Consider the following 288,358-nt stretch of genomic DNA (forward strand, 5'->3'; position numbering starts at 1 on the left):
GAGTTTCTCGAACTGTACGTGAAAAAAAAATTTCTCAATCTTCACCTGTCAGTTCGTCAAAAATTGGACTGCACTTGGATGGTTTCTGACCGCAGTCTGATTTTTTTCCCCCCTTAATCATAGATTTGCATTGTTGATTTTGATCCAACAACCAGATCGATATCAGACGTGGTCATTCCGCAAAAAAATCACGGACATGTGAATGAGCCATTCACTATTACTAGGTACGAGTGCTATACGTGAAGAATATGAATGGCAGTAACACAGGAATGAGCCCTCAGATCATGCAGATAGAAGAGAACTTGTTTTCATTGGACAAACTTTTTAAATTACCAATCCGAAACCGATATCAGGTCACATTGCGATCATTCTTTTTTTTTTCCAAAGTTTGAAATATTTTTTCACCACTTAGGTAAAAAAGCACCTAGACATGTTTGGTGTCTATGAACTCGTAATGACCTGGAGAATCCTAATGGCAGGTCAGTTTTAGTACTTAATAAAATAATGCACCTAAGTGCAAGAAGGTATGCGCTTGATAATAGCCAATAAAAACTGTGTGCAGTAGAGACTAAAATAACCCCTATGGGTAATAAACTAAGGCACAATCAAGTGTGCGCTTGATAATAACCATTAAAATCTATGTGTAATATAGAATAAGATAACCCCTATGGGTAATAAACTCAGGTGCAGTTTCTCAATATGTCCACCAGAGATTTGTCCTTATTTGAACCGGTGATCAATAGTCAAAGTGCTAGGCATGGATGTTCCTACCTCCGGTGACAAGTCTGTGATGGATATTGAAACTGCCGTGCTGCCGCTGTATTTCCAGGAGCTTCAGGCACAACGAACTGATGCAGAGTCCAGACTGGTGGCTGCCCCGGCCGGTAGCAGCCACCTGAAACCAACCTCCGGGTTGGAACGGGGTCCTGAAGTGTCGGACGCCGCGTGGTGTGAGCGCGGTAAGTCCGAGTGAGGCGCAGGACCTGCGTGACGTGTCTAGTCACGTGACCGTTACCGAAGCCCGAGAGTGAATACGGAACGTAGTGCGGGTCAAACAACCGACGCGTTTCTGAGACTACTGTCTCCTTCTTCTGACACAGAACAGACACAGACAGTAGTCTCAGAAACGCGTCGGTTGTTTGACCCGCACTACGTTCCGTATTCACTCTCGGGCTTCGGTAACGGTCACGTGACTAGACACGTCACGCAGGTCCTGCGCCTCACTCGGACTTACCGCGCTCACACCACGCGGCGTCCGACACTTCAGGACCCCGTTCCAACCCGGAGGTTGGTTTCAGGTGGCTGCTACCGGCCGGGGCAGCCACCAGTCTGGACTCTGCATCAGTTCGTTGTGCCTGAAGCTCCTGGAAATACAGCGGCAGCACGGCAGTTTCAATATCCATCACAGACTTGTCACCGGAGGTAGGAACATCCATGCCTAGCACTTTGACTATTGATCACCGGTTCAAATAAGGACAAATCTCTGGTGGACATATTGAGAAACTGCACCTGAGTTTATTACCCATAGGGGTTATCTTATTCTATATTGCACATAGATTTTAATGGTTATTATCAAGCGCACACTTGATTGTGCCTTAGTTTATTTCCCATAGGGGTTATTTTAGTCTCTACTGCACACAGTTTTTATTGGCTATTATCAAGCGCATACCTTCTTGCACTTAGGTGCATTATTTTATTAGGATTATCCATTCATTCACCAATCAAGTGTGGAGGTTGGTTTGGTATTGCAGCAAGGATTGATAGCCCTTTTCTTTACATTTTGCGCCACCATTTGTATATATTTATTTGTACAGTTTTAGTACTTAGTGAACATGGTAAAAAAAAAAAAAAACAACTGTGGGATTGCACTTTTTTTTTGCAATTTCACTGCACTTGCAATTTTTTTCCTGTTTTCCAGTACACGAAAATACCTCTGGTCATGAAGGGGTTAAGGGATAATGCTCTGTGACAAATTGCCGACATGGCGCTTTGTGATTCATAATAATCTTTGCCACATCTATAAAAGTAAACGAGGATGGAGAATCAATTGGGCCTGCGCACTTCATCACTACTTCCGTCCATCCAAATCACGTGACACACCAGCCTGTCACTGCAGAAGTAGCCAGGACATTACGCCGATAACCGTCACTCATCGATTCTATCGGCGATCTGACTTTTGACCCGAGTCAGTTCCTCACTCATGACGAGGGCGCTCCTACCGGCCTCTGCGCGTGCGCAGGAGCAACCAGGCTTCCGTACTAGAGCTGTAGGCTGGAAACCGAAACAAAGATGGCGGCCTCCGTGGAAGAAGGTTCCGCCGCAGAGCGAATAAAGTAAGGGTTTCTAGAAGTACTGCGGGTGTGTCGCTTGTACACGTGGTTACGGCGGTGGCAGTTACCGATTATTCTCCGCTCGTAGCTCCTTCTCCATAGACATTGTGCCGGGGAATAGCTGGTAATAGGGGCACGTGACTTGCTCTAGTGGCGCTGCTGCACGTCCTCTGTAGCCTCCAGTCGTCTCTATGGCCTGAGAGCTGCTGTCACCATCTAATCTCATTGTTCTTCCTTATTGCTGTTCCTCTGCTATTCCTCCGGGAATGCCCTACTGGACAATCCCACCTCAGTCCATGCAGGACCCCATATAACACATACAGTGGTTACTCCCCTCCAGCGGCCTCAGCAGTGATGTATTTGTGAAGGCCCGGGATGGGCTCACACGCCTGTGGTCTGGATTTCCACATGTGCATTAGATGGCCTTCAATGCCTGTGAGTGCCGGGGTCCTATTTTATCTACTGCTATTCCTCCATGACCTCCACTACAGAATACGCAGTGCCCACCCAGGTGTGATCGATGTGAGATAAGACCACCACCTCTAAGGCCTGATATGCATCATTCTATACTGTTCTATATCTCCACCAAGCCGAACTGCAGGACAAGAAAAAGACCTTTACTATACTCACATTCGGGGCGGTCTGGTCCGAGCGGTGTCACTGGTCTTGGTCCGGTGCCATCCTGCTTCTTGTGGATGATGCGGCCCTGACTAGGCTCCAGGAAATGTCAAAAAGCCTCGGCCCATGCGCACTGCACTACTTTACTCTGCATGGTCAGGAATGACATCTGGCGTGTCATTCAGGCCAGTCTCACACGTCCAGATAAATCCGGTACCGGAGAAATCGGTACCGGAGTTATCCGTGTGCTCACGTGGCACACGTGCGGCAGCCGTGTGCTGACTGAGGACCACACGGACCGTGCAGGAGACAGCGCTACAGTTAAGCACTGTCCCCTGCTTTTGGTGCTGAAGCCGGCATTCATTCCTTCTCCCCAGCAGCGTTCGCTGGAGAGAAGGAATGAAAAATCAAGTTTTTTTAAATTAATTGTTTTGTTAAAAATAAAGTTTGGGGTTCCCCCCACCCCCCGTGCGCCCGCCCGCCTGCCTGCCTGCATAGAAATACTCACCCAGCTCCCGCGATGCCTTCTCTCAGCGCCGGCAGCCTGTCCTGTGTGAGCGGTCACGTGGTACCGCTCATTACAGTGATGAATATGCGGCTCCACCTCTCATAGGGGTGGAGCCGCATATTCATCACTGTAATGAGCGGTACCATCTGAAGCTCACACAGGACAAGCTGCGGCGCTGAGAGAAGGCATCGCAGGAGCTGGGTGAGTATTTCTATGCAAGCGGGCAGGCACAAGGGGGGTGGGGAGAGGTGGGAGGTGACCCCAAACTTTAATTTAAACAAAAAAAAACTTGACTTTTCATCCCTTCTCTCCTGCGAGCGCTGCTTTCAGCCGAGCAGGACAGAAGGGACGAATGGTGGCTTCAGCACCACACACAGGGGACAGCACTTACTGTAGCTCTGTTCCGTCTGATCCTCAGGCGGCACACGGACAGCATCCGTGTGTGGTACGTGTTTACACGGACCCATTGACTTTAAAGGGAACCTGTCACCTGAATTTGGCGGGACCGGTTTTGGGTCATATGGGCGGAGTTTTCGGGTGTTTGATTCACCCTTTCCTTACCCGCTGGCTGCAATATTGGATTGAAGTTCATTCTCTGTCCTCCGTAGTACACGCCTGCGTAAGGCAATCTTGCCTTGCGCAGGCATGTACTACAGAGGACAGAGAATGAACTTCAATCCAATATTGCAGCCAGCGGGTAAGGAAAGGGTGAATCAAACACCCGAAAACTCCGCCCATATGACCCAAAACCGGTCCTGCCAAATTCAGGTGACAGGTTCCCTTTAATAGGTCCGTGTGATCTGTGCGCTCCCACGAACACTGACATGTCTCCGTGTTTTGCACACGGACACACGGTCCATGAAACCACGCTGACATGTGCAGAGACACATTCATTTTAATGTGTGTACGTGAGTCAGTGTCTCCGATATGTGAGGAAACTGTCACCACACATACCGGAGCCACTGACCTGTGAAACCAGCCTCACACGAAGCAAGAAGGAGGACCAGGACCAGCGACGCCCATCAGACCTAATTGCCCCCCCCCCCCAGGTGAATATAATAAAAGGTCTTTTTCTTGTGTTGGGGGCAGATATACAGCCTTATAGAATGCTGTATATTAGGCCTAAAAGGTGGTAGTCTTATCTCATATCGTTCAAACCTGGTGCCAGGTTCCCTTTTAGATAGTGTTCTCCAGTAGTGGACAACCCTGATAAATTAACTACTGGGAACACACCCATCTGGAAACGCTCAGCTATTAATTTGATCATTTCCAGGAGGAATAACCGAGGGAGCAGAATGCAGAGTTCTAGGAAAAGATGCTGTAGAATTTTTTTTTTTTTTTTTTTTTTTTTTTTTATGGTTACAATTATTTTCTGGTAAAAATAATAATTTACTTAATCATAGAGAAGTGAAGGAAAGGCAGTAGGGGGTCTTCAGAGCAATAGGATACGTATTTGATCATTGCTCTATCAAGTTTCCCTTTAGTCATAGAATTGACAAGTCAGGATCCTCTGTCCCGTCGACTGGACCCCACCCTGATGGCACTTGCCAGCTAACCAGTGGTGATAAATGCTTCCTGAATATTCTTACGACTGGCAAATTCAAAATCAAGCAGGCTTCTGCTGTGTATAGAATTTTGTACATGTTTGGCTTAAACCTAAGCCATCAGTTTTTTCAGACGTCATCCTCACACGATTGGGTTCGATCATAATGACTTTAAGCAATATAAAGGGGTTGTGCAGGCATATTTTGCCTCCTGAACTGCCATTGGTCGTAGTGAGATGCTGTGGGACGCTGGGCAGGACAAGAGCTGAGGCTTCGTCAGGGTATCGTGCACTTGTCCTATTCTGGATGTCGGATAGTTGCTTTGTCAAATGCCCCTCCCAACGTTGGTACAGCCAATGTCTGATCTTGAGAGAGTGTATGTTTTTGTATTCCACAAAGATGGTGAGTGGTGAAGACAGGAAGGCTTAGGAGGAGGAACAGGAGGTGGATTGCAGCAGACGCTAGTACCCACACTCGCTTCATCCAGTCTCTCTTATGTGGATGGACCGAGGAGGAGATGGAGAGTAGTCATCATGGTGGAGACAGGGAGGTGTTGGCTGTAGGGACCTTAGCACATATGGTAGACTTAATGTACTGCTGCCTTTACCGTGACCCTCGCGTTATTCATCTTGGCCAAAAGAAAGTGTACTGGACCCTGCTTAACCCACACTACAAGGAGAACCTTGCATCTCCTTCCTGAGGAGGAAAGGTCTTCTAAAATGATGCCATAGCAGATGGTCATTGTGGAAAATATGTTGAAAAAATTCCCATCAGACAATGGCAGGGGTCAAGCTTCCTTACCCAACCAAGGAGGAGTGGCCAGAGAGACACACAGAAGAGGCAGGGGTACACTGTAAAAGGCTTGGACCAATTTTATGATACCATGCCAGCATCCAGGTCCTGATGACAGTTTCCTTCCTTGTCAAAAACACTCTTTTTTTAAAGATGTTCAAGCAATACCTGGCCGACAAAACCAACATACTCCCTAATTCCTATGCGACCTTCAGCTGTACATCTGGCATGAGCTATCCCCCTATGCTTTGGAAGTATTGTGCTGCCCTGCCACTAGCGTTTTGTCTGAGTGGGTCTTTAGTTCTGCCGGTGGGGGGTCAAACAGGTGCTTTCACTTGTCAACAGAAAGGGCTGACACTCTTACTCTGATAAAAGTGAACAAAGCATGGATTAGCTTCAACTTTTCCACATCACCAGATGACAGCAGCTCATAGTGTTTTTCATCTTCAATATTTGAATGAGGCCCTCCAGTTGTTGCCTTCAAGGGTCTATGGATTACCCTGCTTATATTTTTTTTCCTGGCTTTGCACTTGATGCAAAGCCTTTGAGCGTAGAAGTGTCACAACTACACTTTTGTTCAGAGTAATTGAATGAGACACTACAGTTGGTGCCTTCAAGGGTGTATGGATGACCCTGGTTGTAATTTTTGGCAGACTTAGCACTCAGTTCATAGCCCGTATGAGTCTAGGAGTACCACTATATGACCTTTTGAACAGAATGCGCATGATGCACTCCTTTGTGTCTCAAGTCTCCTTCACACGTTCTGTTATTTCTGGTACTGGAAAAACCTGTACCGGAGATGTCCGTGTGTTTCATATGTGTGCCATCCATGTGCATCAGTGTAACCTGAGAAATGCCCACACATTTCGCGCTGTTCTCAGGCGCTAGATGCTCAAGACAGCTCACATCATTGTCGCCTGCTCTCCCTGCGATCGAGAACAGAGGACAATGTTGAGTTGTATACAGCCCCCACTATCTACATTAAGTGTAAAATGAAGAATAAAATAAAAAAACACATATTCACCTTGCCACCTAATCCTCTGAAGCCATTGTCCCCTGTTTAAAAAAACAAAAAACAAAACAAAAAAACACAATATCCCTCACCTGTCTGAAGTTGAAAGAATCCAAGTGTCCCACGTAATCCATCTGTGCGACATTTGCTCATCAGTATGAGCGGTGTCTTGAGGCAACCGCTCATGCTGAAGAGCAGGGGAGAATGACTCGCTGCAGTGAGAGGATATTGTTGTTGTGTTCTCCTTCCATACACTTTTTCCATCCATTTCAACATTTTCACTGCCCCCCCCCCCCCTCCCCTCCATACCTACTTGTAGGAACTGCCAGAAAAATGCTTGAGCATGTGAGTATTAGGAATTGCTTGATTTGAGTAACGGGCATCCAAGCATTTTAGTGCTTGCTCATCTCTAGTAGTAATATCTGTTTGTTCCTCAGTTACACGACTATCTTATTCCTTCTGAATCAAAAGTTTTCATTTATCTGCTCTCCACCTTCATTATTGTCAGTTCAATTAGCAAGAACCTGTTCTTTTTTAAATTCATAATCTTGCAGAACTTTTGCATTAAAGGGAACCTGTCACCCCGAAAATCGCGGGTGAGGTAAGCCCACCGGCATCAGGGGCTTAACTGCAGCATTCTGTAATGCTGTAGATAAGCCCCCGATGTTACCTGAAAGAGGAGAAAAAGACGTTATATTATACTCACCCAGGGGCGGTCCCGCTGCTGGTCAGGTCGGATGGGCGTCTCCGGTCCGCTGCGGCGCCTCGCATCTTCATTACAAGACGTCCTCTTCTGATCTTCAGCCACGGCTCCGGCACAGGCGTACTTTGCTCTGCCCTGTTGAGGGCAGACAAAGTACTGCAGTGCGCAGGCGCCGGGCCTCTGACCTTTCCGGCGCCTGCGCACTGCAGTACTATCTTCTGCCCTCAAGAGGGCAGAGCAAAGTATGCCTGCGCCGGAGCCGTGGCTGAAGATCAGAAGAGGACGTCTTGTAATGAAGATGGGAGGCGCCGGAGCGGACCAGAGACGCCCATCCGACCTGACCAGCAGCGGGACCGCCCCTGGGTGAGTATAATATAACGTCTTTTTCTCCTCTTTCAGGTAACATCGGGGGCTTATCTACAGCATTACAGAATGCTGCAGATAAGCCCCTGATGCCGGTGGGATTACCTCACCCGCTATTTTCGGGGTGACAGGTTCCCATTAAGGCCACCCAATTTATTGAATATTTTAGGAGTCGGGGAGTCAGTCCCTTTTTATACTTTTTATACCGACTCCACCAAAATGGACACCAACTCCATGACTTCCGATGGGGTTGTGAGGTGTGCTCCATTTTCCTTTTGCATGCAATTGTCTTTAAAAAGCAAAAAAGTAAGTACCCTATGTTATTTACATGTTCAATTACAGTTTGCTTACTACAGGGTATACACTTTTTTTTTTTATCTGTGCAGTGGCCACAATGTGAACGGGCTCTTACACTTTGCACATAGTCCAGCTTATAGTCCTGCTCATACCTTTTGGTTTTGCTGTCAATTGATACATTGAAATATCATGAGAAAACTGCTGTATTCTTTTGCTTTCTTTTTTTTATTTTTTAATAGTAAATTGTAGCAAAAAAATTGCAACCTATGAACTCAGCCTTTAAACTTAACCTCTTAACTACCCTGTCATTGCAACTGTTAGTCACAAGAAAGCCAGATCTCTGTTAAAGAAGGAACGACGGAAAAAGAAGCGACAAGAGATAGCAAAACTTCGAGACACAGGTGAGTGGATGAAGTCCATATACCCCTCATCCGGTTTCCCTGTGTAATCCGTCCCCACCACCTTATCACATTTTTTTTTATTCACTTCTCTGGAGCCTCTCGATAGAGCTACTATGATGCCACACTGTAAAATGGCCCCACACTGTATAATAATGAGCCCCAAGTGATCTGATGGGTGCCTCGCTCTGTGCCTGCTCACGTCGCCCTCTTCCTTCCATGTCGGCGACCTCTCTTATGTCATCCACAAATTCTAAATCGAATCTTGCGCACTCGTGTAGTTGAAGGGGAGCAGTGCAAAGTAATCGTCAGCACACGTGCTGTAGGTGACATTATCCTGTTCGGTCCGAGGAGCAGGCAGTGTTACCGTGCACAGGGGGCTTCAGATCTATATATTGTCAAATGGAGACAAGAAATATCCTCTCATCATTGTGTTCAAATATAATGTCTGAAAGGAACATAAGGAGTGTAAAGAATGGCAAAAACGACAGATCTACACATTTCTATCATGTGAATACAAGAGAAATTAATCTATTTATCTGTTGATTTGGTAGAAGGAAATCAGGAACGTGTCAGTGCTGAGGATGAAGAAGAAGAAGATGATTTACAGCAGGAGATTGAAAGGTATCAAACCAAATAGTCTTCAGGTATCGGTACAGATGTGTTTGTGTATTTCTATGTTGCACGAAACCTCTCCAGATAAAGCATATAAAATGTATAGCTTAACTATAAGTGACCTTTAAAAAACAAATTGAACATTTTTTTTTTTTTAAATGGCCTGAGTAACCCTAAAAGGGTTATTCTCAATATCCTAAGTCATTCCCTATCCCTGCTTTCAGAACAAATATAGTTTATGGCCAATTATTTTTTTTTTCTTCCTCAGATTAAGCCAGTCCAAGGGAAAAAGAAAATCGGACATGTGCACTGCCCCATAGAATAACATCGGTCCGAGTGCGATTTCATGTTTCGTCGGTTTGCACTTAAACGTAAAATACGGTGGTGTGCGGCTGGAATTAGTGATCTGTTACATGACCACTCCCGGGGAGGGTAATAATGGTCTTGAATTTCCTCCATTTGTACAAAATCTGTCTGATTGTGGATTGATTTAAAACACGTACTGAACTCCGCAATGGATGTTTACCACTAGTGATAGAAAAGCATGTGGAAAATTATTATATAGTAAGTGACAAACATCTGCTGTGTAGGAAAGAATGGCAGACCAATCGGAGATTAGTGCAAACCCAAAGCGAGAAACCGGAACAAAAAGCCAAAGAAAATAGGACAATAAAAGATATTACGGTTAAAATACCTTTATTTAGTAGCGGTACCTAGCACTACAAGCACAAGAGGTTCCCACACAAATAATAACACCTGATTTATATAGATAAAAATATAATAAGATATGACACCACATATTTAAATTTGAGACTGTGGATTGATGGAGTCAAAACTCTTTATGGATGGATGTGTAATCTTTTCCCAGTCTCATGGGCCTCTACAACACTCTTCCTAAGATCTTCAGAAATCTCTTTTGTACATGCCATGATACACATCAACAAACATTTTGTGAAGATCAACTTTGATAGATCCATGTTCTTTAAAAGGAACCTGTCACCCCCAAAATCGAAGGTGACCTAAGCCCACCAGCATCAGGGGCTTGTCTACAGCATTCTGTAATGCTGTAGATAAGCCCCCGATGTATCCTGAAAGATGAGAAAAAGACGTTAGATTAGACTTACCCAGGGGCGGTCCGGTCCGATGGGCGTCGCGGTCCGGTGCCTCCTATCTTCATAGGATGACGTCCTCTTCTTGTGTTCACACTGCGGCTCCAGCGCAGGCGTATGTTGTTTGCCCTGTTGAGGGCAGAGCAAAGTACTGCAGTGCGCCGGCGCCGGGAAAGGTCAGAGAGGCCCAGTGCCTGCGCACTGCAGTACTTTGCTCTGCCCTCAACAGGGCAAACAACGTACGCCTGCGCCGGAGCCGCAGCGTGAAGACAAGAAGAGGACGTCATCATATGAAGATGGGAGACCCTGGACCGGACCGCGACGCCCATCGGATCGGACCGCCCCTGGGTGAGTATAATTTAACCTTTTTTTCTCATCTTCAGGATACCTCGGGGCTTATCTCCAGCATTGCAGAGTGCTGTAGATGAGCCCCTGATGCCGTTGGGCTTAGCTCATCTTCGATTTTGGGGGTGACAGGTTCCCTTTAATCTGATCAGTGTATCTGGTCCATGAGACTTTGAGGATATTCTATTCTGATCTGTCCAGTCCGTGAGACGGTGTCAAGGTTGACAAATTTATGCAGAAACATGGAAAATTCTATATGGTTCACAAGCACCACTGTGTACCATATTATCTCATTTTTACTCTACCTTGTGTGCCTCCAATTATACAGGGGAATAGGTGAATTTTATATGAATCTGGCATCTTCTAGGCTTTGGACCTGTAACAAGAAGTGATCTTGAAGGTTTCACTTTATAAAGTCCACTAAACGGCATTTGTGTGTCTTATGCTTGAGTGTCTTTGGTTTTTCCATTTGTTGAATTGAGTAATATTTTTTTTCATGGTATCTACAGACAGAGACTACATGAAGAATGGCTTGTTCGAGAACAGAAAGCTCAGGAAGAATTTCAGCTAAAACTTGAAAAACAGGAAGCGGCTCGAAGACGTGAAGAAGAGGAGGTATGGATGAAAAATGATGAGCTACGTTCCCTTCACGATGATATTGTCATGTTTCTCGCTGAATACAAATGCGATGTCCATATTTACTGAAGATCTTGGTATGTTGTTTCAACCTTCATGTACCGTGTGAGTGACTTTTGTATTTCCTACGTTTTACACAGAGAAAGCTGATAGAGGAATGGAGACAACAGGAAATAAGGGAGAAGGCGGAAGAGCCCGAGCAAGTGAAGAAGAGAGAAAGAGAGGTGATTCCGGCTCTGGGAGGATAGGACCGCTCATATCCTGAATCTGCTGTAGTCATTTTAGTTATATCCTACTTAGAAATATATAGCCATCATCAGCCAGGGATCCCCCACCCGGGAGCCCCTCCATGGGACTGCATTATGTAGTCACTCGTTCTTCTCAGTAGGCACTATGCAGTAATCCATGTGGAGGGGCAATCTTCTGACAGCGGGTTGTCTCAATGGGCCAACTTGATGAGAAAAACCTGGTCAATGTTCTGTATTTCTTGTAGGTGCAATGATTTCAAGCTCTCCTGACATGTCTGGTTTAGTACATAATTACATTCTCTATAAAATGATGATTTTGTGCGTTATGCCGTCCCTCTTGTGAATTTACGACTGTATTGACCATTTTTTGCTACTGATTGGCAGGGTGTTCCTGTACAGAAGCCAGAATTGTTACTTGATGGGGTGTAGATCTGTGTATATACTAACGGCCATGTCAGGAGAGGTGACAGGTTCTGTATGGGACAATGCAGGTTGTATCAGTATATAGGAGATCTGCTATACAGTCAGCTGTGCTCAGAAGTTTACATATCCCAGGCGCACTACATAAGATGTGGATCATTGTTTTACAGAAAATATTAATAATGGGACAGAATATTAGTGTTAAACGTTATTTACATCACTGAATAGCATAACCATTTAGTAATCCATAGTTTTTCATACCCTTTGGTCTTACAATCATGTATTGCCCCTGTTTACATTAATTGCAGCTTTTTGTGATGGTCATAAATGAGACCTTTTATTTTCTGATTTGGTAAATCTTCCAGATCCTGTAAATTCTTTAAGTGTTTAGCATGACCTTCACGTTTTAGCTTTTTCCAGTGCTGCACAGCGCTGTGGAGGTCAGGAGGACTGTGATATGATGTGATGGCTCCTTCACGCCTTCACTTTCTTACAGCTGTGGGGTTGAGGAGGTGGATGTCAGATACAGCCAGACTCCCCTCAGAAAAGGCAGAGATGGTTTATTACGACCTTGCCTTCCTGATCATTATATACTCAGAGCTGAAGGCATGCTGTGTACACAGATTAGCAAGCCCTGACTGAAGGCATGCTGTGTACACAGATTAGCAAGCACTGGCTGAAGGCAAGCACTGACAGTGCTTCCACCTCTGGACCCAGCAACCATGTAATTGCCAGGAGAGAGCAGGAGCTGCTGGGTCCTAACAGACCCAGATCAGGTCGGCTGTATAGGCAACAGGTTCAGTTTGCCCTCTAACGAGTTAATTTGCCAGCTGCAGTTACAAGGCAAATAAAATATATAAAAAATTAAATGTAGAAATCCCTCCACTCTCTCCACCTAAGGTACTCGTATGTGCCTTGTAAGAAATTGGGGAGTGTGGGCGTGCAGGAAATAGTCTGGTTAAGAATGGAAAATGTGTTTTGCTTTGCCATTAATCTGCAGATATGGGGTTTGCTCTACATTACAATGCTGCCCGGTCGTCTTACTGAAAGTGCGGCTCCCGGGACAAAATAAAGTGTTCACCTCCCAGCAGCCGATGGTTTTCAGGCACAGAGGTGTCCGGAGCAGCTACAGTCATCGCTCACAGCACTGAAAACGACAGCTGGCACGCGCAACGGCACATTGATTGACAGCTCACTCTGCACTGATATGCTGCAGTGTCGGCTGTCAATCAAGAATAATTAAAAAAAAAAAGTTGTAAACATCTGAGAAATATTCTCACTGTGTATGTAAACTTCTGAGCACTTCTGATTTTATTTTTAAGCTTTATTGGTTAAGGGTATTAATATTGTCTAACCCAGAGGTCCCCAACTCCAGTCCTCAAGGCCCACCAACAGGTCATGTTTTCAGGATTTCCTTAGTCTTGCCCAGGTAATAATTGCATCACCTGTGCAATGCAAAGGAAATCCTGAAAACATGACCTGTTGGTGGGTCTTGAGGACTGGAGTTGGGGACCTCTGGTCTAACCTGATCCTGAGAATGATGGACCATGCAGTGTTGATTTAGCGGTGCGTCCCCTTCACTGCCTCTGTTTACACAGTGGTAGCCCGGTGAACTAGCTGCGTCACAACCCTATTACAGTGAATGGGGCCTCCTGCGGTTCCTGCTCGGCCGGGTGCCCACTGTGGCAGTACTAAATCAGCTTCATTCTCACGATCAGTAATGACCCCAGAGGATGGACCCCGGTTAATGGGAGTACCTTATTGAACCTAACCTGCCATTCAGTCAGGGTGACGAGGCTGTTGGTTTTGTGACCGCTTATCTCCTTAACTTCTGTTTCCACATTGAAAGCTGCCAGCTAAGCCCTTCCAGGCTCCCTACATCGAGATGTATCTTTTTGGTTACCACTAGCATTTTATACTTGCATTAATATTTAACTGTTCCTTCTAGAGAACAATCTTACCAATGCAGCAGGTTTTAATCATTACATTATCGTGCACAGTTTTTGCTCGCTGAGCCACGTAGACCTGGCATCCAGTCTCCGTTCATTAGAGTCCCACTTCTTGCTCTGATCGGTATGGTGTATTCCCACCTAAGGTATATTCGGGATATGCCGGTCATTTCTGATATGTGCAGACCCCACCTCTTCGATTTACATTTACTCCCCCAACCCCTGCCTTATAATCGGTGTAAATGGACCAGACAGGCCATACATATGTAACTCGCGATTCCACTGAAAACAGATGGCGTTCTTTCTGGTATATTCACATCTCTTCATTTACGGCAGCTGTGATACAGGGGTCAGGAGATCCTCATGTGCAAGAGGGGGAACGGCATCTGTCAGATATCTGTGATCTAAATAAACCTGTAAAGGGTTACTTAATAATAATAATAATAATAATCTTTATTTTTATATAGCGCTAACATATTCCGCAGCGCTTTACATTTAGCATACATTATCGTTGCTGTCCCCGATGGGGCTCACAATCTAAATTCCCTATCAGTATGTCTTTGGAATGTGGGAGGAAACCGGAGTGCCCGGAGGAAACCCACGCAAACACTGAGAGAACATACAAACTCTTTGGAGATGTTGTCCTTGGTGGGGTTTGAACCCAGGACCCCAGCGCTGCAAGGCTGCAGTGCTAACCACTGCGCCACTGTTACTTCAGCAAATGCAGTCATAGCTGGAATAAACAATATCAGATTTTTATAATACAGAGCGTTCACTTGCTACTTTACCCGGAAAAAACTGCTGAACTTCTAAAAGAGACGATCTATCATACTGAAATTTGGACTGTACGTACCTTGGATCATGAGAAACTGATGTTTTAATGCAGGTCTTGAAAATGTCCACTGTTCGAAACCCAAGTACGCCAGCCACCACGCGCCTCTCCATATTGAATGTATTCCGCAGGACTTCTGGGGTCAAAGCCTGAATTTCTCACTGTATGTTCTCCCAGAGCGCCTGTAAAATTTGCGGCTTGTTACTGTACACCCGACCCTTCAAATGCTGCCAAAGGAAAAACATTTGCAATAACTAATTATTGTCTCTTGATCGGGCTTTTTCATTCCTGTCAGTGACTCTGTATGGTCGAACACGACGTTTCTTGGCAGCTTGTTGACCCGTGGAGTACGACATGCTTGTCTCCTGGTAAAGCCTGTGCAACGACTTATGTGGAGATGCCAGAAATCCCTGTTTCACGTTTCCTCAAACGTTTGCTGACGTCCTCCATCATGCCTATCCAGTAATGTTCCTGTACGTTACAGCTTATTCTCCAATGACAGAATACACGGTTTGAACAGTGGAATTCAACCTTCAAATTTCTTTAGAAACTCACTTTGACATCTATTTAAAGTCTCCGTTTTCCAATAAGTTTTTGGAATGAAATCGCGCTCCTCCAAACTGTATCTGTAAATGGTGAAGAAATGAATAAGGAATTAAGCCGGAGTTAAATGCCAGGCACCAAACGAAAACTACCGACGCACAGAAAGGCGTGCAGCAAGTCTGTGGACACGACCGGTGGGGCGACAAGTCGGCAAAACTATGCGGTCCGAGAATGTTTCTCGTTGCTGAGGTTTCTTGCACTCTTACTTCTCATGAACTAAAGTATGTACAGTCCAAATTTCAGTGCGATAGATCATCTCTTTTAGAAGTTACAGCAATTTTTCAGAGTAGAGAGTGAATCACCCTTTATATTAGTATTTATTAATATGCATCTTCAGAAATAGGAGATTTCTCTATAACCTCACTGCACGTGTAAATCTTTGATGCGATATCCAATACTTTCGATAGAAGTTTGCTCGGCTGCCGTAAAATCCCATAGAAATGAATGGAGAGAGCAGAGTTGTTTCACGGACCACAATAGCAGCAGTTTTGTCTTCATTACCATGAATGTATGCTGGGCAAAGAAGCGTGCACAAGTCTGATTTATTACATATGGCTTTACACCCCTTCAGTATTTGGTCAGTATTTCACATCAGTATTTATAAGCTAAAGGCAGGAGATGAACAGTCAGAGGAAAAGTATAATAGAAACACGTCACTCCTGTTTTTTTTGCTTACAAATACTGATGTGAAAAATACTGACGAAATACTGACCGTGTGGTCACGTATGGTTACACACAATAGAATGTAGTTTGTTTCAGACTTTTAATCATGTCAATTTTAATGTTCGAGGTTCTTAACCCCAAATTCAGATGCTGTGCTTCATGGAGGTTTTTACTAGTGCTGTGTTTGCACCATTTCTAGGAAGCCGTGCAGAAATTGCTGGATGAAGCGGAGAGTCAGGTAAGACCTGACAAGTATTATATGTGAGGTTTGGACTTGGTGATAAAACACGGGTTGCACTTATGTAAACTTAAAAAAAAACAAAAAAAAAAAAAACCTGAGACTGCATGTTCTGCTTACTAAAGACGATGTGGATCTAGTTGGAGGACCTGAGGCTGCGGCCACGTCACCAATCTCTGATCCCCAGACAAGAGCCCTATCGATTCCCCCTCCCGCAAGCCGGTATCCTGAGCTTTTCTATTTGATTCACCAACCCGGTGCGGCATCACGTCTCATGCCACAACAATGAAGTCACACTATGCCGGCTAATCAAAAAAGGAGCCTGACATGTCCGGATCTGGGGGGCTGTTCACATGGCAGCTATGGATCACTGATGCGGCCCCTGGACTGGGTCTTGCAAATCAATGAATTGCACCATTTCTACTGCACACATCTGCTGACGTCTGTCTTCTTATCACTTGTACAATTCTCATTGTTGAGACTTAGTACATTGTCCCCCCCATCACCAGCATTGATTACTGGACAGAAGGGTCCGACCTTTTGGCCTCAGTCGGTTTCATCTTCAGTATAGCTAGCCAAACAATACATTCCTAGCTTCTGACAGATGGCGCTCACTAATAAGCGTCATCGTCTGTGGCCTGTTCCTGATGAGGTGGAGGCGGGTGGGAGCAGAGACCACTGGCCAGCACATTTGTTTGACAGACAGGCTTCCACTTCTACCATTCCCAAAACCTCAAGCATTCAATGTGTGTAGACATTGCAGACCTATTGTAATAAATATGTTATCGAATGTCTGTCTGGTTTTGACACTGGTGGTTTTCTGCTTTATTACAGCTAGAAAATGGTAGTGTGTGGCACAATCCGGAGGCGCCCGAAGGATACGGCACAGAAAAGGATCGTGCTCACTGCTCGTTCTATCTAAAAACTGGAGCGTGTAGGTTTGGCGACAGGTAAGGGAGACATGTTGGGGTTTGTTGCTGTTGAGGATGATACAGTTATCTATTGGCACCTCCGTTAGTGATAACTGTAGATAAGTATTGTGCCACATAAGTCATATCCAATCCTTCTCCTCTGTCCTGTGTCTCAGGTGTTCCCGCAAGCACTGCTTCCCTTCTTCCAGCCAGACTCTGCTTGTTCGTGGGATGTTCGTCACGTTTGGGATGGAGCAGTGCAGACGTGACGATTACGACACAGACGCCAGTCTAGAATACGGAGAAGAGGAAATCTACCAGCAGTTTTTAGAGTTTTATGCTGATGTCGTACCCGAGTTTAAGACTGTGGGCAAAGTTATCCAATTCAAGGTAAAACATATGTAATCATTGTCTTCTGAGAAGGTTTAGGGTGTATTCACACACACTCATGTTGGGAGCAGAGAGACAATCTCCAAGAGGCCTTCTTACGTAGGTGATCCACCTGATCACATACCAACATACAGCATCTCATGGAGTTTGCGTCAAGTTTATTTTTGATGCGGATTCTGTATATCAGAGTGTCTCAGTACCGCAGTGTGCATGACCCCCCAATAAGACAGATGGCAGATATACGAGGGGCGATCCAAAAGTAATGATAATACTAAACACAATGAATATAGTAAAAAAAAAAATATTTTTCTACATAGTCTCCTAACAAGTCTATACATTTAGTCCATCTCTTTTCTAAACTTAGAATTCCCTTCGAAAAAAATTCTTGATCTTGACCCTCAAAAAAATCCCCAACAGCGGTTATCACGTCGCTATTGTCAACTTTCTTGCCCCGGAGGTGTTCCTTGAGCCGAAGAAAGAGAAAGAAGTCACTGGGGGCTAGACTTGGCGAATAGGGGGGGTGTTCCACCAGTTCAAAGCCCCCTTCTTGAATGGTAGCCATGGCAACTGCAGCTTTGTTAGCCGGCGCGTTATCTTGGTGAAACAGCAGTCCAGCCCGCAGTTTGCCGCGCCTTTTCTCCTTGATAGCCTCCCGCAATCTTCTTATTGGTTCTGCGTAGTAGGAGCCCGTAATAGTGGCTCCCTTCTCCAAATAGTCCACCATAATCCTTCAGCGTCCCAAAAAATGGACGCCATAACCTTCCCTGCTGAGCTTGACACTTTGAATTTCTTCGGCGTTGGTTCGTCGGCTCGTTTCCATGTTATCGATTGTTGTTTAGTTTCAGGATCAAAGTGGTGGATCCAGGTCTTGTCCATAGTCAAAAAACGTGACAAAAAATTTTCCTTGTCTGCTTGGAACTTTTCGAGATTTGCTATTGAAATGTCAACTCATTTCTTCTTTTTCTCGTCGGTTAACATTTTTGGCACCCAACGCGCGGAGACCTTTCTCATATGCAATTCTTTTGCAAGGATTCTTTGAATACTGCCATATGAGATCCCTGGGCCTCAGCTACATGCCTGATAGTCACTCTTCGATCTGCCAATACAACTTCTTCAACTTTTTTCACGTTTTCTTCATTGAGGGACGTGGATGGGCGTCCTTCACGATGTTCATCTTCCGTCAATGTTCTTCCCAGCTTAAATTCCTTGGCCCAGCGTGCAACTGTGGAATATGGAGGAGAAGAGTCCCCCAATGTTTCCACCAAGTCGCTGTGTATGTCTTTGGTAGTCATTTTTTCAAGCAGAGGTATTTGATGACAGCTCTGAGCTCGTTTTTTTCCATTTTGATGTTCACTCCTCGGCAGTTCATATTCAAATGAATGTAGCTCCCGGGATTCGTGGTCTATTTAAGTGATTTTTTTTTTTTTTCCTGGACTAGTGGGTACCTAAGAGAGAAGAAAACATTTTATTTTAATTTCTGTGTGCAATAGAAATAACCGATTTTCTCTATCGCCTTTCATTGGGGGACACAGGAACCATGGGGTGTATGCTGCTGCCACTAGGAGGCTGACACTATGCAAATAAAAAAGTTAGCTCCTCCTCTGCAGTGTACACCCCACCGACAGGAAGTAGGATATTCAGTTTAGCTTAGTGTCAGTAGGAGGTGGACACGGGTCTTTCATTAGACCCTTATCTACCTCAATGTGCGTCGTTTCCTTTCAGGTTTTTCCGGAGGGATACAGGGTGAGCAGTCCCACAATACGGACTATGAGTACGGCGTGTACTGCCACCCCGTATCCTCATAGATCCCTCACCAGGACCAAGATCCTAGCACACAAGCGTGCTTAGAAGTCCGGTCCTGCATCCGTCCCCCACCCACTCGCCCACCAGAGCCTGTCGGTTGGAGGAGACGAGGACGTCCATCAGCTCCCTGGACGTCTGATATTTTCCCCAGAATGAGGTTAGTAAGGACGGCGTGGGATGTTTTAGGTAAGTATGCCAAAGTACCTCTGAGTCCTTCCTCAGTTCCAGGGCAATCATTCACATGGGGCGGGGGTCTTCACCCCATTCGCATGGCAGCCGCGCTATGGCGGCCGCGCTGCCCCTTTTTCCCCCGGGCCGCTTTGTGCTCTGGCCTGGTGTGGCGGCCGTGTGGCAGCCGCTGCCTCTTTTCCCCTGTGGCCGCACTGTTTTCTGCCCCGGCGCGGCGGCCTTAGGTAGCCGCGCCGATTCCCTCTTACGGCCGCACTATTCTGCTCGCTGGCAGCCGCGCCGCTTTCTACGGCGGCACCGTTTCTTCTGGTGCGGCGGCTTTGCTGGCCCCGCGCCGCTTCCTCTCCGGCCACACTGTGCCCTTTTGCCTCGGCGCGGCGGCCTTGCAGGCAACTGCACCGCTTCTCCCGGCATCGGCACTTTACCCGCCGCCGCTGCCCTTCCCGGCGGCCACCGGCCTCAAATTTAGGCCCCAGCTTCTACCGGGGCCTACTTCCGGCTTCCTCCTCTGGCCATACCGTGCCCTTTTGGCGCGGCAGCCTTGCTGGCAACCGCGCTGTTTTTTTCCCGGCGTACGCACTGTTCCCGCCGCCGCGGCCCTTCCTGGCGGCCACCGGCCTCAAATTTAGGCCCCGGCTTCTTCCGGGGCCTACTTCCGGCGCCGCGTCCCCTCCCACTTCCTCTCTTTCGGGCGGGCTTTTCTCCCGCCCGATTATCTCGGCAAGCTCCGCCCACCGCCGCCATTTTGGTGCTCCTGGCCTGGCGGTTAATCCCACCCACCACTCCCAGGCAGCCACAGATACTTATTTCTGCGCCAGAAACGTTTTTCTTCGCCCATCTTAAGAGCGCAAATTTCTGGCGTTTTCACATCTCCCCACTGGCCTGCAGGCAAGCTACATCGGACAAGAGAGTGCATCAGATGTGTCTGCCTGTTCCCCTAGGGGCTATCGTTCCTGAGGAGCACCTTCCAAGTCGTGCAGCCTTCCATCCGGAAACCGCAGCATCTGCCGTGAGTACCTCTGCACCGCAGTTTGACTCAATCCCCTGCCAGACCCCCCCCCGTCCCCTACTCTCCAGACATTTCCCTCAGGGGCCCCTTGGGGTTAATTTTAAAGGTGGTCTCTCCCGGCCTCCTACTTTTTCCTGTGCCTTACTGAAACACTTTCAGGGTTCGTCTTGTAACCCCAAGCTTCCCTCAGGCAGGCCCGCAGCAACCGACATTATGTTCACCGCCTAAGACTCCCCTGCTGCTCTGCCTCAGAGCGAAGTCCCCTCCCCAGGCTGGGCCTTCCCTCTGTCTCTATCAGTAGCGGATCTCACACGGGTGTCCCAGACCCTTGTGTCCGTGCTCGATCAGTTGCCCCTGCAGACTTCCGTAGTAGCCAGCGGGTCGCTAGAAGCTCCGTCCGAGTCTTCCATGCAGGCCGCGAAAGATCCAGACGGGAACGCCGGTCTGAGTTCTCTTCTCGGTCCATCTCGTCCCACGGTCCTTCTCTGTGGTCGACTTCCCCCTGATCCCCTCCCCGGAGTCAGGCGAGGCCTCGGAGGATATTTTGGGGCCGAAGTTGAACCAAATCATGGCATGAGGGATATGGTTCAAAGCTTCATTGGAGCGTCCAATCTGATCTGTGGCATCAAAGATCCCTCTACGGAACCTGCAGATCAGGCGGTTTCGTTTAGACGGTCTAAACTACCTCTCAAGGGATTCGCTCCTCATCCTGACTCGAGGAGCTTCTGGCCAGAGAAAGAGAGAATTCGACCAGACGTTCTCAAAGAGGCAAGCGTCTTGGAGTCTCCTATTTTCTTCCTCCGGATCTCATCGCCAACCGGAACTAGAGGCGATAGAGAACGACCTCTCCATCTGTGGATTCGCCGACTGCTAGACTTGCCACCAACACAGTCCTCATGCCGTCCGGTGGGGCGAATCTGACAGATTTCATCGATAAGATCATGGAATCCTTTGCGAATTCGGTTTTCGAAGCTGCCGCATCATCTCTATGCCCGGCTTTCGCTTCCATTTGGGTTTCGAAGTCTATCCGAAGGGGCTAAACAACTCCGTTGGGGCATTCAAGCCGGAGCTCCACCAGAGTGGCTGGCGAAAGTTGCCACCCAGATTACTCGCTCTGTTTGGCTCAAGGGTCATCAAGAAGTCCCTTACGAGCCTGCCTTTTTCAAGGATCACGTCTTTTCGGTTCCAAGCTGGACTAAATTATCAAGGTCGCCACTGGTGGCACCAGTTCTCTTCTTAGGCGGCAACTTCGGTCCTTTCGGCCCTCTTTCGTCGTTCTCGCGGCATCTGACCCCTTTTTCGCAACAGCAGAGGCCACAGGCACGTTAAGAGAAGAAGGTATTCTTCGACTCACTCCTTCCTGGCGTTCCCGCTACTCCTAAGGTGGATTCTCCAGGTCCAGGACTGGAAATTCCACCTAGGCAGGACCCACGACTAGGCCCCAGCTCGTTTCCTAGGCTGGGCAGCCGTTCTCCTGTTCCCCAGGGACGTCTTTGTCTCCTCAACAGAGAACGCATGGGCCAGGGAACTTGTATCCTCTGGAGACAAAATAGATTACTTTCACGGTCCTGGGATTGTTTTCTCTAATCCCAACCTCCAAGAGACCCCGTTCTAGTCCTGGGTTTCTTTACAGCCATTGTTTCCCTCCTTAAATCCGGGGTAACATTCCCGTCCCTGAACAGGAACGGTTCAACGGTTCACAGGCTTCTCTTCGAACCTATTTGTACTGAAAGAGGACGACAAGGTTCGTCCCAGTCCGGATATCAAATTGCTGAACAGGAAGTTTCGTCTGAGACTCTTCAGGATGATATTCCCTCGTTCAGTAATCACTTCCATGGAGGCTCAGGAATTTCGGTTTCAGGCCCCCGAAAGTCTATCCCTCTTCCCCGACACTCTAGCCGTTGCGGTGGCTCGTCAACAGGAAGAAGTTCCGTCTTGTTGCTCCAGGGTTCTCGGCTCCCCTCCTTTCTGATGGACCATAAAGGTTGGTTGCAACATTGGAAGCAATTTTTCCCTTCGCCCGTTTCATTCAAGACTTCTTCAGCAGGCTATTCTATCACAGGAGGACAGGTCCGTCTTCTCCCTGCATCGTCCGATCCGTCTTTCTACCGGGATCAAACGGTTCCTCCACTGGTGGCCGAGGTCTCTGCTCTTATCCCAGAGCAGATCCTTCACAGCATATCCTTCCTTCCAGTTTCCTGGCAGGTGGTGACGACGGTCGCCAGCCTTCTTGGCGGAGGCGTGGGGCTTTGTCACCTGTTCTTTTCATGGTTGTTGTTCGGCACAGGAGTCCTCTCTGCCGATCAATGTCCTCGAGTTCCGGATCTTCCTTCTGTCTTTCCTTCACTGGGTAAGGATTCTCAGCAGCCTGCCAATTCGAATCCAGACAGACAATGACACAGCAGTCACATATGTCAACCACCGGGGATGGACGCGGAGTTCTCTGGCCCTGGCCGAGATTCCAGGATCCTCTTTTAGACAGAGGCAACGGTCCTGGTGAGATCCTCAGTGCAGGTCCCCGGCGTGGACATTTTGGCCGCCGTCTTCCTCGGCCGCGAGGGCCTCGCGGCAGGAGAATGGTCCTTCAGGAGGTCTCTTATCGGATTGCTCTTCGTTGGGGGACTCCAGAGGTGGTCCTCACGGCGTCCCGATTGAGCAGGAAGGTCCCTCGGGTCGTCCCAAGGTCCCGCGATTCTCTCGCAGTGGTGTTGACATTTTGGCCATTCCTTGGTCGCAGTTCCTGCTCCCCTATCAGTTCCCACCCCTTCCCTTGCTTTCCAAGCTGTCGAAAAAGATCAAGGCGGGATGGGTGCCGGTCATTCTGATCGTCCCGGATTGGCCCAGGAGGTCTTGGTTTGCAGACATCGTCAATCTTCGCGCGGACACCCCTGGTGCCTTCCAAACAGACCCGATCTGCTGTCTCAGGGTCCGATTTGCCACCCGAATTATCGGTCGCTCAGTTTAACGGCGTGGCTGTGGACTCCACAGTTTTAAGAGCGTCCGGCCTTTCGGCCCGGATGAGTCACACTATAATCCAGGCTAGGAAGCCTTCGTCTTCTTCCAGGATCTACTATTGTACCTGGAAGGCTTACTTTAGTTGATGCAAGTCCAACCGCTTTTCACCTATGTCCTTTTTCCCTGCCTTCCATTTGGTTTTCCTTCAGGCAGGACTGGATTAGGGCTTCGCTCTCAGTTCCCAAAAGGGCCAGGTTCCTGCGCTCTTCTTCCCTTTAAGAAGACTTTATCTTCTCAGCCACAGGTTAAGACCTTCCTTCAAGGAGTAGTCCACGCTGTACCTCCGTTCAGGGCCTCTGTGGATTCATGGGATTTAAAGGTTGTGTTGGTTGTTCTTAGGGGTTCCCCCTTTGAGCCTCTCAGGGAGTTTTCCCTGTCAGTTCTATCTCGGAAGGTGGCTTTTCTCAGGTCCATCTCTTCGATCCGCCGCGTTTTTGAGTTGACGGCCATTTCCTGCCGACCTCCTTTCTTGATTTTCCACCAGGATAAGGTGGTCCCAGGCCTCCGCCTTCCTTCCTTTCTCGAGGTGATTTTCATCTTTCCACCTCAACGAGGACTTCGTTCTACCTTCCTTTTGTCCAGCTCCGAATCATCCTCTGGAGCGATCGCTGAACAGGCTGGACCTCGTCAGGGCAGTGAGGATCTCCCTGGCTAGCACGGCCGCTTTCCGAAAGATGGATTCTCTTTTCGCCATCCCTGATGGCGTGCGTAGAGGCCTGCCGGCTTCCAAGGCGACGATTGCTCGCTCGATCAGAACGGCAATTTTGGAAGCTTACCGGGTCAAGCACAGAGGGCCCTCCTCCTGAGATGAAGGCTCACTCTACCCAGGCAGTCGGCGCTTCCAGTGCGGTACGTCACAGGGCTTTCGCCGACGGCTTTGCAAAGCGGCAACTTGGTCTTCCATCCACACGTTTCGCCGAACTACGGCGGACTCCAGCCTGGGCAGAAGGATCCTGCAGGCGGCAGTGGTGAGTCCTCGGACCTATGGAAGTCTGTTTTTCCCACCCCAGGGACTGCTTTGGGACGTCCCATGGTTCCTGTGTCCCCCAATGAAAGGCGATAGAGAAAACAGGATTTTTGGTTGCTTACCGTAAAATCTGTTTCTCGGAGCCTTCATTGGGGGACACAGCACCCTCCCAAGTTGAACAGCTCTGTTTACGGTCTACGTTTGAGTTCTTTGAACACTCTGAGTGTTTGAAGCTGTTAATCTGTGAAGCGCCGTGGATTTTGTTGGCGCTATATAAAGTTTATTATTATTATATTATTATTCTCTCTCTTTTACACGTTGCTTCTCCTACTGCTTTCTCACTAACTGAATATCCTACTTCCTGTCGGTAGGGTGTACACTGCAGAGGAGGAGCTAACTTTTTTATTTGCATAGTGTCAGCCTCCTAGTGGCAGCAGCATACACCCATGGTTCCTGTGTCCCCCAATGAAGGCTCCGAGAAACAGATTTTACGGTAAGCAACCAAAAATCCTGTTATCATTACTTTTGGATCGCCCCTCGTAGGTACGTCATTTAGATTCATATATTCTGTAACCCAGCATTAGCCAAGTACATCGCGTCTGCTCGGAAACCAGTCAGTGTTGATGAGGCGTCACCTGGTGGTTGGGTCACCTCCTGTTTTTGGCCCCTTTCCCACTGTGTTCTTCGTCACGTTCAGTAATTCCGTCAGGGCTTGCGTCCGAACAATCCCCCACCTTCTCCGGAAAATGTGGTGGACTGCTTCTGGGTGCATGCCCCCCGTAGGTGTATCCGCCCGAAGATGATGCACGACAGAGCACAGGGTGATGGCGTCTGCACCATTATAATCAATGGCCCCACTGGTGCATACACCAGAAACCCATTTTGAAGGGGTTTCAGACATAAGCCCGATGACTGGACCTCTGAAAGTGAAGCAGAACGCAGTGTGAACGCACCCTTCCACGCAGAAGTGAAGAAATTGCCTTCTGAAAGGTTTCTGTTGCCGTATACCAGATGCCATTTTTTTGCCACTGCATTAAACACTGCCAAATCATACAGAGACGTGGGTCCGTACCATGCATTAGGTGATGCAGGTCTCTCACACCGACAGCTTGGATGCACTGACACAGTGCGGCACTGCGGCATATAAAGAACTGCAGACGTGTCCTTGTGCCACATGTCTGTGCATGGAGATCCCATATGAAAAAAGGTTTGGACACGTTTACTCTAAACTGGACAGTTGTTGCCCTAATAAAACCAAGAGGAGGGCTTTCAGTTCAGGGCAGAATGGCAGGGCAATGGATATAGGGAAGTGATACAAAGGTTGTTGCAGCACCTATAGTTCTGTCAGAATGCTTGTAAAGAGAAACCAACTAACTCATGAAATGTGTATGGCAACTGACAACCTGAGAATCTGGACAATTCCCAGACATGGAAGACTGGTTTATACACCATCAGGAGTTTTAACTCTTTATTAAAGGCATTGTTATAATGCCTAATTAAATGGTTTGTATGAAAGGTTACATGCACTATATAAAAAAAAAAAAAATAGTCATTTTGGACAGTACAATTCTAAGGAGCGCAGTCTTACACGCGGTACCAAGATGAGGTTTTGCTTAGCAGCAATTGTGGGACATTTGATTTTCCTGATGCTGTGGCCCCTGTGTATTGTGATGTTCATTTTCACACTTTTTTTCCTTTCTTCTTTCATCAGGTTAGCTGTAATTTTGAACCACACTTAAGAGGAAATGTCTACGTCCAGTATCGAACGTACGTATTTCATTTTGTACATTTGACATTTTTATTGCTTTCGGTCTCTCAGATTACATATGAAGAATGTAGAAGCAGCCGGCAGACATAGACTGTAGAGTAGCGCTGCCATTAATGGAAAACTATGCAGAAATGACAAACCTCTCACTAGTCCAATCGCTCTTCAGCTGGGGATCAGGCCCTTGTGCTATGTGACTGAGCAGAATTGATAGAAATGCTCTGTGGCTGATGTGTTTGTATGGATCTCTGTATATTACTATTCATCGTTGTCTTTTCAAGGGAAGAAGAGTGCCTGCAGGCGTTTTCGCAGTTTAATGGTCGCTGGTACGCAGGTCGTCAGCTCCAGTGTGAATTTTCACCAGTCACCAAATGGAAATCGGCTATATGTGGTAAGCAGCATTTCTGACTTGGAGAATGGGATCAATTAACGTCCCTTCATCCCCCTCCTGCAATGCAGAAGGATTACCGTAACAGCTTCGGACCTACACAAGGTCAAACCACCCCCACACCCACTCGCCACCATCTTGGTGCTCTTATGAAATCTGCAATACTAAAATAGGATTGAAGGTTTAAAGGGTTATTGCCATCTCCAGAATCCTATCCTCAGGGTGCCAATGGGATTGAAGAGGGAGCCCCACACTCTGACCATCTAGATGCTGTAGTCACTATTCACAGGAGCATTTAAGGGGTTGAATAACAATAGTCGCTGCCAACACTGATAATGGCTGCTGCGGCAAGTTGTCAGCTATAGAGTACAGCCAACAGCTGCTGTATTGTCAGCCGTCAGGGGATGCTGGTCTCTTATATCTCAGATCAGTAAAAAGATGTATTGGTGGTCACTAAGGGGCAAAACCATTTATTTGAATAGTATGGCGCCACCTGGTGTTCAGTGTATGGCAATGTATCAGCACACAGGCTCATTCCCCCCCCCCGCCCCCCCTCCCCTCTGCAAACAGGTATCTGCATAATGGTCCACAGGAATCAGCTACACAGGGCAGTGACCCGGCAGTGTGGGGGGTGACGGAGCCGGTGTGACACGCAGCATTCAGCTACTTTGCTAGTCATGTACATTATTTTATTTTTAAATATATTACAGCGCTGTTTCCGTAACACTTGCTGCACATGGGCTACTTGAGAACATCCCCCAAGCAAGTGCTTTGCTGCTGGATGCCAGACCAAATAACATATTTTGATCCATTTTCAGAGATGTCATACCAGGGAGTTAATTTTTTTTTTTTTTTCTTCATAGGATTATTTGAAAGGCAAAAATGTCCCCGTGGCAAACATTGCAATTTCCTGCATGTCTTCCAGAATCCAAATAATGAATTCTGGCAGGCCACAAGGGACGTAAACGTGTCACCAGATTGGAGAAACCCAAGTGAGAGGAGGGATCGGTCCAGTCGGTATGAAGACTACGGGGTGTCTAAGAGGTACCGCAGCCCCGACTCCAGGAGGAACGGAGAGTCTAGGAGGAGAAAAAAGAGCCACCACAAAAGCAAGAAGAAAAATCGCTCTCACCGGTCGAGAAACCGTAAAAGATCACGCAGCAAGAGTAAAAAGAAACGCAAGCGTAAGAGTCGCAGTCGTAGTTCTTCTAGGTCCAGAAGCAGAAGCAAAAGTTCATCCAGGTCAAAAAGTCATAGCAGAAAGAGCAGAAGCCGATCTAGGTCAAGAAGCCGTTCTACGTCAAGAAGCCGATCTAGGTCCAGAAACCGATCCAGATCTAGGTCCAGAAACCAATCCAGATCTAGGTCCAGAAACAGGTCCAGAAACCGGTCCAGGTCCAGAAACCAATCCAGATCTAGGTCCAGAAACAGGTCCAGAAACCGGTCCAGGTCCAGAAACCGGTCCAGGTCCAGAAATCAATCCAGATCTAGGTCCAGAAACAGGTCCAGAAACCGGTCTAGATCCAGAAGCCGTGGCAGAAGACGGTCAAAGAGCAGAGAGCGGAGCCCAAAAAGCCCCAGTATGCAGAAGTGAAGTCCTAACCAGGTATGTGACATATACGCATTTCACCGAAAAAATGTATGAACCAAAATATCCATTCAGTCAAAGCCCATCCTCTAAAACTCTTGCACAGTACTGGTATGGCCTTGTACAAGCTCTGAGAGAAGCAAAGTCACAATATGGCACCCATACTAATCTATGGGCCCGTACTGTATTGGATTGATTCTGGTTTATACCACTCAGCTGGAGGCCAGAAGATCTGAGTAAGAGGTTTGGATGTAGTCCCTTGTATAGTCTTTCATCAGTAGGCATAGGGAAAAAACCAGTTAAAGTGTACTTAGAGTGGGTAAGTACTGATAATAGAGGAGAGATGCACTTAACTTAAAGGGAACCTGTCAGCAGGATTGTGCACAGTAACCTACACACAGTGTCAGGTCTTGGCCGTTAAACTGATTACAATGCCACCTGGTGATGAAATCCGTCTTGTGGTTGTTGTTTAATCTTAATTTTCAGTTAATGATATGCTCGTGCTCCAGGGCGGCCTGTGGGGGGTCTTCATGTGGTGCCCTGATTAGGTATCCATAATGCAGGCTGCTGACAGTGGATCCCTCACTGACCTGCCCCCCATGGCTGGCACTTACCTGCAGAAGCGTTTTTTTTTTTTTCTTCTACAGAATATACAGGTATTCATTATACAAACTAGGGGTCATGTCAGTGAGAGATCAGTGACCTGTCAGCAGTCTGCATTATGAATAGCTAAGCAGAGCACCATATGAAGCACCCCCCTCAGGCCGCCCCAGAGCGTGAGCATATCATTAACTCAAAACTGAATATAAAGATTACACAGCAACCACAAGACTGATTTAACCCCTTAACGACCACCGATACACCTTTTAACGGCAGCAGTTAGGGTACGTAAACCACAGCGCCGTTAATTAACGGTATATCGGCGACCGCAAAAAAAAAAGTCAGACAGATTTTCCATTTAATTTCTCTCTCCTTTGATAAGATCGCACATCAGAAGAAAGAGATATAGGGTCCCCTGATCACCACCCCGGTACCTCTCGTGACCCTGCAACCCCCCTTCTTCCAGGAGAAAATGGCGGGCGCATGCGCAGTGCGCCCGCCGAGATCTGCCGGCTAGCAACAAAAGGAAATTTTTCCTGTTGGTTCATTTTGATCACTACGATAGACCTTATCACAGTGATCAAAATATAAAAAGTAGTAAATAACCCCCCCCCCCCCCCCCTTTATCACCCCCTTAGTTAAGGAAAAATAATAAAATAAAAAATATATATTTATTTCCATTTCTCCATTAGGGTTGAGCTAAGGTGAGGGTTGGAGTTAGAATTGGGGGTTTCCACTGTTTAGGCACATCAGGGGGTCTCGAAACGCGACATGTTGCCACCATTGATTTTAGCCAATTTTGCGTTCAAAAAGTCAACACAGTGCTCCTTCCCTTCTGAGTCCTGCCATGCACCCAAACAGTGGCTTTTCCCCACATATGGGGTATCGGCGTACTCAGGAGAAATTGCACAACAAATTTTTTTGGTCCATTTTCTCCTTATACCCTTGTGAAAAAAAAAAAAAAAATTGGTTCCAAAGTAAAAAAAAAAAAAAGTAAAATGTTAATTTTTTTCCTTCCACATTGTTTTAGTTTTCGTGAAGCACCTGAAGGGTTAATAAACTTCTTGAATGTGGTTTTGCGCACCTTGAGGGGTGCAGTTTTAAGAATGGTGTAAAGTAGACATGTGGGAAATGTTATTTATTAAGTAGTTTGTGTGACACGACTCTCTGATTTAAGGGCATAAAAATTCAAAGTTTGAAAATTGCAAAATTTTCGCCATATTTCCGTGTTTTTCATAAATAAATGCAAGTTATATCGAGGAAATGTTACCACTATGATGAAGTACAATGTGTCACGAAAAAACATTCTCAGAATCAGTGGGGTATGTTGAAGCGCTCCAGAGTTATTACCTCATAAAGGGACAGTGGTCAGAATTGTAAAAATTGTCTTGTCATTAAGCCTAAATTGGCTCAGTCACTAAGGGGTTAATCAACCAAGGTATCATTTTAATCAGTATAACGGCGCCGACCTGACACTGTGTGTAGGTTACCGTGCACAATCCTGCTGACAGGTTCCGTTTATGTGTTCATCTTAAATGATTGTGATGACAACTCCGTTAACAGTAAGTAATCTGTTCACACGATGAAGCCTCTGCCTTGCATCCACCGCTGAGTTTACCACAAAACAGAGCCAAGTGCCAAAAATAATAAATCCAGGCATAGGTTGGGTCCTTCTCAACCAAACTTCAAGAAAGGCCTGGCACAAGGTGAATAAAAACTATTAAAATCTCTTATCGGTACGTAACGCGTTTCTGGGCTCAAGAGCCCCTTTTTCAAGTGGTGGAGATCTACTATATAATTGTCTAAGGGTCACTTCCGTCTTTCTGTCTGTCCTTCTGTCTGTCACAGATATTCATTGGTCGCGGCCTCTGTCTGTCATGGAATCCAAGTCGCTGATTGGTCGTGGCAAAACGCCCACGACCATTGCCACGACCAATCAGTGACGGCCACAGTCTGGCGGCAATATGGCCGCTCTTTCCTCCCCGCAGTCAGTGCTCGCTCCATACTCCCCTCCAGTCATCCAGTCAGCCCTCACACAGGGTTCATGCCAGCGTTATGCAGCATCAATAGTAAAAAGATCTACTGTTACAAATAATAATAATAAAAAAAATGTTATTCTCACCCTCCGACGTGTCGCCCTGTCCTCGGCAGTTCAAGCGGCAGGCTCCGGTGCCAAGGATGCTATGCGAGAAGGACCTGCCATGACGTCACGGTCATTTGACAGTGACATCACAGGTCCTGCGCTCATTCCAACCCTGGGACCGGAAGCTGCCGCGTGCACCGCACACAGGTGATAGGACTACAAGGGGCCCTCGGAAGGTGAGTATATGTTTATTTTTTAACCTGTTACATATGTGGCTGGGCAATATACTACATAGCTGGCCAATATACTACGTGACTGGGCAATATACTACGTGGCTGGGCAATATACTACGTGTCTGTGCTGTATACTACGTGACTGGGCAATATACTACGTAGCTGGGAAATATACTATGTGACTGGGCAATATACTACGTGACTGGGCAATATACTACGTGACTGGGCAATATACTACGTAGCTGGGCAATATACTACGTGACTGGGCAATATACTACGTGACTGGGCAATATACTACGTGGCTGGGCAATATACTACGTGACTGGGCAATATACTACGTGACTGGGCAATATACTACGTGACTGGGCAATATACTACGTGGCTGGGCAATATACTACGTGGCTGGGCAATATACTACGTGGCTGGGCAATATACTACGTGACTGGGCAATATACTACGTGTCTGTGCTGTATACTACGTGTCTGTGCTGTATACTACGTAGCTGGGCAATATACGACGTGGTTGGGCAATATACTACGTGTCTGTGCTGTATACTACGTGGCTCTGTGCTGTATACTACGTAGCTGGGCAATATACTACGTGGGCTGTGCAATATACTACGTGACTGGGCAATATACTACGTGTCTGTGCTGTATACTACGTGTCTGTGCTGTATACTACGTAGCTGGGCAATATACTACGTGGTTGGGCAATATACTATGTGTCTGTGCTGTATACTACGTGGCTCTGTGCTGTATACTACGTAGCTGGGAAATATACTACGTGGGCTGTGCAATAAACTACGTGACTGTGCAATATACTACGTGACTGGGCAATATACTACGTGGAAATGCATATTCTAGAATAACCGATGCGTTAGAATCGGGCCACCATCTAGTATGGACTTAAAGGCTGTCTGCTATTTATGTAAAGACACAAACACCAAGGACGTAGATATGGAAGACATTCCCATAATGCATTAATTGGATCAAACCATCACTTAAATTACAAAAACAGCTGAGCTACATTGTCACATTACCTCACAGGGTTGCCGCTCTGATGCCATGCCGTCACATTACCTCACAGGGTTGCCGCTCTGATGCCATGCCGTCACATTACCTCACAGGGTTGCCGCTCTGATGCCATGCCGTCACATTACCTCACAGGGTTGCCGCTCTGATGCCATGCCGTCACATTACCTCACAGGGTTGCTGCTCTGATCCCATGCCGTCACATTACCTCACAGGGTTGCCGCTCTGATCCCATGCCGTCACATTACCTCACAGGGTTGCCGCTCTGATCCCATGCCGTCACATTACCTCACAGGGTTGCCGCTCTGATCCCATGCCGTCACATTACCTCACAGGGTTGCCGCTCTGATCCCATGCCGTCACATTACCTCACAGGGTTGCCGCTCTGATGCCATGCCGTCACATTACCTCACAGGGTTGCCGCTCTGATCCCATGCCGTCACATTACCTCACAGGGTTGCCGCTCTGATCCCATGCCGTCACATTACCTCACAGGGTTGCCGCTCTGATCCCATGCCGTCACATTACCTCACAGGGTTGCCGCTCTGATCCCATGCCGTCACATTACCTCACAGGGTTGCCGCTCTGATCCCATGCCGTTGCGTGGCTGAAAAATCAATGTATCACTGTGCTCTGAAAGTGTAAACGTTGCGCATGTGCAAAGTTCCGTTGCCATGGCGCCCGCAAACTATTTCCACTAAATCTATGCTTTATAAGCCAAATAACACTTCTTCAATTCCAAGTCCTGAGGTGTATCCATACTGTAGTTTTGGCCCTCATATATTGCCATGTTTTGGCGAAATTGTTTTACAAATTGTGGGATCCATTTTCTCCTTTTGCCCCCTTTTAAAAATGGAAACAAATGGGGCCAGAACAACATGGGCAAACACTTGGCAAATGAGATTTAATGTAGATAAATGGAGTAATTCACCTAGGACGGAGTAACCCTATTGCAGCATATACCTTAAACGCGAGTATACTCGGGACTACAGAACAGGAGAAGGACTTAGGTATTTTGGTTACAAGCAAGCTGAGCAGCAGTACTCAATGTCAGGCAGCAGCCGCAAAAGCAAGTAAGATTTTAGGATCTATAAAAAGAAAATCCAGCGATCCCAACATATTATTACCCCTTTATAAATCACTGGTGAGGTCACATCTAGAATATGGATCCAGTTTTGGGCTCCATATTTTAAAAAGGATATTCAGAAGTTACAAAGATGGGGAACTAGATTATTACAAGGGATTTAAGGCCTCTCATATGAGGAGAGGTTGGAAAAGTTGGGCTTGTTTAGCTTAGAAAAAAGCCGCCTCAGAGGAGATCTCATTAACATGTATAAATACATGTGTAGCCAGTACAAAGCACTGGCACATGACTTATTCCTTCCAAAGACCGTACTGAGGACCAGGGGGCAGTCATTACGGGTGGAAGAAAGGCAATGCCGGCAGCTGAACAGGAAAGGGTTCTTTACAGTTAGAGCAGTCACTATAACAGCTTTTAAAAAAGGGCTGGAGGATTTCCTTGACACACATAACATTGTGGGTTATAATTAAATTAGTGACAATGTATAATTGGTGGCGGAAGGTTGAACTTGTTGGACCTAGGTCTTTTTTCCAGCTACGTAACTATTTTTTTTTCTTTTTTTTTTCTCCAAGGCCCAACATAAGATTATTTTAAATGCTTGTGGGGTCAAAATGCTCGTCACGCTCCTTGAAGAGGGTAGTTTCAAAAATGGGACCACTTGTAGTTGGTTTCTGCTGTGTTGGTCATTCAGGGACTCTGCAAATGCAGCATAGCATCCACAATCTATTTTAGCCAAATTCACTCTTCAAAAATTACTCCTTCCCTTCCGAGCCCTCCTGTATGCCCAAATAGTAGCTTCTGACCACATATGGGATATTGCCACTTTATGAGAGATTGTGCAACAAATCATGGGATCTATTTTTCTTCGCTTACCACTTGTCAAAATGATACATTTGGAGCTGAATGAACATTTTAGTGGCAAAATGTTTTTTTTGTTTTTTTTTCATTGCACTTTGTCTTCACTCCTGTGGGGTTAACAAAATCACTGATTACCGTATATACTCGAGTATAAGCCGAGATTTTCAGCCCAAATTTTTGGGCTGAAAGTGCCCCTCTCGGCTTATACTTGAGTCACAGTAGCGGTGGGGTCGGCGGGTGAGGGGGAGAGGGCACTGAGGTATACTTACCTGCTTCCAGCGATCCTGGCGCTCCCCCTGCCGTCCCACGGTCTTCTGTGCTGCAGCTTCTTCCCCTCTTCAGCGGTCACGTGGGACCGCTCATTAGAGAAATGAATAGGCGGCTCCACCTCCCATAGGGGTGGAGCCGCCTATTCATTTCTCTAATCAGCGGTGCCGGTGACCGCTGACAGGAAGAGCTGCAGCACAGAAGACCGTGTGACAGGCGGGGAGCGCCAGGATTGCTGGGACTAGGTAAGTATGTCATACTTGCCTGTCCCCGTTCCAGCCGCCGGGCGCCGCTCCATCTTCCCGGCGTCTATCTGCGCTCTGACTGTGCAGGTCAAAGGGCGCGATGACGCATATAGTGTGCGCGGCGCCCTCTGCCTGATCAGTCAGAGCGGAGAGAGACGCTGGGACCGGACGCCGGAACGAGACGCCGGGAGCTGCAAGCAAGAGAGGTGAGTATGTGTTTTTTTTTTTATTTTATTGCAGCAGCAGCAGCAGTGGCACAGATTTATGTGGAGCATCTATAGGGAAATATGAACGGTGCAGAGCACTATATGGGGCAGTATGAACAGTGCAGAGCACTATATGGGGCAGTATGAACGGTGCAGAGCACTGTATGGGGCAGTATGAACGGTGCAGAGCACTGTATGGGGCAGTATGAATGGTGCAGAGCACTGTATGGGGCAGTATGAACGGTGCAGAGCACTGTATGGGGCAGTATGAACGGTGCAGAGCACTGTATGGGGCAGTATGAATGGTGCAGAGCACTGTATGGGGCAGTATGAACGGTGCAGAGCACTGTATGGGGCAGTATGAACGGTGCAGAGCACTGTATGGGGCAGTATGAACGGTGCAGAGCACTATATGGGGCAGTATGAACGGTGCAGAGCACTATATGGGGCACAGATATGGGGCACAGATATGGGACAAAAATGAACGGTGCTGAGCATATATGGGGCACAGATATGGGGCAATATGAACGGTGCAGAGCACTATATGGCACAGCTATGGGGAAATAATGATCTATTTTTATTTTTGAAATTCACCGGTAAATGCTGCATTTCCACCCTAGGCTTATACTCGAGTCAATAAGTTTTCCCAGTTTTTTTGTGGCAAAATTAGGGGGGTCGGCTTCTACTCGAGTATATACGGTACTTTCAGGGGTGCTGTGAGGATTTCTCCAAAGTCCCTACAAAAGTTAATAGGATTCTAAAAAGGAAAAAAAAAGTTTTGGAAAGTTCATTGAAACTATGAACAATTGCTTTTCTATTTTAATATCCTGAACAAAAATGTTAATAAAATGAAGGTATCATAAAGTAGATATATAGGGAAATGTTATTTATTCACAATTTTTGTGCGGAATCTGGGTTAAGGGCATAAAATTTCAAAGTTTGAAAATTGCTAATTCCCCGCAAATTTGAGATGTTTTCATAAATAGGCAAAACATATTGCCCTATGTTTATCACTAGACTAAAGTGCAATGTTTTTGGTTTTTTTCCGGAAAACAATCGTAAGAATCACTGGATAGTTGAAAGTGTTTCCAAATTATTACAACAGAAAGTGACATGTCAGATTGAAAAAAAAAATTGGGCATGGTCACCAAGGCTAAAACTGGCTGGAGGTAGGGATGAGCGAGCATGCTCGGATAAGGTGTTATTACCTTTTATAAGGTGTTATCTGAGCATGCTCGTGTCTTCGAGTAGTTTCAGCATGCTTGAAAAATGTGGTCTAGTCGTCACGTCTGCATGTCTCGTGGCTGTTCGACAGCCGCAACACATACGGGGCTTTCCTGTTTGTTAGGCAATCCCTGCATATCGAACAGCCATGAGACATGCAGCCCCTGCGACTCGAGCATAGTATACGAACATGCCGAAATGCTCATTTAACACTCAAGCATGCTCAGATAACACCTTATCCGAGCACATTCGCTCATCACTAGCTGAAGGGAAGGGGTTAAGTGTTTCGGCTATGAAATTTTTCTTATTTCTTATTATGGTTCCTGTTAAAGGAAATATTTCTCTTCAGCTTTATATCTGTAAACCCCGTCTGGCGCTCATCTTGGCTACATACGTAGGATGGCAGCGGGGAAGCAACAGAGGTCACAATCCGCTCACTATAGATAAGGAAAAAGAAATGTTGTTTGACTGGTCATTTCATGGCTTATAAGCCGCGTCCTTGGTTCATACTGCGCATTAAACCCCTGGGAGGAAATCCTGACCAACGCCAAATCATCGGCTCTTCTTTTGGTGTTCTAAGAGATTAGTTATAAAGGATTACACAGGACTGCGGCTCCACATCACACACACCGTCTCCAGCCTTCGCCATTATAGTCGCTCATTAAAATCTTCGTCCTCTTTTTCTGCCTTTTACAGTACAAAGAAATAATAGATACATACGTACATTCGTCTTTATAAGAGCAGGTGGATTTCAGCTCTGCAGCAGCTAATAATGGCAGAAATCTCACAACGCATGAACTTCCTTTGAACTAAGACACAAGTAAGATCCATTATTGAAGGCTCTGCGGCTGCTCAACTATAGAAACTGTAAAAGGCATGTTTCACGGAGTTAAAAAAAAGACAAAAAATCTTCAGTTTCTTTTAAGTTAAAGCAAAATAAATGGATCCAGTTTGTAGAAAAGTTTTTATTGAAGAAAAACACGATAGAAAATATTTAACTGAAAAAAATGTATGAAAGTACCCTAAATAAATTGTTTTGGTCTCATGGATTTTGTATTTTATGTACTAAGGTCTTCAGTTCTTCTCGAATGGAAGTAGGATGGAGTAATAACGGCTTGTCCAGCTCCATTTTTTTTTTTTTTTGAACAGTAAAACCAGGCTCCTCCTGGCCTGGCGGGTTTCCTTCTCTGCTTTGTACTCACTGGTAGAGGAAGCAAGGAGCCCAGCGGGGACCCTGGCAAAGCTTTGGAACAGCAGCGCGTGGGTGGGGGTGTTTGCATTTGTGTTAAAAAGTCGATGTTGAACCTGGTAAATAAAAACAACAAAAAATGGTTATCTACTTTTTAATTTGTCCCTGAAATTTCCATAGATTAGTGATCATCGAGATGTTGCAGAATTACGCCTCCCAGGTTACATTGACACCCACGGGCAACGCTCATTGTTGTAGCTGGAGAGCCATACTTTAGAACCCACTAGTATAAATACATGAAATTAATCCAGCTCGCAATATGACATATCCTTTGCTTCCACATTTTGATACTGTATTTTTGAGGCTCCAAACAAGCAATCAATGGGAAAAGAACAAACCTTGTTCCTTATTTTTTTTTTCCTATAAATAATACTTCCATTTTCAAGACTTATCTCGTGCTGCGCCGGTTTTCTTGAATGCACTACCCCAGACAATCTGATTAATACCTTTCCCCCACATTTGTAAGTGTGCTCTAAACACCTCTCTTTTGTTTTTCTTCTTCCATATTTTCCAGCTTTTACAATGTAGCTACAACTATTAATATAAAGGTGGTGCCACATTCTTACATATAGGCTATTAGCCCTGTGTGGGGGAAGGACAGTGACCATTCTCGAGCCGTGGTCATCACTGCATGAAATCCTGGCAATGTTGTATTTCCACATAATAACTTTCTCTTTTTGCACAATTCTTAGAGTTGAGACTTTCTGTGTGTTTGTTGCCTTTTAATGATCTGACTCTTTCATGTGTGTTTTACAGGTTCGATGTGATCACATTAAAACTGGCAGATTCTGTTCTGGCATCAATCTATGGATACAGTGTATCCGCATGAGAACGATTGTGACACTACTCGGCCGTGATGACAGACTGGCAGCATCTTCAGGGCTTCAGTTCTTCCAATGCAGTGTAAGGCTGTGTGCACACGTTGCTGATTTTTCATGTTTTTGTCGCTATAAAACCGCAAAAAAAAGCATACATTATGCATCCCATCATTTAGAATGAATTCCGCAATTTTTGTGCACATGATGCATTTTTTTCCGCGAAAAAAACGCATCGCGGTTAAAAACGCAGCATGTTCATTAATTTTGCGGATTTCCCACTATATAATGTATTGTGAAATGTTTGGAAAAATCCGCAAAAAAAGCACCAAAACACGGTAAAAACGCACAAAAAACGCATGCAGATTTCTTGCAGAAAATTTCAGGTTTTTCTCAGGAAATTTCTGCAATAAATCTTGAACGTGTGCACATAGCCTAAAGGAGACTATTATTTATAAACTGCGTTTGTGAGAAGTACAGTGGGGGAAAAAAGTATTTAGTCCGCCACCAATTGTGCAAGTTCTCCCACTTAAAAAGATGACAGAGGCCTGCAACTAACATCATAGGTAGACCACAACTATGAGAGTCAAAAGGAGAAAACAAATCCAGAAAATCGCCTTGTCTGATTTGGCAAGATTTATTTTGCAAATTATGGTGAAAAATAAGTATTTGGTCATTAACAAAAGTTCATCTCAGTATTTTGTTATATATCCTTTGTTGGCAATGACAGAGGTCAAACGTTTTCTGTAAGTCTTCACAATTGTGGCACACACTGTTGGTGGTATGTTGCTCCATTCCTCCATGCAGATCTCCTCTACAGCAGTGATGTTTTGGGCCTGTCGCTGGGCAACACAGACTTTCGACTCACTCCAAAGGTTTTCTATGGGGTTGAGATCTGGAGACTGGCTAGGCCACTCCTGTACCTTGATATGCTTCTTACGACGCCACTCCTTCATTGCACTGGCGGTGTGCTTGGGAATCATTATTCTGAAAGACCCATCTACGTTTCATCTTCAATGCTCTTGCTGATGGAAGGTAGTTTGCGCTCAAAATCTCATGATACATGGCCTCATTCATTATTTCATGTACATGGATCTGTTGTCCTGATCCCTTTGCAGAGAAACCGCCCCAAAGCATGATGTTGCCACCTCCATGCTTCACAATAGGTATGGTGTTCTTTGGATGCAACTCGGCATTCTGTCTCCTCCAAACATGACGAGTTTTGTTTCTACCAATCAGTTCTACTTTGGTTTCATCAGACCATATGACATTCTCCCAATACTTGTCTGGATAATCAAAATGCTCTCTAGCAAACGTCTGACGGGCCTGGACATGTATTGGCTTAAGCAGGGGGACATGTCTGGCACTGCAAGATCTGAGTCCCTGGCGGCGTAGTGTGTTACTTATGGTAGGCCTTGTTACGGTGGTCCCAGCTCTATGCAGGTCATTCACTAGGTCCCTCGTGTGGTTCTGGGATTTTTGCTTACCATTCTTGGGATCATTTTGACCCCACGCGGTGAGATCTTGCGTGGAGCCCCAAATCGAGGGAGATTATCAGTGGTCTTGTATGTCTTCCATTTTGTTATTATTGCTCCCACAGTTGATTTCATCACACCAAGCTGCTTGCCTATTGGTGCAGGGCTACAATTTTGTTTCTGGTGTCCTTCAACAGCTGTTTGGTCTTCACCATAGTGGAGTTTGGAGTGTGACTGTTTGAGGTTGTGGACAGGTGTCTTTTATACTGATAACAAGTTCAAACAGGTGCCATTACTACAGGTAATGAGTGGAGGACAGAGGAGCCTCTTAAAGAAGAAGTTGCTGGTCTGTGAGAGCAAGAAATCCAGCAAGTTTTTAGGTGACCAAATACTTATTTTCCACCATAAGTTGCAAAATAAATCTAGCAAAATCAGACAAGGTGATTTTCTGGATTTGTGTTCTCATTTGACTCTCATAGGCTACGTTCAGACTAGCGTTGTGCGCCGCTGCGTCGGCGACACAATGCACGCAAAAACGCGGCAAAACGCACGCAAAAACGCTGCGTTTTGCGACGCGTGCGTCGTTTTTTGCCGAAAATCGGACGCAAGAAAAATGCAACTTGTTGCGTTTTCTTGGTCCGGCAAAAAAGACGCATGCGTCGCAAAAGGCAACAAACAAAAACGCATGCGTCCCCCATGTTAAACATAGGGGCTTATGACGCGTGCGTCGCCGCTGCGTCGCCCGACGCTAACCCGACGCACACTAGCACAACGCTAGTCTGAACGTAGCCATAGTTGAGGTCTACCTATGATGTCAATTACAGGCCTCTCTCATCTTAAGTGGGAGAACTTGCACAACTGATGGCTGACTAAATACTTTTTTTCCCCACTGTGCATGGAAAAACCATTCTTTGTTTTCTAATGTGAAAGTATAAATATTTTTTAATAAAAATGTAAAATTTGTTGAAGATATGTACTGTCATTGTTGTGGGAAAGAAGATTATCAAGCAATAATTATACAGAGAATACATTTTTCCAGCTCAAAAGTCCGGATCACCTATTGTTTTCAATGGGAATCGGGTTCTGGTTGAAGTTTGGGTAGAGGTCAGGTAACTTGGACTGAACTTTTGGAATAAAGTTTGTGTCTGGTACAAGAACCCAAACTTCCATGAGTCCGCTACATCCCTAAGCTCATGTGTTATTGACAAACTTGCTCACTTTTTCCTGTTCATGTGCTTGGCCGGTTGCACAGTTGTCCTGTACTCTCAATACAGTTCTTACTAATAAATACTTGTTCCTATGGACACTTGACTATATTTAAGGACATGTGGGAAGATCTCTTCTATGAAAACTCTTCACATTTGAGAGTTTATTTCAAGTACCATTACACCTTAGTGGTACCAAAATTGTCATAATTAGAGTCGAGTCAAAACCACATCCCTGATTATGAACACTGGTGTAAAAGACATAGATCCGAGGTCATGTAACCATAGTCAGAGAGCTATAACAATATAGAGCATAAACCTAAAGGGATTGTCAACATGTACTAAATAAAAGAAAAAAAAATACTGAAATTCGAGCCAATTGCATCTTATGGAAGTTGAGTTTTACATAGCTATACTATTTACACCAAACAGGACCAGCGTGATTCACACCTGTCTTGAGGGGACGTGCTCCTGATTTATGTAGAGGTCCACGCCTCTGACGAGTGGCATACTCCTCCGTCAGGTACTGGAGAGACGCAGGGAACATCACAGCTCGTTATGAATGAGATGAGCTGTGGCGTCACACCCCAACCTAGCACATTTCAGCGGAGCTGGAAGAATCTGGGGTGAAGATGCCAAAAGTTGCAGTTTTGTCAACATTTTTGCTAAAAAATAGAATATCTCAGTTGCACCTAATTTTTGCATGTTTTAAAAGCTTTAATACCAGAATTCTGGCTTGAAAACTTTGACTAATTGGGCCCTAAGTGTGTGCTGAGTGTCTGTCAGCACAAAGTGTTCCAACCAAGCACAGGTGCTCTGTTCGCCCCTGGCATGGCCAAATATTTCAGGTCATCCTTCCCACTCACTTTATATCTATCTTTGCCTTCCTTTTCCAGCTTATGCTTTACAGGAGCCAAAGAAATTAGAGATAGATGGAAAACACATAGGTGGGAAGGTGCACAGAACATTTTGGCCACATCGTAAGTGCGCCTAATACCTGCCTTTTAACATCATTTTATGCTACCAGTCTTCCTTAATTTGTAGTATATGCAGCTTCAATGAGGCTTCTATATTGCTGTTATTGGCTTCTGTGCTCTAAATAAAGGTGTACATCCCCCATCTATCGAACATTTGTCATATCCTGTGAGTGCCAGCAGTGCCTGAGATCCAATCCAATATTTTTTAATTTTAATAATTCTTTCACGACATTATTTCCCTTACACAACTTAGAGAGGACCACGGTCTCGCTGCTCTTAGGGTATGTTTCCACGTGGCATATTTCCTGCGGATTGGACACTGCCTACAGCCGCAGCGTCCAGATGTTACAGCATAGTGGATGAGATTTTATGAAACGCCATATCCACTATGCGTACAAGACGTAGGTGGCAGACCTGCGTATACGCACATGCGGCGTGTCTTTATAGACTGCAGCATGTCTACTTATGTCTCCGCAAGATAAATAGCACCATTCTATATATAGGATGAGGTGATTCCGCACGTGTTCAGTGAAAATGTATAGGATGCAGTGACTCTGCACGTGTTCAATGAACACATGCAGAATCACCGCGCGTACAAAATCCAGCAGCGCTTTGGACGGTGCGGGTGTCCGCTGGGTTCAAAGCTCTCTAAATACGCCACGTGGAAACATACAATTACAGTAAAGAATCTCATTTACTTTGCATCTGGGGGCAGCGAATCTAAACCAAAATCTACTTTGCAAACCTGAGTAACCTAAAGCATGCTGTGGATTTAAGAATATTTAAAAAAATTACATACAGTGGGGAAACAGGATCTTGCGTATCGGTAATAGGATTTACAGAGTCCACGACAGCACCCACTGAGAGAGGGGATCCGTCCACCATTAGGACAGGAACCTACAGGTTAAAAAGGGCCGAGGTCCTCCTCGTCTACTCCGTTGTGTTTCAGAGTATGAGGGGAACCGCCCATCGCATTAGTACACAATAATTATATACACTACAAAATACTATCACCTCTATAGAGTGAAAATTTAATAACACACTTCCCCTTAGAGTGTAGGAAACCAAGTGAATAATTATGGGGTGGGGGGGAATGTGTGGGTGCTGTTGTGGACTCTGTAAAATTCTATTACCGGCATGTAATATCCGGTTTTCCTATCTCCACGACAGCACCCACTGAGAAACTTTCAGAGACTGTCACCTGGGAAGAACCACAGCATTAAGTACTGATCGCCCAAAGTCTAGCCTGGAGGTGAATGATAGATCAAGACGGTAGTGTCTATGGAAGGTGAAGGCCACGTTGCCGCCTTACAAATCAAATGCCATGGCTCGCACTGAATGAGCTCTCACTTCCTCTGGTGAAGATTCCCGTTTGGCTGAATAAGCTAAGCAGAATGCATCTCTTATCCACCGGACGATAGTGTTCTTTCTGACATTTGACCCCTTTCTTTGACCCTGAGAGGAGACAAACAGGGCCCTACTCTGCCTCCAAGCTTGATTCCTTTCTAAGTGCTCTAGTACAGCTCTTTTAACATCTAGAGTATGGAACCTTTGTTCCTCCACTGTAGCTATCATAAAAAGATGGTAAATGGATCTCTTGGCGACATTTGGTAAATAGGCTGGGTGTGGTTTCAAAACGATCTTATCCTGATAAACCATCAAGAATGGAGCATCTATTGATAGTGCCTGAATGTCCCTGACTCGTCTTGCAGAAGTTAAGGCGACTCTAAGGGCTCAAAAGGGGGACTTGTCAATGCATCTAGCACAAGGTTTAAATACCATGGCGGCAATCTAGCAACACGTTGTCGGTTACTGCGCTCACAGGCTTTTATGAACCTAGTGACCCACTGGTCCCCTGCTACATCATAGTTATTCAGTGGCCCCAGAGCCGACACCTGTACTCTAAGTATATTGACAGATAACCCAACACTCTCTGCCCTTTTGTAAGAATTCCAGAATCACTAGAATTGGAACCTGGTCTGATGGGAACTGAGTGAAACGACAAAAATTTCCTCCAGGTCTTATGATAAATCTTTGTGGGAACTTCTTTCCTACTTTGCAATAAGGTAGAGACTAGAGCTTCTGAAAATCCTCTATGCCTCAGCAGCTCCCTCTCAAATTCCACGCTGTCAAACGGAGACCCTCAGTCTGTGGATGACTGAATGGGCCTTGAGAGAGAATCCTCGGCTTGGTAGCACCCAAGGGTCGGTCACAGACATCGCCCTTTCTTCCTGAGGATAAGTGGAATCCGAAACATCGGAGAAAAAGCGTAGGCCAGAGTATAATCCCACTGGACCTGAAGGGAATCCACCACCTCTGGCTGGTCTGACGCCTGCAGTGACGCAAACCTCCTGACCAGCCTGTTGCTTCTCGTGGCGTCAAGGTCTATGACCAGAAGGCCCCATAAGTGTACGATCCGCCTGAAAACCTGTCGGTCTAGGGACTATTCCCCCTGGCGTAAGGAGTGTCGACTGAGAGTCTGCCTGAACATTGTGCTCCTCTCTGATGTGAAGGGCCGACAGGGAGAGGAGGTGATTTTCAGCCAAGGTGAGTATGTCGTCTGCGGTGGACTTCAGTGATTGTGACTTTGTCCCCTGTTGACGATTCAAATAGGCTACCACTGTAGTGTTGTCAGTGTGTATCCGTACATGGGAGTCCCGCAGAGTTGGTAGAAACTTGAGAAGTGCATAATTCATCGCCTTTAACTCTTTCGGGTTTGAGGAACCCTGTGCCTCCCTGGTCGTCCATTTCCCCTGGGCTAGTTTGTCTCCCATGTGAACTCACCACCCCCAGGGACTGGCATCTGTCATTACTATACGGTCCGGTTTTATCCCCCATGGCACCCCTTTGGACAGATGTAGCGAGTCTAGCCACCAGGATAGACTGCTGAATGCGGCAACTGACAACTGCAATCTCTTTCTTAGGTGGCCTTGCAGCCTCCGATCTGCCTCGAGCACCTCGTTCTGTAGCGTCCTGGTGTGAAACTGAGGCCACTGTACAGCTGGTATACAAGACGTCAGAGAACCCAGCATGGACATTGCATCTCTCACAGACAGATCTGGATTGTCCATTATTTTTCCGACTTTGCAGATGATGCCTAATTTTTTTGTCCTGTGGAAGAAAACATTGTTGAGCTACTGAGTCCAGGAAGATGCACATGAATCTTTGACAGTTCAAGAGAACTAGCCTTGATTTCTTCAGATTGACCAACCAACCCAGACCCTGCAGGGACGATATATGGTTCAGCCGGGTACTACACTGGATGGCCGACCCCCCACTATAAGGAAATCATCTAAGTATGGAATGACCCAGGTATCTCGTTCCCTTAAATGGGCCATCACCTCTGCAATCACCTTGGTAAACATGTAGCTCCGTGGACAGACCAAATGGCATGGCGGCAAACTGAAAGTGTCTAACCTGATCGCCCAGCCGTACCGCCACTTTGAGATATTGCTGGTGGTCCTGGTATATTGGCAGATAGTAATAGGCATCTTTTAGGTCCAGGACCGTCATGAAACACTTGGGAAACAGAAGTTTGGTTGCAGACATGATGGAATTCCATTTTAAAGGTATTACAATGTAGGAAAGAATTTAGCTTCCGTAAATTAATAATCGTTCTGAAGGAACCATCAGGTTTGGAAATTGGGAATAGAGAATAAAACCCCCTCCCTTCCTGGTCCTTAGGGACCTCAACTAGGACTCGTTTCTCCATCAACTGCAGAATCTCTATTTCCAGGGCCCGCTGCTGGTCGGGGGAATTCCTCAAAGTTGTTAACAGGAAGGAGTCCGGAGGAATACTCCGAAACTCCAATTTCAGCCCGGATGATATTATACCAAGTATCCAGGCGCTGGATGTTACGGACGGACCCATTGACTATAAAAATATCTCAATCTACCACCGACCGGAAGATCAGGACTAGCAATACTTGCACCTATGTCTGGAAGACGAGGCCCGGCTGAAGTAGGCACCTTTTTGCTTCGACTCCGCCGGCTCCCAGTCTCTGTATTTCCTCTGGAAAGACAAACCTTTTTTAAAGGTGTTCTTAAAAGTAGGGGTAAATAGTTTAGGGAACCCTTTTTTTCTGTCACTTGCCTTTGTGAGTATTTCATCAAGCTCGGCTCAAACAAGTACTCACCCAGGCATGGAATGGCACATAGTTTTGCTTTAGCGTGTGCATCCCCTTTCTAACTCTTTAACCAGAGTGCTCGGCGGGCAGAGTTAGATAGGCCGGCAGACCTAGCGGCTAACCGTAATGAATTCCATGAAGCATCCGCCAGGTAAGCTACCCCTCCACGGATCTGTAAAAAGGAATCCAGCAACTTGTCTCTAGGAATCCCAGATCGTATCTGATCCTCCAGCTGGTCCAGCCAGACCATCATGGATCTGGTGGTACAGGTACTCACAATAGCTGGTTTGAATGCCCCGGCCAATGATTCCCACATCCACTTCAGGAACATCTCTGCTTTTCTATCAGAAGGATCCTTTAGAAGACCTCCGTCCTCTAGGGGTAGTGCTGCCCGTTTTGACAAGGAGGCCACTGCCACATCAACCTTGGGCACTTTAACCCATTCCGTAAGCAGATCATCATCGAATGGGTATTTATGTTTTGAGGAAGATGGCAGGAACCCCAGGCTATCCTGCTTATCCCACTCCCTTTTTATGAGGTTTTTATAGTGTAATTTACCGGGAAGGCCTTACGATTCTTCTGACATAAGCCTGCAAACATCATGTCCCGAGCAGACCTGGGTTCCCTATTGTCCATGATTCCTATGGTGGCCCATACCGATCTCACCAATGTGTCCATATTTTTAATGGGGAAACAAGGCCTCCCATCCTCGTCCGAAGATGAGGGGGACTCAAACTGCTGCCCCCACAGACGGACTAGATTCTGAATCAGATCCTACAAGCTAGTCCTTCTATGGATTTTCCGCACTTTAAGGGAGCTTTTAATATCTTCCCTGATGAATTACCTCAGCTCAGATGTTTGCATAGGAGCTTCCTCCTCCAGGGTCTGGCATGTGCAAGACTGACACAGCCTATTAACATAGGCGTCAGGAAGAGGTACTGTGCACACTGCATGTTCTTAGTTTTAAGACATTTTTACCTGGGAACATAGAGAATAGAAAGGGGGAAATCAGCTTACCAGGCGATCATACATGCACTCACCATCTGAAGCTCTGTCTTAGCAGGGTACCGGTTCAGGAGGTGGGGATCCAGCATGCGATGTAGGGGTCATAGATGCTTGCCGCCGACGTTCACCTCTGACCTCAGTGGTATCGCTCCCTCTGAAGCGACCGCTGCCTTTGCCTCTTTTATGCTGTTCGGGCAACACCCCAACAGGTGGTAGGTGCTTAGTATCTCCCACAGAAGACATCTTCGCAGCACACCGCTGCTGTCAGGTGCTGGCTTAAGAAGGCCCGGCCACGCCCCTTCCTATGATGTACCTTCCGGACCCTCCAGAAGTCCAGCACAGGCACTTCCAGGTTACGGGCGCTTTACTGCCTCCATGTGCCGCCGACCAGAACTGGCCCACACGCGGTGCCAGCCGATGCCGTCCTCCGGATGAACGTAGGGAGCCTCACCTTCACCTGCACCGCACCCACACGACCCAGGGCGGCACTACCCGGACCCTGGGATTGCGACATCCATGAGGAGGAGGGGTCTGGACAGGCAGAACACCCCTGACGCTGCTTCTGGCATCCTAGGCTCTGCCGTTCTTGCAGATACTGCACAGAGGCTGATTGAACCCAGGTAAGCTTGCTTTCTACAGATTCCCATCAGGACAGGAACCCAACTGAGGAGACGAGGGGGACCGCCCCCTTTTTAACCTGTAGATTCCTCTCCTGATGGTGGGTGGATCCTCTCTCTCAGTGGGTGCTGTCGTGGCAATAGGAAAAATAAGTATTGATATACTGCCGATTTTTCAAGTTTTCGCACCTACAAAGAATGGAGAGGTCTGTAATTTTTGTCGTAGGTACACTTCAACTGTGAGAGGCAGAATCTAAAATTAAAAACCAGAAAATCAGATTGTATGATTTTTAAATTAAATTGCATTTTATTGCATGAACTAAGTATTAGAAACCAGCAAGAATTCTGTCTCTCACAGACCTGTTAGTTTTTTCTTTATGAAGCCCTCCTAATCTACACTCATTACTTGCATTAACTGCATCTGTTTGAACTCATTATCTGTATAAAAGACACTTGTCCACACACTCAGTCACACTCCAATCTATCCACCATAGCCAAGACCAAAGAGCTGTCTAAGGACACCAGGGACAAAATTGTAGACCTGCACAATTCTGGGGTGGCAATAGGCAAGCAGCTAGGTGAGAAGGAAAAAACTGTTATTAGAATTAACAATTATTAGAAAATGGAAGAAACACAAGATGACTGTCAATCTTTCTTGGTCAGGGGCTCCATGCAAGATCTCGCCTCATGGGTTAAGGATGATTCTGAGAAAGGTCAGGAATCAGCCCAGAACTATATAGGAGCACCTGGTCAATTAATTTAAGAGAGCTGGGACCACAGGCTCAAACATTACTGTTAGTAACATACTATGCATTCATGGTTTAAAATCCTGGAGGGCACGCAAGGTCCCCCTGCTCACAACTCCACTTGCCGTGTTTGGAGAAAGGAGGAGTACAACCCAAAAAACACCATCCCAACTGTGAAGCATGGTGGGAGAAACTTCATACTTTCGGGGTGTTTTTTTGCAAGGGGACAGGATGACTGCACCATATTGAAAGGAGGATGGATTGGATCATGTATAACGAGATTTTGGCCAATAACCTCCTCTCAGTAAGAGCATTGAAGATGGATTGTGGCTGGGTCTTCCAGCATGACAATGACACAAAAAACACAGTCAGTGCAACGAAGGAGTGGCTCCATAAGAAGCATTTCAAGGTCCTGGAGTGGCCTAGCCAGTGTCCAGTCTTGAACCCAATAGAAAATCTTTGGAGGGAGCTGAAACTCAATGTTGGCAAAGGCAGCCCGGAAACATGAAAGATCTGGAGAAGATCTGTACGAAGGAGGGGGCGAAAATCCCTGCTGCAGTGTGTGCAAGGTTGTTCAAGAACTACAGGAAACGTCTGATCTGTTTTTTTATTGTATCAAATACTTATTTCATGCAGTAAAATGCAAATTCATCATGTAAAAATCATACAATGTGATTTTCTCGATTTTTTTTTTTTTTTTTTTTTTTAAAGATTCTGTCTCTCACAGCTGAAGTGTACGTATTATAAAAATTACAGACCTCTCCATTCTTTATAGGTAGGAAAATTAGCAAAATTGGCAGTGTATCAAATACTTATTTTCCCCGCTGTATATATTTCATCAGTATGGGAACATATCATTAGGATGTATCTGAAATTACCCCAGTACGTAGTCTTATACAATAATTGTAATTATTAATTGTAAACTGTAAATAAAGACAAAACATGGAATAAAAATGTTTTAGTTTATTATTAACGACATGACACGTAACACAGACAACAGGGACACAGGTTATTAGTCACGATTACAACAAGGCTCAATCCGGCACAGCACAAAAAGGTGACAAAAGGTAAAACAAAGGAAAAAAACAGCAAACATAAAGCCATATCTGATGGGCATTTCAAGCACCAGGTGCCAATAAAACCACATTGCACCCAGTATGCAAGGGAAACAACAAATTCCCTTCAAATATGGTCCTAACATTATACCCAACGCTACGTTACATTTATATTTTTTTTAGACTTTTAAGATGGTTATTATAGACAGGATAGAGTCTTGCATTACTGTCAAACGCTATAAATGCTTAATGTAAAATCTTAGAGCAGTACATCAAGTTAGAAAGGATATGTAATAAATGTGGTAATGAAGGATGTCAAAGACCTGACACCAAGTCAGAAGTGGACGACTTTTACTCTTTATTTTCTTCCAGCTGCGCCCCCGAGCATTCAGTTTTTGCTTTTTAAAAATTTGCCATATGGATCCAGAGGATCCTGTGAGTCACATCCTCCTGGAAAAGACTATAACAATTGGCATATTAAGCACTCTAAATAAAAGTTCCATATTTCAGACGGACTTTAAGATTTTTCAAAAGTTAAAGAAAGGAATAGTCAGGGAAGCAGCAAGAATAAAATAAAGTCTGGTCTCACTTGACATTGTGACAAGTCCATTTAAAGGGGTTTGTCCCCAAAAGTGCCAATGCACAGTCTCAAAGGCAAAAAATGAAAACCAATAATGCACTGATTATTATTTATTAATGTCTACTGTACGAAAATCACTGGTACCAGTAACAATGGGGTTCTGACGACTGCCACCCGCGTCCACTATACAAATATACACATGGAGGTCGCTGCCTTGTGTGCTGACAGCTTATGGCTTTTCGCGATGCCACCACTGGTGTTTCCTTGGCTTTGCTGTGTGGCATCATTTAGAGATGATTATGCAGCTAACACTAAGAACACGCCATTAAACAAAATGTCTAGTATGTAACAATGAACGAGCAGAAGCCGCAGGCTACACACTACACAAACAGACGAGAAGCTTCTGCGTTTCTAGCTTAAAGGACATAAAATGGAAAAAAACACCCTGTAATATTCAGCTTTTTTGTGCCTTTTTGCAGACCACACCCTAATACATAAAGTAAATCAGTAGCATTAAAAGCAGGATAATATTTTCCCTTTTTTAAAAAAAAATCAGATAACTTTCCCTTCTTCCAAAAAAAAAAAAAAATTACAGATGCAGATGCCATGTAACAGCACAATGCATCTTTTCCATTGCTGAAATGTAGGACCAACCGTCATGGTAGAAAATAGAAGGGCTACTTAGGCCAATACTAATTCGGAAGGGCACCACGTCACCTTAAATAATCACTGGTTGGCTGAAATCCTGATAAATCACCCTGTAAACTTTAGGAGCAGCTTTTCATAGAACTCTTCTTAGAGTAACAAGGAACAGTCCAGTGAATGATCGCAGCGTAAGCCAGACGGTTTAGTAAAAAAGTATAGGACCAGAGCTACAGTGGGTCCTATACTTTTGGTCTTGCCCATGTTGTAGAGGTTAGAGTCTGACTGATTAATTGAGTCTGCGGACAGGAGTCTTTTATAAAGGTGACTATGTAAAGGTACCTTCACACATAACGATATCGTTAACGATATCGTTGCTTTTTGTGACGTAGCAACGATATCGTTAAGGAAATCGTTATGTGTGACAGCGACCAACGATCAGGCGCCTGCTGGGAGATCGTTGGTCGCTGAGGAAAGTCCAGAACTTTATTTCGTCGCTGGACTCCCTGCAGACATTGCTGGATCGGCGTGTGTGACACCGATTCAGCGATGTCTTCACTGGTAACCAGGGTAAACATCGGGTTACTAAGCGCAGGGCCGCGCTTAGTAACCCGATGTTTACCCTGGTTACCAGCGTAAAAGTAAAAAAAAAAAAACAGTACATACTTACCTACCGCTGTCTGTCCCCGGCGCTCAGCTTCTCTGCACTCCTCCTGCACTGGCTGTGAGCGTCGGTCAGCCGGAAAGCAGAGCGGTGACGTCACCGCTCTGCTTTCCGGCCGCTGTGCTCACAGTCAGTGCAGGAGGAGTGCAGAGAAGCTGAGTGCCGGGGACAGACAGCGGTAGGTAAGTATGTACTGTTTGTTTTTTTTACTTTTACGCTGGTAACCAGGGTAAACATCGGGTTACTAAGCGCGGCCCTGCACTTAGTAACCCGATGTTTACCCTGGTTACCCGGGGACCTCGGGATCGTTGGTCGCTGGAGAGCTGTCTGTGTGACAGCTCTCCAGCGACCAAACAGCGACGCTGCAGCGATCGACATCGTTGTCGGTATCGCTGCAGCGTCGCTAAATGTGACGGTACCTTAAGACAGCTGTCGTTAATGCAGGTAACGAGTTGATTAGGAACGTCTAACTGGCCTGTAGGAACCAGAACTCTTAATGGTTGGTAGCGGATCAAATACTTATTTCTCACTGCAAAATGCAAATAAATTTATATAATTTATACAATGTGATTTTGTGGATTTTATTTTTGATATTCTATCTCTCAATGTTAAAATTAACCGACCCTTAAAAGTATAGACTGTTCATGTCTTTGTCAGTGGCCATAAAAAATCAGCAAGGGATCAAATACTTATTTCCCCCACTGTACATAATAGTCTAGTGTGCAGAAACTATACTAAGAAATTAGCAGATTATGATGCTGTCCCGTCATTTACGCAAAAGGTAAAAACTTTGAAATTCTAATACGATGACTTTAATTAAGAGGCCGTCAGTCCCCCATTCTTCAACATAATACAGAAATATCAAAAAACTCTCATAAAATAGAGCTTATACAATGTTAAATTTTGAGATTTTAAGTCTGACCTGATGCAAAAGTTAAGTCTAGAAGTATTTCCAACATCTTTAAATGGGATTCCCGGAGGTATCAGAAATGAAAATCTGCTTTTTTTCACATAAGCAGCACCACTATTGATCATTGCCTGTGTCTGATGCTGCAATGCAGCACATAATCACTTAAATACTGCAATATCAGACAAGACCCATCGACAGGGGTGTGGGGAAAACACTTACTTAAAAAATATATATACGGTATATAAATCTCAGAGATAATCTGGTCTGGGTCAAATAGTAGAATAAGGGTATGTTCAAACTAGGTGACCTCGCTGCTTTTGTGCGCTATTTTCTGAAATCGTAGTTATAAAAAATGCATAGATTCTGCAGAGATTTGCAAAAGAAAGAGGCAAAACGTGTCTATTTTACAGCTATTACAGAAAATTGAGGGCAAAAAATGTAGCTCAATCCCATCATGTAAACATTCCCCTAGATCTCTGGTTTGGAGTAGTGCTTGCTGTTGTGTCTAGATGAATTGTAATTTAATTTATTGGTAATTATACCATAGGCCACGTGCTATGACGAGTCTGGGCATAGAAATTCTTATGGTAGCTTTCAGGTGACTGGTCATGTATGTCTACATGCGGAATAACACTATTTCTGGTCACTTCATATCCTTAATTTTTCACTAGTTCTTCTCTTCCACTCTGATTTCTTTTTTTTTTTAATTTATACTTTATTTGCAAAATTAATTAAACTAATAATGTGGTAAGAGTATCCTGCCAGCAAACATTGAAATAATGTTAATGAAAAAATCAGGTCCGTTCCCACCCCCTAAGTCTTAGTAAGACCTAAACTGCCATAGCAATTCCTCATTGTGTCTCTCTCCTCTCCACACTTCATAGAATTATAGGCGGGAGGTGTAATTTGATCCCTCACTGAAAACAAACTTGTAGACAAATTTGAGCAAAGATTATTTCAGGGACAGAAGTGAGTAATAAGTAGGGAAAGAGGCATCATTCTATAATAAATTATTACAAAAGTTTAATTTATTTTCTACTATTGATTTAAGAAATAAAAAGTATGGCTACTCTTTAAGTGACAGTCTGTGGTACCATCACCACAAAAGAGGAGCTTTCCAATAGTTGGTGATTCTGTGCCTATCAATAGCCTAAATAAGATTGAGGAGGAAGTGAATACCGGCAATAACTGCACGCAAAACCACTGAAATTCACAGTAAAGCTGTCTGAGACCATTTATACAGCCCACTGCAGCTAGGTGTATGGTCCCCCTTACTTCCCCCATACATTATTTAATGGACTGCACTTAGGTGAATAGTGATAAAGCCCCAAAAATGGCCTCATTAATAATGCAAGCTTAATTGCTGATTTCTTCCAAGTAGATACATTTAATTTATACACATTGGGCCTCTTGCAAAATCATATGCATGCCACCTCATATTTCTACTAAAAGTACAGATACTTGTGCAGCAAACAGCTCATTTACATACAAATTAATGTTTTAACCTTTTTAGTTTGGAGAAATTTCTGAGAAACTAAAGATTCTGCTTATAGGAAATAGAATTATATACTTTCTGTTCCGATTCCAGTAGGTACAGACAAGCAATTGTGATACTGCACTCATTCACATGGCAAAGCTGCATGTATGCACAATGTCACGCAAAGTCACCATAGGTCCATACACTGACCCTGCCATCAGGATGGATGGTGCTCTACTATATGACCAAGTGGGAAATGCCTTTACTACAGAACTTTCAATGGCGTATACCAATTTTTATCATCCATAAGAGAAAACACTCTGTATGTTCCTGTATGAAACTGGGGACAAGTGTGGGCTACTTGTGTGGGACCTAGACGGCTGTCGGGGTACAGAGCGGGACATAGACGGTAGTGTGGAGTACAGAGCGGAACCAAGACGTCTGTGTGGGGCACAGTGAGGGACCTAGACATCTGTGTGGGGCACAGTGAGGGACCTAGATGGCTGTGTAGGGTACAGAGAGGTACCTAGATGGCTGTATGGGGTACAGTGCGGAACCTAGATGGCTGTGTGGGGTACAGTGCGGGACCTAGATGGTAGTGTGGAGTACGGAGCGGGACCTAGACGTCTGTGTGGGGCACAGTGAGGGACCTAGACATCTGTGTGGGGCACAGAGCAGAACCTAGATGGCTGTGTATGGTACAGAGAGGCACCTAGATGGCAGTGAGGAGTACAGTGCGGGACCTAGATGGCTGTGTGGGGGACATCGCGGAAAACAGTCGGTAGTGTGGAGTACAGAGCGGGACCTAGACATCTGTGTGGGGCACAGTGTGGGACCTAGATGGCTGTGAGGTACAGAGCGGGACCTAGTCAGTAGTGTGGAGTACAGAGCGGGACTAGACGTCTGTGTGGGGCACAGTGTGGGACCTAGGTGACTTTGTGCGATACAGAGCGGGACCTAGATGGTAGTGTGGGGTACAGAGCGGGACCTAGACAACTGTGTGGGGTACCATATGGGACCTAGACGGTAGTGTGGGGTACAGAGCGGGACCTAGACGGCTGTGTGGGGTACAGAGCGGGACCAAGACGGCTGTGTGCGGTAGAGCGGGACCTGGATGGTAGTGTGGGGTACAGAGCGGGACCTAGACGGCTGTGTGGGGTACAGAGCGGGACCTAGACGGCTGTGTGGTTTACAGTGTGGGACCTAGATGGCTGTGTGCGGTATAGTGTGGGACCTAGACAGCAGTGTAGGTTACAGTGTGGGACCTAGATGGTAGTGTGGGGTAGAGCGGGACCTAGAAGGCTGTGTGGGGTACAGTGTAGGACCTAGACAGCTGTGTAGGGTATCTGTACACTATCAGCTCTTACCACATCCATAAGAAAAGTCTGAAGGTTTTTATCATTTTAAAATATGACATGGAGGCCGATGTGTGGAATGAACATGGATTTGATCAGACATCTCCCAGAGGACAGAAATAAAGCAATAGAGTGCGTCACGTCTTATCTGGAACTTTAATGTTCACACACCATGAGGACGGGCTGCTTGAAGCTACTCCTGAACATCGGACATCATCAGAACGGAGGGACAGGTCTCATTAACACTCATACAAATTCTTTGGTTTACAAAAAAAATAAATTCTAGCGGTAAACAGTTTCCGTAATCCCTTTATGTGTTAAAAAATGGCCTATCGTGAATAAGGGCAGTGTCTTTGGTTGTCAAAAAATAGAAACTGGGCTCCATCGTGCGGATCCGATTCACATACATGGTTCTGGTGTAAAGGCAGGATCAGAGCCAGATACGTCATGTGTGTAAATGTTCCCTCTGATAAGCACGAAAAGCTAACAATGTGCTCTAAATAAAACAAAAAAGTGCTTTGTTACGACGCGTCACACGTGCTACAATTTACAATGTGCCGCTCCCTTTTATGTTGGTAGATTTTCTATGGAGAAGTTTCCGTTGAAGACTTAACTAAAGCAGCTTAGCAGTACAGTAATACTGACAGACGGCATCTCACACTATTGGTCAAACACTGAGGTGAAGGCAGTGAACATTGATGGGACAACAAAGGGACGCAGGTGGCAGCAGCCGAGGTTTATGTCAGTCCGATTTCTTCCAGGACGCTTCGTGGTGTCTCTGCCTCCTGTTGAGGAAACACAAGATGTGGAAGAGTCAGTTCCATATTACTTCTTCATGCTGCCCAAAGTTACATTACTTCTTGATTCACAGAAAAGTGAGGACAGATATAGAAATGTGACGATGACAATGGAACGAGAGCCCTGATTTATGCCCGGCTGCTCTGCCCCCTGCCGGCAAATTCTGATAGCACTTCACATTATAGCAAAGCACCATGTGGCTATATATAGTGTAGGTATTGAACGGTAAATATCGTCTATTACTTTTCTGCCGTGACTTCACATGTGCATGTATATTCAGATATTTAATCACAAAGTTATCCAGTAAAACAATTAAAATGAACACACGTCTTATTTTAACCAGAAGCTGACATGTTCTTTTTTGATTTTAGCCATTTTTTAATTATTATCCTACTTTTAGTTCAAGATTATGGGGCTGCTATCCTGCCACTAATATCATTTATAGGAAAGTTTTAGGGTATGTGCACACGTTGCGGATTCTATGCGGAGGTGCAGAAACGCTGCAGATCTGCAAATGATTTACAGTACAATGTAAATCAGTGAGAAAAAAAAAGCTGTGCTAATGGTGCGGAAAATCCGCTGCGGTTTAAAAGAAGTAGCATGTCACTTCTTTTTTGTGAATCTGCAGTGTTTTTGTACCCATTCCATTATAGAAAACTGCAGGGGTAAAAAAAACGCAGCAAATCCGAAGAAAAACAGCAGCAAAAACACACAAAAAACGCGGAACAGCACAAAAAACGCAACAAATCCGCAGGTGCGTTTTCTGCCAGGAGAGGCACACAATGCAGATTTAGTGCAGATTTTTTAGTGCACAACTGCAGCGTTTTTTTCTTCGCAGAAACGCTGGAGAACTGCACTGTGATTTACAGTACAATGTAAATCAATGTGAAAAAGAAAAAGCTGTGCAGATGGTGCAGAAAAATCTGCGCAGAAACGCTGCAGATTTCAAAGAAGTGCACGTCACTTCTTTTGTGCAGTTCTGCAGCGTTTCTGCACCGCACCCCTCCATAAATAGAAATCCACAGTGGTAAAATCTGCACAAAAACTGCACAAAATCTGCACTAAAAACGCATAAAAAACACAGCTGTGGATTCTGCCAGGAGATGCAGATTTTGTGCAGAAAATTCTGCACCTCTTTTCTTACGTGTGCACATAGCCTAAGGCTAATCCGCAACGTGTGCACATAGCCTTACTGCAGTTCCAGGTACACAGGAAACAGGGGATGGCCACTGATTTCTATAGTAGAGTGTTGTGGGCATCCTCTGTGATCTGTGCAGAGGTGACTGCAGGGAGTGGGGAAGGTGAGCTGTGACCATCAACGACTGTGAATGACAGACCCCATGTTATCCATATACACAGTTTGGGCACCCCTGGTCAAAATCCCTGTTATTGTGAACGGTTAAGCAAGTTGAAAATTAAATGATCTCTAAAAGGCATAACTTAAACATGACACACTTCCTTTGTATTTTAGGCAAAAAATGTATAAACAGTGGGTACAGAAAGTATTCAGACCCCTTAACATTTTTCACTCGGTTTCATTGCAGCCATTTGGAAAATTCAAAAGTTTATTTTTTTCACATTAATGTACGATCTGTACCCCATCTTGACTGAAAAAAACTGAAATGTTGAAATTTTTGCAAATTAAATAAAAAAGAAAAACTGAAATATCACATGGTTAGAAGTATTCAGACCCTTTTCTCAGACACTCATATTTAAGTCACATGCTGTCCATTTCCTTTTGATCCTCCTTGAGATGGTTCTACTCCTTCATTGGAGGGCAGCTGTGTTTAATTAAACTGATAGGACTTGATTTGTAAAGGCGCACACCTGTCTATATAAGACCTCACAGCTCACAGTGCATGTCAGGCCAAATGAGAATCATGAGGTCAAAGGAACTGGCCAAGGAGCTCAGAGACAGAATTGTGGCGAGGCACAGATCTGGCCAAGGTTACAACAGAATACTTATGACCATGTGATAATTCAGTTTTTCGGTCACTGGGACCCCAATTGACCTTTAACCCCATCCCGACATGCGCCGTACTAGTACGGCGCATGTCGGGTCCCCTGCTTTGATGTGGACTCCGGCGCTGAGCCCACATCAATCTGTTTTGTACAGCTGACATGTGCGTGCAATAGCGGCGGGTGAAATCGCGATTTATCCACCGCTATTAACCTGTTAAATGCCGCTGTCAAACGCTGACAGCAGCATTTAACCGGCGCTTCCGGCCACGCTGCTGGAAATGAGCTCATCGTTGACCCCGTCACATGATTGAGGGTCGGCAATGCGTCAGGATGATAACCATGGAGGTCCTTGAGACCTCTATGGTTACTGATGCCGGCCTGCTGTGAGCGCCCCCTGTGGTCTGCGCTCATAGCACACCTGCATTTCTGCTGCATAGCAGCGATCTGATGATCGCTGCTATGTAGCAGAGCCGATCGAGTGGTGCCAGCTTCTAGCCTTCCATGGAGGCTATTGAAGCATGGAAAAAGTAAAAAAACATGTTTTTAAAAATATGAAAAAAATAAAAAAATATATATAAAAGTTTAAATCACCCCCTTTCGCCCCATCCAAAATAAAACAATAAAAAAATCAAACCTACACATATTTGGTATCGCCGCATTCAAAATCGCCCGATCAATTAAAAAAAAAAAGCATTAACCTGATCGCTAAATGGCGTAGCGAAAAAATTTTTTGAAATGCCAGAATTACGTTTTTTGGTCGCCGCGACATTGCATTAAAATGCAATAACGGGTGATCAAAAGAACGTATCAGCACAAAAGTGGTATAATTAAAACATCATAATGGCAGGTCAATTTTAGCATTTAGTGAAGCTAGCAAAAAAGCCAATCAAAAAACAAGTGTGGGATTGCACTTTTTTTGCAATTTCACCGCACTTGGAATTTTGTTCCCGTTTTCTAGTAGAAGACATGGTAAAACCAATGGTGTCGTTCAAAAGTACAACTCGTCCCGCAAAAAAATAAGCCCTCGCATGACCATATTGACGGAAAAATAAAAAAGTTATGGCTCTGGGAAGGAGGGGAGCGAAAAACAAAAACGAAAAAGGGACGCGGCGGGAAGGGGTTAAAGAGAATCTGTCAGCTCGATATTGTAATGTAAAACAAATACATGGCTGTAAGGCTATGTGCCCACGTTGCGGATTCGTTTGTGGATTTTTCCGCACCATTTTTGAAAAATCTGCAGGAAAAAAGCACTGCGTTTTACCTGTGGATTTACCACGGATTTCCAGTGTCTTTTTGTGCGGATTTCACCTCCGGATTCCTATTGAGGACCAGGTGTAAAACGCTGCGGAATCCGCACAAAGAATTGACATTCTGCAGAAAATACAACGCAGCTTTCCGTGTGGTATTTTCTGATCCATGGGCACAGCGGATTTGGTTTTCCATAGGTTTACATGGTACTGTACACCTGATGGAACACTGCTGCGAATCCGCAGCGGCCAGTCTGCTGCAGATCCACAGGCAAATCTGCACCGTGTGCACATAGCCTAATGGAGCTGTAACTCATATTAAATTGATACCTTTGGTGAAGAAATCTCTGCTTTGTAGTTCTTCTTCATCTCCCCCACAACAGATGACGTACATTTACATCATATGTCATGTCCTGATGTGTGAGCCTGCATCTTTCCAACAACTGTGGGCAATCTCTGACAGCAACATTTAACAAGTGCCAGCAGGGGGATGCCTCATTCAACGTGCCCCTTGGAACACCCGTGACATGATCGCGGGGCACCGATGTGTAGCCAAGACAGTCGGGGGGTCTGCTGAAGACCTTTGTGCTTATCAAGGTTATTTTCATGTGATAACCAGCCTGGAGATTTTCTCTCTACATAACAGTGCTAATGCACAAACGATCAAATGATCGCAGTTTAAAGTCTCCTAAGGGGACCAATAAATACGGTAAAACGTTTTAAAAAAAATGTTTTTAAAAATATAACTAAAAATACAAAACTTCAAGTCATTCTCCTTTTGCCCCATTAAAAACAAGACAAAAAAATAAAATACACATATTTAGTATGAGGAAGAATTCACAAAACGTGCGTTGGGGTGGAGGGAAGCACGGACTACGCCCGCATCTACACGCTGGACCTAATTTCTGGACCCTTATCATTATAGGCAAATTGACCGCTGTCCTTTTACTACCCTTAGCTTACGTTGCACTATAGCACAGATAGTTTTTGATCTTTTGCCAATAAGACAACACATGGGCACTTGTACCCCTGTATATCTCCTTCATTAGTCTAAAATATAACCACTAGGCACAATTAATACAATTTTTATGTATAAGGGTTTCTTTTGCTTATATGCTGGATAACTTAGGTCCATATATTCAATGGACAGAATCTAGCTAATAACCATATAGGCATTTATGCTAATACGATAACATGCGGTGATTGTCACGCCTTCCCTCACACGAAAGGCACCTTTGTTGATATTTGTCATTGTTGTGTTTATATATGTGTGTTTTTTAAAATTATGCTTAATAAAAAATTTTGGGTAATTTTTCAAATGAACACGCTTTTTTCTATGGTTATTATTGTGTTTTCTGGGCAATTTAATTACACTGGATCACACTGTTGGATTATACATATTTAGTAATGTTGCTTTTGTAAAAGTCTCATCTATCAAAACACAATATAAATTAATCCGATTGGTAAATGATGTAAAAAGAAAAGAACTCAAAACACCAAAATTATGTTTTTTTTGGGCCGCCGCAACATTGCAATAAGAGGTGATCAAGACATTTGTATCTACCCCAAAATAATCCTGACGAAGCCAAGGCGGTGAAACGCGCGTCGAGGCTCCAGCTGTATCCCCCTTGCAGTCCTGCACTCTTTATACGTCATGTCTCAAGGTAAATCCACTTGTTTATATAACTTTACTTTTATTATACTGTGATCTCTTACCCGAAGACATAACTGTTATATGTGTAGCGATCATAGTGACTATGATAATGGCTATTTATGTCAATACCTTCTCTTACTGTGACCTATTATACTGAATCCTATGTGTGGGCTCTCCTTATCATCACTTAATTATACTGCCCCTGGATTTATATTTTGTCATGACCTTATGGTACCATATACTACCATCATTGCTATCCTTATTATCTTGACAGATTATTAACCCCTCAAGAAGCAGTGGTATTTCCGTTTTTGCGCTTCCATATTTTGCTCCCCTTCAGTTAATATGGCCATGTGAGGGCTTGTTTTTTGCAGGATGAGTTGTACTTTTGAATGGCACCATTGGTTTTACCATATAGTGGACTTGAAAATGGGAAAAAAATTCCAAATGCAGTGAAATTGCAAAAAAAAAAAAAAAAGGGCAATTCCACAATGTTTTTTTTTTTTTTTACCACGTTCACTAAATGCTAAAACTGACCAACGATTATGATTCTCCAGGTCACTACGAGTTCATAGACACCAAACATGTCTAGGTTATTTTTTATTTAAGTGGTGAAAACAAAATACCAAGTTTGTAAAAAAGAAACAAAAAAAAGTTTCCATATTCCGAGACCCGTAGCGTCTCCATTTTTGGGGATCTGGGGCCGGGTGAAGGCTTTGCACCTGACGAAGCTGCCTTTGCAGCGATACGTGTGGGGCTTCTCTCACCTCTCCCGGGACTGCTTCCTTCTTATCATGGACATCCCTGACATCTTTTGGTGTGACTCCCAGTCTGGTCTCTTTTTAGGTGATATATGCTGGTTCCCTACAGCCCACACTGGTGCCCTTGCAGTATTTATCACCCATTTGCTTTGTTTTAGCCCTACTTATAGGCCATTATACTTTGGGGTGTTTACCATCATATTTATTTCTTCTTGGCTCCCACATTACATGCATATATATTGTATACACTCCTTTACATTCCAGACACCACCTCTGGAATGCATGCTCTGGAGCCGTGGAAGCGCGCAAAACGCGAAACGGCCGTCGTCCTTTCACTTGCACTGTCCCTGCTTTTATTAGCTTGCCCATGAATTTATATTGGAAATAAAGGACTAAGGTTTCTTCGTCACATACCGAAAGTGTTGCTGCTTTCTTCTTCCTTTGGATTTAATAATAATAATAATAATAATAACACTGGTCTACAAAAAAAATAAAAATTTCTGGCATGGACTTTAAGAACATTTTTAGATTAATTTGAGGGTGCTGAATTCAAATCTGATCTTATAATTTCTCTATCACATCACGTTTTTGCGCTACAGGTATATAGTCCATTTTCATGAATTCCATGATGAATATAAGTAGTGTATGAAAAGTGCCGGTTTATACTGTTCACTAAGGTAAATTTAGTTTTCATTTAGTCTCCCAATAAATGTGAGAATATCTTTGTTTTCTTTGAACGTGCATAATTCCCATTTGTTATAACACCCTTGTTTTCTGTGCTACTGGGACAGTAGAGCTACAGCAGAGCATTGGGTGAAAACTGAATGGCCTCAGCGACAGAGTTTGGCATCTGGCGATAAGAATGTCATCCATGATCCTCTAGTGGATAGGAAGGACATTGTCTTTCCTCCCTTACACATAAAACTTGGATTGATGAAGCAGTTCGTCAAAGCTCTCAATCACAGTGGAGAATGCTTCAACTATACATGTTCAACTTTTCCTGGTCTTAGTGAAGAGAAGAAAAAGGCTGGAATATTTGATGGACCTCAAATAAGAACACTTATGAGAGACCCAAATTTAATCACATCAATGAATCAGACAGAAGAAAGAGCTTGGAATGCATTTTGTAATGTGGGGCAGAATTTTCTAGGGAATAAGAAAGCAGACAACTATGAAGAGATTGTGGAAGAGCTACTAATGAGTTTGCAAAATCTTGTAGAATGAGGATCAAGATTCACTATTTACACAGCCATTTGGACTTTTTTCCAGAGAACCATGGGGATGTGAGCGAGGAACAAGGGGAGCGTTTTCATCAGGACATTAAAACAATGGAAGAACGGTATCAAGGCCGGTGGGACTCACATATGATGGCTGACTATTGCTGGAGCTTGATGTACAACCCAGAAGCTGTACATCACATTTCAGCCAAGAACAGAAAGTTCAAATAACTGCCATTTGTCATTCATCTGTGTGCCATATATATGTGTTTTTATGTTTTTATATTTTGTAGTTTAATTCTGTAAGTATATTTGATTTGCTGTACATAGACATTGTAATCTTTGGTATTCCATGATTAAAAATACACAAAATGTAGTACCAAAAATCATGTGTTTTTATCATAAAACATTAGGAGTAATTTTCATCAAAAATTGAAAATATCTCGAAATCCTGATGTGATAGTCAAAAACGGAGTTCATATTCGTAATCAGCAGCCAAAAGTGACTTAAAATGTTTTAAAACCTTTTGCCAGAAAAATTGCGTTGACCAGTGTAATTAATTAGAAAAAAGGGAGATAAAATCACCCAGTCGTGTAAGGGTTAATCACCATTTGAAGGTTTCTATTAGATTTTGGTGCACAGGGGCTGGACTGTGCACTGGGTCTTCTGCTCCCTTTTTGTCATTCTCCGGCCTGCCCTCTTTGTATGACCTGCCTTCTCTGTTAGACATCTCAGTAGTGACCAGTCATTGACAGACTAAAGACAGCAGAGGGGTCGGGGAATCGCACACAAGGAAGACAAGACCTAATTAGTAGAAAACTTCAAATACTGGTTACAGAAAAATAGATTTCTTCACCAAAGGGATCAATGTAACCCGTTTACAGCACCATTACAGCCATGTTTTTTCTTTATGTTACAAAAACGTGCAGACGGGTTTTTTTTAAGAACGGACCGAGAATCCCAAGCATGTATCAGCGGCCTGGTATGCACACCATTGCTACGTTCATTTTCTATGGGAATCATGAGAATGGGAGAGGTGTGTTCATCTATCGTCAGCAATCCCATAGAGGATGAATGGATGCACATGTTCAACTCAGGGAAACCAGGGATTCAAGCTTCAGGAGGCTAATTTGCATATTCCAGGTGCCTTCTGGGAGAAGCGAAGTCTCCCTAAGCTAGAAGATCGTTGGGTACAGCCGGGACCAGCTGCTTCGAAAGCATCACCAAACCAGGGATTCAAGCTTCAGGAGGCTAATTTGCATATTCCAGGTGCCTTCTGGGAGAAGCGAAGTCTCCCTAAGCTAGAAGATCGTTGGGTACAGCCGGGACCAGCTGCTTCGAAAGCATCACCAAACCAGGGATTCAAGCTTCAGGAGGCTAATTTGCATATTCCAGGTGCCTTCTGGGAGAAGCGAAGTCTCCCTAAGCTAGAAGATCGTTGGGTACAGCCGGGACCAGCTGCTTCGAAAGCATCACCAAACCAGGGATTCAAGCTTCAGGTGGCTAATTTGCATATTCCAGGTGCCTTCTGGGAGAAGCGAAGTCTCCCTAAGCTAGAAGATCGTTGGGTACAGCCGGGACCAGCTGCTTCGAAAGCATCACCAAACCAGGGATTCAAGCTTCAGGAGGCTAATTTGCATATTCCAGGTGCCTTCTGGGAGAAGCGAAGTCTCCCTAAGCTAGAAGATCGTTGGGTACAGCCGGGACCAGCTGCTTCGAAAGCATCACCAAACCAGGGATTCAAGCTTCAGGAGGCTAATTTGCATATTCCAGGTGCCTTCTGGGAGAAGCGAAGTCTCCCTAAGCTAGAAGATCGTTGGGTACAGCCGGGACCAGCTGCTTCGAAAGCATCACCAAACCAGGGATTCAAGCTTCAGGAGGCTAATTTGCATATTCCAGGTGCCTTCTGGGAGAAGCGAAGTCTCCCTAAGCTAGAAGATCGTTGGGTACAGCCGGGACCAGCTGCTTCGAAAGCATCACCAAACCAGGGATTCAAGCTTCAGGAGGCTAATTTGCATATTCCAGGTGCCTTCTGGGAGAAGCGAAGTCTCCCTAAGCTAGAAGATCGTTGGGTACAGCCGGGACCAGCTGCTTCGAAAGCATCACCAAACCAGGGATTCAAGCTTCAGGAGGCTAATTTGCATATTCCAGGTGCCTTCTGGGAGAAGCGAAGTCTCCCTAAGCTAGAAGATCGTTGGGTACAGCCGGGACCAGCTGCTTCGAAAGCATCACCAAACCAGGGATTCAAGCTTCAGGAGGCTAATTTGCATATTCCAGGTGCCTTCTGGGAGAAGCGAAGTCTCCCTAAGCTAGAAGATCGTTGGGTACAGCCTGGACCAGCTGCTTCGAAAGCATCACCAAACCAGGGATTCAAGCTTCAGGAGGCTAATTTGCATATTCCAGGTGCCTTCTGGGAGAAGCGAAGTCTCCCTAAGCTAGAAGATCGTTGGGTACAGCCGGGACCAGCTGCTTCGAAAGCATCACCAAACCAGGGATTCAAGCTTCAGGAGGCTAATTTGCATATTCCAGGTGCCTTCTGGGAGAAGCGAAGTCTCCCTAAGCTAGAAGATCGTTGGGTACAGCCGGGACCAGCTGCTTCGAAAGCATCACCAAACCAGGGATTCAAGCTTCAGGAGGCTAATTTGCATATTCCAGGTGCCTTCTGGGAGAAGCGAAGTCTCCCTAAGCTAGAAGATCGTTGGGTACAGCCGGGACCAGCTGCTTCGAAAGCATCACCAAACCAGGGATTCAAGCTTCAGGAGGCTAATTTGCATATTCCAGGTGCCTTCTGGGAGAAGCGAAGTCTCCCTAAGCTAGAAGATCGTTGGGTACAGCCGGGACCAGCTGCTTCGAAAGCATCACCAAACCAGGGATTCAAGCTTCAGGAGGCTAATTTGCATATTCCAGGTGCCTTCTGGGAGAAGCGAAGTCTCCCTAAGCTAGAAGATCGTTGGGTACAGCCGGGACCAGCTGCTTCGAAAGCATCACCAAACCAGGGATTCAAGCTTCAGGAGGCTAATTTGCATATTCCAGGTGCCTTCTGGGAGAAGCGAAGTCTCCCTAAGCTAGAAGATCGTTGGGTACAGCCGGGACCAGCTGCTTCGAAAGCATCACCAAACCAGGGATTCAAGCTTCAGGAGGCTAATTTGCATATTCCAGGTGCCTTCTGGGAGAAGCGAAGTCTCCCTAAGCTAGAAGATCGTTGGGTAGAGCCGGGACCAGCTGCTTCGAAAGCATCACCAAACCAGGGATTCAAGCTTCAGGAGGCTAATTTGCATATTCCAGGTGCCTTCTGGGAGAAGCGAAGTCTCCCTAAGCTAGAAGATCGTTGGGTACAGCCGGGACCAGCTGCTTCGAAAGCATCACCAAACCAGGGATTCAAGCTTCAGGAGGCTAATTTGCATATTCCAGGTGCCTTCTGGGAGAAGCGAAGTCTCCCTAAGCTAGAAGATCGTTGGGTACAGCCGGGACCAGCTGCTTCGAAAGCATCACCAAACCAGGGATTCAAGCTTCAGGAGGCTAATTTGCATATTCCAGGTGCCTTCTGGGAGAAGCGAAGTCTCCCTAAGCTAGAAGATCGTTGGGTACAGCCGGGACCAGCTGCTTCGAAAGCATCACCAAACCAGGGATTCAAGCTTCAGGAGGCTAATTTGCATATTCCAGGTGCCTTCTGGGAGAAGCGAAGTCTCCCTAAGCTAGAAGATCGTTGGGTACAGCCGGGACCAGCTGCTTCGAAAGCATCACCAAACCAGGGATTCAAGCTTCAGGAGGCTAATTTGCATATTCCAGGTGCCTTCTGGGAGAAGCGAAGTCTCCCTAAGCTAGAAGATCGTTGGGTACAGCCGGGACCAGCTGCTTCGAAAGCATCACCAAACCAGGGATTCAAGCTTCAGGAGGCTAATTTGCATATTCCAGGTGCCTTCTGGGAGAAGCGAAGTCTCCCTAAGCTAGAAGATCGTTGGGTACAGCCGGGACCAGCTGCTTCGAAAGCATCACCAAACCAGGGATTCAAGCTTCAGGAGGCTAATTTGCATATTCCAGGTGCCTTCTGGGAGAAGCGAAGTCTCCCTAAGCTAGAAGATCGTTGGGTACAGCCGGGACCAGCTGCTTCGAAAGCATCACCAAACCAGGGATTCAAGCTTCAGGAGGCTAATTTGCATATTCCAGGTGCCTTCTGGGAGAAGCGAAGTCTCCCTAAGCTAGAAGATCGTTGGGTACAGCCGGGACCAGCTGCTTCGAAAGCATCACCAAACCAGGGATTCAAGCTTCAGGAGGCTAATTTGCATATTCCAGGTGCCTTCTGGGAGAAGCGAAGTCTCCCTAAGCTAGAAGATCGTTGGGTACAGCCGGGACCAGCTGCTTCGAAAGCATCACCAAACCAGGGATTCAAGCTTCAGGAGGCTAATTTGCATATTCCAGGTGCCTTCTGGGAGAAGCGAAGTCTCCCTAAGCTAGAAGATCGTTGGGTACAGCCGGGACCAGCTGCTTCGAAAGCATCACCAAACCAGGGATTCAAGCTTCAGGAGGCTAATTTGCATATTCCAGGTGCCTTCTGGGAGAAGCGAAGTCTCCCTAAGCTAGAAGATCGTTGGGTACAGCCGGGACCAGCTGCTTCGAAAGCATCACCAAACCAGGGATTCAAGCTTCAGGAGGCTAATTTGCATATTCCAGGTGCCTTCTGGGAGAAGCGAAGTCTCCCTAAGCTAGAAGATCGTTGGGTACAGCCGGGACCAGCTGCTTCGAAAGCATCACCAAACCAGGGATTCAAGCTTCAGGAGGCTAATTTGCATATTCCAGGTGCCTTCTGGGAGAAGCGAAGTCTCCCTAAGCTAGAAGATCGTTGGGTACAGCCGGGACCAGCTGCTTCGAAAGCATCACCAAACCAGGGATTCAAGCTTCAGGAGGCTAATTTGCATATTCCAGGTGCCTTCTGGGAGAAGCGAAGTCTCCCTAAGCTAGAAGATCGTTGGGTACAGCCGGGACCAGCTGCTTCGAAAGCATCACCAAACCAGGGATTCAAGCTTCAGGAGGCTAATTTGCATATTCCAGGTGCCTTCTGGGAGAAGCGAAGTCTCCCTAAGCTAGAAGATCGTTGGGTACAGCCGGGACCAGCTGCTTCGAAAGCATCACCAAACCAGGGATTCAAGCTTCAGGAGGCTAATTTGCATATTCCAGGTGCCTTCTGGGAGAAGCGAAGTCTCCCTAAGTTAGAAGATCGTTGGGTACAGCCGGGACCAGATGCTTCGAAAGCATCACCAAACCGAATTTTTGCCTGTAGGACATTATTGCAAGAGAGCTTGGCTGAGTAGATTACACAAGAAGGAAAACACACAGCAAGTCAGCAGGATCTAGGAGCAACATGGCAGATGTGACAACCTACATGGTGAGCTGCAGCATGTGCTACATGTTCACAGATCGACCAGAAGAAGAATCCAATTTCACCTGTCAGAAGTGTAGACTAGTGGCCCTTTTAGAAGAAAAGGTGCGGGGTCTGGAAGAAAGAATAGCAACTTTGAAACTCATCAAAGAGAATGAAGACTTTCTAGACAGAACAGAAGCATCTCTACTGGTCACAGAAGGTGCAAAAAGTGTCAGAGAACCTCCAAAAGCAGATGAGTGGAAGCATGTGACCAAAAGAAGCAAGAAGACCATGGAGAAATCACCAACCACACAACTGAAGAACCGATATCAAATCTTTGTAGAGGATGAAGATGGCACACCTAAGGATGAAGCAATACCAGCAAGCAAAAAAGAAAAGGGCACACAGCAACAAGTGACAGCAAAAAGTACAGCCAAGAAGCAACGAAGAGTGGTGGTGGTGGGAGACTCACTACTGAGAGGCACAGAAGCAGCCATCTGCAGACCGGACATAACTGCAAGAGAAGTATGCTGCCTTCCAGGTGCGATGATCAAGGATGTGACCGATAGGATACCAAAGCTCTTCAGCTCCAAGGACGTCCACCCATTTCTTCTGATACATGTTGGCACCAATGACACGGCAAGGAAGGACCTACCGACAATCTGCAAGGACTTTGAAGAGTTGGGGAAGAAAGTAAAGGAACTGGATGCACAGGTAGTTTTTTCTTCTATCCTTCCAGTAGACGGGCATGGCACCAGGAGATGGAACAGGATCCTTGATGCAAACAACTGGCTAAGACGATGGTGCAGACAACAAGGATTTGGATTCCTGGACCACGGTGTGAATTACTGGTATGATGGACTCCTCGCCAGAGACGGACTACACCTCAACAAACCTGGGAAACACACATTCGCCAGAAGACTCGCTACACTCATCAGGAGGGCGTTAAACTAGAAGAAGAGGGGACGGGAAGAAAAACATTAGACTCGAACAAAGACGACCCAGGAAAACATACTCAGAAGGGAGGTAAGAACATTTCTAAAACAATCCACAGTGAGGAGATTGGAACAAAACAAAATCCTCTAAACTGCATGCTCGCAAACGCCAGAAGCCTGACAAACAAGATGGAAGAACTAGAAGCAGAAATATCTACAGGTAACTTTGACATAGTGGGAATACCCGAGACATGGTTAGATGAAAGCTATGACTGGGCAGTTAACTTACAGGGTTACAGTCTGTTTAGAAAGGATCGTAAAAATCGGAGAGGAGGAGGGGTTTGTCTCTATGTAAAGTCTTGTCTAAAGTCCACTTTAAGGGAGGATATTAGCGAAGGGAATGAGGATGTCGAGTCCATATGGGTTGAAATTCATGGAGGGAAAAATGGTAACAAAATTCTCATTGGGGTCTGTTACAAACCCCCAAATATAACAGAAAGCATGGAAAGTCTACTTCTAAAGCAGATAGATGAAGCTGCAACCCATAATGAGGTCCTGGTTATGGGGGACTTTAACTACCCGGATATTAACTGGGAAACAGAAACCTGTGAAACCCATAAAGGCAACAGGTTTCTGCTAATAACCAAGAAAAATTATCTTTCACAATTGGTGCAGAATCCAACCAGAGGAGCAGCACTTTTAGACCTAATACTATCTAATAGACCTGACAGAATAACAAATCTGCAGGTGGTTGGGCATTTAGGAAATAGCGACCACAATATTGTACAGTTTCACCTGTCTTTCACTAGGGGGACTTGTCAGGGAGTCACAAAAACACTGAACTTTAGGAAGGCAAAGTTTGACCAGCTTAGAGATGCCCTTAATCTGGTAGACTGGGACAATATCCTCAGAAATGAGAATACAGATAATAAATGGGAAATGTTTAAGAACATCCTAAATAGGCAGTGTAAGCGGTTTATACCTTGTGGGAATAAAAGGACTAGAAATAGGAAAAACCCAATGTGGCTAAACAAAGAAGTAAGACAGGCAATTAACAGTAAAAAGAAAGCATTTGCACTACTAAAGCAGGATGGCACCATTGAAGCTCTAAAAAACTATAGGGAGAAAAATACTTTATCTAAAAAACTAATTAAAGCTGCCAAAAAGGAAACAGAGAAGCACATTGCTAAGGAGAGTAAAACTAATCCCAAACTGTTCTTCAACTATATCAATAGTAAAAGAATAAAAACTGAAAATGTAGGCCCCTTAAAAAATAGTGAGGAAAGAATGGTTGTAGATGACGAGGAAAAAGCTAACATATTAAACACCTTCTTCTCCACGGTATTCACGGTGGAAAATGAAATGCTAGGTGAAATCCCAAGAAACAATGAAAACCCTATATTAAGGGTCACCAATCTAACCCAAGAAGAGGTGCGAAACCGGCTAAATAAGATTAAAATAGATAAATCTCCGGGTCCGGATGGCATACACCCACGAGTACTAAGAGAACTAAGTAATGTAATAGATAAACCATTATTTCTTATTTTTAGGGACTCTATAGCGACAGGGTCTGTTCCGCAGGACTGGCGCATAGCAAATGTGGTGCCAATATTCAAAAAGGGCTCTAAAAGTGAACCTGGAAATTATAGGCCAGTAAGTCTAACCTCTATTGTTGGTAAAATATTTGAAGGGTTTCTGAGGGATGTTATTCTGGATTATCTCAATGAGAATAACTGTTTAACTCCATATCAGCATGGGTTTATGAGAAATCGCTCCTGTCAAACCAATCTAATCAGTTTTTATGAAGAGGTAAGCTATAGGCTGGACCACGGTGAGTCATTGGACGTGGTATATCTCGATTTTTCCAAAGCGTTTGATACCGTGCCGCACAAGAGGTTGGTACACAAAATGAGAATGCTTGGTCTGGGGGAAAATGTGTGTAAATGGGTTAGTAACTGGCTTAGTGATAGAAAGCAGAGGGTGGTTATAAATGGTATAGTCTCTAACTGGGTCGCTGTGACCAGTGGGGTACCGCAGGGGTCAGTATTGGGACCTGTTCTCTTCAACATATTCATTAATGATCTGGTAGAAGGTTTACACAGTAAAATATCGATATTTGCAGATGATACAAAACTATGTAAAGCAGTTAATACAAGAGAAGATAGTATTCTGCTACAGATGGATCTGGATAAGTTGGAAACTTGGGCTGAAAGGTGGCAGATGAGGTTTAACAATGATAAATGTAAGGTTATACACATGGGAAGAGGGAATCAATATCACCATTACACACTGAACGGGAAACCACTGGGTAAATCTGACAGGGAGAAGGACTTGGGGATCCTAGTTAATGATAAACTTACCTGGAGCAGCCAGTGCCAGGCAGCAGCTGCCAAGGCAAACAGGATCATGGGGTGCATTAAAAGAGGTCTGGATACACATGATGAGAGCATTATACTGCCTCTGTACAAATCCCTAGTTAGACCGCACATGGAGTACTGTGTCCAGTTTTGGGCACCGGTGCTCAGGAAGGATATAATGGAACTAGAGAGAGTACAAAAGAGGGCAACAAAATTAATAAAGGGGATGGGAGAACTACAATACCCAGATAGATTAACGAAATTAGGATTATTTAGTCTAGAAAAAAGACGACTGAGGGGCGATCTAATAACCATGTATAAGTATATAAGGGGACAATACAAATATCTTGCTGAGGATCTGTTTATACCAAGGAAGGTGACGGGCACAAGGGGGCATTCTTTGCGTCTGGAGGAGAGAAGGTTTTTCCACCAACTTAGAAGAGGATTCTTTACTGTTAGGGCAGTGAGAATCTGGAATTGCTTGTCTGAGGAGGTGGTGATGGCGAACTCAGTCGAGGGGTTCAAGAGAGGCCTGGATGTCTTCCTGGAGCAGAACAATATTGTATCATACAATTATTAGGTTCTGTAGAAGGACGTAGATCTGGGGATTTATTATGATGGAATATAGGCTGAACTGGATGGACAAATGTCTTTTTTCGGCCTTACTAACTATGTTACTATGTAACTCCCGCTCCATTCAGGTGGACATCTCATAACCCTATTATTAGGATTAGTGGGGGTCCAAGCTGTCACACCTCTCCCATTCTGAATGCCATGAAACATGGTCAGGGTACAGACTAACCGCAGGTCTTCTGACCCGAACTTCAGTCTTATAGGCATGAGTTCTGGTTGGAGACCGTCCACAGTGTTTCATGGATGTCTGAATTTGACCTAAAAGTGTTTAATAACTGCCTGATAAGTGCTCTAAATATAATTTCTCACAAGGCACCCACTGTTCAGAATGATTATGATCTAAAGTCACATTTGATTTCTCGCAGCCCGCCTGACGTAGTGCCAAAATGGGAAAGAGATGGGAGTAATTAACATAGGGGGTACTGTGTAGGGCCTCGTGATATCTAGAGAATGTGCCTCGAGAAAAAGCTAAACATTCGATTCAGCAGACATAACCCAATTTCTCATAGAACTGACAGAGCTTAGGTGTAGCTGAAATCAAAATGTTAACTTGACAAACTCTTTAAATCCGGCTTCTCGGGGTGAGTTTAGGGTGAGACAGGCCTTTATCTTTCTAATCCTAACAGAGGAATGAAAGCGTCTGTGAACTTCTTTGGTGGATTATGGAGTCTCTATTAACCCAGGATCGGGGTCATGTGCTTTGGAACATAGACAGCCTTTATTTCACACAAGCTTTCTTTGAACAACTGAGTTATGACATTTTTGAAAAAAGTGGCAAGAGGATTTTTATGATCTTCAAGAAACTGCTCAAAACTGCATGCATAAATCATTTCGTAAGGGGATTAACATTATACTACATAATGCTAAATTTCTCTTCTTTTGGGCAACTGATCTAGGAGGGGTTTCCGGTTTCGAAAAACAAACAAACACAACACCTTGTCTTTCAGCTGCAGTATGTTTAACCCCCACACCACAAAAAACTCAAACATATTTTTCACTGACTCTCCCTGCGTCCACTTCCAAGTCAAGTCCAGAGCCGAGTCTCCATTGTTGCTCCCAATGTCCGTTATTTAATGCATCACCGATGTAACGTCGACAGAGCTGCAACTAATAACTGGCTGCTGCCCAATTTGACGGCACGAGCTGCCCAATGCTGATGAGCTCATTTATTGGCTACAGTGCTGTCGATGTGATGCCAACAGACAAGAATAGACATCGGGGCAGTAGCGGAGATTCAATGCTGGACCCGGGAAGGATGAGTAATGAACAAGTTTTTTTCATTTGTTTAAAAACTGTTCCTGGGAGATAGGGTTGGTGGCTTTGGTGTTGTTTTTGCAACGGCTCCACTGCCAGCTTCTTTGCCCTATACTTTCAAGTATAGCGAGTGGGTGGCTACCACCATGGACAAGTGACTCCTTTTAATCGTTTGAGGGTTTCAAAACCCTAAAGCGGGTAACAGACGTAACAAAAGACCAAGTAGGATTGATTGATATAACATCAGGCCACAACATCACCACGAGAGAATTAGCAAGAGGAAAATACATTCTAAGGATCAACAGTATGAGAACACCTTTCTTATTAGTAGGGTTCTGTGAATTGTACCACTACAATGGCTAACAAACATGAAAGAACTCATGCTTACAGCCATGAAATACCCACACCGCATGGACTTACATTGAAGGAGTTGACCAAGCATATACTACTGATGTCCTTTCCTTAGGATAGATCTTCAGTATCAAATCTGAGGGAGTCTGACTTTTGTCACCCCAATCAATCAGCTGTTTCCAGCTCCAGGGGTGGCTGGATAGAAGCACTGAATGGAGAACATCAGCTACTATTCTCCGACATTACTCCCATTTAACACTTCTGTCAAAAATGTGAACACTAATCTCTCTATATCAGTGGCAGAAATCATTCTCATCCTTATTACTGAATCAAAGCCATGTCCCAGGTATCAAGTCTTTCAGAAATAAAGGAGCAGCCAAACCCTTAGGCTAGGGTCACATTGCGTTGTGACCGCGTTTAACGGACGTTACACCGCGGCATAATGCGGTGTAACGTAGTCCGTTAACGCCGCCATTGCCTGTAATGGCGAACGCATCGCTAGCACAAGGGGATCTGCGCTAGCGGGATCGGCTAATGCGATCCCTTTTGGGACATTGCGTTAGCGCAGTCCGTAGCGCTATGCGCTAAACGGACTGCCCTAACGCAATGTGACCCTAGCCTTATTCAAGCACTTTTGTGATACTAAATGTTGAAAATGCAACTTAGGCGTTCACATACTTTTTATATAATAACAATCACATAACATATAGTAGCCAGATATTTGTTTTCAAGCATAAATGATAACTTAATATGTTCGATGTGAGAATGGGCACATGACTATTGTGGTGAAAAAATAGTTAAAAATACTGAATTTAAAAGAGTTATTTTCATTATTGTTTTTCAGAAATCAATTGTAGATATGAAAATAAAAACTTTATAATATATCTTGTTGGATAAATGTGCTTCTTTCTCCTCCTGGACTGATCTTCCACTCCCAGTTCAGAGGTATAATCTGTCTTCAGTGAATACAGACTATCCCAATACTGAGATGGGAGATGACAGTTGGTGCTTGTAACATTCTATAGAGAGGGGAGGCACAGGAAGGAGGAGATAGGGGCAGACACACACATTCTGCTGCAAGTTCTCCTGAAATGACAGTTTCACTTTAAGGCAGTGTCTCTCAATTCCAGTCCTCAAGACCCCACCACAGGTCGTTTCCAGGATTTCTTTAGTATTGCACAGGTGATGAAATTATCACCTGCTCAAGCATTAATTCCAGCACCCATGCAATACAAAGGAAATCCTGAAAACAGGACCTGTTGTGGGGTCTTGAGGACTGGAGTGGAGAAACACTGCTTTAAGGGGTCAGGTTTCAATTTATTTGGGCACATGGAGTTATTGCCGAGAGCTGCAATAATATAACCCCATGAGCTAACATCAGATTTGGTGCAATCACGGCCCTATTTTAAAACCGAAACAGTCCCTAATTACAGTTTTTGGTAGTTTGGCTTGATGCAAAACTGCAGAAGCAGGCAAAGAGAAACATCATGTAAAGACTTACATTTCTGCATAATTATGTAATGACTGCAATTATTCGTGATTGAGGCAGGACTGCAATACAAGACACAACTGATAGAAAAGACTGGCACTGTATCTTGGGGTGGGAGACCACTTTATCTTACTGGACTTTCAAGAATCTTTTGACATGTCAGTCAAAAGACTGGAAGAGTGCAAAGACCCCACTCTTGAGGTAGAAGCACTCAGTTGAGTGCTGTTCTTGTGTAAACAGGGTTAACTGTGGATAAGCCCTTAGGCTTAAGGTACCGTCACACTTAGCGACGCTGCAGCGATACCGACAACGATCCGGATCGCTGCAGCGTCGCTGTTTGGTCGCTGGAGAGCTGTCACACAGACAGCTCTCCAGCGACCAACGATCCCGAGGTCCCCGGTAACCAGGGTAAACATCAGGTAACTAAGCGCAGGGCCGCGCTTAGTAACCCGATGTTTACCCTGGTTACCAGCGTAAAAAAACAAACAGTACATACTTACATTCAGCTGTCTGTCCCTTGCCGTCTGGTTCCTGCACTGACTGCTGGCCGTAAAGTGAAAGTGAAAGCACAGCACAGCGGTGAGTCACACAGCGGTGACTCACCGCTGTGGCTGTGCTCTGCTTTCACTTTACGGCCAGCAGTCAGTGCAGGAACCAGACGGCAAGGGACAGACAGCTGAATGTAAGTATGTACTGTTTGTTTTTTTACGCTGGTAACCAGGGTAAACATCGGGTTACTAAGCGCGGCCCTGCGCTTAGTTACCCGATGTTTACCCTGGTTACCAGTGAAGACATCGCTGAATCGGTGTCACACACGCCGATTCAGCGATGTCTACGGGGAGTCCAGCGACGAAATAAAGTTCTGGACTTTCTTCCCCGACCAGCGATCTCCCAGCAGGGGCCTGATCGCTGCTGCCTGTCACACTGGACGATATCGCTAGCGAGGACGCTGCAACGTCACGGATCGCTAGCGATATCGTCTAGTGTGACAGTACCTTTAGGGCTCCTTATCACTTGCGTAAAATACGGCCGAGCCTCGCAGGTTAAAACCCAGCTCTGCCACCGGCACTCCAGAGCGGAGCGTGCGGCCACACAGCAATACATGGAGCTGCACGCTCCGCTCTGGAGTGCCGGCGGCAGAGCTGGGTTTTAACCTGCGAGACTCGGCCATATTTTACGCAAGTGAGAAGGAGCCCTTAAAGGTGTTGTTCCCTTTCCACAAACTGATGTGCTCCTCTTCACAGGTTCCACCAACAACTCCCTGCGCTGTTCCTGATGTCTGGCATTGACTGCGGAGATGATGCCACCTTGACAATGTGGAAGCTCATCAGCGAGCTCAGTAGCTCTTGTGGGGTGTACTTGTGTAGACCAATCCCCCATTCATAGACTCTGAACTCACTGATTGTCTGAGGCAATGTCAATATGATGTCAGCATCACTGTCAATATCAGCCAATGCCAGGCATCGGGAAATGCACTAGAGACTCGCGATGGACCCGGGGATCATGAGTACAGAATGGATTTTTTTTTACTTGGTAGCAAATTAAAGCCAGGGGAGATTTAATTGAAAGGGAACAACCCCTTTAAAGGGAACCTGTCACTCCAAAAATCGAAGACGAGCTAAGCCCACCAGCATCAGGGGCTTATCTACAGCATTCTGGAATGCTGTAGATAAGCCCCCGGTGTATCCTGAAAGATGAGAAAAAGAGGTTAGATTATACTCACCTGGGTAGGCGGTCCGATCCTATGGGGGTCGCGGTCCGTTCCGGGGCCTCCTATCTTCATAGGATGACGTCCTCTTCTTGTCTTAACACTGTGGCTCCGTCGCAGGCATACTTTGTATGCGCCGGAGCCGCAGCATTAATACAAGAAGAGGACGTCATCGTAAGAAGATGGGAGGCCCCGGACCGCGACGCCCATCGGAGCGGACCGCAGCGGGACCGCACCTGGGTGATTATAATATAACCTCTATTTCTCATCTTTCAGGATACATCGGGGGCTTATCTACAGCATTCCAGATTGCTGTAGATAAGCCCGAGGATTGTGGGCTTAGCTTATCTTCGATTTTGGGGGTGACAGGTTCCCTTTAACCTTATGCCAGTCTTCAGCTATCACTGTATTTCTGCACTAATGCCTTGATATTGGCTGGGGTGTCAGTACTTTTATTTTTTTAAATGATCTTAAAATCTTTAAGCATACTTGCGACATGTTGAGGTACATGCCCATGGTCAGAAATAGCATCATTTTGGATGGAGTGCACTCACACTTTGTTCAAAACGCTGCATTCTATGATACAAGAGCAGTTGATGAGATTTATAGACATCCCATGCCCACTATGCTTCTATTTTACGCTACATAAACTCACACGATGCGCAGGTTTACAAGCCACAGCATGTCAAATTCTGATGCGGAGACACTAGTATCTGCAACAGAAATTTCCACAATAGCTATGTGTTGAATGCGTTAAATCCGCATTGGTCAGTGAACACATTGGGATTTACCTGTGTGATTAGAGTGTGCTTTGGCTGCAGCGAGGATATGCTGCATCCAAAGCGCTGCTACTTCCTGATCGTAGGAACGTAGCCTTTTGGTTCTGTAGTTCTTTTGTGTTGGTAATTCTCGATGTCAGTTAAAAAAAAAAAAGGTATTGATGCTTATCTACAACAAATGGCACTGAGTTATATACATGATCGAAAGATAAAAAAAATTATAATTGATCAAGAAAAGTTGAACTTAATGGACCTGTGTCTTTTTCTCATCCTATGTACCTATGCTTCTTTTTTCCTACCTCTTCAAAGGAGTTGACCGAGCAAAATAAAAAAAATTATCAGTGGCTTGGTATACTTAAAAAAAAAAATCAAAGCTATAATGAACTTCCGGAATCCAGCAGCAGGCCCCTCTGTGTTCGGCGCTTTACAATCACGGTAGCAGGACCAATGAAAGCCATGCTTGGCCGTTGTGGTCAGGTGTCTTCAGCAGCAAAACAACACCGACATCAAAGATGATAGAATGTTCGTGTTGGAAGGGACCTCAAGGGTCATCGTCCAACCCCAGGATTCACACTACCATCTCAGACACATGTCTGTCCAGCCTCTGTAGACCTCCATTGAGGGAGAACTCATCACTAGTGATGAGCGAGTTAATCGTTGCTCGGGTTTTCCAAGTATTTGTTAGTGTTCGGAGATTTAGTTTTCATCGCAGCAGCTGAATGATTTACAGCTACTAGCCAGCCTAAGTACATGTGGGGGTTAGTAGCTGGCTAATAGCTGTAAATTATTCAGCTGCCGGGATGAAAACTAAATCTCCGAGCAGTCATAAATACTAGGAGACCACCTGGGCGTGCTCGGGAAAACCCAAGCAACGAGTATACTCGCTCTCATCACCTCTCGTGGCAGCCTATTCCACTCACTGATCACCCTCACTTTCTAATATCTAATCTGTATCTTCTCCCTTTCAGTTTAATTCCATTGCTTCTCATTTTTCCATGTGCAAATGAGAATAAGGATGATCCCTCTATACTATGATATCCCTTCAGATATTTGTAGACAGCTGTTAAGTTTCCTCTTAGCCTTCTTTTTACTAAGCTAAACATTCCCAGATCCTTTACTAGTTCCTCATTTGCAGTTTGCTCATCATTCTCATAGCTTTTCTCTGAACTTGTTTCAGTTTTTCGATGTCTTTTTTAAAATGTGATGCCCAGAACTGGACACAGTATTCCAGATGAGGCTTGACCAAGGAGGAGTAGAGGGGAATAATTAATTCATGTGATCTAGACTCTATGCTTCTCTTAATACATCCTAGAACTGTGTATGCATTTTCTGCTGCTGCATCACACTGTTGACTCATGTGTAGTCTGTGATCTATTAGTATACCAAAGTCTTTTTCACATGTGATGTTCTATTCCTCCCAGTCTGTAGAAGTATTTTTCATTTTTCTTGCCCAGATGTGGAGTCTTGCATTACTTTAAAGAAATATAAACCTGCTCACCCGTGATGCATTAGTTGAGGTTCGGGAGCACAGACCCGCTGTGTCCAAACGTGTAAAGTCCAAAAGAAGAAAAATGGATATTTTTCTTCTTTTGGTCTTGCATTACTCCGTTAAATACCATTTTATAAATCGCTGCCCATTGTTCAAGCTTATCTAGATCTTTCTGAATCCTTTCTTTATTTTCTCTAGTGTTATCTATCTATTAGTGTTGCAGCCTCTATAAATTTGATTAGTTTACCTTTATTTCCCTTATCCAAATCATTTCTAAAAATGTAGAAACAACACTGGGGCCAGGACAGAGCCTTGTGATATCCAACTTGAAAAACACTTCTACTTGGATGTCCGACCATTTATTACCACTCTTTGAGTATGATTACTGAGACAGTTATGAATCCACCTAACTGTAGCCTTATCAATCCCATACTTAACAATTTTGTCAATAAGGGTAGTATGAGATACCTTCATACTTTGCTGAAGTCGAGATATACTATATGTACGGCATTTCCCTGATCCTCTCAGTCAGTGATTCCATCATAGAAGGAAATTAGATTAGTCTGGTATGATTTGTTTGCTACAAAACCATGCTGGCTCTGGTTAATTACTGTATTCTTATCCAAGTACTTACATACATGCTTTGTTCAAATATATTTCCTGGTGTAGAGGTAAGGCTCATTGATGTGTAATTTCCTGGATCCATATTCTTTCTTCCCAGGATTTCTCAAAGATTCTGGCTAGTGGTTCTGTAATTTCCTCTGCTAACTCTTTCAGTACCCTAGAATGTACTTCATCTGAACCAGGAGATTTAAATTAATTTACATTAGCTACATGTTCTCTCACCATATCTCTGTTTTATAGATAGTGTGGATTCTTTTATTCCTTTGATAGCACTGTGAAGATCAGTTGATGTTACAATTACTTTCTTAGAGAACACAGATGCAAAATTGGGATGTAAAAGTTTGACCTTCTCAATATTTGGTTTCCCATGCAAGCCTCACTTCATTACTGGCTTTAGCTCTTCTAACACTTGCCCTGCATTCCCTGCAAACAGCATTATATTTTTCTTTAGATATGCTCCCCTATTTGCATTTGATATACATTGCTTTTTTCCTTTTTAACAAGTGATTAAGATCTGATACAGAAATTCTGATGATGCAGTTTTGATGTCACCTGCTGACAGCAACCAATTCCATGTCCCAATGGTCCTGTTGCTGCATTGAATGGTTGCGACTTCCTTCTTGACCATGGAGCAGCCTGCCTTGTGCTCGTAGGTGAGCCTAGCTTCATTTGTTAGTTTTTTATTATATCATTCAACTGGTAAAAATTAAATTCTGACCATACAAACCTTTTAATACAACCTTTGCATTTGCCCAAATTTCTGCACAATTTGTGACATCTTTAAGTTGTAAATTCTAAGGCAAATTTGTCAATGGTTCATGCCATCTAATATACCTACACCAAAATGTATAAAGGACTAGAAAAGGTGGTATAGTTAACCTTTTGGCATGAAGTATGACATACAGTATATGTAGAAAATTGTTGGGAGCTTTTCTGACATCCCACTCCAAATATGGATTTTTGCATCAAGAACAGCTTCAACTCTCCTGGGAAGGCTTTCTACAAGATTTTGGAGGTGTCATTGGGAATCTTTGCCCTTTCATCTAGAGGACCATTAGTGAGGTCAGACAGTGATATTGGATGAGAAGGCCTGGCTCACAATATCCGTTCTATTTCATCCCAAAGGTGTTCAATTGGGTTGAGGTCAGAGATGTGTCTGTCTGTATGTATGTATGTATGTATGGGTAGTCAAGTTATGTATGGGTCAAACTTACCCACCCATGCCTATGTTTGGCATAATGCAGTCAAGGCAAATAAAGGCTTTTCTGGCATTCGCCAAACACAGACTTGTCCATCAGACTGCAAGATAGAGAAGTATGACTTATGACTCCACAGAACATGTCTCCAGAGTCCAGTGATGCCGACTTTACACTACTCTGTCCGATGCTTGGTGCTGTGCTTGAAGAGTTAAGGCTTGATGCAGATGCGCGACCATAGAAACCCCTGCCAAAATGCTCTATTTGCCCATTTTTTATGCTAATGTTTGAAGTTCTGCAATTATGGAGTCAGCAGAGTGTTGGCAAATTTTATTCACTATAAGCCTGAGCACTCAGCGATCCCGCTCTGTAACTTTATATGGTCTGCCACTTTGCGAGTCGCTGTAGTTGTTAAATACGATCACTTTGTATTCCAGTGAGATTTTAGAATGAGCCATTCTTTCAGAAGAGTTTGTAAAGTCAGACTATTCGGCTGCATTTTATACAAATTGAATGTGTAGTAGAATGGAAAACCCAAATTCAATGTTTAAAAAGGTTGCCCACTACTTTTTTTTTTTTAACTATGGGTCTAAAAACTAAAAAGGCAGGTAGTTGCTAACCACCTGCATGCTCTACCCAGCGCCATCTCAGAGTGGTAACCGACGGCTCCTGCCTGTGATTCACGCACTCCTAGTGAACAGAGAAGTTCTTCCGGGCTGCTCTAACTAGAGAGCATGACTGATCACGTCATGCTGATTGACAGCCAGCTCTCCGTATTTAGGCAGTGGGGACCTGGCTGACAATCAGCATGATTTTGGCAGTCAGAGCGGCAGAAAAGCTGCTGCTCTGTTGATGTGATGTTAGTGAAGGCCGCAGAATTGCCGGCAAGAGCCGTCTGTGACTGCGCTGTGCTGGCAGAGATTGGTGCTGGGCACAGCAGGCAGGTAGTTACCAACAACTTGCTTGTTAGTTTTTAGGCACAGTAAAAAAATAAATAGTCCCAGAAAGCCCCTTTAATTGGTGTGTCCCCATGTATACCGATTATGCTTGCATTGGAAATCTTTTGCTTCTATGGATGAGCTTTCACCAAAATGTCATGGAATGATGTGATGGCTTTGTTCATTTCTTACAATGATGGTAAAATGAAAGCGGAACCCCAATTTGAAGCTTACAGCAAAAAAGACAGTTTTACTGTAAGACACCTTTGACGAATAACCCCCTTAAGAATTAACACCTACAAACCAAAGTAGTGGACCACCCTGCATAAGACAATACAATAAACACAAGGTTTCTCGGTTATAACTTATTATTCCAAATAAATACCGTAGCTACTATAGAAGGTAATATGTAATGAGACGATTATTACGATAATTAAAACATGTAAAAAATTAAAGATATATTTAGAATTTTCAAATTAACATCAAAAAGAAGACTTACTTTAGCATCCTAAAACAAGGAAGGGCATACAGCAATGAAAGGGAGAAAAGATAATATTAAAATAGGAAATCAGTTTAAGCAGTCAATTTTAAATTGTGTCCTGATAACATTTTACATAAAAATTAAACAATGTGATCTTAAACCAAATAAAAAAGATCCAATTTGTATAACCTTAAAGGGACTTTCTCTCATTTTAAAAGCTATTCTCAATGTTTAGGGTGAGATAATTAAAAACACAATAAATTCAATATGCACATCATGGACTAGTGCCGCTACCTCCCATACATTATTGTATCCCCCCTGCTGATCTCCGGGCACTAACATCCAGAGGGGCGCTAATCATCTGCAGCCTTCACCTTCCGTCTCAGCGGCCTTCTTCCATTGCAACGATGATGTGACGTCACCTCCAGATGTCGATGCCCCAAGAACAGTGAAGGACTCGAAACCTGAACAGAAGAGCCGCACATGTCCAGGAAATGAATATAGGAATTTTTTTTATTACATCAATTTGGGTTGATAGATCACTTTTGAAGTGGGGAAAAACAGCTTTAAACAACTTCTTAATACCATACTCTTAATACCAGGAGTATATGCATTGAAGGACGTGCTTCTAGAATAGATTGAGCATACATTGATATGATACATGCATGCTACCCCCTTGCTTGGTAAAGCTGGTGGTTAGTAGCCCTTTCACCACTTGGTAGCATAAAACCAACCAGCTTGTTCTCACATCCAGCCCACTTCCATTGCTATATTTCCAATGTTATCAGGAAGCTGACCTCATATTTCATGAAGTTCATCAACAAAATTATGATGACCCTATTAAAGTTGTAAGGACCATTATTGGTGGTAAATGTGCCTGTGACATGATCACTGTCCTTTACTATCAACTAGCAAGGTCACTGTACTGGGCACAAAAAGTTATCCCGATATAGAGCCACCATTTGAGTAGGTAAAGCCTAAAAAGCCCTATCCAATGTTTGTCTGGCATCATGAAAAGACAAGACACTTTTTTTTAATCCGAAGACACTTGAAATAGTTTTCTTTGTATTATATTATTCCAAAATCTATGTCTACCTCTCATGAACAACACTCTTTTCACTTAAGTCATAACTGTGGCAAATGACATCACATTTGGTTCAGAGCCTCTACACATCATAAAACGAAAGTTGAGCCATTGTCATGTTCTGAAGATATTTTTGAAAGTATTTATGCAAAAGATTCTAATCCAGAAGAACGGCAAATATTGTGGATACAGATAAACTCTATCCATTAAGATTCTCTTTTCTGTGTCTTCCCACAATTCAACACAATAGTTCTCTATCTGGAAGAACCTTTAGGTCTGTTCACCTCAATCTTTCCGGTTCATGGATATGGACATAACGACTAGGATACAACTCTGCTTAACATTATACACATGGGTGGCTGATAAATGTTATACCCCTAAGGTCCACACTATTACTACTACTACCACTGTGGGGAGGAGGATGCGTCAGGACCGCTTGTGGACTGTTACTTCATTCAACTATGTGGTAGTTACCAAAAAAGCCAGGTCACTTTGCAGTTTCTGTAAATTAAAGGGGTACGCTGGGGAGATTAAAATAAAATACTACTGCTCCTGTCCTCATACACTATAAAGATGAGATGGTCAGTGGAGTTTTAAGATCTTTTATAACCCTTGAAATTCCATGTGACAGGAGCTGCTCCTCACTGTTCCCTCCACCCATATGTGTCATTACATTATATACTAAGTGTTGCTTCCCCCTGTAAGGAAAGCCAGCCTGAGAAGAGGGGGTGTGACCACTCTGCTCTTCTCTGTGGAGATACAGCTATTATCAGGAAAATTGCTGATAGCAGGGAGCTACACACTGATGTAATGTCCCAGACTGAGGGGTAGCAGTGCATGGATAAGCAGCAGCTGCTTAGCAGCTCCTGTCACACGAGCCCCCTGACAATGGCTCCCTTTCTGCAGTCCAAGGTGAGGGTGCATGGCCCGCTCCCTGCTAGTAGCCCTGCAGACAGGAAGACATAATCAGGTGGCTGGCTGCTGCTACTAGCAGCCAAGAGCAGACCTTGCCCCCTCCTCTCAGGATAGCTGTTTCTTATAGGGAGCTGAACACTTGGGTATCATGTAATGACCTAGACAGGAGGGGGGAGCAGTGAGGAGCAGCTCTAGTCACATGGAACTTCAAGGGTTATAAAGATCATAAACCTGCACTGACCATCTCATCTTTATAGTGTAAGGGTACCGTTACACTATACGATTTACCAACAATCACGACCAGCGATACGACCTGGCCGTGATCGTTGGTAAGTCGTTGTGTGGTCGCTGGAGAGCTGTCACACAGACAGCTCTCCAGCGACCAACGATGCCAAGGTCCCCGGGTAACCAGGGTAAACATCGGGTTACTAAGCGCAGGGCCGCGCTTAGTAACCCGATGTTTACCCTGGTTACCAGCGTAAAAAACAAACACTACATACTTACATTCCGATGTCTGTCCCTTGACGTCTGCTTCCCGCACTGACTGACTGCCGGCCGTAAAGTGAAAGCACAGCACAGCACGCTGTGCTCTGCTTTCACTTTACGGCCGGCAGTCAGTCAGTGCGGGAAGCAGACGGCAAGGGACCTGACGGACACCGGAATGTAAGTATGTACTGTTTGTTTTTTTTACATTTACGCTGGTAACCAGGGTAAACATCGGGTTACTAAGCACGGCCCTGCGCTTAGTAACCCGATGTTTACCCTGGTTACAAGCGAACGCATCGCTGGATCGGTGTCACACCTACCGATCCAGCGATGACAGCGGGAGATCCAGCGACGAAAGAATGTTCCAAACAATCTGCTACGACGTACAATTCTCAGCAGGGTCCCTGATCGCGGCTGCGTGTCAGACACAGCGATATCGTATGGATATCGCTGGAACGTCACGAATCGTACCGTCGTAGCGATCAAAATGGCACTGTGTGACGGTACCCTAAGAGGGCAGGGACAGCAGGCTGTTTTTTTATTTATCTCCCCGGAGTACCCCTTTCATGTCAGTTGTATAGAGCAGCAGGGTACATACTCGACAAACACTAAGGACAAATTCCTCAACCTGAGCAATAACAAGGAGCTTCTTTCTACATCAGACCAAAGATGTGTCTAAGCAACCTAATATTTATCACTGTGGATGACCTAAAGTATAAGTAGAAAAACCGGGCTGTTACCTAAAACTGCAGCTTCTTAGTTTATAAGGTATTAAACTGTACAGCTATTCGGACATCTATATATTACTTATCTTTAACTAGAACACATTTTTGTAAACCTCAAACCCCTTCGCAACCCTTCATGTCTGCAATGACCACCATCCAGGAAATCTACAGCATAATGATCCAGAAGTAATATCCTTTCTTCTTAAATGGGCATATGCATTTTAGAGCTAACTGTGCATGTTCTTTGTGTAACTATGTTCCCGTGTCGCACGCCAAGAATTCGCATTACTAACCTAAATATAGAACAATGCATTAGTAGACAAAAGGCTTAGATGAACCTCATACAGGGTAAAATCTTTGATCCTTCAAAAAATGTTTATCCGGCCAACTACACTAACAAAAAGCTTTTTATTTTTCTTTGCCTCAGCTACAAATATATGTGAAATTGGCTGAAAGGTGGTGTTTTAGAGGCATTGTGAAGCTGAGCAGCATTAACCTGTAGTTTACCCCTTTAAAAACCATTTTGAATCTAGATTTGGGAGCCATAAAGTCAGTTTTATTCTCAAACAATTAGCTCAAGCAGTTTACTTTATTTAAAGGGCATCTGTCATTAGGATCATCCCTCCTAAGCCGTCTACATGGGCATGTAGGTCATAGGAAGCTGAATAACATGATACCTTGATATCTGCGATCCGATGTTTTATTCCAGAGAAACCATCATTTTTCTCATATGTAAATGAGCTGTTCAGGACTATGGCCGGACATCTGCTTCCAGAAATTATTGCAATTAATACCATGGCTGGCATTCACAGGAGGGCCGTGGTGACAGGGATGGGGGTCTTCAGCAGTGACGTGACGGAAGCGTCAATGGTTCGGATCAATGCCACACTTCCTGTCTGCGCATGTTAAATGCTGTCAGTGATTGAAAGCAGCATTTAACTGTTTAACAGCAGCGGGTGGATCCAAGATCCACCCGCGGCTGTTAGAGGCACTTGATGGCTGATTAAATCCATCAAGTGCGGGGAAAGATGCAGGCTCAGAGTGTGAGCCCGCATCAAAGGCAGGGATATGGGTTAATTAAGCTTTAGAAAACCTAACACAGAAGAAAAAAATGTTTTAATTTCTTAACTAATATGCGTCACCCATCACTATTATTTCACACCTGTAAGTACCTAGGCGAACTTCGAGGAGAACATGCTAATATCATCTGAAAGTAGAGGGCTCATTTACAAGAATAAGTGATTTATAAGAAACTAAATAAATAAATGAGATGACTGGTGGGAAATGAAGAGACAGCGATTCCTTTTCTATGACAGCTACACAAATATTACGTTGACTTTAGAGATGTGCCAGCTATGGCTGCCAGTGACAAGTGGCCTCTACTGTTATGGTCGCACTAATCTCAGCAGCAGCCCCATTTATGATGTCCACTTACGTTTCCTACAGAAATGTAACATACGTTAGTCCCATAATGATGAGAGTTGGGAGTCATAATGAACTTACTTAAATTAGATTTTTTTTGGTCTGCTAGTTTTTGAAAATGCCGTAGAATTGAAATACAATGTACATTAGAAAACTGCAGATCCCATTAGGATCCATTTCTATGTAGAGCTAGATTCCATTTTTAAAAAGTTACCTATTTTTTAAATCAGGTTTTTGTTTTACATGAATTAAAAAAAATAGCTTTTTTATTTTCTTCAAATCATGACCTATATTACAAAATAAAATACTAATCTTGTAATTTTCACTTCGGCCACTAAAGTTTTTAGACTTGTACTTTTTGTTCTTTACTGAAGATTTTTAGTTTTGGCTTCTGTCTGGCAAACATGGGGAACCTCATGTAGAGATGGTAGGGAAGGAAGGAGAACAAGTAAGCTGATCTGCCAATTGTAGCTGTCTAGGACTTCTCACCAGGCAGGCAAGGAAGGCAGTTCCAGCTGTCAGGCTTATAAATGGCCCCTTCCACGGCCGATAATGCCAAACACTGGGGCAGATTTCTTCGTGGTCACTGAAGACTTCTTGGACAGAGTCTTCGGATTACTAGAAGTCGAGCTGCTTATTTCTGCCCAGAAAGCTCCAATGATGTGACTTTCCGTTACATCCCTCACGTAAGCTTCCTGGAGAACCTCGGAGCATCCAGCAGGTCTTACACGAGTCTGGGTATATATAACCAGATGCCGGCAAAGGTAGCTCCTGGGTTGGGCGATGCAGCAGTGGCAGCTTCAGGAGGTAGAAGGCACTGTTCATTACTAAGCAGGAGCAGCGAGCCAAGGAGGAGATATCCCAAATAGTGCCTGACACCAGCAACTACTGTGGGGCAGCCATACATCTGAGGATTACGTACTGCTAAGTAATAGTGATTAAGGTGTTAACCGAGCATGCTTAGGTGCTAACCAACTGTCCTCGGCATGCTCAAATTATATGTTTGAGTCCCCGTGCCTGCATATCTCATGGCTGTTTGACAGCCGCAACACATTCAGGGATTGTCTAATTAACAGGCAATCCCACCACATGTTGCGGCTGTCTAACAGCCATGAGACATGCAGGAGCGGGGACTCAAACATATTTTTCGAGCATGCCAAAGACACTTGGTAAGCACCTAAGCATGCTCGGATAACGCCTTATCGGAGGACGATCGCTCAGGCTACTTTCACACTAGCGTTTTTTTTAATACGTCGCAATGCGTCGTTTAGGGGAAAAAACGCATCCTGCAAAGTTGTTTGCAGGATGCGTTTTTGCCCCATAGAGTAACATTACCGACGCATTGACACACGTCGCAACCGTCGTGCGACGGATGCGCTGTGTTGTGGCGGACCGCCGGGAGCAAAAAAACGTTACATGTAACGTTTTTTGCTGCCGACGGACCGCTTTTTCCGACCGCGCACGCGCAGCCGGAACTCCGCCCCCACCTCCCCGCACCTCACAATGGGGCAGCGGATGCGCCAGAAAAATGCATCCACTGCCTCCGTTGTGCGGCGCATTCACCGCTAGCGTCTGAATCTCGGCCCGACGCACTGCGACGGGCCGAATCCGACGCTAGTGTGAAAGTAGCCTCATCACTACTTAAGTATGAATGATGTGATAAGGCTCCTACATCAAAACAGCATTCAGGACATTGTGAATAACTGAGCCAAACATTTTCTTATCACCTCACTACACACTTCAGAGGAAAAAGCAAAGAAACACAGGCAAAGAAACAGTTTTATCTAACACATGCCAACAAGAACTAAGCATGGGATATGACAGCAAGGAAAAATAAAACCGAGCGATGCAGCTAAACACAAAGAATTCTCTGCTCTTGGCTATTATTATTTGGGAGAGGGCAGCCTGTGGCTGAATTTCCTTATGGAGGAGTACACCTTACATTACATCCTTGTCTTGGTTCTGTTTTTATTTTTTTCTTTTGTTAGATTTTCTACTTTTTAGTAATAATTGTGTAACATAAAAAATGTCCTCTGCTATTGTCGCTGGTCAAACTGAATCATGATGTGGGAGACCTAGGAACTATTTACAATGGTTTTCTGCTGTAAATGCATCTTAAAAAACTATATCCAAAGATCTTTTGCCACTTCATAGTCACACTCCATACAAAAAAAATTCTTAAGTTAATCCGCCATACAGTTCAACAGGCACAGATGGTGAAAGCTGCATTACTTTTATATGGACAGTGCACCTGGCACAGGTAATTTCTCTACAGTTACAAATGAAGTGATCAGGCATCTGGAGGCCTGGTCTCACTTGTGGTATGTGAAGCCTAGGGGTACTCGCACTGTCCTTTACGCTGTGCCTTCAATGTGCAGTGCAGGGTGTGATCATACCTTTGAGGATGCATTGGCCAAGTTAGGTGGTACATCAATGTATATTAAAGGGAACCTGTCACCCCGTTTTTTCAAGAAGAGCTAAAAATAGCGTTAAATAGGGGCAGAGCTGGGCTTTACATTAGTGTATTTTGGAGCCTTTATTCCCCACCTATGCTGCCGAAATACCTTTGTAAAGTCGCCGTTTTGGGCTGTCACTCACGCTGTTCAGGTCATATGGGCGTGGTGACAGCGCTGTTTCTCCCCCAGATCTCCGTTGGTGGCGTAGTGGTGTGCGCATGTCCAAGTGACGAATCCACTGGGCAGCTTCAAGGAAAATAGCGCGATCTGCGCTATTCAGCCGTTTATCGGTGGGCACGGCCATCTTTGTGAGGCCGCGCGTGCGCAGATGGTTCTTCTCGGGGCTTCAGGAAAATGGCTGCGGGATGCCGCGCGTGCGCAGATGGAGATCGCCGGGGAGGGATCCAGAATCTGTTTAATTTTACCTCTGATAATAAAAGTCGCATGACATGAAAGTGGTGAGTATACTTCCCTGCTGTTTAGTTGTGACATCATTCTGTGTATGTTTTACGTCCTTCACCCTATTGTCAATTCCTAAATCATATTTAGTCAGGAATTATTCTCCAGATCTTATACTGAAGCATGCATATAAAATGTGGTCATTTTCCTTACATTCCCCTATTTTTTGTTCATCTTATTGATCCAAGTCCGAGGAATGTCTTGTTGACCGAAATGTCATTTTGTCTTTTCATTGCGATTCTCATTATAACCACAGTGTCGGATTCTTTTCTTATGCGATTCATGGAGTAGTATCCCATCCAGGCACTACATCTTGATACAGAGTGACGTATACTCCAGATATATACTGCAGTGAGGTGGACAGAATGAAATGGAGACCAGTGACTGGCTGTGGATTTGTGTGAACTGATGGCCTGTGATGATTGCAGGAGAGTAGACAGAGATCGGCTGGGAGCATGAGAACAGCAGCACCGGAGTGACGGGACTCTTCAGATAAATAATGGCTCTTGTTATTTTACCCCATTTACTACAGTCTAATTTCTTGTGATTTTAGGAAATTGCTTTATAAAAGGCAGTGGCCACTTTGGGACAATCACTTGTGAAACGTCCTGGAACAATATACATGTAACATAACCTCTTTCCCTCAGCTAAAGTTGTGTCCAGATGTGGATCTTGTGTTAGCACAACTAATTGGGCCATTTACATGGTCCATTTTCTGCCAAATCACAAGTTGATCGACATTTGTTATTGGCCTATTCATATGGGCAGACAAAAAATGTTTACACAGTGATGTGCTGCTAATAATGATTTAATGGCCTGTAGAAATGGATTTAATCATCCGAACTGAATGACTGGAGGAATGCTATTACCCTAAGGGTATGTTCACACGTTCCTGATTTCCCTCCTTTTTTTTCAGGACTAAAAACCGCAGCTCTTGGCAGAAAACGCAGGTCCTTTTTTTGGTGCTTTTTTGGTGCGCTTTTTGATGCGTTTTTTGATGCAGTTTTCTATGCAGAGTCTGTGTGTTTTCTAGGAAGTTTTTTAGGGTTAAAATGGCTGAAAATACCCTAACCCTACCCCTATTCTAACAGTGGAAAAAAAAAAAAAATTCTTAATTTTTTTATTGTCCCTACCTATGGGGGTGACAAAGGGGGGGGGGGGGGGGGGTAATTTACAATTTTTTCTATTTTGATCACTGAGATAGGGGGGGCGTCGGAGCACGGGGGGGCAGCCACACTGCAGCGGTTCTGCACCACAAACCGCAGAAAACCCGCAGATATTTTTTTCATCTGCGGGTTTTACTGCGGGTTTGACCTCACAATGGAGGTCTGTGGGTGCAGAACCGCTGCAGTTCCGCAAAAAGATGTGACATGGTACTTCTTTTTTACCGCGGCTATTCAGTGCGGCTTTTTTCGCGATTTTCCGCAATGTGGGCACAGCAGTTCCTGTTTTCCATAGGGTACATTGTAATGTACCCTGCATGGAAAACAGCTGCGGGAAAATCGCGGCGATTCCGCATGAAAAAAAGGATGGTGTGAACATGGCCTTATAATAACCCACGGTAAGAGGCCATAAGACATTTTATGTCTAAATCTATGGTCTCCAACCTGACTAAAATAGCGATTTTACCCTGATGTACAAAGGACATGATCCTAAAAGGGTGAGCCGGAGCTCCTTTACAGAACCCAAAGACGTGACGAAAGCAGCACAGATTGCCGATGCCTATGAGGCCAACCGTAGATCGGAAGGGCGGAAGCCAGTCACCACCAGCTGGAGAGGGGGTAAGCCTGCAACCAACGCCAGTACCCCTGCCAGCCAACACACCAGAGGTCCTGGCCCCGTGGCCAACAGCACCAGACCGACCACCGAACCTTGCACGTGTTACACCTGCCGTCAGACTGGTCATATCAGTCTCTCCTGCCCAACCAAGCAGAAGAACACCCAAGCCAAGGCCCCAGGGCCTAATGCAGCAGTTCTTTTAGTGGGTGGTGTGGTTGGGAGGGTGTGTGACAACGTACAGCCCGTCACTGTGGGAGGCCATGTTGCTACAGGCCTCAAAGACACCGGGGCTGAACGAACCCTCATCCGACCCGAACTGGCGGCCCCTGAAGAAATCATTCCGGGGAAAACCCTAACTGTCACTGGGATTGGGGGCATCAGCTGTCCCTTACCGATGGCCCGGGTTTTTATTGATTGGGGTGCTGGGAGCGGGGTGAAGGAAGTGGGGCTGTCTGATAATTTGCCCACTGATGTTTTGTTGGGGACTGATTTGGGGAGGTTGGTTGCCCACTACGTCACTGATACCCCTCCCCAATCTACTAATGAGGGTAAAGTTAACCCTGATGATGATGATGATGGGAGATCGCATGTGTTACCTGATCATGCTTTATCTTGTAATGATGCATCTATTAACCATTTTTTCCCTAGGATTGATGGTGAAAATGTTGTACCTGTGCCAGCTGAACCTGATAATGATTTTTCTGTTTTCTTGGTTCATGCAGCTTTACATGAACACCTGAGCCTTACACTATAGCTGGTCCGAATAACTAAAGCAATTGTTACCATCCACCTCTCGTGTCTCCCCTTTTCCCCATAGTTTGTAAGCTTGCGAGCAGGGCCCTCACTCCTCCTGGTATCTGTTTTGAACTGTATTTCTGTTATGCTGTAATGTCTATTGTCTGTACAAGTCCCCTCTATAATTTGTAAAGCGCTGCGGAATATGTTGGCGCTATATAAATAAAATTATTATTATTATTATTATTAATCTGCATACTGTAATATGATGCATTGTGTAATGTGTGTCACATTGTGTTAATGCCGCAGGGCGATACTTCTTTTTCAGTAAAATGTAAGACCCCTGGGTGTTTCAAATTAGGAGTACACAAGCTTCACATTGTAAAGGGAAAAGTAATATCACGGTCTGTTACCCAACGCCAGCGAAAAAGAATGAACGGCTGTGCTCCATTTACAGTTCTTACATGACCACATGCTCGCAGGTATGGACGGTAATTAAATTTGGAGATTTATCAGCCTTTACACGGGTGCAGCAGAAGAAGTGTGAAGAATTATTACACAACATTCGGAACAATAAATCAATTGTAATTAATTCACATCTCAGTTACCTAGAAGAACCAAAATCGAGAATGCTGCATCCATAATGCGTTCAATAGAATGGAAATTATAAGAGGAAGGACTTGCACTTCTTCTTGGAGGATTTGCCGTGAAACCTTTAACTCACTAATGCAGAGGCACAGTCACATGCAAAAATGCCTGCAGGAATTAATTCCAAACCTTGGCATGGTCTTTGTAAAAATCTATGTATATGCTGAAGAAAAATGCCGGGGATGTGTTACACACTTAGGCCGCCTTTACAAGGCAATATTTCGCATTAGTACTTGTAAGCCAATCTGAGATTGGAGCGTAAGGCTGCGTTCACATGTACAGTAGTAATAGCCACATTTTTTTTCACTGCAAATAAAAGGGGTTGTCTGCAGGATAAGTGATTGGTGGCTGTCCCACTGCTGGTACCAGCATCAAACAGAGGGACAAAATTTTATCTCCGTTACAAGATGACGCAGCAGGTCGGACGCCCAAAAGATGCTGCATTCATTCCCTATTAAAGGGAATTTGTCACCCCAAAATTCGCCTATAAGATGCAGCCACCAGCATCAGGGGCTTTTCTACAGCATTCTGGATGTATCCTGAAAGCGAAGAAAAACAGGTTATATTATACTCACCCAGAGGCGGTCCGGGTCTTATGGGCGTGCTGTTGCGGGTCTGGGCCTCCCATCTTCATATGATGACGTCCTCTTCTTTGCTTCCTACTGTGGCTCCGGCGCAGGCGTACTTGTCTTGTTGAGGGCAGAGCAAAGTACTGCAGTGCGCAGGCGCTGGGAAACGTTAGAGAGGCCCGGCGCCTGCGTACTGCAGTACTTTTCTCTGCCCTCAACAGGGCATATAAAGTACGCCTGCGCTGGAGCTGCGGCAGGAAGCAAAGAAGAGGACGTCATCGTATGAAGATGGGAGGCGCTGGACCCGGACCGCTACACCCATCGGACCGGATCGCAGCGGGACCGCCCCTGGGTGAGTATAATCTAACTCGTTTTTCTTATCTTTCAGGGTACTTTGGGGGCTTATCTACTGCATTACAGAATGCTGTAGATAAGCCCCTGATGCTGGTGGCCGCAGCTTATAGGCGAATTTTGTGGTGACAAGATTCCCTTTAAGTTGCCGGAAAAAGACGAGTGCAGCGCTCATCAGACCCACAGGAATGAATGGAGCGCACTGCGGGTCTATTCTATCGGGGATAAAAGCACTCCGTTCTGTCCATCGGGGAGAGTCTCAAATGTCGTTCCCCTATGATCAGCACTAGCACATTAAAGTACTCATGCTGGGGCTAACTTGTTTAACCGGACAACCCCTTTAATTGTGTGAAAGAACAGTCAAAGACTGCAAAGGCTCAGGGCTACTGCAGTGTTTGGCTACCATAATGGAAAACTGTTCAGGTCGTGCGTGTTTATCGTCCACTCCTTCTATTGGCTTACAAATTTACTGACTCAAGATAATGATCAATACATTGCCATGAGAAAGTGCCCCAGGGCTCTGATCACACCAACGTTGTGGTTTCTGCTTACAATGGCAGCCATAATGCTGTGCTGGTGCAGCTGGATAATCTCATTTGTGCCTTAAGATATTTCTGCCATCCTACAAAGATCAAGAGACCCCCTTTTCTGAAGACGGTAGTGGACACACTGTATAAATCATCAATTATTTATTGAGAAAACCAATTTGGTCAATAATGACCCCACAAGAGCAATGTCAGTGCGTCGCAACTATTACCTACATGCTTTAATGAACCCGAATAATTGGTATCATCTGATCGTTAGGGTGAGACCCCACAGGGGTGGTCAACGGCAGTATGATTTGGAAACAAAAGTCATGTGAACTTTGGACACAGAGGGGCAGAGTTTCACCTGTGTGTGGCCAGTCACCCCAGGGGTCTCACCCTATGTATATAATCATGACCAAGAATGAGATCACAGGGTTTGATGTGGACATAGGAGAAATGGCTCAAGAAACTGAACAGGCATATGTAAATACTCTACTATTAAATGAATGAAGCTGAAATAGCCATTATATCAGATGTACTCATGGTGTAATTGTATTGATACAGGTCAGAAAAATGTCAATTCCTTATAAAACAGGTACCTTAGTAGCTCTACACTTGCTCGCTTGTGTCAGTGCTGTGGAGTCAGTGTCCATTTTGGTGGAGTCGGTATAAAATGGAGCAACTCAGAAAAAATATAATACATTGGGTGCAGTAGTTCAGTGCAGGATGGGCTGTAAGTTTTTTCATAACAATTTGGGAAAGTTCTGAAATGTCCTATAAATGTCTGTTCTGTTCCTGATCTAAGGATCTGGGCTTTTAGATGAGATGAATCTGTGCTGCACTTTATGCACATGCTCAGTAGTGACCAGTGCTGTGGAGTCATAGATGAGATGAATCTGTGCTGCACTTTATGCACATTCTCAGTAGTGACCAGTGCTGTGGGGTCATAGATGAGATGAATCTGTGCTGCATTTTATGCACATGCTCAGTAGTGACCAGTGCTGTGGAGTCGTAGATGAGGTGAATCTGTGCTGCATTTTATGCACATGCTCAATAGTGACCAGTGCTGTGGAGTCATACATAAGATGAATCTGTGCTGCACTTTATGCACATGCTCAGTAGTGACCAGTGCTGTGGAGTCATACATAAGATGAATCTGTGCTGCACTTTATGCACATGCTCAGTAGTGACCAGTGCTGTGGAGTCGTAGATGAGGTGAATCTGTGCTGCATTTTATGCACATGCTCAATAGTGACCAGTGCTGTGGAGTCATACATAAGATGAATCTGTGCTGCACTTTATGCACATGCTCAGTAGTGAGGCTTCTCCTCCACAGGTCAGAGGAACAAAGGCACTGGGAAGGAATGTCTGCGGCCCTGCACTCATCTCAAAACTGCTAGTGTGAAGAGGAAGACAGGATTGAGGCAAGTACCGTACTTATTGTATCATAATGGTGATGAAAAGCCCGATGTTACCATTTTACATGAGCCATGTATGAGCGAGTCATACAAATTGAGGAGTCGGGGATTGGCTAACAGACTCCACAGCCTGGTTGGTGTATAAGCTTTACTCTTTTCTGTGAATTAGCTGTATTAAAAAAGACCAAGCTACTGCTTCTTAAAGCGGTTTCTGATTGGCTGTAGCAGTCACCTGACTTTCCCAACAGCAGGAGATGAAAACAGGAAACTGGTGAGAGGGGCACTATTAGCATTAGCTGGAATCTGGAAGCAGGATTTTGCTAACTAATCTGAGAGCAGCATAATGTCAGGGCAGAGACCCTGATTCCAGTGATGTGTCACTTACTGGGCTGCTTGGTGTCGTTTTTAGAAAATCCCTATTTTAACAGCAGGAGATCACTAGAGGACTAGTAATCATGCTGCCATGCATTCCTCCATATTCATGAGCTCTGTATAACCCCACCGCCACCACTGATTGGCAGCTTTCTGCCTATGCACAGTGCACACAGAAAGCTGCCAATCAGTGCTGTGGGTTGGGTCATACAAAGCTCAGCATTCAGAGAACTGCTAGACCAGCAGATACAACAATGATTTTACCAAAACTGTAGCAAGCAGCCCAGTAAGTGACATCTCTGAAATCGGGGTCTCTGGCTCTACATTATGCTGCAATCATGGGGTAGCAAAGACCTGGTGACAGATTCCCTATAAGGAGCTGCAGTGATGTCGGGTACGTAAGTTTGTGTTTTGTTTTTATTTAGGACAACCATGGGCCTTCAAAAAAAAAAAACTGCAAGACAAAAGTAAAGACAACAATAACTGAGTGCTCTAAACGATTATATAAATTAACTTTTTTTTTTTCCTTTTTTAATCAACACAAGTCATAAAGTTTATAACGTCAAGTAACTGGTCACACAAGGTCACATAACAAGAAATACAGAGATTCGGTCAATAACAGATGAAATGATATATAAAAAAATATTCTCCGCAAGATGGATGTTTTCACTACTTCAAGGGCAAGATGAATCCCAATGAAAGTCGTCTGATGCTCTGCATGCATGAAGTGCGCGGCCAATTAATACACTGGCACATTAAAGTACTCATGCCGGGGCTACAAAAGAAAGGCAGGTTCAAATGCAACATCAACCATTGGGTGAGAAACACTAAAGACGGAGCAGGAAGAGAATCAATGGGTTGCTATTAATCACTATTGGCTACTGAATGAGCCAGCAGCGCTCGATGATTGAGGAGAAAGGGTTAAGTTAATTTCCCTGATTGATGTTAATACGTTTGTGTAATAAGAAGTATCGGGGTGCGGCCACATGGCGGACGCTCCGCCTGCAGATAATGAACCAGAGGGCAGGGATTAGCTGCGTGGCCAGCCGCAACATATGGCCGCACCCCTAGGATTTCAGAAACACTCCCTTTCCCAAACAAGTTATAGCTGTATGTTACGTACATCCCCGGCCTAAGGATCCGATATATTGTATGGTATATACCGTATTTTCCGGCCTATAAGACTACTTTTTAACCCCTGAAAATCTTCTTAAAAGTCAGGGGTCGTCTTATACGCCGGGTGCAGACCAATGTGTATATGGTGGGTGGGGGGGGAGTGGTCCCAATGACGAAGAGGGGGCGTCTCACAGGAAAGTGTGACTGGAGGAGTATCCCCTATTACCTCATTGTAGCTGCAGCGTGGGGTTTCTGTGCTGGGGAGCGGCAGCGGCTGCTCCTCTTTGTGCCGCGTGGATGCTGTGCTGTGGGCAGCGGCTCCTCTTTGTGCAGCGTCAGGGCTCTGTGCTGTGGGGCGGCGTATTTTCGTGCAGAGTCGGGGCTCCTCCGGCATTTCCCAATTCCTCAAAGCCCGGAGGCACCGGCAGCTCCATTGCTGCGATGCGGTGGCCTCCGGGAAAATGGCTGCTGGGGGCGGCGCATGCTCAGATTCAGATCTCGTCCCGAGATCTCGAGAGACGAGATCTGAATCTGAGCATGCGCCGCCCCCAGCGGCCATTTTCCCCGAAGCCACCGCATCGCAGCAATGGAGCTGCCGGTGCCTCCGGGCTTTGAGAAAATGCCGGAGGAGCCCCGACGTTGCACAAAGATACGCCACCCCACAGCAGAGCCCTGACGCTGCACGAAGAGGAGCCACCGCCCTACAGCACAGCACCCACGCGGCACAAAGAGGAGCAGCCGCCGCCGCTCCCCAGCACAGGAACCCCAGGCTGCAGCTACAATGAGGAAATGGGGGATACTCCAGTCACACTTTCCTGTGAGACGCCCCCTCTGTCATCGGGACCACTCCTCCCCCCCCCCAAAAGTCACATTAGTCACCGGCCCTATAAGACGACACATGGCATATAAGAAGACCCCCGACTTTTAAGAAGATTTTATATTTTAACTGGAAAAGTTGGGGGGTCGTCTTATACGCCGGAAAATACGGTACTTTATGCCTAATAGCAAAATGCTATACCCATGCTATGATAAATGAAATACTAGAAGCATGGCTCCTGCTCTACTCTTACAACTGCATATTGTTTGGAAATACCAAAGCCGAATTTGTTATTTAACACTTTTATTTGGGTTAAAATAACTCAGCTCGATTAGGAATGTCACCTAACCGTGGGAAAGAAAGTCAAAACGGCAGCAAATGTTATGAAATAGCAAAACAAAAAGTCCCCAATTCCCCTCTGAAACTACTGGCATCACAGCTTACAAAGCCTCACTGCCAGTAGTACAGTAAGTCACCTCTGAGGCCACTGATTGGCTGCAGCGGTCACATGCTGGAGGATCATACACAAAGACTGGGGACACGATCAGTGAAACTGGCCGCACCAAGGGTCCAACGAGCGCCTGTACTTGGTTTGGTAATTGGAGTTTTTTTTTTTTTTTTAAATCATCGCTTCCCACTTACCTGTATCTCGGCTGGTTCAATGTGAAGACAAGAGGTTGTCTCCTGAGGACTCGACGGACTAATAAATACTACCTTCCCCACCAACGGCTGACGTGAAACGGCTCGGATATATGGATATGATGTAATACACAACATGTGGAAAACAAACACATTGACTACACCCCTAAATTCTGCCCATTCCCCGACGCACAAAGTCCATGTTACATTGTTCTACAATGTCAGGAGGGCCCCATGTGTGGACAACCAAGTCCTTTTATAAAGGATCATGATATCAAATACAGTATTCACAGACATAAAAAGAACAATGACAGACTTGCCTAATACTGCAAAAAATCTGTGACATTCAACTCCCCAAGTGTGCTTCTTCGAGGCATGAACTTACAGCATTCAATAGCAATTACACTTTTCTCTGGGGAGAATATGAGCAGAATAATAAGGGAAGGGGCGCATAATCGTATCCCTTCATTAGGATTCTCAAAATGTCTTGATATATAATATTTACTCTCAATTCCCCAGCACTGGCAATCTATCCCGAAAAATAACTCGAGCAGCCGGCAACGTAGAGCAAAACAGAATAAATCACAAAGATCCCATCATTTGTGTGTAGAAGATATTGTGTACATCTGCTTCCCACTCGTGGATTCTAGATACTGCAGCTCCGTCCATTTCCATAATAATGAGAGTTTTTTCTAAAGCTGCAGCTTCTGGAAAATGATCCGAGTCTGTGATAATAGCCAGCTTACCCGCCGCCTAATGTAACACAAGAGGCATCGTTAATTTAATAGAAAGGCGCAGGCTCACAGACAATGCTCTCGCTATGGAGCCTGCCAAGGAGCAACACCAATCCATCTTCAGAGGTTTTTCCAAGGTTACTTTGTAGTATACTTGGGATTTGCCACACAATGCTCTATAACTTACCTTTGTTACATCGGAAAATAATTACAATGAAATTTGATCAGGGTGAGTGAACAAAAACATATAAGAGCCCTGTAGGATCCTGGTGGTGATTTGAAGAAGACCTTTCACCAAACGTTTCATGTTGAACTAGACATAGGATGTAAGAATGGCTTTCCAAAAGGAATCATTTTTTATTTTGCTTTTCTGTTTTGGTAAAGTATTTAGGCATCTTATGAGTTACTGTTTTTTTTTATTTCCAAGTGGTTGTTATCATATAGTTTTCACTACAAGTGTGTACTACTTCTCCCTTAATGATGCTGACCAATTATAAGCAAGCAGCAGCACCCAACGGAAAAGAAAACCCACCATAGCTTGGAGCAAATTTCTAAGTGTAGGAGATGTGATGATACAACCCTGATCTCCTGGTCTCACCTCCTGCAGGAGTCAGTGTGAGGGAAGGCGCAGTGCAGCTAAGTATAGCTGTGTCACATTACAAACCCTCCTATCAGCTCCCCTTATTCTTGGTGTTTCAGTAGTCACCCTTATGTATGTTAGGCTCAACTTGTACTCTCTTAGCAGTGAGATAAGAGCAGGCTGTCATTACAGCTCACACAGGAGTAACATGTCTATTCTGAATGACTCCTGTGTGTGCTGTAATGAAACCCTGCTCTGCTCTCACTGCAGAGGGAGTAAAAGTTTAGCCCAACAGACACAAGAGTGATTACTAACACATTTGCTAACACACAGTGTGTGTGTGGGGGGGAGATTGGGGTTGGCAGCACAGCAGAGCTAACCATGCTATGAATGGCGGAGAACAGATAGAAGGGTTTGCAATTTTGGGACTCGGCCAAGCTCAGCTGTGCTGCACCTCCCTCCACAGAGACCTTATCCGAAAGGTGTTAGTTATCTGTGCCTTCTAATCATGCAAGAGGTTAAACGAGGAGATCAGGGCTGCCTGTCGTTATACATCTCACATACTGAGAAACCTACTCTAAGCTAAGGCAGGGGCATGTTCTTCTTTCATCCGCCTGTTGCTGCCTGCTTTTGAGTGGGCAGCATCATACAGGGAGAAGACATACAAACCCCAAGTGAAAACTGGTATAGCATCCAGTTGGACTAGGGAAACAAAGCTCTCTTTATGTACAAAATAATTTGATATCTCTGAAATGGAGAGATGAAAACTAGAACAAAAAAACATTAAGCTCTGCAGCCACTATTATATTGTGTCCAATAATACCCACAACTTTGTTGACAGGGTCCCTTTAAAAAGTAATTTTGGTTCTTCAGATTGCATGTAAAATAGGACATTACAAGCTGCTCAATTCGGTTCAATCTCAATACTGACAGACATTCTTATAGAGAAGCCTCTGTTCTTGTGAACACTCATCTAAGTTCATGTCTTGATTGATCAGATTTACTCAGCAAAAACACATGAAGAAAAGCTGACAGCACTCACTAAGTATGGACGCACGCTTTCGATCCAAAGAACTCACTTGGAAAGGCAACAGCAATCAAGAAAATTGAAAACAGCGCCCAGTCCAGGTGATGAAATTAAAGATGCTTTATTCCGCCATGGATACAACGTTTCAACCTGTATAGGTTTTTGTCAATTTAGATGTCAATTTGTCAGATTTACTCAGCAGTCACACACCCGTGTGTTACCTTTTGACATGGTTCTCTTAACCCTAAGTTAAACGCCTCAAAGGCATATTTGACACCGTTAAGCTCGGGTGAGGAGACCTGCGGCCAGTCCATGACACACAAATGTATGAATGTGGCTTTAAGCTTTATCGGAGTAAAGGGTGACTGGAAACAGGGTGGATAGGGAGCCCAGCTATTGGAACTGAGATTAAGCGGTAACCAGAAGGCTGCAGTGTATGTCCTTACAAGCTGCAGAAGAAAAATGGTTAAAAATTTGTAATCAGAACCAAATGCACAAAAAACAAGCTAAAGGAGTCCATAGCCATCAAGAGCCGGGCTTTGGAGACGGGAGTCGGAGCCCAATTTTGGTGGAGCCGGAGTCATGGAAATTGAGGAGTTGGAGTCGGAGGTTTGGCTTACCGACTCCACAGTCCTGTCAAGGCTGTGGAGTCGGAATCGTGGAGACGGAGCTCATTTTGGTGGAGTCGGAGTTGGTGTCATGGAAATTGAGGAATCAGAAGTTTGGCTTACCGACTCCACAGCCCTGTCAAGGCTATGGAGTCCGAATCGTGGAGACGGAGCTCATTTTGGTGGAGTCGGGAGTTGGTGTCATGGAAATTGAGGAATCGGGGATTGGCTTACCGACTCCACAGCCCTGCTCAAGAGCCTTGTTGTTTCTTCTCTACCCTCTATCTAATGCAGCAGGCCAAGCTGACAATCACAGGAGCTAGTTAGTAGGCGTTACATCTAAAATAGTTGTTGCTGTCACTCAACTGTTTTGGGTTGTAAGCTATTGATGTCTAAGGACATTCTTATTTCCTGGTGAATAAGTAGTCAAGTTAGGAGGACTGAGGATTTTATTTAGTAAACAAGTTATTTTACTAAACCAATTTGAAACATAACAAATCCTTCTACAGAGCAAAATGAAGAAAAAAAAATAAAACCCTATTTTTCCACGGTGGACAGAAACAAGTCCATTTTTACTTTCTGTCCTTGGTTGCCAACTACATATGCAGAACAGCGGCTTCTGTATCTTGCCCTGATGAAAGTTAAAAACAGATTTGAACAGCTCGTTGGGCCCTATCGGTATGATCTGACCAAATGGCAACTGCTGTACAAACGAGCTGCCGCAATCCTATTTGAGATAATGATCAATATGTTGCTGGCTTAGGCCATAATCAGAGATAATCATTAGATGTTCTGTTTTTTCTGTTACATGTGTTAGTGCTCTCATGCAACAATATTCTAATGTTTAAGAAGGCAGCGTACAATTGATTTGTCCTATAGATTCCTAGATTCCTATAATATAGGAAGCTCTTACAAGGACAATTATAACATTCCTGATCCTTTGTTGCCTTTTCCAGGCAGTAAAAATGCACGCAAAAGCCTAAAGAAGATATCACCTACTCAATGGAGAAACGGCATGAAGAAGACAAGTCGGTGGGAGTCACCAGTGGATGCGTGATAAAAGGGTATTCAAGCCTAGACAAGTTAACTGATTTTAAAGGGGTTATTCAGGACTATTTAATGTTTTTCCTACAAGCCTTATAACAGGCAGGGAGTTGCCAACTACCTGCCTGGCACTGACTCTTCCAGGACAGAGCGGTCACAGACTGCTCCTGCCAGCAATTTAGTGGCTTCTACTGACATCACGTAGACAGAGCAGTGGCTTCTCGTCTGCTTTGTTGATGGAGCGTGGCTGCCACTGTTATGCTGATTGACAACCTAACCGCAGTGAGCCGGCTGTCAATCAGCATGACGTCAGCAGTCTCTCCCTGTCAACAGAGCAGCCCAGAAGAGGAAGAGCTTCTCTGTTGATATGGAGCTTATGAATAGCCGGTAGGAGCAATGAGAGACCGCTCTGATCTGGCGCCAGGTGAAACAGGCAGTTAGCTGCCTCTGTTAGCAAAAGCAACGACCTGTCTGTTAGTTTTAGGCCCGTGGTAAAAAAAAAATTAAATAGCCCTGGACAACCCCTTTAAAATTTCCAAAGGCGCATCACTTCAATGAATTCCAATCACTTGAAAGTAAAGAAAAAGCACAGAATTTAGATTTTACCAGCATTTTTCAGCAAAGCAAATACTAGAGATACTAAATGTAAAATTATAGGATTTTCTGCAATACCAGAACACACATTAAAGGAGAAAAGATGATCCAGCTCACACATTGATTTGGGATATGTTCTCCTAACCACTATCTACCAAAACATCGGTGCAACCCTCAGTGATCAAAGCTCAGGACCATGTCATACATAAAGCGCTCCTTGTGTAAACCTAAATTTGGGTCATTCCATGTCAAGTGAACCAATGATTTTTACCACTATATTTTTGATTCTTTTGAGATTTTGTAATTTGGTAACAGTGTGTCAGAGAATGCAAAATGTGAAGAAGAAAAAATTCTAGTTATTTTTTTTTTTTATTGATTTTCAAAGTTCGGAAAAAGTGCGAATTTCGGTGTTGCCTGCCTTTACATTTTTCCCCATAACTCAGGCTAGAAAAGAGATAGAGAAACAAACTAAACACCATTCTACTCAGAACTGTACAGGCTTTCACCAGATATGTCACAAGAGTATCTTTGATAATATTTTACCTATGCGAACGCAAGCGCAAAACTTTAAAACGCATTTCCGAAAAAAACGTTTAATTTAAAGATTTCAAAAACTGCACATGGTGCCTGCTATGCTCCTAGCCACATCTGTACCAAAATACAAGATGGGATCGTGATGGGATCATATTTTTAAAAATAAAAATATTACAGTGTCAGTTCGAAAATCTCAAATTGGTCTAAAAGTGTGGGGTCTATATCTACCAAATAATCCATGATTTTTAGATGTTACGGTATTATTTTATTATGTTACCACTTAGAAGCAGGAGAGGACAGAGGAGAAGCTTTGTTAGGGCTGAGAATGACCAGGGGTAGACGGTGACTGCAGAGCAGATGACCGGCCGGCAGCTCGGGCCTCCACAGACCGTATTCACACCAAATCTTAACACCCAGGAAACTCCTCAAATGGAGGGAGAAAAATATTCTTAACATCCAGTTCATGTATTGTACAAACCAGGACTACGAAGAGGAGGAGGAGAGTTTGTGAAAACCTCGGTTACAGGAAGCAGAACCCATCACAGGGACTCAGCAATACCGGACTGTCATCCCACGTAGTGGAAATAAAGACAGTGACGTCCATGACGTGGTAGAAGGCGGCACAAGATCGGCAATGGATGACAAAACTGGCTATGTGACCTGTGAATATGATCGGCGCTAGCGGCTACTAGACTCTCCAAAGATTGTGAAAATGAAGGCGTAGAAGTGACTTTTCTGCACTTTCTGGTCCAGCGCCGTCCTTTGTGTATCCAAGAAAACCAGACATTGTAAAAGTGAACAAAAATCAGATATAACTCAGGTGGAGCTGAGCACCATGACCGGCCGCACATACTCTGACACAGAAGGAAACGGCCATTGCTAGTAAACGCTTATGGACAAGATGACATTTCTCCCACTAGAAGGGACACATTGATGATAACAGGCCGTGGGAAAACCTATTAATTGTTTGATTAGTTCATATTTTATAGAACGAGGATTTAGCTACTGGACTATTCTTCTTAAACACGTCAGAAATTCCATGTTTAGTGATATAGTAGAAAAAAAATTGTTCCATGTATAAATAGGTGGTAAAAATATTGGTTCTTTTAATCTTGTTTTTAACATATAATTAGGATCAGACTGTATTTAAAAAAATCACACTTGAGGATGTGATCACCTTTTATCTTTTGGTTTTGTTCAAAGAATTCAGGTTGAAAATGCTGAGCAAGTTGTTATGATGATTAAGATGGATTTATTCTGGCACTTCGGTATTTGTTTTTTGTGTTTCTTTATTGTTACATATAAATGTTGAATTCAATAAGTTGTAATTTGAAAAGAAAAAAGGAAGAAACTCGCACAAACATAAAATCAGATGATTCAAGGCTTAAAAAAACAAAAAAAAACAAATTTATTAGATCCCTAGTTGAGTCCCTGTACAAATATAAACAAGGACACGAGTAACACACATGCATGTTTTCACAATTTTAAAACATACGTTTTTTTCAGAATTGCGCATAAAAAATTTTAATTTGATTTCTCCAAAACAAAATATAAAGAAACATAGTCTTGTGACATATCAAATGAAAGCTGGCACAGTTCTGAGAAAAATGATGCCTCTACCACCTCTATATCTTAATTCTAGCCCGAGATATGATAAAAAATGTAAAGCCATACCAGGCCAAAATCCGCGCTTTTTCAAAACTTTAAAAATCTGTAAAAAATTAACTGATGAAGAAAAAAATTCTAAACTTTTAATTTGTAATTAACTAAAGTTGTACTTCATAAAAACAAAAAATAAAAAAAAACTAAAGACGTAAGGTAAAAAAATATTCATATTTGGATCACTTGATATGGAATGACCCATTTACGATTTATCTAAATTTATAAATGTACGCGATACTAAATTTTTTATTTATCATTATACATAAAGCTTTCTGCTTTAAGTTTTTGCCCCCCTTCTTCCAAAAGTCTGAACTTTTTTATTTTTCCATCAAACACAGCAGCATGAGGGTTTGTTTTTTTTTTTGCAGGAAGAGTTGTAGACTAAATGTCAACATTTATCTATAATACAATGTCCTGCAAAACGGGGGAAAAAAACAAGTGGGGTGAAATTGCAAAAAACTGAAATTCCGCAATTTATCTTTGGGCTTTGTTTTTATGGTGTTGATTGTGTAGTAAAAAATGACCTGAATCTCTAGGTCAGTATGATTAGGACGATACAAACATATACGGTAGTTTTGTTTTTATTTGAGCGGTGAAAAAATAAATAAATGAATTGGTTTCTGAGAACTAATTTTTTTCCATATTTTTCTGTCGACTGAGCGTTTCTTTTTCTACATTGTGAATTTATGTTTTTAGCTCATTTTGATGAATAAACAACGCTTTGACCACTTTATTGATTTTTTGCACAGGTGTCGCTACCAAAAAACAGTAGAATTGCACTATAGGTATTTCGATTTTTTTTTTTTGCTTTACAGCTTGTGCTACTTACTGCATTGCAGATGGATTACAGTATAAAGCTAAAACAATGGCCTCCTATGGCTGGACTTCACAGGAATACCATCATGGAGCCTTCAGCAGGTCCTCGGCTGCCTTGCATCGCAGGGAGGCTAATGGGTGACCCTGGAATGTCAAGCCCCTGGACCACATGCCTTAAATGCTACTATCAGACATTCCCATTGGCATTTAAGGGTTTAACAGCAGCGATCGGTGCTCCAATCGCTGCCATTACATAAAGTTGCTGACTGTGTAATACAGCTAGCATCTGCCGTGTATGGTGCGGGATCAGCTCCTTACTCTGCTCCATACACCCGCACTAGACATGCGTCATACATGTACAGTGGATGTTGGAAAGGGGGAAAACATTTTTACAAGAGGACATATATACACAACTGATTGATTCATTACATCATACTGCACATTAGTATTAGACATGCCTGTTCTCTCATATATTATATATATAGAAGGACAACATCTGCAAGGAGTCTTTCTGTTCTCCCCGTGATTGTGTGGGTTTCCTCTGGGTTCTCCGGTTTCCTCCCACATGCCAAATACATCCTGATAGGGAATTAGATTGTGAACCCCAATGGGGACAGGGGTGATGATGTCTATAAAGCGCTGTGGAATTAATGGAGCTATAGAAGTGAGTAAAATTAATACATTTAAACAAATATATATATATATATATATATATATATTTTTTTTTTTTTATTATTATTTTTTTTTTTTTTGTTTATATAATGTGCCTATCCCTGGGTACAGATCAATGTGTGGACAGGAATCACTGATGTTATAAGATCCCACTCCATATACAGCGCCATGCTGGTCAGTAATGCCCTGAGCACACATGAGGTAGGTAAGCCGTCATGCATCATCAGGCCCTGCACACACCCAGGGTTACACGTGCACAGTGTGTAGTTACCAGACACCTACAGGCAGTGTCACAACATATCATCTGCGTAACCTCCCCAGTCTTCATTCTGGCTCTATGAATACAAAACCGCACATTTAAAAATAATGTTTGAGAGCAAAAACAATGAAATCATTCCATGAGCGCAGCATTACCAATATTTCCAAGTCGGCAGCATCGGTCCTCATGTATCTCATGGCCGTGGCCGACCAGTAGAGACGGCACCTCCTCCCCCAATTAACAGCATATTGCTTTACAATAAATCTAAATATTCACTGCTGATTAATTTCTTAACATATCTTTCCAGCCATCGGGTCACTATTCATCTGGTGCAGCGTTTACTCCTTTAATGTGACCGGCAGTCTGTGCAGAGTCAATTTATTGATGCCACCATGACAACCCCAGTAACGCAAGTCATATTCACAATCCAGCAGCAGATGATAGTGAGAAAAATAAAACAATCAGACCTCAGTGCAAGTATGGGGCATTCAGACGTCTGAGATCAGACAGCAATGAACAGAAGCTTCATATATTTCCATAAAGCTGTAAGGCTCGGGTTGGGAAACTCGCGGCTAGTCCGTGCATTGCAGCCCGATTTGGGGCCGACTTGTACGGACATCTCAATATACCCTATACTTGTTTTAAAGTACAGTCATCATTCAAATATTACATATATAGTTGTGCGAAAAAGTGTTTGCCCCCTTCCTGATTTAGTTTCTATTTGCAAGTTCATTGATTCAGATCACCAAACAAAATTAAATATTAGACAAAGATAACACAAGTGAACATAAAATGCATTTTTAAAATCAAGTTCTTTATTATTGAAGGACATAGAAATCCAAATCTACAGGGCCCTGTGTGAAAAAGTGATTGCCACCCTTAAAACATAAATTAACTGTGATTTATCACATCTTTGAGAAGCCAAGTTAAAATTCCCTATCCAAACGCAAGCCTGATTACTGCCACACCTGTTCTCAATCAAGAAATCACTTAAATAGGACCTGCCTGACAAAGTGAAATAGACCAAAGGACCTCAAAAGCTAGACATTATGCCACAAACAAATTCTGGAACAAATGAGAAACAAAGTAATTGAAATCTGTCTGCCAGGAAAAAGTTATACATTTTTAAAGCTTCGAGACTCCAGCAAACCACAGTGAGAGCCATTATCCACAAATGGTGAAAACATGGAGCAGTGGCGAACCTTCCCAGGAGTGGCTGGCCAAACAAAATTACCCCAAGAGCGCAGTGTCAACTCATTCAAGAGACCACAAAAAATCCACAACATACGGTACAAAGAACTGTAAGCCTCATTTGCCTCAGCTATGGTCAGTGTTCATGACTCCACCATAAGGAGATTGGGCAAAAATAACCTTCATGGCAGAGTTCCTAGACAAAAACCATTTCAGAGCAACAAGAACATAAAGGCTAGCCTCAGTAGTGCCAGAAAACATCTTGATGATCCCCAACACTTTTTGGAAAATTCTGTTTGGACTGACAAGACAAAAGTTGAATTTTTGGAAGGTGTGTGTTCCATTACATCTGGCATAGAAGTAACATAGCATATGAGAAAAGGAACATCATACCAACAGTAAAATATAGTGGTCTGGGGCTGTTTTGCTGCTTCAGGACTTGGAAAACTTGCTGTGGTAAATAGAACCATGAATTCTGCTATCTAACAAAAAATTCTGAAGGAGAATGTCAGCTGTCTGTTTGTGACCTCAAGCTGAAGTGCACTTGGGTTATGCAGCAGGACAATGATCCAAAACACAGCATCAAGTCCACCTCTGAATGGCTTAAGGAAAACAAAATTAAGACTTTGGCGTGGCCTAGACAAAGTCCTGACCTTAATGCGATTGAGATGCTGTGGTATGACCTTAAAAAGGCGATTCACGCTCGGAAACCCTCCAATGTGACTTAATTACAACAATTCCGTGATAAGTGGGCCAAAATTCCTCCAGAGCGTTGTAAAATACTCATTGCCCGTTATCGCAAATGCTTGATTGCAGTTGTTACTTCTAAGGGCGGCACAATTAGTTATTAGATTTAGGGGGCAATCACTTTTTCACACAAGGCCCTGTAATTTGGATTTCTTTTTCCCCTAATAATAGAGACCTTCATCTATAAACTGCATTGTGTGGTTACTTGTGTTATCTTTGTCTAATATTTAAATTTGTTTGGTGATCTGAAGCATTTAAGAGTGACCAACATGCAAATGAATAGGAAATTGGAAAAGGGGCAAACACTTTCACACAACTGTATTATCAGTCTTAACGCCCAAAATATTATGACCCTACAGCTAATTTTCTTCCATTTTCTTTCAGAAACAGTGCCTCTCCCATCCTTTGGTTGGGTCTGATATTGCAACTAATTCACTTCAATTGACTACAATAGGAGACAAGAGTGGCCTTTTTGGAAGAAAGCTGCCTCAAACAGCTCCTTTTAGCCACAAAGTATTTTCCCTCCACCAGTGAGTTGTTTGCAATAACCAGCCAGATGGATTTGCACAATATCACATAGTATGATATTTGCTTTCTGACTTGCTCACAATTCTTCTTAAGCTGAGGCTAAGTTAATTACTTTGGGCTTTGCGAAAGCAAAAATATTACATTTGGGGGGGGTGAAACAATAGAGCGTGGCTAATCCTGGCAACCAATTAAAATAACACACATTGCAGGTCTGATTCATCGAGAATAATGCACGCGCCACACGTTAGTGAGCAGACACAAAGAGCTTATTGGTAAGGATGAATACTAGTGTTCCCCCTAGATGATAAATCATAAGGTTTATAATCAATTTTAGTCTACATTTGTACACTGAAATGGCATGGGGGCGGGGACCCTCACCGAGATCCAGAAGGAGGAATATCTGCACTCATGACAATGGGGAGATGATCACCTATGTATATATACTTATCTACGGAGATCAACAGTGAATACAGAAACTTACAAGTGCAATCTGAATGTCAATTACAGGGCAGCATGAATCGGAGCCTGGCTACACATCTTGCAATGACGATTTATTAAAAATATAGTTTGAAAAGCCAGTAAGGGACTACTGGAATCGAACTGACTAGTCCAATGCGGCCCCCACCTGGCTCCTCCCCATCCCACTCATGGTGATTGACAGGTCTCTCCCATGTGTGTACATATGTAGCATATCAGGAAATCGCACTGCCCGGCTCTGATTCATGCTGCCCATGGTTAGGGCAGCACAAAACTACTGTGTGCACAATTATTACATAAGTCAGTATTTTGGCCATTTCACATTTAACTGACTAAAAAAATTAAACAATGTTAAAGGGAATCTGTCACCCCATTTTTTGCCTATAAGCTGCTGCCATTAGGGGCTTATCTACAGCATTCTGTAATGCTGTAGATAAGCCCCCGATGTATCCTGAAAGATGAGAAAAAGAGGTTAGATTATACTCACCCAGGGACGTCCCAGTGCGGTCCAGTCCGATGGGCATAGCGGAGCGGGTCCAGCGCCTCTTCCTTGCTTCCTGTCGTTGCTCCTGTGTAGGCGTACTAGGTCAGAGAGGCCCGGCGCCTGCACACTGCAGTACTTTGCTCTGCGATCAACAGGGCAGACAAAGTACGCCTGCACAGGAACCGAGACAGGAAGCAAAGAAGAGGACGTCATTGCATGAAGATGGGAGGCGCCGGACCGCGACGCCCATCAGACTGGACCGCAGCGGGACCGCCCCTGGGTGAGCATAATTGAACTTGTTTTTCCTTCTCTTTCAGGTTACATCGGGGGGGCTTATCTACAGCATTACACAATGCTGTAGATAAGCCCCTGATGGCGGTGGCCGCAGCTTATAGGCGAAAAATAGGGTGACAGGTTCCCTTTAACAAGTCTTACAGAGGGATGCAGCACTCTTGAAATTGCTAAGATATTGGGGCGTGACCACAAAACCATGAAAAAGTATATTTGCAAATAGTCAGCAGGGTCACAAAAAATGTGTTGAGACAAAAAGATGCAAACTGCCAAAGATATGAGAAGAATCTACATGAAGCGACCAGGAGGCCTTTATCCTTCAGTGCTGTCATATTCCAGAACTACAACACCCCTGGAGAGGTGTTCAGTGCTCAGACACATGGCCGAGGTGAGGGAGGCCGAGACCCGACCACCACTGAGCAACACAGAAGTGGAAACGTCAGCACTAGGCCAAAATATATTGGATTTTTTTTTTTCCTAAATATGCGGGTTTATTGACCTTTTGTATTGACCAACCACTGTAGTTGTTGAGTAATAGAATTAATCAAAAATACAAACTGCCCAATAATTGTGCACACAGTGTAGTCAAGTAGTAAGGAAGATTCTTCTGAAATAGTCAGCATCAACTTTCAGTGCAAATCTATTTGCCTTTATATCACCCAATGTCCTTTGTATGGATTTTGCTTGAATAAAGAAGAATCTGTAGAGCAGGATATCCTTCCTTACTACTTGGTTATACAGGCCGTGGCAGAGTCAGTGTCGGAGCCCCGAACAGACTGGGGTCAATATCAACGGTGGGCAGGAACCTATGTATTTTGTTACACAGTGTAGTGACTGCGTTCTGCACTATTTTTTTTCAGCACAAAATGATGGAATCTGCAGCAGAGGTTCCGAACGCAGATGTGAACCTCGCCTTTGGGTGTTACATGTAAAAAGAGCAACTTAAAGGGGTTACCTGGTGCCCCTCAATTTTGCATCAGGAAGTAAGCGGTGCTGTTGGGTTGTGTGAATGGCTGTCTGCAAGGTATCGTGCACCTGTCCAAGTGGAATAGGATGAATGCGGGATATCTGAGGATCTTGCGCTTGATCCGTCAAGTGGTCGCTGGAGTAACACTAGCAGAACCTATCACTACTGGATGTGGAAGTGAGAGCCACCAAATAATCCCTTGAAGGGCGATTGACCAAAATGCGACAATAAGACAGGCATCAAACTCCTTTAAAAGAAATACCCCTTCATAGAACCAGGGTAAGGTTATTTTAACACCATAGGCTTGCTCTATGTAAAAAAAAAAATAACCCTATTAACCCTTGCCACCCAAGGTCTTCACCTACAGTACGTGACCATCGCAGCCAATCACGGAGCATGCTGCTATGTGACTAGCTGCAGTGGTCACATGTTATAGTCTTGATACCACCGCGGCAGCCATGTCAGCAAAGACTGGAGAGGTGGCGCGGGAGCAGCAGAGGGTTCACTTTCTTATTGTCACATAGAGCAAGCCTATGGGGTAACAAAACTAAATTAAAGCTAAATCCCGTCCAATACAGTTGGCAAATGCAATGTTCAGAATTTACTAACTACGTTGGAAAACGCTGCTGGTATTTGCTGGATGATGAAAAGAAGGACAGAGAGGTAACTAATTTCCACCCAGCCAGGAACACGTGTGACTGCAGGGGTCTCAGGTCCCCCTCTTCTCCATTTTCCTTTGGGGCATTAAACATTAATTACCACTCCACTGCAATACCTCATACTTGTCAAACTAAGTATCTATAAATATGGAACGCGGCAGAACAAAGCATACGGCGATGTGGACTAATATTCAGCAAAAGCAAAAAAATCACAGCAAAGGATCATTGTACCACATGTAATACAAAACACGGGATGGTTAAAGACTGGCATACTGCGACAGACACAATGCTGGACGTGGTCACATAATACTAAGGTCTCTCCTCTCATTTTATCGATTGTTTCAGCAGGGGCTTTACCTCCCGCTACAGAAATCTACCTAAATCCTCACAATCCTCAGCACCGCACCGATAACTAGTCTGTAGCGTAATAGAGAGGAGACATGCTCCTACCTAAAAGCATCGCTCAGACGTCTGGCCAGCAAAGCAGTGTACTGTGCATGTCTCTATGGGATGCCAGCAAAAGTGCTGCAGAGTAAAGGCAAACACCGCTAGGAACCACACAACAAATACGAGAATGGAATCAACCCAAATGTTGTCACATAATCAAGGAAAACTCTCGGGTGAATGGCCAATCCAAGAAATCATCATCTACATCATCAGTGCATCTCCCATCTGCACTTTGGGGAATTATAAGGAAACAATCATTACGTTCCTGGCCCCCGTAGTTTTGTTCCTGGCTGCGTGATGTATATTATTTATGCTGCGGCTTTTCAAAGTGATCATACTTTGAAAAGTTGGCCAGTGCCAATAAGGAGGGACCTCACTAGTCTGATGCGGCCCCCGGCAGCTGCCTTCTTGTTCCAGTGTATTGACAGGACTCTGTATATAGTGGGCAGGAAGAGGCCGGCCCGGGATTGCATGGGACTAGTAAGGTCTCTCTCTATGTACACAGTGGGCAGGAAGAGGCCGGCCCGGGATGGCATCGGGCTAGTGAGGTCTCTCTCTATGTACATAGTGGGCAGGAAGAGGCCGGCCCGGGATGGCATCGGGCTAGTGAGGTCTCTCTCTATGTACATAGTGGGCAGGAAGAGGCCGGCCCGGGATGGCATCGGGCTAGTGAGGTCTCTCTCTATGTACATAGTGGGCAGGAAGAGGCCGGCCCGGGATGGCATCGGACTAGTAAGGTCTCTCTCTATGTACATAGTGGGCAGGAAGAGGCCGGCCCGGGATGGCATCGGGCTAGTGAGGTCTCTCTCTATGTACACAGTGGGCAGGAAGAGGCCGGCCCGGGATTGCATCGGGCTAGTGAGGTCTCTCTCTATGTACATAGTGGGCAGGAAGAGGCCGGCCCGGGATGGCATCGGACTAGTAAGGTCTCTCTCTATGTACATAGTGGGCAGGAAGAGGCCGGCCCGGGATGGCATCGGGCTAGTGAGGTCTCTCTCTATGTACATAGTGGGCAGGAAGAGGCCGGCCCGGGATTGCATGGGACTAGTAAGGTCTCTCTCTATGTACATAGTGGGCAGGAAGAGGCCGGCCCGGGATTGCATCGGACTAGTAAGGTCTCTCTCTATGTACATAGTGGGCAGGAAGAGGCCGGCCCGGGATGGCATCGGGCTAGTGAGGTCTCTCTCTATGTACACAGTGGGCAGGAAGAGGCCGGCCCGGGATTGCATCGGGCTAGTGAGGTCTCTCTCTATGTACACAGTGGGCAGGAAGAGGCCGGCCCGGGATTGCATGGGACTAGTAAGGTCTCTCTCTATGTACATAGTGGGCAGGAAGAGGCCGGCCTGGGATTGCATCGGACTAGTAAGGTCTCTCTCTATGTACATAGTGGGCAGGAAGAGGCCGACCCGGGATGGCATCGGACTAGTAAGGTCTCTCTTCATGTACATAGTGGGCAGGAAGAGGCCGGCCCGGGATGGCATCGGACTAGTAAGGTTTCTCTTCATGTACATAGTGGGCAGGAAGAGGCCGGCCCGGGATTGCATCGGACTAGTAAGGTCTCTCTCTATGTACATAGTGGGCAGGAAGAGGCCGACCCGGGATGGCATCGGACTAGTAAGGTCTCTCTTCATGTACATAGTGGGCAGGAAGAGGCCGACCCGGGATGGCATCGGACTAGTAAGGTCTCTCTTCATGTACATAGTGGGCAGGAAGAGGCCGGCCCGGGATGGCATCGGACTAGTAAGGTCTCTCTTCATGTACACAGTGGGCAGGAAGAGGCCGGCCCGGGATTGCATCGGGCTAGTAAGGTCTCTCTCTATGTACATAGTGGGCAGGAAGAGGCCGGCCCAGGATTGCATCGGGCTAGTGAGGTCTCTCTCTATGTACATAGTGGGCAGGAAGAGGCCGGCCCAGGATTGCATCGGACTAGTAAGGTCTCTCTCTATGTACATAGTGGGCAGGAAGAGGCCGGCCCGGGATTGCATCGGACTAGTAAGGTCTCTCTCTATGTACATAGTGGGCAGAAAGAGGCCGGCCCAGGATTGCATTGGACTAGTAAGGTCTCTCTATATGTGCATAGTGAGCTGGGCGAAGTCGGCCAGGGATCACACTGACTAGAAAAATCTCTCTATCTAGACAGTGGTTGGGGAGAGACTGGCCAGGAATCGCATTGGACTAGAAAGGTTTCCCCCATGTAGAAAGTGGTTGGGGAGAGGCTGGCCAAGGATCACATCGGACTAGTAAGGTCTCTCCATATCTACAAAGTGGTTGGGAAGAGGCCAGCTGGGGATCACATCAGTCTAATAAGGTCTCTCCCCATCTACATCTACTCTACTGGCCGGGGACTGCATTGGACTAGTAAGGTCTCTCCCTATTTACGCAGTGGTTGGGGAGAGGCCAGCTGGGGATCGCATCGGACTAGCAAGGTCTCTCCGCACGTACAAAGTAGGTGGGATGAGGCAGACTGAGGACCACATCGGTACAGTCCCCCGATTACTTATCAAAGTATATTTATTCTGAAACACCAGGCGCATTTCAGGGTAAAATATACCTGGCTGTTATCTCTCAGTCAGGCTTTGAACCATGAGCAGCATGAATCTAATGACAGGTTCACAAAAAGGTCTGTATATTGGGCCCCATCTGTATGCATAATCACACTAGTTAGTGCAGTAGACACTCAGCTTATTTTATTGGGCCATCTGCTTTTCTGGGATATAGGAGGGGGGAATCCTTCACTTGTCTTCTCCATAAAAAGATAACTCCAAAGACTACAAATAAATTCTTCTCTCTGGAGGAGGCAGACCATTTGTGTATCACATCGTCAGCGCAATGATTTCAGTGGGCACAATGCAATGCTGAATTTCTCCTGTGGGGGTGCTGCAGGGAAAATGAACACTTGCTGCAAGGCTCCCCTGCATATTATGAATGATTACTGGTGATCCCAACAGCGGGACACACTGTGACCCTTCTAAGAAGGAATGCGCAAAGCCCATGTCTATTTAGCATGTATACGGAAAGCACTGTACATAGTGCTATTACTATTATTGTCAATAATTTAATAATCAAAATTGCAGAAACTAGTATCTCACAGTATGGCTATCTATTAAACGGTGCCCACGTAAGAGAAACGCTGTCAAAACCTGCCAGTAACATTTTTGTGTATGGGGTCCTCTAGTCCTTCCAAGACAGATATTGAAAAAAAAATGATTGGCATTTGGCAGCATCGTTCTCCCCTGTCCACTGAACACATACACACTCCGCCAAACCGAGCATGCATGTGTATAGAGAAGTCAGGAGAAATAGCTGGAGGACGAACAAGTCTAAAAAGGAGAATTGGTTTCTTGATATGGATACTGGAAACTAGATAACCCATTTTTTGTTTGCAAAAACTCTTCAGCAGTTATTTTTGGATTTTACCTCTATGGCCTATATACTGTTAAGCTGCAGTAGTAGACAGAAACATGGACACTAGTGATGAGCGAACGTGCTCGGATTACGTCTTATCCGAGCATGATCGAGTGTTATCCGAGCATCTGGGAGTCCTCGTATATTATGTTCCAGTCCCTGCGGCTGCAGAATTTGCAGCTGTTAGGGAATCCCCAAATCATGCAGCCGCAAAGACTCGAACATAATACACGAGCAGTCCCAGGACGTTATCCGAGCACGTTCACTCATCAATAATGGACACATACGGCAGAGCTAGTACTGCAGAGATAATCCAAACTAATCCAACAGCACTATATTATGTCTGCGGACCCCATTAAAATAAGTAGTTAATTTACCTCCCGGTAGTACATAAAACTGAAATGTCAATTTTTAATATTGCAATTTCAGCTTAAAATACGTCTGGACATTTCAGCTCCTTAGAAAAGAGAGGGTTCTTGTGATATGGGAATCCTTGATCAGAGGGGTTATGTGTTAGTAAGGTTTAGTAGGTAAGTTGCATCGGTAGTTTTAGAAGATGTTAGGGTTGATAAACTATACCTGAAAAAGTGTCAAAGAAGAGAGTCTAGCTTCTGGAATTCAGCAATGAGAGAGTAGAGAAGCACACACGTGTATCAGATGTGGACACCAGACACAACACATCGCAATAACAACAAACTACAAGACAAAGCGGAAACAAGGAGCCCGCCCAGTCTCCAAGACAAGAGGGAAACGAGAGCCCAAGTCGGATTTCATTACAGAGTCACAATACAGACAGACACTGAAGATGGAGTTGCATGCAACACATGCACAGCACTAATGAGGGAATCCAAACCACGGCCTGCAGAACGTGTAAGTACCAGCAACAGGACGGATGGCTAAGGCTAAGCACACACTGTGCTTTTAGCTACATTAAAGGAAATCCGACAGCAGGTTCTTGCTATGCAATCTGAGAGTAACATTATCGGGGCTGAGAGGCTGATTCCAGCGATGTGTCACTTGTTAGGCTCTGTTGCTGAATCAGTAGAATCATTTTATCAGCAGGAGATTATTATTACAGGAGAGGTGTCTTGTTCCTCCTAATTAACGCCCCCCCCCCCCCTCCAACACTGATTAGCAGCTTTCACCTAATGTACATTGTACACAGGAAGCGGTCAGTAAGTGGTGGGGGTGGGATCATACAGGGCTCAGCATTCTGAGGTCTGCTACATGTGTAGCAGAGAATACAGGGATTTGATAAAATGACAGCATTCGGACCAGCAAGTGATGCATAGCTGGAATCAGGGTCTCAGTCACTACATCATCCTGCTCTCAGATTACATAGCAAAAATCTGATTCCAGATTCCCTTTAAGTGTATATCTTCACGGGGTACAGCAACGACAGTGGTCACAGTCAGGGCGGATCCCGTGGCATCCATTCACACAGGGACCAATTGCAAGAAGAATCAATACCACAAAGTATACTTATTTTTGCAGTGGTCGCCGATATAGGAAATGTTGTAGTATTTAGATTTTCCTATACAGGTAAATAAAAAATTAAATACTTTATTGTAATCAACTGTTGTATTGCACCAATGTATTGCGGATTTCCTCCACAATTTGAGAATGTCATTGCTAAGTTTACCATACAGAATACTGATGTTTAGGAGATGTGTGGAAGCCGGCCAGGGGTTTGGATGCCCCGTCATTCAGAGATTAGTAGCAGGACATGTACAAGAAGCCTAGAAATATGCATGCAGCCGAGAACTCCATTTTCCTTACCTCCTGCAGCAGGTCAGCCTGCTCAATGGCTTTTAGAACGTTCTTCTTCGACGTCTCTTGGACTTCTCCTCCCAAGAGAAATTCATCCAAAATAAAATACGCTTTCTCAAAATTAAAGATGATATCAAGTTCACATACCTAAAAGCAAATCAAGAGAGAATAAAGTCGTAAGTTAACAACCAAAATGGGTATTGTTACCTATCTACTGGAAACCCTCGCTGACCCGGAGCTACAAACTCAAAGCATCACGTTAAACCCGCCTAATCACATGAAATAAGGCAGATCTGTCACCCCATTATATCAGGGCAGAACATACAGAGCATGTCCTGTAATGATAGGGACTTCCTGTACAGAGCCCACATAGAGAACATGTCCTGTAATGATAGGGATCTCCTGTACAGAGCCCACATAGAGAACATGTCCTGTAATGATAGGGACTTCCTGCACAGAGCTCACATAGAGAGCATGTCCTGTAATGATAGGGACTTCCTGCACAGTGCCCACATAGAGAACATGTCCTGTAATGATAGGGACTTCCTGCACAGTGCCCACATAGAGAACATGTCCTGTAATGATAGGGATCTCCTGTACAGAGCTCACATAGAGAACATGTCCTGTAATGATAGGGACTTCCTGTACAGAGCCCACATAGAGAACATGTCCTGTAATGATAGGGACTTCCTGCACAGAGCTCACATAGAGAGCATGTCCTGTAATGATAGGGACTTCCTGCACAGAGCTCACATAGAGAACATGTCCTGTAATGATAGGGACTTCCTGCACAGTGCCCACATAGAGAACATGTCCTGTAATGATAGGGATCTCCTGTACAGAGCTCACATAGAGAACATGTCCTGTAATGATAGGGACTTCCTGCACAGAGCTCACATAGAGAACATGTCCTGTAATGATAGGGATCTCCTGTACAGAGCTCACATAGAGAACATATCCTGTAATGATAGGGACTTCCTGCACAGAGCTCACATAGAGAACATGTCCTGTAATGATAGGGACTTCCTGCACAGTGCCCACATAGAGAACATGTCCTGTAATGATAGGGATCTCCTGTACAGAGCCCACATAGAGAACATGTCCTGTAATGATAGGGACTTCCTGCACAGAGCTCACATAGAGAACATGTCCTGTAATGATAGGGACTTCCTGCACAGTGCCCACATAGAGAACATGTCCTGTAATGATAGGGATCTCCTGTACAGAGCTCACATAGAGAACATGTCCTGTAATGATAGGGACTTCCTGTACAGAGCCCACATAGAGAACATGTCCTGTAATGATAGGGACTTCCTGCATAGAGCTCACATAGAGAACATGTCCTGTAATGATAGGGACTTCCTGCACAGTGCCCACATAGAGAACATGTCCTGTAATGATAGGGATCTCCTGCACAGAGCCCACATAGAGAACATGTCCTGTAATGATAGGGATCTCCTGCACAGTGCCCACATAGAGAACATGTCCTGTAATGATAGGGATCTCCTGCACAGTGCCCACATAGAGAACATGTCCTGTAATGATAGGGATCTCCTGCACAGTGCCCACATAGAGAACATGTCCTGTAATGATAGGGATCTCCTGCACAGAGCCCACATAGAGAACATGTCCTGTAATGATAGGGACTTCCTGCACAGAGCTCACATAGAGAACATGTCCTGTAATGATAGGGATCTCCTGTACAGAGCTCACATAGAGAACATGTCCTGTAATGATAGGGATCTCCTGCACAGTGCCCACATAGAGAACATGTCCTGTAATGATAGGGATCTCCTGTACAGAGCTCACATAGAGAACATGTCCTGTAATGATAGGGACTTCCTGTACAGAGCCCACATAGAGAACATGTCCTGTAATGATAGGGATCTCCTGTACAGAGCTCACATAGAGAACATGTCCTGTAATGATAGGGGCTTCCTGTACAGAGCCCACATAGAGAACATGTCCTGTAATGATAGGGACTTCCTGCACAGAGCTCACATAGAGAACATGTCCTGTAATGATAGGGACTTCCTGCACAGTGCCCACATAGAGAACATGTCCTGTAATGATAGGGATCTCCTGTACAGAGCTCACATAGAGAACATGTCCTGTAATGATAGGGACTTCCTGTACAGAGCCCACATAGAGAACATGTCCTGTAATGATAGGGACTTCCTGCACAGAGCTCACATAGAGAACATGTCCTGTAATGATAGGGACTTCCTGCACAGTGCCCACATAGAGAACATGTCCTGTAATGATAGGGATCTCCTGTACAGAGCTCACATAGAGAACATGTCCTGTAATGATAGGGATCTCCTGTACAGAGCTCACATAGAGAACATGTCCTGTAATGATAGGGACTTCCTGCACAGAGCTCACATAGAGAGCATGTCCTGTAATGATAGGGACTTCCTGCACAGTGCTCACATAGAGAACATGTCCTGTAATGATAGGGATCTCCTGTACAGAGCTCACATAGAGAGCATGTCCTGTAATGATAGGGATCTCCTGTACAGAGCCCACATAGAGAACATGTCCTGTAATGATAGGGATCTCCTGTACAGAGCCCACATAGAGAACATGTCCTGTAATGATAGGGACTTCCTGCACAGAGCTCACATAGAGAACATGTCCTGTAATGATAGGGACTTCCTGCACAGTGCCCACATAGAGAACATGTCCTGTAATGATAGGGATCTCCTGTACAGAGCTCACATAGAGAACATGTCCTGTAATGATAGGGACTTCCTGTACAGAGCCCACATAGAGAACATGTCCTGTAATGATAGGGACTTCCTGCACAGAGCTCACATAGAGAGCATGTCCTGTAATGATAGGGACTTCCTGCACAGTGCTCACATAGAGAACATGTCCTGTAATGATAGGGATCTCCTGTACAGAGCTCACATAGAGAGCATGTCCTGTAATGATAGGGACTTCCTGCACAGTGCCCACATAGAGAACATGTCCTGTAATGATAGGGACTTCCTGCACAGAGCTCACATAGAGAGCATGTCCTGTAATGATAGGGACTTCCTGTACAGAGCTCACATAGAGAACATGTCCTGTAATGATAGGGACTTCCTCTACAGAGCCCACATAGAGAACATGTCCTGTAATGATAGGGACTTCCTGCACAGAGCGCACATAGAGAACATGTCCTGTAATGATAGGGATCTCCTGCACAGAGCTCACATAGAGAACATATCCTGTAATGATAGGGATCTCCTGCACAGAGCTCACATAGAGAACATGTCCTGTAATGATAGGGATCTCCTGTACAGAGCCCACATAGAGAACATGTCCTGTAATGATAGGGATCTCCTGCACAGAGCTCACATAGAGAACATATCCTGTAATGATAGGGATCTCCTGCACAGAGCTCACATAGAGAACATGTCCTGTAATGATAGGGATCTCCTGCACAGTGCCCACATAGAGAACATGTCCTGTAATGATAGGGATCTCCTGCACAGTGCTCACATAGAGAACATGTCCTGTAATGATAGGGATCTCCTGTACAGAGCTCACATAGAGAACATGTCCTGTAATGATAGGGATCTCCTGTACAGAGCTCACATAGAGAGCATGTCCTGTAATGATAGGGACTCCTGTACAGAGCTCACATAGAGAACATGTCCTGTAATGATAGGGACTTCCTGCACAGAGCTCACATAGAGAACATGTCCTGTAATGATAGGGACTTCCTGCACAGTGCCCACATAGAGAACATGTCCTGTAATGATAGGGACTTCCTGCACAGAGCTCACATAGAGAGCATGTCCTGTAATGATAGGGACTTCCTGTACAGAGCCCACATAGAGAACATGTCCTGTAATGATAGGGACTTCCTGTACAGAGCCCACATAGAGAACATGTCCTGTAATGATAGGGACTTCCTGCACAGAGCGCACATAGAGAACATGTCCTGTAATGATAGGGATCTCCTGCACAGAGCTCACATAGAGAACATATCCTGTAATGATAGGGATCTCCTGCACAGAGCTCACATAGAGAACATGTCCTGTAATGATAGGGATCTCCTGCACAGTGCCCACATAGAGAACATGTCCTGTAATGATAGGGATCTCCTGTACAGAGCTCACATAGAGAACATGTCCTGTAATGATAGGGACTTCCTGTACAGAGCTCACATAGAGAACATGTCCTGTAATGATAGGGACTTCCTGTACAGAGCCCACATAGAGAACATGTCCTGTAATGATAGGGATCTCCTGTACAGAGCTCACATAGAGAACATGTCCTGTAATGATAGGGACTTCCTGTACAGAGCTCACATAGAGAACATGTCCTGTAATGATAGGGATCTCCTGCACAGTGCTCACATAGAGAACATGTCCTGTAATGATAGGGATCTCCTGTACAGAGCTCACATAGAGAGCATGTCCTGTAATGATAGGGACTTCCTGCACAGTGCCCACATAGAGAACATGTCCTGTAATGATAGGGACTTCCTGCACAGAGCTCACATAGAGAGCATGTCCTGTAATGATAGGGACTTCCTGTACAGAGCCCACATAGAGAACATGTCCTGTAATGATAGGGACTTCCTGTACAGAGCCCACATAGAGAACATGTCCTGTAATGATAGGGACTTCCTGCACAGAGCGCACATAGAGAACATGTCCTGTAATGATAGGGATCTCCTGCACAGAGCTCACATAGAGAACATATCCTGTAATGATAGGGATCTCCTGCACAGAGCTCACATAGAGAACATGTCCTGTAATGATAGGGATCTCCTGTACAGAGCTCACATAGAGAACATGTCCTGTAATGATAGGGATCTCCTGTACAGAGCTCACATAGAGAACATGTCCTGTAATGATAGGGACTTCCTGTACAGAGCTCACATAGAGAACATGTCCTGTAATGATAGGGACTTCCTGTACAGAGCCCACATAGAGAACATGTCCTGTAATGATAGGGATCTCCTGTACAGAGCTCACATAGAGAACATGTCCTGTAATGATAGGGACTTCCTGTACAGAGCTCACATAGAGAACATGTCCTGTAATGATAGGGATCTCCTGCACAGTGCTCACATAGAGAACATGTCCTGTAATGATAGGGATCTCCTGTACAGAGCTCACATAGAGAGCATGTCCTGTAATGATAGGGACTTCCTGCACAGTGCCCACATAGAGAACATGTCCTGTAATGATAGGGACTTCCTGCACAGAGCTCACATAGAGAGCATGTCCTGTAATGATAGGGACTTCCTGTACAGAGCCCACATAGAGAACATGTCCTGTAATGATAGGGACTTCCTGTACAGAGCCCACATAGAGAACATGTCCTGTAATGATAGGGACTTCCTGCACAGAGCGCACATAGAGAACATGTCCTGTAATGATAGGGATCTCCTGCACAGAGCTCACATAGAGAACATATCCTGTAATGATAGGGATCTCCTGCACAGAGCTCACATAGAGAACATGTCCTGTAATGATAGGGATCTCCTGTACAGAGCTCACATAGAGAACATGTCCTGTAATGATAGGGATCTCCTGTACAGAGCTCACATAGAGAACATGTCCTGTAATGATAGGGACTTCCTGCACAGAGCTCACATAGAGAACATGTCCTGTAATGATAGGGATCTCCTGTACAGAGCTCACATAGAGAACATGTCCTGTAATGATAGGGACTTCCTGTACAGTGCCCACATAGAGAACATATCCTGTAATGATAGGGATCTCCTGCACAGAGCCCACATAGAGAACATGTCCTGTAATGATAGGGACTTCCTGTACAGAGCCCACATAGAGAACATATCCTGTAATGATAGGGATCTCCTGCACAGAGCCCACATAGAGAACATGTCCTGTAATGATAGGGACTTCCTGTACAGAGCCCACATAGAGAACATATCCTGTAATGATAGGGATCTCCTGTACAGAGCCCACATAGAGAACATATCCTGTAATGATAGGGACTTCCTGTACAGAGCCCACATAGAGAACATATCCTGTAATGATAGGGATCTCCTGCACAGAGCCCACATAGAGAACATGTCCTGTAATGATAGGGACTTCCTGTACAGAGCCCACATAGAGAACATGTCCTGTAATGATAGGGCTCTCCTGTACAGAGCTCACATAGAGAACATGTCCTGTAATGATAGGGACTTCCTGCACAGAGCTCACATAGAGAACATATCCTGTAATGATAGGGACTTCCTGCACAGTGCCCACATAGAGAACATATCCTGTAATGATAGGGATCTCCTGCACAGAGCCCACATAGAGAACATGTCCTGTAATGATAGGGACTTCCTGTACAGAGCCCACATAGAGAACATGTCCTGTAATGATAGGGACTTCCTGCACAGAGCCCACATAGAGAACATGTCCTGTAATGATAGGGCTCTCCTGTACAGAGCTCACATAGAGAACATGTCCTGTAATGATAGGGACTTCCTGCACAGAGCTCACATAGAGAACATGTCCTGTAATGATAGGGATCTCCTGTACAGAGCTCACATAGAGAACATGTCCTGTAATGATAGGGACTTCCTGCACAGAGCTCACATAGAGAACATATCCTGTAATGATAGGGACTTCCTGCACAGTGCCCACATAGAGAACATATCCTGTAATGATAGGGATCTCCTGCACAGAGCCCACATAGAGAACATGTCCTGTAATGATAGGGACTTCCTGTACAGAGCCCACATAGAGAACATGTCCTGTAATGATAGGGACTTCCTGCACAGAGCGCACATAGAGAACATGTCCTGTAATGATAGGGATCTCCTGTACAGAGCTCACATAGAGAACATGTCCTGTAATGATAGGGATCTCCTGTACAGAGCTCACATAGAGAACATATCCTGTAATAATAGGGATCTCCTGCACAGAGCTCACATAGAGAGCATGTCCTGTAATGATAGGGATCTCCTGCACAGAGCTCACATAGAGAGCATGTCCTGTAATGATAGGGATCTCCTGCACAGAGCTCACATAGAGAACATGTCCTGTAATGATAGGGACTCCTGCACAGTGCTCACATAGAGAACATGTCCTGTAATGATAGGGATCTCCTGTACAGAGCTCACATAGAGAACATGTCCTGTAATGATAGGGATCTCCTGTACAGAGCTCACATAGAGAACATGTCCTGTAATGATAGGGATCTCCTGTACAGAGCTCACATAGAGAACATGTCCTGTAATGATAGGGATCTCCTGTACAGAGCTCACATAGAGAACATGTCCTGTAATGATAGGGATCTCCTGCACAGAGCTCACATAGAGAACATGTCCTGTAATGATAGGGACTTCCTGCACAGTGCTCACATAGAGAACATGTCCTGTAATGATAGGATCTCCTGTACAGAGCTCACATAGAGAACATGTCCTGTAATGATAGGGATCTCCTGTACAGAGCTCACATAGAGAACATGTCCTGTAATGATAGGGATCTCCTGTACAGAGCTCACATAGAGAACATGTCCTGTAATGATAGGGACTTCCTGCATAGAGCTCACATAGAGAACATGTCCTGTAATGATAGGGACTTCCTGTACAGAGCTCACATAGAGAGCATGTCCTGTAATGATAGGGATCTCCTGTACAGAGCGCACATAGAGAACATGTCCTGTTTTGATAGGGACTCCTGTACAGAGCTCACATAGAGAACATGTCCTGTTTTGATAGGGACTTCCTGTACAGAGCTCACATAGAGAACATGTCCTGTTTTGATAGGGACTTCCTGTACAGAGCTCACATAGAGAACATGTCCTGTTTTGATAGGGATCTCCTGTACAGAGCTCACATAGAGAACATGTCCTGTAATGATAGGGATCTCCTATGTCTGAGGACTCTGGGGATAAAAGAAGGTGAAAGTGATCATATTTAGCTCATTCCTGGCTGTAGCAGGAAATTACCTATAAGTAACACAGGCACAGGAAGGAGCCAGCTCTACATAACATGATTGCATTGTCCTGAAGATGTAATGGGAAAGTTATGCCTCATATCTAGTATTTAATCTAAAATGCTGCAATTAAACTTACACTGCCAAAATACTTGTCCAAAAGCTCCACGTAACGGTGAATTATTTCCAGGGTGATCAGTTCATTGTCTTGGTCCTCAATGGCGCAGCAGAAGTAAAGGCTGGCGTACCTGGAAAGAATAATCGTCTTCAGCAGGAGCGACACAGACACAAAGCTGACGGCAGAGACCCAACAGGGCAAAGGCCCCATACTAGGGAAAAATAGGCCTACGTGGAATATGCGGGGACGCTCATCCCCCCGCTATGGATTACTGGACGCCAAACCAGAGGGAAAACAATTGTACATTGTGTTTTCATTACCGTTTTACTTATGCCAGGGGGAAAGTCAGATATATTTCAGGGCAAAAGTAGCAAAGCCTGCAGAAATACTGGACCATTAGGCTATGTGCACATGTTGCGTTTTTGCAGCATTTTTTGCTGTTTTTTTAAGCAAATTTTGAATACGTTTTACAGTACCAGCAAAAGCTGTGAGATTTCAGAAATATAATGCACACACATTGGGTTTTTTCCTGGATGAATTGGAAAACTGCTATGTTCTTTAAAACAGCAGCATGTCACTTCTTTCAGCGTTTTTGCAGTATTTTTCTACCCATAGAAAGCGATAAGTGCAAAAACGCAGCAAAACCTAATACCTGTGGGGGGTTTTTCATGCAAAAACCTCAGGAAGTTGCATCATGCTTTTTTTATGCACTAAACTTTATCAGCGTGAACAAGAGACAAAAGTACCTGATAGAAACGCAGCACAAAAACACAGCAAAACCTGACTTTTATAAGCAGCTTTTTTACTGCCAAGAGAGTAGGGTTTACTTGACAAAAAAACACAGCAGAAACACATATGGTACATGTAGGGGATTAGGAAGAGATCCCAAGCAGGTATTATTACAATAAATTTTAATTCAAGGAAGAAGCTGGCGGTGAAACGCGCGTCGGGGTGAGGGGACTGAGCATACTCTCGTGGCCTCTTAACTGGTAATATACCTTAATTACCGTATTTCTCCTTGTCTTGTATTTATTGGATAGCTTTGTCACAGCTATTATAGCAAATATACTATTGATCTAGCTACCATTTGTAAATTGTACGGGGTTGTACTTCATTGATTGCCAGATCACTTACCTGGTCTCAGGTGGTGCAATGTTAGTGAGGTACTACTATTATTGAGCAGTACTTTTCAGAGCATATTTATCTTACTACTTCATAGAGGGAGTTATCACACATGTATTTACACCCTGGTCTATTTTGTGTGTTTTGACTTTCCTCACTTACGCTTGGTGTCCCTTTACGGCATTTTGCTTTTTTATGTTCTGGTTTTTAGAATGATATATTGAATAAAAATGTATTTAATTATACCTGCTTGGGATCTCTTCTGATCCCCCACATGTACCTTATGTGTGGGGGGTTTTGTTGATGTATCTTGACTTGACGTGTCGTTTTGATTTGGGACAAAATTGTTTGGAACATGTGAACATAGGCTTATAGAGAAACAGAAAAGGGACTTTGTGCCTATTAGGGCTCAAGCATGCTGGAAGGGCAGTGCATTGCTTGGCTAATTGTGGGAATAGCACTAAGAGGTGAAGTAGTGCAATCCATGTTCTCCGAATAGATGGCACGAGCCGCTGGTCTCAGTTCTTGACCCGCAGTTGTCACCATGACGTCAGGGCTGGGGCAATAACAGAAACCGGGAGCGGCGGTGAAGACTTAGCACCGGACCCGGGCATGGAGAGTAAAGCAGGGTTTGTTTGTTTTTAAAAAACAAACTACAGCCTTGGGATAAGGGTTTTCCAAAACCGGAAACAGCGTGAGGCTGGGTTCACACGTTGCATTTTTGCAGCTTATTTTAATCACATTTTCTGCTGCGTTTCAGAGTACCAGCAAAGTCTATGCGATTTCAGAAATCTCATGCACACTGCTTGTTTTTTTTTTTTTCTGACTGTTTTGTCAAAGAGCATGGTTTTTGCAAAATACAGCATCTCGCTTCTTTCAGCAATTTTTATGCATTTTTCACCCACTGAAAACAAAACCTTATGAAGCGGAATCAAATTATTTTCCATACACTAAACTTTATTAGCATGCACAAGAGACAAATGTACCCTGACAAAAATGCAGCAATAAAACGCAGCAAAAGCTAAGAAAAAAAACAGCAAAACGCAACATGTGAACATAGCCCTAACAGACTCATTCATAAAGCTCTCCACATCTCCTCACTCATCTGTCTACCACCTTAACTGCGCTCTCCATTATTCGGGTAATCCCAGACTAACATCTTCCAAGATGCGATCCTCACACTTCCATCTTTTCTCTCACTGCACCACATCTCTAGAATTCACTACCCCAGACAAACAGATTCAATACCCAAATCCACAATTTCAATAATTCCCCCCAAAAAGCTTTTTTTTTTGGCTAAACATCCTGCAGTCCCTGATCTAAGTCTTCTGCTTATCATGTAGTTATCACGCACGTTTCCAGCTCTGGCGGCCTCGTCTACTGTGCGGGTGCGTCAGTCAGTGACGGTGCAGATCGCTTTCTGCACAGCAGCAGATGCGGAGAGGAAGTCACGTAGGTAAATCACAAATTCCATGCGAATACGGAGGGATTTGTTCCCTGTGCCTCAACATTCTCACTAAACCCAATTATACATTGAGAATACAAGCAGCCCCCAAAATACTTGTGTGCGATTCCGGTAAGCCGGTACAATAAGATGTAGGAGCTGCAGACAACAGGCGAAAAGACGCTGTCACTCGCCCATTACACTGTAACCTTCCAAATCTGCCAGCCTCAGTGTTGCTATATAATTACTGACACTTATGGAGGAATCTGCTAAGAGCGGAGCCTGATTGAAGATGCTTGGCGCTGATCCATGCACCGATGCGGCAGCATCTCAGCAGCCTCTCCCCGCTCGCTAACCATGGCAGTACATTAATTCCTGAGCCGCTGTCACCGAGCAGTCAGACACGTGGCCGCGGCCAGGCCTGTGGGGAAGAGGTTCAGGTTGGAGGAGATGCTAATTAGGAACATTTGTCGAGTGCTCCAACATTAATCCAAAAAGCCATCTATTGTCTCCTCTGCAAAGGGCAGATCAGCCCTCGTTCCGCAGAAGTGTTATTAGATCACATTAGTGCAATTAAGGCTCGCCTATAATTTAGGATATCACACAAATGGCCGACTTGTCCTTGAGATGAGACCTTGATAAATCATATTAAAATACAGGCAGAAATATCCAATAATCAGCTCCAGGGCCACGGTGCACCACTGACACTGCAGAGGTAACGCTGCCTCGTACAGAGTTAGGGCCAGCAGCGCAACAACGCTGCAGGGGTGAACTGTCAATCAATCAGGAGTGCCCCGCCCCCAGCAAGCAGGAAGCTGGGAGGCCAATGAGTGGTGCGTTGGTGAAGACGACATGAGACAATGGGTTGCCCAAATATGTTAGGGACATGATATTGGGGCACTTGCTACAGTAATTAGAACGTCTTCTCCAGTACTCGTTAGTGCTGCCTTCTTCACACAGCTCTCCTGTACAAAAAATGGCTTCAAGTAAAGCAGCACGTGACCAAACCTGTCCATCAGCCTCATCCAACTGAAAAAAAACAAAAAAAAAAAACAACAGCTTTCCCATGTGCAATGTTTTCCAAGTGGAGGCGGCTGACGGTCAGGTCTGGTCACAAGATCCTATAACAAGTGCAGGAGGAGAACCTGTGATACTTATATACAATGGGTGAAATAAGTACTGAACATGTCATCAATTGTCTATGAAAATATATTTCTAAAGGTGCTATTCGCATGAAATTCTCATCAGATGTGGGTAACAGCACAGCCAATCCACACAGAGAAAGAAGTCAGACTGTAGATGTCCATAAATTATTACACATAACTTAATGAGAAATGACACAGGGAAAAAGTGTTGAACACAGGAAGAAAGAAAGGTGCAAAAATTGGTGACGTGCTCAATATTTATTTCACCCGCTGTACGTGCCACCAAATCCAAGTCTCCAAAACATTTACTAAAATAAAGCTAATGTGGACAAGCCCTTCAAGGCCGGGATTGGCGCTTTCATTAGTGACAGGTGATGATGGTAGCAATTCCCGCTCCATGTAAAGTATAGTAATAACTGTAGTGCTCAGATCCTATCATTAAGCCTATCAGTTTACCATCTACAACAGAACCGTGTGAGTAATGGGAAAGCTCATCCTAGGGGCAGCCAGGCTTTGCATTTCCAAGGAGATATGTGTTTCAGTATAATAAGGCTACATTCACACTAGCGTCGGAATCTCCCCGTCGCAATGCGTCGGGGAGAGATTCCGACGCTAGCGTTTAACGCATTGCACAATGGAGGCAGCGGATGCATTTCTCCGGCGCATCCGCTGCCCCATTGTAAGGATGCGGGGAGGTGGGGGCGGAGTTCCGGCTGCGCATGCGCGGTCGGAAAAAGCGGTCCGTCAGGAGCAAAAAACGTTACATGTAGCGTTTTTTGCTCCCGACGGTCCGCAGAAGCACGACGCATCCATTGCACGACGGATGCAACGTGTGGCAATCCGTCCCAAATGCGTCGTCAATACAAGTCTATGGGGAAAAAACGCATCCTGCAAGCACTTTTGCAGGATGCGTTTTTTCTGCAAAACGACGCATTGTGATGGATTGCAGAAAACGCTAGTGTGAAAGTAGCCTTAGGCTGCCGTCACACTAGCAGTATTTGGTCAGTGTTTTACATCAGTATTTGTAGCCAAAACCAGGAGTGGGTGATAAATACAGAAGTGGTGCATATGTTTCTATTATACTTTTCCTCTGATTGTTCCACTCCTGGTTTTGGCTTACAAATACTGATGTAAAATACTGACCAAATACTGCTAGTGTGACGGCAGCCTAACTTGTATTCTCCATACAATAACGATTCTGGATCATCACTCCTTGCGCACTGTGATATTCCTCTTATTCCTCCAATGTTTGAGAATCAGAAAAAGCAAGCGGGAAACTCAGGGTGCAGTGGGTGGATGCAGGGTGTCTTTGTTTGTTTTTTTGTTACGGTAAATTTTATTGTTTTGTTTTTTTTATTTATAAAAGCTTGTCTGGAGGGATGACCTTCAATAGAGCACAACGATGGCAGCTGCTCTGCTACATACAGAACCCGAGACAGAAGCAGGTCCTCGACAAATTATTGAGCCCTGGGTTGTCAGCGAAACTTGTGGTGGGCTCCGGGAGAGGGGCGGCGGGGCATCCAGCCACTCTCCGGACAAGGGGCGTGTGGTGTTACTCGTCAGGGTCTTGGGGGCCCCCCGGCTATCCTTGACCGGTATGGGCTCCTTGGCCATGCTGTTTCGTCACCTTTAGGGAGGATTCTGACTTAGAGGCGTCAGTCATAATCCCACAGATGGCCGCTTTGCCCCACTGCCTCCTCATCCATGCACACCTCGTCAGTAAAGTCTCATGACGGTTTACTTATTCCTCCAAGAAATATATGAATAAATAGACAATAGGGTGTTGTAATTTCACTTGTCAATGGGGTGTGTCCCTACACTCAGCAATGATTGGACAATGTCAGTGTTGGCTGACACCCCGTCAACTCAAATAGATTTCAAAGAAAAAAAAAGACATGGAAAGCACCACAGAAAGCATCATGAAGAGATGCTGTAGAATTGGAATTTAATGGGGGATACAAGTATTTACCACTAGATAGGCCATAAATGTTTAATCATTGTATGTCCCACAGTTGTAGCCCCCCAGATCTGGCAGGTACTGTGTGTCATACATCTCCATCAAAGTGTATGAAATACACAGAAACCACAGAATGAGCTTCATGGCTACTTATCCACTGGGCCCAGGAAGTATTCCCAATCTCCAATTGAAGGGTTTCCAAGGGTCAGACAATTACATAACAAACCTAATACGTATGGTGGAGACCTGCAAGAATATATTGGCCGGATTCGGTGACAAGGACACGCCGAGCACTGGAGCAGAACGGCATACGCTATAGATAAGTCACATAAATGTGACCTCTCTGCTCTAACAACATGTGGCAATCTGTCAAGATCCATCCCCTACTGCAGCAACATCAATACGGTATATTCATTACTTCCGACAGCAGAAGACGCGGGGACGTCACAGCCCATCTGCCACCGAGACAGGACTGAGATGAGCATTACAAATTTAAAATACGGACGAGACTGATTTATAAAAAAATAATCTAAAAATAAGAAAACAATCCCAGATGGCTGATGGTTTACAACTCAAATGAGGGGGATTAAAAAAGTGAATCTGCTTACAGCTCTGGCAAAAATTAAGAGATCACTCCAAAATGTTCAGTTTGTCTGATATTTCTCCTTATAGAATAAATGAACAATTTACATTTTACTCAAAAATAAACCTATAAGCTCCTGAAAACATGCCTCCGAATTTCCAAGCAATACATTTTGTATGTATTTTTTGACAAAGAAAAATTGTCAAAACAATTGTCAAAATAAAAAAAAAAACCCAGTGCTTTCAGACCTCAAATAATACAAAGAAAACAAATTCATAATCATTTAGATACAACAAAACTAATTTTTAACTCGGGAAGAGTTCAGAAATCAATATTTTATGGAATAACCATGATTATTAATCACAGCTTTCATGCATCTTGGCATGCTTTCTACCAGTCTTTCACACTGCTTTTGGGTGACCTTATGCCACTCCTGGTACAAAAATGTAAGCAGTTCTTCTTTGTTTGATGGCTTGTGACTATCCATCTTCCTTCCAGAGGTTTTTAGTGGGGTCCAGGTCTGCATATTGGGCTGGCCATAACAGGGATTTGATGTGGTGGTCCTTCATCCACACCTTGATTTTTGTTTGACCTAGCTGTGTGGCATGGCGCATTGTCCTGCTGGAAAAACCAGTCCTCAGAGTTGGAGAACATTTCCTGAGCAGAAGGAATCAATTGTTTTTCCAGGATAACCTTGTATGTGGCTTGGTTCATACGTCCTTTGCAAAGATTAACCTGCCCAATTCCAGCCTAGCTGAAGCATCCCCAGATCAACACCTAGTCGTCTAATGGTTAGACAGAGACCTGGAGAGGCGTACAAGCCGCAGTGTCTGGCACCCACTGTGAAATTTGGTGGAGGATCGGTGATGATCTGGGGATGCTTCAGCAAGGCTGAAATTGGGCAGGTTGTTCTTTGCGAAGGATGTATGAATCAAGCCGCATACAAGGTTATCCTGGAAAAACAGTTGGTTCCTTCTGCTCAGGCAATGTTCCCCAACTTTGAGGACTGGTTTTTCCAGCAGGACAATGCGCCATGCCACACAGCTAGGTCAATCAAGGTGTGGATGAAGGACCACCACATCAAATCCCTGTCATGGGCAGCCCAATCTCCAGACCTGAACCCCACTGAAAACCTCTGGAACGTAATCAAGAGGAAGATGGATAGTCACAAGCCATCAACAAAGAAGAACTGCTTAATTTTTGTACCAGGAGGGGCATAAAGTCACCCAAAAGCAGTGTGAAAGACTGGTGGAAAGCATGACGAATGAAAGCCGTGATTAAAAATCATGGTTATTCCACAAAATATTGATTTCTGAACTCTTCCTAAGTTAAAACATTAGTATTGTTGTTTCTAAATGAATATGAACTTTTTTTTTTTTGCATTATTTGAGGTCTGCAAGCAATGCATTTTTTTTGTAATTTTGACCATTTCTCATTTTCAGAAAATAAATACAAAATTTACTGCTTGGAACTTCGGAGACATGTTGTCAGTAGTTTATAGAATAAAAGAACAATTTACATTTTACTCAAAAATATACCTATAAAGAGAAAAAAAAAATCAGACAAACTGAACATTTTGCAGTGGTCTTAATTTTTGCCAGAGCTGTAGATTGAGAGAAAGATATAAAGTCAGTGCTGTTGCCGCCAAACATAACGCACATAGTGCGCCATCGCTGCCCATGAAGAGGGAGTGAATGCCCAGTCTACGGCTCACCTTTTCCCAGGAACTATGCATTGGGTAGATGAACCTGTATAAAAAGCACCTGCTTAGTGATGGGGAAAGTACAATTAAAAAAAGGCCTTATCTTTCTACAGAAATCGAGCCATTATTGTTTATAGACTTTTCCCATGAACTGCGATGGCGGAGGTCAGCAGTCCTGGCAGTATACATGCTTCATGTATTGTTTTGACTTGAAGGTCTCCGCATTCCCAGTCACACACACCGAGGTAAGCAAGCAACCAAAATCCATCTTGCTCAAAAGAACACAAACTGCAAACAAACCGAGGGATCAGATTAAGGCTAATGATCAACAATTATGGTGAGAGGAGAGATGCGCAAAGACATACAGATGGTACAAATGCTTTCTAGTAAGTGTTGTATCTCATCCTAGTCCCAGATTTACATCCATGGCTGAGGAGTCGGTAAGCCAAACCTATAACTCCGACTCCCTCATACATACTTCACTACTGAGCATGTACGTAAAGTGCAGCACAGAGTCATCTCAACTAAAAGCCGAGATCCTTAGATCAGGAACAGAACAGACATGAAAAATATTCAGGATATCCTGCATTGTACTAATGTACCCAATTTACCAGATATTTTAGGGGTCGGTCCATTTTATATTCCACCAAAATGGACACAGACTCCATAGCCCTGTTTAAATCTACATTGTTTAGTGCTGCTGCTGCTTCTACTGAACATGTGCTACATAGAGATAGGAAAGCAGGAATCCTTCATGTCTGTGTGTACTGAGTAATGGAAACATCATAGCAGCCAGTCTCCATCCACCAGCTCAGAAAAAAAAAACAGCTTGGGGACCCATCTATTCTTGATAACAAGCCTTGCTAACAATGACAGCTGAGGGTTGCCTGGCTGGTTATAGAAAATAAAGGGGAACCCATGCCAGATTTTTCATTTATTTATTGCGTAGGCAGCGGGTGATGAATACTCTCATCAGCCACCTCCTGCTCTCATTGCTATAGCGGCAGCAGGTGTAGGCTGATGGGAGTAATAGTCACCTGCTCTCACTGTTATCACTTGAAAATAACGCTCATCATTCTCCCCTGCTCACGCTGATCGCCAGCAGAGCAGGGGAAACGATGAGAACTGTCTTCAGCATGAGGCGCCAGGGAACAACGCTAACTGTACCGTTGCTTCCCTGGCGCCAGTGCGTGTGGTACTGATGCGGCTCACGGGAGGTACACAGTTACCACACGTATTACACACACGGACACAAGGGCACGGATATCCCCGGTACCGGAAATATCAGGACGTGTGAAACAGGCCTTAATGCCATTTGTGCGGTCCATTCTCTCCTGTCCCATCATACACCTCCTCATGCTACAATTACCAGCCTTGGTACATCAGCAGAATGGATGTGAAACAAACCAGTGATTGAAGGGGAGCCATTAAGAATACTTCAAGGTATTAACCCAGTCATGTCCAAGTAATTTTTTTGTTTCTGTGGTCTTTTTTATTCTCGTCGTACTAAAGCCATAACTTTAGTATTTCCCTGTCGACATGGCTGTATGAGACGATTCAAATCTTTCTAGTATTTTTAAAAACTTTTTTTTGTTTTACTTTACTTTTTAAGGGACTTGTACCTGTGATCATCATCTGATCGCTTATACTATATACTGCAATTTGTCAGTACCAATCGCAATCTCCTTTGAAGTCGAGCATATCACTGAGCTTCAGAGAAGGACCAAGCAATGAGGGCCTTCAGCAGGACTCCGGCTATCACCGTAACTCCACCATCGCAGCAGCATCTAAATAGTTACTGGAGAGCTGTTCTGGCCGAGGCTGTTACGTACTGATATTATTTGCTATAGCCGGCATCAGCAGCGATTGGAGTGAGTCAGCTCCTGAGCCCCCTCAACAAATGGTCACCTCAGCGCAGGGCGTACAGGTACATCCACATGCATGAAAGGCTGGATATATAATTGATCCATGTTTTGCACTTGTATTTGGAAGCCATTCATGGGAACTCTTAATTAATACAGAGCGGTGTCAATTCAGGTGAAGGAGGCGATCGTTACGAAAGCGATCATTGTGGTCACCTGCACAGATACACAACTCTACACACAGATGTGTAAGGGTACACGGGTATGATACCACTCCTTAGACCACAAATTAGAAGAAACCACGGCACTCAAAATAATTGTGTTGTAAGGATGAGATTACTTTAATGTGTCTGCAGTCCAACTAAAACACGTGACGTTTGGCCCGTTGCGCACACTCCTCAGGGACGGACGTCGCCTGCTCTATAGTGCAGTGCTGCTCAGTTGCTCCTCTCCCATTTTCGGACTTGGATGAGGTGTAATCCACTTTGTCTGATGAGGGTCTTAAAGACCAAAACGTCACCTGCTTTAGTTGGAATCCATACACATTGAAGTAAGGCTACTTTCACACTGGCGTTGTTTTGAATACGTCGCAATGCGTCGTTTAGGGGAAAAAACCCATCCTGCAAAGTTGTTTGCAGGATGCGTTTTTGCCCCATAGAGTAACATTACCGACGCATTGCGACGTATTGACACACGTCGCAAGCGTCGTGCGACGCTTGCGCCGTGTTGTGGCGGACCGCCGGGAGCAAAAAACGTTAAATGTAAAGATTTTTGCTGCCGACGGACCGCTTTTTCCAACCGCGTATGCGCGGCCGGAACTCCGCCCCCACCTCCCCGCACCTTACAATGGGGCAGCGGATGCGCTGGAGAAATGCATCCGCTGCACCCGTTGTGCGGCGCATCAAACGCTAGCGTCGGAATCTCGGCCTGACGCACTGGACAGGCCGAATCCGACGCTAGTGTGAAAGTAGCCTAATGTCAGCCTTACGACATAACGCTTTGGACTCCTGTGGTTTCTTATAATTTGTTGTCATGGTGAAAATCTATCAGAAAGGTATTGGGGCACGTTTATCAATACCGTCTAATTTTTATTGAAAATGTAGGCCACAATTCATCAAAGCAATTTTACCAAACTTCTGGTTTGAAAAATTTTTCCTTAAAAAGTTGCAAAATTTCAGGACAACCAAATAAGAGTTTCTCCAAAAAGTTTGTGATTTTTGGTGTTTTCACTCCAGTTTCTAAAAGCTCCACCAAAATGGGTGAAGCTGGGGCGGGACAGCGGCACGACGGGGGCGTGACTGGGAATGGAGTAAGAATAAGAGTTAAATTTCAGGGTTAGTAGCGCACGGAGGCTTGCGCCACTTGTCAGGCGCTCCAGATTCTTGAAGATTCAGGAACGGTCGGGTCTTGATGAATCGGGACCTTAAAGTAAGCATGCTTAAAATACAGCGGTTCAAGCATTTTTAAAAAATATGGAGTATTTTTGGTCATTTTTCGCTCCCCTCTTTCCCAGAGCCATAACTTTTTATTTTTCAGTCAATATGGCCATGTAAGGGCTTATTTTTTGCGGGACGAGTTGTATTTTTGAACGACACCATTGGTTTTACGATGTCGTGTACTAGAAAATGGGAAAAAAATTCCAAGTGCGGTGAAAGCAATCCACACTTGTTTTTAGTTTGGCTTTTTTGCTAGGTTCACAAAATGCTAAAACAGACCTGCCATTTTGATTCTCCAGGTCATTACAAGTCCATTGACACCAAACATGTCTAGGTTCTTTATTATCTAAGTGTGAAAAAAATTCCAAACTTTGCTAAAAAAAAAAAAAAAAAAAAAAAAGTGCTATTTTCCGATACTTGCAGCATCTCCATTTTCTGTGATCTCGGGTTGGTATAGGGCTTATTTTTTGCGCACTGAGCTGACATTTTAAAGTATACCATTGCGGTACACATACATTCCTTTGATCGCCCGTTATTGCATTTTAATGCAATGTTACGGTGATAAAAAAAACGTAATTCTGGCGTTTTGAATTTTTGCCTCTCGCTGCAATATTTGTTTTCAGTCCAATTCGAGCTGAGAAAAAAAAATTACAGATGAGCACAAAACCAATAACATTAGTCAGAGTGCAATCAGATGCTTTATCGGACAATTTAAACACAGATGAGTTTGAGCCCTTATTCCAAGATCTCTTGATTAATATGTTAATTAAAATGTAACTTTGTTCAAGGGAAGGCCCCTTTAAATTCCCACAATACGTTTCTGAAACCGAGTAATTTTGTTGCCCAAAAAATGCATTGTGATACAGTTCCAAAATGGGTGAGATTTTGAAATCCCCAACAAGTGAATTTCTCTTGCGATTATGCCGAGTTTTACATGCGGATACAAGAAAATCATCATGGAAAAAAATGCACATATGTTACAGAAGTACACTAAAAACACATGTCAGGAATGACTGCATCAATAAAGTTCTGACACAGCCAAATACCAGGAAGTATCAAACACAAACCAGCTATACTTATAATATGACACACCAAAAAGAGACAAAAAGTGATAAAATTGCTTGAAAAAAAAGCACGAAAAAAAATGCAATATAAGTGGTTATTTAGAAAATAGATGCAGAAATCTGCAACCTCATTCACTAAATATTCTTCATGTGAACGTATCCTAAGAGGTAAGTCATGCCATTTTAACGAGTTTTGAATACAGACCAGTGTTTAGCAAATGATATATTGTAGATGTCTGAGCTATCAGCAAGATAGCAGAAAAATTTTAGGAGTGACCACATCAACTATTTGGGGAATGTTAAAAGGAATGAAAGCACTGAAGACTTCAGCAAAGACCTGAAAAATCATAGGAGACAACAAAATTACAATCACCCTGGCCGACCTGCGGCCAATAAACAACGGCCGATTGGTTGCATAGAAGCCGATCAGAAGTAAGTTACCGTATTAGCTTCTTAAGAAAGGCTGACTTCACTTTCATTCGAGTGTTAAAGCACCACTCCAGCGATTTAGGTTTTTTTCCAGTGGTGGAGTGGCGCTTTATATGTAAGCCCCGTTCTTTTACTCACCTTCGAGCGGCTTCATCTTTTACCAACGGTGCTCCAGTCCCGCGGCGCCATCTTTTACCGACATCGTCTGACCGGCCGAAAGTCAGGAGTTACATCAAAAGCTCAATGCAACTCTAAGGGTGCCAGAACAAAACTCTCATAGAGATGCATTGAAAAGAGACATCCGGCACACTCCATGAAAAACTGGGGCTGCCGGAAGGTCACTTTTCGTCAGAGACCGATGAGAGCAATGCTGGAAAAAGGATGAAGGCGGCAGCAGGTGAGTATGAGACAGGGGGCAAGGGAATTACATTTATTCCGGTGTCCCACTGCAACTGCAATGCGAGTCTCTCGCCTCAGTACCCGGCACTAGGCACCGGAGTCAGCGGCTGCATGAATTTCTATGCGGCAGAACGCTCCGGTCCGAACCGCGGGCGGCAGTGCCAGGTATTGAGGCGCGAGTTTCTCGCATTGAAGTTGCAAGTGGGACACTGGCCTTAAAGTACCACTCCAGAGGTGCAATAGAAAAAAACGCTGGTGTGGTTCTTTGACACAATTGCTCTGTGGGTAGAACATCATGTTCTCGGCAGCACATCTCCTGCTTGCACTGCACAATGTGCTGCAGACCACAATTATTTTTAAACAAGCTTAAAACTCCTTTCACCCGACAAAAATGTGTCCTCTGCTTGCTCAGCGGGTGATTGGCAGGCTGTTTAGACACGCCAATAATCAGGAGACAAATGTTCTTAGAAATTGCTCTTTCCCCATAATTACATAGTAACATAGTTAGTAAGGCCGGAAAAAGACATTTGTCCATCCAGTTCAGCCTATATTCCATCATAATAAATCCCCAGATCTACGTCCTTCTACAGAACCTAATAATTGTATGATACAATATTGTTCTGCTCCAGGAAGACATCCAGGCCTCTCTTGAACCCCTCGACTGAGTTCGCCATCACCACCTCCTCAGGCAAGCAATTCCAGATTCTCACTGCCCTAACAGTAAAGAATCCTCTTCTATGTTGGTGGAAAAACCTTCTCTCCTCCAGACGCAAAGAATGCCCCCTTGTGCCCGTCACCTTCCTTGGTATAAACAGATCCTCAGCGAGATATTTGTATTGTCCCCTTATATACTTATACATGGTTATTAGATCGCCCCTCAGTCGTCTTTTTTCTAGACTAAATAATCCTAATTTCGCTAATCTATCGGGTATTGTAGTTCTCCCATCCCCTTTATTAATTTTGTTGCCCTCCTTTGTACTCTCTCTAGTTCCATTATATCCTTCCTGAGCACCGGTGCCCAAAACTGGACACAGTACTCCATGTGCGGTCTAACTAGGGATTTGTACAGAGGCAGTATAATGCCTCTGTACAATTGGGACAGAGTAACCGATTCTTTACATGCATGGTCTAAAAAAAAAAAACCTCTTTACAACATCTAGTCAAGTCAAGAATACTAATTTAGGCTACTTTCACACTAGCGTCGTTTGGCCTCCGTCGCAATGTGTCGTTTAGGAGAAAAAACGCATCCTGCAAAGTTGCCCGCAGGATGCGTTTTTTCTTCATAGACTTTCATTAGCGACACATTGCGACGGATGCGTTGTGTTTTTTCTGTTGGGACAAAAAAAACGTTGCATGTCGGTTCTGCTTTTTCCGACCGCGCATGCGCGGCCGGAACTCCGCCCCCTCCTCCCCGGACCTTACAATGGGGCAGCGGATGTGTTGAAAAACTGCATCCGCTGCCCCCATTGTGATTTTATTTTACAGTATGCGTCGGTACGTCGGCCCGACGAATTGCGACGGGCCCATACCGACGCTAGTGTGAAAGTAGCCTTAGGGGTGGACGTACCAATGTCAGTCTACAATCAAGAACTGCCTCTATGAATATCAAGATGCGACCACAGGCAACATTGAGGAGCATAACTGATGCATTAGGCACATGGTAGAGGCGGTGTAGTGGCATGGGCATGTATAGCTGGAATCTATAGAGCTATTCGTTTAACTAAATGCAGCACCGCTTCACAGTACAGATAACCAAAAACATACTGCAAAAACAACCCAACAGCTTCTGTTCTTTAATGGGTGAGTCTGTGATCAAACTGATTGGTCTTCACCAAGTGAAAAGCTCAAGCTGAAGGCAGATAAACACACAAACAAGAAGCCTCTGATGACGTCGACAGCGAAAGCCCAGCAAAGTGTCTCAAGGATGGAAATTCTGGGTTTTATAGAATTGATCAACATCAAAACCAAAGTATTTGTATTCAAGTAGAGATGATGCAAATCGATTGGCAGGATCTGGTCCTGTGGCCACGTCAGTAGTCTATAGCCGTCGGATGGGACCTATGCAAACCGCCTCTTACCACACCACACCACTGGCTTATTTTTTTATTAGCCGGCCCGGTGTGATGTCAGTGTAGCGACGTGACACACATGTAAAGTCACGCTCGGCTGGCTACGTAAAAGAAGGGCCATGGATGCTGGCAAGGAGGAAACGATTCCCAGGGCTTCCGTCCGGCGGTCATTGGCCCATGTCATGCGAATCAATTCACACCATCTTTAAAAGTGATAATGTTTGTTTGTCCAATTAATTTTGAGCCTCTGAAAATAGAGGGACTGTGTAAAAATGTCTGTAATTCTTACATGGGTAATTCATATTCTGTAAAACTTAAAAGCAAAGCCACAAGTCTCTCCACATCTTTATGGCACCGATTCACATCCATTGTGCCGCCGTCACGACACTTCCGACTCAAACAGGTAAAGATAAAACCGCTCCATAAAGAAGACCTTGTATAATGTGCGGGGGCCAAATGTAATAAAACACAGACTCCGGTGTGAGAAGACATTATGCTCAGAAATATAGGGGCAGATGCTATGAATTTCGGTGACCCGGGGAGGTCACTTAATGTAATTTTAGATTGACGGTTTTCACGGCAAAGACAGAGTTCCTGAGAATTACTGTCACAGTGACAGGATCTGTGATTTCATGTCTATCCGTGACTTCAGATTATCGAAAATGTTGCCTTTATAGCAATATATGAGGACTCATACTAGATTAAATTCAGCCAAACCAACCCCTTTAAAAGATTATTTTACATTAAAAAATTTAAAAAACTGAAGCAAGGAGAAGGAAAAAGGAGGTCAGTGTGGGTGTGCCCTGCCGGTCTTTGTGTACTCCGCTGCAATACTGACATGTCCCCCAGGAAACCGCAATCGCCACTGACTGCAGCAGCGCTCACCTGGGCAGTCGCGCATGTCATGATCAAAACCCAGTGAGGAGCATCGCAGCCTCCCGCTGGGGGATCTAACAGAACAGCAAAGTGGTTATTTGATTAATTATATTTTGCGGTATATTTTTCTAATATTGACAGATTCATTTTGACCAATATTTAGCTATAATCAGGTATTAGAACAGTTGCCTTCAAATCACTTACAACCTATGAGGATAATTATTGGGATCATTTGGGGTTTTGACTAAATGTATACATAGAAGGGATCTGAAGCCCAAGAACAAGAGGTCCCTATTCTCCGGGGAGAACTGGGGGGCAAACACGCACAGCCTCCCAATAATAGTCAACGTAAGATACTGAAACACCTGCCTCCATAAAACATTGAAGGAAATATCTAAACCGGTAGTGTTCTATAACAGAGCAATTACGATACCACCACACACACTAATAGGAGCACAAGATTCGAATTTAGAGAGAGATATATATATATATATATACACACACTCTCACTTTTGGAGTGAAAAACATTATAACAAAGTATCGCAAAGCTCTGCAGTAAAATCATCTGTGGTCCTCAGCTTCTCGCCTCAGATGTCACACAGGCCAGTAGGACACATTTCCACTGGTGACATCTGAGGACTTTCCTACTAGCAATGTGTTAGCCTAAATTCTTGCCATATCTCCAAAAGGTTTTTCAAAAGCAAATTATTCCACTGAATTAATAAAAAAAAAAACTAAGACTGAATTAAAGGCAAACAATATATGAATATCAAAAAGTTCACCAATCAATATCTGGCATTCACGGGAAGCCTCAGGGGGCTCCAGCTGAGTGACATTTCCCAGTAAGCTACATATTAAATACAACGCAGGCGGAAAACATGTACGTGGATGAATGAGCTCAAAGGCGTTTGCACCAAATCCCACGGATAACGAGACACCGTGGCCTGTAAGAAGGGGGGGCTGCTAGTTAATTAACATGTCCTACGGGCCCAACGCAGATGTCTGCATCCATGGGGCTCATGTCAGGGATGAGGAGGGAGGAGGAGGGGAGTGGGATCCACCTTTTGTAGACAATCTTCAGGTCTCTCCATTCCAGGAAGCTGCACATTTTCGGTTTTCTGGCTAATACAGTCTGGACCAACTCCCTGGTGATCTTCTTCTTCTCCTTGTCAGATAGGGGCACGTACCACTTCTGGAGCCGCAGCTTCCCCTGACGGCTGAAGAGTAACATGAACTGCATCTGTAGGGGGAAAAAAATTAAAATAAAATAAAACATTAAAACCTAGCAAGAAGGCATCGATGCGGAATGACAACCACCCCCAGCATGCTCCCAACCAGAAACAGTCACAAGCAAATCAATAAAATATTCATGACTTGTCTTCCGAGAGGCATGGCTCCTCCGGCAGCACCAGGACGGTGTGAGAATGAAATCCGGGACGTGCAGCGCTTTTATTTCACCATCACAATGGAGAGGTTGTTCTGAAACAGACGCTTATCTGCATGCATAGCTCTGGCAAAATCCCAGCTACAGCCCTGTGACACACGTGAGGAGGGGAGTGATGATGGTGGGAGTTACTATGCAGAAAGAGAGGAGGCATGGAGCTGGAGGGGGATCCACCAGACAGGGAAACTACTGAGGAGACACTGGCACAAGGCGCAGAGGATGTGTCAGTGCCATGCTGCCTCTCTGCTCCAAGGAGTCCTCAATGGGTGGTTTCCATTATCTCCACAGTCTCCAAACAGCAGGACTGCAGGTGGATGTGATGACCCAGGAACTACCAGGCAAAAAGGAATACCCCTACAGAAATGCCTTCATTTCACAACAGGAAAGTTTGCAGAAATATTGGGTGCAATCTGGGCAGCAGGGAGCGATGGCCGAGGGCTGCACTGCAGAAGACGCTGCATGGGTTTGATGGGATCTGGCCGAGATGCTGCAGAAATGGGCACTTTTAGGGACACTGCACTAGATTTCCGCAATCTGCTGCATTTTAGATCTATACGTGTCATACACCTGGCATGGTGCACATACATTTACAAGGAAATCTACTATATATTTCTCTAAGGGTCACTTCCGTCTGTCACGGATATTCATTGGTCGCGGCCTCTGTCTGTCATGTAATCCAAGTTGCTGATTGGTCGTGGGCGTTTTGCCTCGACCAATCAGCGATGGCCACAGTCCGGCGGCAATATGGCCACTCTTTCCTTCCCGCAGTCAGTGCCCACTCCATACTTCCCTCCAGTCATCCAGTCAGCCCTCACACAGGGTTAATGGCAGCGTTACCGGTGCGCGGTGTAACGCACTCCGGTTACGCAGCTATTAACCATGTGTGACCAACGTTTTACTATTGATGCTGCGTATGCAGCATCAATAGTAAAACGATCTAATGTTAAAAATAATTTAAAAAAAATAAAAAAATCATTATATACTCACCTTCCGCCGCCTTTCCCGCTCCTCGCGACGCTCCGGTGACCGCTCCATGCAAGCGGCAGGTTCCGGTGGCAAGGATGGTATGCGAGAAGGACCTGCCATGACGTCACGGTCATGTGACCGCGACGTCATCACAGGTCCTGCGCTCATACCTACCCTGGGACCGGAAGCTGCCTCGTGCACCGCACACAGGCGACAGGACTACAAGGGACCCTCAGGACTACAAGGGACCCTCAGGACTACACGGGGCCCTCGGAAGGTGAGTATATGTTTCTTTTTTATTTTTTAACCTGTTACATACGTGGCTGGGCAATATACTACGTGACTGGCCAATATACTACGTGGCTGGGCAATATACTACGTAGCGGGGCAATATACTACGTGTCTGTGCTGTATACTACGTGTCTGTGCTGTATACTACGTGTCTGTGCTATATACTACGTGTCTGTGCTGTATACTACGTGTCTGTGCTGTATACTACGTGTCTGTGCTATATACTACGTGTCTGTGCTGTATACTACGTGTCTGTGCTGTATACTACGTTGCTGTGCAATATACTACGTGGCTGGGCAATATACTACGTCACTTGGCAATATACTACGTCACTGGGCAATATACTACGTCACTGGGCAATATACTACGTCACTGGGCAATATACTACGTCACTGGGCAATATACTACGTCACTGGGCAATATACTACGTGGCTCTGTGCTGAATACTAAGTAGCTGGGCAATATACTACGTAGCTGGGCAATATACTACGTCACTGGGCCATATACTACGTGGCTCTGTGCTGAATACTATGTGGCTGGGCAATATACTACGTAGCTGGGCAATATACTACGTCACTGGGCCATATACTACATGGGCTGTGCAATATACTACGTGGGCTGTGCAATGTACTACGTCACTGGGCAATATACTACGTGGCTGGGCAATATAGTACGTGGGCTGTGCAATGTACTACGTGGACATGCATATTCTAGAATACCCGATGCGTTAGAATCGGGCCACCATCTAGTATTATATAAAAAGCAATGACTTCAACTCATTCAAAACCTTACTCGGCCAATTCCTCCATTAAGGGTCTGTGCATATGTTGCGTTATTTTTTTGCATTTTTCCTGTGCAGTTTTGTCACACAACCTGAAGGATTTCCAAAGTTAATGAGAGTCCTGAATCCTCATGCACACAGTGCTTACTTTATCTTTGCAGATTTGGAGCAGATTTAAATCTGCCGTAAGTCAATTCTTCAAGCATTTTTGATGCAGAGTGCAGCAGAAAGGCATGTAAAAAAGGTCTACAAAATGCAAAAAAAATGAGTATTTTATACTGCATTTTTCCTGCTATGTGCAGAAATTTCAGCACCGAATAAAACTTAACGTGTGCACATACCCTAAAGTGTATGGGAAAGCTGGGTCAAAGCCAATATGCTCAGATTAAAGCCCACATTTACAATTGTCACCCAGGTTTTCAATACGTTATACGGTAAATGCAAAGCCGCTCAACTCAAGATGATTGGCCATATAGGACTAAGAAAATTGGATTGAAAACCCTTCTGTGAGGGCAAACAGATCCGACCCCCGTAATCAATCATCTGTAGGACCACATGCTTTGTCTCACTAACCCCAGCACGTCCCCTGTTCCCTGCAGTAACTGGTAAGACCCCAATAATAATTATTATTTATTTATATAGCACCATTAATTCCATGGTGCTGTACATGAGAAAGGGGTTACATACAGGGTTATAGATATCGTTTACAGTAAACAGGTTTACAGTGACAGACTGGTACAGAGGGGAGAGGACCCTGTCCTTGCGGACTTACATTCTATGGGATAATAATCATGATGATGACTGATGAATACACTATAGGCTACCAACAGCTAAAGGTTACTTTCATCTCATTATTCATGTAGGTTCCATATCTGGGATTTATCATTGGACTCGCATTCTTTGAGACTGTTTTACATGCGCTATATAATGCTAATGAAAAAAAACTTTTTTTTCTTTTTAAATAGTGATGAGCGAATATTCTCATTACTCAAGATTTCTCGAGCACGCTCGGGGGTCCTCCGAGTATTTTTTAGTGCTTGGAGATTTAGTTTTTCTTGCCGCAGCTGAATGATTTACATCTGTTAGCCAGCATAAGTACATGTGGGGGTTGCCTGGTTGCTAGGGAATCCCCACATGTACTTATGCTGGCTAACAGATGTAAATCATTCAGCTGCGGCACGGAAAACTAAATCTCCGAGCACTAAAAAATACTCGGAGGACCCCCGAGCATGCTCGAGAAATCTCGAGTACCGAGTATATTCGCTCATCACTAAAAATAAACAATTGCCAAACACTGAATGACTTTCCCAAATTGGCCAGCATCCATTAATAAACGATAATTGCTGCACAGTTCTGCAGGTGAGAGGGTAGGGTCACACATGACCTTTGGCGCACGTCTGAGGTGCGGTGCAGGCCATCCCTGCATGTGTTGTGGATGCGAAGAGCCGTGAGACATGCAGCCTTGGGGACTCAAACAGATTTTTCAAGCACGGCAAAGACACTCGGTTAGCACACGAGCGTGTAACACCTTATCCGAGTACACCCGCTCATCACTAGGCAGCATCCTAACAGTTACAGCGGCTGTCAAATAAAATTATATGGAATGAAGTGCGCCTGTGCGGCCACCCACTTTGGGAATCCCAGCCCCGCAGTGTGTTATGCATTATGCACAGTGCGGGGCTGGGACTCATAGGCTGGGTGGCCGCACAGGCGCAGTCTGCAAGCCTGGCTGTGACGTCAGACAGCCAGAGCTCACTGCGCCTGCACCAGACAGTACTACACAGCGCAGGCGCCGGATTTCATGCGAAAACATCGCGGAGGGGGCGGCGCCCTGAGCCCCTGAAGATTTGAGTGACGGCAGTGTGGCGTTTCAAGCAGGGGGGTGAGGACCTGCCTCCCTGGCTAAAGACAGGTATTTTGGAGAAGCAATGAAACGCTTTATTTTGGGAATACATGCAACAAAAACTAAAAGAGCCACTTTGTTAGAATGCAGCATTACTGCTGCACAAGGTGGCTCTTTTAGTTTATAACGGCTGGAGGGGGCGACAGTGGCCCTTTAAGCGTGTCATTAGATAGACATGCTTTGATGATTCGCATTGGGTCCACTGATTGGAATATTTTAGCTGTTTTTGGAAAACTGGGAAAAAAACAAATAAAGAATTGAAAATGCAATAACTGGATAGAGATGAACTCAGGGACAGTTTCTAGATACATAAATCAATTTTATTGTCACCATATAAACCACGAAAGTCACTTTAAAGGGGTTGCCCACTACTAGGACAACCACTTCCTGATCAAAATGTTTGGAGCCGATAAAAAAAAATAATAATAATAAAGCGTAGACTCTCCTCCAGTGCCAGAGCCGTTCCCGCAGTATCAGCAGTCGCTCTCGCGGGGGCTCTCGTGCGGTGTTGTGACACGTGACCACGGCGCCGAATCAGCGCTGGCATCACTGTCTCCGCCTTCGGACAAATTGATCATGAAGAGGAAGTCCGGGCTGCAGCTGATCTCTGACTTCCTCTTCGGGTATGTGCACACAATGCAGATTTAGTGCAGAATTGGTGCAGAACTGCTGCAGATTTTTCTGCTGCAGAAACGCAGCAGAACTGCACTGTGATTTAGGCTATATTCACACTTAGCGGTTTTTACCGCGGAACCGCCGCGATTTTGATGCTGCGGGTCCGCAGCAGTTTCCATAGCGTTTACAGTAACATGTAAACCCTATGGAAACCGCAAACCGCTGTGCACATGCTGCGGGAAAAACCGCGCGGGAACGCAGCGGTTTACAACCCGCAGCATGTCACTTCTTTGTGCAGAATCGCTGCGATTCTGCACCCATAGGAATACATTGAACCGCTTACTTCCCGCATGGGGCTGTGCCCACGTTGCGGGAAGTAAGCGGATAATGTGCGGGTGGTACCCGGGGTGGAGGAGAGGAGACTCTCCTCCAGGCCCTGGGAACCATATTTGGGGTTAAAAAATAAAAAATCTGATTATACTCACCCTCTGATGTCCGGAGCTCCTGGGCGCTGCACGCGGCCGTCCGGTCAGAGTTGCTGTGCGACCAGGACCTGCGGTGACGTCGCGGTCACATGACCGTGACGTCACGAAGGGTCCTTCTCCCACAGCATCTTTGGAACCGGACCGCCGGGTGCAGCGCCCAGGAGATCCGGACATCGGAGGGTGAGTATAACCAATTTTTATTATTTTTAACATTACTATTGATGCTGCATATTGCTGCATATGCAGCATCAATAGTATAGGCGGAAACCCGCAGCGGAAAACGCGGAACAAACCGCGATAAATCTGCAGGGAGAACCGCAGTTGTTTTGCCCTGCAGATTTATCAAATCCGCTGCGGGAGAACCCGCAGGGACCCGACGCAAGGTGTGAACATAGCCTTACAGTACAATGTAAATCAATGTGAAAAAAAAAGCTGTGCACATGGTGCAGAAAAATCTGCGCAGAAACGCTGCAGATTTCAAAGAAGTGCACGTCACTGCTTTTGTGCAGTTCTGCAGCGTTTCTGCAGCAGATTTTTCTGCACCATGTGCACAGCTTTTTTTTCACATTGATTTACATTGTACTGCACAGAAACTGCACAGAAACTGCACCACATTTCATACGTGTGCACATAGCCGGTATGCTTGATTTGTCTGAAGGCGGAGTCAGTGACGCCAGTGCTGATTGGGTGCTGGGGTCACGTGTCACAACACCAGCACGAGAGCCATGGTGAGAGCAACTGCCGACACGGTGGGAACAGCGCCGGTACGGGAGGGGAGTATACGCTTTATTATTTATCGGAGCCAAGCGAGGGGTCCAAGTAGTTGGCAACTTCTTTGACTTCCAGACATCAACATATTCCCACATTTTCAGGAAAAAAATGGCAAAGTTTTACAGTAGCAGCAAAATAAATATGCTTCGTAAAATCTCACTCGCACAATAGGTCAGTCTAGTTTTATAAACAGTGTAAAGCAAGGCCTCATTCAGACGTTAGTGACCATAAAGAAAACGTTCTGATTTTTAGCGTTTGCTCTGTGTTTCAGATTTTACGGTCAGTGTTCCAGGAGACAGTTTCTCATATAAAAAAAATATATTGCAATATCAATGCAAAGCTTCTCCTACTCATTCCAATGTTAAAAATGTTTGCACCCTAAGAAGTCTATATGGACATGTACGAGGTTATATGGGAAGCTGAACAAAGTGAAATCTTGATATCTGTGACCAGACGTCTTGAGAAATCCACATATATATATATATCTCGGACACTGCATGGAGAATATAACTCTGCCTCCGGAGCTTCTTTTGCATGAAGGGGGAGTTACCGCTGTAAGAAAAGTAACTAACACAGAATAGGAGAAATTAATTTTGACTTCTTGCAGACACAGTTTTTTCTTCTCTCTGAGCTCTACTGTATTGCAACAATATTACAACCCTGCCTTGCCTGTGAGATGGTATAATCACACACAGCTCTGTTACCAGTGTTACAGCACACTGGTAACTCCCCTTCGTGTAAAATAAGCTCTGGAGGCAGAGTTATCTTCCAGGCACCATCCTCCCCAGAGACTGGAAGAGGTCATTTATATAAAGTGATAAATGATGATTTATCAACAATAAGGTATCTGATAGGAGGCCAAGTGTGGTGATAGATTCCCTTTAACAGAGTAACAAAACAATGGGGAGTTTAAAAGAAAAAATAAAGACCCCCTCAAGATTGCTTACCAACTACAGATGAGCGGATCGCTTCGAACAATCCTACTCCAGGTCAGTGCTCTTTGGCCATGTACAGGAGCTGCACGAATTTCCTGTACTTCTTGGTTCCTCAGCATGGTATCTGGCTTGCCGGCTTGGCGTTACATGATCTGTGTAGTGTACAGCTGTCGTCTTGCCAGCACGGCTAATCATGAATCACTGTCCATCAGCGAAAACGTTTTTCTGGTGCACACGGCATTTTTGCCATGAGTAAAGATGAACAGTATTTGGATGTAAAGAGATTTTTAGAACTTCACCAATAAAGTTGAAGATTTTGTAACCGTTGAGCTAGATTTTTCTAGATTGTTTTCTTAGAATACTATGGCTGTTTCCATCCCTGGCAGTGACGCTGCTCCGAGCTCCGGGGATAAATAGGCTACGATGGTGAACAGGCCTCTCTCTATATTTTAGTGCAACCAGCAGCACAAACTTCCAGCTGTAAAAAAATGATTATACTCCTGCAATATAATAATTTTCTTGTGAAAGTGGAGGTACGCTTGACAGGGAGCCTGACAGCAGAGACATGCTGCCTGATCCATGGGTCGCATGTATCAGACACTGACTACATAATGTCCCTTATATGTTGCTAATTTTTAGATTTAAACATAGTTCCCTATACTGAAAGGTAGGGAGAAGACGCAGCGTTTCAGAGCTAAATTTATATGGCCAGCGTCTGATACAGGCAGCATGTATCTGCTGTCAGATTCCCTCTGAAAAGAAATATCATCTGTCAGAAATATTGTATACTTTATTACTTTGATATTTATTTAGTAAGAGTCGGAACTTGACCCTTAACTTTCCGACTCCGCGGCCTTGTGTACTATTACATGACTGGAGAGAACAGGTCTTCTTCACGTCATACCACAAATCAAACACCCTCCTATTGAATCCCGCAGACATGATATTTCCCAAGTCTTGGCCAGAGTTTCCAACAATAACACGACCATTGCTTCATACTAACAGTTTAGCGTACAATAGGAACTGAGACACAAAAGAGTTAGGTAATTGCACTTTAAATACACTATAAGCAGCTACACAACATTTCTGGCCGTAGACATTTCGTAAAAATCTTTCACCCAACACCCAGTGACACAGCCGGACGTACGGGCAGGAGACGCGGCTGTCATCATCATTAGAGGTAAACACCATGGAAAAAACAAAAAATGAATTCCTATTACGGTAACATTGAAAAGCCTATAAGGGTATCCAGCATGGCTAGATCTAGTGCGAAGAACAGTGGGCACCCCCAGGGCAAATGTAAGCCTACCCTACCCAACAAGAAGGGGGGCACTGCTAGACCTAATATTAACCAACAGGCCAGACCGCATAGCAAATATAAGGGTTGGGGGTCACTTGGGTAATAGTGATCACAAAATAATAAGTTTTCATGTATCCTTTAATAAGATGTGTTGTAGAGGGGTTACAAGGACACTAAACTTCAGGAGGGCAAATTTCCAACGGATGAGAGATGATCTTGGTGCAATTTACTGAGACGATATCCTGAGATAAAAAAATGCACAAAGAAAATGGGAGACGTTTACAGTATTAGCATCCTGGATAGGACCTGTGCACAGTATATACCGTACGGGAATAAACATACGGTACTAGAAATAGGAGTAAACCAATATGGCTAAACAGAGCTGTAAGGGGCGCAATAAGTGACAAAAAGAAAGCATTTAGAGAGTGAAAGGAAGTAGGTAGTGATGAGGCATTAAATAAATACAGAAAATTAAATAAATTCTGTAAAAAGCAAATCAAGGCAGCTAAGATTGAGAGAGACTAATTGCCAGAGAGAGTAAAAATAATCCCAAAATATTCTTTAACTACGTAAATAGTAAGAAACTAAAAAATGATAGTGCTGGCCCCTTTAAAGGGAACTTGTCACCCCGAAAATCGCGGGTGAGGTAAGCCCACCGGCATCAGGGGCTTATCTACAGCATTCTGTAATGCTGTAGATAAGCCCCCGATGTTACCTGAAAAAGGAGAAAAAGACGTTAGATTATACTCACCCAGGGGCGGTCCCGCTGCTGGTCCGGTCGGATGGGCGTCTCTGGTCTGCTGCGGCGCCTCCCATCTTCATTCCAAGACGTCCTCTTCTTATCTTCAGCCACAGCTCCGGCACAGGCGTACTTTGTCTGCCCTGTTGAGGGCAGAGCAAAGTACTGCAGTGCGCAGGCGCCGGGCCTCTCTGACCTTTCTGGCGCCTGCGCACTGCAGTACTTTGTTCTGCCCTCAACAGGGCAGACAAAGCACGCCTGCGCCAGAGCCATGGCTGAAGATCAGAAGAGGACGTCTTGGAATGAAGATGGGAGGCGCCGCAGCGGACCAGAGAAACCCATCTGACCGGACCAGCGGCTGGGTGAGTATAATCTAACGTCTTTTTCTCCTTTTTCAGGTAACATCGGGGGCTTATCTACAGCATTGCAAAATGCTGTAGATAAGCCCCTGATTCCGGTGGGCTTACCTCACCCGCGATTTTCGGGGTGACAGGTTCCCTTTAAAATAGTCTGGGTGAAATGCTGGATGAGGATGAGGAAAAAGCCAATATGCTAAATGACTTTTTTTCATCAGTATTTTACACAAGAAAATTCCATGGCAGACAAAATGACTAGTGATAAAAATTCCCCATTAAATGTCACCTGCTTAACCCAGCAGGAAGTACGGCGGCGTCTAAAAATCACTAAAATTGACAAATCTCCGGGCCCGGATGGGATACACCCTCGAGTACTGCAGGAATTAAGTACAGTCATTGATAGACCATTATTTTTAATCTTTAAAGACTCCATAATAACAGGGTCTGTACCACAGGACTGGCGTATAGCAAATGTGGTGCCAATATTCAAAAAGGGGACAAAAACTGAACTCGGAAATTATAGGCCAGTAAGCTTAACCTCTACTATGCGTAAAATCCTGGAAGGCATTCTAAGGGATGCTATACTGGAGTATCTGAAGAGGAATAACCTTATGACCCAATATTAGCACGGGTTTACTACGGGGTTCCTGTCAGACTAATCTCATCAGTTTCTATGAAGAGGTAAGTTCCGGACTGGACCAAGGGAACCCAGTGGATGTAGTGTATATGGACTTTTCAAAAGCTTTTGATACGGTGCCACACAAAAGGTTGATACATAAAATGAGAATAATGGGGATAGGGGAAAATATGTGCAAGTGGGTTGAGAGCTGGCTCAAGGATAGGAAACAAAGGGTGGTTATTAATGGTGCACACTCGGACTGGGTCGCGGTTAGCAGTGGGGTACCACAGGGGTCAGTATTGAGCCCTCTTCTTTTTAACATATTTATTAATGATCTTGTAGGGGGCATTCAGAGCAGAATTTCAATATTTGCAGATGACACTAAACTCTGCAGGGTAATCAATACAGAGGAGGACAATTTTATATTACAGGATGATTTATGTAAACTAGAAGCTTGGGCTGATAAATGGCAAATGAGCTTTAATGGGGATAAATGTAAGGTCATGCACTTGGGTAGAAGTAATAAGATGTATAACTATGTGCTTAATTCTAAAACTCTAGGCAAAACCGTCAATGAAAAAGACCTGGGTGTATGGGTGGATGACAAACTCGCGTTTAGTGCCAGTGTCAGGCAGCTGCTACAAAGGCAAATAAAATAATGGGATGCATTAAAAGAGGCATAGATGCTCATGAGGAGAACATAATTTTACCTCTATACAAGTCACTAGTTCGACCACACTTAGAATACTGTGCACAGTTCTGGTCTCCGGTGTATAAGAAAGACATAGCTGAACTGGAGCGGGTGTAGAGAAGAGCGACCAAGGTTATTAGAGGACTGGGGGGTCTGCAATACCAAGATAGTTTATTACACCTGGGGCTATTTAGTTTGGAAAAAGGAAGACTAAGGGGTGATCTTATGTTAATGTATAAATATATGAGTGGACAGTACAAAGACCTTTCTGATGATCTTTTTAATCATAGACCTGAGACAGGGACAAGGGGGCATCCTCTACGTCTGGAGGAAAGAAGGTTTAAGCATAATAACAGACGCGGGTTCTTTACTGTTAGAGCAGTGAGACTATGGAACTCTCTGCCGTATGAGTTGTAATGAGCGATTCATTACTTAAATTTAAGAGGGGACTGGATGCCTTTCTTGAAAAGTATAATGTTACAGGATATATACACTAGATTCCTTGATAGGGCGTTGATCCAGGGAACTAGTCCGATTGCCGTATGTGGAGTCGGGAAGGAATTTTTTTCCCCAAAGTGGAGCTTACTATTTGCCACATGTTTTTTTTTTGCCTTCCTCTGGATCAACATGTTAGGGCATGTTAGGTTAGGCTATGGGTTGAACTAGATGGACTTATAGTCTTCATTCAACCTTAATAACTATGTTACTATGTTATGTTACCAGGTATTAACCGGACATCGATAACAACCAGAAGGTCACACCGAGTCTCTCGTCTCATTATTGGCTCTCGTATGTGTAACATGGCGCAGACCGATAGCGAGATCCTCGTCTCTTGCGCCCCGACACGTTACATAAAGGTGGTGGTCTTGGCTGGGTGTGTGGACTTGTGCTGTGGGGGCGTTACGCCCTTTCAGACTGCATGTAACCAATGGTGTTCAATGGCCAGGACCAGGTTCAATGAGGGAGACCACCAGTCAAAAATAAACTTTTTACTCAACGATAACTTGGGAGGGAATATAGACAGGGGAGAGCGAGAACACAGCTTGATGGACGTTTAATTTACAATAGGGAGCATTTCCCACACAGTTTCTATTCCGTGTCATTCCATTTCAAGTGATACAAATCTGAATATATATTACTAGCTATTGAACCCGTTCTACGCCCGGGTGGCAAGCATTTATATTGGTATATTGTCTCCATCCTGGTATGTGATGCTCCATCCTGCGTCCCCATCCTGTCATGCGCTGCTCCATCCTGCGTCCCCATCCTGTCATGTGCTGCTCCATCCTGCGTCCCCATCCTGTCATACGCTGCTCCATCCTGCGTCCCCATCCTGTCATGTGCTGCTCCATCCTGCGTTCCCCTTCCTGTCATGCGCTGCTCCCATCCTGCGTCCCCATCCTGTCATGCGCTGCTCCCATCCTGCGTCCCCATCCTGTGATGCGCTGCTCCCATCCTGTGATGCGCTGCTCCCATCCTGCGTCCCCATCCTGTCATGTGCTGCTCCATCCTGCGTCCCCATCCTGTCATGCGCTGCTCCATCATGCGTCCCCATCCTGTCATGCGCTGCTCCATCCTGCGTCCCCATCCTTATGTGCTGCTCCATCCTGCGTCCCCATCCTTATGTGCTGCTGCATCCTGCGTCCCCATCCGTATGTGCTGCTCCATCCTGCGTCCCCATCCGTATGTGCTGCTCCATCCTGCGTCCCCATCCTTATGTGCTGCTCCATCCTGCGTCCCCATCCTTATGTGCTGCTCCCATCCTGCGTCCCCATCCATATGTTCATGCTGCATCCTGCGTCCCCATCCTTATGTGCTGCTGCATCCTGCGTCCCCATCCTTATGTTCATGCTGCATCCTGCGTCCCCATCCTTATGTTCATGCTGCATCCTGCGTCCCCATCCTTATGTTCATGTTGCATCCTGCGTCCCCATCCTTATGTGCTGCTCCATCCTGCGTCCCCATCCTTATGTGCTGCTCCATCCTGCGTCCCCATCCTTATGTGCTGCTCCCATCCTGCGTCCCCATCCTTGTGTGCTGCTCCATCCTGCGTCCCCATCCTTATGTGCTGCTCCATCCTGCGTCCCCATCCTTATGTGCTGCTCCATCCTGCGTCCCCATCCTGTCATGTGCTGCTCCATCCTGCGTTCCCCTTCCTGTCATGCGCTGCTCCCATCCTGCGTCCCCATCCTGTCATGCGCTGCTCCCATCCTGCGTCCCCATCCTGTGATGCGCTGCTCCCATCCTGTGATGCGCTGCTCCCATCCTGCGTCCCCATCCTGTCATGTGCTGCTCCATCCTGCATCCCCATCCTCTCATGCGTTGCTCCATCATGCGTCCCCATTCTGTCATGCGCTGCTCCATCCTGCGTCCCCATCCTTATGTACTGCTGCATCCTGCGTCCCCATCCTTATGTGCTGCTGCATCCTGCGTCCCCATCCTTATGTTCATGCTGCATCCTGCGTCCCCATCCTTATGTTCATGCTGCATCCTGCGTCCCCATCCTTATGTTCATGCTGCATCCTGCGTCCCCATCCTTATGTGCTGCTCCATCCTGCGTCCCCATCCTTATGTGCTGCTCCATCCTGCGTCCCCATCCTTATGTGCTGCTGCATCCTGCGTCCCCATCCTTATGTGCTGCTCCATCCTGCGTCCCCATCCTTATGTGCTGCTCCATCCTGCGTCCCCATCCTTATGTGCTGCTCCCATCCTGCGTCCCCATCCTTATGTTCATGCTGCATCCTGCGTCCCCATCCTTATGTGCTGCTGCATCCTGCGTCCCCATCCTTATGTTCATGCTGCATCCTGCGTCCCCATCCTTATGTTCATGCTGCATCCTGCGTCCCCATCCTTATGTTCATGCTGCATCCTGCGTCCCCATCCTTATGTTCATGCTCCATCCTGCGTCCCCATCCTTATGTGCTGCTCCATCCTGCGTCCCCATACTGCCTCTGACCCGCTCGGCGCCGAGTGCTGGGGGGCCTGAGCAGGCGGGGACACCGGCGTGCTGTGGGGGTCAGGTGCCGGTATCGCCGCCAGCTCAGGCTCCCCCAGCACTTACTATACTCACCTGTCCGGCGTTCCATCGCTGAGCGCCGCCATCTTCCCGGTCTCCTGGCTGTGACTGTTAAGTCAGAGGGCGGCGCCGGCGCGCATTAAGCGCGTCATCGCGCCCTCTGAACTGAAGGTCACAGGCCGAAGACCAGGAAGATGGCGCCGCTCAGCGATGGAACGGGGACAGGTGAATATAGGCCGATACTCACCCTCCTGGCGGTCCCTGCTTCTGCGGTGGAGATCGCGGTGTGCGTTCAGTGTGAACGCACACCGCGATCTCCCGGGAGCGTCGCTCTGTGAGGCCCAGACTGCGCCGGCGCTTGCGCAGTCTATAGAGGCTTCGGACAGAGTGACGCTCCCAGCGTTATATTATAGATATTTTTACCTGACATCTTAGGATATTTATTTTCTTTGGAGTTTTTTTTAAGTGATACTTTAGTGAATTAAAAATAATAAGTTTAAAATTTTTATCTTTATTAGGTAATTTCTTACAGATTTCTAAAATTTTGAAAAAGACTGAATTTTGGGCTTGTATGATCTTACATTTTTTATCATATCTCCGGTTAGAATTAAAATAGACTGTCAGAATTGCACAGGCCTTAATTTGATATCTCAAGTTCATGTTTGATGATATTTTGTTTTTGAGGAGTAAGATTCTAAATTTTGATGGGCGATTTCAGGAAGACTATATGTTATAACTAGATGTTGGCCCGATCCAAACGCATCGGGTATTCAAGAAAATGTATATATGTATGTATGTATGTATGTTGCGCTGTCAGTGGTGTTTAAATCCCGCACTAATATCGCTGATTGGCTGATATCCGAGACAGACAATTAGACCCTTAAGGTACCTTCACACATAACGATATCGGTAACGATATCGTTGCTTTTTGTGACGTAGCAACGATATCGTTAAGGAAATCGTTATGTGTGACAGCGACCAACGATCAGGCCCCTGCTGGGAGATCGTTGGTCGCTGAACAAAGTCCAGAACTTTATTTCGTCGCTGGATCTCCCGTGGACATCGCTGGATCGGCGTGTGTGACAACGATCCAGCGATGTCTTCACTGGTAACCAGGGTAAACATCGAGTAACTAAGCGCAGGGCCGCGCTTAGTAACCCGATGTTTACCCTGGTTACCAGCGTAAAAGTAAAAAAAAACAAACACTACATACTTACCTACCGCTGTCTGTCCCCGGCGCTGTGCTCTGCACTCCTCCTGTACTGGCTGTGAGGGTCGGTCAGCTGGAAAGCAGAGCGGTGACGTCACCGCTCTGCTTTCCGGCCGCTGTGCTCACAGCCAGAGCAGAGGAGTGCAGAGAAGCTGAGCGCCGGGGACAGACAGCGGTAGGTAAGTATGTAGTGGTTGTTTTTTTTCACTTTTACGCTGGTAACCAGGGTAAACATCGGGTTACTAAGCGCGGCCCAGACGCGGGATGTTTACGTCCTTTTATGACATCATCGTCGCTGTGCCCGTCGCTGATTGGTCGAGGCCTAGTGGCCTCGACCAATCAGAGAGCCGGGATTTCCAGGACAGACAGACAGACAGACGGAAAAACCCTTAGACAATTATATATATAGATAGATTTAAAAAAATAAATGTATATGTGTTACTTATATTCTTGGTTACATTTGTTCAGGGATTCAAGTTGGGATCTTCGTAGCATCATATTTCTTTGCGTGATTTTCTAAATACAGTCTCATCCTAATCATATATGATCAATATCAAATAAAAAAAATCAATACTTGTAACACCTTTTTAAATATAGATGTAATAATTTCATTACTCCATCATATCCTTTATCAAGCTTACTGGGTCAGCAGGCGTCAGTTGATGAAAGACTACTATTCCCATCAGCCGACGCCTGCTGTCACTGATTACAGTGGGATGAGGCGGCGGCTGATGGGCGTAGTCATCAGCCAGTGTCTGCGCTAAAAGTAAAAAAAAAAAAAAAAAAAAGCAGAAAAATATTGACATAAAAATAAAAAAAACAGTGTATACTCAATTTACTCCTAACCTCTGAAGCCCTTTGTCTCCTATAAAAAAATATCACAAATAAAAAAAATCATATCCAAAGACATACTGATAGGGAATTTAGATTGTGAGCCCCAAACGGGGACAGCAACGATAATGTGTGCAAACTGTAAAGAGCTGCGGAATATGTTCGCGCTATATAAAATGATTATTATTATTATATACACACCTTAACGCCTAATCCCCGATGCCCATTTAACCTGGAAAAGAGAAAAATAAATCACCATATCCCACATCTATCCACCGTAATCCACGTCATCCATAATGTCCTGCGACAATTCAGATCACTTCTACAGCAGTCACATCAGCTGACGTGACTGCTCTACCCCGCAGCTGTTGACACACCGACAGGAGCATGTAATCACGCCTGCAGTGTGTGCGCTGAGCTGCGGTGACAACAGAGCCTGCCATCTTTGAGAACATAATGTCTAAAAGGGAGATTTGTAGTTAAAATTCTGCGCTGCCGCTAAGATGAACTTTAGGAAATTCATCTTAGCGGCAGCGCAGAATTTTAACTACAAATCTCCCTTTAAAGACATTATTTTCTCTGGTCGGTGAAGACCTGTGGATCTGCCGCAGCCGCTATCGATATGCTCTGATCTCATCCTAACCAGGTGAGCAAATTTGGTGTATATTCTCCTCTGTGTAACGTGGATAAGACCCTATTGCGCTCTTTGTCTCCCCATTGTTTTGCAATATCTTTGGGAACAGTCACATCAGGATCATTGTGGGACATTATGGATCATCTCTTCACTACGGACAGGTGAGGAGTATTGTTGTTTATTATTTTAATTCATCTACAGGAGATGCTGGCTTCAGTGGATTAGGCGTTGACCAGAGTATGGTTTAATTTACATTCAATAAGGGTATGTGCACACGTTGCGGATTCTCTGCAGAAATGCTGCAGATCCGCAATGGATTTACAGTACAATGTAAATCAATGAGAAAAAAAAAATGCTGTGCACACTTTGCGGAAAATCCGCTGCGGCAACGCTGCGGTTTAAAAGTAGCATGTCACTTCTTTTTTGTGAATCTGCAGCGTTTTTGTACCCATTCCATTATAGAAAACCGCAGGGGTAAAAAAAAACGCAGCAAATCCGCAAGGAAACCGCAGCAAAAACGCACACAAAACGCTGCAGAACCGCACAAAAAACGCGACAAATCCGCAGGTGCGTTTTCTGCCAGGAGAGGCAGAATCCGCACAGAAATTCCTAAGCCTAATCCGCAACGTGTGCGCATAGCCTTAAGGAGTCTGTGCTATTCTTTCAAATAAAGGACTTCATCTGCCTAGCCTCTGCTGGTTATTAAATATAAGAGGACCCTACGTCATTTTTTTTCTTTGGGGGGTCCCCCATTTTAACCACCAGGAAAGCTGTGAACTGATTTTAACCCTCGGAGGTATTTTTTTTTTTTTTGCATTTTCGTTTTTTGCTCACCTTCTTCCCAGAGCCATAATTTTTTTTCATTTTTCAGTCAAAATTAGCAAATTTAGCATAATGCTCCCCATCGCATGACAAATTTGGCACCAGTCACCGTACAGCTGGCACACATGCAATGTTCTGTCCGTGTCCTGAGCTCATGGTCATATTCCCGGAGCGAACCCTGGCACACAAAGGCCCAATTTACACTAGTAATGCCGTTCCAGGCAGAAGACGTCGATCCACATGTAATAACGTGAGAGCGAAAAACAACGTATTTTACTGTACGTGTGAAAAAAAAAAACTATTCTCATCAACAAATGACATTAGTCACCAGGAGCCCCACCAACAAATTCACACTTCTCTGTCAGACTGGCAGTTCATAAGCAGATTGCGAAAGACCCTGCAAAGTGCAACTCCAGGACAAGAAGAGGAAGATCAGTTATTTCCTGGCAAATCAACAGCAGCAAAAGGAAGAACAAATGTGCGGCTCCACACACTTTGTACACCTCTCCCACTGTGGGCATCGATGGAAGTGGCTGAGCGCATGTACGTGTCTCTACTCACTTCTATCACTCTCTCCGCAAATTCCTCCCCTAATTTGAAGTTCCAAAAAAAAACAAAAAACACAAAGGGATGGGGGTCAAGAATCCCAGCCTTAGAGATGTGTGCGTTAGTGATGAGCGAGCATGCTCGAGTGCTAATAGTGTCTTCGGTGTGCTCGGATACTATGTCCGAGTCCACGCGGCTGCATGTCATGTGGCTATGCGACAGCGCACCACATGCAAGGATTGTCTAACAAACAGGTACTGTATATAAGACGCACTTTTTTCCCCAAAATTTTGGGGGGAAATGGGTGTGTCATATAATGTGGCTATATTCTACTGGCGGTGGTAAAGCAGGGTCCCAGGGTCGCTGCTGGAGGAGACAAGAGCGGAGCATTGCTGCAGGCCGGGATGAGGGGGTGTTTGGATGCACGGCGTGCAGGTGTTCGGTGGTACGGGGGCTCTGCCAACATTTTGTGAAAGCCCAGAGCCCCCTCAATTGTATGGTTTCCTATGTGGTGGACTCCGGGAAAATGGCTGCTGGGGGCGGTGCATGCGCAGATGGAGATCTCGGCACCAAGATCTTGGGAGATGAGATCTCAGCGCTGCTCCAGTAGCGACCCTGGGACCTCGCTTCACTGCAGCCACCACCCCAGGTAAGCAATAAGGCGCAGGGATTATAAGAAGCACCACCATAGAATTATAGCATGGTAGAGTTGGAAGGGATCTCATGGGTCATCTCGTCCAACCCCCTGCTCAAAGCAGGATTCACTAAACCATCTCAGCCAGATGTCTGTCCAGCCTCTGTTTGAAGACTTCCATTGAAGGAGAACTCACCACTAGGGTTGAGCGACTCTTACCTTTTCGCTCAAGCCTACTCACCACCTCTCGTGGCAGCCTGTTCCACTCATTGACCACCCTCACTGTCAAAAAGTTTTTTCTAATATCTAATCTGTGTCTCCTCCCATTCAGTTTTATCCCATTGCTTCTAGTCTTTCCTTGTGCGAATGAGAATAAAGATGATCCTTCTACAATGTGACAGCCCTTGAGATATTTGTAGACAGATATTAAGTCTCCTCTCAGTCTTATTTTTTGCAAGCTAAACCATTTTATTAAAAAAAAGATTTTTTCCCCTATTCTCCTCAAAATTTGGGGTGCGTTTTATAATCCGCAAAATACGGTAATCCCTGCATGTGTTGCGGTTGTCGAACAGCCACGCCGAAGATGCTACATTAGCACTCGCACATGCTCAGTTAATACCGTATCCGTGCACGCCCGCTCATCACTAATGTGCAGATGTGCCAAGGTTCAGATCCAGGTCCTACCCAAGAGCTGATTTAGATGAATACCAATTGGTCAGTGTGCTGTCTGTGCGCACGCTGATCCAATAATAACCAGTGTGCGCCAGTGAACATGAGCGATTTTTTTTTTTTTTTTTTATAAGGACCAATGCTCATCTGAACAAGAATTGCAGCCTTCACCCGTCTAATTCACCTCCCGCACCAAGCTGGCACATGCCAACTGTGGCAGGTCCAGCTCTGCTCCGCTATCTGGAGGCACAGGCGGACCCGGTGACTTAGGCTATGCTCACACACAGTTTTTTGTGACATTTTCCAATGAAAAAAAAAAGGCTTCTGGAAATTCTTGTTTTTAGAGAAGTTTTTTTTTTTTTTTGCAACACTTTGATTTCACAGTGTCATATTTGCAATTTTACTAATGATCTGAGCACCCGATGTAAAAGCGAATAATTACAGTCACCGCCGTAATCGCTGTGTGATGTGATACAACCGTGTGCAAAAGAAAAATGGCAACTTTTCTTTACACGTGTCAAGTTTCAAGGAGCAAGACAAGGAGGCATGAGCTGCAGGGGGATATGAAAAAATCATTGAAAAAATTTTTTGATTTATATATTGTCTATTTGAGTGGTACAAAGCTTTGAATAAATGTATTAGAGGGGTTGTCGGGGACTTTAATATTGATGGGTCAATCCTTAGGATGGGGCATCAATGTCTGACCGGTGTCGGCTGGAACGGCTCAGCTTCATAGCGCACAGCTCCGGCGACGTGATATGGCTGCGGTCAGTCGGCCAACGATGCAGGCGTTGTCGGTGTGTCCGCTCGTGCGTCATTATCAGCAGTATATGCCTAATTGATGCAGTCGGCTACATCTTGCCTCAAATATGCCTATAAGGCTCTGTGCACACCATGCGGATTTTGCTGCGGATCCGCAGCAGTTTCCCATGAGTTTACAGTAGAATGTAAACCTATGGGAAACCAAAAACGCTGTACCCATGCTGCGGAAAAAAATGCACGGGAACGCGTTTTATTTTGAGCAGCATGTCAATTCTTTGTGCGGAATCCGCAGCGTTTTTACATCTGCTCCAATAGAAAACTGCAGATGTGACTCCTCAATAGAAAACGTGATAAATCCGCAGTAAAAACCGCAGCGGTATTTCAATGCAGATTTATCAAATCCGCTGCGGAAAAATCCGTAGTGGACCATTCCACGTGTGCACATAGCCTAAGGCTGGAAATAAAGCGCACAGCGACTCCATCTGCAGCACTATAGTCTATGGCTCCGGCAGCACATACACCCATAATGGAGACACTGACCGTAGGGTAAAACGTAATGTGAACACAGCCTTAGGCCATGTTCACACAGTGCGTTTTTTACCGCGGAACCGCGGCGGTTTTGCCGCTGCGGTTCCGCAGCTGTTTTCCATGCAGGGTACAGTACACTGTACCCTATGGAAAACAGGACACACTGTGCACATGGTCCGGAAATTGTTAAAAAAAAGACGCGCTGAATAGCTCCCGGAAAAAAGAAGGAGCATGTCAATTCTTTTTCCGGAGCCGCAGCGGTTCTGCACCCATAGACCTCCATTGTGAGGTCCAAACCGCAGTAAAACCCGCAGATCAAAAATATATCTGCGGGTTTTACTGCGGTTTGATGTGCAGAACCGCTGCAGCAGGAAGTGCGGGGAGCGGGCGGAAGTGCGTGGGCGGAGTGTGGCTGCCCCCCCCGTGTTCCGATCCCGCCCCCCCGTGCTCCGATGCCCCCCCCCAGTGCTCCGATGCCCCCCCCCAGTGCTCCGATGCCCCCCCCGTGCCCTAATCTCCCCCCCTTATACTCACCCGGCGTCCCGGTGTCCGTCCGGCCGTCTTCTCCCTGGGCGCCGCCATCTTGCAAAATGGCGGGCGCATGCGCAGTGCGCCCGCCGAATCTGCCGGCCGGCAGATTCGTTCCAAAGTGCATTTTGATCACTGAGATATAACCTATCTCAGTGATCAAAATAAAAAAATAGTAAATGACACCCCCCCCCCTTTGTCACCCCCATAGGTAGGGACAATAAAAAAAATAAAGAATTTTTTTTTTTTTTTTCACTAAGGTTAGAATAGGGGTAGGGGTAGGGTTAGGGGTAGGGTTAGGGTTAGGGGTAGGGTTAGGGTTAGGGGTAGGGTTAGGGGTAGGGTTAGGGTTAGGGGTAGGGTTAGGGTTAGGGGTAGGGTTAGGGTTAGGGGTAGGGTTAGGGGTAGGGGTAGGGTTAGGGTTAGGGGTAGGGGTAGGGTTAGGGGTAGGGGTAGGGTTAGGGTTAGGGTATTTTCAGCCATTTTAACCCTAAAAAAATTCCTAGAAAACACACAGACTCTGGCTAGAAAACTGCATCAAAAAAACGCATCAAAAAACGCATCAAAAAACGGACCAAAAAAGGACCAAAAAAAGGACCTGCGTTTTCTGCCAAGAGCTGCAGTTTTTTAAAAAACAGTCAGGAAAAAAAAAGGATGGAAATCCTGAACGTGTGAACATACCCTTAAAGCAGCAACAGAAGCGGACCCCAGGAGACCCCACTGAGCTCATGGGGGAGACGCACCTGAGGGCACAGATGGTGCAAAGTGGAAACCGCTATAAACGCTATTCACCTGCTGCCATTAGCTGGAGGCTGCCACCAGGGGGCGGTCACCCAACTGTATGGAGACCCCCGGGGAGCAGCCCTCACAGGGCAGCACCGAGCACACGTACATGTGCGGGGAGAGCACCGTACACAGCCGCCATAGTGACACTACAGAGCGGACAACCGGTCACGTACCCTGAACTGCGCAGCACCGCGGCCCCGACTCCTCTGACGCTGAAGCCGCGCGTCACGCCGCCCCGAGCCCCCGCGTCATGACGTCACAGCGTGCATCCGGCGGGCGACAGAGTGGACGGAGAGCGAAGGCTCCCGCACTGTACACACGGGGGCCGCCACTTACCGATACAGTGTAACTACAACTCCCAGCATGCCCTCACCTCAGCCGGACACCGGCATTATCAGAGCTATGAAACTTTGTCGCCCATAGCAACCTGTCAGCGCTCAGCGTCCCCCCCCCCCCATTACCGGAGCCGTTAACCCCTTCCGTAAGATCGTTTTTCTTCTTTTTTTTTGCCTTCACTCAAAAAGCCATAACTTTTATTTATTTCCCTGAGTCTGAGGTTTTGTTTTTTAGTTTTTTTTATTTTTTTTTTGGGGGGGGGGATTGTTTTTAACTGGATTCCGCTTTTAGGCTATGTGCACACGTATTCTGGTCCACTGCGGATTTTTCCACAGCACATTTGATAAATCCGCAGTGCAAAACTGCTGCGGATTTACCACGCTTTTTCTGCGGTTTTACAACTGCGGATTTCTATTGGAGCAGTTGTAAAACCGCTGCGGAATCAGCAGAAAAAAGTGACATGCTGCGGAATGTAAACCGCTGCGTTTCCGTGCAGTTTTTCTGCAGCATGTGCACAGCGTTCTTTGTTTCCCATAGGTTCACATTGAACTGTAAACTCATGGGAAACTGCTGCGGACAAAACCGCGCGGAAACGAAGCCGTTCACATTCCGCAGCATGTCAATTCTTTCCCCATAATAGAAAACCGCAGTGGAATCCGCACAAAATTTTCAACGTCCGTCAGCCCGACGGAAATATGAAAGAGGCCCAAGTCTCATAACTTATCCTTTCCCAGCAGTGGAGCGCTGCGAGGTCAGGATTTGTGCATGATGAGCTGCAGCGGTTACCAGGACCATTTTGGAATATTTATGGATAACAATACCTCCTACTGCGGCTGCAGCGTGTCTGGACTTGTCTCCCGTCGAGCTCATCTGGGACGGCACCGGTCAGCAATTACATAGGGAGCCGCCAGCAGAGGATCTTGATGATTTACCCAAGTGCATTCAGAGTGGCGTGGCAGAACATCCCTCAGACAACCATTAAAGGGAACCTGTCACCCCCAAAATCGAAGGTGAGCTAAGCCCTCCGGCATCAGGGGCTTATCTATAGCATTCTGTAATGCTGTAGATAAGCCCCCGATGTAACCTGAAAGATGAGAAAAAGAGGTTAGATTATACTCACCCAGGGGCGGTCCGGTACGATGGGCGTCGCAGTCCGGGGCCTCCCATCTTCATAGGATGACGTTCTCTTCTTGTCTTCACGCTGCGGCTCCGGCGCAGTCGTACTTTGCCCTGTTGAGGGCAGAGCAAAGTACTGCAGTGCGCAGGTGCTGGGCCTCTCTGACCTTTCCTGGCGCCTGCGCACTGAAGTACTTTGCTCAACAGGACAGACAAAGTACGCCTGTGCCGGAGCCGCAGCGTGAAGACAAGAAGAGGACGTCATCATAAGATGGGAGGCCCGGACTGCGACGCCCATCGATCAGACCACAGCGGGACCGCCCCTGGGTGAGTATAATCTAACCTCTTTTTCTCATCTTTCAGGATACATCGGGGGGGGGGGGGGGGCGGCTTATCTACAGCATTGCCAACACCTGATGCCGGTGGGCTTAGCTCACCTTCGATTTTGGCGGTGACAGGTTCCCTTTAATAACCTCACTGATAGCAGACCAGGCGTGGGGTTCATACTCCATATTGAATAAATCAAGATGTTTTGAAAATTTAGTTTCCATTTTCCATCATTTGCAGATCAGTAACACGATTGTCCTTTCTTGCTGCTGCAATTCTAATATTGAGGATTGTACTCTGGGTTCAGTGCTGGAAGAGTAGGAACATGTGAGGACAAGCCTATTCCTCCAGGACAGTGGTCACCAACAGTGTCGGACTGGCAATCAGGAGGATTTTCCTGTGGGTCCAGGGACTAAGATCTGCTGGCACAGTGAACATAAGTCATGTGCCAGCGATGCCCATACTGACCGCTCTCCCTGATTGTCCATCAGGGCACAATAGCGCTGTTATCAGTGACGTGTGCACTGCACTCCCAGGTTGTATAACTTTAGGAGGAGCCACGACCAGTACATCACGTCTCCTCCCAGCGTGTATGCCACTACTTGCGGCTCCTCCCAGACATGGACAACCCAAGAGCAGTGCCCACGTCATTGATGACATGCTCGCCTGGTGCAGACTGCGGCTCACTAGGTAACAGCGCTCTTGCACCCTGATGGCCTTTTATGCCACCGCTCTTCCCTTGAGAGAACAAGCAGGGAGAGCGGTGCAGCTCTTGATAAGACTAATACTGATTGGCTGTGCTGGGACCAATCAGTGTTAGCTTTGTTTGTGTGCTCCACTCCCCGGCTGTACAGTACAGCTAAGTTAATGAGCTGTGCTGTCTTTGATAACCCGTGTGCCCCTCCCCCACAGTGACAGAAGCAGAGGGAGATACAAGTGCTTCTCACAAAATTTGAATATCATCAAAAAGTTAATTTATTTCAATACAAAAGGTGAAATTCATATATAGAGTCATTATAAACAGAGTGATCTGTTCCAAGTGTTTATTTCTGTTAATGTTGACGATTATGGCTTACAGCCAATGAAAACACAAAAGTCATTATCTCAATAAATTAGAATACTTTATAACACCAGCTTGAAGATTTTAAAATGTTGGCGGACTGAAATTTATGTTCAGTAAATGCACTCAATACTTGGTCGGGGCTCCTTTTGCATCAATTACTGCATCAATGCGGAGTGACATGGAGTTGATCAGCCTGTGGCACTGCTGAGGGGTTATGGAAGCCCAGGTTGCTTTGATAGCAGCCTTCAGCTCGTCTGCATTGTTGGGTCTGGTGTCTCTCATCTTCCTGTTGACAATACCCCATAGATTCTCTATGGAGTTAAGGTCAGGTGAGTTTGCTGCCAATCAAGCACAGTGATACTGTTGTTTGTAAACCAGGTATTGCTACTTTTGGCAGTGTGGACAGGTGCCAAGTCCTGCTGGAGAATGAAATTTACATCTCCAAAAAGCTTGTCCACAGAGAGAAGCATGAAGTGCTCTAAAATTTCCTGGTAGACGACTGCGCTGACTTTGGTCTTGATAAAACACAGTGGACCTACACCAGCAGATGACATGGCTCCCCAAACCATCACTGATTGTGGAAACTTCACACTAGACCTCCAGCAGCTTGGGTTGTGGCCTCTCCACTCTTCCTCCAGACTCTGGGACCTTGATTTCCAAACGAAATGTAAAAGTTACTTTATTCTGAAAAGACCACCTTGGACCACTGAGCAACAGTCCAGTTCTTTTTCCCCTTGGTCCAGGTAAGACGCTTCTGGTGTTGTCTATTGCTCATGAGTGGCTTGACACAAGGAATGTGACACTTGTAGCCCATGTCCTGGATACATCTGTGTGTGGTGGCTCTTGAAGCAATGACTCCAGCAGCAGTCCACTACTTGTGAATCTCCCCCAAATTTCAGAATGGCCTTTTCTTAACAATTCTTTCAAGGCTGCAGTTATCCCAGTTGCTTGTGCACCTTTTTCTACCACACTTTTTCCTTCCACTCAACTTTCCATTAATGTGCTTGGATACAGCACTGTGTGAACAGCCAGCTTATTTAGCAATGACCTTTTGTGGCTTACCCACCTTGTGGGGTGTGTCAGTGACTGCCTCCTGGACATCTGTCAAGTCAGCAGTCTTCCCCATGATTGTTGAGCCTACTGAAACAAACAGGCTGGTTACACACTTGCATTTGGCTGGTCTGAGTATGGCTGCGTACATCCTTAAGTTCCGCCTACTTCCGCATGCATCCTGCGTACCTATCTCTTACATTGGGTAGGCAGGGACATGCGTTGTATGTGGATGTGTCGACATGCGGCGTTTTGACTTGCCCGCAGGCCGCACGGGAGCGCAATTCTGTGTTTAATTTATTTACGGACATAATGCAATAAATGATATCAATGTAAGGAAATAAATGTAACAAGAGGAAAGACAGATCACCTACTAGTTTTAGGCGCTCGCTCAAAACACATTTGTTCAGAGCGGCCTATCACGTTCACTAATCAAAGTTATGTTTGTGTGTGTGTAGCCCATTCACTATCCCCATCTATTCCCCAACCCCTGAAGATGGCTGGACCATGATTGTAAATACATCATTGTAAATACACACCTGTACTTTGCCTCTCCCCCTCCTCATTGTAGATTGTAAGCTCTCACGAGCAGGGTCGTCTTATTTTGCTTTAATTATTGTATTGTTAACGTTGTTACTTATGACTTTTGTGTTTGAAACTGTTAAACTGTAAAGCGCTGCGGAATATGTTGGCGCTATATAAATAAAGATTATTATTATAAATAAAGATTATTATTATTATTACTGGATAATCCGGAGGCATAGGAACTTGTGGTGCAACAAGAAAATGTGGAGAAAAAAAGAATCCAGCTTCCAGGGATGTCCGATAAAATCCAAATTCTTTATTGTAGAAAACATAAGAACGGTCGCAGCTACAACACCGCAGTGAAGGAGGCAAATGCGTTTCAGACAATGTATTTCACCATTGCACTGAAGGCTTTGAATATTACTACACGACGAGGCTCAATATGAGGACGTTATTACTGGAAAGCGCTCAGGATGGTGGATATTATACCAGGAAGGGGCCGAGGATGAGGACATTATTACAGGAGCTCTGTGGCTTCTTGATTCCGAGGGCTCTAGCAGGTGGGCTCCCATTGATGACAAAGTGATGGTGTATTCTAGCAATATTCCTTTACATTGTGTGATAGGAATAACTTTAGAGTTGCCAGAAGTGTAATTTTGAGTTTGGTAAAAAAAAAAAAAAAAGCTATTTGCACCAAATTATCCAAATTTCTGGATTTTGTCGATTATGTGATGACAAATGAAAAAGTTAGTCCCAGCATAGACATATATGATATATCCGCTCTCGGCTGTTTTCGAAGCTCCTGGAGAAGTGAATACAGGGAGCATCATATGCCTCATTTCCACTGACCACAAGAGAAGTGCATCATTCTAGAGACAGGTCCTATAGGTGGGACTCGCATCCATCAGATACTAATGGCACATCCTGTAGGTATGCTATAAATGTATAAGATGGAAAGAACCCATAAAGGAACTGTTACATACCGAGAACTTCAGGCCATTAGCTGCTCAGTAATCGTCTCGGCTGAATAACTTGGTTATTGAAAAGTGAGCCTGTTAGTGCTTTCATCCCTTATTATTTATTTAGCAGTAGGTATAGATGTCAAATCTCAGATTACACTCAATTAAAGGGAATGCGTCATTGGAAAATTACCTATTGGGTCTATAATATTAACCGTATATTTTATATATTTTTTAATTTTTTACATTCAGGTTTTGTACAGATTACTTTTCAGCAGTCTCATTATTCCACCTAGGATTACAGGTAGCACCACTGCATGCAGTAAAATAACAGAAAATCCACCATTCACAACATCTGATGTCACAGCTCACCTCCTCCCTTTTCCCTCTCCATGACTTTTGTGCAGATCAGAGCATGCTCAGAAAACTCTCCAGTACTTCTTTTGAGTACTTGATAAATACTGTGTATTTTATTCATACTTGTCTAGAATCTTTTCAATGACAGAACAGAAAAAAAAATATGCAATTTATCTATGGTATATGTAAATTAGATGAATGTATAATATAAGTGCACAGATCATTTCTACACCTGTTTTCTTTCTTTTGCATAAGTGCTTTGTGGGCATAAAAGAGAAACATATAAGTGTTTTAGTTACCAGATACTTTATCTAATACATTATTTATAATCTTTTAGTGGCCACTTAGTATTAATGCATTTTGCCTTCTTGTTTTGCATTATTCTCGGATTATTTGCAGTGCAGAGAGATTATCATAGAGATGCTCCAGTGCCCTAGGGTAAAGTGAGATGAGAACACCATAAAAGCATCTATAGGATGTTAATGAGGGTTAAAATGCCATAAGGGTTAAAAGGGTTGTCCACTAATTTTATATTAATGACCTATTCTTAGGAAAGGTCATCAATTTCAGATCAATGGACGTCCGGCGTTCCCACCCATGGAACGGTTACCGGGTCCGTCGGCGGCTGGATGTAAAGAGTGTACAGAACGAGAACACAATGTTTGGCGGCATCTATTCACGTGAAGGTTTTAAAGGGAATCTGTCACCCACTTTCTCCCTTCCCAAGATGCATTTTAAGTAAGCTAGAGGGGACTTAGCGCCTCTGTAAATTACTGGTACAGTGCATAAGAAAATAACTTTAATTTGTATTAGGTTTACTCTTGACGTGGTCAAGTGGTTAGTGCACAGTTACACCCCATCATTTGATGTGTTGGGGTCTTCCTTTGCTTGTAAATGACAATGATCACTTCCCAGAGCAAGTGCTGCCTAAAGTCAGTTGGTGTTTGTGCGCACTGACACTGCCTGAGCCTTGCTGCATGCGGCATGTTTTAATTCCTGGCTCCTCTCTAAAGGTACCTTCACACTCAGCAACTTTACAACGAGAACGATCCGTGACGTTGCAGTGTCCTGGCTAGCGATATCGTTGTGTTTGACACGCAGCAGCGATCTGGATCCCGCTGTGCCATCGCTGGTCGAAGCTAGAAGTCCAGAACTTTATTTGGTCGTCAGGTCGGCGTGTATCGTTGTGTTTGACAGCAAAAGCAACGACGCCAGCAATGTTTTACATGGAGCTAACAACCAGCGAGAACGATAAGTGAGTCGCTGTTACGTCACTGGATCGCTCCTGCATCGTTCTGGAGCTGCTGTGTTTGACGTCTCTACAGCGACCTAAACAGCGACGCTGCAGCGATCGGCTCGTCTATATCGCTGCAGCGTCGCTGAGTGTGATGGTACCTTAAAGGTACCGTCACACTAAGCGACGCTGCAGCGATACCGACAACGATCCGGATCGCTGCAGCATCGCTGTTTGGTCGCTGGAGAGCTGTCACACAGACAGCTCTCCAGCGACCAACGATCCCGAGGTCCCCGGTAACCAGGGTAAACATCGGGTTACTAAGCGCAGGGCCGCGCTTAGTAACCCGATGTTTACCCTGGTTACCATCGTTAAAGTAAAAAAAACAACCGCTACATACTTACCTACCGCTGTCTGCCCTCGGCGCTCTGCTTCTCTGGTCTGGCTGTGAGTTCCGGGCAGCCGGAAAGCAGAGCGGTGACGTCACCGCTCTGCTTTCTGGCCGCTATGCTCACAGCCAGACCAGAGAAACAGAGCGCCGAGGACAGACAGCGGTAGGTAACTATGTAGCGGTTGTTTTTTTTACTTTAACGATGGTAACCAGGGTAAACATCGGGTTACTAAGCGCGGCCCTGCGCTTAGTAACCCGATGTTTACCCTGGTTACCAGCGAAGACATCGCTGAATCGGTGTCACACACGCCGATTCAGCGATGTCTACGGGGAGTCCAGCGACGAAACAAAGTTCTGGACTTTCTTCCCCGACCAGCGACATCACAGCAGGGGCCTGATCGCTGCTGCCTGTCACACTGGACGATATCGCTAGCGAGGACGCTGCAACGTCACGGATCGCTAGCGATATCGTCTAGTGTGACGGTACCTTAAGACTGCCTGCTACACCAGGGGTGTCAAACTGCATTCCTCGAAGGCTGCAAACAGGTCATGTTTTCAGGATTTCCTTGTACTGCACAGGTGATAATTTAATCACCTACACAAATAATGAGTTGGTGATTAAATTATCACCTGTGCAGTACAAGGAAATCCTGAAAAGATGACCTGTTTGCAGCCCTCGAGGAATGCAGTTTGACTCCCCTGTGCTACACTGATGAACCCTGCCCATGCTCGGCTGCGTGCACACCAAGTGGCTAGGTACATTCTCCTCCCTGGCTCCTCTATGCTCATGCCACTTGCATCACTTTTAGAGGTATCAGTGTTGTGAATGTTTCAAAGAAGAGCCAAATAGGAAAACACCCCTTCCACATAATGTGTGCACTCATGCACTGAAATTAGGGCTCAGGCAGTTTCAGCGCACAACTACAGCTGACTTTCGGCAGCACTTGCTCTTGGAAGTAACTGTTATCAATCACAAGTAGGTGAAACCCTCAGTGCAGGCTTTCCTTGCTTTGTCATTGCAGTGTTAATCAGTTCAGTTGATCTTGAACTCTCTATCCAGAGTTGCCTCAGCTGTTCTGTGTTGGCCACTCCCCTCTGCTATATACAGCTCTGGCAAAAATTAATAAATCACCACTTCAATACCCTGTCATGGGACGCCCAATCTCCAGATCTGAACCCCATTGAAAACCTCTGGATTGTAATCAAGAGGATGATGGATAGTCACAAGCCATCAAAGAAGAACTGATTACATTTTTGTGCCAGAAACAGTGTGAAAAGCTGGTGGAAAACATGCCAAGACGCATGAAAGCTGTGATTAAAAATCGTGGTTATTCCACAAAATATTGATTTCTGAACTCTTCCTGAGTTATAACAGTAGTATTGTTGTTTCTAAATGATTATGAACTTGTTTTCTTTGCATTATTTGAGGTCTGAAAGCACTGGGTTTTTTTTTATTTTGACCATTTCTCCTTTTCAGAAAAAAAATACAAAATTTATTGCTTGGAAATTCGGAGACATGTTGTCAGAAGTTTATAGAATAAATTAGCAATTTACATTTTGCTCAAAAATATACCTATAGAGAGAAAAATCAGGCAAACTGAACATTTTGCAGTGGTCTCTTAATTTTTGCCAGCGCTGTATACTCCCCACTGGCACTTTGGAATTGCCATTGATAGTTCTAAATTCCTGGTTGGGTATTTCAGTGTTTGGAGTAAGCAGTTGGAGAGTTGTTCAGGAGATTGCTGCGTGGAGTTGGTTTACATGTTTATCCACATCCTGGGTATACTAGTAGATCACAGACTGAACATGAGTCAACAGCGTGATGCTGCAGCAAAAAAAAGCAAACACAGTTCTAGGATGTATTAAGAGAAGCATAGAGTCTAGATCACGTGAAGTAATTATCCCGTCTACTCCTCCTTGGTCAGGCCTCATCTGGAATACTGTGTCCAGTTCTGGGCACCACAGTTTAAAAAAAAAGACATTGAAAAACTGGAGCAAGTACAGAGAAGAGCTACCAGGATGGTGAGTGGACTGCAAAGTATGTCCTACAAAGAACGGGTAGAGGATCTGGGAAAGTTTAACTTGCAAAAAAGAAGGCTAAACTGTCTACAAATATCTGAAGGGATGTCGCAGTGTAGAGGGATCATCCTTATTCTCATTTCCAAATGGAAACACGAGAATCAACGGAATGAAACTGAAAGGGAGAAAATATAGATTTAAAAAAAAATTAGGCAGTTTTTTGACAGATCAATGAGTTAAACAGGCTGCTACAAGAAGTGGTGAATTCTCCTTCAATGGAAGTCTTTAAACAGAGGCTCGACAGTCATCTGTCTGAGGGGTTAGCGAATTCTGTGCTGCATTGAACAGGGGGTTGACAGGATGACCCTTGAAGTCCCTTTCAAATCTAACATTCTATGATTCTATGGTTTCTCCTACGCATCCCTCCCCATTCTGTTGTTTTGTGAGAATATTTGAATCATTGTAGTTTTCTTTCATCCCTGTCTTCTTTTGTTTGTTTGGTTAGCCTGACACCTCCCTAGATGGCGTCTCCGCCTTCCAGGGTAATCCAGGGGACAGGGATAAAGTAGGATGCCCCCTAGTTCGACGTATCAGGTAGGTGCCCACAGTCCCTAGTCGCTGTGTGGCATTATCACTGGCCGTACCTTTTAGAATCCATTTTGGATCATGTGGCTATTTTGGCTGGGCAGCTACAACAACTCAGCCTGGATGTAGTGGACTTGCGCTCAGTTGCTTTACAGCGCCCATTAACTCCAGGCTTATTGCCTGTGGCTCCCAGACAACCTCTGATGGAGCCCAAGATCACTCTGCCAGATACGTTCTCTGAGGGTCGGGATAAGATAGTGGCTTTCTGGAAGGCCAGCAAATTTTATTTTAGGTTGCGTCCTCACTACCCGGGTACCGAGGAGCAACAGGTGGGGATTGTAATCTCTCTTCCCCAGGGTGACCCTCAAGCCTAGGCTTTTTCTCATCTGACTCCCAGTCACTTCAGATGGTCAAGGAGGTTTTTTAGGCTTTGGGTCTTATTTGTGGCAACCTGACTGTGAGTCTCAATTACGTCAGCTTCAGCAAGGAGACTGGCCAGTGGAGGAGTATCTCTCTGAGTTCCGTAGGTGGTCTACGGATGCTAGGTGGAATAACCCCGGCCTCCATAGTCAGTTCTATCAGAAGCTTTCTGAGACGGTAAAGGATGCCTTTGCTCTGTATGAGACCCTAGTGTCCCTTGAGGTAGCCATGTCTCTAGCTATCCATGTGGACTGCCGTCTATGTCAGAGACATAAAGAGATACCTCAATTTTCGGGTGGTCAGGAGTCAATGGAACCTAGCGCGGAGTCATACTGATTGCTTATGACCATGTGATGATTTCATTTTTCTTTTTTATTAAATTTGCAAAAAGTTCTACATTTCTGTTTTTTTTTTCAGTCAAGATGGGGTGCAGAGTGTACATTAATGTGAGAAAAATGAACGTTTTTGAATTTACCAAATGGCTGCAATGAAACAAAGAGTGAAAAATTTAAAGCGGTCTGAATACTTTCCGTACCCACTGTAATAATCAGTATGTAAAATAGGGGACAGGTCAGTGAGGGATCAGTGACCTGTCATAAGCCATCAGTATGAATACCAAAGCAGAGCACCACATAAAGCTCCGCCCACAGCCCCGCCCACAGGCCGCCCCGGAGCACAAGCATATCATTAACTTAAAACTGAAAATAAAGATTAAAGAACAATTACAAGACGGATTTTATCACGCAGGTATCATTTCGATCAGTATAACGATGCCAACCTGGCAGTGTACATAGTTTACTGAGCACAATCCTGTTGACCTGTTCCCTTTAATCCAAGTCACCTTTTCTTGAGAAATTAGTAATGTACTGCTGTGCCTTTATAAGCAAATTGCAATTGATATGTGAAAAATGGATGTTTACAGTTTCAAAATCCTGACTTTGCTTGTTTTGTGTTCTGGTTACCTTGAAATGTTCAGTGTTCTGCCATTTTTTAAAAACTTTTCCATTTTTACTGTAAAAAAAAAATCACACAGTTATTCAAAAACCATAATACATTTAATCACTTGTAATATACGGTCATGTCAAGAGTGAAGGTGGAGGTTAGAACGCACTGATTCTGTACTTTTCAAAGTGACAAGGAATACAGGAATACGGAATTAAAGATACAATTTAATTCTGACTTCTAAAGGCAGAAAAATACAAAATGTCTTGAATACAACAATAAAAAAGAAAAAAATACCGGGCTATGTAATGTTTCTGATTGCAGTTCTTAGTCATGTGCAAAATAAGTACATAGTGTCCACTTTCATTTCCCAGACAGGTCTCTGCAGCAGGTCTAGGGACTTCTCTATTTGTAGGCACTGAATAAAACAGCTCTCTCTGCCTCTATCACAGCAGGGAATCTTAGCACGATCCTAAATACTAGCTGATTGGATTCATTATATTGATGATGACTAGTTTTATTTTTATTGTGAAATCACATCAGCCTCTGGGAAATAACAATATGCCTAATTATGTGTGTGGAACCCAGGAATCTCTTACATATTAGTTTTGCAGAGAATATTATGGTCTTATGGTGTGCCAATTGCCTCTTCTGGGAGGAAGAGGACTGGAACTTTAGTACAACTATTGGAAGTAGCAATCCTTTAATGAACCTTGACATATGACTTAGGATATTAGCCAAACCAAAATCTTAATTTGCTAACACAGTGTTTCAGGGTGTTGCCCCTCATCAGTGCAAAACATGTAATCTGATTTGGCTGTATGAGAGGCTTCTGATTGGGATCTAAGGGTAATGTTTCTCCTTGTGGAGAGTGGAATGCTGGTGTAAGGAGACTTATAAGCCATGCAATGCTACTCTGGGAAATTAAATACGCAAATTGTCTCTTCAGAGAGGAGGAGCATTGAACTCTAGTGCCACCTATGGGAAGTGAAAATCCTAAAAAGTCAATAAGATTCCCTGCTGTGATAGATGCAGAGAGAGCTATTTTATTCGGTGCAGAGCTGCTGCAAAGACCTGTTTAGGAAATGAAAGCGGACACTATGTACTTATTTTGTAGAGGACTAAGGCCGGGGTCACACACAGCGTAGGGAAATACTGTCCGTTTTTTACAGGTGTAATACGCAGAAATGATCCCAAAACAGTGATCCGTACGTAATCCGTAGGCAGGGTGTGGCTGCGTATTTTACATATGTCATCCTCCGTATGTAATCCGTATGGCATCCGTACGCTCGCCAGCTTGCAAAATGGACATAGAATGGATCCATGGGCTCAAATATTCGTGAAAACATATATACAGTCTATATATATACAGTATATATGTCAGTGAGATACATATATGTATATATATTTCATATAGCGCTAGATAGCTTAAAAGCCGGTAATTCAATTGCCGCCTTTTGCTATCTCCTTATCAAACCTGACAGGATATGAGACATGGTTTACATACAGTAAACCATTTCATATCCCATATTTTTTTAGATATTCCTCACTAATAATATTATTAGTGTGTGTGTGCAAAATCTGGTGGCTCTAGCTGTTAAAATAAAGGGTTAAGTAACGGAAAAAACTGGCGTGGGCTCCCGCGCAATTTTCTCCGCCAGAGTGGGAAAGCCAGTGACTGAGGGCAGATATTAATAGCCTAGAGAGGGACCATGGTTGTTGCCCCCCCTGGCTAAAAACATCTGCCCCCAGCCACGCCAGAAAATGCACACCTGTAAGATGCGCCTATTCTGGCACTTAGCCTCTCTCTTCCCACTCCCGAGTAATGGTGGGATATGGGGTAATAAAGGGTTAATGTCACCTTGCTATTGTAAGGTGACATTAAGCCTGCTTAATAATGGAGAGGTGTCAATAAGACACCTCTCCATTATTAATCCAATATTAGTAAAGAGTTAGTAATACACACACACATTTTGAATAAAGTATTTTAATTAAATAAATACACACATGGGGTTGTAAAATCTTTATTGTATGCTTAATCCACCTGAAGACCCTTGTTCTGTAAAGAAAAAAGCAACAAAATCTCATACCTCTCCAGCGTTCAGTCATGTCCCACGCTGTAAATCCATCTGAAGGGGTTAAATAATTTTACAACCAGGAGCTCTGCTAATGAAGCTGTTGCTCCTGGTTTTAAAAACTGGGGAATGAATGGAATGCATGGGAACATAGCATCATAGACTTGCGGTGATGCGCCCCCTGCTGGCATGAACTCTAGCGTGAGAAAATATTCAGAAAAATTCCTATGCTAGAGTTCATATGAGTTTATGCCATCAGGGGGCGCATCACCGCAAGTCTACGAAGCTACGCTCCCCTGCACTCCGTATTGTGTGTAATCCGTATTTTTCTCACCCCCATAGACTTTCATTGGTGGATTTTTTGCGCAATACACTGACAAACGCAGCATGCTGCGATTTTCTACGCCCGTAAAATACGGCTACGAAATATACGCCAGATAGGAGCTGCCCCATAGAGAATCATTGGTCCGGTGCAATGCGTTGTTTTTGCCCCTCTCATACGTCCGTAAAACTCTTTAGTGTGACGCCGGAATCATTGCGTTCTAATCTCCACCTTCACACTTGACATGACCGTATATTACAAGTGATTAAATGTATTATGGGGTTGGTTTTTTTGCAGTAATAATGAAAATGTTTAAAAAAAGGCAAAACACTGAACATTTCAACCAGAACATGAAATAAGCAAGGTCAGAATTTTTCCCAGAGGAGCATTGCATGGCTTATAAGCCTCCTTACACTAGTATGCTAGGCATGTCACTCTCCACAAGGAGAAATGTTATCTACAATATGGTCTGATGGGAAATTGTGATTTTGATTTTTTGACTGGATGGCTTAGTTAAGAAGGTTATGAACTCAAATAACTAAAAATTGGCATGTGCATATGTATTCACCCCTTTTCCTATGAAGACCCTAAAACTTTCTGGTGAAAATTTAAGTGTCACATGGTCTGTCAGTATATACACTTTACCTTTTCTGAAAGGCCACAGAGGCTGCAACACCATTAGCAAGAGGCACCAATAATCAAACGCCATGATAACCAAGGAGATCTCCAAACAAGTCAGGGACAAAGTTGAGAAAAACAAATGTTATGACTGTCAAAGCACATTCACACGGGTAACGTACCAACCAGGAAGACAAAAAACCTGAACATGACAGGACCCTATTCAGACTAGGAAAAGCCTTGCTGTGACCCTGGTCTATCCCTGCCTGACCGTGGAGGTTGTCACCCTAAGGTAATGCAATGGTGGCCCCACTCAACGGCGGCTTTCCCTGAATGTCTTTAGCAGCTCCCTAAGAAGAAATGGAATCACACACAATCTACTGCTGTCAGCCATAATCATCAACATAAATAGAAATAATCACTTGAAATAGATCACTCTGTTTATAATGCCTCTATAAAATATACGAGTTTCATTTTTTATATTGAAGAACTGAAATAAATTAACTTTCCAATGATGTTCTAATTTTGTGACATGCCCCTGTATTTAAAGCTGTACTAAAAAGGGGATAGGACAGACAAACAGAGTACATGAAAAACACCTGTTACCCAAAACTGACAGATACAAAGATAAAAGAGCTAAAAACACCCAAAGAAAAAGTGTATTAGTTGTGGCTCAGCAGAAATAGGGTTTGAATCCAGATGCATGACAAGCCAGGATTGGATTACAAAAAAATATCCCAATCTCTGATGATCGCCCGGAGCGCCATCAAATCCATTCACATCAAATGGAAAAAATATGGCACCACAAGAAACCTGCATAGAGAAGGCCGCCACCAAAACTCTCAGCCCGAACATGGAAGGCATTAATCAGAGAGGCAGCACAAAGACCAAAGGTAACCATGAAGGAGCTGGAGAGTTCCCAAGCAGAGACTGTAGCATCTGTCCATGCGACCACAATAAGCCATACCCTCCATAAAGGTGGCATTTATGGAGGAGTGGGCAGAAAAAAGCCTTTACCTACACACAAAAATTGTAAGGCTCATTTTGAGTTTGCCAAAAGACACGTGGGAGACTCCCCAAATGTATGAAGGCGGGTCCTGTGGTCAGATGAGACCAAAATTGAACTTTTTGGCTACCAAGGTAAATGCTATGTCTGGCGCCAAAATCAACACAAGTGATCACTCCAAGAGCACCATCTCCACAATGAAACGTGGTGGTGGCAGCATACTTTGGGAATGTTTTTCGGCAGCAGGGAACAACAGAGAAAATGGTTCGAGTCGAGGGGAAGATGGATGGTGCGAAATACTAGGATATTCTTAACGAAAACCTGTTTCAGTCTGTCAATGATTTGAGGCTGGGAAGGAGGTTCACCTTCCAACAAGACAATAACCCAAAGCATACTGCTAAAGCAACAGTCGAGTGCTTTAACTGAAAACATGTAAATGTTTTGGAGCTGCCCAGACCTTAATCCAGTTGAGAATCTGTGGTCAAACTTGAAGATTGCTGTTCACCAGAGGAAACATAACTTGAAGGAGCTGGGGCAGTTCTGCCTTGAGGAATTGGCAAAAATACCAGTGGCCAGATATGGAAAGCTCATAGAGGCTTATCCAATGCAACTTGCAGATGTAATTGCCACAAAAGTAGTCTGACTTTAGGGGGGTGAATAGTTATGCACACTGAAGTTTTCAGTTATTTTTTTGTCCTATTTGTTGTTTGCTTCACAATTAAAAGAAAACCAAATGATCACAGTAGTAGGCATGATCTTTTCATGAACTGATGCAAACCCTCAAAAAAAACAAGTAAGGGTTCCATGTTATTAGGTAGCAAAACACGAAAAATGGCTATGGAGATGAATACTTTTGCAAGACATTGTAAGTACCGTAATAGAAAATTAAATAAAGTGATACCTATATATCTGCAATACAATTTCTTATTCTAGAGAAATTCACATTTTTCTTAATATGTAAATTAGCTTTTAAGATCTACGGGCGGGATACAGATCTCCCTAAGAATCTGAGTCTAGGGTAAATTTAAAAGGAATGAGGGCGTTACCAGTGTGAGACATGTAGATTGGGAAAGCAGACTGTCAGTCATTACATGTCTCACACTGGCAACACCTTCTTTCTTTTAGAATAATCTCTGGAGGCAGATTCTCAGAGATATTTATGTCCGGCCCATAGATCTTAACAGCTCATTTACATATTAAGAAAAATGTGGATTTCTCTGGAATAAGACAACAGATCACAGATATTAAGGTACCATTTTATTCAACTTTCCATGACCTGCATACCCATATAGACGGCTTAGGAAAGTTGATCTTACTGACAGATTCCCTTTAACATTTAAATGCCACTGTCAATCACTGACAGTGGCATTTAAATTACCTGCTTGTCGATGTGTTAATGCTTTGAAACGTTGGTCATCCTGTGAAGCACAGCCTCAAGATGGGCTTCATAGGAGAACAATGATATGTATTATGAGCAATTAAACATTTTATTCTCCTACTTATTTAAAAGTACTTGATTAAAAGTAAAGTAAAAAGCAAAAGAAAATTGTAAATGATATTAAAAACAAAAAAAAGAAGGTTTTAATAACTTCCACTTTTCCCGTTCAAAAATAAAAAATGCTAAAAAATAAAAAATATTTAGTATCATCATATTCTTAAATGTCCGCTCTTCCAAAATATTAAAAACATTTTTAAACCGTACATTAAATGCAAAATCCTGAAAACCCAGAATCAACTTTTTTTTGGCCATTGCACTCCCCTCCCCCCAAAAAGTTATCGAAACATCTAATATATAATTTCCAATCGGCTTTGTCACAGCTTTCGGTGATTGTGTCGCTACCACAATCCACCGCTCCGGAAGTAGCCGACCGCCATATTGGAATACTCAAGTGATGGGTATTCCAATATGACACCCGCTGGTGATATCGGGCCCTTGCACAGTACCACCAGCGGGTCATATCATACTCACCTGCTCCCGGTGCGTCTCTGCATGTCCCTGCTTCTCCGGCGCCGGCAGCTTCTTTCTGTGTTCAGCGGTCACATGGTACCGTTCATTAAAGTAATGAATATGGATGGTACTCCACTCCCATAGGGGTGGAGCTGCATATTCGTTACTGTAATGAGCGGTATGATGTGACCTCTGAACATAGGAAGAAGCTGCCGACGCCCGGAGACCATCTGTCAGTGAGAAGCAGGGACCGCACCTGGAGCAGGTGAGTATAACGGGGAAGGTGAGCATTCCGATATTCACCTGTCACCGTTCCACTGCAGCGTGCCGCTCCGTCTTCCACTTCCTCTACCTGTGACGTTCAGGTCATAGGGCGCGATGACGTGATTAGTGTGCGCACCGCCCTCTGCCTGGACAAACAGTCACTACAGAGGACGCGGAAGACAGAACGGTGCCCGGCGGTGGAACGGGGACAGGTGAATATCGCAAGTGTCGGGGGCCTGCTCAGGACAAGAGGTGAGTATATAATTTTTTTTATCGCAGCAGCAGCATATGGGGCAAATATTTTGATGGAGCATCTTATGGGGCCATAATCAACATTTGTGCAGCATTATATGGGGCATACCTTTGTATGAGGCATCTTATGGGACCCATCATAAACTTTACGGAGCATTATATGGGGCATATTTTATTATAGAGCATCTTATGGGGCCCATCATATTTTGTATGGAGCATCGCTTGGGGATGAGAGATTCCCAGTGCTGCAAAGCCTGCCCCCATCGGGACGTCACCACCCTCCTGATGAGATAGCATCGGGCCTCATCTAGTTATATATACAGTAATTAAAAATGGTACATCACCGTGAAAATAATAGAGCTACAGTTTTCTTATAATGGCAACACAGAGATATTATTTTTTTACACAATTCAGAATATTTTTAACCACTACAATAAAAAATCTTATTAGTTTGGTATAGAGTTATTTTTCCATCACACTGAATGAGATAAAAACAAAACGTCAAAAAACAATAGAGGGATTTAATTTTTTTCACCATTTCACAGTAATTGCATCTGCATTTCACTGTGTTAATTAAGGCTTGGGTTAAACATTCACTTTGATTGTGCAGCTAAAGATTGTTATTAGTGATGAGTGAACTTGCATGGATAAGATGTTATCTTAACACCGTAAAAAAAAAACGAGGCAAAAAAACAATGCTTTATCATCATACCGCTGAACAATAAGTGCAATAAAATGTGATCAAAAAGACTAATCTAACTAAAAATGCTGGTTCCTCCTCCTCTCACCTTCCCCTTACTGTTGGGGTTCCTCAAGGATCAGTCCTAGGCCCCCTCCTCTTCTCGTTGTATGCTGCCCCTATTGGACAAACAATCAGTAGATTTGGTTTCCAGTACCATCTCTATGCTGACGACACCCAATTATACACCTCTTCTCCTGTTGTCACGCCGACCTTTTTAGAAAACACCAGTGATTGTCTTACCGCTGTCTCTAACATCATGTCCTCCCTCTATCTGAAACTAAACCTGTCAAAAACTGAACTCCTCGTGTTCTCTCCCTCTACTAGCCTACCTTTGCCTGACATTGCCATCTCCGTGTGTGGTTCCACCATTACTCCAAAGCAACATGCCCGCTACCTTGGGGTCATCCTTGATTCTGACCTTTCATTCACCCCCCACATTCGATCACTGGCTCGCTCTTCTTACCTGCATCTCAAAAACATTTCTAGAATTCGCCCTTTTCTTACTTTCGACTCTGCAAAAACTCTTACTGTTTCACTTATTCATTCTCGTCTGGACTATTGTAACTCTCTACTAATCGGCCTCCCTCTTACCAAACTTTCCCCACTCCAATCTGTCCTGAATGCTGCTGCCAGGATCATATTCCTCACCAACCGTTACACCGATGCCTCTACCTTGTGCCAGTCATTACACTGGCTACCCATCCACTCCAGAATCCAGTACAAAACTACTACCCTCATCCACAAAGCACTCCATGGCTCTGCACCACCCTACATATCCTCCCTAATCTCAGTCTACCACCCTACCTGTGCCCTCCGCTCCGCTAATGACCTCAGGTTAGCATCCTCTATAATCAGAACCTCCCACTCCCGTCTCCAAGACTTTACACGTGCTGCGCCGATTCTTTGGAATGCACTACCTAGGTTAAAACGATTAATCCCCAATCCCCACAGTTTTAAGCGTACCCTAAAAACTCACTTGTTCAGACTGGCCTACCGCCTCAATGCATTAACCTAACGATCCCTCTGTGGCCTATTTATATATATATAAAAAAAAAAAAACAGGTTCCTTGCATCATGTTCTAATTCACTTTATGCAGTTAATAGCCCTCTGTCTGTACTGCTACATACTTAGGCAGTTAACTGGTTCATGCAGCTTTACATGAACACCCGAGCCTTACACTATGGCCGGTCCGAATAACTAAAGCAATTGTTACCATCCACCTCTCGTGTCTCCCTGTTATGCTGTCAGAGCAAAAAGCGAGAGTGGACACTCTGGACCGTGGCAAGGTACTATCTCCGGGCGAGCTGACCAGATGTTAACCAACCCCTATACAGGGACTGGCTGGAGCAGACCCGGAGAAGACCGAACCACAGTAGCAGATACCAGAAGGGACGGCTCAGGGAAGAGACAAAAAAACAAAAAACGGAACTCAGGAGCGGGAACCACGGAGGCAGCAGAACAGGAGCACAATGGACGACACGGATACCGGAAGACAAGCTGTACTGGAATAAACAGGAGACGGAGGCGAAACTGAAAAGAGAAACGGGAGAGAAGACGGGTAAAGTAAAGGAACACAGGCGAAAGGCAGGCGAAAGATACTGGACTAGCAAGGACACACAAGACCAGAAGGGGCCAGAGTCAAAGGCAAGAAGCTAATGACACTCAGGCACCTCCTAGCAGGGGAGGTGGCCTGAAATACAGCAGGTCTTACCGGGATTGGCTGAACTACCGGATCCCGGAAGCAGGAGAGGTCAGACCGGAGCGCAGGCGCCCTCCATAGAACCCCGCGCGCCGGCGCAGAGACCGAACATCCTCAGCAGGATGTGAAGGAGGCGGAGCCTGCGGACGATGAGCGCGCCGTCCCCCGGAAGCAGTGCGGCGGGGACGAACAGTGGTGGAAGAAGTCGGCGCCGCAGAAGAGTCCGGAGGAGCGACGCGCCGGGACCCAAGCGAGAAGCGACCAAAGGAGACCGGGACAGCGCGCCGGCGGCCCGAAGCGGCGCGAGGACGGAAAGCAGCGGCGGCGGCCGTAACAGTACCCCCCTCCTTAAAATCCCCTCTCCCAAAACCGGATAGAAATTTGTTAAGAAGACGGGGTGCATTAATATTTTCCAGCGGCTCCCAAGATCTCTCCTCGGGACCGAAACCCCTCCAATCCACCAAAAAAAACTTTTTCCCTCGAACTCTCTTCATAGCCAAAATATCCCTCACCTCAAAAACACCATCGGCAGGAGCAGGTTGAGGAGAGATACAGGAAGATGGATGGAAGCGGTTAAAAATAACAGGTTTGAGCAAAGAGACGTGGAAGGTATTGGGAATACGGAGCGAGGCGGGCAGCTTCAGCTTCTAGGCGACATCGTTGACTCGACTCAGAATCTCAAAAGGACCAATGTAGCGAGGACCAAGTTTACAGGAAGGAATCTTAAGTCTAATGTACCGAGAAGAAAGCCAGACCTTGTCACCGGGAGAAAACGGGGAAGAATCTAAACGTCTCTTGTCCGCATGTCTCTTCATCCTCAAAGATGCCGTATCAAGTGCTTCTTTAACCTCTCCCCATATAGAAGAAAAGTCCGAAATTACAGTATCGGCAGCAGGAACGGTAGACGTTGAGGACACTGGGAGAGGCATATTCGGATGTCGACCAAACACGATGAAGAAAGGAGACTTCGCAGAGGATTCATGGGAGTGATTATTATACGCAAACTCGGCCCAGGGCAGAAGACTAACCCAATCATCTTGGTGGATGTTAGAAAAGTGTCGTAGATAGGCAGCCACAATCTGATTCATTCGCTCTGCTTGTCCATTAGTCTGATGATGGTAGGCTGAAGAAAAGTCTAAAGTCACTTTTAAAAGTTTGCATAATGCCCTCCAAAAATGAGACGTAAATTGAACTCCTCTGTCGGACACGATGTTTTGAGGAAAACCATGAAGTTTGAAGATTTTCGAAATAAAGATCTTCGCCAACTCAGGAGCACAAAGGCATTCTCGGCCTCCGGAGTCCAAATCTTCGGGTTGGAACCCTTGTGGGTGAGAGCAGAAAGAGGCTGAATTACAGAAGAGAAATGGGATATGAACTGCCTATAGTAATTGGCGAATCCCAGGAACCGTTGGATAGCCTTTATTCCATAGGGACGTGGCCAATTGAGAATGGCATTCACTTTCTCAGGGTCCATCTTGAGACCGGAATCCGAGATAATGTAACCAAGAAAGGGTAGCGAGGTTTGTTCGAAGAGACACTTCTCATACTTCGCATAAAGACGATTCTCCCTCAAACGTTGCAAAACCAGACGAACACTTCTTCTGTGGGATGGCAAATCCACTGAAAAAACCAGGATGTCGTCCAAATACACCACAACACAGGAGTAGAGAAGATCACGGAAAATATCGTTAACGAACTCCTGGAAGACCGCTGGAGCGTTGCAGAGGCCGAACGGCATGACCAGGTATTCATAATGACCGTCTCGGGTGTTGAAAGCGGTCTTCCATTCATCGCCGGCACGAATACGAACTAGGTTGTATGCTCCCCGGAGATCCAACTTAGTAAAAATTCGCGCTCCTCTAAGTCGATCGAAGAGCTCAGGAATGAGAGGTAGAGGATACTTGTTCTTGACCGTGATGTTGTTTAAACCTCTATAGTCTATGCAGGGTCGAAGCGAACCGTCCTTCTTCTTGACAAAGAAAAATCCTGCACCTGCAGGAGAAGAAGATTTACGAATGAATCCTTTAGTCAAGTTCTCTTGAATGTATTCAGACATCGCTCTGGTCTCCGTTGAGGAAAGTGGGTAAATTCTTCCTCTAGGCGGGACGGAACCGGGAAGAAGTTCGATTGGGCAATCATAGGATCGATGTGGCGGAAGAGTCTCAGCCTCTTTTTTATCAAAAACATCCGCAAAAGACCAGTATGGAGAGGGTAATCCGGAGGGAATGGAAGCTGCCTGAGGAAGAACTACAGGCCTAACGGGCAGTAGGCATTGCTTTTGACAGGTAGATCCCCAACGGAGCACATCCCCCGAACGCCAGTCCAGAGTTGGTTCATGAGTACGGAGCCACGGCAACCCCAGTAACAAAGCATGGGCCAGATGAGGCAAGACGTAAAAGGTGATCTTCTCTCGATGTAGAGCCCCAATCTGAAGTTCGACCTCCTCCGTAACTAGGGTAATGGCATCTTGCAAGGGTCTCCCATCCACGGAAGCGATCAGACGAGGAGTGTCCAGAGAGATAACTGGAATGCGAAGTCTTCGAACCGCCTCAAGGCTGATAAAGTTGCCCGCCGCACCCGAATCCACATACGCGACCTCGGAAAAACGTTTAAGGTTAAGAATAAGTAAAACAGACAAAAACAGAGGTAGAGAGGAATCAGAAACACCTAGGGAGGCCTCTCTTACCTGGCCTAGGCGGAGGAGTTTTCCGGACGATCGGGACAGGATCGCAACAAGTGAGCAGCGCTACCACAATAAAAGCAGAGCCCTTGGGAACGTCTCTCCCAACGACGTTGTTCTGCCAACTTGACGCGATCAACTTGCATAGGCTCAGGAAGAGATGCAGCAGAGGACGTCACAGGACGTGGACTCCCCGGCCTACGGACCGGTGGTAGGGGGCGAACAGACCTCTTCTCCTTGGCGGTCTCACGAGTTCGCTCTTGGAAGCGTAGATCTATGCGTGTAGAGAGAGCTATGAGGTCCTCTAAAGAGGTAGGAGTATCTCTTCCAGCCAATTCATCTTTTATCCGACTGGACAGACCACGCCAGAAAGCCCCAACTAAAGCCTCGTTGTTCCACCCCAGCTCCGAGGCTAAAGTTCGGAAGCGAATAGCATATTGGCCTACCGTTAGGGAACCCTGCTGAAGACTAAAAAGAGACTCCGTAGTGGAGGCTAATCGTCCGGGCTCGTCAAAAACTTTGCGAAAGGTCTCCAGGAAGAAAGCTAACTGAGAGACTATGGGGTCGTCCCGCTCCCAGAGGGGATTGATCCAAGCTAAGGCTTCTCCCTCTAAATGGGACAAAATAAAAGCCACTTTGGCGCGATCCGTCGGGTATTGCTGGGGAAGAAGTTCGAAGTGGAGGCGGCACTGATTTAAGAACCCCCTACAAAGTTTAGGATCACCGCTATACCTGGGAGGTTTGCCTAGGCGAGGAGGCGGGTGAGGTGTGGGGGATGAACTTGGGTCTTGTGACACTACCTGAATGGGAGGCGTAGGGACAGACTGTAGGTTGAATAAGCGGTCGTCAATGGAGGCCATATAGGTCAGCATGCGTGCCTGCGTATCACGCTGCTGAGCGAGCTCTTGCTGAAGGCTCGCTAGATGGGAAGCACTGACTGGGTCGGCGGCCTGTAATGAGGTCAAACGAGACTCCATATTTTTTAAGAAAGACATGATGCGCTGTTGATTGTCGCGCAAATGTCCCAATTCCTTTTGGGCAGAAAACGCGGCACCTGCGGGGTCCATGGCCTGAGTGTTCTGTTATGCTGTCAGAGCAAAAAGCGAGAGTGGACCCTCTGGACCGTGGCAAGGTACTATCTCCGGGCGAGCTGACCAGATGTTAACCAACCCCTATACAGGGACTGGCTGGAGCAGACCCGGAGAAGACCGAACCACAGTAGCAGATACCAGAAGGGACGGCTCAGGGAAGAGACAAAAAAACAAAAAATGGAACTCAGGAGCGGGAACCACGGAGGCAGCAGAACAGGAGCACAATGGACGACACGGATACCGGAAGACAAGCTGTACTGGAATAAACAGGAGACGGAGGCGAAACTGAAAAGAGAAACGGGAGAGAAGACGGGTAAAGTAAAGGAACACAGGCGAAAGGCAGGCGAAAGATACTGGACTAGCAAGGACACACAAGACCAGAAGGGGCCAGAGTCAAAGGCAAGAAGCTAATGACACTCAGGCACCTCCTAGCAGGGGAGGTGGCCTGAAATACAGCAGGTCTTACCGGGATTGGCTGAACTACCGGATCCCGGAAGCAGGAGAGGTCAGACCGGAGCGCAGGCGCCCTCCATAGAACCCCGCGCGCCGGCGCAGAGACCGAACATCCTCAGCAGGATGTGAAGGAGGCGGAGCCTGCGGACGATGAGCGCGCCGTCCCCCAGAAGCAGTGCGTCCCGAACAGTGGTGGAAGAAGTCGGCGCCGCAGAAGAGTCCGGAGGAGCGACGCGCCGGGACCCAAGCGAGGAGCGACCAAAGGAGACCGGGACAGCGCGCCGGCGGCCCGAAGCGGCGCGAGGACGGAAAGCAGCGGCGGCGGCCGTAACACTCCCCTTTTCCTCATAGTCTGTAAGCTTGCGAGCAGGGCCCTCATTCCTCCTGGTATCTGTTTTGAACTGTATTTCTGTTATGCTGTAGTGTCTATTGTCTGTACAAGTCCCCTCTATAATTTGTAAAGCGCTGCGGAATATGTTGGCGCTATATAAATAAAAAAATTATTATTATTATTATTATTATTATTAAAAATGGTACCGCTGAAAACATCATCTTGTCCCGCAAAAAAAACAAGCCATTACACAGCTATATCAGCAGAAAAATAAAAAAGTTATAGCTCTCAGAATAAAGCCATGTAACATACATAGTAACATAGTAACATAGTTAGTAAGGCCGAAAAAAGACATTTGTCCATCCAGTTCAGCCTATATTCCATCATAATAAATCCCCAGATCTACGTCCTTCTACAGAACCTAATAATTGTATGATACAATATTGTTCTGCTCCAGGAAGACATCCAGGCCTCTCTTGAACCCCTCGACTGAGTTCGCCATCACCACCTCCTCAGGCAAGCAATTCCAGATTCTCACTGCCCTAACAGTAAAGAATCCTCTTCTATGTTGGTGGAAAAACCTTCTCTCCTCCAGACGCAAAGAATGCCCCCTTGTGCCCGTCCCCTTCCTTGTTATAAACAGATCCTCAGCGAGATATTTGTATTGTCCCCTTATATACTTATACATGGTTATTAGATCGCCCCTCAGTCGTCTTTTTTCTAGACTAAATAATCCTAATTTCGCTAATCTATCTGGGTATTGTAGTTCTCCCATCCCCTTTATTAATTTTGTTGCCCTCCTTTGTACTCTCTCTAGTTCCATTATATCCTTCATGAGCACCGGTGCCCAAAACTGGACACAGTACTCCATGTGCGGTCTAACTAGGGATTTGTACAGAGGCAGTATAATGCTCTCATCATGTGTATCCAGACCTCTTTTAATGCACCCCATGATCCTGTTTGCCTTGGCAGCTGCAAATATTTTTTCGATAATATAGTTTTTTATGTGTAAAAGCGCCAAAACATTAAAAAAAAGTATAAATTGGGTATCGCTGTAATAGTACCGACCCGAAGAATAAAGCTGCCTTACCAATTTTACCACACGCAGAATGGTATAAAAACAAAAAAATCAAAAAGCAATTCCTGAATTGCTGTTTTTTTTTCATTCTATCTCCCAAAAATCGTAATACAAAACGTTCAAAAAATGTCATGTGCCTGAAAATGGTACCAACAAAAACGTCAACTCGTCCCGCGAAAAAGCAAGCCATAATATGACTCTGTTGGCAGAAATATGGAAAAATTTTAGCTCTCACAATATGGTGATGCAAAAACTAGTTTTCGCAATAAAAAGCATTTTTTGTGTGTGACAGCAGCCAAACATAAAAACCTAATATACATCTGGTATTGCTGTAATTGCACTGACCCGAAGAATAAAGTCACCTAATCACTTATACTACACGAGGAATGGCATAAAAAGTAAATAAAACCAATTGTTCACCTGCTGTTGATTTTTTCATTCTGCTTCCCAAAGACTGCAGTAAAGCTTGGTGCACATTTATCCTGCGCTCTGCGTTGAGCGCTTACACTGGGGTTTCTGTGAAATACGTGATCCAGACAGAACTCCCGGTTGAAGACTCCCTATAATGAGGCAGATGAAGGCACTGTGGGCTCAATAGGACCTGTGATCAGGTGGTGTCTGTCTTTTTAGATTTGCAAAAAAAAGTGCCGTCGGCCACAGTTTTGTGCACTTTTGAAAAGGACACCATTGAACAGAGGCTAGACGGAGTCCAGAGTAACTCTGCTGCCTCATTATAGTGAATAGATCCATTGGGGGTTTCATCTGTCACGTTACTCAGAGATTTATTAGGCTATGTGCACACGTTCAGGATTTCTCGCAGAAAATTCCTGAGAAAAACCTGAAATTTTCTACAAGAAATCTGCATGCGTTTTTGCCGCGTTTTTGCTGCGTTTTTTTCCTGACATTTCCCATTGCATTTTGTAGTGGGAAATCCGAAAAAAAATGCAAAACTAATGAACATGCTGCGTTTTTTACCGCGATGTGTTTTTCGCGGAAAAAAACGCATCATGTGCACAAAACATGCGGAATTCATTCTAAATGATGGGATGCTTATTGTATGCTGTTTCTTTGCGGTTTTATAGTGTTTTTATCGAGAAAAAAACCGCGAAAAAACAGCAACGTGTGCACACAGCCAAAGATGGAAATCCCGATGCAAGTGCTCAGTGTAGATAAATGTGATCATAAATGCTATGTAAAATGTTCCCAATAAAAGCTTCAACTCAATCCGCAAAAAAAGCAAGTCTGCACTCAGGTCTGTCATCTGTTAACGAAAATATAGGGGACCTCCACGTTACTGATAGCATAAATGCTCTGGAAAAGCAAAATGGCTCTTCGCCCTCCAAAAGAAATTCAGCGAATTCTCCGCTCCCAAATCCAAATGCCCTCCTCCCTTCTGAGCCCCAGTGTGCCTAAACCACATTTATTGCCCACATGTTTGGCATTTCTGTAGTGATGAGAACCCACCTAATTTACAGGTGCGTGTCTCCAGAAGCATGGGCTGGGGATAATATACTGGTCACTACAGCGTACTGGTCACTACAACGTACTGTCACTACAGCGTACTGTCACTACAGCGTACTGTCACTACAAACGTACTGTCACTACAGCGTACTGTCACTACAACGTACTGTCACTACAGCGTACTGGTCACTACAACGTACTGTCACTACAGCGTACTGTCACTACAGTGTACTGGTCACTACAACGTACTGGTCACTACAACGTACTGTCACTACAGCGTACTGTCACTACAGCGTACTGGTCACTACAATGTACTGTCACTACAGCGTACTGTCACTACAACGTACTGTCACTACAACGTACTGTCACTACAGCGTACTGGTCACTACAACGTACTGTCACTACAGCGTACTGTCACTACAGCGTACTGTCACTACAACGTACTGTCACTACAGCGTACTGTCACTACAACGTACTGTCACTACAGCGTACTGGTCACTACAACGTACTGTCACTACAGCGTACTGGTCACTACAACGTACTGTCACTACAGCGTACTGTCACTACAGTGTACTGGTCACTACAACGTACTGGTCACTACAACGTACTGTCACTACAGCGTACTGTCACTACAGCGTACTGGTCACTACAATGTACTGTCACTACAGCGTACTGTCACTACAACGTACTGTCACTACAACGTACTGTCACTACAGCGTACTGTCACTACAGCGTACTGTCACTACAGCGTACTGGTCACTACAACGGCAGTTTGCAATTTTCACTCAGCAATATGCACTGCTGTTCGTTTTTGGAAAACGCCCATGGAGTTAAAATCATCACTACACTTGTAGATAAATTCCCAAAGGGTTATAATTTCCAAAATGGGGTCACTTGAAGGGGGATTCTGCTTTTCTAGCACTTAGGGGCTCTGTATATGGAATCCGCAAGCTATTCTAGGAAAATCTGCGTTCCAGGAGACAAATAGTGCTCTGTCCCTCCCAAGTCTCTGTATGGCTAAGTACTGTAGTACTGTATATCCATATATGGGGTAATGCCACGTTCAGTAGAAATTGTTGGACAAATTTTGGTGCCATTTTTACCCATTTCCCAGTATGAAAATGTAAACCTTGAAGTAACACACAATCTTGGTGGTAAAAATGTAAATTATTTTTTCTCCACTGCTCAATGGTATAAAAGTTTGTGACACACCTGTGATGTCAATATAACCACTGCACCCCTAGATGAATTCATTGAGATGTTTAGTTTGTAAAATGGGGTCACATATGGGGGGTTCTGCTGTGTTGGCTCTGCCAATGTGGCATGGCACCCTCAAACAAGTGCAGCAAAATCTGCACTGTAATATGGCTGTAATTTCTTCCCTTCTGAGCTTTGCACTGTGCCTCAAAAGTAGTTTTAGACAACATATGGGCTATCAGTACACTCAGGAGAATTTGCCAACAAATTTTGGGGTCCATATTCTCCTGTTAGCCTTGTGAGAATACAAAATTTGGAGCTAAAAAAGATTTTTGCGGAAAATGTGATTTTTTTTTTAATTTTCACGGCTTAACGTTATAAACTTCTGTAAAGCACCTGGGGGTTCAAGGTGTTCAATGCACATCTTGATAAGTTCAAAAAGGGGTCTAGTTTCCAAAATGGGGTCACTTGTGGGGGGTGTCCACTGTTTAGGCACATCAGGGGCTCTTCAAACGCGACATGGCGTCCGCTAATTATTCCAGAAAATTTTACATTCAAAAAGTCAAATGGCGATCCTTCCCTTCCAAGCCCTGCCGTGCGCCTAAACAGTAGATTTCACCCACATATGGAGTATCGGCGTGCTCAGGAAAAATTGCACAAAAAATTGTATCATCCATTTTCTCCTTGCAAAAGTAAAAAAAATAGGTGTAACGGAAAATTTTTGTGAAATAAAAAAAGTAGATGTTTATTTTTTCATTCCACATTCCAAAAATTCCTGTGAGGCACCTGAAGGGTTAATAAACTTATTGAATGTGCTTTTTAGTACTTTGAGGGGTGCAGTTTTTAGAAAGGTGTCACTTTTGGGTATTTTCCATCATATAGGCCTCTCAAACTAACTTCAAATGTGATGTGGTCCCTGAAAAAAAGGAATTTAGTAAATTATACTGTAAAAATGAGAAATCGCTGGTCAATTTTTTAACCCTTATAACCTCCTAACAAAAGAAAATTATGTTTCAAAAATTGTGCTGATGTAAAGTAGACGTGTGTGAACTGTTTTTTATTAAATATTTTGTGTGCTATATCTCTCTGATTTAAGGGTATGTGCACACATTGCGGATTTCCTGCAGATCTACAGCGTTTTTGCCATGCAGAAACGATGCAGATCCGCAAGTGATTTACAGTACAATGTAAATCAATAGGAAAAAAAATCCTGTGCTAATGGTGCGGAAAATTCAATGCGGAAATGCTGTGGATTAAAAGAAGTAGCATGTCACTTCTTTTTTTGTGGATCTGAAGCGTTGTTGTACCCATCCCATTATAGAAATCCGCAGGGGTAAAAAACACAGTAAATCCGCAAAAAGTCTGCAGAAAATCCGCACCAAAAAGCATCAAATACGCACCTGCGTTTGCTGCCAAGAGATGCAGAATCCGCACAAAAAATTCCTAAGTCTAATCCGCTACGTGTGCACATAGCCTTAGGACATAAAAATTAAAAGTTTGAAAATTGCAAAATGTTCGCCAAATTTCCATTTTTTTCACAAATAAATGCAAGTCATATCAAAGAAATTTTACCACCATCATGAAGTACAATATGTCACAAGAAAACATTCTCAGAATCACTCGGATCCATTGAAGCGTTCCAGAGTTATGACATAAAGTGACACTGGTCAGAATTGTAAAAAAAAAAATGGCCTGGTCCGGAAGGTGAAAACAGGCTTTGGAGTGAAGAGGTTAAATGTCTTTTATTAATATATAGCAATGTCAGTGATTTTCATGAATGCACCAATCTCATATAGCGGATGTCTCCAGTTCAATACCGTAGTTTCTTATACTTGCTTTTCCTCGGATCAGTGCTGACATCTGCAGGCCAAAGGCATGTATTACATATTATTTAGACATGAAGGAACTGTAAGTGATTTACGCCTTCTGAGTCTTTTGGGTTACTCACAATCTCCGAAAACATACTGACAGTTTAAGCTTTCTGTAAAACTGTGTTTTATGCATCCGTGTGTAATACTTCGCAAACCACAAAATTTTTCTATAAAATCATTTTCTATCATCCTAAATTTGAAGGGGTATTCCCAAATTCACAATATAGTCTTATAATAATAATAATAATAATAATAATAATAATAATAATAATGTCTTGTAACAATGTACACATATATTTATTAATTTCTGCCGATATTACTCATCTTGAAATCTGCCCTGGTTTGCACATAATATTCCCCAAATGATGCCTCTCCAAGAATCTGGATTTGTTTTTTCTTTTGTTCGTGCATCTCTCTATTCCTGAGATACAGTATGTCCCTCTCTTCAGTCTATGTAAATGTAATTTTGTTAGCTAAATGTTCATGGCCCTCAACTTCTCTCTGTGGGTATCTATAGAGACATAAGGGGCAGTGGGTGCTCTTGTCCAGTGGCCTGGCTGTCTTTAGGAAGACGACACGGGCCATGACTCATCCCACTAAATGTCCGTACTCCTTCCCTGTGGGCAGAACACTACTCGGACAACACAGGGTGAGGTTACCCCACTCGGGTAAGACTTTATTGTATCACCAACCATCAGCAACATATAGTACTTTCCCAGCAAGTACACAAGATGGAACAAATGACAGAGTCTCAGCCTTCGACTGGTTCATTGGGGGTTAGAACCTACATGAATTTGGCACATCCAGGGCCACCTACCACAACCAGTGGCAACCTGCTTTTGGCAGTCACCACAGAGAACAGGTAGCGGCAAGCTTAGGAAGCTGACCGAGCACAGCGAGATATCTGACCAGGGACCTGATTGTCCCAACCTGGGTTCTCCAGATGACTTTGTGGGCTCCATGATGGGCAGTAGAGCAGATCTGTTTTCCACCAGCTAGAATCATGGTTTCTGGGCTGACACCCTGTAGAGTCCCACCAGTGACAGGAGCAGAGGCCTTTTGTATCCCACATCTCTCATTTTAGGGCATTGTCCCATAGGATTGGGGGAAGGGGAGGGGAGGTAATCCCTCATTGTTCAATTTTTCACTTACATTTTTCACTACATATTTGTCCTCCAAGTTGTGCAGACTAGTACACCGCAGGGGACTGATGCAATATGTAATCAGCAGGCTTTGCACAAACTAATATACAAAGGTCAACACACAGTCTCACATGAAACAATGGATCATGTCTAGACATGAGCGAATATCGTCAGATCCCTCCTGATTTGGCTCGCTAATAGAGCTTACCGAATTGCTGCAGCGAGAAAAGCATTGCCAGATTCAAGGAGAACAGTGTCATTTACACCAGGTAAAAAAATTACATACTTTTAGCAAGCTGAGGAATTGGTAAATATTACTAAGGACCAAATTTTATTTTGGGATAGTCCAAGTGTATGCTTGTCTCCCCCTCTTTAAAAATAAGCCTAGGGTAGACTAAAAAGAAAAAATTTATACTCACCTACCAGTCAGTCAGTCTGGTACGGAACTGCAACACAGAACTAGGATAGAAGGGGGAAAACTGACCCTACACTGAGACTAGGCTGATACCCTACGATGGAGTGGGCTGTTATGACCTGGTGGTTAGGAGCACCCGAAAAGACCTGATGGTTAAACCAACAAAGGACAAGCTCTGAGAAGTGGGAGCTCTGCTGACCGCAACCCCTAATCCTATCACACACACTAGAAATAGCCGTGGAGCGTTCCTGACACTCCCTAGACGCCTCTTCACAGCCTAAGAGCTAACTAGCCCTAGAGATAGAGAATAAAACTTACCTTGCCTCAGAGAAATTCCCCAAAGAAAAAGGCAGCCCCCCACATATATTGACTGTGAGTTAAGATGAAGTCACAAACACAGAAATGAAACAGGTTTCAGCAAAGGGAGGCCAGACTTACTAAACAGACAGAGGAAAGGAAAGGTAACTTTGCGGTCAGCACAAAAAACTACAAAAGACCACGCAGAGTGTGCAAAAAAACCTCCGCACCGACTCACGGTGCGGAGATGCCACTCTGCATCCCAGAGCTTCCAGCTAGCAAGGCAAAATCATGATAGCAAAGCTGGACAAGTAAACAAAGAACAAATAATAAACTAGCCGGGACTTAGCTTCTGCTGGAGTAGACAGGACACCCGACAGATCCAAGAGCAAACTGAACCAGTACAAGAACATTGACAGCTGGCATGGAGTAATGATCTGAGTGGAGTTAAATAGAGCAGCCAGCCAAGGAATAAACCACGTCACCTGTGGAAGGAACCTCAGAAGCAGCAGCTCCACTCACAGCCACCAGAGGAAGTCCATGGACAGAACTCGCCGAAGTACCATTCATGACCACAGGAGGGAGCTCGATAACAGAATTCACAACAGTACCCCCCCCTTGAGGAGGGGTCACCGAACCTGCACCAGAGTCCCCAGACTGATAAGGACGAGCCAAATGAAAGGCACGAACTAGATCGGCAGCGTGAACATCAGAGGCAAAAACCCACAAATTATCTCGATAACAGAATTCACAACAGTGGGCGACCCATTCCTTGCGAACAGACCCACCGACGATCCTAGGTTAATCTCAGCGAAGACTTATAGATAGGGGGAAGGAGGTCCCTGAAAGATCTAAGGACTGGGTATAAAAAACAGGTCACCTCCTAATAGAAACACAGAGACGGCTGCAGAAACCAACTGAAAATGGAAACTAAAGATAGCAGAACCAGAGATCCCAGAACTGCACAATATCAAACACAGAAAGCCATCAAAGCACCTAGCCCGAACTCAAGCGGATTAACACTGTTGTCCAGCAAGGAATGGGAGGCAGGTGCTGGATAATAAAGGGTGATACAATCACCTGACTAAGACAACCCAGCACCAGGGGAAAAAGACAGAAAACCACAAGATGGCGGATGGTCAAAAAAGAACTGACGGAATCCTAATTGGCTTCTGTGCTTTCTTTTCCAATTACTGGCCACATCATTGTCCAACATTAGGCCCCGTTGTGTTTTTTTTTAAAGTCGCCCTTCAATTAAACTTTGTTCAATATCTTTGTAAGAATGCCGATGTAATGTCGTATGCATGGACCCAGTACAGTGAAACAATCCGTAATATAGACCCATAGATAGTCTTGGTGTCAGTGTATGGAACCTCCATGAGCCCCTTATTTTCCCCTATAAGCCATGTACACAAAAGTTACAATAGAATAAATAGATTTCTGGAAAAATAGAACTTTTTTCCACACAGTTGTGCAGAATGTATAGCATATATACACTAACAGATTTAAATATGGCCACTGCCACCATAAAGTGCCAACTGTGCTATAAAATATAGCTGCCGAGGTCAGTTTTCCCGCAGAATCTTATCCTGCCGAGTCCGATGCTTAGGAAGCCATTAATCCTTTTTTTGCTACCAGCCTATAAATATTTTCTGATACATTACTACTTTTTGTATATTCATGAATTCTTGACAAAAGAAATTGATTGAACTTCCAGTGCCAGCCAATATACAAAAATGTATTTGCTGATATCTATGCAAAAAAAATTTAAGTTGATAATTCTAGTATCATGGCTCCCGTGCAATACTGCTGTGGGAAACGCTGCACACAGCAGCAAGGGAGTTAAGCAAAGCGCTGGGTTACTAACCAGGTACAAACAGGACCTGAACCATGTGACAGAGTGCGGTGTTATCGGGGGCAGAGCCAGATGCCGAGGAACAGAAAAAGGATTAACACAAGAGAGTAGTCGAACAAGCTAAGATTGGAGCCAGGAGATCACGAAGTATCAAAGGGGTGAAACAGGGGTTAGTCAGAAGTCAAGCCAGAAGTCAGAAATCCATAAGAACAAACAAACAGAGTAACGCACGGAGAGCAAAGAAAACAATTGCAAACTGGGCACACACTCCAGGGGTCAGGCACACAGACTAGAACAGAAAGTATAGCTAACAGCGAATCCTAGTCTGGAGTGAGTATAAATAGCCCTACCAGATCGAAAGGGAGGCCAACAAAATTAACCCTGAGAGAACAGGACATTAACCATGTCCTAACCATGACATCTAGGAAATATCCTAGGAAACCATTCATTTGTGACATGAATGATACGAACAAACTAATCTAAAACTACAAAAGACCACGCAGAGTGTGCAAAAAGACCTCCGCACCGACTCACGGTGCGGAGATGCCACTCTGCATCCCAGACCTTCCAGCTAGCAAAGCAATATCATGATAGCAAAGCTGGACAAGAAAACAAAGAACAAATAATAAACTAGCCGGGACTTAGCTTCTGCTGGAGTAGACAGGACACCCGACAGATCCAAGAGCGAACTGAACCAGTACAAGAACATTAACAGCTGGCATGGAGTAACGATCTGAGTGGAGTTAAATAGAGCAGCCAGCCAAGGAATAAACCACGTCACCTGTGGAAGGAACCTCAGAAGCAGCAGCTCCACTCACAGCCACCAGAGGGAGTCCATGGACAGAACTCGCCGAAGTACCATTCATGACCACAGGAGGGAGCTCGATAACAGAATTCACAACAGTACCCCCCCCTTGAAGAGGGGTCACCGAACCCGCACCAGAGTCCCCAGGCTGATTAGGACGAGCCAAATGAAAGGCACGAACTAGATCGGCAGCGTCAACATCAGAGGCAAAAACCCACAAATTATCTTCCTGACCATAACCCTTCCACTTGACCAGGTACTGGAGTTTCTGTCTCGAAATACGAGAATCCAAAATCTTCTCCACCACATACTCCAACTCCCCCTCGACCAACACCGGGGCAGGAGGATCAACGGAGGGAACCATAGGCGCCACGTATCTCCGCAATAACGACCTATGGAACACATTATGGATGGCAAAAGAAGCTGGAAGGGCCAAACGAAATGACACAGGGTTGAGAACTTCAGAAATCTTATACGGACCAATGAAACGAGGCTTAAACTTAGGAGAGGAAACCTTCATAGGAACATAACGAGACGACAACCAAACCAAATCCCCAACACGAAGTCGGGGACCAACACAGCGCCGGCGGTTAGCGAAACGTTGAGCCTTCTCCTGGGACAATGTCAAATTGTCCACCACATGAGTCCAAATCTGCTGCAACCTGTCCACCACAGTATCCACACCAGGACAGTCTGAAGGCTCAACCTGCCCTGAAGAGAAACGAGGATGAAAACCAGAATTACAGAAAAACAGCGAAACCAAAGTAGCCGAGCTGGCCCGATTATTAAGGGCGAACTCAGCCAAAGGCAAGAAGGACACCCAATCATCCTGATCAGCAGAAACAAAGCATCTCAGATATGTTTCCAAAGTTTGATTAGTTCGTTCGGTTTGGCCATTTGTCTGAGGATGGAAAGCCGAAGAAAAAGACAAATCAATGCCCATCTTAGCACAAAAGGACCGCCAAAACCTCGAAACAAACTGGGAACCTCTGTCCGAGACGATGTTCTCCGGAATGCCATGCAAACGAACCACATGCTGGAAAAACAATGGCACCAAATCAGAGGAGGAAGGCAACTTAGACAAGGGTACCAAATGGACCATCTTAGAGAAGCGATCACAAACCACCCAAATGACAGACATCCTTTGAGAGACAGGGAGATCTGAAATAAAATCCATGGAAATATGCGTCCAGGGCCTCTTCGGGACCGGCAAGGGCAAAAGCAACCCACTGGCACGAGAACAGCAGGGCTTAGCCCGAGCAGAAGTCCCACAGGACTGCACAAAAGAACGCACATCCCGTGACAAAGAAGGCCACCAAAAGGATCTAGCCACCAAATCTCTGGTACCAAAGATTCCAGGATGACCAGCCAACACCGAACAATGAACCTCAGAGATAACTCTACTAGTCCATCTATCAGGGACAAACAGTTTCTCCGCAGGACAACAGTCAGGTCTCTCAGCCTGAAACTTCTGCAGCACCCGCCGCAAATCAGGGGAGATGGCAGACAAAATTACCCCCTCCTTGAGAATACCCGCCGGCTCAGGAACACCCGGAGAGTCAGGCACAAAACTCCTTGACATGGCATCAGCCTTCACATTCTTAGAGCCCGGAAGGTACGAAACCACAAAATTAAAACGGGAGAAAAACAGCGACCATCGAGCCTGTCTAGGATTCAACCGTTTGGCAGACTCGAGATAAGTCAAATTCTTGTGATCCGTCAAAACCACCACGCGATGCTTGGCTCCTTCAAGCCAATGTCGCCACTCCTCGAATGCCCACTTCATGGCCAACAACTCTCGATTGCCAACATCATAATTGCGCTCAGCAGGCGAGAACTTTCTAGAAAAGAAGGCACATGGTTTCATCACCGAGCCATCAGAACTTATTTGCGACAAAACAGCCCCTGCTCCAATCTCAGCAGCATCAACCTCGACCTGAAACGGGAGCAAAACATCTGGCTGGCACAACACAGGGGCAGAAGAAAAACTACGCTTCAACTCCTGAAAAGCCTCTACAGCCGCAGAGGACCAATTGACCACATCAGCACCTTTCTTGGTCAAATCAGTCAACGGTTTAGCCACACTAGAAAAATTAGCGATGAAGCGACGGTAAAAAATTAGCAAAGCCCAAGGAACTTCTGCAGGCTCTTCACAGATGTCGGCTGAGTCCAATCATAAATGGCCTGAACTTTAACAGGGTCCATCTCGATAGTAGAAGGAGAAAAAATGAAGCCCAAAAACGAAACCTTCTGAACTCCGAAGAGACATTTAGACCCCTTCACAAACAAGGAATTTGCGCAAAGGACCTGGAACACCATTCTGACCTGCTTTACATGAGACTCCCAATCATCCAAAAAGACCAAAATATCATCCAAATATACAATCATGAATCTATCCAGGTACTCTCGGAAGATGTCATGCATAAAGGACTGAAATACAGATGGAGCATTAGAAAGCCCGAATGGCATAACTAGGTACTCAAAATGGCCCTCGGGCGTATTAAATGCTGTTTTCCATTCATCGCCCTGTTTAATACGCACAAGATTATACGCCCCTCGAACATCTATCTTGGTGAACCAACTAGCCCCCTTAATCCGAGCAAACAAATCAGACAGCAGCGGCAAAGGGTACTGAAATTTGACTGTGATCTTATTAAGAAGGCGGTAATCAATACAAGGTCTCAAAGAACCATCCTTCTTGGCCACAAAAAAGAACCCTGCTCCCAACGGTGATGACAACGGGCGAATAAGACCTTTCTCCAAGGATTCCTTAATATAACTCCGCATAGCGGCGTGCTCTGGCACAGATAAATTGAACAGTTGGCCCTTAGGAAACTTACTACCAGGAATCAAATTAATAGCACAATCGCAATCCCTATGAGGAGGTAGGGCACTGGATTTGGGCTCATCAAAAACATCCCGGTAATCCGACAAAAATTCAGGGACTTCAGAAGGAGTGGAAGGCGAAATTGACAGCAATGGAACATCACCATGTACCCCTTGACAACCCCAGCTGGACACAGACATAGATTTCCAATCCAATACTGGATTATGGACCTGTAGCCATGGCAACCCCAAAACGACCACATCATGCAGATTATGCAACACCAAAAAGCGAATATCCTCCTGATGTGCAGGAGCCATGCCCATGGTCAATTGAGTCCAGTACTGAGGCTTATTCTTGGCCAAAGGCGTAGCATCAATTCTTCTCAATGGAATAGGATACTGCAAGGGCTCCAAGAAAAAACCACAGCGCCTGGCAAACTCCAAGTCCATCAAATTCAGGGCAGCGCCTGAATCCACAAATGCCATAACAGAATAGGACAACAAAGAACAAATCAGAGTAACGGACAAAAGAAATTTAGACTGTACCGTACCAATGGTGGCAGAGCTAGCGAACCGCTTAGTGCGCTTAGGACAATCGGAGATAGCATGAGTGGAGTCACCACAGTAAAAACACAGCCCATTCTGACGTCTGTGTTCTTGCCGCTCAGCTCTGGTCAAAGTCCTATCACATTGCATAGGCTCAGGCCTATGCTCAGAGAATACCGCCAAATGGTGCACAGCTTTGCGCTCCTGCAAGCGCCGATCGATCTGAATGGCCAAGGACATAGACTCATTCAGACCAGCAGGCGTGGGAAATCCCACCATGACACCCTTAAGGGTTTCAGAAAGACCCTTTCTGAAAATTGCCGCCAGGGCACACTCATTCCACTGAGTAAGCACAGACCACTTTCTAAATTTCTGACAATATACCTCCGCTTCATCCTGACCCTGACACAAAGCCAGCAAGATTTTCTCCGCCTGATCCACTGAATTTGGTTCATCATAAAGCAATCCAAGCGCCAGAAAAAACGCATCTACATCACGCAATGCAGGATCTCCTGGCGCAAGGGAAAATGCCCAGTCTTGAGGGTCACCACGCAACAAAGAAATAATGATTTTTACTTGTTGAACGGGGTCACCAGAGGAGTGAGGTTTCAAAGCAAGAAACAGTTTACAATTGTTTTTGAAATTCAGGAACTTAGATCTATCCCCAGAAAACAAATCAGCAATTGGAATTCTAGGCTCTAACATCTTATTCTGAACCACAAAATCTTGAATATTTTGTACTCTTGCAGTGAGATGATCCACACAAGAGGACAGACCTTGAATGTCCATATCTACACCTGTGTCTTGAACCACCCAGAGGTTAAGGGGAAAAGAAAGACAAAACACACTGCAAAGAAAAAAAAATGGTCTCAGAACTTCTCTTATCCCTCTATTGAGATGCATTAATACTTTGGGCCAGCTGTATTGTTATGACCTGGTGGTTAGGAGCACCCGAAAAGACCTGATGGTTAAACCAACAAAGGACAAGCTCTGAGAAGTGGGAGCTCTGCTGACCGCAACCCCTAATCCTATCACACACACTAGAAATAGCCGTGGAGCGTTCCTGACACTCCCTAGACGCCTCTTCACAGCCTAAGAGCTAACTAGCCCTAGAGATAGAAAATAAAGCCTACCTTGCCTCAGAGAAATTCCCCAAAGAAAAAGGCAGCCCCCCACATATATTGACTGTGAGTTAAGATGAAGTCACAAACACAGAAATGAAACAGGTTTCAGCAAAGGGAGGCCAGACTTACTAAACAGACAGAGGAAAGGAAAGGTAACTTTGCGGTCAGCACAAAAAACTACAAAAGACCACGCAGAGTGTGCAAAAAGACCTCCGCACCGACTCACGGTGCGGAGATGCCACTCTGCATCCCAGAGCTTCCAGCTAGCAAGGCAAAATCATGATAGCAAAGCTGGACAAGAAAACAAAGAACAAATAATAAACTAGCCGGGACTTAGCTTCTGCTGGAGTAGACAGGACACCCGACAGATCCAAGAGCAAACTGAACCAGTACAAGAACATTGACAGCTGGCATGGAGTAATGATCTGAGTGGAGTTAAATAGAGCAGCCAGCCAAGGAATAAACCACGTCACCTGTGGAAGGAACCTCAGAAGCAGCAGCTCCACTCACAGCCACCAGAGGAAGTCCATGGACAGAAGTCGCCGAAGTACCATTCATGACCACAGGAGGGAGCTCGATAACAGAATTCACAACAGTGGGCGACCCATTCCTTGCGAATAGACCCACCGACGATCCTAGGTTAATCTCAGCGAAGACTTATAGATAGGGGGAAGGAGGTCCCTGAAAGATCTAAGGACTGGGTATAAAAAAACAGGTCACCTCCTAATAGAAACACAGAGACGGCTGCAGAAACCAACTGAAAACGGAAACTAAAGATAGCAGAACCAGAGATCCCAGAACTGCACAATATCAAACACAGAAAGCCATCAAAGCACCTAGCCCGAACTCAAGCGGATTAACACTGTTGTCCAGCAAGGAATGGGAGGCAGGTGCTGGATAATAAAGGGTGATACAATCACCTGACTAAGACAACCCAGCACCAGGGGAAAAAGACAGAAAACCACAAGATGGCGGATGGTCAAAAAAGAACTGACGGAATCCTAATTGGCTTCTGTGCTTTCTTTTCCATGTGAGCACCAGAGCCAATTACTGGCCACATCATTGTCCAACATTAGGCCCCGTTGTGTTTTTTTTTAAAGTCGCCCTTTAATTAAACTTTGTTCAATATCTTTGTAAGAATGCCGATGTAATGTCGTATGCATGGACCCAGTACAGTGAAACAATCCGTAATATAGACCCATAGATAGTCTTGGTGTCAGTGTATGGAACCTCCATGAGCCCCTTATTTTCCCCTATAAGCCATGTACACAAAAGTTACAATAGAATAAATAGATTTCTGGAAAAATAGAACTTTTTTCCACACAGTTGTGCAGAATCTATAGCATATATACACTAACAGATTTAAATATGGCCACTGCCACCATAAAGTGCCAACTGTGCTATAAAATATAGCTGCCGAGGTCAGTTTTCCCGCAGAATCTTATCCTGCCGAGTCCGATGCTTAGGAAGCCATTAATCCTTTTTTTGCTACCAGCCTATAAATATTTTCTGATACATTACTACTTTTTGTATATTCATGAATTCTTGACAAAAGAAATTGATTGAACTTCCAGTGCCAGCCAATATACAAAAATGTATTTGCTGATATCTATGCAAAAAAAATTTAAGTTGATAATTCTAGTATCATGGCTCCCGTGCAATACTGCTGTGGGAAACGCTGCACACAGCAGCAAGGGAGTTAAGCAAAGCGCTGGGTTACTAACCAGGTACAAACAGGACCTGAACCATGTGACAGAGTGCGGTGTTATCGGGGGCAGAGCCAGATGCCGAGGAACAGAAAAAGGATAAACACAAGAGAGTAGTCGAACAAGCTAAGATTGGAGCCAGGAGATCACGAAGTATCAAAGGGGTGAAACAGGGGTTAGTCAGAAGTCAAGCCAGAAGTCAGAAATCCATAAGAACAAACAAACAGAGTAACGCACGGAGAGCAAAGAAAACAATTGCAAACTGGGCACACACTCCAGGGGTCAGGCACACAGACTAAAACAGAAAGTATAGCTAACAGCGAATCCTAGTCTGGAGTGAGTATAAATAGCCCTACCAGATCGAAAGGGAGGCCAGCAAAATTAACCTTGAGAGAACAGGACATTAACCATGTCCTAACCATGACATCTAGGAAATACCCTAGGAAACCATTCATTTGTGACATGAATGATACGAACAAACTTATCTGTGCTACGAGGCTGGGCTAGTAGACAGGTGTGGTTTTGAGTTTTGTCTCCTACTTTATGACATATTTAATTAAGTTTCACAAAGTAATCTTCCAGGCTTTACCTTACTAAGGCTCTTCCGCCTCGCTGTATATGGGGAAGTTACCTGATAATTATCTTTTTCCTACTTGTAGTTCAGCAGTCTAGCAGTATTAGAATTGGCTCTCTTTAGACTGAAGTCTTGGTGAACCAGTAATTGACTGGCTGTCATTAAAAAAAAAAAGATGAGGCAGAGCTGCTAGGGGGAGGTAGAGAGCAGCAGTATGAACCAATGAGGAGAGAGGGGCATGTCCCAGACTCCCAAAAGCAGAGTTCCCAAAACTTGGCCTGGTAATGAGACCACACATAAAAATAAAACCAGAACCGAACCAAAGAATGGTAGCCGTGCGGCACTAGAACCACAACTTTTCACAGGTGTGTGGATGAGCGTCGGCAGCGTCGGCTGCAACACTATCCAGAGAAAACAGCTCAGGGTGGTGCTCACAGAACAATCCACAGAGGACCAAAGGCTTCACTGACGGTATATCAGAAGAAAAAATATGGCACTCACCCCTAGAAATGCTGTGATGAAGTCCTTTATTTGCTACAAACAGCAATCAGGTCCAGGGGGCCCGTTGAAGCGCTTTGCGCGAAACGGCCGTAGTCCTTACCGGTTCCCCGCACCCTCCTGTTCACGTCCTGCCGCCTCTCCATGCGTACCTGATTGCTGTTTGTAGCAAATAAAGGACTTCATCACAGCATTTCTAGGGGTGAGTGCCATATTTTTTCTTCTGATGTACCGTCATAAAAATAAAACTTTTAAGTTAACAGCTGTAAAATAGTAAAAAAGTATTAAAGGCTGCAGCCAGTCGGCTGCTGATTGGCTATAGCAGTCACGTGACAAAACAATGTCATGTCACCCGCTGGAAACAGCAGCACTAACATCATTGGAATAGTGCCGCTGCGTGAGGTGAGTTTCCATTGTTTTTACTTTCTATTTGGCCCACAATTGTTAATGGGGATTGTTCATAGTGAACAACTCCTTTTAATTAAAGATTGTTTTTTTAGAATTACTTGCCGTATTGGTTATATAGCATCATGCATGGTACAGCACATGACCAGTAATCACAGCACACTACCAGTACAGCACATGACAGTACTTCAGTAATGTAATCAGTTGAGTATATGCCCGCTCAACCACTTCATACACATCACATGCATGCTCAAAGGGAATAAGCCTAATTTATAAAGCTCTGGCTGTAGTTTGCCGCCAAAATTGTCAACTTGGGCCTTTCATTTAGCTTAAATATGGCAATACACCAGAGATAGACGTCGAACACTTACTAGTTTATGTCCTATAATAAATAAGGTCGAGAAACACGTGATGGTGTCTCCGCAGCTTCTTTACATGCATCTGCATATTTCCCATAAGGGATGGGGGCAGTGTTCTGGAATCACTGCGTTGAGAAACACGTGATGGTGTCTCCGCAGTGTTGGATGTTTTGGTCTCCCCGAGGCCAATCATCTGTGCCTCTATAATAAATAAGGATCAGACACACTGAAATGTAACATGCCATAATATACTTTTTACCCCCAAGATTTGCCATGGGAAATAGGTCAGACACCTACAGACACATTAATGAGTTTAGTAACCTTCACACTAAATGCACCAGGGGGCCTTTATTGTGCCTTGTATGCCCTGTCTGGGCTGAAGGACGCAGAAAAGAGGGAGCGTCCTGCTTTTGTGCCTTTGTGATCAATACTAATTGTGGTGCATCATGTATTAACCCCTTCATGACCTTGGGATTTTTCGTTTTTCCGTGTTCGTTTTTCACTCCCCTCCTTCCCAGAGCCATAACTTTTTTATTTTTCTGTCAATTTGGCCATGTGAGGACTTATTTTCTGCGGGACGAGTTGTACTTTTGAACGACATCATTGGTTTTAGCATGTCGTGTATTAGAAAACAGGAAAAAAATTCCAAGTGCGGTCAAATTGCAAAACAGTGCAATCCCACACTTGTTTTTTGTTTGGCTTTTTTGCTAGGTTCACTAAATGCTAAAACTGACCTGACAGTATGATTCTCCAGGTCAGTACGAGTTCATAGACACCTAACATGTCTAGGTTATTTTTTACCTAAGTGGTGAAAAAAAATTCCAAACTTTGCTAAAAAAAAAAAAAAAAAAATTACGCCATTTTCCGATAATTGTAGCGTCTCCATTTTTCATGGTCTGGGGTCGGTTGAGGGCTTATTTTTTGCGTGCCGAGATGACATTTTTAATGATAGCATTTTGGTGCAGATAAGTTCTTTTGATTGCCCGTTATTGCATTTTAATGCAATGTTGCGGCGACCAAAAAAACGTAATTCTGGCGTTTCGAATTTTATTCTCGCTACGCTGTTTAGCGATAAGGTTAATGTTTTTTTTTAATTGATAGATCGGGCGATTCTGAGCGCGGCGATATCAAATATGTGTAGATTTGATTTTTTTTATTGATTTATTTTGATTGGGGCGAAAGGGGGTGATTTAAACTTTTATATTTTTTTCACATTTTTTTTACCTTTTTTTTAAACTTTTGCCATGCTTCAATAGCCTCCATGGGAGGCTAGAAGCAAGCACAGCACGATCGCCTCTGCTACATAGCAGCAATCTGCTGTTCGCTGCTATGTAGCAGAATTGCAGGTGTGCTGTGAGCGCCGACCACAGGGTGGCGCTCACAGCCACCGGCGATCAGTAACCTGTTGTGAATTCTGTGGCTGAATTCACTCCTGTGGTCACAAGTGGTACTGCAGCTTCTGAGCTTCCTCCCTCAGGTGTTCTGGTGAGCTCGTTAACTGCTTCATTACTTAACTCCGCCTGATGCTGCTATCCTTGCTCCTTGTCATTGTTTCAGTGTTGGTTCTGAGCTTCTCCTGATTGTTCCTGTGACCTGCTGCTCTGTATAGCTAAGTGCTTTTTGCTTTTTTGTTGCTTTTTTTCTGTCCAGCTTGTCTTTTGTTTTGCTGGAAGCTCTGAGACGCAAAGGGTGTACCGCCGTGCCGTTAGTTCGGCACGGTGGGTTTTTTTTGCCCCCTTTGCGTGGTTTTGCTTTAGGGTTTTTTGAAGACTGCAAAGTTAGCTTTACTGTCCTCGCTCTGTCCTAGAATATCGGGCCCCACTTTGCTGAATCTATTTCATCCCTACGTTTTGTCTTTTCATCTTACTCACAGTCATTATATGTGGGGGGCTGCCTTTTCCTTTGGGGAATTTCTCTGGGGCAAGTCAGGCCTATTTTTCTATCTTCAGGCTAGCTAGTTTCTTAGGCTGTGCCGAGTTGCCTAGGTAGTTGTTAGGCGCAATCCACAGCCGCTTTTAGTTGTGTTTAGGATAGGATCAGGTGTGCAGTCTACAGAGTTTCCACGTCTCAGAGCTCGTTCTTGTATTTTTGGGTATTTGTCAGATCACTGTGTGCGCTCTGATCGCTAAGCACACTGTGTTTCTGGATTGCCTTCATAACACCTGTCATTAGCAAACATAACAGTAACCATAGAGGTGTCAAGGACCTCTATGGTTACAATGGAGAAGCATCGCCGACCTCCGATCATGTGATGGGGTCGGCGATTACGTCATTTCCGGCTGCCTGGCCGGATGCAGTAGTTAAATGCCGCTGTCTGCGTTTGACAGCGGCATTTAACTAGTTAATAGGCGCGGGCAGATCGCGATTCTGCTCGCGCCTATTACGGGCACATGTCAGCTGTTCAAAACAGCTGACATGTCCCGGCTTTGATGCGGGCTCACTGCGGAGCCCTGCATCAAAGCAGGGGATCTGACCTCGGACTTACTATCCCGTCCAAGGTCAGAAAGAGGTTAAAGATAGGTTCTCAAATGTGAAAAATTGATCAGCAAAAATTCAACCCCCGAATGATTTATATGTGCATATACAATGGGGGAAAAAGTATTTAGTCAGCCACCAATTGTGCAAGTTCTCCCACTTAAAAAGATGAGAGAGGCCTGTAATTGAAATCATAGGTATGTAAGAAGAGATACTGGACCAGGGGTACCTTTTAACACCGGGGCCGAGACTGTCGGGACTGTCACCTTTGTTGTCTGGGGGAAGGTTTAGAGATTTGTACTGACCTTTGCACTCAACAGCAGGGGGCGGAGCTAGGATAAAAAGGGCAGGGCACTCGAAACGGCAGGCAGACTTGTATTTGTAGAAGAAGGGAAATGCCCCAAAATGTATATCTCTATATAGAGATGTGTTTAGTGCATGTTTTATGTATGTACACATTTATATATACCTGTGTGCCACATGGAGCAAAGCCCCCCTTCCAGCCTGCTGTAAAACAAAGCTGCCATGAGCTGGAAAAACAAGTTTCATTTAGGACTGAGGGGATGTATCTTAGTGGACAATAGACCGTGACCTCATCCCCCACACCTGGGGCTGGACGCACCTCTTTTAGTTGGTCACATATAAGGGACAAGACCAGGTGGTTGTCTCTCTCTTGCCTTGCTGGATTCCTGGGACAAGGATGGACTTACACACATGGCTGAGTATACTAGGCCTCAGGGATAGCTGAGACATAGGTGGGAGGGCTGATATTGTATGTGTGATTTGGGTAATTTAGACAGGGTGGGTTTTTACTGTGTGATATTGTTATATTATTGTATACTGTAGTGAGATTACTGTATTAGAGTTGTAGTATCCGTATATGTGTGTGTATAATAATAATAATAATAATCTTTATTTATATAGCGCCAACATATTCCGCAGCGCTTTACAGTTTAACAGTTTCAAACACAACAGTCATAAGTAACAATGTTAACAATACAGTAATAATATATATATATATATATATATATATATATATATATATATATATATTTACAGTCACCAGCTTTGGTATAAATATATATATGTATATTATAGAAACTGAGAACAAGGATAAACTCTCACCGCCATACAGTAAGAGAAAAAAGAATGGATCTACCTGTGGCAATACATTTCTGTCTCCCAAATCATAACATTATGGACATGAAATTACTTGTACTAAAAGGTAACTTCAAATCGCAGAAAGACAGAAGAATCTGGGAATATACACTGATGACGACCTTTGACACTCTAACTGCAGGAATGAATGTGTCACACGGATTTATGTCTTTTTACATCAACTAAGGAACTTGCCCCTCAGACCATGTGGGGTCATCACAACAGAGACCCTAATCACAGGACAATGAAACATTCCTTATCTAAGAATTGGTCCAATATTTATGGACGTAACTGTTTATCACCCATAGTAATTCTGCTTCATGTCACCTGTCTTATCCATGGTTTTTTTCCTCCCATTTTTTTTTTCTATACTATGTTGTGCATAAATATGTGATTCTTCAGAATTTGTTTTAGTCTTTGCCTGATGAAGGGACCTGTGTAGTCTTGAAAGCTTGCAATTTGTTACCATCTTTTCAGTTGGCCATTAAAAGGTATCAACCACTGAGGTCTCTCAATTCTAAATATTTTTCTATCTACTGGCTAACACGGTACCAAGATACAGTATATTTCTTTCCTGTTATACACTGCAGACTTGTATGTGTGTAATAAATATCCTTTATTGTTACACAGTTTTGTCTCAGTTAGTATATTGTATAAGGAATAGATAACGTTGAGGTATTATTAAGTGGATATTAATTATTAGTAGTCAATTTTGGCGTTAATAGTTGATATCGGACCTGATTAGAGGTGCAGGGAGAGTTAATTTTGATCCTCTTTGGTAACTATAAGTTTAGTAATTTGTGGAGGAAAACCCTGCCCTTTCACAGTATTGTATTAACAAAAATTGCAACAGGCAAATACGGTATATCTTTCCAAAGATCCTGACTCCTGAGCAAAGACAAGGCAATACAAAGGGGATGTCCAGAAGTGTTCAAATGTATAATTGTTCTCAGTAAGAAAAAATACATTTTGGAAAAAATGATAACTTTTAATGGCTGGCAAAAATAAAAGAAATGATGATTTACACACAGATACACCTTCCTATTGTGCTGCCACTCTGCTGTAAATCATGGAAATATAATTTATTACATGCAATTTGCAGCAGATTTTTCTTCACCCTTTGCATTAACAAAGATAAAGTTTTCGTAAGATAATAGAAAAGTTGCAGAATCAAAACTCCAGGGAATGGCTTGAAATCCGTGCAGATTGTTTCCTATCATAATTCACATACGTTATATAGTAAATTGTTGCAGAATCTGTCTTGAGTAATTAACTGTAAGGAATACAATTTCGTATTATGAATTTGATGGGGATAAAAAAGATATTTGTATGACTCCCAGGTAATAGAACTGCCTGGCATTGTACCTGCTTACAAGGGTATATTTGATTACAGACTTCTGTCTTTGAAGCGACGTGTCATGGACACATATTAAAGTTTCTATAAGAACTGACTGTATTGTGCTCAGACAATGATACTTTCTGGGTGACTGAGATGCCCAAGAGATCTGCCAAGAAATATTGTTATCAAATTTGTGGCAGAGAAGCGTGTCACACAAAGAACGCAGCCAGCAGATGATATCAAATAATGAAAGTAGCACCGCACGTCAGGTTAATCGGAAGATTGCTTTCACAGAACCCAACGCCGGTTACTGTTGAATTGTATTACTGCTACTAAAGCAGAAGAAAAGTTTTTTTTTAATCAAGATTAAGACTGAAACACAGCAAGTCAAACCTAGAACATAAAGTGTTCAGAGTCTCTGAAAATTCTACACAAATGCTCACTACAGTCTACTGTGCCGTTCTGTTATTCCTCCTGGAAATGTATGAAGAATTTTACTCAATGAATATTAACATTCTCCTTATAAACATAATATGTTCTTGTAGCACTGTCCAGTTAGTGGTATCAGTGATAAAGGGAGTCATGTTAGTAGATTTAATGCCATGTAATCTGAGAGCAGGATGAGGTAGGAGCTGTGTTGTGAGTTCTGTTTTTGGGCTCCCTCTGGTGGTTACTGATGGCACTGGGTGATTTGTGTTCTGCTGTCTCTGGTGTCCACCTGTTCTATTAGGATTTGGGAGTTTCCTATTTAACCGGGCTTTCTTGTCATTTCCCCGCCGGCTATCAAGGTTATCAGAGTGTTTTGTTACCTCAGCTTCTGGCTTCAGTAATCTTCAGGACAAGCTAAGTTTTTGATTTTCTTGTTCCACGTTTTGATTTATTTTTGTCTTGTCCAGCTTGCATATAATTGTTTCTTTGCTGCTGGTTGCTCTAGCGGGCTGTAATTGCTCCTCATGTTCCATGAGTTGGAACATGAGTTCAAGTAATTACAGGATGGTTTTTTGAAGGGTTTTTTGCTGACCGCGCAGTTTACTTTTGTATCCTCTGCTATCTAGTTTTAGCGGGCCTCATTTTGCTGAATCTGATTTCATACTGTGTATGTGCCTTCCTCTCATTTCACCGTCATTATATGTGGGGGGCTGCTATTTCTGTGGGGTATTTCTCTGGAGGCAAGAGAGGTCTGTGTTTCTTCTAATAGGGGAAGATCTTCGGCTGGTGCGAGATGTCTAGGATCAACGTAGGCACGTTCCCCGGCTATTGTTATTTGTGTGTTCAGGTTTAGGGTCGCGGTCAGCTCAGGTTCCATCACCCTAGAGCTAGTTGGTGCTTGTCCTTTTGTGATTCCCTGCTATTGGAATCATGACAGTATAGCCAGCCCAAAATGTTTGGGCTGAAGTAGGAGTAAAAGTAGTCTGAGGAAGTTTTTTTTTTTTTTCTCTCTCCTCTGAGGTTGCTGCCTAGCCCTAATTGCAGCCTGGCTGATTTTTTTTTTTTTTTTTTTTTTCCTCCTCTTAATCCTTGAATGGCTCTGACCTTAGCTGTTGATCATGGACGTCCAGAGTTTAGCTTCCAGCTTGAATAATCTTGCTGCTAAGGTTCAAAATATACAAGAGTTTGTTGTACATGCTCCTATGTCTGAACCTAGAATTCCTATTCCAGAGTTCTTTGCTGGAGATAGATCTAGTTTTCTGAATTTTAGGAACAATTGCAAACTGTTCCTTTCTTTGAAATCTCGCTCTTCTGGAGACCCTGCTCAGCAGGTTAAGATTATTATATCTTTCCTGCAGGGTGACCCTCAAAATTGGGCATTTGCATTGGCACCAGGGGATCCTGCGTTGCTTAATGTGGATGCGTTTTTTCTGGCATTGGGTTTGCTCTATGAGGAACCTAACCAAGAGATTCAGGCTGAAAAAGCTTTATTAGCTCTCTCTCAGGGGCAAGATGAAGCAGAAATATATTGTCAAAAATTTCGGAAATGGTCAGTGCTTACTCAGTGGAATGAGTGCGCCCTGGCTGCAAAGTTCAGAGATGGCCTTTCTGAGGCCATTAAAGATGTTATGATGGGGTTCCCTGTGCCTACGGGTCTGAATGAGTCTATGACTATGGCTATTCAGATTGATCGGCGTTTACGGGAGCGCAAACCTGTGCACCATTTGGCGGTGTCTTCTGAACAGGCACTTGAGACAATGCAATGTGATAGAGTTCAGTCTAGAAGTGAACGGCAAAACTATAGGCGGAAAAATGGGTTGTGCTTTTATTGTGGTGATTCAGCTCATGTTATATCAGCATGCTCTAAACGCACAAAAAAGGTTGATAAGTCTGTTGCCATTAGTACGTTACAGTCTAAATTCATTCTGTCTGTGACTCTGATTTGCTCATTATCATCCATTTCCGTCGATGCCTATGTAGATTCAGGCGCTGCCCTGAGTCTTATGGATTGGTCATTTGCCAAGCGATGTGGGTTTAGTCTTGAGCCTCTGGAAGTCCCTATTCCTTTGAAGGGAATTGACTCTACACCTTTAGCTATGAATAAACCTCAGTACTGGACACAAGTGACCATGCGTATGACTCCCGTTCATCAGGAGGTGATTCGCTTCCTGGTGTTGTATAATTTACTTGATGTTCTAGTACTTGGTCTGCCATGGTTACAAACTCATAATCCAGTCCTTGACTGGAAAACAATGTCTGTGTTAAGCTGGGGATGTCAGGGGGTTCATGATGATGCACCTCCGACTTTTATCGCTTCATCTACTCCTTCTGAGGTTCCTGTATTTTTGTCGGATTATCGGGATGTTTTTGAGGAGCCTAAGCTCAGTTCGCTTCCTCCTCACAGGGATTGCGATTGTGCTATAGATTTAATTCCTGGTAGTAAATTTCCTAAAGGTCGTTTGTTCAATCTGTCAGTGCCAGAGCATGCTGCTATGCGGGATTATGTTAAGGAGTCCTTGGAAAAGGGACATATCCGTCCATCTTCGTCCCCTTTGGAAGCAGGTTTTTTTTTTCGTGGCCAAGAAGGATGGGTCCTTGAGACCTTGTATAGATTATCGTCTTTTGAATAAGATTACCGTAAAATATCAGTATCCTTTGCCTTTGTTGACTGATTTGTTTGCTCGCATTAAGGGGGCTAAATGGTTCACTAAGATTGATCTCCGGGGTGCGTATAATCTTATACGAATAAAGCAAGGTGATGAGTGGAAAACCGCATTTAATACGCCTGAGGGCCATTTTGAGTATTTGGTAATGCCTTTCGGACTTTCTAATGCTCCTTCAGTCTTCCAGTCCTTTATGCACGATATTTTCCGTGAATATCTGGATAAATTTATGATTGTGTATTTGGATGATATTTTGGTTTTTTCTGATGACTGGGAGTCTCATGTTCAGCAGGTCAGGAAGGTGTTTCAGGTCCTGCGGGCTAATTCCTTGTTTGTAAAGGGCTCAAAGTGTCTCTTTGGAGTCCAGAAGATTTCTTTCTTGGGGTATATTTTTTCCCTTTCCACTATTGAGATGGATCCCGTCAAGGTTCGGGCTATTTGTGACTGGACGCAGCCTGCATCTCTTAAGAGTTTGCAGAAGTTCTTGGGCTTTGCTAATTTCTATCGTCGTTTTATAACTAATTTTTCTAGTGTTGTTAAGCCTTTGACGGATTTCACTAAGAAGGGTGCTGATGTTGCTGATTGGTCTCCTGCGGCTGTGGAGGCCTTTCAGGAACTTAAACGCCGGTTTTCTTCTGCTCCTGTGTTGCGTCAGCCTGATGTTTCGCTTCCTTTCCAAGTTGAGGTTGATGCTTCCGAGATTGGAGCGGGGCGGTTTTGTCACAGAGAAGCTCCGATTGCTCGGTGATGAAGCCATGTGCGTTCTTTTCTAGAAAATTTTCGCCCGCTGAGCGGAATTATGATGTGGGTAATCGGGAACTTTTGGCCATGAAGTGGGCATTTGAGGAGTGGCGTCATTGGCTGGAGGGTGCTAGACATCGTGTGGTGGTCTTGACTGATCACAAAAATTTGATTTACCTTGAGTCTGCCAGGCGTCTGAATCCTAGATAGGCTCGTTGGTCACTGTTTTTCTCTCGTTTCAATTTTGTGGTTTCATACCTGCCAGGTTCAAAGAATGTGAAGGCGGATGCTCTTTCTAGGAGTTTTGTGCCTGACTCCCCTGGAAATTCTGAGCCCACTGGTATCCTTAGGGATGGGGTGATTTTGTCGGCCGTCTTCCCCGACTTGCGACGTGCTTTGCAGGATTTTCAGGCGGGTAAACCTGATCGTTGTCCGCCTGAGAGACTGTTTGTTCCGGATAGCTGGACCAGTAGAGTCATCTCTGAGGTCCATTCTTCTGCGTTGGCAGGTCATCCTGGAATATTTGGTACTAGAGACTTGGTGGCCAGGTCTTTTTGGTGGCCTTCCTTGTCTAGGGATGTGCGTTCTTTTGTGCAGTCTTGTGAGGTTTGTGCTCGGGCTAAGCCTTGCTGTTCTCGAGCCAGTGGATTGTTGTCACCTTTGCCTATCCCGAAGAGGCCTTGGACGCACATTTCCATGGACTTTATTTCGGATCTCCCTGTCTCTCAAAAAATGTCCGTCATCTGGGTTGTGTGTGACCGCTTTTCTAAAATGGTTCATCTTGTACCCTTGCCTAAGTTGCCTTCCTCCTCTGAGTTGGTTCCTCTGTTTTTCCAGAACGTGGTTCGTTTGCATGGGATTCCGGAGAACATCGTTTCTGACAGGGGATCCCAGTTTGTGTCTAGATTTTGGCGGACGTTCTGTGCTAAGATGGGCATTGATTTGTCCTTTTCGTCTGCATTCCACCCTCAGACGAATGGCCAGACGGAGCGAACTAATCAGACCTTGGAAACTTATTTGAGGTGTTTTGTTTCTGCTGATCAGGATGACTGGGTTACCTTTTTGCCGCTGGCCGAGTTTGCCCTTAATAATCGGGCTAGTTCTGCTACCTTGGTTTCTCCTTTCTTTTGTAATTCGGGGTTTCATCCTCGTTTTTCCTCTGGTCAGGTGGAGCCTTCTGATTGTCCTGGAGTGAACATGGTGGTGGATAGGTTGCATCAGATTTGGAGTCATGTGGTGGACAATTTGAAGTTGTCCCAGGAGAAGGCTCAGCAGTTTGCTAATCGCCGTCGCCGCGTGGGTCCTCGACTTCGTGTTGGGGACTTGGTGTGGTTGTCTTCTCGCTTTGTTCCTATGAAGGTCTCTTCTCCTAAGTTCAAGCCTGGGTTCATCGGTCCTTATAGGATCTTGGAAATTCTTAACCCTGTGTCGTTTCGTTTGGATCTCCCGGCATCGTTTGCTATTCATAATGTGTTCCATCGGTCGTTGTTACGGAGGTATGAGGTACCTGTTGTTCCTTCGCCTGAGCCTCCTGCTCCGGTGCTGGTGGAGGGAGAATTGGAGTATGTTGTGGAGAAGATCTTAGATTCTCGTGTTTCCAGACGGAAACTCCAATATTTGGTCAAGGGGAAGGGTTATGGTCAGGAGGATAATTCTTGGGTGGTTGCCTCTGATGTTCATGCTGATGATTTGGTCCGCGCTTTTCATAGGGCTCATCCTGGTCGCCCTGGTGGTTCTCGTGAGGGTTCGGTGACCCCTCCTCAAGGGGGGGGTACTGTTGTGAGTTCTGTTTTTGGGCTCCCTCTGGTGGTTACTGATGGTACTGGGTGATTTGTGTTCTGCTGTCTCTGGTGTCCACCTGTTCTATTAGGATTTGGGAGTTTCCTATTTAACCGGGCTTTCTTGTCATTTCCCCGCTGGCTATCAAGGTTATCAGAGTGTTTTGTTACCTCAGCTTCTGGCTTCAGTAATCTTCAGGACAAGCTAAGTTTTTGATTTTCTTGTTCCACGTTTTGATTTATTTTTGTCTTGTCCAGCTTGCATATAATTGTTTCTTTGCTGCTGGTTGCTCTAGCGGGCTGTAATTGCTCCTCATGTTCCATGAGTTGGAACATGAGTTCAAGTAATTACAGGATGGTTTTTTGAAGGGTTTTTTGCTGACCGCGCAGTTTACTTTTGTATCCTCTGCTATCTAGTTTTAGCGGGCCTCATTTTGCTGAATCTGATTTCATACTGTGTATGTGCCTTCCTCTCATTTCACCGTCATTATATGTGGGGGGCTGCTATTTCTGTGGGGTATTTCTCTGGAGGCAAGAGAGGTCTGTGTTTCTTCTAATAGGGGAAGTTAGATCTTCGGCTGGTGCGAGACGTCTAGGATCAACGTAGGCACGTTCCCCGGCTATTGTTATTTGTGTGTTCAGGTTTAGGGTCGCGGTCAGCTCAGGTTCCATCACCCTAGAGCTCGTTGGTGCTTGTCCTTTTGTGATTCCCTGCCATTGGAATCATGACAGAGCTGATACCCTGATTTCAGGGATTTATCACTTGTTGTTTCAGCAGGAGATTATCATCACCGCCCGGACCGGTGCCCACGTGAGACCTAGTCCAACTCCTTCTGCAGCACTGATTCACAGCTTACTGTCAATAGACAATGTGCACCTAAAGCTGCGGTGTGGGTGAGGTCAGTTTTGTGAGCTGTGCTACATCTAAAAACTCTGATTGTATCAAAACTGCTGCACCCAGGAAATAAGAGACACATCGCTGGACTTAAGGTCTCGGCCCTTTCACTACTCTGCTCTCTGATGATATAGCAAAGACCTAGTGACAGATTCCCCTAAGGCCCTCATACACAGAAGTTAAGAGCAGTGTTGCCACCTTGACTTTTTTTTTAATGGACGGCGATCAGAAAATCTTGGACAGATAATGGAGGGGGTTTCATAGCTTACGCCAATCTTAATGAAGCACTTTCTGGAATACACAGACAGTCTTCATTAAGCAGGGTGCACCACTTAAATGAATCACGATCATCTGATCCCTAGCTTGCACCAATGCACCATTCCCAGAAATGTATGCCAGCTTTAGTGGTGTAACATATGATGAATTTAATGGATGGGCATCACCACATCCCCTCTAGCCTCTGACCCACAAAACCTCAAAAGTCACAATATTTTTGAACTGGAGTTTGCACGCAAATATTGGTATTTATTAACCCCTTAATGACGAAGCCAAATTTTTAAAATCTGACCAATGTCACTTTATGTGGTAATAACTCTGGAACGATTCAACATATCCCAGTGATTTTGAGATTGTTTTTTCACAACACATTATACTTTATGATAATGGTAAATTTAGGTCGATATATTTTGTGTTTATTTATAAAACATATCAGAAATTTGAGAAAAATGTAAAAAAATTAGCAATTTTCTAACTTTGAATGATTATCCCTTTAATCCAGATAATCATACCATAGAAAAACATTAATAAATAACATTTCCCACATGTCGGCTTTACATCAGCACCATTTGTAAAATGTTCTTTTATTTTGTTAGTATTTTGGGAGGTTTAAAAATGTAGCAGTAATTTTTCATTTTTTCAAGGAAATGTACAAAATTTATTTTTTTAGGGACTTATCCATGTTTGAAGTGACTTTAGGGGTCTCATATATTGGGAAACCCTCCAAAGTGATACCATTTTAAAAACAGCACCCCCTGACATATTGAAAACTGCTGTCAGGTAGTTTATTAACCCTTCAGGTGCTTTTCAGGAATTAATGCAAAGTGGCATGATAGGAATGAAAATGTGCATTTTTACCACCTAAATGCCTCTAACTTCTGAACAGGTTACAACAGCCGTCAAACTCTAAAGCCGCTATTTGGCCATGATTTGCCAGGGCAAGCATCAGGACCACAAAATCATGATCTCAGAGCACCAATTGGGATAAAGAAGAAGCCCCCACACTCTATTAACCATTTATAATGATGTAGCCACTATTGACAGCAGCATCTAAGGGGTTAAACAGATTTGGACGGTGCAAACACTGAGCGTGGCTGATGTAGCAAGTTGTCAGCTATAGTGGACAGCCGACAGCTGCTGGATTGTGTTACGCCGCTTCCTTATACTCACCTGTCCGGCCGGCACGCTCCCGATGCTCCCTCCTGCTTTCCGTCTTCCAGCTTCTCCGGCGCTCATCCATTCTGCGCTCCGCGCATGCGCAGATGCACTCCTTTCGTCGCTGGGGCTCCTGGGAAGTCGTGACCCGGCGGCTTCGCCTCCAATAAGGTGGCGCCTGTCGTACTTCTTCCCAGAGCCTGCCCTGCTCAGAAGCCTTTGCATCTATTGCGTTCGCTTGCTTACCGCCAGCATTCCCTTAGGTTCCTAGGCTCAGATCTGTGAATCTTTGCTATGTCTCTTACTGTCTGTTGGCCGTGTCCTGCCAGTCCTGTATTCCTGCCGTGTCCTGCCAGTCCTGTGTTCCTGCCAGTCCTGTGTTCCTGCAGTGTCCTGCCGGTCCTGTGTTCCTGCCGTGTCCTGCCAGTCCTGTGTTCCTGCCGTGTCCCGCCAGTCCTGTGTTCCTGCCGTGTCCTGCCAGTCCTGTGTTCCTGCCGTGTCCCGCCAGTCCTGTGTTCCTGCCGTGTCCTGCCTGTCCTGTGTTCCTGCCATGTCCTGCCAGTCTTGTGTTCCTGCCGTGTCCTGCCAGTCCTATGTTCCTGCCGAGTCCTGCCAGTCCTGTGTTCCTGCCGTGTCTTGCCAGTCCTGTATTCCTGCCGTTCCTGCCAGTCCTGTGTTCCTGCCTTCCTGTCAGCCCTGTGTTCCTGCCGTGTCCTGCCAGTCCTGTGGTCCTGCTGTCTCCTGCCAGCTGTGTTCCTGCCATACCCTGCCAGTCCTGAGTTTCCGTTGTCTCCACCTATCGTGTGCTAGCATCTTACCGGTCAGTACCTTGTCTTTGCTGCCTCCATCTGTCCAGTGCCTCCACCATTCTTGTCACTTCACTAGTTCCGTCTTCCCTCCGTCTGCCATTCTCTCTGTGTTCTAACTTCAGTCGTCCCTTTGGCTCCGGCAGTTGCGGCTTCACCCTCCTTGGGCCTGGCCTTAACTCTCCCTGTACAGGGGGTGGCATCATCTGGTTCTCTCGTCCTCGGGGGCTCTGAAGCCGTGACCCAGAGGGTCCACTTCCTTAGTCTTGATAGATTGTCACCTGTATGGGAATGCTATTCTCTTATATCGCAGGTCAGTTAAAAGACGTATTGGCTGTCATTAAGGGGTTAAGGTGTTTATGACAAATTTCTTGTGTATGCTAAATGGGGACAAATGAAAACATAAGTTGATGCCATAAAAAATCTAAACTAGAGGAGGTAATGTTCTAACCTAGAGGTGTTATGATAACAACTCCCAGGAACGCCTGTAGAATCCCAGCTGCTGCTCCTCTCTGTGCTAGAGGATGATCCTCAGAGGATAAATGGAATGGATAAGGAATTTATCATAGGTGGATGGCAGCACTGATGCACATAGAATGATCCTCAGTCATAATAATATTTCAGTAATATGGGGTTTTATTTGTAGACAAGTTTGATTTTATCTTGAAAAAGGAGCCAGTTCGGCTCTGAAACACTTTGACAAATAAAACCCTATATTAATGAAATATTACTATGCTTGAGGATCGTTCTTCTGTATGTCTAGCAGTGCTGCCATCCACCCATGAAAAGTTTCTTATCTATTCCACATATCTGGCATAAGCACCTTAATAAAATTGTTCCAATACTTTTTAGAAACACATTGGAAAACCGCAATAAATCATGATGATTATCAATGATATTTGTCTGCAGTCCAAAATTCTGATATGAAGACATCATCTGCATTCACTGTAAAATGATAATTACAATCAAATTTATTTGTATTCTCAAAAGAAATCACAGACGCCTCTCTGGATGGTTGGCAACCTTGGTTAATAGTTGGCCGAACTTGACAATTTTGGTGGGATCGGCCAGTCAACTAATGGGTAGGGATTTCCACCAAGAGATGATGTCGGAGAAGAGAAGGATCCCGGCAGTCAGAATTTTAACCCCTTTACCCCCATGGGTGGTTTGCACGTTAATGACCAGGCCAATTTTTACAAATCTGACCACTGTCCCTTTATGAGGTTATAACTCTGGAACGCTTCAACGGATCCCAGTGATTCTGACATTGTTTTCTTGTGACATATGGTACTTCATGATAGTGGTAAAACTTCTTTGATATTACCTGCATTTATTTGTGAAAAAAACGGAAATTTGGCAAAAATTGTGAAAATTTTGCAATTTTCCAACTTTGAATTTTTATGCAATTAAATCACAGAGATATGTCACACAAAATACTTAACTTACTTAAGTAACATTTCCCACATGTCTTCTTTACATCAGCACAATTTTGGAACCAAAATATTTTTTTTGTTAGGGAGTTATAAGGGTTAAAATTTGACCAGCAATTTCTCATTTTTACAACACCATTTTTTTTTTTAGGGACCACATCTCATTTGAAGTCATTTTGAGGGGTCTATATGATAGAAAATACCGAAGTGTGACACCATTCTAAAAACTGCACCCCTCAAGGTGCTCAAAACCACATTCAATAAGTTTATTAACCCTTCAGGTGTTTCACAGGAATTTTTGGAATGTTTAAATAAAAATGAACATTTAACTTTTTTTCACAAAAAATTTAATTCAGCTCCAATTTGTTTTATTTTACCAAGGGTAACAGGAGAATATGGACCCCAAAAGTTGTTGTACAATTTGTCCTGAGTACGCTGATACCCCATATGTGGGGGTAAACCACTGTTTGGGCGCATGGGAGAGCTCGGAAGGGAAGGAGCGCCGTTTGACTTTTCAATGCAAAATTGACAGGAATTGAGATGGGACGCCATGTTGCGTTTGGAGAGCTCCTGATGTGCCTAAACATTGAAACCCCCCACAAGTGACACCATTTTGGAAAGTAGACCCCCTAAGGAACTTATCTAGATGTGTGGTGAGCACTTTGACCCACCAAGGGCTTGACAGAAGTTTATAATGCAGAGCCGTAAAAATAAAACAAAAATGTTTTCCCACAAAAATTTTTTTTTTTTATTACGATTTTCACATTTTTCTAATTTAATATACAATGAATTCTCTCTTAAACATTCTAGCACTTGTCTTACGTGCGTCTGATGTTCTTCCACAGAGTTAGAAAAAATCAGGATGTCGTCTAGATAAACGACCATGAACTGGTCCAATAGCTCTTGTAAAATATCATTCACCAAGTGCTGGAAAGTAGCTGGAGCACTGCAAAGTCCGAAGTGCATCACTAGACTCTCAAAGTGTCCATATCGGGTACGGAAAGCTGTCTTCCACTCATTCCCAGGTCTTATACATACTAAGTTATATGCCCCACGTAAATCTAACTTAGTGAAGATCTTTGCACATCGCACCTTTTCTAGGAGTTATGGGATCAACGGTAAGGGATAACGATTTTTAATTGTCACTTTATTAAGCTCCCTGTAGTCCACTACTGGCCGAAGTGTTCCATCTTTCTTTTTAACGAAGAATATAGGAGCTCCAGCGGGCGAGGATGATGGACGAATGAATTTTTTGTTTAGATTTTCTTCAATAAATTCTTTGAGAGCCTTTAGTTCAGGACCTGCTAGAGGGTAGATAGTTCCAAACGGTATAGCCACCCCCGGGAGTAGCTCTGTTGGGCTCACAGACATCTAGTAAATCTTCATACACCGCTGGTAGCTGAGGTAATTCTGAATTCTGGGCTGTTTCTAATGTTGACTCACTTGGAACTTCTGCCCGAACGTCCATTACGGGGAAACTGATCTTTTTCATCTCCCAGTCGATGCTAGGATTTTGCTTCTATAACCAGGGCAGACCTAAAATAATGGGAAAATGTGGGGAAGAAATAATTAGGAATGTCAACATCTCGCGGTGCTGTGGCTCAATATAGATCTCCAAAAGTCCTGTCTCATGGTCCACTGGCCCCGAATTCAGCGGAGATCCATCTACTGTCTCCATCACAATAGGTGAACGTCTTTTCTGAACCTCTATGCCATGTTTTTGAGCAAACGCAGAATCCATGAAAGTCCCGCTGGCCCTAGAATCGATCATGGCTGATGCGGTGATCCACATGGGTCTCTCCACGGGCAAGTTCGTCCTTTACTGCACTAGAAAGTCCTCTTTTAAAGAAGGTTACTTTTGCTGCATTATTCCATTCAGTGTCGACGGCCCACCTCCTATACTCCATAGCATATTCTGCGACGGGACGTTTGCCTTGTCGTAATGCCAGCAACGTTGATTCAGCTGTAAATACGATGAAACAAGAAAAGAAAACAGTGCGGCACTCACCCTTATTATTTGAAGCTGTGAAATCGTGCTCTTTATTGGAGAAAAATGTATAAAACATCCATTAGGACATCAGGTCAACGAGAGGGTGCGGAGGTGGAGTGTGGACGACGGCCGTTTCGCACGGTATGTGCTTCAACGGGTCCAGTTCCAAAGTTGATTCAGCTGTAGCTGCACGATTTGGGTCATCAAACATCTGCTGCATCGCCCGAATAAACTCATTCAAATTGTCTAAACGTGCGTCCCGAGTCTCAATCAGAGGATTCGCCCAAGCGATCGCTTTGTGGGTTAACAGCATAATGATGCATAACACCTTTGACCTATCGGTCGGGAACTGATTAGGATGTGTATCGAAGAACAGATAGCATTGGTTCAAAAATCCACAAAATTTATCTCGATCACCTCCAAAACGAAACGGTGGCAATTTGGGGGGCCTGTCAGACCCTGAGACGGAAGCTTGTCCTTCTAGCTGTGTAATTCGGACAGTCAACACCTGTACCTTATTCTGCAAATCTTGGATAGTTTGTTGGAGATTCTGGACATTATGGTTGTTTTGTATAATAAATGCGTCCATCCGTGCTTTTCCATTCATCTGTTCGGCGTGCAGATTGGACATTGCACCCTGCAGTTTTCTGACACGAGTCTCCATAGTTTCTGTCCCAGCGGCCTCCATTTTTGGGCTGAGTATCCTGTCACGCTACTGGCGATACAGGACTGAAGGTCAGTGGCCGAAGCAGATGTATACAAGTGACCAGACTGTGGAAAGACCTCGGGAGATGCAATATATGGCAGTGGCAGTTCAATATATCCGCAGATGCAGGGACCAGCCCGAGCCAGGGCCGGCCTGGATCACACACGTGCACAAGTCCGTATGAGCAGCAGGAGTTCAGGGTAGTAGCAGCAGAATACCAATAAGAAGCAGAAAGATGCCAGCAAGACACCTTCCAACCAGGAGCTCAGAGATTGCTTCACTCAGTTAGACAGGGCCAGGTATATACAGCAGGTCCAATCCAGCGCAATCAGGGCAGGGACAAATCAGCAGGGCAGGTGATGATCTCTATCCCAGACGAAGTTCATATGGTTTCAGGCAGAAGTCAAGCAAGTTCCAAATAGCTCATCAAGCAAAGGAACAGACTAGCAAACAAAGAGTCGCAGGTTCAAATCCTAACACCCAGTGTTGTGCCTCTATGCACAACCACACCAGGTGAGCAAGATTCAAGTTGTGCTTGTCTCATCAAGAAAGATTTACTCATCTGCTACGCTTAGATAGCGTTTTCCCTCGTCCGCTCTTTCCCAGGACTGCATTCACACAACGCATCATCTGCAAATTATTGGACTCCTACTAACAAGTATTGGCACATGTGTGATCACGTTTTGCTGGACTTCCTCATTTAAGTACTGTGTGCATTCGCACTAATAACCTTATTGGACTTCCTTGTTTAAATATCTGTTCGCCTCTTAGTTTGCTGTGATTTACTATATTGTGCTGAGGACCTCGTCACTATAGCAGGAATATCTGTATTATGTAAAAAGTGCCAAACATGCTGGCCTGGCACTTGAGCGTCCACTCGAGCATTACAAAACTACACTCCGAGTAACAGGCATCCCGAGTACACTGATGCTTGAGTGAGAAAACGAGTAGTGAGGAGCATACTCACTCATCACTACACTTCATATATTTGTTTCAGACACATTGTGTTTATTTTACCAACGTCTAATAACATAGAATGATGTTGCTAAATGTGCCAAGAGTTTTATATACTGCGTAGCGATTAGGTCATGATGGCAGAACTCGCCCGAGGATGAAGTTGCAAAACACTGAAAGAGATGAGGCACTTGCCTTAGATGTAAGGTGTGTACTGGTAATTTTCATCTCCTGGAGGGAGTCTGCTTTGATAGCTCAGCGATTAAAGCAATGTTAGTTCTCTTTGAAATATCAATATCTTTTAAAATATACAACACAAGAGAACGGAGTAATAAGATCCCAAAAATCATGTTCATAAAATAGTATAAATTTTTATTTTGACCAATACTAACAAGTTATATCATAATACATTAATACAAAACAGGCATATAGCCAGAAGATGGGGTGTAGAGGAAACTTATGGTATGCTTGGGGAATAGGAGGGAGCAAGACACATTACATCCCAGGCACAGCCAGAAAAATTACCACAATCACACTAAAGACTCATGGAATCATTCCATAGTCTTAGGAACCTCAGTAACATGTCCATGGTACTATAAATGTAAAGTGCCACCGTGCAAGTAAATATGGACACTGACGAAAATCAGACAGGCTTACCCATAAATCAGGATGACTCCCTCAAGTTCCACAAGCTTGCACGGTGGCACTTTACATTTATAGTACCATGGATATGTTACTGAGGTTCCTAAGACTATGGAATGATTCCATGAGTCTTTAACCCCTTCATGACCCAGCCTATTTTGACCTTAATGACCTTGCCATTTTTTGCAATTCTGACCAGTGTCCCTTTATGAGGTAATAACTCAGGAACGCTTCAACGGATCCTAGCGGTTCTGAGATTGTTTTTTCGTGACATATTGGGCTTCATGTTAGTGGTAAATTTAGGTCAATAAATTCTGCGTTTATTTGTGATAAAAACGGAAATTTGGCGAAAATTTTGAAAATTTCGCAATTTTCACATTTTGAATTTTTATTCTGTTAAACCAGAGAGTTATGTGACACAAAATAGTTAATAAAATACATTACCCACATGTTTACTTTACATCAGCACAATTTTGGAAACAAAATTTTTTTTTGCTAGGAAGTTATAAGGGTTAAAATTTGACCAGCGATTTCTCATTTTTACAACGAAATTTACAAAACCATTTTTTTTAGGGACCACCTCACATTTGAAGTCAGTTTGAGGGGTCTATATGGCTGAAAATACCCAAAAGTGACACCATTCTAAAAACTGCACCCCTCAAGGTACTCAAAACCACATTCAAGAAGTTTATTAACCCTTCAGGTGCTTCACAGCAGCAGAAGCAACATGGAAGGAAAAAATGAACATTTAACTTTTTAGTCACAAAAATTATCTTTTAGCAACAATTTTTTTATTTTCCCAATGGTAAAAGGAGAAACTGAACCACGAAAGTTGTTGTCCAATTTGTCCTGAGTACGCTGATACCTCATATGTGGGGGTAAACCACTGTTTGGGCGCACGGCAGGGCTTGGAAGGGAAGGAGCGCCACTTGACTTTTTGAATCAAAAATTGGCTCCACTCTTTAGCGGACACCATGTCACGTTTGGAGAGCCCCCGTGTGCCTAAAAATTGGAGCTCCCCACAAGTGACCCCATTTTGGAAACTAGATGCCCCAAGGAACTTATCTAGATGCATAGTGAGCACTTTGAACCCCCAGGTGCTTCACAAATTGATCCGTAAAAATGAAAAAGTACTTTTTTTTCACAAAAAAATTCTTTTAGCCTCAATTTTTTCATTTTCACATGGGCAACAGGATAAAATGGATCCTAAAATTTGTTGGGCAATTTCTCCTGAGTACACTGATACCTCATATGTGGGGGTAAACCACTGTTTGGGCACATGGTAAGGCTCGGAAGGGAAGGAGCGCCAGTTGACTTTTTGAATGAAAAATTATCTCCATCGTTAGCGGACACCATGTCGCGTTTGGAGAGCTCCTGTGTGCCTAAACATTGGCGCTCCCCCACAAGTGACCCCATTTTGGAAACTAGACCCCCCAAGGAACTTATTTAGATGCCTAGTGAGCACTTTAAACCCTCAGGTGCTTCACAAATTGATCTGTAAAAATGAAAAAGTACTTTTTTTCACAAAAAAATTCTTTTCGCCTCAATTTTTTCATTTTCACATGGGCAATAGGATAAAATGGATCATAAAATTTGTTGGGCAATTTCTCCCGAGTACGCCGATACCTCATATGTGGGGGTAAACCACTGTTTGGGCACTCGGCAGGGCTCGGAAGGGAAGGCGCGCCATTTGACTTTTTGAATGGAAAATTAGCTCCAATTGTTAGCGGACATCATGTTGCGTTTGGAGAGCCCCTGTGTGCCTAAACATTGGAGCTCCCCCACAAGTGACCCCATTTTGGAAACTAGACCCCCCAAGGAACTTATCTAGATGCATATTGAGCACTTTAAACCCCCAGGTGCTTCACAGAAGTTTATAACGCAGAGCCATGAAAATAAAAAATAATTTTTCTTTCCTCAAAAATGATTTTTTAGCCTGGAATTTCCTATTTTGCCAAGGGTAATAGAAGAAATTGGACCATAAATGTTGTTGTCCAGTTTGTCCTGAGTACGCTGATACCCCATATGTGGGGGTAAACCACTGTTTGGGCACACGGCAGGGCTCGGAAGGGAAGGCACGCCATTTGCTTTTTAAATGGAAAATTAGCTCCAATAATTAGCGGACACCATGTCACGTTTGGAGAGCCCCTGTGTGCCTAAACATTGGAGATCCCCCAGAAATGACCCCATTTTGGAAACTAGTCCACCAAAGGAACTAATCTAGATGTGTGGTGAGGACTTTGAACCCCCAAGTGCTTCACAGAAGTTTATAATGCAGAGCCATGAAAATAAAAATAAAAAATTATTTTCTCAAAAATGATCTCTTAGCCTGCAATTTTTTATTTTCCCAAGGGTAACAGGAGAAATTTGACACCAAAAGTTGTTGTCCAATTTCTCCTGAGTACGCTGATACCCCATATGTGGGGGTAAACCACTGTTTGGGCACATGTCGGGGCTCGGAAGTGAAGTAGTGACGTTTTGAAATGCAGACTTTGATGGAATGCTCTGTGGGCGTCACGTTGCGTTTGCAGAGCCCCTGATGTGGCTTAACAGTAGAAACCCCCCACAAGTGACCCCATTTTGGAAACTAGACCCCGAAAGGAACTTATTTAGATGTGTGGTGAGCACTTTGAACCCCCAAGTGCTTCACAGAAGTTTATAATGCAGAGCCGTGAAAATAATAAATACGTTTTCTTTCCTCAAAAATAATTATTTAGCCCAGAATTTTTTTATTTTCCCAAGGGTAACAGGAGAAATTTGACCCCAATATTTGTTGTCCAGTTTCTCCTGAGTACGGTGATACCCCATATGTGGGGGTAAACTACTGTTTGGGCACATGCCGGGGCTCGGAATTGAAGTAGTGACGTTTTGAAATGCAGACTTTGATGGAATGCTCTGCGGGCGTCACGTTGCGTTTGCAGAGCCCCTGATGTGGCTAAACAGTAGAAACCCCCCACAAGTGACCCCATTTTGGAAACTAGACCCCCAAAGGAACTTATCTAGATATGTGGTGAGCACTTTGAACCCCCAAGTGCTTCACAGACGTTTACAACGCAGAGCCGTGAAAATAAAAATTCATTTCTCTTTCCTCAAAAATGATGTTTTAGCAAGCATTTTTTTTATTTTCACAAGGGTAACAGGAGAAATTGGACCCCAGTAATTGTTGCGCAGTTTATCCTGAGTATGCTGGTACCCCATATGTGGGGGTAAACCACTGTTTGGGCACACGTCGGGGCTCGGAAGTGAGGGAGCACCATTTGACTTTTTGAATACGAGATTGGCTGGAATCAATGGTGGCGCCATGTTGCGTTTGGAGACCCCTGATGTGCCTAAACAGTGGAAACCCCTCAATTCTATCTCCAACACTAACCCCAACACACCCCTAACTCTAATCCCAACTGTAGCCATAACCCTAATCACACCCCTAACCCCAACACACCCCTAACCACAACCCTAATTCCAACCCTAACCCTAAGGCTATGTGCCCACGTTGCGGATTCGTGTGAGATTTTTCAGCATCATTTTTTAAAAATCCGCGGGTAAAAGGCACTGCGTTTTACCTGCGGATTTTCCGCGGATTTCCAGTATTTTTTGTGCGGATTTCACCTGCGGATTCCTATTGAGGAACAGGTGTAAAACGCTGCGGAATCCGCACAAAGAATTGACATGCTGCGGAAAATACAACGCAGCGTTTCCGCGCGGTATTTTCCACACCATGGGCACAGCGGATTTGGTTTCCATATGTTTACATGGAACTGTAAACCTGATGGAACACTGCTGCGAATCCGCAGCGGCCAATCCGCTGCGGATCCGCAGCCAAATCCGCACCGTGTGCACATAGCCTAATTCTAAAGGTATGTGCACACGCTGCGGAAAACGCTGCGGATCCGCAACAGTTTCCCATGAGTTTACAGTTCAATGTAAACCTATGGGAAACAAAAATCGCTGTACACATGCTGCGGAAAAACTGCACGGAAACGCATCGGTTTACATTCCGCAGCATGTCACTTCTTTGTGCGGATTCCGCAGCGGTTTTACAACTGCTCAAATAGAAAATCGCAGTTGTAAAACCGCAGTGAAATGCGCAGAAAAAACGCGGTAAATCCGCCATAAATACGCAGCGGTTTAGCACTGCGGATTTATCAAATCTGCAGCGGAAAAATCTGCAGAGGACCAGAATACGTGTGCACATACCGAAACCCTAACCCTAGCCCTAGCCCTAACCCTAGCCCTAACCCTACCCCTAACCCTACCCCTAACCCTAACCCTACCCCTAACCCTAGCCCTAACCCTAACCCTACCCCTAACCCTAGCCCTAACCCTAACCCTACCCCTAACCCTATTCTAACATTAGTGGAAAAAAAAAATCTTTATTTTTTATTGTCCCTACCTATGGGGGGGGGGGTCATTTATTATTTCTTTTATTTTGATCACTGAGATATAATCTATCTCAGTGATCAAAATGCACTTTGGAACGAATCTGCCGGCCGGCAGGTTCGGCGGGCGCACTGCGCATGCGCCCGCCATTTTGGAAGATGGCGGCGCCCGGGGAGAAGACGGACGGACCCCGGCAGGATCGGTAAGTATGATGGGGGGGATCAGAGCATGGGGGGGGTGGATCGGAGCGCGGGAGGAGTGGAACGGAGCACGGGGGGTGGAACGGAGCACGGGGGGGTGGAACGGAGCACGGGGGGGGTGGAACGGAGCACGGGGGGGGGGGTGGATCGGAGTGCAGGGGGGGTGATTGGAGCACGGGGAGGGTGATTGGAGCACGGGGGGAGCGGACAAAAACACGGGGGGAGCCGGAGCACAGGACGGAGGGGAGCCGGAGCAGTGTACCGGCCAGATCGGAGGGCTGGGGGGCGATCGGTGGGGTGGGGTGGGGGCACATTATTGTTTCCAGCCATGGCCGATGATATTGCAGCATCGGCCATGGCTGGATTGTAATATTTCACCAGTTATAATAGGTGAAATATTACAAATCGCTCTGATTGGCAGTTTCACTTTCAACAGCCAATCAGAGCGATCGTAGCCACGGGGGGGGTGAAGCCACCCCCCCCTGGGCTAAACTACCACTCCCCCTGTCCCTGCAGATCGGGTGAAATGGGAGTTAACCCTTTCACCCGGCCTGCAGGGACGCGATCTTTCCATGACGCCACATAGGCGTCACAGGTCGGATTGGCACCGACTTTCATGACGCCTACGTGGCGTCAAAGGTCGGGAAGGGGTTAATGTGATTGTGGTAATTTTTCTGGCTGTGCCTGGGATGTAATGTGTCTTGCTCCCTCCTATTCCCCAAGCATACCATAATTTTCCTCTACACCCCATCTTCTGGCTATATGCCTGTTTTGTATTAATGTATTATGATATAACTTGTTAGTATTGGTCAAAATAAAAATTTATACTATTTTATGAACATGATTTTTGGGATCTTATTACTCCGTTCTCTTGTGTTGTGTATGTTTTGGAGTTCCCTGAGTTGTCCTAAAAATTTGGACTTTGTTACTGGGGGAGGTATACAATTGTACTCCTGGCCACAAATTTATTATAATTTTTCTGAGTTTTGTGTTAAATCTTTTAAAATATGCGTAGAAAGTAAGATGTTTTGATTTTCATTGAATATGTGTATGGAAATATGTCTTTTGGAGTTTGTGTTTTAGCCAAAACAAAGATTGTTTTATTTTGCTTTTATATTTGAAGAAAATTACTTTTTTTTTGTAAATCAAAGGTTTATTAGTTTTCTGCAAATATTAAAACAATAAACAAGGTTACCAAAAGGTCTATGCATAAATGGGTATAAGGGTATGTGCACACGTCAGGATTTCTTGCAGAAATTTCCTGAAGAAAACCGGAAATTTTCTGCAAGAAATCCGCATTTTCTTTTTGCGTTTTTTTCCCGTTTTTTTCGCGTTGTTTTTTAGCATTTTGCAAGCGAAACTAGCTTGCAGAATGCTAAAGTTTTCCAAGCGATCTGTAGCATCGCTTGGAAAACTGACTGACAGGTTGGTCACACTTGTCAAACATAGTGTTTGACAAGTGTGACCAATTTTTTACTATAGATGCTGCCTATGCCGCATCTATAGTAAAAGATAGAATGTTTAAAAATAATAATAATAAAAAAAAATGGTTATACTCACCCGCAGACAGCCGATCTCCTCAGCGGCGTCCGTTCCTATAGATGGTGTGTGTGTGCAGGACCTTCGATGACGTCGCGGTCACGTGAGCGGTCACACGACCAATCACAAGACGGCGACGTCATCGCAGGTCCTTCACACAGAGCATCTATAGGAACAGAAGCGGCAGCGTGCACCGATGAGAGGCGGGAAGACTCCGGGGCCATCAGAGGGTGAGTATATCACAATTTTTTATTTTAATTCTTTTTTTTTTACCAATTATATGGTGCCCAGTCCGTGGAGGAGAGTCTCCTATCCTCCACCCTAGGTACCAACCGCACATAATCTGCTTACTTCCCGCATGGTGTGCACAGCCCCATGCGGAAAGTAAGCAGATCAATGCATTCCTAGGTGTGTGTAATCCCTGCAATTCCGCAAATTTAATGAACATGTTGCTTTTTTTTCCGCAATGCGATTTTTTTCGCGTGAAAAAAAAGCAACATTTGCACAAGAAATGCGGAATACACTTTAAATAATAGGATGCATATGTAAGCATTTTTTCACGTTTTTATCACGTTTTTATAGCGAAAAAACACGGAAAAAACGCAAAAAATACTGAACGTGTGCACATGGCCTAAGACATATTTGACATTGAATATGTATGACCCTTTTGGCCATACCTTATACATCTTTACTAAGTCTAATACACATCTCTCTTACACTTCTGTAGTAGTATGAATATGCATAAAAAATACAATCTGAAATGAATAAAATGAGAAGAAAGAATGAAGGAGACTTATGGTGAGAAATGGAAGAAAATTAATATTCATGTTTATAGTATTTGTGGTCCAGATAGTTGCTATTTCAACCCATGTCTTTTTCCCCTTACGGTGAAATACACACGTGGTCAAAATTGTTGGTACCCCTCTTTTAATGACAGAAACAGCCACAATGGTCACAGAAATAACTTGAATTTGACAAAAGTAATAGTAAATAAAAGATCTATGCAAATGAACAAATGAAAGTCAGACATTGCTTTTCAACCATGCTAGGATACACATCCTCAGGGAAACATAATTATAAAGAAAACAATCTGGCAAACCTACTCCTCCTGCCTTTTTAGGGTTGCATAATAGATAATACGATAAATAGGGGCAATAATGAAACCAGATGAATTTAGTTATGGCATCCTTGAGTCGTGGAAAAAAGGGAGCTAGTAAGTAAAGGAGAATTGCCTGAAATAAGTATAAAAGATGAGGTAAAAGGTCCATTTTTATTGCGTTAGTCAAGTAGCACTTGCTCAGGTAATATAGGAAGTTTATGCAAATGCAAGTAAGATTTTATTTTATCCTGAACTTGGGGTATATGAAGGTCTCTAAAATGATCCTTGATATTATATAAGGATTTGTAATAATCACTGAAACCCAGGAGGATTTCGCTAGTACTATGCACCCTTATCCCCTCAGTTGATTTTTATTACCGTAATTGGATTTAAGTGTTTAAAGCTCTTGACCGTAACCTGCAACTTCTATTGCCTAGTTGGTAAAAACAACTTCTAATTTGTTCTATAAAATATTGAGACTTCTGATCTATAATTGCTAATAGTTTCTGTCTTGGTGTTGAAAGTTGTGAATATATGGGTGAAGATGTTTTATGTTGATGTTGTGTTTCAAGTTTAGCGATTTGAAAAGAAAGATCAGCTATTTCTGTAGCCCGTTCTTTCTCGAGATGTGCTCCATGCGATATTAGAACGCCTCGTAGGACACTCTTCAGGGCTTCCCATTTAATTGAGGGGGAGGTAGGATCCTGGTCATGATCAGAAACAAAATTCTGAATAGTTTGTTTGAGATCTGATAGACACAATGGATCTTGAAGTAGGTTCTCATTTAAACGCCACTTTAAACTGGTTCTCGAATGAGGACCTAAGGTAATTGTATGGATAGATAGATAGGAGCATTGTCTGACCATGATATAGATCCTATCTCTGCCTCTACCTAAAGATCTAGTAGTGTATGCAAAATAAAAAAGTTATCAATTCTACAATAGGTGGAGTGTGTTTGTGAGTAGAAACGGTGGTCCTTGGTTTCTGGTTGAAGTACCCTCTAAACATCTACCAATCTTATATTTTGTATTTGTTTTTTTAACTTTCTGTATGGAGGACAGAGAGTGGGAAGACTTATCAACAGATTTGTCAATTGATGGATTCATAGGGAGGTTAAAGTCACCACTAAGTATCACAGCAGAGGAACCCACAAACTCCCCCAAGAGCTTTCAACAATCTAAGCCAAAGTTTGGCTGGCCCTGATTGAGGAAATATACATTAGCCATCACAAAATTGCCTGTAGCCTATGACACTGGAAGGAGGACTTATCTGCCTAAGGGATCAATAAGAGAATTTAGAACTTCAGATCCAAAAGATTTCTGGAATGCCACGGGTAGCCTTTAAGATTTGGAATCTGGGTTAGAACTGTGAAACCATGTTGGCTAACATTTAGGAGCGCATTTTGGAATTGCCCCAGACTGAAAATTAGTCTCCTGGAGCATCAAAACAGAGACACGCCGCTTATGACTTAAGTGCAATTCTTCTCCTCTTCTTTTCTGGGATGTTCAGCCCCTTTACATTAAGCAAAATGAAATTTTATCCATATTGATTAGGTAACGACAGTATATAAGTATATGAGCTTGCACATCCACCCAGGAGAGAAATGAAGAGATAGAGAGAGGGAGCAGGGAGAGAAGGAAAAGGGAAGAAGCTAAAGAAAGTGGAACATCGGTGTAATATCCCGTGTTCCATAGGTGCTGTATTTATATAGAAATTAAGCTACCGTTTGCACTAAGAGAAGGAGAGGAAGCCGATATCAGGTTGAGACTCCCACCATACTCCTCAACCACCAAGTCATAATAATTATTAAAACATATCAACATATTTAAAGCCATAACCTCAACTGTGTGTTCAATTATATAACACTAGCAAAATCCAATGGGTAATCTGATTGTCAGGTCATCATATCACCATAAATAGTACTGCTAAGGTTACGTTCACATTTGCGTCTTTGGGCGCAGCGTCTTATGCAACGCACAACGCATGTCAAACGCATACACAACACAGCGTTTTTTGACGCATGCGTTGTCCTATACGATTGAAAACGCCCCCCAAAAATACATCACTTGCATTTTACTCAAAAGGCGCTTGCGTCAAAAAATGCGGCTCAACGTAGGCATCTGCGCCCTATGCGTTTTTCATAGACACTAATGTGTTTTTTGGGGGCATTTACGATGCAAGTGCGTTGCATGCGGGTTTTTTGGAAATGTGACGCATCAAAAATGCAACCTGTAGCGTCGTCCGCGCCCTGTCTGGTGTGCCAAAATAACGCATGCGTCAAAAAACGCATGACAACGCATACCGGCGCATGTCCATGCGCCCCCATGTTAAAGATAGGGGCGCATGATGCATGCGTTGGTATCCGTTGACGACGCTGCGCCCAAAGACGCAAATGTGAATGTAGCCTAAGCTGTACACATATGAACATAGCATGAAATACGATAATAGAAAATGGGAATAATGTTAAGATAAATCAGAACAGATATTATATCCAATGTTGTGAATTCTGCTCTTGGGCTCCCTCCAGTGGTTATGAGTGGTAGTGCTGCGGTAGTTGGATCGCAGCATTTATCAGGTGTATCTATTTTTTGCAATCTGGGCTGGGCTATATAGCCTTGCTTGTTCCTTTAGTCAGTGCCAGTTGTCCATTGTTTTTGGAGGATTCACATCCCTTCTGGTCTCTCCTGTTTGCTGTGCTTTTCTTCAAAGATAAGTCCTGGCTTTGTTTTTGCTGTCCACCTGCTGTGGACCTTATAGTTCTGTGCATTTTCATGTTTTTGTCTTGTCCAGCTTAGTCTGTGAAGGATTTTTTGCAGCCTAGCTATTTCTCTGGAGATGCAGATATACCCTCCATGTCTTTAGTCAGATGTGGTGTTTTGTATTTTCTGTGGTGGATATTTTCTAGTGTTTTAATACTGACCGCATAGTACTCTGTTCTATTCTTTCTTTTTAGCTAGTATGGCCTCCTATGCTAAATCCTGATTTCATTTCTGCGTATGTTATTTCCCTCTCCTCTCACAGTCAATATTTGTGGGGGGCTGTCTTTCCTTTGGGGATTTTCTCTGAGGCAAGATAGGTTTCCTGTTTCTGTCTTTAGGGGTAGTTAGTTCTTAGGCTGTGTCGAGGGGTCTAGGGAGTGTTAGGTACCCCCCACGGCTACTTCTAGTTGCGCTGTTAAGTTCAGGGTTTGCAGTCAGTACAGGTTCCATCTTCTCCAGAGTACGTCTCATGCTGCTCCAAGGCCACCAGATCATAACAATTCAATAATAAACAATGAGGTCATTAAGCTTTATCTGTGGAGAGAGTGGGGAAAGGGAGAAGGTTGGAGCTTGACACGCTGAAACATATATAAAAACCCATTGCAAGCGAATATAGCTGGTGGGTGCCATACCTGCTAGTGATTTCAGTCAAAGTGAGGAAGACAGAAGAGTGTACCGGCACGTCCATCCAAGTTAAATAAAAAATGATTTTTATTAGAAGAGTTTAAAAATGAATAATAAAAGTGAGAGCGAGACTCTCAACCTGATGTGTTTCTGGCGCACTTAGTCATATCTTTCTATCTATCTATTTATCTTTTGCAATTACTGTTTTCGTCACGGGTGTGTCAGAGGCTGCAGATCGTCGCACTGCATCTGACTGCAGAAGGTCTCAGCAGTTTGATGGACTTTTTCCTGGTCCTTCTGACTCTAAGACCCAGTGGCAACCTTCCTTCTACTCTAATGGACACACCTAGGACTGGATGTTTATAACTCCCAGCTTGCTGCTGGAAGTTTCGGGTGATATTTCTATTTCCATTTCCCTGCTGAGGCTTGGAGCTATAGCAGTCAGCGATTTTGCGGTGGATGGTACAGTTCCCTTTTTACCATGTAAGAAAGTGGTCAGTCAGAAACTCTATATAGTTTGCTGAGGTCATTTTCACACCTTCAGGGACCCTAGAAAGGCCTACCAGCTCTCTCTCTATGATACCGGCCCACAACATGACTTCACCTCCTCCTTGCTGACGTTGCAGTCTTGTTGGGACATGGTGGCTGTCAACCATCACTACTCCATCAATTTGGACCATCTAGGGTTGCACAGCACTCATCAGTAAACAGGGTTATTTTATTGTATGTCTGGGCCAATTGTAGCCATTTCTGCTTGTGAGCTCTGTGTAGAGGTTATCGAGTAGTAGGTTTATGCACAACTTCAAGCCTCTGGAGGATCCTACAATTTGGTACTTTAGCAGCTGTACTTTTAATATGATGAATTTTTCTAGCAGAAACCTTCCTCATTATGTATATATCTACACAAACCTGTCAGTGCTGTGTATCAGCCACAAATCTCTTTACAGTACGATGATCACACTTAAGATTTTGTGAAATATCTCATGTTTTCATACCTTGTCCAAGGCATTGCACTATTTGATGCTGTTTGACAGCAGAGAGATCCTTTTTCTTTCCCATATTGCATGATACCTGTGGTCTGTTTGATAATGTGGAACATCATTTTTAAGTTTTCCTATAATTGGGTTCACCTGGCAAACTAAGATTGAGTTCAATGATCCAAAGATCCCTGAGACACAAGACCATCCGTGAGTTTATTTGAAAAAAAAAATTACATCTTGACATGACACTTCTAATTTGCATAATAATTTGGATGCAGATACGGTTGAAAGCTCCCACCTCCATCATTCTCCCTGTTTCTCACAATGGGCACGACAAAATCACTACATTGCGCCCACTGTGCAAACCATGCAGTACTTCAGACTATACACTGCAGAGACTGGAACAGCAGGGGAATGGGGAGAATATTTTTTTAAATCAATGAGGACATTGTGGAAGCAATTTTACTGTTTGGAGGACTATATAGGGGTCATTATACTGTTTGGAGAGTTATATGGGGGCTATTATACAATTTGGAGGGCTAGTGGAGGCAATTATATCATGTGCAGACCATTATACAGTGTAGAGGGTTATGTTGGTGGCCATTATACGGACTGTATGGAGGGATTTTTGGGCCATTATACAGTATTGGGGGCCAATACTGTATAAAGGGCTGTGTGGAGGGCATCATATTGTGTGGTGGGCTGTGTCAGGGCCATCGTACTGTGTTAGTTTCACTGTGGAGGTATCATACTTTGGAGTGGAGGGGTACCATTCTGTCTTATGCTTGGGGGTCACTTTTGTTGGCATCATACTTTATGGGGACCATGAAAGGGGTATCTTATGGCATGGGAACACTAAGAGGCTTCAATGGCAGCAAAATTACTTTATACGTGCTGTAAAATTTTGATATATAAACTTCTGAGACCCTGGCAAATATATATTTTTGGAGGGGGGGGGGGGGAGCGGAAAATTTGAACTTCTGCAATGGGGTCCAGTGATTTCTATGTACACCCCTACTGATTACCATCAATGGTGGATTAACTGATATGTCAGGGGACATTAAATGAGTAATAGGGATATTAACTATTTTTAATAAATTGCTCTGCATTGCTCAGCACAGGAAACAGGTTCATAATTAAATGTTCATTATAGCAAGTAATTGTTTTCTTTATTCCTTATTTAAAAAAACATATTTCCTGTGCCGAGGATGTCTGAAGAGAATGGAGTCACTTCGTTTTCACTGTGGATTAGAGGCAAATAAAATGTCACATATTTCACTTCTTAGCCGTGTGAAGGAACTTTTATCCCACCTGCCATATCCTGCAGTATCACTAAATGTTATCAGTTTCCTATTGCAGAATAAATGTATCTAGGATCCTGTTACTTGGCTTTTATATTTTAAAGGTAAATGTTGTTTTTTGCAATTCATAAAACATTTCAAGCTCAAAGATGATTATTAATGCATACCATTTATTAAATATTTAGTCAAATACATCTTGCATTATCGCTCCTACTAGGTTTGATAGGATCTGTATTTGACACATTCTATCTGCGTAAGCAAACTAAACTTTGTTTAGTTTAAGTCTTTATGCAACTTTCTATTGAAGTGATGTATTGAGGAAAAATGCATTCACACTCCTACAGTACTTTACTGTCATGATTCAGCTGTCGGGTGACTCAGAACCAAGGGCTCCTTCCCTGTCCCTACCACTAGGGGGCACCTTAGCTCGCCCTATTCCCCGGGATACTTCTGAAGGTGAAGACGCCGAGGCTGCCACCCTTGCCTTATCTCCTGACTTAGCCCAAATGCTAGCTCTGACATGGCTTTGAATCAGGTCCCAGATTATAAAGGGAATGGGAGTGGCTAACTGAGCTCAGATGAGAGCTCAGAGTTTCCAACATGTCCGATTATCCCCTGTTCTGCCAAAAGAAATAAACACCATTAAAAGAAAGAGAAGTGCTTAGTGAGTAGGAGCAATCAGACGCTGGGGTCTTCTGGCTCCTCTCTGTTGCGGTAACCCTGTGACAGTACCCCCCGTTCTCTACAAGGGACCTCCGGAACCTCAGTATCGGTTTATCGGGGTGTGCCACGTGAAAAGACCAGATCAGTCTGGCCGCATGAACGTCAGATGCTGGTACCTACATCCTCTCCCTAGGACTGTACCCACTCCAATATATCAAATACTGAAGCAACTGATGAACTAAACGATAATCCGTGATTTTGCCATCTGAAAATCCAAGTTTCCATCGACAATGACAGTAGATGGTGGCAGTGGTGATGATATCGAAGATGTAACAAATTTTTAAAGAAGAGAGCGATAAAATACATTATGGATTGGTGGCGGCAAAGCAAGGTGGAATGCTATGGGATTGAAGATGGCTACGATCTTATAAAGACCGATAAACCTGGAACCCAGTTTCTAAGATGGAACCTTCAACTTAATGTTCCTAGAGGACATCCACATCAAGTCACCAATACAAAGGTCCGGACCCACCAAACGTCTTTGATCAGCCACACTCTTATATTTGGATCCAATTTTCCTCATATTAGTAGTAACCCCTTGCCATACTGACGTAATAGATGATGAAAACCGTTCCTCTTCAGATAATCCAGAAGGACGATTTTTATTAAATGAGCTGAACTGAGGATGAAATTCATGCTCCCTGAAAAACAGGGACTTACCAGTAGATTCATGACAACTATTATTTACAGTGAATTTAGCTAGCGGAAAGCAGGTAACCCAATACTCCTGATTCTCAGACATAAATCACCTAAGATACGTCTTCAGATTCTGGTTAATCCGTTCAGTCTGCCAATTAGTCTGCAGGTGATATTCAGAAAAAAATGATAGATGTATCCCCAGATGGGTGCAAAATGCCCTCCCAAATTGGAAACAAACTGTACTCCCCGGTCAGAAACAATATCAGTAAGGATCCCATGTAACCTTATAATTTCCTTGACAAAAATTTACACCAAGGACTTAGCGTCCGGTAAAGCTGGTAAAGGGATAAAATTACAGTACTCCCACTGACACGGGTAGATCACGGCTGATTTCCATAACCAGATGAACCGCTCCCTCCAAAAAATGATGCCACTCTTCAAAAGCCCAGTTGATTGCCAAAAGTTCCCTGTTACTGATGTCATAATTTCTCAGCAGATGAGTTTTTTCGAAAAATAAACCATTTACCAGGAGACACACCCTGTGACAACACAGCCCCCATTTCCACCTCATATGGATCAACCTCAACGATAAAAGGCTGAGAGACATTAGGCTGTATGAGGATCGATGCAGATAAAAAACACCTCTTAAAAGTATTGAATGCCTCCCTGGACCACTTGGAGTCTGTCCCCTTCCTAGTCATATCCGTCAGAGGTTTGGCTACTACCAAAAAGTTTTTGATGAACTTATGGTAGTAGTTGGCGAAACCTAAAAACCTTTGTATCACCTTCAAATCCTCACGATGATCCCAATCCAATATCAGCCGGACTCTTGCCAGATCCATGCGAAAATCGGTGGATGACAACACATATCCTAGGAAAGTGATCTTCTCAACTGAGAACATACACTTCTCAGGTTTGACATATAATTTATTGTTTTTGAGTATATGTAAGACCTGTCTGACATGTGCCTGATGTGACTCAAGGTCAGGTGAATAAATTAATATGTCATCTGGATAGATAACCACAAATCTACCTACCAGGTGATGTCATTTACAAAGTGCTGAAAGACGGTGGGTGCATTCGTCAACCCAAAAGACATCACCATGTTCTCATAGTGTGCCTCAGGGGTATTGAACGCTATTTTCCAATCATCCCCCTCTTTAATGCAGATGAGATTATACGCCCCCCTGACATCCAGTTTTGAAAACCATTTTTCTCCTACAATCTGATTAAGAAGTCCGGGATGAGAGGGAGCGGATTTGGATCCCGGACCAAGATCTTATTGAGTTTACGGAAGTCTAGGCATGGGTGTAACTCCCATTTTTTTCTTTACAAAAAAGAACCCCACGACAATCGGGGCTGAGGATGATCTGATATGACCCTTTGCCAAACTTTCTGCAATATAGTCCTCCATGGCCTGCCTTTCTGGACCAGAGATATTATGCAGTCTGCTGTTAGACAGCTTGGCACCAGGAACAAGATTAATGGCACAGTCATAAGGACAATGAGGAAGGAGTTCTTGGCAACCCTGCTCTGAGAACACATCCCCAAAATCAGACAGGTATTTCGGCACAGACTGGGTATCTACCCTAGAAAGGTGGGTACCCAAGCAATATCCTTGACAATACTCACTCTAGTTTACCATTTTCTGAGTCTGCCAACCTACTACAGGACTGTGCAGAGTGAGACAAGGAAGTCCAAGAACTACAGGGAGGGCAGACCCTCTAGCACATAACAGTCAATCACCTCAGAGTGCATGGTCCGTACCTGAAGATATTAATTTGGGGGGGGGGGGCGGAGTCGATGCCAATTATGGGAAAGGATCTAGACCAGTGTTTCCAAACTCCAGTCCTCACGGACCCCATGGGTCATGTTTTCAGGAATTCCTTAGTATTGGGCAAGTAGTGGAAGTATCATCAAGGCATCAGGAATTGTCTCACCTGTGCAACACTATGGAAATCCTAAAAACATGACCCGTGGGGTCCGTGAGGACTGGAGTTTGGGAAACACTGGTCTAGACAGTGTATGTGGATTGAGTATTCAGACCTGGGTGAGCCTAAGGTTGATCAAATTAAACCCCGCCCCACAGTCTAGAATTGCAGACACCTCTACCTTAATTTCACCCAGGTGAAATTCTGCTGGCAGAAAAAATTGTGTCCTACCCACGGAGGTGGTGGTACACCCGGATTGCCAACCTCCATGCAACCCCGGCTTCTTAGTTTTCCTGACAGCTGTTTACAGTGAGATTGGGAAGGACACGTGCCCATGAAATGTCCCTTTTTACCACAGTAAAAACACACTCCTCCTTTTCGCTGAACAACTGATAGTTCTCCAGAACCTGCATGGGTTCCTCAGATGATTCATTCCCGAACTCACTTGGCCCCGGACCTCCCGCACCTTGGGATGTCTCCCTACATCTCTGGCGAAGACGGTGATCAACCCGGATCGCCAGAGACATGGCCACCTCAAGGGAGACTGGAGTTTGATACAGGGCTTACTGTAAGCCCCTGACAAAACAGGCTACAGAGTGTGGGATTATTCAACTTAGTGTCCATGGCCCACCTCTGAAACTCAGGGCAATACTCCTCTGCTGGCCGGTAGCCTTGCTGAAGTTGGCGCAGTGTGAACTTAGCCAAGGAGACGTGGTGGGGGTCATCGTATATAAGGCCCAGTGCCTGAAAAATTACTCCACCGTCTGAAGCAGCTGGGAGTCAGGTGGGAGAGAAAATGCCCATGCTTGGACGTCCCCCTGAAGGAGCGATATTATTATCCCCACACGTTGCTCCTCTGTACCTGAGGAAACAGGATGTAACTTAAAGTACAGTTTACAAGCCTCTCTGAAAACAGCAAACTTGTCATGCGCCCCAGAGAACCTGTCAGGCAAAGCACTTCTGCTTGAAAAAAAGCTTTAAATTTGACTAATGAATCGACAGAAGCCGAAAAAATGCCCCTATCTGAAAAACAGCACCAAAAATATTATTTTTTAAGCATTTTTAAAATATAGTTTGTTCAGCTAGATAAATCCAGTAAAACTTTATGTGACCTTCCCCTATCTGATGCTCTACAAACTAAGTAGCAAACTAAATAGCCACACAACTTTTTATTAAGGAATAGGAAGTTTATATGAATAAGAACCAGGAAGGGGGTCAGCATTTTTTTTTTGGTATGGGTCTATGATCTTTGTATGTACACTTCAACTTTCAGGGTCTGAATTCTAAATCCATTGACTTTAGCTGCTCATTATTTGTCATTCCATTATTCGTCTGATGGTGCCTATTGTAGATACGTTTAGTAGGCTCCTTATTATGTTAAATATTCATTTACACACCACTCACGAAGATGAACTTTCAATTCTGTGACTACAACACATTAGTACTGAGATTGTCTTTGACAAGGAGCATTTATTATATGTAATGTGCTGTCTTTTGGAACCGAGAATTGTTTGTACATGTACCTTAAAATTTGAGCCCCTGCTGACTTATAATATATCACTCTATTGACTTCATGAGAGGTTCTTTTAGCATCTATTAGGCTATGTGCACACAGGATTTTTCTAGTTTTTCTTGCGGTTTTTCGCTATAAAAACACGATAAAAACGCATACATTAAGCATCCTATTATTAGAATGCATTCCGCATTTTTTGTGCACATGCTGCATTTTTTTCTGCGGTAGAATCGCATTCCGGAAAAAAACGCAGCATGTTCATTCATTGTGCGGAATCGCGGGGATTCCACACACATAGGAATGTGAGACCGCTACGTCATCTGAGGTCGTTGCCGCTAGGCATTATTGGGAATGGGAGCATCACGAGGAGTGAGAACGCTGCGCGGGACTCCGGAAGGTGAGAATATCACGATTTATTTTTTTTATTATTATTTTTAACATTAGATCTTTTTACTATTAATGCTGCATAGGCAGCATCATAGTAAAAATTTGGTCACAATTATCAAACACTATGTTTGAAAAGTGTGACCAACCTGTCAATCAGTTTTCCAAGCGATGCTACAGATAGCTTGGAAAACACTAACGTTCTGCAAGCTAATTACGCTTGTAAAACGCTAGTGTTTAGCGGGAAAACGCATGCCAATTCCGCATGCGTTTTACCCGTGGCACAGTTGCGGAATTCTCCTGGGCAGCTGCAATCCCACTGTGTGTATGTATTGTGACAGGGTCAAGGCTCGGTATGTGAGGGGAGATATGTGTCACAGAGATTGCTTTCCTCCATGATCTATAAACCCATAAGTTTTTTTTCAGAATGCTATGAGCTGAAGGAGTTAAGCAGCCATGTTAAGGGCGAGTTTTTAGGTGAGTAAGTAAGAGATGGGTGGGACGCCTACTTGTGTTTTGTAGAGGCAAGGAAGCCTCTAGGCTGATGCTCCTGTGAGATCTGCCATATGTGCCAGAAAGGCTGTTTTTCTTTTACCATTTTTGGTAAATTGCTATGTAAAAAGGAAGCTAATTTGCGCATAAATTGGCCAATGTATGTGAATCGCCCTCAGACACAGGGCCACACGTTCTCGGTACCGTTCCTCTCTGGTTCGGTTCTGAGGCTGTCACGGTGGCTAGACCCGGCCCGCGACCCTGCTAAGGGGCGTCCAATAAAGGTGGTGCAGTCTGTCAGGGGTTCGTGATGCCACCTGTGGTGTTCGGTCAGGGTGACCGACGCTGCTGTGGGGTCCGCTGGGGTGATGGAATGGCAGCTGGATGGTATACCTTCCCACAGGTGAAGTATATCCCCAGGGCTTCCCAGTAAGGTAGATGGTGATGGTGTGAGGTGCAAACAATAACGAGGACACAAGGTTGCAGTCTCTTTACCTCTTTACTGAAGACTTCAGGATCCTCAATCCAGAGCACGTTTAACAGGGCTATCAGAGACCGGCTGGTCCGATGGGCACTTCCAGAGTTCACTTTGCAGGTGGAAATCGTTGCCTACCTATAGCGCCTGTGTGTTGTAGTGCTACCCTGCTGAGCATTCAGAATAGTCCTCACAACTGCTGTTCTCGTTTCGTTCGTTCTTTATAGCTCTCTCTCTCTTTAGTTCCAGATGTTGCTAGTTTCTTGTCCCCCAGTATGTTTTGGCTAGGACGCACCCGTATGACGGGAAGGCCTGGAGGTCTTCCGGGACCCTAGAGACGCCCCTCTCCCACTGTTGCCCCCTATGTCTTCTTAGGAAATTTAAGGTAGACAGCCAACCTATAATTAACTGTCCTGCGGAGTTTGAAGTAAGGCCTAGAGTCAGTTACTTCCGCGGTGTTCCGGCCACCGGCTACGCCCCTCAGTAGGATGTTGCCTCGGTCTCACGGCACGACTCCTACTGGTACTCCTTTTTGCTTGATCTCGTTTACACTGTTCCACAATATCCTTCGTTTCTTGTCTCTTTCTTAGGATACCACCGCAAGGAGGTGCAGGCGTGGCTCCGTTACGTTCTGCTCTGTTCGCTAGGCACCTGCCAGGTTCCCACGCCTGACAGGGACCCCCCTGTGTCTTCTCCCTGCAACACCCCCTGCCACGGGATGTTGCCTGAATCCAACCCAGTCAGCTTCTCACTAACTTTCTATCCAACCCCTAGTTTTACCAGTGTGAGGAGGGGCCCAATAAATAAAGCCTTTTGCTCCCCCTAGTGGCCAGAGTGTGAAGTATAATGTGTGCTGGTGATACCTGGTCAGTAGAATTCCTTCAGTGCCATCAGACGTACCATCACTCCCCTTAGTGGCCGGAGTGTCATACTGCAATGACCAGATCTCTGGGGTGCTGCACTCCCCCCCAGGTTAACTCCAGTACTCCTGGACTGGGAAGAAGAACAACAATACAATTCAGCAAAAGACATACAAAATTTTTTGAAATGCTTGAAACAAGTAAATAGAACAATGCTTCCCTTTATGGGAGGTGAGGACACTTGAACGTTACAAACAAAAACAGGATTAAATATTTTTTTAAATAACATTATGACTATAAATAACTCATTTTACCCAACCGGGTATTCTACTTAGTGCAAATTCTGAACAATAAGTTAACTTCTCCTTTAAGGGCATATAAGCTGAGCCCACTAAAGGCCAGCTATAAAATACTATAAAATAACTCAACTTGTCTTTCCTTTCTAGCTTCACCAATGCAGGACCGCCTAGCTCCTTGGCTGGGCTTACTGTCATTGTACCGACCATCATTCTACTGTTCTCAGGAGGACTCTCTCTCTAACCCCTACGGGTTCACTTTCAAGCTTTCCTGTCCTCAGTCTCTATCAACATTATCAAACTTTCTAAATTTCAACATTATTAACGTTTCAACTTTTATTAAAGCAATCATGTAAACATTCCCTTTAAGAGGGACCCAAGTCTCTAGTAGGTAGTGCAGATTCTCTCTCTGTCTGCAAGTCCACTGAAAGCAAGACCTTCTGCGTCATGTCCAGAAGCATTATCTTCGCAAAGTCTTCTTTCACTTGTAAAACCAGTAGGGAGCACCTTTAAGAAGGTGCAAACTATATACAAAAACAGTTTTTGAATCATTCACCGTCCATGATCCGGCAGTCTTTGGAACAATGATAACTCTGTGCAAATATAGAAAAAGAACTATAAACAATAGGGATCCCGGGTAAACAAAGGGACCCCTTTAAGAAATAACCCTGGTCGGGTTTAAGGCAGCAGCAAAAGCAGGAAATAGTCAACTATTTACATATTCGGGTTTTCGAGGTTTAGTTCTGTGAAGGTTGTGGTCTTACCTCGCAGACCACTCCTCTCCGTTGAGCACGGGTGGGATCCACAGTCGCACGCGGGGCCTGGTCAGCCCGGCGTTCCGCAGCGGGAACCTCATCCTCCAGAGTCCCAGCTGCGACCTGAAGGACTGCGCACCGCTGAACGCCCCTGGCCGTCCAGCCGTTCCCCCTCGACCATCGGGTATAAGTTACCACATCTCCAGGTCTTAGGTCGCGGTCTTTGACCGTCCCATAACACGGCTCCACCTCGCTCCGGTTGAAATGGACTCGCACGGGCTCTCCGATCTCCTGGATAGCTCCTCTTTCCTCCCTGGGATCAAAAAAGACCACCACTCCCCAGTGCGACGGCGAGACCTCCACTTCCTCCGTGAGGTCGACTACGGTCACGGGTTGAGGGTGCTTCCTCTGGGCCGCCACCAGGCGTCGCTGATGCTCCATCACCGTCAAGATCTTCAGATCCGACCCCTGCGGTACACGATCCCCTGGCCGGGTTCGGGGGTCCGCCGCGGCCGGAATGAGTAAAGGAGGAGACATGGGCGACAGGCGAATCTCTGTCGGGTGGCCCAATCGGGAACTCACACGAGCTTGGGCCTTCAGGCAGCGCGCCAGCTGCCGGACCTCGGCCGCGGCCATCCCACCGTCGGGCATCCATCCGCCGGGTTTTCCCTCCGGCTGCTCCACGATGGGAAGTCTCTGCAGCGGTGATGACTCCGAGGTCGCTGCAGGGGGTGCAGGTCTCTGCCTGGCCGGGTTGTCGCCATGCGTTGGCCTGGACGTCACCATCTTTGTCTCCTCCTCTGGGTCTTCTTCCCGGGCTCTTTTCCGAGGGCGGTCCCATCTCCATTGTCTCCACCCTCCATGGAGAATGAGAAGGCGGACCTCAGCCGCTGACGGACATGCCCTCAGGATACAGCAATGCTTAGACTGGGCGGCCATTATCTTTCACGCTCTCCAGCTTACTCACGCCCACTTCCACGCCCTTCTCCTTCTCTTGCGCTCCTCGTGGCGCTACAATGGCAGCAGTTTTGGTGGGAATCTTGCGGCAGATAGCAATACACAGTCATTGCAATAAATCACAGTCCAACACGTTTCAATCACAGTTCCAAGGCACACATGACCCAATTCTTCAGGCTTAAGTACGATCCTGTTCGTGACACCAAGTTAAATCGCCCCCAGACACAGGGCCACGCATTCTCAGTACCGGGCCTCTCTGGTTCGGTTCTGAGGCTGTCACGGTGGCTGGACCCGGCCCGCGACCCTGCTAAGGGGTGTCCAATAAAGGTGGTGCAGTCTGTCAGGGGTTCGTGACACCACCTGTGGTGTTCGGTCAGGGTGACCGACGCTGCTGTGGGGTACGCTATGTCTTCTTAGGAAATTTAAGGTAGCCAGCCAACCTATAATTAACTGTCCTGCGGAGTTTGAAGTAAGGCCTAGAGTCAGTTACTTCCGCGGTGTTCCGGCCACTGGCTACGCGCCTCAGTAGGATGTTGCCTCGGTCTCACGGCACGACTCCTACTGGTACTCCTTTTTGCTTGATCTCGTTTACACTGTTCCACAATATCCTTCCTTTCTTGTCTCTTTCTTAGGATACCGCCGCAAGGAGGTGCAGGCACGGCTCAGTTACGTTCTGCTCTGTTCGCTAGGCACCTGCCAGATTCCCACGCCTGACAGGGACCCTCCTGTGTCTTCTCCCTGCAACACCCCCTGCCACCGGATGTTGCCTGAATCCAACCCAGTCAGCTTCTCACTAACTTTCTATCCAACCCCTAGTTTTACCAGTGTGAGGAGGGGCCCAATAAATAAAGCCTTTTGCTCCCCCTAGTGGCCGGAGTGTGAAGTGTAATGTGTGCTGGTGATACCTGGTCAGTAGAATTCCTTCAGTGCCATCAGACGTACCATCACTCCCCTTAGTGGCCGGAGTGTCATACTGCAACGACCAGATCTCTGGGGCGCTGCATATGTGAGCCCACTCTTGACCCATAAATTGTAGGCTTTTTTGCCCAGGAGTGGTGACAAAACAGGATAGGGACCCAATTATGAAGGACGCCTTGACATGGCAATTGGGCTCACATACATTGGCCAATTTATGTGCAAAGTACCTTCCTTTTTTCATAGCAATTTTTGCAGATAAATATTTCATGTGTACATTATATAGCGCTTTTTTCCTATTTTCTATGGCAGTAATGCATTTTCAATGTTCTAGAGTAATCATTCTTGGTAAATAATGGTGCAACCTTTATCATTTTTCAACTTATATGATTCCACTGCATGCTCGGTCAGTATTACAATCCATTAGATGATGTCTAAACAAATCTAACAAGTACAAGACATAGACAGGAAGGGATAAGGAGAAAGGGGGAAGAGGCACAAACTATGTAGGAATTTTAAGAGAAATCATTCCTAACCGCCAAACTGAGCCTAGTAATAATCCCAGGGAGCCTAAATCGTATCAAATCTGTCCACTCCAGCTTTCATCAAAGCCGTCATATATTCCATTCTACGGATATCAGCAATTCAATTTAATCAAATGTAGGTGGGAGGGGGAGAGGTCTGTTTCCAATTAAGAACTATCAAACATCGCACAGCAGTGAGAATGTGCAACAGCAATTTAGCTGAATTTTTCCCCATCCCTTTAGGAGAGACATCAAGGCCGGAGTCATGTATTTCTATGCAGCTGAACGCTCCGGTCCCAAGTGCCGGGGGCAGTGCCGGGTATCGATGCGAGAGATTCATGCGAGTTTCTCGCATTACACTCGCAAGTGTGACCCCGGCCTAAGGAAAATAGTGGGATCTAGTTCAACCTCCACAAAAAGAACCCTGAAAATTAAGGCTCTCACTTCCTCCCAAAAACTGATTTCCGAGCAAGACCAAAAGATATGCTATTGAGAGCCCACTTCTAAACCACAACTCCAGCAAAGGTTCAAGAGCAAAATGCATGTGTTTTATGATGCAAAAATGCCTTAAAATGCTTAAAAAATAATATAAAAGGCAGTTTTGTGGAGTTTTTTGCAGCATTGAATTGTACAGTAATTTATGGAGTGATTTCATAGTGCAAAACGCCTACAAAATAGTCCAATAACTTCTTTTAACCCCTTGGCATTTTTGGAAATTAAGGCCACATTCACACGTTCAGTATGTGGTCAATATTTGAAAGCCAAAACCAGGAGTGGAACAGTCAGAGGAAAAGTATAATAGAAACATATGCACCACTTCTGTATTTATCACCCACTCCTGTTTCGGCTTACAAATACTGATGTAAAAAACTGACCAAATACTGAACATGTGAACATGGCTTCAGGCTAGGGTCACACAACCGTTTTTCTCTCATCCAAGAAAATCGGTCATATCACACTGAGAGTTTGGTCAGAGGGTGATCACAGTGTCATTTTCTCAGAGGTGAAGAAAAAAAACGTTTCTCCACCTTCTCCATTCAGTGTTAGGCCGGGATCACACATACGAGAAATACGTCCGAGTCTCGCATGCTAATACCTGGCACTGCCGTTGGCACTCAGGAGTGAAGCGTGCGGCTGCATATATTGCTATGCTCCGCTCCTGAGTGCCAGCAGCAGGTATTATCATGCAAGACTCGGCCGTATTTCTCGCATGTGGGATCCCGGCCTAACCATGAAAATGAGATCACACTCGCAGTGCAGTCTGATGTTTTCCACAGATCCATAGACTTGAATGGACGAGTGCCATCTGATTATGGGAGGCAAATTGTGCATGCTGCATTTTTTTTCCCTCAGATAACTTGTTCTGAGAAAAAAATCAGACATATACACTGCTTCATTGTATAACATAGGCCTGAATTATAAGGACAATTTTAGGCGCTACCGGACAACCTAAAAAAAAACCTTTATTTTCTGCTCTATTGATGATAGTGATTTGAAGAGTGTCCCATTTTTATTCTTTATTCTATGATATTAAAAATAACCCTTTTTAGTTTTGTTCTGGAGGTTTCTCAAACGTCTAGCAACCGGTCAGTGAAAAATTGTCTGCACACGGATGCCATCTTGAATGCCCAGAGTAAAACGGGTCCTCGTTGGTCTGCAAAAAAGTGGAATTGTGAACATCCCCACAAAATATAATGAAGAGAGAAAGTTCTCCAGCGTGGATTTTCATTAACACATCAGTTTTATTGGAGACACACCATGACTAAATCCTGAATGGTCAAAATGCATCGGTTTGGACCACCAAAGACCCCATTTTCATGCTGCATATAGCCTAATAGTGGTTTTAATATGTCTCCAATAAAACTGATGTTTTAATGAAAATCCACGCTGGAGAACTTTCTCTCTTCATTGTTGGCTTTGGACTACGTCTCTGATCAGGGCGGCTCCGTGCGTGGACACATACTGGACTTCATTTGAGACTGGTGAGCTGACTTATTTTTCCCCACCTTTTTCCCCATTCCTCCACATGCATAAAATATAATGTGTATGTTTTCTGTCCAGGGTCAAAACAATGAGCAGACTAAATATTGAACATTTAATATTTTCTGCAAGGATGCAACATACATGATAATGGTAAGACATTAGGACCTTGCTGTTTATGCAATTCAAAAGCTATGAAGAAACCAAGTATAAATTACAATATTTGGAGAAATCCAACATCTGAGGTAAATTAATGCTGGAAGAAATAATTACATGCATGACTTTAATGTAATATTTACTCAAAATAAAGTGACTAAAGTGATTAGATTTTCATTCCCATCATGTGTTGACGTACTGCACAACACAAGATAGTAGTGCCAATCATCTCAGCGAGTGATCCCAGCCAACTGCTTCTTCTGCTGTCATCTGTTAATTAAGAAACAAGGAAAACTCATCTAATATATTATCAGAATTTTTGCAATTACTGTAGGAAAAAAAGGATCAATTTGATCAACATTGGAAGGCACACGGGTAACTACAGGGCTGCATGCAGCAGTGCAAGGACAAGGCAGGATGATGATTGCACAACTGAACCACAAATCCATATAGGTATATGTAAGGGGGTCCACAGCACTGCAGGCATGCTGGTTCTGGAACTGAAAGGGCTGCATCCTCTGTTCTTGGGGGGGGGGGGAAGCGATAGAGAGGTGGACATTCCTGCTGTCCCAAGGGGGTGGGGAGAGACGGAAAAGAAGCAAGCACTGCAGCAGGGGTATAAGAGAAAAAAGTGCTCGAAGCAGGGTAGTTGGGCGCGAACTTCCCCTTCCTCCACAACAGAGTATCGGCGCTGCAACAGGTGGCATGGAGAGAGCCCCCAGTCACCTGCAGAGAGGTCGCTGCAGAGCAGAGCTGAGCACACAGAGCGGAGCCGTGCACACCGAGCAGACCAGACTGCTGCGCTGAGGGAAGCTGTGTGTCTAGCAACAGCAGCAGCAACCAGAGAGAAGAGTGTTCTGTCCGGGGAGCATCATGCAGGCCAGCAGCAGGGACCAGTGGTTAATCCGGCCCCAGAGCATTCGTACACTGCAGGCCCATGCCCAAGCATCGCCACCGCTGACAGTGACTGTGAGGAGAGATGTGCAGGGTGCCTGTTGGTCACCACGGAGAGAAGTGTGGTACGTTCCGGGCTAGTGAGTACGGTGTGCTGCCAGAGAGAGATCGGGTGCAGTACACTGCCAGAGAAGCTGTGCACCAGTGGTCGGCGGCGCTACAGTCTTGGCAGGAGCAGGCAGCGCGCAGCATAGAAATCGAGGTGCCGTGTGCTTCATGACCGCGAGTACAGTGCACGTGCCGCAGAGAGAGAACTGAGTACTGCATAGTCTTGTGTAACTTATCTGACCAGCTCATACTTTCTCGCTCCCGGGAGACCCTGAGATTTTGCTAGTTTATATGTGCAGAGCCGCGTGTTGCTCGTACGGGACTGTGACCCTCAGTTTTGATAGTTACTGCAGCATATGGACTAGAGCTCAGTGGAAGGTACCGGAGACCGACCACTGCTGTCAGAAGACGAGACATTGTTGTCTACAGGATCACATTGGAACAGCCGTTGTTGGCGTCACCTTTACTTGCCTTGTGGACATTCCAGTCAGGGAGCCGTCTGGACCGGATAAGTTAAATCTTCAGAACTGTTGTTGCCCTAGTTTTACCTACACATTACCCCCAAACTGCATACCCTCAATAACCCTTTACCTCCCTGCGTGGAGTATTCCCCTGTTACATTAAAACAGTTATACTTGTTAGCCCTTGCTCTGCCTCCTGCCCGTCACTGCATCCCGCGCTCCGGCTCACACATGTCTGCTGACGGGTTATATTTTTGATTTTTCCTCCTCATCTTCAAAGAGCCATAACTACCCAGATAAGACCCTATTTTGTGCTTGGTGTCCTTCCAGTCTTTCTTTTCTTTGTAATTTTGAATGACACCATTCATTCTACGACATAGTGTACTGGAAATGGGAAAAAATCCAAGTGCTTTGAAATTGCAAAAAAAAAAGTACAATTCCACAATGGTCTTTTGAGTTTTTTATTTAACATGTTCAGTATATGGTAAAACTGACCTAGTAAATGGCTGTGAGCATGGATTTATGTGGTACTCTGCTTACATATTCATCTGTATGGGCTTATGACAGGTCACTGATGCTACTGCGCAGGCACCATTTTACAAGAGGAAAAACAAAATGTGGCTCCATCAAGAAGACGCCGTTGGCGACTGCGCAATATACTCTATCAACTATAAATGCTACTGTGCAGGCATCGCTGGCGCCATTTTGATGTATCCGAAAACATTTTCCCCAGAAAAATGCAATGGTGGTGGCGCTTGTGCAGTAGTATCTATCGGAACACAATAGATGCTACTGTGCAGGCAGCACCACCATTTTAATGAAGATCATTTTTTTTCTTCCCACAATACTATATGACTAAATCATAAATTCATATATGCATATCAGCCATTGTATCATACTACAGCACAGGCGCCTGCGTGGTAAATGTTTTTTTTTTTCCACACAATATTCTATGCAGTATGTAATATAAGGGGCAGGCCACTGAGGGATATACAGATGCATATCTAAGCAGAGCACCACAAAGCCCCACCCAAAGGCTGTCCGAAAACTACAAATAAAGATTTAAACAACAACCACAAGACTTATTTCATCAACCAAGGTATCATTTTAAAAAGTATAATGGACGGCTCCAACCTGACAGTGTCTGTGGTCTAATAAGCACAATCCTGCTGATTAAATTCGCTTTAAGTGGTAAAAAAAAATTCTGAAATTTGTAAAAAAAAAATATGTTGCTTTCGCTGTCATTTTCCGAGACTGGTAACATTTTCATTTTCTGGGATATGGGGCTTTATGAGGGCTTATTTTTTGTGCCATTAGCTATTTTTACTGATACAATTTCAGGGCTGATACAATGTTTTGATCGCCTCTTATTGCATTTTATTGCAATGTTGCGACTGCCTAGAAAACTGTCACGGGGTTATTGCAACAGAGAGGAGCTAGAAGACCGCAGCTCCTACTCCTGCACTGAGAAGAAGCACTTCTCCTTCTTTTTAATGGTGTTTATTTCTTTTGGCAGAACAGGGGTTAATCGGCCATGTTGGAAACTTTGAGCTCAGTTAGCCACTCCCATCCCCTTTATAATCTATGTCCTGATTCTAGCACATGTCAGAGCTAGCTTTTGTTGCATGGTTAGGAGGAGAAGTGTTCATATGAGAAGGGATTTTGGAGGAGTTTTCTGTGACTGTTGCGTGGTTTTGTAAGTGTGATAATTTCCTTCCCTCCTGTTTCTTTGGTTTTTCCCAATTCTCCAGTCCACGGTGCATACTTCTGTTATATGTGAGTGAATATTTGCATGCCTGGCATTTTCAGTTGCCCCCTTGTTTGTGTTGTTTTGTTTGTTGCGTTGGTGTACTGCGATGCACAGAAGCGCCCCTCTTCCCTGGGTGGGGAAGAGAACAGAGGGCTAACTCGGGAGATAAGGCAAGGGTGGCGGCCTGTTATGATCTGGTGGTTTAGGAACAACATGAGACAAGCTCTGAAGGAGGTGGTATCTGTACTGACCGCAAACCCTGAACCTAGCAGCGCAACTAAAAATAGCCGTGGGGGGTACCTGACGCTCCCTAGACCCCTCGGCACAGCCTAAGATCTAACTTCCCCTAAAGATGGAAACAGGAAACCTATCTTGCCTCGGAGAAAATCCCCAAAGGAAAGATAGCCCCCCCACAAATATTGACGGCGAGAGGAGGGGAAAATAACATACGCAGAAATGAAATCAGATTTTAGCATAGGAGGCCAGTCTAGCTTGATAGATAGGACAGGAAAGGATACTGTGCGGTCAGTATAAAAACTACAAAACAATCCACACAGAGTTTACAAAATCTCCACACCTGACTAAAGGTGTGGAGGGTAAATCTGCTTCCCAGAGCTTCCAGCTAACGGAAAAAATCCATACTGACAAGCTGGACAAATATAGAATGCACAGAACAATAAGTCCACAACATGTGGACTGAAATGAGCAAAGCCAGAACTTATCTTTGCAGAACTGGTCAGGAAACCAGGAGAATCCAAGCAGAGATGTGAATCCAGCCAGGAACATTGACAAGTGGCACAGGCTGAAGAAAGAGCCAGACTTAAATAGCGGACAATAAGTGGAGGCAGCTGATGACAGCTAACTCCAAGGAGCAGCCATACCACTAGAAACCACAAGAGGGAGCTCAAGAGCAGAACTCACAAAAGTGCCACTTACAACCACCGGAGGGAGCCCAAGAGCGGAATTCACAACAGCGGCCCCAGCATCTTCACCTTCAGAAGTATCCTGGCGAATAGGGCAAGCTAGGGCACCCCCTAGTGATAGGGACAGGGAAGGAGCCCCTGGTTCCGGGTCACCTGATAGCTGAGTAGTGACAAAAATGTAATTCTGGCATTTTGATTTTTTTCTCTTTACGCTGTTTACCGAACAGATTTTTTTACTTTTTTATTTTGAAAGGTCAAACTTTTACAAATCCAGCAATACCAAATATGTGTATTTTTAAAAATTGTTTTAATGTTATTATCAGGATAGCTCTGGCTATAGGGGCTGGGGGCCCCCAAGAGAGTCGGGCCCTGGGTAAGTGCTCAGCTTTCCCCCTGCCTAATGCTGTCCCTGGGCATTAGCAATAGTGGGTTGTAATTGGTCCTGGGTAGTGGAGTCTGATGGACACATGTGCAAACTTTGGACCTGGACCCCCACTTGCATATTGGTCAGATGTATGGGCCCTCGTAGCATTCTAAATCCTATAGAGACATACGTGTTACTCCTCAATGTAATAATGTCTCCCATACTGGCTCCTTTTTGTAACAATCTCCTCAATGCTGAAACATTTTCCCCCTTCCTGGTATAATACCCCTCATCTTGATATAATGTCCCATTTCTCGTATAATGTTCCCCATCCTGGTATAATGCTCCCATCCTGTTATAATATCCGCCATCCTGGTATAATGTCCCATTTCTCGTATAATGTTCCCAATCCTGGTATAATGCTCCCATCCTGTTATAATATCCGCCATCCTGGTATAATGTCCCATTTCTCGTATAATGTTCCCAATCCTGGTATAATGCTCCCTTCCTGTTATAATGTACCCCATGCTGGTCCCCTTCTGTTCTTCTCCAGCATATTTAAAAGAGAAGCAGACTATTCTACACACGTTCCTCTGGCCCCACAAATAACCCTCCAAATGTTTTGGTAGCCCCAAATAGCCATCCTAATGGTCTGATAGCCCCCAAATGGTATGATGGTCCACCAAATAGCCCTCCAAATGCTATTATAGCCACAAAAGTAGCCCTCCAATGGACGAAGATACCATTGAAATTGTGATGACAGGTGGGAGATATGCTCATTTACTCAATAGCAGCCGTGTGGTCAGGTGCTATTAGCGGAACACTACTGATGGCTGAACCATACACGACAAGCACTTGATTTTTACCTTTTGTGACTCTACGATTTCCTCATAGATTGTAATCGGGGCCCTGACTCCTCTTGGTATGTGTTGAATTATGTGTTACTATGTAATGTCTTATATTGTTCGTACATGTCCCCTCTAAATTGTAAAGTGCTGTTGATTATGTTGACACTGTAGATTTAAAAATTATTGTTATAACTGAGAACTTGTTGAATATTTGGCATTGTGGCCCTTAAGCTTCAAGTTACGCCATTGGGTAGGTCAGTATGTTACAGATGTGGTATGCAGAACTGAATCTCTGTCTTAGGGTATGTGCACACGTCAGGTTTTTTTCCTGACAAAATCCGGAGAATTCTGCCAGAAATTCGCGTCTTTTTCCGCGCGGATTTTTCGCGATTTTTGCGCATTTTTTGCGCGGATTTTTTTGCGGATTTTTTGCGGAATTTTTGCGTTTTTTTTTTTTTCCTGAAAGTCATTTTGGCTTAGAAATCCGCAAAAAATCCGCAAAAAGAAGCATGTCCATTTTTTTTGCGGAATGCGTTTTTTTTGCGGAAAAAAATGCATCCATCTGAACAAAAAATCCGGAATGCATTCTAAATGATAGGATGCATATTTTTAGCGTTTTTGATGAGGAATTATAGCGTTTTTATAGCGAAATTCCGCAAAAAAACGCTAAAAATCCGGACGTGTGCACATACCCTTAGGGTAACTTCACCCCTGCAATGATATACCATATATCCATAGAGCGTGTACCCTGACTATACAGGGACTTATACCACCGTGTATCCGAGAATAGGGGGAAAAAATAGCTGTTATGAATATGTACACTAGGCTTTACAAACAGATTTCACAACCACATAAAGTTATAAGATCCAAGGATTTCTTCACCTTCCAATCTTCTCACCTGGAAATAAATGGAAAAAGTTTTGAAAAATTAATTTACTCGAAAAATCTTTTTTTTTTTTTTTTCAACTTCCTCAAACTTGATTTCATGTCAATCTTGGGAAAGCACTTTTAAAATGTATCTTTTGTTTATTCTGACATCATTGTATATTATACATGACATACTGATAGGGAATTTAGATTGTGAGCCCCATCAGGGACAGCGAAGATAATGTGTGCAAAAAATGTAAAGCGCTGCGGAATATGTTAGCGCTATATAAAAATAAAGATTATTATTATTATTATATTACTAGGTTTATTGTGGTAACCTACATTGAGATATAACCCTTAACCCCTTACCGGCATCGGACGTACTATACCGTCCGATGCCGGCTCCCCTGCTTTGATGCAGGGCTCTGCGGTGAGCCCGCACCAAAGCCGGGACATGTCAGCTGTTTTGAACAGCTGACATGTGCCCGTAATAGGCGCGGGCAGAATCGCGATCTGCCCGCACCTATTAACTAGTTAAATGCCGCTGTCAAACGCAGACAGCGGCATTTAACTACCGCTTCCGGCCGGGCGGCCGGAAATGACATCATCGCCGACCCCCGTCCCATGATCGGGGGTCGGCGATGCTTGTGAATGGTAACCATAGAGGTCCTTGAGACCTCTATGGTTACTGATTGCCCGTCGCTGTGAGCGCCACCCTGTGGTCGGCGCTCACAGCACACGTGCAAATTCTGCTACATAGCAGCGATCAGCAGATCGCTGCTATGTAGCAGAGGCGATCGAGTTGTGCCTGCTTCTAGCCTCTCATGGAGGCTATTGAAGCATGGCAAAAGTAAAAAAAAAAAGTTTAAAAAAATGTGAAAAAAATAAAAAAAACATAAAAGTTTAAATCACCCCCCTTTCGCCCCAATCAAAATAAATCAATAAAAAAAATATCAAATCTACGCATATTTGGTATCGCCGCGCTCAGAATCGCCCGATCTATCAATTAAAAAAAAGTATTAACCTGATCGCTAAACAGCGTAGCGGGAAAAAAACTCGAAACGCCAGAATTACGTTTTTTTGGTCGCCGCGACATTGTATTAAAATGCAATAACGGGCGATCAAAAGAACGTATCTGCACCGAAATGCTATCATTAAAAACGTCATCTCGGCACGCAAAAAATAAGCCCTCAACCAACCCCAGATCATGAAAAATGGAGACGCTACGAGTATCGGAAAATGGCGCAATTTTTTTTTTTTTTTAGCAAAGTTTGGAATTTTTTTTACCACTTAGATAAAAAATAACCTAGTCATGTTTGGTGTCTATGAACTCGTAATGACCTGGAGAATCATAATGGCAGGTCATTTTTAGCATTTAGTGAACCTAGCAAAAAAGCCAAACAAAAAACCAATGTGGGATTGCACTTTTTTTGCAATTTCACCGCACTTGGAATTTTTTTCCCGTTTTCTAGTACACGACATGCTAAAACCAATGATGTCGTTCAAAAGTACAACTCGTCCCGCAAAAAATAAGCCCTCACATGGCCAAATTGACGGAAAAATAAAAAAGTTATGGCTCTGGGAAGGAGGGGAGCGAAAAACGAACACGGAAAAACGAAAAATCCCCCGGTCATGAAGGGGTTAAAAGAAAAGTAAAGTCTATCCATACAGATTTCATGTGTACAAAAACTAATATCTGCTGCTGTAACCATTGAATTATAAGCTTAAAGGCCACTAGGGGGAGCTGTAACAATGCTTTTCAGCTTCCTAATATCCTGTACAATGCACTGGAGGAGGGAATATTCTCCTGGCATCTATTGAAAATATTAGATAAATGTTACAGGATCAAACATATCCCACCTGTAAGCACTGTATAGAACTGCTTTTCCATATAATGCAGAGACGTTGACAAATTCCTATCATCTCAGTGTTTCTGCCATATTTAGGGTTGTGTTGGTGAATTTGCATCCAGATATAGCACAATGCAATGTCAAGTTAAAGGGGTTTCCTCTTTCCTGCAATGTAGTTATGGCAAACAGCATGTCAGAAATCAAAACCACTGTGTATCTTGCTTTTGCATTTTTTGGAGATAATGAAAACATAAAAAACTTGGCAGAGAACTTTCTCAAATGTGAAGTAAAATGCAGCAGGTGCATTCACACATCTCTGCAGTTGCAAAGTTTATTGGAAGTAGTGATGATGAGAGAATGTGCTCTGATAAGGTGCTATCCGCACATGCTCGGGCGCTAACTGTGTGACTTCAGCCTTGAATAATATGTTTGAGTCCCTGCGGCTGCATGTCTCATGGCTGTTTGACAGCAGCAACACATGCAGGGATTGCCTAAAAAACAGTCAATGCCTCCATGTGTCGCAGCTGCCAAACAGTCCGAGAAATGCAGCTGCAGGGACTCGAATATAGTATTTGAGCACTCCGAAGACACTCAGTTAGCACACCAGCATGCTTGGATAACACAAGTTCACTCATCACTAATCTGAGTAATAACTCAGGAGGATATCTTAACTTATGGTTGGTTTCAGATGTGTCAATAAGTGCCGGACAGGGGCAGAAATTCAGCCTTAGCATTTGGAAGCACGAAGACCCAGGTTGCTCCCCAACTACTTACCAATATGGGTATCTATATCACAAATATTTTACTACAAGACCAATATTAAAAATAATACTGCTATGTAAGGCGAAATAATCCCGCCACACTATGTATACAAAATAGCACTACATAGTGACAGAAAAATGTCTTCATACTGATCATTACCAAACATGACTGTACCAAGACTTATTACCATCAATACTGCAATATAGTAGGAGAATTACACCTCCAGACCATAACCGCATATTACCAGTATATTCAGTGGTTATAATACCGCCAAAACTACTGAACTAAAACTGATTATATACTTAACAAAAGAGTGTGAAACAACTGAAATTATGTTTTATATTCTAGGTTCTTCAATGTAGCCACCTTTTGCTTTGATGACTGCTTTGCACACTCATGGCATTCTCTTGATGTGCTACAAGAGGTAGTCACCGGGAATGGTCTTCCAACAATCTTGATTTGTTGGCCCTTTTGCCTTCACTCTGTGGTCCAGCTCACTCTAAACCATCTCAATTGGGTTCAGGTCTGGTGACTGTGGAGGCCAGGTCATCTGGCGTAGCACCCCATTACTCTCCTTCTTGGTCAAATAGCAAAGCACCCCCACACCATCACACCTCCTCCTCCATGCTTCACGGTGGGAACCAGGCAGGTAGAGTCCATCCATTCACCGTTTCTGCGTCGCACAAAGACACGGTGATTGGAACCAAAGATCTCAAATTGGGACTCATCAGACCGAAACACAGATTTCCACTGGTCTACTGTCCATTCCTTGTGTTCTTTAGCCCAAACAAGTCTCTTCTGCTTGTTGCCTGTCCTTAGCAGTGGTTTCCGAGCAGCTATTTTACCATGAATGCCTGCTGCACAAAGTCTCTTAACAGTTGTTGCAGAGATGTGTCTGCTGCTAGAACTCTGTGTGGCATTGACCTGGTCTCTAATCTGAGCTGCTGTTAACCTGTGATTTCTGAGGCTGGTGACTCGAATAAACTTATCCTCAGAAGCAGAGGTGACTCTTGGTCTTCCTTTCCTGGGGTGGTCCTCATGTGAGCCAGTTTCTTTGTAGCGCTTGATGGTTTTTGCCACTGCACTTGGGGACACTTTCAAAGTTTGCCCAATTTTTCGAACTGACTGACCTTCATTTCTTAAAGTAATGATGGCCACTCGTTTTTCTTTACTTAGCTGCTTTTTTCTTGCCATAATACAAATTCTAACAGTCTATTCAGTAGGACTATCAGCTGTGTATCCACCAGACTTCTGCACAATACAACTGATGGTCCCAACTCCATCTATAAGGCAAGAAATCCCACTTATTAAATCTGACAGGGCACACCTGTGAAGTGAAAACCATTCCCGGTGACTACCTCTTGAAGCTCATCAATAGAATGCCAAGAGTGTGCAAAGCGGTCATCAAAGCAAAAGGTGGCTACTTTGAAGAACCTAGAATATAAGACATAATTTCAGTTGTTTCACCCTTTTTTGTTAAGTATATAATTCCACATGTGTTAATTCATAGCTTTGATGCCTTCAGTGTGAATGTACAATTTTCATAGTCATGAAAAGACAGAAAAATCTTTAAATGAGAAGGTGTGTCCAAACTTTTGGTCTGTACTGTATATTCTGCAGTAAATAAAAAAGTTAACCAGATATCTTCACGTGATGGATAATGATGCATTTACAGAATGGACCAAGGGTATTTTATATAGTGTTATCTTCCTGCAAGTCCAAAAATATTAATCTATGAGGCTGCGTATAATAGAGTTTGCATATAATTAAGCTATTCCTCCTCAATAATGACTTCACCTTGCATATATGTTTGATGACTTGCTATTTTGGTCCCATTTATATGAGTCTATAATGACATCTGTGCACAGCTAGCAACACTTGCCATGCTCTTTCCTAATAAGCCGTCAAATCCAATAAATTGTAGTTTTAATTCAGAAAAAAATCCCTTTCCTTCCAGGGATCTTGGTATAATGACCATAAGGCCACAGAGGTCTTATGTGACTTATTCTAATAGTTTGTAGCTCAGTTATACTGTGTGCGCCCCACTTATCAAAGTGGCTTAAGCTGGATGGTAAATATTGTCCATCTTTTAACTCTTTCATTTTTGGTGCCAAAACTGCATATACAGTGCCTTGAAAAAGTATTCATACCCCATGAACTTTTCTACAGCTTTCTACATTACAGCCTCAAACTTAAATGTATTTTATTGGTATTTTATTTTATATACCAAAAGTAAGTAGCAAGCATTTGTGAAGTGTAAAGGAAATGATGCATAGTTTTCTACATATTTAAAAAATATAAATCTGAAAATTGTGACGTGTATTTGAATTCAACCCCCAAGTCAATACTGCAATTCTTTTGAGGTATGTCTCTACCAGCTTTGCACATCTAGAGGCTGACATTTTTGCTTATCCTTCTTTCCAAACTAGCTCAGTGCGAATGGATGGAGGGTCTGTGAACAGCAATTTTATATTCTTACTACAGATTCTCAATGGGATTTAGGTCTGGACTGTGACTGGGCGATTCACATACATGAATATGCTTTGATCTAACCATTCCATTGTAGCTCTTGCAGTATGTTTAGGGTCACTATCCTGCTGGAAGGGTAAGGACGCTCCAGTCGCAAGTCTTTTACAGACTATAACAGGTTTTCATCCAGGATTGCCTTGTATTTAGCTCCATCCATCTTCCCATCAACTCTAACCAGCCTCCCTGAAGAGAATCATCCCCACATGATGATGTTGCCACCACCATGTTTGATTGTAGGTTTGGTGGTTTTCAGGATGGCGTGAAGGGTTAGTTTTCCACCACAGATAACTCTTTGCACTTATCTCAAAAAGCTGTACTTTAGTCTTATCTAACCAGAGCATCTTCTTCCACATGCTAGCGATTTCCCCTACATAGCGTTTTGCAAGCTGCAAACAAGACTTCTTGTGGCTTGCTTTCAAAAACAACTTTCTTCTTGCCACTTCTCCATAAAGGTCAAATTAATGGATTATATAAATAATAGTTGTCCTGTGGACAGATTCTCCCACCTGAGCTATGGATCTCTGTAGCTCCTCTAGAGTGACCATAGGCCTCATATCTGCTTCTATAATTAGTGTTCTTATTGCTTGAGATATCCGTTTAGATGGACAGCGATGTCTTGGTAGGTTTTAAGTTATGCCATACTCCTTCCATTATTGGATGATGGATTGAACTGTGCTCTGTTTTATAGCCTAACCCTGCTTTTCTCTTCTCCACAGTTTTATCCCTGACCTGTCTGGTGTGCTCCTTGGTTTCCATTCCCTGACCTGTCTGGTCTGTTCCTTGGTTTCCATGTTGCTGTTTTATCTCTAATGTTCTCAAACAAACCTCTGATACCTTCACATAACTGTAGTTGTCAAGAGCCCTGCTGCAGACTTACAGCTGTGCACGTGTTACAGAAGGACAGAGAGAGAGTAAGGAGCACTGCGGTGAGCTTACCTGCTGGAGCGCAGGACCTGAAGCATGTGACCTCCGGCAGAGAGGATGGAGGCGGGTCCAGATGCCAAGTAACGGCGATGACCGGCAAAGCCAGAGAGTAGTCTGAACATGCCGAGGTCAAGGCGGGAGGTAGATGAAGTGCCAGAAGGGTGAGACATAAGCGTGGTCGAGACGTAGCAAAAAGGTTGGGGAGCTGAAGATAGCGGTGCAGTACAAACGAGGCAGACAGGAGGGAAGTTAAAGTACCAAGCCGAAGGTGAGCGACAGAAACAGACAATAAGCACAGAGTCACAAGGCAAAGCACAGAACGAGAAAACAGGCAGAGTCATACACAAGAATGCAAAAGGACTAAACAGTATGCAAGCACACCAGGGGGTCAGACACACAGCCAAGACAGATGTATCACTGACAAGGATCCCCAGATGAAGGCAGGTAAATATAGCCCTACCCAAACCAAAAGGAGGCTATACAAATTAACCCCGAAAGGACAGGGAAGGAACCCTGTCCACAACCATGACAGTACCCCTCTCTTAACGGGGGTCCAGTGGACCCCCGGCTTTTCAGGTTGCCGGGCATGAAAAGCCCAAACCATCCGATCAGCATGCACTGAATCGGCCGTGACCCACGACCGATCCTCCAGACCATACCCCTTCCAGTGCACCAAATACTGCAGATTCCGGAGCACCCACTGAGAATCAATGTTACACCCCTCCTCATACTCCAGATGACCTTCCACCAACACAGGAGGAGTGACGATGAGGATTCCTCCTCGACTGCTCCAAATGGTTTCAAAAGGGACCTGTGAAAAATGTTGGATATTTTGAAGGAGTATTCACAGAAAAAAACGATAACCTTTGGGAATAAACTTTATAACAAAAATTCACAGAGAAAACTCCAATGTAAATGTTGAATATAAAAAATACCTTTTATTATTTAATCTAAAAACTCTTAACCAGTGTACCAACCAAAGCCATCACCATATAAAACCATACAATAGAAAAGGCCAGGGAGGTGCCTGACCCTGCACTGCACTATATGTACCCTACCTGCCAGCGGAGGTTGGCACCCTAAACCTGCGCAATTGGCGCCCCCGCTCACCGTTGGCTATCCCTTCTACCCCTATGTAACCCTATGGGATGGGATAGAAAAACCAGTTACATGCATACGGTGTATCCAATAATGTAGATAGGGTCTTATCTCTAGCAGACAAGGGGCCAATAATGGGCTATCCCTGCTTTGACCCTACCTACCAGCGGAGATTGGCACCCTATTTTAAAGTTGACGCAGATGGCGCTCCCGCTCCTCAAAGACTGTCCCCAATATGTCCCTGGTCAGACAAGTCGAAAGGGCTTTTGAGTAAGGTGCTATAGTGCTTCAATATGCCAGTTAGATCCAAATGTTGCTTGAGTTTCCTTCACATGGTTCCCCCCAGTGCAGAGACGTAGCTAGGGTTTTAGTTCAGGGGGGCGAAGCTTCTAAGTGGGCCCCTAACCAGGTAACCTTGATTACAACTCGGTGACACGCCCTAATAGTGGAGGAGAACCTCAACAGATGACCGCGTTGTTACTGAAAATAATTTCTATATAAAGACCAACATGGATATTACCGCCATATGGTCAGTGGTAGATACCAGTCCTACAGAACATGTAAGAGATCACAGCACAGTTACAGATAATGTCTTACCGCTGACGTTCTTTATGATGGAGTCGTCATTTTTCCCATCTTTTCCATTTGGCCCAGACCGACAAGACAACTTCTTCCAGCCACGACTCGGCTGCAGAGAATACAACAAAGAAACATTTCACTTCTCATATTCCAGCCCCATCACCATCTATTCCCAACCTGCACAAACTCCTCATCCTGCTGATGCCCCAAATACTGAGCCGCTGCTGCCGTATGCATCCCTATTACTGCCCCTGATACCCCAATACTGAGCCGCTGCTGCCGTATGTGTCCCTATTACTGCACCTGATGCCCCAATACTGAGCCGATGCTGCCGTATGTGTCCCTATTACTACACCTGATACCCCAATACTGAGCCGCTGCAGCCGTATGTGTCCCTATTACTGCCCCTGATACCCCAATACTGAGCCGCTGCAGCCGTATGTGACCCTATTACTGCCCCTGATACCCCAATACTGAGCTGCTGCTGCCCTATGTGACCCTATTACTGCACCTGATACCCCAATACTAAGCCACTGCTGCCGTATGTGATCCTATTACTGCCCCTGATACCCCAATACTGAGCCGCTGCTGCCCTATGTGACCCTATTACTGCACCTGATACCCCAATACTGAGCCAATGCTGCCATATGTGTCCCTATTACTGCCCCTGATACCCCAATACTGAGCCTCTGCTGCCGTATGTGTCCCTATTACTGCACCTGATACCCCAATGCAGAGCATCTGCTGCCGTATGTGTCCCTATTACTGCACCTGATACCCCAATACTGAGTCTCTGCTGCCGTATGTGTCCCTATTACTGCACCTGATACCCCAATATTGAGCCGCTGCTGCTGTATGTGTCCCTATTACTGCACCTGATACCCCAATACTGAGCCTCTGCTGCCGTATGTGTCCCTATTACTGCCCCTGATACCCCAATACTGAGCCTCTGCTGCCGTATGTGTCCCTATTACTGCACCTGATACCCCAATGCAGAGCATCTGCTACCGTATGTGTCCCTATTACTGCACCTGATACCCCAATATTGAGCCGCTGCTGCTGTATGTGTCCCTATTACTGCACCTGATACCCCAATGCTGAGCCGCGGCTGCTGTATGTGTCCCTATTACTGCACCTGATACCCCAATACTGAGCCGCTGCTGCCATATGTGTCTCTATTACTACACCTGATACCCCAATACTGAGCTGCTGCTGCCGTATGTGTCCCTATTACTGCACCTGCTGTGTGGTTCTGTGTGCCCTCTATATTCTAAGGCACCCCTCTATAATATTGTAATGCCGGGTGCAAGTGCCCTAGAAAACAGTGCCCACATTTTGCCCCCTAGAAAGTAATATTGCCCTGTGTGCCCCTTTGATAGTCACAGTAACCTGAGTTCCCCTATAGCAAGAATACTTTACATTTAATAATGTACCGTGTCTCCCCCTGTACAGCTCCCCTATACACAGTATGATGCTCTGTTATACACAGTATACTGACCCCTTAGTATAGCAAACTGTTTGATGGCTCCAACACTGTAATCCCCACACTGTATGATGCCCCTCTAGATGGCCTCCATATAGTATAATGCACCAGCTAGTCCTCAATATAGTATAATGTACCAGATAGACCTCAATATAGCATAATGCACTCCCCATAGGCAGACTCTATAGCACAAGGTAGCACCCCGCAGGCAGACCCTGTAATATAAGGCAGCACCCCTATAGGCAGACCCTGTTGTATAAGACAGCACCCCTTTAGGCAGACCCTGTAGTATAAGGTAGCACCCCTATAGGCAGACCCTGTACTATAAGGCAGGACCCCCATAGGCAGACCCTGTACTGTAAGGCAGCACCCCATAGGCAGACCCTGTAGTATTAGGCAGACCCCCATAGGCAGACCCTGCAGTATTAGGCAGACCCCCCCATAGGCAGACCCTGTAGTATTAGGCAGACCCTGTAGTATTAGGCAGACCCCCATAGGCAGACCCTGTAGTATTAGGCGCAGCGCTCCTTCCCTCATCATTGTGGTCAGCTGTATTCACTAAATGCCGGTACAGCTGACCCTGCGATGACAGGTGGGGGGCCCACTGCTGGCACCGGCCTCCCCACCTGCTCAGGGGCCCCATAGCGACAGAGCAGGGAGATCGATTCTCCCTGCTCTGCCGCAGAAGGTAACTGTATTGGCGCGCTGCACGCGCCGATACAGTTACAGTAGCGTGGCTCCGGGTGGGCCCCCTCTAAGCACCGGGCCCGGGGCACCCGCACCCTCTGCCCCCCCGGTAGCTATGCTACTGCCCCAGTGTCAATTCATACACAGCTCATGATACATCAGAGAAAACTCCCCCAAGTTACCTCTACAAAATTACTCAAATCCTTATCTCCTACTTAGAGCTGGTATATCCATAAGTTCATTAGTCCAATGAAATATCAAAAAATATATCCCATTCAGAATGATTTGTTAAATATAATTTGTCAAATATGCAATGCATATATCCATAATAGAAACTCAACAACCAGTAAGCATGTCCAAAAAAGAAACTCAACATGTTTCCCCTCTAAGCATGAGGTTCATGAGGAGTAAATAGATATATCATATAGGACTACTTAGCTTGTCCTTAGGTGATAGGTTTACATCGATACAGCCGTCAGCACACTAGGGCAGGTTCCCTCTGGATATGTTGTTTAGTTGCTAAGTCACAACTAAACTAATATCAAAGTGGTACACTGAGAAGTCATTAACTGTCTCCCTGTAGTGCGGATGTAATTCAATGTCCATAATAAAATAAATGTACAATACAAGAATGCATGTTAGGCCGGGGTCAGGGGCGGACTGGGCCGGGTTGCAAGATTGCATTTGCCCCCCGGGCCGGTGCCAAAGCCACTGCACAGGGCCGCTGGAGGACATGTGATGAGCAGGAACATGAGGGCGGGACACGCAGCGTGCACCTGTGGCTGGAGCCATGGCCGGCTTCAGTAATGTGCACGCTGCTGTGAGAGAGGGCAGCTCCTGGCACACAAGAAAAGGAGGAGGTTGCTTTACTTCCATAGTGATTGCTCACAGCCTCCTCCTCTTCTGTGGGCAGATCTGTCTCTGATGTCCGATCAGCCAGGCCTGGATGGGGAGGAGCTACAGCGTGCAGACCAGAGCAGCAGCACAGGACGGCAGGATATGGACTAGAAGAGAGGAAGGCTGCCTTCTGTGCCCACTGCCCAGCACAGTGCACACTCCAGGTAACCTCTCCAGCTGCCCATCTCAATGCTTGCTGTGTTAAGTGGCAAGGGGGAGGGGGGCATTTAACAAATTAAACATGGCAGGTCAGAGTATGTGTGTTTTCCTGAGCGTGTGTGTGTTTCCCTGAGAGTGTGTGAGCGTTTTCCTGAGTGTGTGTGTTTTCCCGATTGTGTTTTCTTGAGTGTGTGTGAGTGTGTGGGCGTGTTTATGTATGTGTTTTCCTGTGTGGGTGCGTGTGTTTCTCTGAGTGTGTGTGTTTTCCTGAGTGTGTGGGTGGGGGTGTGTACGTATTTTCCTGAGTGTGTGTGTGCCCGCACGGCAGTAGTTAAAGCCACCAGCCAATCAGAGGCTGGCAGCTGACATCAGCCCGCACGTCGCTGGCGTATGACGTCATTGTTATTCGCCGACGAGTCTGCACTGAAATGCCAGGGATGGATGTCGGCGCTGGACCATGGCCAGGTAAGGAGAAAGGTGTTTTTTTTATTTTTATTGAATGCGGCAAGCTCGGGGCAGAATGGAGAAACCGGGGCAGGAATGGAACCAACACTGCGCAGGATGGGACACGGGGACAGGATGGGACACAGGGACAGGATGGGACACAGGGGCAGGAATGGAAACAACACAGGGGACAGGAATGGAAACAATACAGGGGGCAGGATGGAGACACAAGGGGCAGAAATGGAAACAACCCAGGGGGCAGGAATGGAAACAACCCAGGGGGCAGGAATGAAAATAACACAGGGAGCAGGAATGGAAACAACACAGGGGGCAGGAATGGAAACAACACAGGGGTCAGTATGTGAGACACGGGGGCAGGAATGGAAACAACATGGGGCAGCAATAGAAACAACACAGGGGGCAGGAATGGAAACAACACAGGGGGCAGAAATGGAAAGAACACAGGGGGCAGGAATGGAAGCAACACAGGGGACAGCAATGGAAATAACACAGGGAGCAGGAATGGAAACAACACAGGGGGCAGGAATGGAAACAACACAGGGGGCAGTATGTGAGACACGGGGGCAGGAATGGAAACAACATGGGGCAGCAATAGAAACAACACAGGGGGCAGGAATGGAAACAACACAGGGGGCAGAAATGGAAACAACACAGGGGGCAGGAATGGAAGCAACACAGGGGACAGCAATGGAAATAACACAGGGAGCAGGATGGAGACACAAGGGGCAGGAATGGAAACCTAGGGGGCAGGAATGGAAACAACCCAGGGGGCAGGAATGGAAATGACACAGGGAGCAGGAATGGAAACAACACAGGGGGCAGGATGGAGACACAAGGGGCAGTATGTGAAACACGAGGACAGGAATGGAAACAACATGGGGAAGGAATGGAAACAACACAGGTTAGGATGTGAGACATGGGGTCAGAATGTGAGATATGGGGCAGGATGCAGGCAGATGGGGCAGGATCATGGTGCAGGATGGAAACACATGGTGCAGGATGGAGACAGATGGGGTGGTAGGATCATGGGACAGATGGGGCAGGATCATGGGACAGATGGGGGAGGATGCAGAGATCATATGGGGGCAGAATGGATCCTCATGAGGGCAGAATGGGAGAACATATGACTGTAGCCAGGAATGAGATACACAGGATGGGGATATTATTACCATAGGGGCTAATTAAGGGATAATATTACTACAGTGATGTATTTATTTTTTGAGGATACTGTTTTAAATGGGGGGTGGTCCTGTTACTGTGCAAAGCGACATTATGTTGACTTTTTTCTTCATCTGATGAGCAGATGTCCTATCATTTTAGTTTAGAATTTGCTTAGGTCCAGCAAAAATGGCAACCCATTCTGGCCCCGCTGCATTAAAACAGGCTGAAACCATGATACTATCACCATGATGCTTCATAGATGGCATCGGGTTTTATGCAGTAATGCAGTGTTTTTCTTTTTCCAAATATTATACTTCTCATGTAAATCAAAAGCTCTATTTTTGTTTTATCCTTCCACAAAACATTGTTCCAATAGCCCTCTGGCTTGTCCAAATGATCTTTTACAAACTGGAGATGAGCAGCAATGTTCATTTTGTTGGGAAGTTGCTTTCTTCTTGCTTTTCTCCTGATGGTTAATGGTTCTCCTGATTAGTTAATCTTAGGCTACTTTCACACATCAGGTTTTTGCCATCAGGCACAATCTGGCGAGTTTTGAAAAAAACGGATCCGTTTTTTTCCACTGGATCCGTTTTTTTTCTCATAGAGTTGTATTAGCGCCGGATTGCGCCTGATGGCCAAACGTTTCATACGCTTCTTTGCCGGATCCGTAAAAAAATTCTATTCCGGCAGACGGAGAAAACGCCCAGTGATGATTCCAGCGATAAACGGATGAAACTGTGATGTGAAATGACAAATCGGGCATCCGAATCAGGTTTTCCAGGCATTTCCCATTGAAATCCTGCACATGTTACGTTCTGGGGTCTCTCTCTCTCAATATGATATGATATGCCTTGTTCTTTGAGTGAGGGTAATAATTGTCTTGAATTTCCTCCACTTTAAACTGTTTGACTATGGATAGTTTGAGTGAAAACTCTTTACAGGTGGTTTTGTATCCATTTTAAGTTTTCTAATCATCAATAATTCTTCTGAGATTTTCAGAAATTTCCTTTGTTCATACCATAATACGCTTGCAAAAAACATACGTTGTGAAGATCAACATGGTGGCTGGGATGCACTAGGTCACGAACATGTGGCAGTGAGTTTTCTAACTTCTTTCACCTGGTGTTGGTGCTGTGTGGTTGCCATTGTTGCTTTCATGCTGTGCATGTGGGGTGGTGTGACCTGGAGTCATGGTGGCTCAGCCTGGCAGTATGGGTGCTATGTAGTACCAGGTCGCTCACCTTTCTGATGCACCATTGTTACAGCGGTGGTTGGCGCATGGGAAGTTTCACTGTGATGTAGCAGTTGGCTTCATACAGTCTGATCAGATTAAACTAAGAATCTCATGTTCAATTTTGTAAATTGTTGCTTATATACAATACTGTAGATCAATGCATATGTTTTGGATGTGTGGTCCAGGTCTTTTCCTACAGCTATAATATCAGACTTTGACGGATCCCTTTTGTTTAAGTAAAACAGATCGCCCACTCATACCCAATTGTCATCCTATTAATTGAAAAGACCAGACTATAATTTCACCTTCAATCTGTTAATCATAAATGTTCATATATTCTTGCCATTCACAGATCATTTTGCTCATTTAAAAAAAATGACAAGCTAATATTTTTTGACACATTTGTTTGATTTGGTTCTATTTACCTCCTTTTAGGACTTGTGCCAAAATCTGATGTAGTTTTAGGTCAAATTTATGCAGAAATATGAAAAATCAGAAGTTTAGACAAACTTTAAAGCAGCACTGTAGAACCACTTTTTAGGGTAAGGGCGTTTTTCATCTTGGCAGGAAAGAAGCTGCACCAAAAACGCAGGTTTAGGTCCGTTTTTGGTGCGTTTTTGGTGCGTTTTTTCATGTGTCTTTTTTCTCTTTGTGCATGCCAATAAAGTTGAGTGCACACAGAGAAAAAAAAACAACTTCCTGTAGATAGAATGAATAGATAGAATGAATAGATATAATAGATTGATGGAATAGATAGAATGAATAGATAGAATAGATAGATTGATGGAATAGATAGAATGAATAGATAGATTGATAGAATAGATAGAATAGAATAGATACATTACCTGCGGTATCCTCTTCCCCGGCATTTTCCCACGGTCCAGAGGTAACTTCAGGTCAGGCAGTGAGGGAGCGCAGGCTCGGTGACGTCACCGCTTGCTACTGACCCTGCACCTGCTCCGTCTCATTCATTCCCCAGTCACTTACAGCCGGGAGCGGTCGCATTAGCATCGCTACTGGTTGTAAGCTTTATCTCTCCCAGATACTGCGTGGAACACTCGTTATATTGGATTACGACGGATCAGGGAGTATACTTTTGCTTTTTTATTTTATTATCACAGCAGATCGAGGTCTTCGCTTGGAATAGCAGAATAATAAAAATATAGTCAAAACTGCGTGGTGTTTTATTTCATTAAAATACTTTTTTCTTACTGTGTGTGTGTTTATTTAGCCCTTTAACTGCTATAGGATTAGTAATGGATAGGTGTCTTATTGACGCCTCTCCATTACTAAGCCAGCTTAATGTCACCTTACAATATTAAGGTGACATTAACCCCTCATTACCCCACTTGCCACCGCTACAGGGCAAATGGGAAGAGCCGGGCAAAGCGCCAGAATTGGGGCATCTAATAGATATGCCTTTTCTGGGCAGCTGTGGGCTGCTATGTTTAGGCTGGGGGGCCTATATTAATGGCCCCTTACCAGCCTGAGAATATCAGCCCCCAGCTGTGAGCTTTAGCAAGGCTAATTGTCAAAAATGGGGGAACCCCATGCCGTTTTTAAAATTATTTAAATAATTTAAAAAAAAGCGTGAGGACTCCTCTATTCTTGATAACTAGCCTTGCTGAAGCTGACAGCTGGAGGTTGCAGCCCCCAGCTGTGAGTTTTGTCTGGCTGATTATCAAAATTAGGGGGAACCCACGCCATTTAAAAAAAAAAATGATGAAAACTCCCATCCGCCGCTCCTGCTCTCACTGTAATTAGCGGCTGCAGGTGTCAGATGATGGGAGCAGTAGTCCCATCAGCTGATACCAGTGATCGGAGGTGAAGTTTATACCTCCAATCACAGCTGAGCGCTCCCGCTGTTTTCTGACAGCATGGGAACCGCGGCTCTCTGACCGGCGGGGATGATTTCCCCTCCAATCAGAAGCAGTGTTTGCCGCGCTATCATGCACATGACAGCGTGTCAAACACTGCATTGTTAGACCCCCCCATTCAAGTGAATGGGGTTCGGGTCCACTCTGCTGGAAGACAGGCTGCATCGATGCATCATGCAGCCTGTAATCTAGATGCAGAAGAGCCGAGTGTGATGTCACATCCGGCTGTCCTTGACTTTTCTGAAGCAAATACGCTGCAAGAAAATTCAAACTTGCATATTTGCAGCGTTTTTTCACCATCCATTCAAGTCAATCGGTGGAAAGCGCTGAAAAAATGCTGGAAAAACGCTGCAAGAAGTGACATGCCCTATGTAAAAAAAAAAAACGCTGCAAAGCACAAAATACTAATCACACAAAAAACCAATGTGTGTGCATGAGATTTCTGAAATCTCATAGGCTTTGCTGGTACTGTAAAAAGCAGCTGAAAATTAGCATTAAAAAACGCAGCAAAAACGCCCTGTGTGAACTTACCCTTAAATAATTTTCTTCAATCTCCTCCTATCCTATTCTATCGTCTTTATCCCATGATCAGTCATTTTAATATATTCCATAGGTATATGTGTAGATTATTTTCTATGATTTCATAGAAATCATGTCTTCTCCCCATTTGTCAGAGAGATCAAGTTGCAGAGAATGACGTATGAAAGCTACCTTCTGATTTGGTGGTGGGGGCAAGTCATTAAGATTGAATGACTTACCTGCCGGCCAAGGAGGTGTTTTATGCATCCTGCAGCCATAGACTTTTATACTTAAAGTCAAAAAGAACTTCAAAGCCAGCACAGAGCGAATATTTGCTATTTATGAGTCTTTCATGAAATATAGATTGCCTAGTCCAACAGAAGAGGAGGACCCATGAAAAATAAACTAAAGGGTAACACCTCCCAGACTCTTGAAAGAGTTGACGGACCACCTTCTACGAGGTTTCTTGGTCATGATGGTGAGATGCTTCATCATTACACAAAGCCTCAGCATCCAACTCCCATTCAGGTGTTGATAATGGATGCAAAGTTGGCTTGAAATGGTCATGAACAGGCATGAGCTGGAAAAAAGGCCATGGTCAAATGATAAATTTCACTCCTCCTAATTGGTGTCTCCACAAAGTTTGTGTATGTGTGTACCATAATATAAGTATGGGTCTGTTAACCGTATATAATTAACTGCATAGATGGTGTGGAGACACGGGGGTCAGTGGGTCCTCTCATCCGCTGGCCTGAGACTGCATGGGCCAAGGCTCATCCTACAATAGCCTTTTTCTCCTGGCCTACTGAAAATAGATTTCTGGATAATTAACCCCTTAACGACTGCCGATACGCCTTTTAACGGCGGCAGTTAAGGGTACTTAAACCACAGCGCCGTTGATTAACGGCGCTGTGGAAAAAGTAAATAGCGCCCCCCAGAGTCGGATTTTCTCCGGGGTCTCGGCTACCAGGGGTAGCCGAGACCCCAGAGAACATGATTTGGGGGGGTTTTTACCGACCCCGCTTTTGCGATCGCCGGTAATTAACCGTTTACCGGCGATCGCAAAAAAAACGCGATTTCCCTTTTTATTTCTGTGTCCTCCGATGTGATCGCACATCAAGGGACAAAGAAATGGGGTCCCAGATAGCCCCCCAATACTCACCTGTCTCCCCTGGTGCTCCTCGTGGCTCCCGATGGGCGCCGCCATCTTTTTCCGGCAAAAAAATGGCGGGCGAATGCGCAGTGCGCCCGCTGGCCGGCATCGGGAGGATCTTTGGGGTCTCGGCTGCCGGGGGTAGCCGAGACCCCAAAGAACATGATCGGGGTCGGTTATACCGACCCCTGTTTTGCGATCGCCGGTAATTAACTGTTTACCAGCGATCGCAAAAAAAAAAAAAAGTGGTGTGTAATTATCTGTCCTCTGATGTGATCGCAGCACTATGTCCCGAAACACAGCGAAATACTTTACTATCACTGGCACGTATCTGATGATAGTAAATCTTGTAAGGGTTTTGTGAGCCAGTGCTCTATACATCACGAGCTTCTGGCCGCATGTTTCCCCACAGAGTGGGCTAAGGTGGGATTTATTGTGTCTCTCCTGTCGGACAGGGTGTAGGAGTGGGCTTCGCCGCTGTGGGAGCGTGGCAATCATGTGGTGCAGAGTACTCCGTTGTTCCTGAGCACTCTGAAACAGGTCTTTTTAGGACCTCGTGTCACCCATGATATGGCACTCCAACAGTTGGCATTGATTCAGGCCTCGTCCTTGGTCAGCCATTTTGCCATCCACTTTCGCACCCTAGCATCTGAGCTGGAGTGGTCGGATAAAGCCCTTATTCCGATATTTTGGAGGAGGCTGGCTGACCATGTGAAGGTGGCTCTGGCCACTAAGGAGATTCCCGCCACACTGGAGGAGTTAATAGCTGTGTCCACTCGTATTGACCTCCGTTTTCATGATCGGAGGTTAGAGCGAGCCCAGTGTAGGCAGAGGTTTCGGCTGGCTCCCACCTTCGCCAAATCTTTGGAATCTCCAGTCCAGGCCCCTGAGTCACATGAGGCCATGGTAGTGTCACAAGCGGGATCTAAGTCCCGGACCGCTCGTGCACTCCAGGTTTGTCATGTTTGCCAGCAGTCAGGACATCTTGCCACCAGATGTTCCCAGCGGTTGAGGAAACGTCAGCGTCCAGTAGTAGTAGGTGGAGGTACACTAGATACGGAGACGTTTGCCTCCAAATTATCCTTTAGGAGACAATTACTATTGGCTCATTTTCCCACTCGGTAGAGCTCTGCATGGATTCTGGGGCGGAGGGTCTTCTGTCTTCGCCCAGCTTCACGCAATTTTCCTGGTAATGTTAGCTCAACCAGTAACCGTACAAGTGGTAAATGGGTCGACACTGCCCTCACAGATAACACACCAGACCATCCCGTTTTCTCTGTCCATGTTGCCATCTCATCAGGAAATTATATCTCTACTCGTCATTCCTGAGGGAATTGATGAGCTCCTGGTAGGGATACCTTGGCTGCGGTACCAATCTCCTTGTATTGAGTGGTCCACAAGCAGAATTTTGGGATGGGGTGAATCTTGTGGGGGTAGATGTCAGAGGGAATGTGTTGAGGTTGTTACTACTGAGGTACCACAGATCTATCCTCTCTCCCCAAGCAATATTGGCCCTATGCGGACGTGTTCTCCAAAAGAGCTGCGGAGACCCTTCCGCCTCACCGCCCCTATGACTGTCCTATTGACCTCTTGCCTGGTGCTGAGCCTCCCCGGGGTCAAGTCTATCCGTTATCTCTCCCGGAGATGGAGGCAATGTCACAGTACTTCCAGGAAAATCTGGCAAGAGGATTCATTAGGAAGTCAGTGTCACCAGCAGGGGCTGGGTTCTTCTTCGTGCAGAAGAAGAACGGGGAATTGCGTCCATGCATAGATTACAGGGGTCTTAACGCCATCACCATTAAGAATAAGTATCATCTGCCCCTGATATCTGAGCTCTTTGATAGGCTTCGGGGGGCAAGGGCATTTGCAAAATTAGATGTGCGGGGTGCTTACAACCTGATTCGCATCCGTGAGTGGGACGAATGGAAGACAGCTTTTAACACCAGGGATGGGCACTATGAATATCAGGTTATGCCCTTTTGGCTCTATAATGCCCCAGCCGTTTTCCAAGACTTTGTGAATGACATCTTCCGTGATATGCTCTCCACCTCAGTCGTAGTCTATCTGGATGATATTCTCATCTACACTTCAGATATTGACTCCCACCGGAGAGATGTTTTCAGAGTCTTCGATCTCTTACGGGCAAATTCCCTCTACGCAAAGTTGGAGAAATGTGTGTTTGAGCAGGAGTCCTTACCTTTCCTGGGCTATATCATCTGCGCCCAGGGATTGACTGTGGATCCTGCCAATCTACAGGCTGTGATGGACTGGCAGGAACCCCATTCTCTTAAAGCGGTGCAGCGCTTTATGGGGTCCATTAATTACTATCGCCAGTTCATTCCACACTTCTTAACTTTGGTAGCTCCCTTGGTTGCCCTCACCAAGAAGGGAGCACATCCCAAATTGTGGTCTGAGGAGGTCTCCAAGGCCTTTCACTCCATTAAGTCACACTTCGCTAGCGCTCTCATCTTACATCGCCCCGATGTAGATAAGCCATTTATAATGGAGGTGGATGTCTCATCCGTTGGGGCTGGAGCAGTCCTTTTCCAAAAGGATGCTCAAGGTCGGAAGCATCCTTGCTTCTTTTCCAAGACATTCTCATCAGTGGAGAGGAATTATTCCATCGGGGACAGGGAGTTGCTAGCCATGAAGTTGGCCTTCTCAGAGTGGAGACATCTCTTGGAGGGGGATCGTTTTCCCTTCCAAGTCTTCACTGACCACAAGAATTTGGTGTAGTTGCAGACAGCCCAGGGGTTAAAGTCTCGTCAGGCCAGATGGTCCTTGTTCTTCTCCCGGTTTCATTTCACCCTCCATTTTCTTTCCGGGGAGAAGAACATTCGTGCTGACGCTCTTTCTCGCTCCGTTGTATCATCTGAGGAGGATTAAGAGGAGCCTCGGCTTATTGTCCCCACAGAGAGCCTGAGAACTGTGGCCCCAGTTTCGCTAGAGTCTGTGCCTCCGGGCAAGACTTTTGTACCATCCAGTCTGCATCCGGAGGTTCTCTCTTGGGCTCACTCATCCAGGGTGGGTGGACATTTTGGGTCCAAACGGACATCTGAGCTACTGGCGAGGACATTCTGTGGCCGCATATGGCTCATGACGTCACAGACTATGTTCGGGCGTGTGTCTCTTGCGCCAAGAACAAGTCTCGGCAACGGTCAGCTGGGTTGCTTTACCCCTTGACGGTGGCATACAGGCCCTGGGAGATGGTCGGGATAGATTTTGTGGTGGGCTTACCCAAGTCTCGTAGCTGCACCATTATCTAGGTGATCACCGACCATTTTTCCAAAATGGTGCACTTGGTGCCTCTTCCACCGCTACCTTCTGCACGGGATCTGGCAGCGTTGTTCATAAAGCATATCTTTCGCCTACACGGTATGCCAGACGAAATTGTCAGTGACCAGGGTCCCTAGTTTGCGTCTCGATTCTGGAGAGAGCTTTGTCATCTACTCAGTATTGAGTTGAATCTCTCCTCAGCATATCATCCCGAGACGAATGGGTTGGTTGAAAGGGCCAACCAGACCCAGGTCACATATTTACAACATTTTGATTCTGCCAGGCAGGATGACTGGGCATCCTTGCTACCGTGGGCAGAGTTTAACAACGCCATAGCCGACTCCACCGGTCAGACTCCATTCCTCCTAAATTACATCCAGCTTCCGCATGTCCCTGTGCCCATGCCCATGTCAACCTCCGACTCCAGGGTGGCAGACTGGGCTGTGGAGGTACGGGACATTTGGGACCGCACTCAGGATGCCATTCGGGCCTCCAAGGAGAGAATGAGGTCCTCCGCCAATGCACATGGGCGCCCGGCTCCGACCTTTGCTCCTGGCGACTTGGTGTGGCTCTCCGCCCGTAACATCAGGTTGCGAGTTGAGTCCACTAAGTTTGCACCTCGCTACTTGGGTCCCTTCAAGGTTCTCGAACAGGTTAACCCTGTGGTCTACCGTCTGGCCCTTCCTTCACGCCTATGTATCACCGACACCTTTCATGTGTCCCTCTTGAAGCCCATATACATGTCCTGCTTTTCCGAGTAATCTGCCGGGACATCGGGTTCATCTACAGATGATTATGAGGTGAACGCTATTTTGGGGGTGCTAGGTGGTACGTGGCAAAAAATTCTATTTGGTTGACTGGAAGGGTTACAGCCCAGAGGACAGGTCCTGGGAACCTGCTGAGCACATTCGAGCTCCACAGCTCATTGCTGCTTTCGAGCGTAGCGAGGCCCAAGGAGCGGAGGCCATGTTAGTGGTCAAGTTCCCACCTCTGCACAGGGGAAATCTCGAACTATCTCCACTGCGGTCTCCCATTCTTCTCCAGCCGCAGTGCAGCCTGCTCAGCAGAGACGTCAGTCCCGCATCTGGCTCAGCCTGATACTGTGCGGATGGTTACTGCTGCCTTTCCAGGCTCAGCCATTGTAGTCAGTACTGGTCAGCGGCGAGCAGACGTCTCTGGGACTAAGTCCTGCTTTTCCCTTTCTGAGCATGCTCGAGGTAAGACCTCTCATTGGAGGTCGGGGGTCACATGCTCAGGTACGGTGGCAGATCCCATTGGTCCTCTAGGAAGGTCCTGAAGTTGCTCAGGTACTGTAGCAGCTCTCATTGGTCCTCTACGAAGGTCCTGAAGTTGCTGCAGCTATAAAAGGTTTGCATGGCCGCACGGCAATGCGCTAGCATTAGCTTATGTTATGAGCTTTAGCTACTCAGTGGTCTTGTCTGCTTGTGGTCAGGGTCCGGCTGAAATAAGCCACTAGAATACCGGCACCTCGAGTGAGGAGTTTGTATGGTGAATTCAGGGCTGGCGTAAAGCCATTAGAATTCCGGCTCCACCGGAGAGGAGGTGTTTGTGTGCTTGCTACTCCTTGACCACTGATTGCTTTTGCTCTGTTAGGCAGCTGTGTTCCCCTGTGACGCTAACAGGGCACAGCGTTTTCCCTTCTGTTCGACTTTGTGACGTAACAGGTAACAGAGTTCGCTTCTACCGCCATATTGTGCCACCATTTGTTAGCAGCAGGTAGGTCTCCTGCAAAGTCGACCCCGGGCTGCGAACAACCAATAATAATATACTCGGTGCATTCCATGGGTCCTAACACCAGATCAGTAAATGCTGTGAAGAGAAAAAATTAAACACCAGAATCGTGTTTTTTGGGGCACCACAATTCCATTAAAAAAATTAATAAGGAGCTATCAAAATCATGTTTATAACCCAAAATAGTATCAATTAAGCCATCTGCTTGCTAGCCACACTAAAAAAAAATCGACCAAAAAAAAGTGATGGGTCTCAGAAAATGACAGCAGAAACTCATTAATTGGTTTACAAACTTCTGAATTTTTCACCCCACTTACTGTAAGTAAAAAAAAATCTGTCCAAGTATTGTAATCATGCTGACCCTGGAGAATCATGTTTCCAGGTCATTTTTACCATGCAATGAACATCGTAAAAACAAAACCTAAAAAACTGAGAAGTGCATTTTTTTCACCATTTCATCCCACGTGGAATTGTTTTCCTGTTTTTCAGCACGTTATAGTAAAATTAATGGAGTAACTCAAAACTACAACTCATCCTGCAAGAAACAAGTCTATGTTAACAGAAAAATAGAAAAGTTATATCTCTTGGAAGAAGGGGAGAAAAAAAAAAGGAAAGAGCAAAAATGAAAAATTGCCCAGGCATTAAGGGGTTAATTGCCTTTGTAGGCTAAATGACACTGCCTGTCAATAATGTTGAGCAATCAGTGAGTATATACAAAATTGTTACTTATTTTTATTACTGGCTTATTGGGATTGTCACAGCTTTACGATTTCTAAAGCCGGGGTCAGACTTGCGAGAAACTCGCAAGTCTGACCCCGGCCTTAATCTATACATTGGTAAATTAGTTGCTTATTTAATTGGTGCATGTTATTGGTGTGATTGTGTGTTTTTAATGACGTTTTTCTAAAAGCTTTCCTGATACAATCACAGTCAATATAAAGTTAATGTTTAGATGAATTACAATATTGGGTCGTCTTTTGAATACATTACTGCACGACTTCCTGAGCAGATTGATTTTGTTTAATTTATTTTGGCTTGGGATATTTTGTTGTTTTTGAGTCATAAGTAGTGTTGAGCGATACCGTCCGATACTTGAAAGTATCGGTATCGCATAGTATCGGCCGATACCCGAAAAATATCGGATATCGCCGATACCGATATCCGATACCAATACAAGTCAATGGGACATCAAGTATCGCAATGTATCCTCATGGATCCCAGGGTCTGAAGGAGAGGAAACTCTCCTTCAGGCCCTGGGATCCATATTAAAGTGTAAAATAAAGAATTAAAATAAAAAATATTGTTATATTCACCTCTCCGGCGGCCCCTGGACATCAGCGGGAGGATCCGGCGTCCGGCACGGCTTCTTTCTTCAAAATGCGCGCCTTCAGGACCTGTGGAATGACGTCCCGGCTTCTGATTGGTCGCGTGCCGCCCATGTGACCGCCACGCGACCAATCAGAAGCCGCGACGTCATTCCTCAGGTCCTAAAAGGCGCTTATTCTAGGACTTTAGCTGAGGAATGACGTCGCGGCTTCTGATTGGTCGCGTGGCGGTCACATGGGCGGCACGCGACCAATCAGAAGCCGGGACGTCATACCACAGGTCCTGAAGGCGCGCATTTTGAAGAAAGAAGCCGTGCCGGACGCCGGATCCTCCCGCTGATGTCCAGGGGCCGCCGGAGAGGTGAATATAACAATATTTTTTATTTTAATTCTTTATTTTACACTTCCGATACCGATACCCGATATCACAAAAATATCGGATCTCGGTATCGGAATTCCGATACCGCAAGTATCGGCCGATACCCGATACTTGCGGTATCGGAATGCTCAACACTAGTCATAAGTGAAATGATGCGCAGAATGCATTGAATGTTCACTATGCTGCTGCCGTGGCTTTTAAAACCGATTTATATTTGGCTGCTGAACACATTGTGTGATGCTTTGGATAAACGATATAATGAGCAGAAACACTTCAAACTCGGAAAACACTTTAAATATTTGAAATAATCACAGCCAAAACTCCAAAACTGAAATTACATTTGTATACAACTGTCCTCTGAATTTACATACCTCTCTTTCTAAATTTTAAAATGCTTGCATGGCAACATTCAGTTTTTGACGATATTCTCCTTTAACCATTGCCTACACTATGTTATAAATTCACAGCACTAGCATTGGTCCATAACACACTGTAAGGTTATATACTGTACATTTTTGACATGGAGATAGTTTGACAGTGTTCTTCCCCAATGACGTGATTCGAAGTTCCAGGTGCCGGATTTCTAGAAATAGTATTATGATGTACAATACAAAATAATATTGTGGTACCGTGTTAGCCAGAAAAATCGATGTAAATACTCATGTCCCAAAAAAATGAGAAAAGTATTCAAGGAGTGATACCTTTATTGGCAAACCAGAGAAATTATATTTGCAAATTTTCAGAGCTCAAAAGGCCCCTTCATCAGGCTAGTTACAAGTGAATTCTCTTGTGCTGACTAGACATGCGTGGCCTCACTCAATGAAAAATGAATTGAGTGAGACCGGACACATTTAGTCAGAATGTTGTGACGCTAGTCACTTCTCAAGGTCAAGCCGTGAGTCAGAGTGGTCAAGGAGTCCAAGGTCGGAAGCCAGGAGGGTACTTCATAAACAGAAGGAAGAGACAAAAGTGTTGTCAAGTAACGTTCCGAGGTCAGAGTACCGGGATAACGGATCGGAGCAGAAGGGGTTAAACAGGCGGATGGTCAAAACGAAGTCCAAGGTCAGGCAACAGATCAAGCATGCAGAACTCAGGGCACAGGGAAGCACAAACCACACTTGTTGAATGTATGCCTGGCAGTGTTCTGGGAGAAGCTACTCAGTTAAGTATGCATGGCAATTACCCGGGATAGTAAACTGTCATGATCCCAATGGCAGGGGATCACAAAAGGACAAGCACAAAAAACAAAACAAGCTCTAGGGTGATGGAAACTGAGCTGACCGCGATCCTGAACCTAAACACACAACTAGCTGTAGCCGGGGAACGTGCCTACGATGATTCCTAGACGTCTCGCGCCAGCCGAAGGTCTAACTTCCCCTATTAGAAGAAACACAGACCTCTCTTGCCTCCAGAGAAACACCCCACAGAAATAGCAGCCCCCCACATGTAATGACGGTGAAATGAGAGGAAAGCACATACGTAGTTATGAAAACAGATTCAGCAAAATGAGGCCCGCTAAAGCTAGATAGCAGAGGATACAAAAGTGAACTGCGCGGTCAGCGAAAAACCCTACAAAAAACCATCCTGAAATTACTTGAACTCATGTGCCAACTCATGGAACATGAGGAGTAATATCAGCCCACTAGAGCAACCAGCAAAAAGGAATCACATATCTGCAAGCTGGACTAAGACAAAAATTAAGCAAAACGTGGAACAGGATAATCAAAAACTTAGCTTGTCCTGAAGATTACAGAAGCGGGAAGCAGAGGTAACAAGACACACTGATTACATTGATAGCCGGCGAGGAAATGACAAGAAAGCCAGGTTAAATAGGAAACTCCCATATCCTGATAGAACAGGTGGACACCAGAGACCGCAGAGAACACAAGTCACCCAGTACCATCTGTAACCACCAGAGGGAGCCCAAAAACAGAATCCACAACAGTAAACACTTGGAGACAGCCGACGCCTCCCAGTCACAGATTGGATAGTTGAGCTGTCAATCAAGACACTGACAGCCTCAGGATGCCCTTGAACCAGATTGGATGGCCATGCTGTCAATCAAAGTACTGACAGCTTCAGCATGCCCCTGTACCGGATTGGATGGCCGAGCTGCTGTAACTGCATCCCAGACACCCTGAGGGGTGGAACCATGACAAATGTGGCCTGAAGTATACAAATCACATTCTTGTGCAAAGGAGCATCCTAAAAGTGTGCAGTTCATGTGTTGACAGAATTCAGAAGCCTGCAGTCACATAGAGTGACTGCAGGCTTTCATCTCAAGCCTGGATGAGTCCTTTAATTATAAAATGAAGCCCTGTAGTATGCCAATTTTATCAGCGTGTAATGTACTCATTGTCAGGATTCAGCTCTGCTGGCTCATATGCGATTTTCAATCTTAACCCATTATCTACTAATGTCCTTTTTTGGGACGCCTAATCTTTAGCTTCTAGCAACTAAGATTTTATAATTTTTATAATTAGGTCCAATTTTTTGTGTTGTGTTTGTAACATGAATGTTTTCAAAATAGGAAATCATGTCATTGTCCTTTTTAATTGAATATTGGGACGCCCTTTTCTGAACAATCCGTACTTGTAAAAATTTTAATTTGGCAAGTAATAGGTTAAGGTCACGTGTGGTGTGAATTCTGCTCTTTGGCTCCCTCCGGTGGTTATAAGTGGTAGCGCTGCTGTCTTTGGATCGCAGCATTCATCAGGTGTGTCCACTTATTGCAATTCGGACTGGGCTATTTAGTCTTTCTTGACCCTTTAGTCAGTGCCAGTTGTCCATTGGTCCTGGAGGATTCACATTCCTTCCTGGTCTCTCCTGCTTTGCTGTTCATTTCTACAAAGATAAGTTCTGGCCTTGATTTTTGCAGTCCACATGTTGTGGGCCTTATTGTTCAGTTCTTTTCTATGTTTTGTCTTGTCCAGCTTGGTCTGTATAAGGATTTGTTCAGCCAAGCTGGTATCTCTGGAGATGCAGATATACCCTCCATGCCTTTAGTTAGTTGTGGAGATTTTGTATTTTCTGTGGTGGATATTTTCTAGTTTTTTAATACTGACCGCTTAGCACTCTGTCCTATCCTTTCTATTTAGCTAGAATGGCCTCCTTTTCTAAATCCTGATTTCAGTCTGCGTATGTTATTTCCATCTCCTCTCACAGTCAATATTTGTGGGGGGCTGTCTATTCTTTGGGGATTTTCTCTGAGGCAATATAGTTTTCCCTTTTCTACTTCTAGGGTAATTTAGTCCTCCGGCTAGTGTCGAGATGTCTAGGAAGTGTTAGGTACATTCCACGGCTACTTCTAGTTGCGGTGTTAAGTTCAGGGTCTGCGGTCAGTACAGGTACCACCTTCTCCAGAGTACGTCTCATGCTGCTCCTAGGCCACCAGATCATAACAGTACAACTGGCCAACAATGAGTTAATTGCATCTCAGAAGAAGGGAGGAAAGGTTTTGAGCCATTTTTTTTTCCTTAGCCTGTTTTGTCTTTTCCTCCCTCTTAATCTCTGGGTGGCTGCGGAACCTAGTAATAACATGAATGTTCAGGAGTTGGTTTCTCGTGTGGATCAGCTTGCTGCTAGGGTACAGGGTATTTCAGATTATATTGATCAGACTCCTGCCTTAGAACCTAAGATTCCCACTCCTGATTTATTTTTTGGTGACAGATCCAAATTTTTGAGTTTCAAAAATAACTGTAAACTGTTTTTTGCATTGAGACCCCGGTCCTCTGGTGATCCCATTCAGCAGGTTAAAATCATCATATCCCTGCTGCATGGTGACCCACAGGATTGGGCATTTTCCCTGGAATCTGGCAATACTGCTTTGCTTAATGTTGATTCTTTCTTTCAAGCATTGGGGTTATTGTATGATGAGCCTAATTCTGTGGATCAAGCTGAGAAGATCTTGTTGGCCCTGTGCCAGGGTTAAGAAGCGGCAGAATCGTATTGCCAGAAATTTAGAAAATGGTATGTACTGACTAAATGGAATGAGGATGCCTTGGCGGCAATTTTCAGAAAGGGTCTTTCTGAATCCGTTAAAGATGTTATGGTGGGGTTCCCCACGTCTGCTGGTCTGAGTGATTCTATGTTTCTGGCCATTCAGATTGATCGGCGTTTGCGCGAGCGCAGAGTTGCGCACACTATGTCGTTGTCTTCCGAGCGGAATCCTGAGCCTATGCAGTGTGATAGGATAGTGTCTAGAGCTGAACGACAAGGATTCAGACGTCAGAATGGGTTGTGTTTTTACTGCGGCGATTCTGCTCATGTTATTTCTGATTGCCCTAAGCGTACCAAGAGAATCGCCAGTTCCGTTACCATCAGTACTGTACAACCTAAATTTCTGTTATCTGTGACCCTGATCTGCTCATTATCGTCATTTTCTGTCATGGTATTTGTGGATTCAGGCGCCGCTTTAAACTTAATGGACTTAGAATTTGCCAGACGTTGTGGTTTCCCCTTGCAGCCTTTGCAGAGTCCTATTCCTTTGAGGGGCATTGATGCTACACCGTTGGCTAAAAATAAACCTCAGTTTTGGACACAGCTGACCATGTGCATGGCGCCAGCCCATCAGGAAGATTGTCGTTTTCTGGTGTTGCATAATTTGCATGATGCTATTGTGCTGGGTTTCCCATGGTTACAGGTGCATAATCCGGTATTAGATTGGAAATCTATGTCTGTGATTAGTTGGGGTTGTCAGGGGGTTCTGTTATGATCTGGTGGTTTAGGAACAAGATGAGACAAGCTCTGAAGGAGGTGGTATCTGTACTGACCGCAAACCCTGAACCTAGCAGCGCAACTAAAAATAGCCGTGGGGGGTACCTGACGCTCCCTAGACCCCTCGGCACAGCCTAAGATCTAACTTCCCCTAAAGATGGAAACAGGAAACCTATCTTGCCTCAGAGAAAATCCCCAAAGGAAAGATAGCCCCCCACAAATATTGACAGTGAGAGGAGGGGAA

General features: G+C 44.6%; 2 protein-coding genes across 6 annotated transcripts; one reads left to right on the top strand and one right to left on the bottom strand.

Annotated features, from left to right (window-relative positions):
* Positions 1-2,261: 2,261 nt before the first annotated feature.
* On the top strand, positions 2,262-40,583 carry ZRSR2 (zinc finger CCCH-type, RNA binding motif and serine/arginine rich 2). Its single transcript, XM_069761054.1, has 12 exons — positions 2,262-2,333; positions 8,489-8,568; positions 9,120-9,189; positions 11,144-11,249; positions 11,411-11,494; positions 16,185-16,223; positions 17,058-17,173; positions 17,311-17,524; positions 26,219-26,274; positions 26,554-26,663; positions 27,524-28,266; positions 38,082-40,583. Exons 1-11 carry the CDS (start codon positions 2,290-2,292, stop codon positions 28,252-28,254), a joined length of 1,650 nt encoding a protein of 549 aa, XP_069617155.1. The 5' UTR covers positions 2,262-2,289; the 3' UTR covers positions 28,255-28,266; positions 38,082-40,583.
* Positions 40,584-55,112: 14,529 nt separating this feature from the next.
* Positions 55,113-165,435, bottom strand: AP1S2 (adaptor related protein complex 1 subunit sigma 2). Of its 5 annotated transcripts, none has more exons than XM_069761059.1 (6): positions 165,367-165,435; positions 143,393-143,571; positions 126,265-126,373; positions 118,231-118,368; positions 117,031-117,062; positions 96,815-96,928 (listed from the first exon to the last, which is right to left on the bottom strand). In XM_069761059.1, the coding sequence occupies exons 2-5, from the start codon at positions 143,569-143,571 to the stop codon at positions 117,042-117,044; spliced, it is 447 nt and encodes a 148-aa protein (XP_069617160.1). In that variant the 5' UTR covers positions 165,367-165,435; the 3' UTR covers positions 96,815-96,928; positions 117,031-117,041. The 5 variants fall into 5 exon arrangements, with proteins under 5 accessions (XP_069617158.1, XP_069617156.1, XP_069617157.1 ...); XM_069761058.1 differs by lacking the exon at positions 165,367-165,435 and adding an exon at positions 143,706-143,848; XM_069761057.1 differs by lacking the exons at positions 96,815-96,928; positions 117,031-117,062 and adding an exon at positions 55,113-55,760.
* Positions 165,436-288,358: the final 122,923 nt, after the last annotated feature.

Source organism: Ranitomeya imitator, chromosome 3, assembly GCF_032444005.1.
Source record: "Ranitomeya imitator isolate aRanImi1 chromosome 3, aRanImi1.pri, whole genome shotgun sequence".
NCBI classification, from domain to species: Eukaryota; Metazoa; Chordata; class Amphibia; order Anura; family Dendrobatidae; genus Ranitomeya; species Ranitomeya imitator.

Bases quoted from the DNA above. Each gene is read 5' to 3' on its own strand.
- ZRSR2 (XM_069761054.1), top strand. From the start codon at position 2,290: ATGGCGGCCTCCGTGGAAGAAGGTTCCGCCGCAGAGCGAATAAA. The intron at 9,190-11,143 runs GTATCAAACCAA...TGGTATCTACAG, and splicing joins TTACAGCAGGAGATTGAAAG to ACAGAGACTACATGAAGAAT. The intron at 17,525-26,218 runs GTAAAACATATG...TTCTTTCATCAG, and splicing joins GCAAAGTTATCCAATTCAAG to GTTAGCTGTAATTTTGAACC.
- AP1S2 (XM_069761055.1), bottom strand. The intron at 126,374-143,392 runs GTGGATCCCACT...TATTCTTTCCAG, and splicing joins CTGAAGATTGTCTACAAAAG to GTACGCCAGCCTTTACTTCT. The intron at 55,761-118,230 runs GTAAGGAAAATG...TTTCCTCAACAG, and splicing joins AGGCTGACCTGCTGCAGGAG to GAGGCAGAGACACCACGAAG.